This window comes from Misgurnus anguillicaudatus, chromosome 4, assembly GCF_027580225.2.
Source record: "Misgurnus anguillicaudatus chromosome 4, ASM2758022v2, whole genome shotgun sequence".
Taxonomy (NCBI): Eukaryota; Metazoa; Chordata; class Actinopteri; order Cypriniformes; family Cobitidae; genus Misgurnus; species Misgurnus anguillicaudatus.
The window spans coordinates 36,161,142-36,440,344 of NC_073340.2; the positions used below are offsets into that span (position 1 = coordinate 36,161,142).

General features: G+C 40.7%; 6 protein-coding genes, 3 long non-coding RNA genes and 1 pseudogene across 9 annotated transcripts; 3 read left to right on the plus strand and 7 right to left on the minus strand.

The window, feature by feature from the left end:
- Window positions 1-361: 361 nt before the first annotated feature.
- Window positions 362-9,328, minus strand: LOC141363735 (uncharacterized). Its single transcript, XR_012369355.1, has 2 exons — window positions 9,231-9,328; window positions 362-651 (listed from the first exon to the last, which is right to left on the minus strand). It is a non-coding gene; the product is annotated as an uncharacterized lncRNA (long non-coding RNA).
- A 1,759-nt stretch (window positions 9,329-11,087) lies between these two features.
- Window positions 11,088-88,422, minus strand: LOC141363731 (uncharacterized; annotated as a pseudogene).
- Window positions 39,354-48,628, minus strand: LOC129441067 (uncharacterized). Its single transcript, XM_055200803.2, has 2 exons — window positions 48,366-48,628; window positions 39,354-42,980 (listed from the first exon to the last, which is right to left on the minus strand). Exons 1-2 carry the CDS (start codon window positions 48,401-48,403, stop codon window positions 40,784-40,786), a joined length of 2,235 nt encoding a protein of 744 aa, XP_055056778.2. The 5' UTR covers window positions 48,404-48,628; the 3' UTR covers window positions 39,354-40,783.
- Window positions 56,187-57,845, plus strand: LOC129434133 (uncharacterized). Its single transcript, XR_012369352.1, has 3 exons — window positions 56,187-56,315; window positions 57,361-57,511; window positions 57,621-57,845. It is a non-coding gene; the product is annotated as an uncharacterized lncRNA (long non-coding RNA).
- A 2,443-nt stretch (window positions 88,423-90,865) lies between the features above and the next one.
- LOC129420327 (uncharacterized) lies at window positions 90,866-120,467 on the minus strand. The gene is made up of 16 exons (XM_073867210.1): window positions 120,388-120,467; window positions 120,210-120,274; window positions 120,052-120,078; window positions 119,788-119,838; window positions 104,653-105,066; window positions 103,971-104,363; window positions 103,821-103,889; window positions 96,332-96,721; window positions 95,761-96,183; window positions 95,496-95,615; window positions 95,237-95,421; window positions 92,254-92,411; window positions 91,902-92,147; window positions 91,661-91,820; window positions 91,394-91,496; window positions 90,866-91,311 (listed from the first exon to the last, which is right to left on the minus strand). The coding sequence occupies exons 2-16, from the start codon at window positions 120,256-120,258 to the stop codon at window positions 91,277-91,279; spliced, it is 2,823 nt and encodes a 940-aa protein (XP_073723311.1). The 5' UTR covers window positions 120,259-120,274; window positions 120,388-120,467; the 3' UTR covers window positions 90,866-91,276.
- A 67,820-nt stretch (window positions 120,468-188,287) lies between these two features.
- Window positions 188,288-193,447, minus strand: LOC129420665 (uromodulin-like). Its single transcript, XM_073866521.1, has 4 exons — window positions 193,209-193,447; window positions 192,961-193,123; window positions 188,492-188,594; window positions 188,288-188,391 (listed from the first exon to the last, which is right to left on the minus strand). The coding sequence occupies exons 1-4, from the start codon at window positions 193,418-193,420 to the stop codon at window positions 188,288-188,290; spliced, it is 582 nt and encodes a 193-aa protein (XP_073722622.1). The 5' UTR covers window positions 193,421-193,447.
- A 38,655-nt stretch (window positions 193,448-232,102) lies between these two features.
- LOC141363739 (uncharacterized) lies at window positions 232,103-235,872 on the plus strand. The gene is made up of 3 exons (XR_012369359.1): window positions 232,103-232,536; window positions 233,585-233,735; window positions 233,845-235,872. It is a non-coding gene; the product is annotated as an uncharacterized lncRNA (long non-coding RNA).
- Window positions 235,873-243,188: 7,316 nt separating this feature from the next.
- LOC129421504 (cadherin-5-like) lies at window positions 243,189-245,730 on the plus strand. The gene is made up of 8 exons (XM_073866522.1): window positions 243,189-243,406; window positions 243,598-243,877; window positions 244,306-244,419; window positions 244,495-244,668; window positions 244,766-244,878; window positions 244,974-245,230; window positions 245,327-245,463; window positions 245,669-245,730. Exons 1-8 carry the CDS (start codon window positions 243,200-243,202, stop codon window positions 245,728-245,730), a joined length of 1,344 nt encoding a protein of 447 aa, XP_073722623.1. The 5' UTR covers window positions 243,189-243,199.
- Window positions 245,716-251,193, minus strand: LOC129455951 (uncharacterized). Its single transcript, XM_073867212.1, has 2 exons — window positions 245,992-251,193; window positions 245,716-245,847 (listed from the first exon to the last, which is right to left on the minus strand). The coding sequence occupies exon 1, from the start codon at window positions 251,087-251,089 to the stop codon at window positions 246,521-246,523; it is 4,569 nt and encodes a 1,522-aa protein (XP_073723313.1). The 5' UTR covers window positions 251,090-251,193; the 3' UTR covers window positions 245,716-245,847; window positions 245,992-246,520.
- An 18,935-nt stretch (window positions 251,194-270,128) lies between these two features.
- LOC129421028 (legumain) lies at window positions 270,129-275,781 on the minus strand. The gene is made up of 13 exons (XM_055176303.2): window positions 275,700-275,781; window positions 275,448-275,545; window positions 274,695-274,776; window positions 274,536-274,621; window positions 272,869-272,944; window positions 272,563-272,625; window positions 272,379-272,445; window positions 272,171-272,289; window positions 272,010-272,099; window positions 271,683-271,886; window positions 270,912-271,079; window positions 270,741-270,808; window positions 270,129-270,196 (listed from the first exon to the last, which is right to left on the minus strand). Exons 1-13 carry the CDS (start codon window positions 275,772-275,774, stop codon window positions 270,151-270,153), a joined length of 1,242 nt encoding a protein of 413 aa, XP_055032278.2. The 5' UTR covers window positions 275,775-275,781; the 3' UTR covers window positions 270,129-270,150.
- Between the last annotated feature and the right edge of the window lie 3,422 nt (window positions 275,782-279,203).

The window sequence follows — 279,203 nt, forward strand, 5'->3', positions numbered from 1 at the left end:
GAAACACATAAAATACATACAGGGCTGACAGGACCATGACAACTTTCACTTCATGAGACAAAGATATTTCTTATTTAAAGTTTGCTTCCTTGTTCTTAGTCTTGGCATGAATAAAGGTGATTGAATAAATGAATAAGGTACTAATTCCCACACAAACACACAAAGTTTTTACCATTGAAGGCTATCAGGCTAACTTGGTTTGTCATTATTAACTTATATAGAGTTAAAGCACATCCATTTAATTTCCTCTCAATTTTATAAAAGCTTTTTTTTTGCTTTTTGAGAAAGATGGTGGCGCGAACACATCGCGAGGCTCAGTGTCTCTCCAGTTTTTGCAATTTTGCAGTATTATTCCTGCTCATCTCGGGTCTGTTCGTACTGAACAGCTTTGCTTTAACATCATACACCCGACAGGAGCTTTTGGGTATCGGTGAGGACTTTACCAGCAGTTTTATCACCAATCTTCGACTCATCCCTGAGATCGCTAGAACAACCGAGGCTTCGCACTCTACCCGGCCAGGCGGAAGTGCTCGCAGGCGGCGTCGAAATCGTAAACAAAGGCGGGGGAAGCGCGGAGGTCTAAGAGCCAAGCTAAAGCTAACACCGCACCGGCTCTCTTTACCCAGCATTTTCCTCGCTAATGTGCGGCCACTGGTGAACAAAATGGATGAGTTACCACTTCACATCACCCACTGACTTTTGGATTGCAATGTCATGGTATTCACAGAAACATGGCTACACAGCGACGTACCCAACAATGCTATTGAGCTAGCAGGACGCTACACGCTCCGGGCAGATAGAACGGCAGATGACTCCGGCAAGACAAGAGGTGGTGGATTGTGCATTTATGTCAACAAAGCTTGGTGTACGAACACTGTCATTGTTGGGAGACACTGCTCAGCTAACCTAGAGTTTCTCATGGTTAAATGTAGACCTTTTTATCTGCCACGGGAGTTCACTTCCACCATAATAACCGCAGTCTATATTGCACCAGATGCTAATGCCAAGCTTGCTTTGAACGAACTTCATGCAGCCATTAGTAAACAACAGACTGCTCACCCAGAGGCTGCTTTTATTGTCGCGGGTGATTTTAATCACTGCAAATTAAAAACAGTACTCCCCAAATTTCACCAGCATGTTTCCTGCCACACCAGAGGAGACAAAACTTTGGATCATGTTTATACAAACATCAATGGAGCTTACATCGCGAGCCCCCTCCCCCACCTCGGACAGTCTGATCACCTTTCTTTGTTCCTCACCCCTAAGTATTCACCCCTCATCAACCGTGTGAAGCCATCAGTGAAGACCATCAAAGTGTGGCCAACTGAAGCAGACTCTTTACTTCAAGACAGGTTTCAACACACTGACTGGAGTATGTTTGCTTCACAGGCTGCCTGTGGCTCCCACACGGACATTGATATCTATACCTCCTCTCTACTGTATTACATCAACACCACCATTGACATGTTACAACAGAAAAACAGATCACAACATACCCTAATCAGAACCCATGGATGAACAAGGAGGTGCGACTTCTGCTGAAAGACCGCAACGCTGCCTTCAGGTCAGATGACGCTCAGGCCTACTGCAAGTCCAGGGCTTACCTGAAAAGGGGCATCAAAAAGGCCAAGTACTGCTACAAGCTGAAGATATAAGAACACTTTTCCAACTCTGACCCCCGACACATGTGGAAGGGCATCCAGATCATCAGTGACTACAAGTCAAGCAACTCCACACCAACAGTCACGGACGTCTCCTTCCTTAACGAGCTAAATGACTTTTATGCTCGCTTCAACAGCGACAGCAAGGAGACGGCCACCAAAATCTCACCCTCGGCAGACCACCAACCCCTTAAACTCACCCCCTCAGATGTCCACACTGCACTGAGCCGGATCAATGCACGCAAGGCTGCTGGCCCGGATGGCATTCCTGGACGTGTGCTTAGGGCATGTGCTGAGCAGCTTGCAGGGGTCTTCACAGACATGTTCAAACTGTCCCTCACCCAAGCAACTGTGCCAACATGTTTTAAGTCCACATTCATTGTGCCAGTACCGAAACACTCCTCCCCAACGTGCCTGAATGACTATCGCCCCGTAGCACTCACACCCATCATTATGAAGTGCTTCGAGCGACTGGTCCTAGCACACCTCAAAGACTGCCTCCCACCCACACTGGACCCACACCAATTTGCTTACCGCAGAAATAGGAGCACAGAGGATGCAGTAGGCACAGTGCTGCACTCTGCACTCACACACCTGGACAATAACAACACGTATGTTAGGCTGTTGTACGTTGACTTCAGTTCAGCATTTAACACCGTCATTCCCTCCAAGCTGACCACAAAACTTGGAGACCTGGATATTAACACCTCCCTCTGCAACTGGATTATGGACTTTCTGACCAACAGGCCTCAGCATGTTCGGTCAGGTCACACCCACTCCACCACCATCACACTTAATACTGGCGTACCACAGGGCTGTGTGCTGAGCCCATTCCTCTACTCCCTTTACACCTACGACTGCAAGCCTGTGCATGGATCCAACTCCATAATTAAGTTTGCAGATGACACCACGGTGATTGGCCTCATCAGTGACAATGATGAGACTGCCTACAGGGAAGAGGTACAGCACCTGGCCACATGGTGCGCTGACAATAACCTGCTCCTTAACACCAATAAGACCAAGGAGCTCATTGTGGACTTCAGGAAGAAGAATGGAAGCACGCATGACCCCATCCACATTAACGGGCTGGCTGTTGAACGTGTCTCCAGCTTCAAGTTCCTGGGAACCACCATCTCGGAGGAACTGTCCTGGGCCATAAACACCTCCAGCCTGGTCAGGAAGGCTCACCAACGCCTTTTCTTCCTCAGGACACTGAAGAAGAACCAGCTGTCTTCATCCATCCTGGTGAACTTCTACCGGTGTGCGATCGAGAGCATCCTGACCAGTTGCATCTCAGTCTGGTATGGGAACTGCTCAGTGGCTGACCGCAAGGCACTGCAGAGGGTGGTGAAAACTGCCCAGCGAATCACAGGGACACCACTTCCTGCCCTTGAGGACATCCAGAGGAAACGCTGTCTACGTCGAGCTCGCAGCATTCTCAAGGACTCCTCTCACCCTGACCACGGACTGTTTAACCTCCTCCCCTCCGGGAGGCGTTTCAGGAGCCTCCGAACAAGGACCACAAGATTCAGGAACAGCTTTTTCCCTAAAGCTGTCTCCTTGCTGAACTCTGCCCTCTGACACCTCTCAACACCCCCCACACCCCACATAGACTCCTCCCCCTCTTCAACACTCTGATTTATTTATATTATTTATTCACAACAAGCAAAAAACAGTAACTTGTTATTACTTGCACTACTGTCTGTTCATCCAGGAACACTGTATAATCCATTTGCACATTGTAATATTTTCTATGCACTTTACTGTCCATTGCAATACTGTAAATTATGTTCATAGTTCTGCCTATAGGGTACATACACTTTTACATAGCCCATCTGTATAGTATGTTCATAGTACACCTATCTGTGTTACGTCTTTGGGTTCTTTCTCTATTTTACCTCTTCTCATTTACTCGCTTGTTAACCTATTAGCGCTTCCCCCAGGTGTTCCTCATTCCCCCACCTGCTCCTCATCTTGTTATTTACCTCCCTATATATAGTTCCCTCTTTTTCCCTTCCTCTGTTGGATTATTGTATGATGGTCACGCTGTGTTGTGTTTCACGCTGTGTTAGATACGGAGCCGTGCTCCTGTCCTGTCCAGTCGAGTCGAGTCTTTGTTAATATCAGTGATTAATAGTTTCTCCTGTGTGTTACCCAGTCTGCTCTCTGTCCAGTTACTCTGCTGAGGAGGTGTGTGGAAAGAGCCTAGGCAACTCAAGCGCTCCAGTATTTCTCCTCTCCCTCACAAGCCCGTCGCTGCTGCCGCAGCCGGTCACAGCCTGCCTTTGAACGCCGCGGTGCCGGCCAAGTCTGTCTGCCTACCCTTGGTTACACTGCCACGCGGACTAGTTTTGCTTTGCCTTTTAAAGACTGTGACCTCCTAAGTTACTTAACCAGAGTGGCTTTGCCTGTGTTTTGTTTTATACTCTTATTTACCAAGTGCCACTACCTGTACGGCTCGAACTGTGTATAATTAAAGCAAAAGACTCACCTGCTAATTTGCCTTTGGTCCTCTTTTGTTCTCCGTGACAGAATAATCCAACCAGACCACATGAATCCCGCGGAGGATAATCCTTTCCAGGCTGCTATTGAGCTGCAAGGTGCTATGCTGGGCAGACATGACGAGGAACTCGCTGCCACCCGTCACGCCGTTGATTCTCTCGCTGCCCAAGTAACCGATCTCTCCCAGCAGCTTCACCTTCTTCGCATAGAGCCCTCTCTTCCGAGACTCCCGGAGGCTCCGGAGCCTCGTGTGAATAATCCCCCGTGCTACTCTGGTGAGCAGACTGAATGTTTATCATTTTTGATGCAATGTGAGGTTGTTTTTTCGCTTCAGCCTGCCACCTATGCCAGAGATCGTTCCCGGATCGCCTACGTCATCTCTCTTCTCAAGGGACGGGCTCGAGAGTGGGGAACGGCTGTTTGGAACTCCGATGCCGGTTGTCTGGCTCAGTATGTCCTGTTTAAGGAGGAGATGTTGCGGGTTTTTGACCGGTCTGTCCATGGGCCTGAGGCTTCTCGCCTGTTGTCCAGCCTCCGCCAGGGCAGACGCTCGGTGGCGGATTTTTCCGTGGAGTTCCGCACTTTATCCACCTCCTGTGGATGGAATGAGCCGGCGCTGGTGGCTCGCTTCATTGAGGGTCTTAATGCTGATATCAAGGATGAGGTACTGGCTCGTGAGGTTCCATCCCGTCTCGATCCCCTCATCGACCTAGCGCTACATGTAGAGAAACGTTTCGAGCTGCGCCGGAGAACGCGTCACGTGGAGACGTCACTCCTCTCTTCCCCGGTTGCCGGTCACTCTTCCTCAGTCGTCCCCGACACGGAGCCGATGCAACTAGGCGGTATTCGCCTTTCTGCTGCCGGACGCCATCGCCGCATCTCCAACCGGCTTTGCCTCTACTGCGGCTCGGATGATCACTTTGCCTCCTCCTGCCCTTTAAAAGCCAGGGCTCACCGGTAGAGAGAGGGATACGGGTGAGCGCCTCCTCTTTTCCCCCTCCTCCTCTCTCTCGGACTACCTTACCGGTCTCCCTCCGCTGGCCGAGTGCCTCGGCTTCTTGTCTGGCCCTCATTGACTCTGGCTCCGAGGGTAGCTTCGTGGATGAGGCATGGGCTTTACAGCACGGCATTCCGCTGGTGAACCTTCAGGAACCCACAACCGTATTTGCCTTGGATGGGCGGATACTAGCTAAGGTTGGTCGTGTCACTGCACCTGTGAGTCTCATCGTTTCTGGCAACCACCGAGAGACTATTTCTTTTTTAGTTTTTCAATCCCCTATTACCCCCATTGTTTTGGGCCATCCTTGGCTGGTTGAACATAACCCTCAGATTAACTGGCTTAAAAGTTCCATTCTGTCTTGGGGTCTGTCATGTCATGTGAAGTGTTTAGTTTCTGCTGTGTCTCCTGTTTCTTCTGTTTCTGTGTTTCAGGAGGAACCGGGGGATTTATCAGGGGTTCCTGAGGAGTATGCCGATTTGCGAGCGGTTTTCAGTCGCTCCCGGGCTGCCTTTCTTCCTCCGCACCGTCCTTACGATTGTTGCATCGAGCTCCTCCCAGGCACCACGCCCCCCCGGGGAAGCCTTTACTCCCTTTCGGGTCCCGAGCGAAAGGCTCTTGAGAAATATCTCTCTGAATCTTTAGAGGCCGGTACTATTGTCCCTTCCTCCTCTCCTGCTGGTGCGGGGTTCTTTTTTTGTGAAGAAGAAAGACGGTTTGTTGCGCCCCTGCATTGATTACAGAGGTCTTAATAACATTACCATTAAGAATCGTTATCCGCTACCTCTTATGTCGTCGGCCTTTGAGATCTTGCAGGGGGCGCAGTTCTTCACAAAACTGGACCTTCGTAACGCGTATCACTTGGTGCGCATCAGGGAGGGGGACGAATGGAAGACGGCTTTTAATACCCCCCTTGGCCATTTTGAATACCGGGTCCTCCCCTTCGGTCTCGTCAACGCCCCCTCCGTCTTTCAAGCATTGGTCAATGACGTTCTCAGAGACATGCTGAATATTTTCGTGTTCGTTTACATTGATGACATTCTAATTTTTTCCCCCTCTCTCCAGGTGCATGTGCAGCACGTTCGCCAGGTCCTACAACGTCTCCTGGAGAATAAGTTATTTGTTAAGGCTGAGAAATGTACGTTTCATGCGCGCACTACCACTTTTCTAGGCTCCGTGATTTCCCCCCAGGGCATTAGTATGGATCCCTCTAAAGTTAGTGCCGTCACTGATTGGCCCGCTCCGGACTCTCGCATCTCGCTTCAGCGGTTCTTAGGGTTTGCCAATTTTTACCGTCGGTTTATTCGGAATTTCAGTCAGGTAGCAGCCCCCCTTACTGCGCTTACGTCCATTAAGACCCGCTTTAGTTGGAGTTACGCTGCTCAGAAGGCTTTTGATCACCTTAAGTCTCGTTTCTCATCAGCCCCCATTCTTATTTACCCCGACGTCTCTAGAGAATTTATCGTTGAGGTGGATGCCTCCGAGGTGGGTGTCGGGGCTATCCTCTCCCAGCGCTCGCCCACTGACGGGAGGATACACCCATGCGCTTTTTTCTCCCACCGGCTTTCGCCGGCCGAACGTAACTATGACGTGGGGGATCGCGAGCTCCTGGCCATACGTCTCGCTCTTGGGGAGTGGCGTCACTGGCTCGAGGGGTCGTTATTGCCGTTCGTGGTCTGGACAGACCACCGTAATCTCGAGTACATCCGTTCGGCTAAGAGGCTCAATGCTCGTCAAGCCCGTTGGTCTCTTTTCTTTACGCATTTTAATTTCACCATTTCCTTTCGACCCGGTTCTAAAAACATAAAACCTGACGCCCTCTCTCGTCAGTTCGCTCCCCCCGATTCTGTTCCCACCGTGGAGGGCATAGTTTCCCCGCAAATGGTGGTGGGAGCGGCGGTCTGGGGAATCGAACGTCTGGTTAAACGCGCTCTTTCCAACACTATCACACCGCGTCTCTGCCCTAAGGGCTTACTTTTTGTCCCGCCCTCCGCTCGACGTGCCTTTCTCCAGTGGGGGCATGCCTCCAAGATATTTGCACATCCTGGAGTCAGAGGTACTATTGCCTCGATCTCCCAGAGATTTTGGTGGCCCACTCGAGAACGTGACGTCCGCCGCTTTATCGCGTCTTGCTCTGTTTGCGCCCAGACTAAGACTAGTAACCGGCCCCCCGCTGGTCTCCTTAGACCTTTACCCATTCCGTCGCGACCATGGGCTCAGATAGCGCTTGACTTTATCACTGGCCTCCCGCTGTCCGGAGGCAAGACCGTTATTCTCACCGTTATCGACCGCTTCTCTAAGACCGCCCGTTTTATCCCGCTCCCTAAGCTTCCCTCCGCTAAAGAGACTGCGCAGATAGTCGTCGACCACATTTTTAAGATCCACGGTCTCCCCGAAAATGTCGTGTCAGATAGGGGTCCACAATTCTCCTCCCTGTTTTGGAAGGAATTTTGTCGCCTCATCGGGGCTTCTGTCAGCCTTTCCTCTGGTTTCCATCCGCAAACCAATGGACAGGCTGAACGCGCTAATCAGACTATAGGGCGTATCTTACGCAGTCTCGCTTTTCGCAACCCCGCCTCTTGGTCCGAACAGCTCCCGTGGGCAGAATATGCTTATAACTCCGCTCCATCTTCTGCCACCGGCTTATCGCCCTTTCAGAGCTGTCTAGGGTACCAACCACCGCTATTTTCCGCCTCCAATTCTGAATCTAAGGCGCCCTCTGTCAAGGCCTTTATCGAACGCTGCAAACGCACCTGGAGAGCGGTCAGGTCCTCTCTTTGTAAGTCTCGGTCCGCTACCCGTCGAGCTGCCAATAGGCATCGCATTAAGAGTCCGCGTTATACGTGCGGTCAAAGGGTCTGGCTTTCTACCCTCAATCTCCCTCTCCAATTCCCCTCGCGCAAGCTCGCCCCCAAGTTTATTGGACCATTTCGTATCGTTAAGATTCTTAGCCCTGTTTCTGTTAAGCTCCGGTTACCCTCTAACCTTCGTCGCGTTCATCCGGTGTTTCATGTCTCATGTCTCAAGCCCGTCATTCGCCCCCCTCCTCGCCCCGTTACCACCCCCATTCACATTGAGGGTTCCCCTGTCTATCGTGTCCGTAAACTCCTTGATGTCCGCCCCCGTGGTCGTGGTCGTCAGTTTCTGGTAGATTGGGAGGGTTACGGTCCGGAGGAGAGATGCTGGATTCCAGCCCGGGACGTCCTGGACCGCTCGCTCATTGATAATTTTTATTGTTCTCGCCAGTCCTCCTCTGGTGCGCCAGGTGGCGCACTTTGAGAGGGGAGGTACTGTTACGTCTTTGGGTTCTTTCTCTATTTTACCTCTTCTCATTTACTCGCTTGTTAACCTATTAGCGCTCCCCCAGGTGTTCCTAATTCCCTCACCTGCTCCTCATCTTGTTATTTACCTCCCTATATATAGTTCCCTCTTTTTCCCTTCCTCTGTTGGATTATTGTATGATGGTCACGCTGTGTTGTGTCTCACTCTGTGTTAGATACGGAGCCGTGCTCCTGTCCTGTCCAGTCGAGTCGAGTCTTTGTTAATATCAGTGATTAATAGTTTCTCCTGTGTGTTACCCAGTCTGCTCTCTGTCCAGTTACTCTGCTGAGGAGGTGTGTGGAAAGAGCCTAGGCAACTCAAGCGCTCCAGTATTTCTCCTCTCCCTCACGAGCCCGTCGCTGCTGCCGCAGCCGGTCACAGTCAGCCTTTGAACGCCGCGGTGCCGGCCAAGTCTGTCTGCCTACCCTTGGTTACACTGCCACGCGGACAAGTTTTGCTTTGCCTTTTAAAAGACTGTGACCTCCTAAGTTATTTAACCAGAGTGGCTTTGCCTATGTTTTGTTTTATACTCTGATTTACCAAGTGCCACAACTTGTACGGCTCGAACTGTGTATAATTAAAGCAAAAGACTCACCTGCTAATTTGCCTTTGGTCCTCTTTTGTTCTCCGTGACAATCTGTATATCGTGCTTATAGTATTTAATATAGTATTTAATATCTGTAAATTATGTCCATAATACTTACCTGTATAGTTATTGTACATATTATAGACCTTCACTCTGTACTTACTGCTTATTGCACTTCTGGTTAGATGCTAACTGCATTTCGTTGCCTTGTACCTACATGTGCAGTGACAATAAAGTTGAATCTAATCTAATCTAATCTATCTTGTAAACAAATACTGTTTTAAATAAACTTTACAGGAAATCTCACCATTACAGACATTTACACCACAAGATATCAGCACCGCAGGCCACCACACATGAACTCTCATGCTGTCTGTCAGATATGAAAATATAAGATATGAAGATTTAGGTCTGATTAAAATGTCAATAAAGGACTCTGAAACTGAACCCTTCAATCCTCAGTTGAACAAAGCATGCATGTATGCATTTACCAAATGTTAATTGTCGCTAAATAATGTTTTTTTTTATTAAAAATATCAAAAAATGTCCTGCCTATAGTATGTAATTAATCTGTAAGATCTTGTTAATGATCAGCAGAAACATCATCTTTCTTATGAAGTAATCATTCAGGCTTCTGCTATTGAAAGGGAATCAAACACTACATTCAGAGAAATTCACTATTTCACTTTACTTTCTTTGTGTCCTGCACTTTCTAAAAGTCAGTTTTTTAGGATCATTTGCTAATATGAAACACATGAAATGTAAATGTACAATCTAATACCTGATTTGATATATAGCCTTATATATTGGTAAAGATACTGGAAACTATGACAAATTGCTTTATGAAATGTGTTTCTTTATGTTTGCTCATTCAAGTTGTTTAGTGCATCTGTCTGGTGTTTTGCACATGGATTATTCAAAAATAAATAAATAACATTAAATAACAATAGTAGAATTATTTATTCATAGATATGTGGCAGATTTATAAATGTGTATTCGAATGTGTGTTTACATACAATCTTTTTATTGTTGTATTTAATCTGCTCTGGTTTAACCTCGACAACAAGTTTGGCAGCAATGTAAAAGACATAAAGAATAAAGTACCTGTTGTTTTGTTGTAACTATAGCATCAGAATTCAATTCAATTTGACGTACATTGTGTTTTCTTTGCTTGTGTGGTTAAAGTTTGTGGTTTATTGGTTTCAAATGAACAGAAGAAATATGTGCTTACTTCAGGAAACAAAAGCAGATAAAATGCTGCTAAGCAACTTCAATGTAAAGTTTCCCAAAATGAAGTTTGTGCTGCCAGTTAAACAATAAATGAAGTATACAGGTAATTGTTGAAACTAGTTGATCAAGATTCCTCCAGACTTACACGACTACATCACTGACAGACTATTTGCATTTTAAGTTTACACTGAAAAAAATTGTCTTGTAGATTTTACCCAACCATCGACAGACTGACAGACACGTCTTGGTTTTATCAAAATCCATTTTGATGTTAAATAAAAAATAATTTGTATCCAAAGATGGTTCAATCATCATGTCAGTATTTGAATGATGAAGAAAATATTTCAAAAATGGTAAATGGACTGCATTTATATAGCGCTCTGATAGACCAATGGCCATCAAAAGGGCTTCACATATTGCCTCACATTCACCAACCGAGAGCAGTTTCAGCCATGCAAGGCGCCATCCAGCTCATCGGGAGCAGCTGTGGTTTGTTGTCTTGCTCAAGGATACCTCGACACTTGGTCAGGCAGAGCTGGGGATTGAACCACCAACCTTCCACCAACCACTGCCGATCAAATAGAGCGGACCCAATATTTTATACAGCAACAGATGAATGTAAATATGAAACTAAATATTCATAAACATCATGACATTTAAATCCAGTGACTTCCGTGCTGTCGTAAGTTTTTGTTTAATCAACTCAGATTTACAAGTCATTTCAACCCACTATTATTTATCTTGAATAGAGATTCGTTATTTTAACTTAAAAAATATATAGTTATGATCAGTATTATTAATGTTCTTCTTTTTACTCAAAAGAAAAGATTAAAAGACAAAACTACAGAAACTACAGGCAGTTATGATGCAGAAAAACTGATAAGAGATCAAACAGACTCTTTTATGATCTTCTGCATGATTTAAACAAACACGAGTCTGATGCTCTTTATTCCTGTACTTCATCTGAAGGTTAATGCATTATAAAATAATTAAAATCTTATTTCATATATATGTCATTACTATTGATTATAATAGCAGTTACAAAATAAAGAAACCTTTAGAAAGTTATTATCAGAGTCACATTAATTAAAATGAGATTCAATGATATGTTAATGTTGTTCATTTTTTTCTAGAAATCTACTGAAGGAAGTTGAAAAAAATCATGAGAGAAACAAACAACACCATCAGAGAACGACACAGACACTAAGCCCCAGGCATCCTTATTCGATTTGAGATATCTGTGAAGAGGAAATATAATGTAAAGGTAAATGTTATTGATCCACAAATAAAATAAATCGGAAAATCATCTGAAATATTCACCTGTTTCTCCACCAGCCCCGATCAGAGGACCCATGGAGATGGAGGAACTGTCATGGAAATCTAGAGACCTGCGAGCCCTCCGCTGATATCCAGAGACACAGGACTGATGAGAGAGAGAGAGATTAAATATATATCACCTTATACATGTCAAATTAATGTTTACCAAAGAAACATTATAATAAATCTAATATTTATATCAAAAACTAAACTACTCAGCATCAGAAGCATAACAGTTCTGCTAAAGTTTATAAACTCACAGTTGTGCAGTTATTGTTTGCCAGGAGACAAAGATGAACAGCACAGTGCAGGTAAAGTTTATTGGAGTCTGCGCTGAAGACAAACATCCTGAAGGAGAAACGGCTGGATGTTGAGACACCATTCTGAAGAATCTTCACGGTGTTATCATGTGGATTTGGACACCTGATGATAAGGAGGATTATTTATTTAACTCAATGTCTTTAAACACGTTACAGCAAACACAAAGAAATGTTTGTCTCTTACTCTCCAGTGATGAGATCCCAGCGCAGACTGTAATCTGGATCATTCACAGGTGTAGCCCAACATGTGTCAATCACTGTCACCAACTGTCGACTGTCAACCCCATCAACACGAACCTCAACAAAAATCTCCTGGTTGAGGTCTGCATCCACACTTCCATTGAAGGGCTGAGAGAACCCAACATCCTTATATGGGATCATTCGGACCTGATACATCCCATGACCAGCAGGAAGGTGCTTGTACACCATGCTGGGAAAATAACAACATAGATCAGTTATAATGCGATATAGTTGTGTGTCATTCTTGTGTTTGGAATTGTGGGTAAGCACAGCTGAAAGATATCTGAAGATTTCTCTCTCTGCTGATGACGTCTCCAGATGACTGACGTCCACTCAGAATAAAGTTCTCATAAATGATATCAGTGCCATTGGCCTGTGGATTACAAACATATACATTTAGATATTAATACAAATCAATCAACTATAATAAACATTTATTCAAATAAAACACACAGTGGTAAACTATGAACTACTGAATATAGTCGGGCTGAGGGGGATGGCAAAAAATCTAGCTGTTTTACACAATGTGTAAATGATTCACAATAACGATTAGAAGTAAATGTCCTTTTATTATAAACTTGCAAGATATTATATTATTTATTAATTAATATTATATTATATTATATTTACTATATTTCTTTCGTCCACTTTTATCTACTTATAGTATATATAGTCAGCTGAACTTAAATTTAATTTAGTAAATAATTTACTTTACTTTAGTCAATAATTCAGATTACTGAGGATAAGTCTTAAAGGAATAGTCTATCCTTTTTCCATATTACACTATGTTATTACCTTAACTAAGAAGAGTTGATACATACCTCTATCATCTTAGTGCGTGCACTTCATTGCTGTGGCGCGCGGTGACACTTTGATAGCATTTAGCTTAGCCCCATTCATTCAATGGTACCATTTAGAGATAAAGTTAGAAGTGACCAAACACATCAACATTTTTCCTATTTAAGAGTAGTAAGAGTAGTTATACGAGCAAGTTTGGTGGCACAAAATAAAACGTAGCACATTTCTAAGCAGATTTAAAATGGTAACTATATTATATGGCGGAATAGCACTTTTGGGAGTACTTTGACTCGGCGCAGTAACACTCTCCCTCTCTCATTATGAGGATTTATAGCGGATTTTTCAGGCGAGTCGAAGTACTCCCAAAAGTGCTATTCTGCCAAATAATAAAGTTACCCTTTTAAATCCGCTTAGAAATGCGCTACGTTTTATTTTGTGCCACCATACTTGCTCGTATAACTACTCGTCTTAAATAGGAAAAACGTTGATGTGTTTGGTCACTTGGTCACTGTTTGGTACCATTGAATGAATGGGGCTAAGCTAAATGCTATCAAAGTGTCACTGCGCGCCACAACGATGAAGTGCACGCATTAAGATGATAGAGGTATGTATCAACTCTTCTTAGTTAAGGTAATAACATATTTTAATATGGAAAAAGGATAGACTATTCCTTTAACAGATTGGTGTCTTATTAAGTCTTTTATGTTGTGATGTTTTCTATATTAAAGTGATTCGCTGAGCTCAAAATAATTCGCTAATCGTTGAGTTATTCCCTGAGACCTGAGAGATTCACTGAGCTTTGAATAATTCGCTGAGCTTCAAAAGATTCGCTGAGGGATTTGCTAATATCTGAGTGTAGAAATGCATTAATTCCTTGCAGCTTATTTGTAAGTTTAACAATACTTGAGTAAATTATGATCACAGTTGTTGTGAAACATTATTTGTCATAGGTCAAAGAACATATGGGTTACATGACAATAATGAGTATGTCCAGAATGTATTCATACGGTACCCAACACATACTACATAAAATGTACTATTTAACTAATAAAGCAGTAGATACTTCAACTAGTCACAATACACGAATGCAGCCAATCTCATGGCAATATAAAGTGCCCATCGTATGAACTTGTACTGTCTCATTTGCAGGTTTTAATACTGTGTCTGGCACCTGTAATGTTGTGGTTACATTTGTGCATTTTTCTAAATATTGTATGTTTTTGCATCTTACAAATTTATAAAAAAAATTCACTGTGTAAAACAGTTACATTTTTACATGAGATCAGATTTTTAGTGACTGAATAGTTAATGTTATTTAAACAATCTGGTTCAAAAGAGTCATTCGTTTGTGAATCAAGCACTAACACATGTTGTGTGTTCAGAACAGAATGAACTTGCTGGAAACACCTCTCTATCTCATTGCATTTAATTCAGACAAGTACACGGAAATACATATTAACATACACTGTAAATATGTATTTTTTATGTTTGATGTTTTGTATTGTTATTGTTGTTCTGAATGTTTGTTGTATTTACTATTTATTATTATTACTATTGTATTTTATGTGGAATTTTTATTGTGGATTTCTTGCCCATGGCTCCTTCACAAAAGAGACTTGTTCTCAAATGATTTCCCTGGTTAAATAAAGGTTAAATACACTCTCAGAAATAAAGGTACAAAAGTTGTCACTGGGACAGTACCCTTTCAAAAAGGTACACCTTTGTACCCAAAGAGAGCATATTAGTACTTTTGTGATGGCTAAGGCCACACTATTCAGTTTATTTTTGTTTTTCTTTGATAATTGTTTTATTTTGTAGAGTGTTTTGTGTTGGCATTAATTTGTTTTATTTAAAATGATGCTGTGTATTTATTAGGTTTATTGTGACCCTTAATACTTATAAATTGTTTAATTCTCTTGCTAGAGTGCACGCTAGTAAATGAAGAAAATAATAAGTTGAGATTTGGGTCTTATTTTCATGTTTATTTCATATATTTATTTTTATTTATTTTTGGGTTGTGCCACGGGTCATGACTGCAGCGTGAGTCGGAGGTCGGTAATTTAAAAGGTTTTCTTTTAATGTTTGAGTGGTAGTTTTTCAATAATTTGTATTTCTTTTTATAAATAATTATATTCCTTTATTTTTATTTTCATTTGATGAATTTGCCGTTGATATTTTCTTAGTTTTTGGAATTTTGTGTTCAACCTAATTCCAGAATGGTTTGGTCCGCCAATTAGTGAATGCATAAGCTGCCGATCATTAGGAAATTGTTGGTGAGATCCTAGAAGAGCAATGCACCCAGGGTCTAAGTGTGGCTAGATTTCCCTGTTTCCCGAATTTATGGGAATCTTTTTGATAAAAGAAAGTTAAATAAATTGAAGTCCAAACGACATTGATGATAAGCAGTGGCTCCTGTGGTTTTTTGGGCGAGAATCCTCACAAATATGGTGTCAGAAGTGGGATTTGCCTGATCAGGAAAAGGCCACTGGTGAAGAAATCTAAGGAAATTGAGGGACATGGCGCCTAAAAAAGTGCGTGCTGTTGTACCTACTGATACGGAGCCCGTTTCGGATGATGGCGAGGTCCGCTCAGGGGCGACAGGTGCAGCTGGGCCGACGGCCGAAGGAGAAGCGGAAAGTGATGTGGTGGAGCTTAAGCGGATGTTTCAAAGGTTCCTGTCGGATCAGCGTGACCGAGATGCCTGGCAGGCACAAGAGGCGAATCGACAGGATTCTAGATGGAAGACGCTCCAGCATCAGTTCCGTTTGCTGCAGGAGGAGGTGAATCAACGTACCCCGGCGGCGGATTCGCGGGATGTCGCGGAGCCGGTGGGTCCACGGGGAGCTTCTTTGGGCTCCGCAAATATTAACTTTGGACATGTGTTGAAAGAGCCGAAGCTGCAACAGTTGTGTGAAGCGGATGATATTGAACATTACCTAACTACGTTTGAACGCATTGCTGAGGTGTGTAAATGGCCGAGAGAGGAGTGGGCCATCAGACTTATTCCATTATTGACTGGGAAGGCGCGTAGCGCATATGTGGCTATGGATGTAATAGCTGCCAGTGACTATAGCCAAGTAAAGGAGGCAATCTTGAGGAAGTATTCTATCAACCACGAAACGTATCGACAAAGGTTTCGTTCGTTGGAGGTAATGGAAGAAGAGACTCCTAAAGAGTTGTATGTTCGATTAAAGGACTTGTTTCATAAGTGGGTGTCACCGGACGAGAAAACTACGGAGGACATTGCTGAGGTAATTGTCCTAGAACAATTTCTGCGAATGCTTAGCCCAGAGCTGCAGACGTGGATAAAAGAACATGATCCGCCTTCTGCTGAGGAGGCTGCGCGATTGGCTGATGTCTTTGTAGCTGCGCGACGGAGAACTGAGCCATGGAGTCTCAATCGCTGGAAAACGGTGCGGGACAAGTCTTCTCGTCGACTGCCGTCGACACCTCAAGGTATCAGAGCTGCAAGTGAGTCAAGTTTTAAACGAACTGAGAACTCTGTCTCTGTGTCAGAGATAAAGTGTTATAAGTGTGGACAATTGGGGCATAAAAAACCGATGTGTCCGCAATTAATGAAAACATTTACAAATATGTGTTATGTTCCACAAGTCTCTGTACCTGAACCTACTAACATTACTGTACCCGATCAAATGTTAAGAACTGTAGAATTGAATGGGGAAAAAGTCACTGCTTTACTAGATACAGGTTGTACACAAACCCTTGTGGAAAATGAACTAGAACCTGAAGTAAATATCTGTAGTGTTCCTCAGGTGATAGTGAAATGTGTACATGGGGAGGAGCGGCATTACCCGATCGCCAATGTGAAAGTGGGAATAGAGGGACATTCCTATTTGATGAAAGTAGGACTTGCACAGGGTTTACCTTACCAAGTGATTTTAGGTCATGATTTCCCCGCTTTAGCGGACTTGTTAGCTGTAAAAAACACATGTAATGTAGTTTTGACTCGAGCGCAAAAATTACGAAATGAATGTGATGATACAGATAACCCTTTGATGTGTATGCCATTTTTTGATGCAGAGTTGACGGTGAATCCGTCAAAAGAAAAAAAATCAAGAAGGGAAAGGAAGAGGGAAAAGTTTAAAGGAACTACAGTACAGGGTACGGAATTAAACGAACCTGAGAAATTGTTGGATATTGAGCAAGCTTTAATCCCTGGAAATTTAAGACAGCTGCAGAAAGATGATGCTGAGGTTTCAAAAATTCTTTGCATGGTGATAGAAGCAGCACAAAAAGGGTTAAATGAGTGTGTGATACAAGGGATGTCTTTTTGTGTACAAGATGATTTACTGTATCGCAAAACGGGTGGAAATTTGCAACTGGTCGTACCATTTCAGGTACGTAATACAGTCATGACGCTGGGGCATTCCATTCCTTGGGCGGGACATTTGGGGAGGCGCCGAACTCACTCTAGAATTAGCAAACATTTTTACTGGCTGGGTATGAGTAAAGATATTGCTGAATTTTGTAAAACCTGTCCTGAGTGTCAACGTAGCGCCTTGCGCAAACCCCCTAAAGTACCGTTAATACCCTTACCTGTTATCGATGTTCCTTTCCAGCGGCTAGGGATGGATATTGTAGGGCCACTCGAGAGAAGTAAAACTGGCAATAAGTTTATGTTGGTCATTTGCGACTATGCGACGAGGTTTCCAGAAGTTTTCCCGTTAAGAAACATTAAGGCTAAAACTATTGCTTTCTGTCTAATCCAGTTCTTCTCTCGAGTGGGCATCCCGAAGGAAATACTCACCGACAGAGGGACGAATTTTACGTCTCTGCTTTTACAGCAGGTGTATCAGCTGTTGGGGATTAAAGGGTTAAAAACTACTCCTTATCACCCCGAGACAGACGGTCTAGTAGAAAGGTTTAATCAGACCTTAGTGCAAATGCTTCGCAAATTCGTGAACGAGGTGGGAAACGACTGGGATCAGTGGTTACCATACGTTTTGTTCGCTTATAGGGAAGTTCCCCAGTCATCAACCGGGTTTTCACCTTTCCAGTTGATGTACGGGCATGAGGTGAAGGGACCGTTGTCACTTATAAGAGAATTGTGGGAAGGGGACACGATGACTCGAGACAAACCGAATGTAATTGATTATGTGTTAGCCATGAGACAGAAATTGCAACGAATGACTGAACTGGCTACCACCCATTTGAGCGAAGCGCAGAAAAGGCAAAAGACGTGGTATGATAGAAAGACTGAGAGGCGATCCTTTGAACCAGGTCAAAGGGTTCTCGTAATGCTTCCTACGTGTGAAAACAAACTTTTGGGTAAATGGAGGGGACCCTATGATGTGATAAAAAGGATAGGCGCCACCTCATATGAGATCGCTATCCCGGGACAAGCACGCTCGCATAGGGTGTTACATGTGAATCTTTTGAAAAGGTGGTACCCGCAAAAGGAGAGCGCAGTGGCTAATTTAATCAGATTGGTGGAGAGTGAAGAAGAGATAGAAGAGCAATATTTGCCTGAGAGTCAAACATTGCCTTCTGTTGATTTAAGTCACCTTTCTGATGAGCAGCGAATTCAAGTTCAGCGGTTGTGCGATCCAAATCTTTTTAAAAATCAGCCAGGACATACCACGCTTAAAAAGCATAAAATTGTGCTAAAAGAAGGTGCATGCCCAAAACGAATGAGCTATCGTATACCTGAGCGACTGATGACTGCGTTTGAGGATGAGGTAGAATTGATGCAGAAAATGCGCATCATAGAGCCATCGAACAGCGAATGGTGTAATCCGGTGGTATTGGTGCCGAAGAAAGATAATAGTCTGAGATTTTGCATTGATTTTCGCTATTTGAATTCTGTATCGAAATTTGATTCATATCCCTTGCCTCGTATTGAGGACTTGACTGAAAAACTTGGTAAAGCTACCTTTATTAGTACTATCGATCTAAGTAAAGGCTATTGGCAAGTTCCATTAGATCCAGATTCGCGAGAGTTCACAGCCTTTCGTACCCCGAAAGGACTGATGCATTTCCGGGTGCTACCTTTCGGTTTGCATGGGGCTCTGGCAACGTTTCAACGATTAATGGATTCTGTGTTAAATGGTGTAGGAAAATTTGCCGCCGCTTACTTAGACGATGTTGTAATATTTAGTACATCATGGGAAGATCACCTTCAACATCTTAAGGTAGTTTTTCAGCGAATCAAAGATGCTGGATTAACTATTAACCCCGCAAAATGCGCGTTGGTTAAAAGGGAGACGGAGTACTTGGGTTATGTGTTAGGAAGAGGGGAGATTAAACCTCAAATACAGAAATTAAGGGCTATTCAATCTTGTCCGCTACCAGCCACAAAAAAACAAATAAGATCATTTCTAGGCTTAGTTGGCTGGTATCGGAAGTTTATTCCCCATTTTTCTACCATGGCAGCCCCGTTGACAGACCTTATCAAAAAGGTAAAGCCCAACCAAGTACAATGGACAGCACCTGCCGAAGAGGCTTTTACGCAGTTAAAAGCTGCGTTGAGTACTGAACCAGTTCTGCGCAGCCCGGATTTTGGGAAACCTTTTATTTTACAGACAGATGCGTCTGAATTAGGTTTAGGGGCTGTTTTATTGCAGGAACAAAATGGAATAAGGCATCCAGTACTGTATCTAAGTCGGAAATTGTTTCCTCGTGAGACAAGGTATTCGGTAGTGGAGAAAGAGTGTTTAGCGTTGAAATGGGCGCTGGATTCCTTAAAATATTATTTGCTTGGCCGAGATTTCCTGATTGAGTCAGACCATAAAGCATTGAAATGGTTACATGAGATGAAGGACACAAATTCTCGACTGACACGATGGTTTTTGTCTATTCAACCCTTTCGCTTTATAGTAAAGTACTGTCCAGGGTCTGAAAATAAAGCGGCTGATTTTCTTTCTCGCTCCCCGTGCGAGAATACTTAGGTGGGGGGAAATGTGATGGCTAAGGCCACACTATTCAGTTTATTTTTGTTTTTCTTTGATAATTGTTTTATTTTGTAGAGTGTTTTCTGTTGGCATTAATTTGTTTTATTTAAAATGATGCTGTGTATTTATTAGGTTTATTGTGACCCTTAATACTTGTAAATTGTTTAATTCTCTTGCTAGAGTGCACGCTAGTAAATGAAGAAAATAATAAGTTGAGATTTGGGTCTTATTTTCATGTTTATTTCATATATTTATTTTTATTTATTTTTGGGTTGTGCCACGGGTCATGACTGCAGCGTGAGTCGGAGGTCGGTAATTTAAAAGGTTTTCTTTTAATGTTTGAGTTGTAGTTTTTCAATAATTTGTATTTCTTTTTATAAATAATTATATTCCTTTATTTTTATTTTCATTTGATGAATTTGCCGTTGATATTTTCTTAGTTTTTGGAATTTTGTGTTCAACCTAATTCCAGAATGGTTTGGTCCGCCAATTAGTGAATGCATAAGCTGCCGATCATTAGGAAATTGTTGGTGAGATCCTAGAAGAGCAATGCACCCAGGGTCTAAGTGTGGCTAGATTTCCCTGTTTCCCGAATTTATGGGAATCTTTTTGATAAAAGAAAGTTAAATAAATTGAAGTCCAAACGACATTGATGATAAGCAGTGGCTCCTGTGGTTTTTTGGGCGAGAATCCTCACAACTTTGAACTGCCAAAATGTACCTTTAAAGGTACATATTTGTACCTAAATGGTACATATTAGGACCTTTTTTAAAGGGTACTGCCCCAGTGACAGCTTCGTACCTTTATTTTTGACAGTGTAAGTAAATAAAAAATTGTGAAATCTGAATATTCAGATGATATTTCACTTTGCAACTTTTCACTTTGACGTTTCTAACTAAAAATTCTTTAAAAAAAAATACTGCACCTTAATATAACTTCATCAAATGTGAATAAAAACTGCCCATCCCTACTGTACAGATATTGAGTCTCACCATAAGATTTGTACCACAGTTGTGTCCATTGTTATCAAAACTAAACTCCACTCGGCCATTCTGGACGGTTCCTCTGCATCTGGGATCATTGAGATGCAGGTTGCTTGCTGAAAAACCAGCTTCAAAGAGCTGACAGCGAGATATAGATATATTTCCTGTACTGCTCTCACATGTTTCAATGATATCTGAAAGATAAAAAGTGATTGTCAGCATTAGGAAATATAGTTTAATATTAGAAATGTTGTGAAATGATTCTAACCAAAAGAGTCAGGATCAGATCTGGTTTGGTTGTTTTTGCAGAAACAGCCGTAAACACCGCTCAACTCTCCACAATATTCATCTTCAGTACAGTTGAGTGAACGACACGGATCAGTCGAAACTGAGAGGAGAATAAAGATGAGATGAAAGAGATGCATTCATACAAAACACAGATACAGTCTTACATTCTGAGTCCTATTTATTTGTAAATAAAGTTTAAGGTAGGAAAGAAATCCCAGAAAGTGCATAAGCAGAGTAAATTGTGGTAACACTTTATTTTATGGTGTCTTTGTTACACACGTTACATGTAATTATTATATGAATAACAGTTAATTATGCATAATTACATGCAACTAATCCTAAACCAAACCCTACAGTAAGTACATGTTGTTGATGATTATTACTTAGTACTTAAATATATAATTACAATGTAACAGTGACGCCTTAAAATAAAGTGTAACCTAAATTGTTTACCTGCACAGTAAGCAGAACAGAATATTGGTCTGACAAACTCATAAACGTAGTAATTTCCTGGACAGGCTTTGACTTGTATGGGATGAGATTCTAAACCACAGCAGCCGTTATCGGTTGACATACAGACGTGTCGTCTGACCACTCCATCTTCCAGATGTGGATGAGATCCATTAAGTGACATTGGGTAATAAGTGCCACACATCCCATACGTAACACATGATTCTGGCATCTGAGCACTCTGACCATTGATGAAAAGTCTGTACCAGCCGTTCCAGTTGACATTATAATCACAAGGGCTATAGTAATTGTTGTAGTCATAAGAATTGTAGTAGTTATATACAGAATAATCAGTGGATCTCCAGGACTGATCCAGACTGGTGTAACTGTAACACGGGTCGACACTTGGAGTGCTATAAACAACTATTATGAGTAAACAAAGAGAGAGTTCATTAATAAATGTAGATTATATTGGATACAGATAAAAAATTGAAAAATAATACATGTATGCTACATTATCTTTAAAGGTCTGCAAAATTGAAAAGTCACATAAAAAAAGTCTATAAGCAGAATACATCGCTACATTAGGTCTTGTGAATTTGTAGACATAATAATCTCCAGGACAAGCTTTGACTTGGATTGGGTTTGATGTGTAATGACTGCACTGATCATAAAAAGAGCCGTGGACTTCACGAGTAACAACTCCATCTTCTACTCCAGGATGAGAACCAGCAAGCCACAGAGAACTGAAACCTCCACATTGCATATAAGGAACACACCAGTCAGGTATCTGAGCACTCGATCCATTAATGAAGAGTCGATACCAGCCATGCCATTCTTCAGTGGTGTCACCATGTCCATTTATATATTCATACTTAAACCTGGAATCTCGTGTGTTTCTCCAGTAGTCGTTCAGTATGTTGTAGCTTAAGCATGGATCACCTGAGATCAAAATAAAGTTATATTTCAACAAGAGACTCGATGTCACAACCGAGCAATTGGCATATCATACATTATATTTAAAAACATTTTCATGAATTGTCATAATTTCAAATATAACACATGCACTTTTTCTAACTGTCAATAAAAATCACACAACAAGGACACAAGAAGGATGTGATGTACGATGGTGGCCTGTCTCACAAAGATGTGTGTTTGCCTTTATGTGGCTGCACAGACCGATTTGGGTATGACATCAAAGTAACATGAGAGTGATTTGAGAACAATGGAGCGGAGCTGCCTGCTCTTGAATTACTATGGCGGTAATTTGATGTCATCCGATTGCTTTGTGCAGCACTGCATGAAGTCAAACACACCCGAATACACCATATCATACTGATGTACCTCGTGCATTTTGGATCAGCACCTATCAGAAAGCATTATAAAACGGTTCATAATCCCTTAATATAAAACTCTATGAATTCTGACTCTTCTTCTTTCAGATGTATTAAAGTCGCACAGAGGTGGGTAGTAACGAATTACATTTACTTCGTTACATTTACTTGAGTAATTTTTTTTGGTAACTAGTACTTTTAGAGTAAATATAAGGATGGGTACTTTTTACTCTTACTCAAGTACATTTCTAATGAAAAAAATGTACTTTTACTTCGCTACATTCGGTGGCGTTACTACGCTACTTTCAAGTGGTAATAATTAATGAATATATTTAAGTTTATATGGCTTGTTCGAAAGTCTCGCGAGACGTTAGAGAGGCAGCGTGCGTTGCGAGGGGTGGCTACGTTTCACCCTTTAGCGCGCGTAGATGAAAGGAGATGACTGAAGCGGAGGATGACCTATGCAAGCTATCGGAGGCAGATCACGCGTGGCCTCAAGTTTGGTCTATGTTTACACTACAAAAGGTCACAAAGAATAGTTTCATAATGCAATGTATGCTTTGTGCACCAAAACGAACTGACATCTCAGCATACAGGAATTCAAGCTCCAACATGAAACAACACGGCGGTAGGTGTCACTTTCTGCAGTGCCTTATTATAATATTATTTCACGCACTGTTTTTGTCATATGCGCTCTTGTGCAAGCAATGAAAATTACTCTAACCTTACAAACAACGTTCACATCTGCACATTTCCATATCATTTCCTCATAAAACTAAACAAATTGAACAGCATGTTAAGTCTTGCAGTAATAATACGGGAGAACCGGGGCAAAAGTGACGCTGGACGAAAGTAACAAAGCGATTTTCTAAGAGGACTGATACCATTTGCATCCCAAACTATGACAGCATCTTTGCAACCCTTGACAGAGCTGACAATATTGCTTTATTTACTCACCATTTTCCGGGTGTAGATCCAGAAAGGTGTTTTCAACCATAAGTAAATTCCAAAAGCGGTCATTGTTTTCTTATAACGCGTTGTGTTTCTCGTTTCATCAATCTTTAGGTTATTTAGTGCTCTTACACATCCTGAAGTTTGACTTCTCAAGAGTTTTTCAAAATAAAAGTAAATCGGGTTTAAATGTGAGGAGATCCTGTCGGGACGAAAGTAACACTTACTTTTGTACCATTTATATTATTCTAATTTTATTTAATTTAATTGTAATATTGTTCAAACTGTTGCATTTAAGTTTGTACTGTTGGTTGCTTTTGAAACATTTGATAAAACTGAAATTTAAAATGAAAATATAATTTCATTATTTTTTACAAAGATAAATTACAAAATATGTTTGCAGTTACATATTAAAGAGGTCATAGTCATGTATAGTTAATAAAAACAAGTGTAACATGAAAATCTACATTGTTTTGTTGTGTAAAAAAAAAAGTAACAATTAACCACTTATGTTAAAAGTGAAATTATACTAGTCATTTTACATTTGTTCAAAATTCCACCTGGTATTGATAGACCACACTTGTGAGTTACTGACCACAGCAAAAATATATCTCTGTCTGAAACATTATCTTTAAAAATTTAAAAAACTTAAAAAAAAAAAAATTCTGAAAAATGGTACTTTTCGCCTGTTCTCCCTTACACATAACCGGACACCTTACTTAAATGTAGAAAATACATACGAATAAAAACTGGATTGTATTTTATTTAATTCCTTCCTAAAGAATCTATATACTTATAAAAATAAAAGAATAAAGTATGTTTTTAAAGAAACATGTTTTTATATATTATAAAACAGATGAGTTCCATTTGAAATTCTAAAATAAGCATTTTATCAAGCTCCTTATGTTCACTAATTGCACATTAATGGCAATGAAAATAACCTATTCATATAAAAACATGATAACAAACAGACACACACATTCTTTTTTTCTTACTGTAAGCTTGTTTAAAGGCAGATGCAGTCAAATTTTGTTGTGAACTTGAAAATAAATACACAGTTAACTGTCAGTCAGTGTGTGTTTAAGATTTTTTTTAATGACACGTTATGTGATGTTGGAGGACTGAGATAGACTGCTTTACTTTAACCTAGGTTTATAAGTAGTATATAAGCAGAACAATGAGACTTTTAAGGAGAGGTTTGTGAAAGCCCTCCAAGTAGTCTGAAATTCAGGGATTTTACGCTTCTTTTCAATCAGATCGGAAGTAACGAGTAACTAACTACTTGAGTAGTTTTTTCATCTAATCCTTTTTTACTCTTACTCAAGTAAATAATTAGATTGTTACTTTTACTTTTACTTGAGTACATTTTTGTATAAGTACTTGTACTTTTACTTGAGTACAGATTTTGGGTACTCTACCCACCTTTGAAGTCGCATTGCACCTCATGCAGTCAAAACTAGCCTGCATGAGGTCTACATTACACATGATTTGTATTGAAACCTACCAAGAGTGGTGGTGGATCGAGTAAATATAGCTGGAGTTGTGGAAATCACCTCTGAAGTAGTGCTAACATCTACAGAGAAAAACAATTATTGCAAACAATATAATAACTTTGAAGCATTTGAAAAATGTAGGAAGTGGGAAAAGTTTTACCTGTGCAGTATCCCGCACACCAGCCTGGTGGTTTCACAAGTTCATAGACATAGTATTTTCCTGGACAGGCTTTAACTCTGATGGGTTTTGATTTGTAATCACAGCAGCTACCATCCCAATAACTTGACCCACAGACCTCACGGGTCACCACCCCATCTTCTATCTGAGGATGATGACCATTGAGCCACAGACTGGTGTCTGCATTACAGCTGGATGTATAAACACAGCTCTCTGGCATTTGGATGTTCATCCCATAATGATAAAGCCTGTACCAGCCATTCCAGGAGAAAGAATTATCACAAATCCACAATCCACTTTCACTTGTTGTTGATGCTCTCCAGGGACGATCCAGAGACTCATAGTTGTAACAGGGATCATTGTTGATGCTGCTGAAAGCAACTGACATGAAGAAAAGAGGTGTTAGTAAAAGTACCATTAGAATCCTTAGAATTCATATTATAAATACACATAAAAACACACAGGTGACATGCTGTATGTTGAACTCATCATTTGTTTAAAACAAAAAAGCTAACGGACAAATTTCCTATAGTCTGTACTCAAATTGACAAAATTCAGAAAACTTGTTTCACCGTGGTGCACTTTAAGTCTTTCAATGCACACTAAACTCCTCATATTGATATAAAAAGGATATCTAAACATCACAAGAGTTATAGATCTTTACCTGCACAGTATGAAGGCATTGACAGTGACACATTTGGTGTGACGAGTTCATAGACATAATAATCTCCTGGACAGGCTTTGACTTGGATGGGGTTGGAGCTGTAGATGCCACACTGGCTGGAGTACCACAAACGATTTCCCACAACCTCACGGGTCACCACACCATCTTGCACGGGTCAGAGCTGACTGTTGAAGATACTGAGAAAAGAATGAGAAAGTCACGAGGAGATAGATATTTACTCTCTTTAAAGTGACAACAAACAAAAGGACATTAAAACTGTATGAACCAGACGACTATTCACATCCATTGTCTTTATAATGATAGATTTGAGAATTAAATCGTTTTTACATATATTTACAGTGGGAAACTGAAATGTTATTGTAAAGCCTATCTAAAATACACAATAAGATGTTACAGCCCAAGTATTCTTTTTATTATTGTAAAAGTACAGTAATAACCAAGCAACATCAGTGTAACATTTTGAAATGTGTAACGCTTTAGTTCAACAAAATATTTCAACACTTCACGACAATTGTGTGCACACTACCTATAGCCTAAAATAAATTGAATGAACTAAATAAAATAAAATGTTCTTCTTGAAAATGTTCCGTGGAAATAGTTCTTAAGAATTTCAGAGTTCAATTCAGAGTTCAAGTCAGTAAGTCAAAAAGGAAAAGTCATGTCAAGGGTAAATAGTCGAAAGGGAAAATCTTGTTGGTGTCGGTTTGGTGAACTGACACAATCCTACCACAGGTGTCCGGGATGCTGTGGTAGATGTTCACGGCTCATTGGAAAGGCTCGCCATCTATGGATCAATGGTTCACCTGGTATGATTCAAAGACTGGAGCTTCTGGAACTTCTGCTCGCCTCATAAAAAGACCTGACCGAGAAAGGATTTTCATTATGAGAGGTCAGGACAAATAAACAATTTCTGGATGGCTCTCGAACCTCTTTTCTTCACAGTTTGTTTTGAAAATATTTTAGTGTGCTACTTCCGGTTTCACGCAAAATGTCTTTTAAAATAAAACCCCCATAACTCATAAAGTAATTACTGATAGTAATTAAATACAATTTACTGGTTAACCTGCTTTTAGGTGGGTTACATTATATTAACTCGGGCCATCGCTGATGGGGTGAAAGGTGGTGACAATTCTAGGGTCCCCCACAAAATCCAGAAGATATAATATACTGACCCCCATTCGGATATTAATATGTAGTATTTATTAGTTATAAGATTTTAATAAAAACCACAGAAAAATGCAATTTGGTAAAACATTTTTTTTTATATTTCATTCTCTCTAAAATGATTTAATCTGATATGACAGTGTTTCAAATTATTCAGTTCAATCAGTGACAAACATCAGAGGGAGCCAATGAAAATGTAAGTCCCACCTTCAGCTTGTGAACAGAACCAATCAGAGTGCGGAGGCTTTTTTGTAATGAAGTACAGAGTGGAAGAGCAGGAGACTGACTGACTAACGCCTGTTTCACACATACTCCGTTTGCATTGCGTATTGCAGTACGTATGCGGTGGGATCCGTCAAGCATCCGTTATGCTTTCACACATACTCCGTTTGCAGTGCGTTGCTAACCGCTGCTTCTGCGTATCAAATGGTCATGTGATTGACACTTTCTGTTAAAAAGCGCCTCCTCAATAAACAATATAGAAGCCTGCTGTATTTTTTACCACAAAACAAAATACATTAGATATTATTTAATAGACTAGTTAGGATGTTTAAAATCTCTAATGGTCAGGACACATGAAAGGATCAAAGGTCTATTTATGCTACCCGTGTACGCTTTTTGGTGAGAATGGGTTGCTTTATCTCCACATATATCATAAATATAAATTAGGACTATAACTTTTGAAGAGAAAATATAGGTGACAGGCATGGTTACATTATAGGCTACATTTCCTATATATTTGCATAGACGAGAGTATTTATATAACGGCAATGAACATCTCATATGGCAAGAAATATTCTCACATAATTAAAATAACAGCATAATGACATGAATAAATAGACAAGGAAGCAATAGTGACATGCAAATTGTATTATTATTACCGGAAAAACAGCAATATTACTGAAATAAACCAAACGCCAAACACGCGGTTATAACTGCAACAAGTCTAAATAAGCTCAATAACAATTGGAAAAAAACATTATTATCTCCCAAAACGTTATATGACAAACATTATATTTAAAGCAAATGTATTCTTACAATCATTCAAGATCCACACATTTTCCATATTACTGAGCACATTCGTCTCTCGCCTCGCTCTGTTATAATAGCGCTGATTGACAGGTGCGCTTCCCTGTCTATCAAACAGATAATTTTGTATAGTTCTCCTTACAAAAATTAACCATAATTTTAACGGTTGACAAAACGGTTTTTGTCAGATTGATTATGATTTGTATTACCTTAGTTTAACTAAAAATTCCATGGTTATGGATATTGTGATGAGACAATATAAATTTGGTTACTGTTGTTTTACAAATAAAAAACTAAAAGACTATGTTAGTATAATTAAACAATGGTAAACTTAATAGCATACTTTATGTATATGCATGTATATAAACACGGTAGAATATTTAACAAGATGTTATACATATAATTTTTCAACTCGTGGTAAGTGTTTTGCTTTAATTGCTTCATACTGGGATTCAACAAATAAGATTACAGAAAAAACTACTGAAAAACTTTGTTTACATCCATTTTGGGTGAAATTACTGCATTTTTTTGTAAATCCGTGTTAATTCTGACCACAAAACATGCGCTATCACTTTAAATCATGGCGTGCAGCTTGCGTGCCTTACAGCAAAAAAAGACTCGCTGCCGAAACGATCGCAGCACTGCTGCACCGCAACTGCAACGGACCGGACGGACCGCATACGTATGCTGTGTGAAAGCTCTAACCTGTTAACATGGCTATGTAAAAAATTACGCACCACAAACGCACTGCATACGGAGTATGTGCGAAACAGGCGTAAGATGTTAGGAGAGCTGTTGTGTCTCAGTCGGTCAAGATGTTCTTTAACAAGACGGGTAAGTTATTGTCATCTCGCTGCCCGATTTACTATTGTGGGAGTGGCAACCGCTGACGATGTTGTCACGTCTTTTTTTATTACTGTAGCGGTGCAGACTCCACCGCCGACCTTAAGGATGGGTCTCAGATGGGCCGCGGCAGTCGCAAGTTTGTAGTTCATTTTCAACAGAAAAAATGAAGAAAGCGATAAAATGTGTGCGGTTTAACAGGTGGAGCAGAGGCTTGTGATAAAAATAAAGATTTTTTAAGATAAAAATATTAGCACTAAATTTGGAACACAAAACGCTTCTACTACACTTGCCGAGAACAATGTGTAGCATACGCAGTCAAAATCCCAGTCAATAACGACTTTATTCTCGTTAATAACGACTTTATTCTCAATAATAACATCTTTATTCTCATTAATAACGACTTTATTCTCATTAACAATGACTTGATTCACGTTAATAACGTCTTTATTCTCATCAATAACGACTTTATTCTCTTTAAATACCTACTTTATTCTTTTAAATACTGACTTTATTCTCATTAATAACGACTTTATTCTCGTTAATAACGTCTTCATTCTCATTAATAACGACTTTAATCTCGTTAATAACGTCTTTATTCTCATTGATAACGACTTTATTCTCGTTAATAACGTTTTTATTCTTATTGATAACGACTTTATTCACGTTAATACCGTCTTTATTCTTGTTAATAACGACTTTATTCTCGTTAATAACGTCTTTATTCTCATTGATAATGACTTAATTCTCATTAATAACGTCTTCATTCTCATTAATAACGACTTTATTCTCATTAATAACGTCTTTATTCTCATAAATAACGACTTTATTCTTGTTAATAAAATTTGTATTCTCATTGATAACGACTTTATTCTCGTTAATAACGTCTTTATTCTCATTGATAACGACTTTATTCTCGTTAATAACGTCTTTATTCTCATTGATAACGTCTTTATTCTCATTAATAACGTCTTTATTCTCATTAATAACGACTTTATTCTCGTTAATAACGACTTTATTCTCATTAATAACGACTTCATTCTCGTTAATAACGTCTTTATTCTCATTAATACCGACTTTATTCTTGTTAAATCACGTCTTTATTCTCGTTAATAACGACTTTATTCTCGTTAATAACGTTTTTATTCTTATTGATAACGACTTTATTCATGTTAATAACGTCTTTATTCTTGTTAATAACGACTTTATTCTCGTTAATAACGTCTTTATTCTCATTGATAATGACTTAATTCTCATTAATAAAGTCTTCATTCTCATTAATAACGACTTTATTCTCATTAATAACGTCTTTATTCTCATAAATAACGACTTTATTCTCGTTAATAAAATTTGTATTCTCATTGATAACGACTTTATTCTCGTTAATAACGTCTTTATTCTCATTGATAACGACTTTATTCTCGTTAATAACGTCTTTATTCTCATTGATAACGACTTTATTCTCATTAATAACGTCTTTATTCTCATTAATAACGACTTTATTCTCGTTAATAACGACTTTATTCTCATTAATAACGACTTTATTCTCGTTAATAACGTCTTTATTCTCATTAATACCGACTTTATTCTTGTTAAATCACGTCTTTATTCTCGTTAATAACGACTTTATTCTCGTTAATAACGTTTTTATTCTTATTGATAACGACTTTATTCACGTTAATAACGTCTTTATTCTTGTTAATAACGACTTTATTCTCGTTAATAACGTCTTTATTCTCATTGATAATGACTTTATTCTCATTAATAACGTCTTCATTCTCATTAATAACGACTTTATTCTCATTAATAACGTCTTTATTCTCATAAATAACGACTTTATTCTCGTTAATAAAATTTTTATTCTCATTGATAACGACTTTATTCTCGTTAATAACGTCTTTATTCTCATTGATAACGACTTTATTCTCGTTAATAACGTCTTTATTCTCATTGATAACGACTTTATTCTCATTAATAACGTCTTTATTCTCATTAATAACGACTTTATTCTCGTTAATAACGACTTTATTCTCATTAATAACGACTGTATTCTCGTTAATAACGACTTTATTCTTGTTAAATAACAACTTTATTCTTGTTAAATGACGACTTTACTCACGTTAAATATCAACTTTATTCTCAAAATTATATTTATTCTGACTTTATTCTCGTTAAATAATTACTTTATTCTCCCATTTTAATGACTTTAATCTAGATGTGGTTTTATTTTTGTATTTTAGCTTGGAAATCCTCCTTGGTAATAGGATGCTTGATTAACTGTTTGAAAAAATATCTTGGGGTAAAATATCTGATGTTGAACATGATCCTTCCTGGCACAGTAGCTACAGATTGTAATGCCTTTTGTCTTCTGTCAAACAATACAATCAAACAGTAAAAGAAAAACAAATTAAATTGATGTGTGCCAAATTTGTTGGTATTACTAGGGATTTTAAGGTATGGTTTTGTTTTGGAGCCTTCAAAAAACTAATTTACTCAAATATGATTCAAACAGATGTATCTCTGTCATTTTTGTCAGATTCCAACAAATCACATTGTTTTTAATATTTTTAATAGAGAATGTGGAAATAATTACTCATTGCGTCTAAATTTGCCAGGAGGTTGTCACAAATATTTTTGCCTGAATATGGTAAATGTATGTTTAGGGTTGGTTAACGGTTAATGAGTAATTTAATCTATCATCGCATCATATATTCAATTAAATTTCTAAAACAGTGGTGTGCCGAATCATTTTGACAGGAGAGATGTGCGGGAACAGCTAATGTCATGTAGAGGTGGGTCTCTTTCGATTTCACCTTTGTTTAGTACATGCTACCTCCTAGACAACTCGGATTAAGGATATTTCTTACCTAAACATGGAAATTATGTCTGGAATGGCGCTTTGTTACTAAACACTTTAAATGTTTCGATGTTACTAAATTAATTTTTACATTCATGTTATAATGTTTCTGCAAACTTTTAATGTTATTTTATTCAAACGTTATTTGAGGTGGGAACGCAGGGATCCTTTTAAGGTTCCAATCTCCAAATTTGGATACAGAAAGCATTTTGGCCTGTTGCATTGATACATTAATGAGTGTGCCATATTAGACCAGCCGAGGCTGCCCAACAAACACATGTAAGTTATAATTAATAAATACTATATTTTGGATTTGATGGTTTTATTCAAACTCAAAATATTATTCTGATCACAATTCATCGTTTATGCTTGGGTGACGGCGCTGCTTATTTCTTTCTTTCTTATTACGTTTTAGCTCAAAAAACTGATAGAACGGAAGTTAGACCTACTAAAAATAATAACTATATACAAATTATTTATAAACTTGTTTGTATGTATAAGCTTGGCAAACATAACTATTTCAAACAATTGATGAAACCAAAGTAATAATAACACTCTCAAATATATTATATTTGGAATATTAATATTGTTATTAGTTATATATATATATATATATATATATATATATATATATATATATATATATATATATATATAATTTATAATTTATTATTGACACATAACTAAAATTTTATTTTGTCCAGTTAAAGTAAGTAACAATGATTATTAGACTTCTGAAACAAAACTCTGTTGTTGACCGGTAAAATATAACAAGGTTTAATTTTAAATGGAGAAAAACAAAAGATGAAGCAAATGTCATTACAGTAAAGATTATATAAGTGTAGCAAATTGATCACAGTACCTGTTGTTGGTACACTTGTTGTTGTTGTTGTTTCTTCATTGGTTACTTCAACTGTTAATTATTGATCATTGATTATTTCACCAGTAAAATATAACAAGGTTTAATTTTAAATAGAAAATCAACAATACTTTTTGAACAATATTTTTTAAGAATGATTAATATCTTTGTTAAAAACCCTCTTTAACAATATTTCTTTGACTAGCAAAGGAGAGCAAGAAAATAAATGTCATTACAGTAAAGATTATATGAAGTGTAGAAGTGATCACAGTACCTGTTGTTGGTACACTTGTTGTTATTGTTGTTGTCATTGTTTCGTCATTGGTTACTCCAACTGTTGATTATTGATTATTTCACAGTTAAAATATAACAAGGTTTAATTTTAAATGGAAATTCGTCACAATATTTTTTTAAATTATATTTGAACAATATTTTTTAAAGAATGATTAATATCTTTGTTAATAAACAACATTTAAACAACTTTTTTTTTTGACTAGCAAAAAGAGCAAGAAAACAAATGTCATTATTGTAAAGATTATATGAAGTGTACAAGAATGATCACAGTACCTGTTGTGCGTCCATAGATTATTTCAACTGTTGAATACAAAATATGTATAATGATCATACGTTATAATATTAGGAAATAATACTTCACATGTTTTAATCATTCTCAAACACAAGACAGATCTACAGATCTATAGAACTATAGAACTATAGGGCTTATTCGCAAACACCGGAAGTCGCTAGCCGCGGCCATCTTGTTGACATGACATCTGTCCTGCCCCTAGCCGCACGTAGATTTGAGTCGAGGGGAGCAGTAGCCTAATGCCTTAATCTCGTCTGTATTAAGAGAAGATGAGCTTGATTATTGTGGAACAATATCAAATAGACCCAATAGCCTTAAGTAAAGATCCGTCCTTATTGCCAGCCGTAACTTATACAGATATTTATAACTATATTGTTCATACAGTATCCGCATTCATCATACAAGCACTGAAGTGCCGTTCACATTATAACGATAACTATAACGATAACTATATCATCGTCCACATCACCAAACAATACGTTTATGCTAATTCGCTCACGGCACTCGCGCAAATCACTTGCCTTAATATTGCTTGTAATAAAAACTTTTGCAGATGTCCTCAACACGCTGCGTTTCGAGTAAATCTAAACAGTGAATCTAATAGTTTGTGTAATCTCTTACCTTTTGGCATAACAGTTAGTTAATGTAATAGATTAAAAACCATTACGTAGTCAATTTTCACAGCAACTGGAGGTAATCTAATGTTATAGACCTCAGCAATGAGCTTCACTGTCATTTTAAGTGGCCGTGCACTTGAAGTTTAAATAGATTTTAATGCTATCAAGGGTTTATCCTTCATCAGGTGGGAAAATCGCTCAGAAAGTGATCCCAATGATGTCGTTCATTGTATCTGTATCGTTATAGTTGGTGTGAGCTCTGCTATTCTGTTTAATATAAAACGATTTTCAAAACTATGTGAACGGCCCTTAATTCCCTATCAATGCCAGACCTATTATTATGTTCATATAGTTATTAATACTAATTTAATAACTGTCTCAATTTATGGCAGCTTATTTAAAAGAGCAGTTTCAGCCACTGCTTACAGCTAACCATATGTGATCAAATGATGGGGACAGACTTTGCTGTGAGCATATATCCCTAACGTTACCTGGGGTAAAATGATGGGGACAGACTTTGCTGCTGGGAGTCTCTCCTTCGCTGGTTCAACTCCTCTGTCTCCTTTCATGTTTTCTGACAGTCGGTATCGCATAAAAAGTAATTCCGGGGTTCTTTTTGCTGTTGTTAGAACATCCGTGTATTACACCACACACCATTTCGCGGTTTTCAAAAAATTACACCGATAATAACATGCATAATACCCACGCTGCCTCGCTTGTCAATTGACAGACTGACAGTTTTATGTCAACAATATGGCCGCCGCGAACATTGATGACGTAGATCGAATAAGCCCTATAGACAGTCACTCAACAATACTTTAAATACTTTCTCTTCATGAGACAAAGACTTTTGTTATTTAAAGTGTGCTTCCTTGTTCTTTGTCTTAGCATGAATAAAGGTGATTGAATGAATGAATAAGGTACTAATTCCTACACAAACACACACACAGTTTTTACAATTGAAGGCTATCAGGCTCACTTTGTTTGTCATTAACAACCTGTAATGACCTATATAGAGTTAAAGCACATCTATTTAATCGTCTCTCAATTTTATAAAAGCTTTCTATCTTGTAAACAAATGAAGAGCTCTTTTCCAAAAAAAAAAAAAAATGAGTTTCTCATGTCATTTGTACTGAACTTATTCACTGAACGTTTCATGCCAAATCACTATATTTCCCTGTTAAAATGTAGGTACAAGATGTCGTTCTTTTCCAAAACGCGATAAGCGCCAGAGCCTATTTTTAGCCTAAACGCTATTTATCCTCTCGACCAATCAGAATTCGGTGAGCGTTCTACACAATTCAATTGCGGCGCTCTAAACAGATGTTTGTTTATGTTCATTATTTCCTCAAAATGAGTGCTTTAAATGGTGTAAACACTTTTGATGGCCTTGATAAGCCAGCGAGACATACACCTGTGGTAGAAAACACCGACTGGACAAAGAAAATAACAAAAAACAACAAAAAAGAACATCCGGAGAAGGTACCCGTTTGCAAGGCAATCTTCATCAAAGTGTTTGGTAAGTACAACTATCGTTTCAGAATAGGCTCTGTGCACAATATGGCGACCGTTGACGTTCGACATTGACTGTGCGGTCCAGTACTTCCGGTGAAAACTTTCGGTGCGGTGATCTGACAGCGAGAGCGGTAGACAGAGAGACAAAAGCGACCGAGATCAACAAACAGCCACAAAGAGATATGTTTAACCTCTTATGAAACGCTGAAATTCCACAAGGGGGTGTATTTGTTCCTCAGACGTACATCCGAATATATTCATTATAAATCGTGAATGAAAAGTGAGATTCGAACGAATGTCCGTTAGTGAACTAGTTGTATACAGTATTTATATCGTAATTCGGTCAGAAACGTCAAGATTGTGAGATGAACAAATCATTTTGAATTAAAAGGCTTGGATATTCCATTTCCTTGGACTTTTGGGGATTTATGAACGATTTGTTTTGGACAATTTCACTGAAGCGGATAAAGGGAAGATTTTGAAGGTAAGTAAATATCCTAAATTGGCGCCGCCCGGTTTAGGTAACTAACAACTAGATTACAGTTTTATGACTGCTAAAAATCTTATTATGCTTTGTGTGTGCACTTAATGGAATCCCGAAAGTCTAAGCTTTCAAACGATGTGCCGCATGACCGTATATTTTAAAGATTTAATGCTTCAAAAGGTACAATGACGTTTATGCAGCCTCACGTGGAAGGGACATTTATGCAGTATGCCGTGCACGGCACAGTGTTCCTTATCAGGTTAAAGAAATGCGACTGGGCTTCCAACAGGAGAAAAGTCATCATTAGATTGTTGTGTTCTCATTCGTCACGTTATAATAACGCAGAGATACGTTTTCAGTCCTGTAGATACTGTGGTAAGTCAAGATACATAGGGACAGCTTCAACCTGTATGTGTGTGTAGCAGGCATCTTTCGTAGTGACTACTAAGGGGTTGAGGGGATTAATAAAAGCAGCTTAACCGGTTCTCTTACATCGGACTTGACTCTTTTAATACTTAAAAAACACTTCTTATAAATGTATTTCTTAAATGTGTCAGGGTTGGCAAGACAAAAACCCAAGCGCAGACAGATGTAACAAAAAACACTGATAATAAAGAGACAAAAACAGAAAAACAAAACCCACAAGAGGGCAAAACTTCACAAATACAAGATAACAAAAACACTACTAAACTAGAATGACTTACAAACAAACTCTACTAAATAACAATAAACTAGACAGGATACTCACAACAAGAAATACAAACGCACAAGCAAAAAACATCAAGCACAAGGACTTTAAATAGGGACAAAATAAATTACATACACCTGGAAATCATTACAAGTAAGGGATCGGGGAAAAAGTGACGAGACCCGGGAAATGCGTGGTCAGAGTAATACACCACTAAAACCACACATTTCCCACATAGAACATGGTACTGCCAGGACCCCGCACACAAAGACTAGATATAATAAAAGACATGATTCTGACGGATCCTGACAAAATGTTATCATGTAAATACTTTATAATGAATGTTTCTATTTGCAATAGTTTCTTGAAAATACTTTATAATTAATGTTCTATGATTTTGTTAGACATTTAGTTACCAGAATTGATTAATGAAACAATATTTTATTTACATTTTTTACATTATTAAGAAGATAATTATTTTCAAACAACCGTATACATGTATATGAACCTTTTAAACCTCATCCTCCAAAAGTTATGAGATGGGCAGTTACACGTTACAACTTAGGAAAGTTTAAAAGTTTAGCATTGCTTTATACACCTGACCTGATAGCATTAAGAGGAAAAAAACATGGTTACTGTAGTAAAACCATAGTAACTACAAAATAACCATGGTTTTGACAATCATGGTTTTCAAAAACCATAGTTAAACCATAGGTAGCGTAGTAAAGCCATGGTTTTGCTGATAGTAATCAATAGACCAAAAAAACATGGTTACTACTCTTTTACCACAATAACACCATGGTTTATTTTTGTAAGGGAAGTGATTCAAACGTCCATGTAAAAATAAAAATAATCTCCTTTATGGTTATAGCCACCTCACAGTCCCTCAGTAGATGTGTTGTATGAAAAAAATCCTCCTCTGCAAAAACACCAAAATCACATCACTGCATCACTATAAGCGACTGATGGCCTTGCACCTGCCAGTAGTAGCTGTGAGTCTGCTTAACTTCTTTGTTACACGTTCGCATTTTCAAAGAGCTACAGTCTACATGGCTCATTGCGTTGGGACATTTATTTTCCATCAGTGGCGAACCGTGGGTACTTCAGCTGGGCCTTCAAAATATGCAATGAAGTGCAAATGCCTCTCCATCCATAATACTAGGCTATTCGTATTTCGTTAAATCATACAGTGAACGTGTAAAATATCTGAGCACGCAAAGTTATATAACAGAATGGGCATGTCTGCCTTTAAATGCAGTTTTAAAGTTTAAAATTACTTTAATCTAACTGATAAACACAAATACAGATTCTGCTGCTCTGTAATGACAGGGGCTCTGTAAATTTGCATTTAACAAGCTTAAATTAAGTTCTTTAATTTGTTTTTTATTTTTTGGAAATATATATTTAGCTGTAGGATACCTTGTTAATCTTTTTCATAAGGGGAAATATAGCACCCTGCGTTCTCAGTGCACCTCCTTGTGGCTTATAACTGTTGTCGGGTATAGCGAGGTAAAAAATATTTGAATGTTTTCGCATTCTCTCATATTTAGTTAGGAAATGATATTGTATGTAATTCGGCGTCGTCTGTCAGTCATTACTATATCCTCGCGTAACAAGTGAAACTGTCAGGAAGTAAAAGTATAATTGAACCCATTATTTTTCTCGTGTTCGCGTCATATGCAGGCAGCAGGCTCCTCTGCACGCGCTTCTCCCAGCTGTGCTCTTCACGAGTACGCGCTTAAGTTATTTCGTTTTTACCTCAGCCCTATCAAGCTAGCCACAACGTCAATCACGTTTTCCGCCATTTACCTCAACCACTCTCACCGCAGAAATTCGGGCCATTAGACTGTATTAATATTAACGGTCTATGATCTTCGTCTTTTCGTGTTTTATGACAGCTCGCATCCAGTTTGTTGCATGATTAGGACTTCATGAAGGCTTACAATGTTTTGTTTTTTGCCCGCCCACTTGAAATCAAAACGTGATTGGTCGTTTTGCCCGTCACTCTCCACACCAAAACACATAGCTTGGCCTTCCCTGGGATTCATGAAGTCCTAACCAATGGATGAGCCAGATAACCGGGCCTTAATAGAGACAGACGATTCTGATTGGATTAGATGTTTTCATGACATGAACCTGACAGTAAGCTTAACGTTAGAACGTAGATGAGAGAAAATATATTACATGTATTGTATTAAATTGAATTAAATAGAAATAAAAAAATGTAAAAACATATTTTTATTGAATATTATTTATTTGTATTATTATAATAAAAAATATTTTTATAAATTTTTTAGGCCTTCTCTGAAGGCGTAGAAGGCCCTGAAGGTTCCCCACTGTTTTCCATCAGTCGGAAGGGTGGGCTCTCATTCGGGGTGCTCTTCCAGCAACACAGGAACAGTCTGCCACTGAAATGTCAACTGATGAGCAGTCGTCAAAGACAATCTACACATTAACATGTAAGGAACCACCCACTGGTCCAACGAAGGTATCCAATGATCTGGCGAAGGGATTTTGTGTTCTCGCTTTCCGCAGTGTTTCTGAAAGAAATTATCTTCATTTATTAGAATTTAGTTTAATTTACTAAAATTTGGGTTTAAGTATTCGACTCTGTGAATAATTATAATCTGACTCCAATTGTAATTAATTAATATTTACTGATCATAATTTAACAATAATTATTTTGTTATTATAATATAAATATAGAATGTGGATACATTACTATAAACTTAAATTGAGGATATCCAGTCTAATTTAAGTTTATACTTATTCAGCCTTAAGAAGTGGTTTCTCCAATTTAGTTATAAGTTGAGGTTTCTCCATTCAAGTCTAAGTTGAGGAAGATCCAGTCTAACTTAAACCAAGGCATTCTCCAGTCTAACTTTAACTAAGGTTTCTCCATTTCAGTTATAAAAAGTTGAGGTTTCTCCATTAAAGTCTAAGTTGAGGAAGATCCAATCTAACTTAAACCAAGGCATTCTCCAGTCTAACTTTAACTGAGACAACTTAAGTGTAAGCATACACATTTACTTTCAGTGATACAAATAGTGTGTGTATTAAGAATTACTGACAACTCAGAATTATTTCAAACGTAACAATTTATTTTGCCAGGCAGGTTATACTTAAATCAACCAATCAAAATCATCAGATAGAATTAAAACAAACACATCATTAAATCAAATAATCAAAATGATCAACATAATATAAAACACACATCACAGAATCAAAGTCATACCTGGCAATATAGACACACAGTAGTGTGGGAAGTTCTGATTGCAGATTCTTCCTTGAGTCCTTTACCAATGTTCCTTATATACACCAATGAAATGAGAGTTATGGTCAATCTGGTATTCTAGTTTAGTTTCTCGTGCCCCTAAAGATCACCAAATGGGATCGCCCTCCATCTGTACTTACGATTACCTAAAAAAGACACGCCTCTTAGAGGAGCAGAGAATATGTCTTAAAGTTAAATCTCCAATATACTCTTATCTTAGACTTAAAGAAATTAGACCTCTTTTTACCCATCGCACCATGACCTTTAAAAAGATATCAAACATGCTATAACAATATTTCCATCATCACAACATATGATATATCCAATCTTACATGTGTTTAGTATATTTTCAGCCTCAAGACCTTTAAGAGAGAGGGGAGAGGGGGAGATTTACAGTTCAGTTCCTGGGTATCAGTGACCCCTGTGGAGAGAGACAACACCATCTCTCGGGAACAGGCATAGAATGTGGTTTTATTGTTTTATGGTTCAGCTCCAAAAACACACTCTTGTCCATCTGTCCTACAATTTCTCCCCTTGGCCCCATAGGGAAAATTTTAAAATGATTCCTAAGGGGTCATCCTTGGATGTTGTTAAGTCCTTTTTTTTTTTTTTTTTTTTTTCTCTACTGTAAAAGTCTCTGAAACGCAGGCACCTGTAAAGGTCCAAGTGTTAGCACATTGTTGATGGATTCCCTTAATGATCGAATCATATATCTGAAATAACAACACTGAAGTATGGTAAACATAAGAATAAAACCACTGCCAATCACACATCCACGGAACACCCAATCCCACCAGGTGTATACATACTGTGCAGACCGTGTAGATGAACTTGACAGTAGCTTCGCTGTTCCTTTGGCCAGGTTTGTTTCCACCTGTGCCTGATTGAGATGATACTCAGTCTGTAGAATAGTCTGTTGGACTAATTCCATTGTTTCAGTCAGAGTCTGTGTGCTGTGTTCGTAGAAGGTGTCCTCCCACCAGGGAGAAACATCTATGTCAAGTGGAATCCTCCCCAGGATATTTATCTGACCCATTGAAAAGTCCTCAGTTACCTCAAGACAAAAGGTATGGTTTGACGGACAGGTCAGACCTCCGTAGGTGAAAGAATTCATCTCACTGATGACACACCACTGTGATTGCGAAACCTGTACAGCATCTGCATGGCCATGTAATGACTGAACATTAATAAGCTTAGTATCATTAGGAGAGAATGGTTGTAAAGTGTTACAAGTACAAATGACATAACTTGAAGTTTCATGACAACAGGTGCGAGTGGTAAATAAGGTCTTATTTCCCTTTAGAGTCATATATCCTGTAAGATGGTCCCATTTAACAATCTGATTCTTCACGACTGTACCTATAGAACGTATAGTCGTGGAATTTAAAAACACTTGTTCTGGGTGTATTAAAGGAAAATTGGCAAAGAATCCAATGCAACCAGTACATTCATTTCCAGTATATAACATCAAAGTGGATAACAACTCTGAATATTTAATGTCCTTCATTTTTTCAGATGCAAACCACCTATGTAAATCTAAAATCTCAATAAGATCATTTAAAGCATGTCTAGGTGTTTTAAGAAGACGCAAGTCTAGAATTTCTTGTCTAGCAACAGTAAATAAATCTTGTGCATATGATCTGCAGGCTAAGTCACGTTCGATGGTACGGGTCTGATTGAATAATGTGTGGCTGATCAATAGAAGCGCCTGCGCTTCAGATCTAACCGCTTTGATAATGTTTTCATTACTATTGGTGAGGTGCTGAAAACCAGTGGCCACCTGGTTTGCCAACCATGTTGAAAATTGTGATTGTCCAGTTATTTTATAAGTGTTGGCAATTGAATTAACAGAGCCGAAGAGACCTGCTAAATTTCCAAGCAGATCTCGTTTAGAGCGTACAGGTGGAATTCGGACAGCTAGTCTGCCTTTGTAATCAGAAATTAAATCATCGATTCGTGACTGTAGCCATGCATATGTTTTATCACCATTACTACAATGTTTCACATAAGCAGACAAAATATTTGAAATATTATATGTTACATGAGTCATGACTAGATTAACATCATGCAACAGAGTCTTATTAATATTTCCCTTAATAAAACCACCAGGAGGGATTGGATATAATTTTGGACATTGCTTGGGTTTACTATACCCACAAGTGGTTAGATTAAAACAATGCTTTACAGTCCATGTACAATTTTGTGGGCTAGTATAACTATTTACATCAGGCTCACATTTACCCAAACAATAGGTTCCTTCTTTTCGGCTAGTCCAAATAAAAGTTTTTGGGTCATTATCATCCGACATATATGAAGTGAGGTTGAACTTGTAATCTGCAAATCTCATATGTGTGCTGTTGAGTGTTTCAGTATGTGTGCATCTGTATACTGTGGGTTCTAAATCTTTTATAGCATAACAAATTTTGGGATCTGTACCATTGTTAGATTTTTCATATAGGGTGCGCATACTCCCAATTTTTGCTCCTGGCTCAATTTTAAGTTGATACCAGGCTGTTACATTGTGTGAATATAGAGGTGCGGGGGTGTCACCTGAAATGTTCACTATGGGAGAATAGTTGGAACCTAATTTACAACAAATTTTTGTTGCGCAATTTGGTTCCGGCATTATACCGGGAGGCCATGTAACTATTTCTCTAGGCGAAATTGTTATATATGATGTGGATGGCCCCTTTGCATATTTCCATACCCATCTCCCACATTTCAGGGTGTGTGTGAGCATTACCCTTTGGCCCAAGCTGATGCATGTGGGCCCTGACACCTTCCTTGCATCCGGTTTCCATGGAATTGCTGTAACCATCCTGAAACAGAGACAATGAGATATAGTCAATCATTTAGACAATGACAACGTTACTTATTTGTCAATCCTTTGAACAATTTGCATTGAGACATGTGATACCATCTTAATTTTCCTTTGATGGACACGGCCACAGCGCTATTACAAATCGCTTTAATTTCGTAGGGCCCGTGCCACCTAGGAGAAAATGCACTTTGTTTTACAAAGACTCTTATCATCACCATGTCTCCTTCTGCAAATTTTGTTTCAAATGTTGGATTGAACTGTGCATCATTGCTCAGGTCTGACTGTTGTTGTCTCAGCACTGCCTGAGTTTGCAATACTTTCAGTCTTTCCTGCAGTTGTTTTAGCACAGTCTGCTGTGTTGCAACCATAAGATGGCCCAAATCTGCTGGAGAAATTTCTGGATCAATAGGCAATTTCATCACCCTTCCAGTCATAAGTTCATATGGACTAATACCTGTAGCTTTAGATGGTGTTGCTCGCAACACAGTTAGAACTGTGGGCAGAGCATCAATCCATTTGTTTTGGTGTTGAACTATCTGTTTAGTGATAGCCTCTTTGATTGAGCGGTTTGCGCGCTCGACCATACCAGAACTTTGTGGTCTGTATGGAATGTGAAACTTCTGCTTAATATTCAGCATTTTACTCATGTCTTTCATTATTTGACCAGTGAAATGAGTACCTTGATCAGATTCAATTTGAATTGGTGCTCCCCAGAGAGGGATGATTTGGTTCGCTAACAACCGTGCCACGGTAGTTGCAGTGTTATTTCTTGTAGGTATAGCATCTACCCATTTTGAAAATTTATCAATGATAACTAGACAATATCGATATCCACCCCTGGCACTTGGCAGCGGACCAATGAAATCCAACTGCAAAGATTCCCAGGGACCTTTTGGTGGTTCTGGCCTGCACAAATTGGTACGACCCGGCTTACCCTGGTTTACTGTGGCACACACAATGCATGTACTACACCATCTGTCAATGTCAGCTGTCATCCCTTGCCACCAAAATTGCCTTCTTATCAACTGCAATGTTTTTTCAGAAGATACATGGGAATAATCATGATACAATTTGATTATTGGTTTTTGTAAAGCTTCAGGAACCACATATTTGCCATCTCTCAACACCATGCCTTCATTGACCGTGATCAGCTGATCTTGCTTTAGATGTGACATTAGTTCTCCCTCAGAAACCCACAAGCTTTGCTGATATTGTTTAAGGTCAATTGGTGTAGTTTGAATTGCACTTATTTCTACATATGGTTTTTCATCCCAAATGTCACCCTTGATAGCTGCTAATTTAGCCAGCTGATCTACAATGTTGTTATTTTGTTCATGCACGTTCGGGTTTTTGTTTATGTGTGCACGTACTTTAACGACCGAAATGGGAGATTCACGTGTCGTTACAGCGTTCCATATTGCACTTATCGTATTGAAATGTTTAACAGGGGTTCCTGCAGATGTGAGAAATTTTCGCATTTGCCACTGTGTCATAAAGTCATGCACGACGCCGAATGCATATCGGCTATCGGTTTGAATACACACAGGCTCAGAATGCGCTTTAATGGCTTCAAGTAATGCGACGAGCTCGGCTTCTTGAGCAGACATGTTTGATGGCAGTTTTATTAACACCTGTCGTTGTGCATTTGACTCGGGGAAACTAGGTGTCCATACCGCACATCCAGTATTGAAATGATCATTTTGTTTGAACCTGGATCCATCAATGTATACATGTGTTTGACCTGGAATCTCATGATCATAAACAGGACTGGGTACCTCTTTCTCAGGCAAACATGTGTGCGGATGGCCATCTATGTCCCCGAGTATGTGTGGCAGAATGCGTGTGTTGTCTGTTGTGATGTCACGTGATTGTATATCAGCTAACCATCTGGCTAGTCTTTGAGATGACACTCCTTTTATTCTGCCTTGCAACAACATTTGTACTGGCGTATGCACTGTATGTATTATTATGGATTGAAAACCAACGATGGGCTCAGTTGTGTTTATCATCCAATGAACAGCCAGTACATGTTGTGTGCATGGATCAAACCCCTGTTCGACGGGTGATTTTTTCCTACTGTAATATGCAATTGGACGCAATTTTCCCCCATGTTCTTGTGCTACCACTCCACTTAAAGTGTCTTCGTACGCATCGACTTGAAGATGGAACGGTTTTACAGGGTTGGGTAAGCCCAGGGCAGGTGCGGAACACAGACGCTGTTTTAAATTGGTGAATGCTTGTTCATGCTCATCTGTCCATTCAAGGACATCCGACGGTTTGGTTTTACCTTTCAAGAGAGCATACAATGGTGCGGCAGTTTTTGCGAAATCTGGTATGAAATCTCTGAGATAGTTTGCAGTTCCTAACACTTTTTGAAGCGCATTTAAAGTGTGTGGACGAGGCAGTTCAGCGATGCATTTCCTTCTATCCTCTGTCAATGCCCTGTGATTTTGCGTAAGTGTGTACCCTAAGTAGTGCACTTCCTTTTGAGCAATTTGGGCCTTCTCCTTGTTTAGTTTAAAGCCTGCCTTGCCTAGCATTTGCAGAACTTTATCTACCACATTTAAGTGATTTTCAAGTGACCCTTCTGTAGCGATGAGAATGTCATCAACATAGTGCACTACTTGGCCATTCCCTAGTAAGGGTTCAAGCACGTCTGCGACTGCTCTATGAAATATGGCAGGGCTGTTATGCATTCCTTGCGGCATCCTAAGCCAGGAATATTGTATTTGGTTTACTGTAAAGGCCAATTTCCATTGGTCTTCTCGCTTGACTTTGATAGACCAAAACCCATTTTTGATATCAAGTACAGTAAACCATGTGGCATTAGTGGAAATTTGTGTCAATATAGTGGATGGGTTTGCCACTATTGCTGTAGCTTTGGGTATTACTCGATTAAGGCGTTGATAATCAATGCATAACCGCCATTTACCATTAGGTTTAGGCACTGGTAAACACGGAGAGTTAGTAGTTGAACTGCATCGTCGAACTATTTTCCTCATTTCAAGTTGTTTTACTATCTCATGAACAGCTGCTTCTGCTTCTGGCTTTATGCGATATTGTTTTTGCGGTGGAGGTGGTTCACCTTCAATGCCAATTTCAAAATCAATTAAGCCACAATCATGTTCATGAGTAGCCCACACGTTTTTGTGCTTGTCAATCAACAACTGAACAGGATCTGTATTAGAGATGGACATTATTTTTGCCTTGTTTACTGGCAAACATTGTTTTGTTGCTTTGTTCGTTTGCAATTCAATCTGTTTTTCAAAGCAATGAATTACAAATCCATGCTTTCCCATAATATCCATCCCCATCACAGTCCCTTCACTGTTGTTTGGCAAATACCAGAATGGCTCTTTCAAAACAGTCACACCTAGGTCGATTAAAACAGGTTTTGTTTTGGATGCTATCATTAAGGTATCGCCTATGCCTTTGATTTGAATCGTTTCTGCAGTAAGGGGAAAGGGAAGGTTTGTGCAGGAGCATGCAGCACCGGTGTCGATAAGAACATTGGCTAACCGGCCTCCCAGGTTAGCTCTTATTTTAATCCGGTTTCCGCTAGTTATTATGCTTCCTACAGCAACGGAGGCCACGCACCCCTATTGTTCATTTAGAAATTTATCTAGCACCGCTTGAATGCCAACCGCCAATTCTTCACGACGACTAATTGGAGCTGATGCTTGTGTGTCAGTTGGCTTAGCTGTCATTTGCTCGAATTTTTGCTTTAAACGTTCGTATGTTTGCTCATCATTTTTGGAGACTAGTGGTCGATTAACAGACCTATGTCTTGAACATTGTCTGCTTGCATGATTGCTTCTCCTGCACCACTGACATCGAAAATATGGTTTTGTGTCAGGTTGGTAACTCCCTTTACCCTCTGCTGCCCATTGCGTTGTGGCTACAGGACGTGTCCTATTTTGCTTCAGCCTGCTTTCTATTTTAGAGGCCCAATCTACCAGTGCACGATAGGTATTCTCAGGTGGCTCTGCCCCATGGTTTAATGCCTGCTGTATGTGGTTGCCTGCATTATTTTTATAAGCTGCAATAAAACTTCCTGGTCTCTTTCTGCATTTTCTAACCCAGAGTGTTCTTTATAACACACCCATAAGCGTTCTGCATATGCCTCAAAAGACTCTTTCACTCCCTGTTTGATGTCCAATATTCTATTCCATTCTGCATGTGTTGGTCCTCTTAACTCCAACAATGCTTCCTTCAATCGTCCATATACACCTGTGTCTTCTTCATCTTCCCTCTTAACTATTATCTCTCCAGATCTTAAATTTTCAGGCATTTTTGCTTTAAGCTCATTGGGTAAGGTAAGAAGGGCTATTTGCCACACATCTCTAAGTTCTAGATTATATACTGAAGCTTGTAGCATTAAATTATCCCAATACGGCTGAAATGGGCCTTTCCTTGGCATCATACCGACAACTTCCTTATGCTTAGTGCATTCTTCACAAGTAAGCGGACGGCTAATTGTTGTTATCTCATCGTCCGCATTTGTCATTGTTTTGAGCACTGCTACTCTCACTGATTTTTTAGTGATTGTACCTGTTCTAGTTCTTGTTCTTATTGGACTACGACCTTTTCGTTCGTGAGCTCTAACTTCGAACGCAGCTTCCGGGGAAGGCTCTCGTCTAATTTGCACTGTCTCTGGCTCTATTACTTGACCATCCGAACTTTTCATTAAAGCAATATCCTCGTCGTCGCTATCATCTTGTGTGTTTACATTAACAGATTTTATTATTGCCTCCCTGACCGCAGCGACATGAAAACCTGCACCATCACAACACTCTTCGAGTGCTTTGGTATACTTTTTATCCAGTTGCAGTTTATGTTCGAGTTTTTTGATCTGTGCTTCAAACGCATCGCCCTGTCTTGCCCAAGTTTGCTTATCATAGACGGACGCTTCGACTTGAGCGCGGAGTTTTTTTAATTCATCCGATCGGGTTTTCTCCAGCTCTCGGATACCCGCTAAAGATTGTTTTGCATCCGCTATAACTGCGAGATCATTCCGGCGAAGTAAATAAACAATCGCCGCGGGTATTTTCTTAAATTTGCGCTTCGTTTGTAACTTCCGTCCTTCCGTGGCGTACCAAGCTAAAAGTTCATCATTACTAGAAGTTATTTTTACCTCTTTTGAGTCCAGTCGAACTAACAACGATTTAAGTTGCAACGCAAGGGAATCCATTATTTCCTTATCTACACTCTCGCTATCATTTCCCTGAAAAGCCATGTTGTTGTCTAATATTCTAAGCCCCACCGGATTTCTACGGTCTCCGGTCTATCACTGGGTATTCACGACCCGTTCTACAAATGTGTCTGAATGGTGCACTTATGCTTTCCCTCAACACTTCTAAAAGGCAAAGAAAAATCAACTTACCAACAGAGCTGAAGACAGAGAAGTATCTCAAACCTCATACTCAGCGAGTTTGTTTTGGATGCGATGTCGCGCTGGTATGACGTCACTCACTCGCGCCGGGGACACTCGTTCTGGTGTACACGTCACTCGTTCTGGTGTACACGTCACTCTTTCCAGCGTATGACGTATCACGTCGGGATCACCAAGCTGTAAGGAACCACCCACTGGTCCAACGAAGGTATCCAATGATCTGGCGAAGGGATTTTGTGTTCTCGCTTTCCGCAGTGTTTCTGAAAGAAATTATCTTCATTTATTAGAATTTAGTTTAATTTACTAAAATTTGGGTTTAAGTATTCGACTCTGTGAATAATTATAATCTGACTCCAATTGTAATTAATTAATATTTACTGATCATAATTTAACAATAATTATTTTGTTATTATAATATAAATATAGAATGTGAAAACATTACTATAAACTTAAATTGAGGATATCCAGTCTAATTTAAGTTTTAATTTATTCAGCCTTAAAAAGTGGTTTCTCCAATTTAGTTAAAAGTTGAGATTTCTCCATTCAAGTCTAAGTTGAGGAAGATCCAGTCTAACTTAAACCAAGGCATTCTCCAGTCTAACTTTAACTAAGGTTTCTCCATTTCAGTTATAAAAAGTTGAGGTTTCTCCATTAAAGTCTAAGTTGAGGAAGATCCAATCTAACTTAAACCAAGGCATTCTCCAGTCTAACTTTAACTGAGACAACTTAAGTGTAAGCATACACATTTACTTTCAGTGATACAAATAGTGTGTGTATTAAGAATTACTGACAACTCAGAATTATTTCAAACGTAACAATTTATTTTGCCAGGCAGGTTATACTTAAATCAACCAATCAAAATCATCAGATAGAATTAAAACAAACACATCATTAAATCAAATAATCAAAATGATCAACATAATATAAAACACAAGTCACAGAATCAAAGTCATACCTGGCAATATAGACACACAGTAGTGTGGGAAGTTCTGATTGCAGATTCTTCCTTGAGTCCTTTACCAATGTTCCTTATATACACCAATGAAATGAGAGTTATGGTCAATCTGGTATTCTAGTTTAGTTTCTCGTGCCCCTAAAGATCACCAAATGGGATCGCCCTCCATCTGTACTTACGATTACCTAAAAAAGACACGCCTCTTAGAGGAGCAGAGAATATGTCTTAAAGTTAAATCTCCAATATACTCTTATCTTAGACTTAAAGAAATTAGACCTCTTTTTACCCATCGCACCATGACCTTTAAAAAGATATCAAACATGCTATAACAATATTTCCATCATCACAACATATGATATATCCAATCTTACATGTGTTTAGTATATTTTCAGCCTCAAGTGTTACGGGTAAATCCAGGTAAGACAGGATGCGGATCCAAATGCAGTAAGATTTATTAAAAATAACAACAAACAAACAAAAACCTAGCAGGTAATCCAACGAGACAGGAACACGAAAAAACACCATAACATTGAACAACGATCGACATCAGACACTGGAAACACTAGGCTTAAATACACAGAGTAATCAGGGAAAACAAGACACACCTGGGGAACAATCATCACACAGACCAATGAACAAAAGAACTACAAAGAACTACAGACATGGATGACACAGACATGACTTCAAAATAAGAGTACAAGACAGGGTACACAGACAGAGTTCATAACATAGCCCCCCCTCAAAGGGCGGCTTCCAGACGCCCCCCAGAAAACCCCAAAGAACAACAGTCTAGGAGGGCGGTGGCATGGAGGTGGACCCGGGGGAGGGATGGTGGGCCAAGGCCACAAAAGTCCAAGGGCCAGGGCGGAGCCGCAGGCGGAGACAGGAACCAAGGCGGCGCCGCAGGCGGGGACAGGGACCAAGGCGGAGCAGCGGGCGGTGACAGGGACCAAGGCGGAGCCGCGGGCGGAGGCTGGAGCCAGGGCGGAGCCGCGGGCGGAGGCTGGAGCCAGGGCGGAGCCGCGGGCGGAGGCTGGAGCCAGGGCGGAGCCGCGGGCGGAGGCTGGAGCCAGGGCGGAGCCGCGGGCGGAGGCTGGAGCCAGGGCGGAGCCGCGGCCGGGGGCGGGAGCCCGTGCGGAGCCGGGGGCGGAGGCTGGAGCCAGGGCGGAGCCGCGGGCGGAGGCGGGAAGCCAGGGCGGAGCCGCGGGCGGAGGCGGGAAGCCAGGGCGGAGCCGGCAGGGCGGGAAGCCAGGGCGGAGCCGGCAGGGCGGGAAGCCAGGGCGGAGCCGGCAGGGCGGGAAGCCAGGGCGGAGCCGGCAGGGCGGGAAGCCAGGGCGGAGCCGGCAGGGCGGGAAGCCAGGGCGGAGCCGGCAGGGCGGGAAGCCAGGGCGGAGCCGGCAGGGCGGGAAGCCAGGGCGGAGCCGGCAGGGCGGGAAGCCAGGGCGGAGCCGGCAGGGCGGGAAGCCAGGGCGGAGCCGGCAGGGCGGGAAGCCAGGGCGGAGCCGGAGACCAGAGAGGGACTGGATACCAGGGTGGTGCTGGTGGTATTATGAACCTGGGTAGAAGAGAACAGAGAGAGGCCCTCTGGGCCTGATTAGACAGGGCAGTAAGTTCAAATATAGACATCTCAGACCAGACAGTGAGGGCAAAGAGCTTGGGGACAGTCATCTTGGGACATGCAAAGAGTTCAGCACTGGTCATAGTCTTGGTGACGACAAAGAGTCTCTGGGGCATCGCGGTGACCACACTAGCTGACCAATGGGGCTCAGATGACTCACTCGGCTCAGATGACTCACTCGGCTCAGATGACTCACCCGGCTCAGATGACTCACCCGGCTCAGATGACTCACTCGGCTCAGATGACTCACTCGGCTCAGATGACTCACTCGGCTCAGATGATTCACTCGGCTCAGAGGGCACAGGGGACTCGGAAGATTCAAAGGGCTCTGATGACTCGGAAGATTCAAAGGGCTCTGATGACTCGGAAGATTCAAAGGGCTCTGATGACTCGGAAGATTCAAAGGGCTCTGATGACTCGGAAGATTCAAAGGGCTCTGATGACTCGGAAGATTCAAAGGGCTCTGATGACTCGGAAGATTCAAAGGGCTCTGATGACTCGGAAGATTCAAAGGGCTCTGAGGACTCGGAAGATTCAAAGGGCTCAGAGGACTCGGAAGATTCAAAGGGCTCAGAGGACTCGGGAGATTCACTCGGCTCAGAGGACTCGGGAGATTCACTCGGCTCAGAGGACTCGGGAGATTCACTCGGCTCAGAGGACTCGGGAGATTCACTCGGCTCAGAGGACTCGGGAGATTCACTCGGCTCAGAGGACTCGGGAGATTCACTCGGCTCAGAGGACTCGGGAGATTCACTCGGCTCAGGGGAATCAGATGACTCAATGGGTTCCTGGAAAGCATCATAGGAGACAGAAGAGCAGTACGCGGACCACACACTCCACAAAGCCATGCCAAATATGGAAATTATTGAGTGCAGAGAACATACCTCAGACTTAGTATGCACCATGGAGCTGGAAACCACAGGACGGGGCACCCCGGCCACCCGTACGGATACCAATGGTACATCCATCAGACTGGTGATTAACTGTCGGATTTTTGGCAGTGCTGGAGAGTTCATCAAAGCAGTTTGGTGAAGTGGAGTGGGTGTTGCAGTCATTTTATGAGTTGGTTCGGGTATGGGAGCCATCTTGAAAATGGGTGCAGGTGTCACTACTGCACCTTTAACAACTGGGACAGTGATGATGGTGGCTTTCTGACATATCGGAGCTGGTATAGTTGTGGCAAACTCGAAAACTGGGGCAGGTTTAACACCAGCGAACTGAGGCATGGAGTGGGATGACGTGGCGGCCATCTTAAGCACGGGCGCTGACACAGGGGAAACAGGACTCGGGAGAATAGCGTCCGTGCTCACAGTAGCTCGCTCGGGCATGGGTTTCCTCCTCCGTCGCCGGTGTCGTGAGCAACGTGAGGGGTTAACGTCCACTGGCACGAGAGTCTGTAGCGCGGAGGCTGCAGATTTTGCCTCGGGCAACTCCGGCATGAATCGCACATGCCCTCTGCTACGCAAGTCCGCATGACGGGCAAAAGTGAAAAAGTCCAACACCTTAAGCTCATAAACCTCCTGCATCGAGACAGGCTCACCCAAGCAGTGATTGAACCAGATCTTCATCTCTGTTTCGTTGAGACGCAGACCCTGTGACTCTGCCCAAAACCTCTGGGCGAAATCCTCCACTGGTTCGCCCCGCGGACGAAGGGAAGCAAGTTTGTTACGCCTCTGCCAAAACTCCTTGTCAGAGGTGGGGGAAGGAACACAAAAGTCTGTACGGCTGTAAATGGACATACTAACACTAGGGACACACCAGGGAACTCGGAAAAAACACGGGAACGAGGAATTGCTGCTGGATCCTGAGTGGTCGATCGTTCTGTTACGGGTAAATCCAGGTAAGACAGGATGCGGATCCAAATGCAGTAAGATTTATTAAAAATAACAACAAACAAACAAAAACCTAGCAGGTAATCCAACGAGACAGGAACACGAAAAAACACCATAACATTGAACAACGATCGACATCAGACACTGGAAACACTAGGCTTAAATACACAGAGTAATCAGGGAAAACAAGACACACCTGGGGAACAATCATCACACAGACCAATGAACAAAAGAACTACAAAGAACTACAGACATGGATGACACAGACATGACTTCAAAATAAGAGTACAAGACAGGGTACACAGACAGAGTTCATAACATCAAGACCTTTAAGAGAGAGGGGAGAGGGGGAGATTTACAGTTCAGTTCCTGGGTATCAGTGACCCCTGTGGAGAGAGACAACACCATCTCTCGGGAACAGGCATAGAATGTGGTTTTATTGTTTTATGGTTCAGCTCCAAAAACACACTCTTGTCCATCTGTCCTACAAACACAATTTATGTCATTTTCACATACAGAATCAGGACACAATTTCAATACTTCACAGAAAATGAGTATACTGATCAATACTGTAATCTAAGGACACCCAAATAATTCTCAATTTACACTTTCATATTGTTTTATAAAAACAGTGAAAACAAAATCAGTACTGGAAAACCACTAGCCAATGAACCAAAATAACTGACTGTACATGGTTTATAATAACCATAGAGCAGCCGTCAGAACCAAGTTCTGTGGTTTCCATGAAAGCTATGTGTATGTTTAGATAATTTATTCGTCATTTCACATCGCAGGGTTGCAAAACGGAAAAAAAAAGAAATAACCTAGTCATGTCATACTACACACAAGTAGCTGCTAACGTTAACATTTGATTTGCAAATGTTACAATACATGCAACCTGTTGCAAAACACCAGCCAGATAGGCTTAATTGAATCCTACGTTACAGGTCAATGTTATCTCCCTTCAAAACTACAGAACATAAACCTGATTAAGGCTTTGAACACTTCTTGTTTTTACTCCCCCCTTTCTGTAGCAGCCCTGACGCTCACCCTCCCTTGTGAATCTTTGTTTGAAACTGTGAGGGTTTGGACATCATTCATGTTATGCATATTATGCTGGACCAAATAGCCTGTCAAGTTGTCAAAGTCAGTCAGTAACGTTTACAAACTGTAAGAGCTAACAAGTTAGGCAGTTAGCTAATGCTATTACTTACCTTCATAGTTGGCGATGTAACTTAATATATACATCTTATTATCCTTTTCCCTTTTGCTCCTCGGGGCTGAGCATGCCGCTTGTACTAGCCGGTGACTTTGTGTGTAAAAAGCGCCGATTCATATCTTCCTTATTTCATATCTTGAAACCAGAAGTGGTCGACCGTACACTCAACGCGGCAGAAGTAGAACTCTTTAGTAATGTGCACGGAGCCTATTGGCTTGTTTAATACCGTTTTGTAGGTTTCTCATTCGCTATAAAGTTTTTTCCCTGTGAAGAAGCCTGGAAACGTAACATGAAAATTACTAAATAGTTCAATAGCCTACTGATAGATAGATAGACCGCCGTTTGATACATTGACCATGATAAGGTGCTATGGTAGATTGTGTGTAGTGTATAGTTGCATGTTTGTTAACAAACAATCGTTTTATTGTTGTATTTATTTTATCTGGTTTAACCTCAACAACAAGTTTAGCAACAATATAAAGGACATAAATAAAAAACTCCCTGTTGTTTAGATGTAACTATTACATTGTACATTGTGTTTTCTTTGCTTGTGTGGTTAAAGTTCATGGTTTATTATGGTTTCAAATGAACAGAAGAAATATGTGCTTACTTCAGGAAACAAAAGCAGATAAAAATGCTGCTAAGCAACTTCAATGTAAAATTCCCAAACTGAAGTTTGTGCTGCCAGTTAAATAATAAATGAAGTTTACAGGTAATTGTTTAAACTATATGTAGTAGTCAACATTTGAAGTGGATCAAAAACATTTTATTCTATACTGGGTGTTTTGTCTGATTCATATGGGCAGAAAAAGACACAGAGAGAAGGCACGTGTTAAAGATACGAACATGGCGACTGACGAGAGCAAAGTTGTCAAGGAAGTTTTGATGGATGAGGAATTACTCGCTTCACCTCTTCCATACACACCAAGTAAAAGCCCACCCGGGAAAAAAGGAAAATTAAAGGTAAACCTTGATGACAAAATCGATTCACTCATCAACGCCGTTGCCGAACTCACATCGAAATGTGATGGCACGTTTCAGAGAGTTGAGTCTATGGAGAGGATCTTAGAAACTTCAGCATCTTCTATCACAGCTCTTTCTACCACTTTAAGTGAGTTGTTACTTGAGAGCAAATACCATGACGAGAAGATTCTTAATCTGGAGAAAAATGTTACTGTGTTGCAGAAAGAAAACAACACAGATAGCAGTCAGTTCTGGGCCGATTCTGGCTTTTTTCCGCCAGTGTCGGCTGAAAGCCGGACAGATTTTTAGTGTATGCGCCAGAACTGGCCCAGATGAGGAAATAGTATACCAGTAGTAAACACTATTTATAGCTGTTGGCCCGAGTGTAAGCATACTCAGCTGAAGTCCGGGTCTACTAGGGCGCACTCACATTATCCAAACCAAACCATGCCCCAGCGCGATTGTCACCCCTCCCTACTCCCCCAGGTTCACGCACTCACACTGTACTTTTTATCGATCCGAGTCCGGGCGCGCTTTCGTCATTAAAATGCGATTGTTTTGAAAAAAGCACCGTAATGATAAGTCTGTGTTTTTTATTCGGAGTCGTTTGGTGCGTGATTACAGACAGCCTTCTCACATGTCATCATATTGCTAGTTGATCTGTCACGTGCGCAGCTCGGACATTCACGTAACCCCGCTGCGCGCATCAAAAGGTATTTACGGCGGCAGATGAAGGTGAGCGGTCGCGCAGCTGACGTCTTCGCCTTTTGAATCGCGCTCAGGCGCGAATGCGCTCACGCCACAGCCTTCCGCGCCTGAGCCCAAGTGAACCGCGCTCCGGCCCACCTCTGCAACCCGGCCGTGGCGCGATTAACCAATCCGCGCCCGGGCGCGGAACAGAGCGATCACACTTGTCAAACAAACCAGGCTTTGGGGGTCAAACGCGCCCGAGCGCGGTTTGGTTTGGATAGTGTGAGTGCGCCCCTAAAGTAGCGTCTCAGTGTAATCGGGCCAAATCTGGCATTGTGTAGTCGGACCGACTACGTTGCATTGTGCCTGGACCGATTATGGTTTGATATGATAAGGCCAAGATGTGTATGATGTCAGAAATTCAGTATGTGGCCCGATACCAGTGGAATTGACACATGCCGGTTGTAACGCTGTTCGGCGGCAATTTAAAAATGTTTATGCTTCAGAAGGACAGTATACAGTACATGGCCCGAATCCGATTCCGTGATGCGGCAATCAGCCCTCTAGCTGTTGAACGGCAACATCACCACTGCTGTTATGATTTGAATCAAGCAGAGCACAAAGCTGAGCTCCCGTTCGACACAGACACCATCATCAATAACTGGTAAGTCACTGATTTAGTTTTTATATGTTAAAAATGCATGATAACAATGAAAAGGAATTGTTTGCTACATATTCTAAACCGTGAATTTTCCTGCATGTTTAGCTAGCTATCACGTTAGCTTAAATATTGTTGTTAGTAAGCTGAATCCATTTAGAAAGATGTAAATAACCAGTCGTCGTTCACGTGCAGGTTAACAGGTTTTTAATAATCAAGCAGAGAATTCAGACACACGTTCGTATCTTCATAAAAAGGAGCAGTACACACAACCTTATTTGAGCTAAAGTAGTTAAGAAGTTAAAGAGCACCCTGCTGAAAAATCCAGCATCAAACCAGCATGGGAATTATGATGGTCTTTGCTGGTGGTCACCAGCATAACAGCACCAGAACACAACATATGCTGTGGCTTGCTGGTATGACCAGCATGGGATGCTGGTGCTAATGCTGGTTTGGTGATGGTCCTGGTTTGAGGCTGTTTAGCTGGTGTTCACTAGCAAACCAGCACCAAAACACAACATATGCTGGTCTTGCTGGTATTTTTCAGATTCACGAATTTACACACCCTTTGATGTGTAAGTGTTAAAGACATGTGAACGATGTGCAAATGTACAAAACCCTACACTGTAAAAAACTTGCTGTAATTATGCAGCTGGTTGCCAGTAACTTACTGTAGAAGTTAAAGACTGAAAATGTTTCATGTTCATTTAACTTTGAACAAACTGTTGCCAGTAAATAACATAACTGTAATCTCTACAGTAAGTTACTGGCAGCTAGTTGGCAGTAACACCCAGTAATACTGTAATTTCTACAGAAATTTTTTACAGTGTAAGTAAACAATGACGCTAGTTATCTTCTTCAACTTAAATCTCTTTTCTTGGACTACAACAAACACACAACAGTTTACTTCTATGGATTGCACACAACTTTTCTTAAATTAGCACACAAAAAATAGCATGCATCACCTCTTTGATATAAGCAATCAACTACTGTATGACCTGTGTCCTGTATGAAACTATGATCAACTATTAAGACTATAAATCTGTTTCAGGTTAACTGGTTGGGGCTTATTGGCGGGACAGATGTACGAGACTGCACATGGCATATATTGAAGAGGGCGACCGACAACTCCCTGGCTTAAAACCTCAACTGGATGGAAAAGACTTTATTTGCCACCCTCCAACTCAGAGAGATAGTGATTGGTAAATATATCTGTTAATTATTTGTTAATAAAAATTAGACATTTCTTTTTAATATGCTCATTAAATGTTAAAGATTTCACAATGACAATATAGATTACTTATTTTAAAGATGCAGTTCGGAGAAGGTCCCTTACAGTTGTGGAGGGGACAATGAAGAGGTGGCTCGATCAAGAGGGTGGGTGCAAGAGACAACTTTAGCAAAAGAAAAGCAGTTAGTGTTAGGCCCTGTGTTTGTGTCTGCAAAGGACAATGTTTTGTGCTGTAAAAAGAGTGGTGGTGTTTTGGTTAAATGTGTTTAACTTGTTTTAATTACTTGGCTTGTGTGTGAGAGGTGTGTGTGTGGGTTGGTATATGTGGTTTATGGGGAATAGTGTATAATGACATGCAGAGCCGGCCCTAGACCTTTGGGGGCCCTAAGCAAAATTTGGTCCGTTTTAAGTAAGGCCTAAAGAAAAGCAACGACTACCTTATGACTATACTGCACATATTATATCTACTATGTTATTTTTTTTTAAATGTGTCTATTAAATTATGTTTTAATTATTCTATGTATACTGTATGTTAATGATCTTTTTTACATTGCTGGTCCTGAGTACATATTTTGTTCTTATGTGGCAACTTGTAGCCTACAGAATGACAATAAAAGACCTTAGGGTGGTCCCGGACAGGGAATATCTTAAGACAGGACTCGGCCTTAGTTTAATTAGAAAACATAACTAATTTTAACAAAAATGCCTTACTAAAAACATTATTTCTGTGGATATTGAGGCAAAACAAAGGGCACTGGTGTATTTTAAGTTATGTCAGTGCAAGCTTTTTTCAGTTTGGACAGCTCTTAGCCTACTTTTATTTTAGTCTAGGTCTAGTTTAATTCCTGTCAGGGAAACTGCCCCCTTGAGTTCTTGATTTCAGTTCCATGTTTGATGTCTAACAGGAAAAATATGATGCCACTGACTGAACTGAATGGCAGTGCAGTGCAACAAATACACACGGATGAACTTGCTTAATAAAAAGACTGATAAAGTCATTTTCACTGACCATTAAAGAAACATTTTTAATTGACAGCAGAGTTTAAGAGGCACATAGGTTTGTGAATAATAACAATTAACTTGCAAATAATATTAATAATTGAAGATTAACATTTAACATTGCATTCATAACATTAATCTAACAAAGCTGGCTACTGTATGTCGTATGCATTGCTATAGTTTAAATATTAAACACTGAACAGTGACATTATACACTTTTGCAAAGGCTAGCAGGTGGTTTAACAACGGTGCGCTGTCTGGACATGTTACCACGCATATGCGCATGAGTTTGTTTACTCTTACACATAAAACACTTTAAATTCAGACGTTTAACAATATAATTACACAAATGACATAAATATGTAGAAATGACAATGGCATACGTGAAATATAAGCGTAACAGAATTAATTTACCATGTTAAACCGTTTAAATATTAATTATTAAGCTTAATAAACCAATTTACGTTATGATGGCAAATATAAGAAAGAGAAGTCAAACAGAACACAGGTTTGGTCATTACCGAAGTCAAATAAGATCCACTTACTTCGCATTTATGCACAAACACACATAACATTAAAGAAATTGTCCTTAAAGCAACAGCAAAAGTTCGCGTCTGTATCAGCGATCCGGCTCAACTCAACTTTGCGTTCTGTGGGCGGGATGCTCGCCTGCACATAGATCGCGGGCACTGATTGGCTGCTGTGCTGGATGCTGTGTGTCAATCAATCTCGGCAAGAAAGAGATCTTATTAGCGAACTTTTATAATAACTATAATAACAAGTAACAGCCTTTTTAACATTGCCATAATAATAAATAATTAATATTTATATTTATTTTATGTAACTTTTGATTAATTATTTTTTTCAACCACTAGCTAAGTGACTTTAGGGGGCCCTCTGCTGGCCACGAGGCCCTTTGCAATCGCAATGGTCGTTTAGTGGCTGGGCCGGCTCTGATGACATGTTTAATATGCTATAAACATGCTTTACAGGGACACAATACTAAGTGGTACTTTTTCAGATTAAAGACTTCCAACAGATTTTTGATATGGTTGGGCTTAGGGACTGGGGTAAGTTAAGGCAATAGAATATACAGTTTGTACAGAATAAAATGCTTTGTGTCTATGGAATTGTCCCGGTAAACCACATATGCCAATGTGTGTGTGTGGTGTGTGTGTGAGAGAGAATTTTTTTCTTTAAATGTTAATTAATTTGTTTTACATGTTGGATAATTCACCCCAAAATTGCAATTTTATCATAAATCACTTCCCCTCTGTCGTTCTAAACCAACAAGTGCTTAGATTGTCTTTAGAACACGTTTTTAGATATTTTTGATGAAAACTGGGAGGCTTCTATCCGTCCCATTGATTTTAGTAAGTTTTACAATCCGTTTAACACAAAAGAATGAAAGACATTGCCAAAAAGTTCAGTGTTCCATCAGTATTTCAATGAACATTTTTTTTCAACAGTTTGTTCTTCTCCTTGGTCGTTCAAAGCCTGTTAACGACCAGACTACGGCGCATCCTGCTGACGTCACCTGCTGCTGACGTCACCTGCTGACGTAGTTCCCAGCGTACAGACAGAATAGGCTGCCAAGTAATTTGTACATTTATTTGGGCTGTTTAAGTATTGTTACAATGTTTGCATTATGCTTTAAAAAAAAGCGTAGAAAAACAAAAAAAAACATTGGTAACCACATCAGCAAGTGACGAGAGCTGCAGGTGATGTCAGCAGCATCGCCGTAGTCTGGTCTTGATTACACTTTCAACAACTAAGGAGGAGAACAAATTGTTGAAATCATTCGTTTTATTTTCTTTGTGCACAAAGTGTTCTTGTCACTTCATAATATTATTATTAAACTACTAATGGAAAATTGACCTTTTTGGCGATGTCTTTCATTCTTTTCTGGGAAACGGATTGTGAGACTAACTTAAGTCAATGGGACAGACAAAAGCCTCCCGGTTTTCATAAAAAAATTCTAAAAATGTATTCTGAAGACAATCAGAGCACTTGATGGTTTAGAACGACACAGGGGTAAGTGATTTATGAGAAAATTATAATTTTAAGGGTGAACTATCCCTTTAAAAATGTTTATAAAGTGGGTTATGTGCTTGTAAAATGTGTTGTGTAAGAGATATACAGTATGTCTGTTTGTATTTGTTGGGTTTTTGTAAAGTGTACTAAATTTGTTAAGAATTAATATGTTCAAAATTACGGTTAATTGTTGGTACATGTTAAAACATGTTCATATTTATGTATTTGTTAACTGTTAATTCACACTAATGTGATGTGTGTATTTTTTTAATAAAAGGCTCTTAATCTTCTTAAATGGGTGTATTTTTCTTGAAAAATAAAAATTATACAATATTTACCAGTTTCTGGGCCACATCTGGCCCAGGGACCATGCAGATGTTGTCAGCCACATAAAACAAAGGGTCTGGGCCAGACCTGGGCCAAATAAGCAATTTAAGTCACTTTACAGTGTGCTAGCCAGACCTGGGCCAAATAAGCAATTTAAGTCACTTTACAGTGTGCTAGCCAGACCTGGGCCAAATAAACAATTTAGGTCACTTTACAGTGTGCTGACCAAATCTGGGCCAAGTCAGTATGTAAGATCTATTTTACTGGGTGTGGGCCACAACTGGCCCAGATTTAATAGTTTGATCCAATTTTTAGTGTGTGGGCCAGTTTTGGGCCGGGGACCCAGCCAGAACTGGGCCAGAACTCAAGCAAATATGTGGCCCAGTGGTGGGCCAGCCAGATTTTGCTATCTGGGAAGCATCTTAAGGAGGTGTGTATGGGGATGCAGAACTATAAAAGAAGATGGGATCTCAGGATTTACAATGTAAAAGAAAGTGGTATGGACAAGGAAAGTAACACTCGAGATGTGGTTATCAGGATCCTCTCCAAAGTATCTCCGATGATTGCACACAAACTTCCAGATGTCGTGGATTCGGTTCATCGGCTGGGGAAAAAAAGAGGTGATGGTCGCCCCAGAGTGATAATCGTACAGTTTGCCATGCGTCTCTTCCGGGATACGGTATGGAGAGATGCTAAAGAAAATCAATACTTGAAAGAAAATGGTCTTCACATCAAAGAGGACCTGTCTTCGGAAGAACGAGCTGCAAGATTAAAGGCTTGGCCTCTGGTGAAACGCACGAGAGAAGAGGGCAAGACGGCCGGCTTTCGGGGAGGTTTTGCCTTTATTGAAGGGGTACGCGTCAGTGTTCCAGACCTGAGCGGAGACGGCTGATAGCTGTAGGGGAGACCGGGGCTGGTTGTCTCATGGGTTGGTTGTCACACTGCTTATTCCAGACATACTACATGGTGCTGTGGTACAATTTTGATATCAATTTGTTAGCCTTTAATAGCTTACTCATTTGCACTTGAAATTTTGCTGAGCAGACAGAAAACATTGAGGTGAGAAGACATTTTTTTATTTTTATGGGTCAGAGTAAATTTTCATGTTGGTGTTGTTTTTGTGTTGAGATCTTGTAGGATATTAGTCATTCAAAAACAAAACACTCATTAAAAAGCCAAAAGTAGTAGCTTTATTTTGAGTCATCTTTTAGCGATCAAGTTAAAGCCGTGTGGCAGCTAGCTTAGCATGTTTGTCAAGAAGTCAGTTGGGGATGGTTGTCACACAGCTTGCAGGGTTGGTTGTCACATAAGAATATTGGACACGTAGACCTTTTAAGACTGTTTGTCTGTTTTTGTTTGCTGTTAAAATAAAATAAAGCATTAAATAAAGAGGTTTTAACACTAACAATTATTTCATTTTATTTCTCAACACAGTAGACAATAGCCCAGCTGCACTACTTCCTGAACTTCGGCCAGCTTCTTGTTTCCTGTCTGCCATTGTTGGACAGACTGATTAATCCAGGTGTGCCTGACCTCAGTAGTCACAACAACAATAATCAGACACACCTGGATTAATCAGTTTGTCCAATAATGGCAGACAGGAAACAAGGAGCTGGCTGAAGTTCATAGTGCAGCTGGGCATAAAGCCTATTCAAGTAACTGATCACCCACTTTAATCCCATTGGTTAAACTAAGGGGCATTAATAACAACTATCATAGGGGTGAATTCATATTAAAACTTATTTGCTGTTTCTATCTTTAAAAAACTAAAAAGTTACACATTATCTTTTCAGATCCCAATTTATCATTGAAATCCTATTGAACCTCTATAGGGACAACCAACCCCATACCCTGTGAAAACCAACCCCGTAATGGGGTTGGTTGTCACATTGTGTCAGAGTGTCTTTGATGGTTAATTACTTCCTGTTACAATACATTCTAAAAGTAAAAAGTATACACATTTATAGTCAAGACCCCAAGCTTTCATTTCATGTAGGAATTACTGCTGAAAGATTTTTTGAAGATGAGCAATTCATGCATGAGTAAAAATTGTGACAACCAACCCCGGTCTCCCCTAATGTACATACACCGGGGTCGATGCAAATATTTTGAGTGATTTAATGTTTCATGATCTCTCAATCTTCGTTTTCTCCAAAGCTCTTTTTTGTTTTCTAGTTAAAATTTTTTTTTTTGACAACGGATCTCAAGTTCGCTAAGTTTAAGTTAATTTCTTTAAATGTTCGAGGCATTCGCGACGCTGTTAAAAGAAAAGCTTTATTTCTTTTTGGAAGACATACAGAAGCTCAAGTACTTTTTTTCAAGAGACTCATTCTTGTGACTCTGACTCAAATTTTTTGAAAACCCAATGGGGGGATTATGCTGTCTTTAGCCACGGATCCAATCATTCAGCGGGTGTAGCTATTTTCTTTAATAAATTTAAAGGAAATGTTTTGAGTATTTGCATTCAGAAAATGGAAGATGGATTATAATGACTATTTGTTTGGACAACTCCACTTTAATAATTTGCAATGTCTATGAGTTTAATGTTAGAACTCATAATCTAGAAATGTTCAAGATAATTTGTGAAAAAATAACTGACTTAAAAAAGAAGTAAAAAGATGGACACATAATTATTGGTGGTGATTTTAACGATGCACCGGATGATTCTGTTGACCGTTTTCCGCCTAAAGTTATCAGTTCACGAATTTCAGACTTATTTTATTTTATTACTGACAAGTTACAGGTTTCTGATGTATGGAGATATTTAAATCCCAATTGTTTTGAATATAATTGGAGCAATACTTCTCTTTCCTTAAAATCGAGAATAGACTACTGGCGGATTCCCCATGATTTAATTCACTTTGTTACGGAAACAAAAATTACTTGTGCCCCTCTTTCAGATCACAAATTGATATCGATCTCTTCTGATGGGTGTAAAGATAAAAGTAATATGACTCGTGGATACTGGAAATTAAACAATAATCTACTCTCTGACAGTTACTTTGTGGAACAAGTGAAATTACTAGCTTATATTTTTGAAAACAAAAATTTAAACTTTATACAAAAGTGGGAATTTTTTAAATTTAAAGTAAGAGAAATTGCTATGAGAAGAGGGAAAGATTACAGAGATAACAGATCAACTTAATACTTTAATTAAGCAACATGCACTGTCAGATGACGAAAAATCTAAATTGTATAACCTCAATTTAGAAATAGATAAATTTTATACAGATTTAGCCAAGGGAGCTTATGTAAGATCAAGAGCCAAATGGTTTGAGGAAGGGGAAAGGAATACTAGTTATTTTTTTTTCTTCAGAAAAAAGAAATTATGCAAGAAATAGTATTTCATCTTTAAAAATAAATGATAGAATATCCAGTAATCCTTCAGATATAGCATCCTTTGTGTATTCTTTTTATGAAAAACTTTATTCCTCCCAAACTGATAATGAAAAAATAAGTAATTTCATACAATCTGTAAAGAATTTTGTTCCGACAGTTTCTAATGATTACAGAGAATTGTGTGAGAATGATATTACCAAAGCAGAAATTTATAAAGCTGTCTCTTCTCTGAAAAAAAGGAAAATCCCCTGGGCCTGATGGCTTAACCGCTGAATTTTACTGTGCCTTTTGGGAACTGGTAGAAAACCCTTTATATAGCATGTATAAGGAATGTTTAGAAAATAAAGAAATGAGTACAACTATGAAACAAGGTGTTATTAGTTTAATTTTAAAACCAGACAAAGACCCTTTAATTATTGACAATTGGCGACCAATCACTTTATTAAATGTGGATTATAAAGTTTTAGCATTAGTTTATGCAAATAGATTAAAAAGTGACCTAAATAATATAATTAGTGAATTTCAAACTGGTTTCATAGCAAAACGGCACATTAGCTTATGTAAGATCAAGAGCCAAATGGTTTGAGGAAGGGGAAAAGAATACTAGTTATTTTTTTTCTTTAGAAAAAAGAAATTATGCAAGAAATAGTATTTCATCTTTAAAAATAAATGATAGAATATCCAGTAATCCTTCAGATATAGCATCCTTTGTGTATTCTTTTTATGAAAAACTTTATTCCTCCCAAACTGATAATGAAAAAATAAGTAATTTCATACAATCTGTAAAGAATTTTGTTCCGACAGTTTCTAATGATTACAGAGAATTGTGTGAGAATGATATTACCAAAGCAGAAATTTATAAAGCTGTCTCTTCTCTGAAAAAAAGGAAAATCCCCTGGGCCTGATGGCTTAACCGCTGAATTTTACTGTGCCTTTTGGGAACTGGTAGAAAACCCTTTATATAGCATGTATAAGGAATGTTTAGAAAATAAAGAAATGAGTACAACTATGAAACAAGGTGTTATTAGTTTAATTTTAAAACCAGACAAAGACCCTTTAATTATTGACAATTGGCGACCAATCACTTTATTAAATGTGGATTATAAAGTTTTAGCATTAGTTTATGCAAATAGATTAAAAAGTGACCTAAATAATATAATTAGTGAATTTCAAACTGGTTTCATAGCAAAACGGCACATTAGCTTATGTAAGATCAAGAGCCAAATGGTTTGAGGAAGGGGAAAGGAATACTAGTTATTTTTTTTCTTTAGAAAAAAGAAATTATGCAAGAAATAGTATTTCATCTTTAAAAATAAATGATAGAATATCCAGTAATCCTTCAGATATAGCATCCTTTGTGTATTCTTTTTATGAAAAACTTTATTCCTCCCAAACTGATAATGAAAAAATAAGTAATTTCATACAATCTGTAAAGAATTTTGTTCCGACAGTTTCTAATGATTACAGAGAATTGTGTGAGAATGATATTACCAAAGCAGAAATTTATAAAGCTGTCTCTTCTCTGAAAAAAAGGAAAATCCCCTGGGCCTGATGGCTTAACCGCTGAATTTTACTGTGCCTTTTGGGAACTGGTAGAAAACCCCTTATATAGCATGTATAAGGAATGTTTAGAAAATAAAAAAATGAGTACAACTATGAAACAAGGTGTTATTAGTTTAATTTTAAAACCAGACAAAGACCCTTTAATTATTGACAATTGGCGACCAATCACTTTATTAAATGTGGATTATAAAGTTTTAGCATTAGTTTATGCAAATAGATTAAAAAGTGACCTAAATAATATAATTAGTGAATTTCAAACTGGTTTCATAGCAAAACGGCACATTAGTTCTAATATCAGGCTTGTATTAGATTTGTTAGATTATAACCACTTTATTGACTCAGACGCACTTTATTTTGTTTTTAGACTTTTATAAGGCATTTGACACAATCGATCATACATTTTTGTTACAGAGTTTACATACATTTGGTTTTGGTAATAATTTCATTGAAACTGTTAAAATGTTTTATGGAGGAATTAATAGTTCAGTTATATTACAAAATAATACTTCTAGAAGATTTCCTATTAATAGAGGTGTGAGGCAGGGTTGTCCAATTTCCCCATTTTTGTTTTTGTTTGTCGTGGAGCTTTTTTCTATTAATATAGTTAAATGTCCAAATATTCATGGTATTACATTATTTAATAGAGAAATAAAAATTTCGCAATTGGCTGATGATACAACTTTATTTTTGAAGGATAAGAATCAAATAAAAAATGCAATTGATTTAATTCAAACCTTCACTTAAATATCACAAAGTGTGAAATTCTTCCAGTACATGATTCATCTGAACAATCTTTACTCAACATTCCAGTAAAAGAATGTATTAAATATTTAGGAATTTATATATCCAAAAACTTGACAGTTAGGCAACAATCTAATTTCAACAACAGAATTAAGAAAACAAAAATGATTTTTGATAATTGGTTAAGGAGGGATTTATCTATGCTAGGTAGAGTTTTGTTAACAAAGGCAGAAGGTCTGTCCAGATTTATCTTTCCTGGTCTTTCTTTGTTTGTTCATGATTCAACATGTAACGATATTAATAAATTACTGTTCAATTTTTGTTGGAAAAATAAACACCACTACCTTAAACAAAATCTGTTAGCGGGTAGGAAATCTGAAGGAGGACTTGAAATGCTAGATTATGTAGATATAAATAATACCTTTAAGATCAATTGGGTTAAAAAATGTGTTGTTTCCCCTGACTCAATATGGTTTTTTATTCCCCATAATGTTTTTAAGATTGTGGGTGGTCTTGACTTTCTTTTGACTTGTAATTTTTTGCCTTCAAAATTACCCCTAAAATTATCAATCATTTAATAAAGTCTCTTAAACTTGTTAAAAATGTAAAAGGTACATGTATTGTTAATGTCTATGAGTCTGTATTTGGCGTCCTGTGAATGTCTTCTATTTTATTTTTATAACTATTTTGTTATTCAACTTTGGAAGTTTCTATTTTGATGCCTGTTTTCTGTATTGATGTTCATATGTTCTCTAATAAAAAAAAAAGAAAAAAAATTCATTTCGGGTAAATTTAACGGGCAATCTTTGGTCTTATAAGTCTATAAGCAGTGTTTCTTTGTATAATTTGTTTGTAATTTGTAATATTAATTACAATAAGGATTAATATGAACTGGGTTTGGACGTAACTTCAGCTTTAGGACCCAGGAGGTCGCATATCTAGGATGCATTCGTCGATTCGCATGCTGCGATTGGTGGTCCAGATGCAACTCATTTTGAGTGACAGAAAAACGGACCAATCATACTGTTCCTCTGAACGGGTGGGTTCTCTTATCACTAACTCTCATAGATATGTAATATGTATGTATCTATTATGACAAATTCTGCTCGCTCGCTCGCTTGGTTCGTGTTTTAAAGATAAATGTGACTTTACTGCGGTCTTTTTCGCTTTATTTAGTTTTGTGTTAATTATATCCACAAAGTATTCGAATAAATTGGTAATGCAAAACTATTCTCCGCTGTAAATTAATTGTGTGCTCAATTGCGACGCCCTGTGTTAAATTTTCCCAAGAGTACAGTATCATTACTGAGGGGAAATATAACATTATTCATTTAATTCCACAAAAGGTGAGTAAGATATTAGATGTATAAGTTGTCTTTTTAAAATGTTTAAGCTTTCTACATAATGTAAATTGAACATTTATTATTATTATTATTAATTTCGCGACCTATTATCTAAATTGTGTGTTCATGAAGGCCTGTAACGTACTGCAGCTTCCTGCAGGCAATGTGAAACATTGCTGAGGGAGAACTTTATTCACAACAAAAGGTGAGGAATATTATTAAATAAATATATTGTACATATTATATTGTGTATATAGTCTATGTGTGTGTATATAGTTACACATGTGAGTAACTTGGTTAACAAATAAAATGTGACTGTATCCTATCGTGTGACAGAAAAAAATGTAGGGAAAAGATTTGCCCTAATTATAAATATAGATTATATATCTTTTCAAACATTTTTTGATATTATTTGTAATTCCAATGAGAATTTATTATCAGTTTTCAATATTACTGCATATTTCAAACACACCTAATAAGCCACAAACTCAGATGAACTTCATTGCACATATCTTCCAGTTTTCTTTAAAACATTTTAATATACAAGTTTAATGTGTGGATTATTTCAATACTCAAGCTGTATACATTTATAAAGGTTTTAAGACATATTTGCTGTTTAATGTTGCAGGATAAAGATGAAGAGGCGGGACTTGAGCAGCTTGTGATGGCTGTAATTGTAAAGAATGGATCTTCTAGGAGTGGAAGCCCAAGGGATGCTGGAATTGTTATCGAGGCCTTAAAGGGAAACTTCACCCATTTGCATTAAGCTTTGTACCGTTAGAATCCCAGTCATGTTTTTGAATGGTCGTGCACCATTCCCTCAGTTTCCCCTGAGAGGGGAGAAATACTGATTTCAGTGAGGCACTTCCTTCTTTCAATGATGTAAAAATCGTCATTTTGCGTCATTGAAAGAAGGAAATCCTGTATCTCTATTGAGTGTGAAAGACTACAGACACTCATTCCTCATTTTTCCAAGGTGGGGGCTATGGGTGGGACCCACTCACACTTCAGACCAATTACAGATAAGTGGGTGGGACTTACGAAAATATACGAACACAGACCGAAAAAAAACGACCAGCCGCCATCTTTATGCTAAGCTAAGCTAAACAGAAGTTGTGGAGCGAGCCAGAATTCATGTTACAATAACAGTGGAAGTTAATCAATATTACATGGAAGAGGGTGATTTTACAAGCGTGATGCTCTAATCCGCTGTACATTGCACCTTTATGAGCCACAATACTGCAAAGAGCTGAGGCAGATGTAGGAACAGAAGCCCGAGGAGTAGGCTGGAGCCTGGGCGTCGGCTGGGTAGAGGAGCCCGGTGAAGAAGCAGCAACCATCGGCCTCTGCTGCGTAGAGAAGCTTGCCTGTTCTCTCGCTGTGTGGCTTCTTTATAACATTTCTGCATCAGATAAGGATATGGACGTTTGTTTGGTGAAGGTTTCTATGCAAGAGAGGAACTTTGCGCGCGTTTGGAATGTTTATTTCACGGACATGTTTCGGTTTACGAGCAGACGCGCTGCGGAGTATATAAGCTTGGACGGACTCGCGCCGTTTGCTTTCGGTTTAACATTTCTGGATCAGATAAGGATATGGACGTTTGTTTTGTGAATGTTTCTGGTCGCGTGCTTATTTCAAAGACATGTTTCGGTTTACGAGCACAAGCTCCAAGAGCTGAGGCAGCGCGTCTGTGGAGATATTATGCAGGGGACGCGTTTGTGTGGAGGATGCAGGGATAAATGGACGTCTGACTAAAGTGAGTGTTTATATTTTCTTTGTTATACTAACGTGGCATTTATGTACACAATAGCATATCTGAGCGGTGTTTTATATGTCTATATTGTGAGAGCAGTGAGGCCAATAATAACACAAATGTAATTACAGTAAACAAGACACAAAAAGAAAATTGGTAAAACTAAATAAACATTTAAAATGCATACACTTTTTTTAAGTACTTGGAAAGACATTTGTACTGTGGATCTGAAACCGCACGTTACTGTTTGAATAAGACTTTGCTACACACCAGGCCAGAGTGTTATTGTGTGTACCACAATGTAACATCACGTTTAAAAGTAAATCATGATTGGTGTCTGTCAGACACAGTGGTGGTGGCTATTTTCTTTGTTTTACTAACGTGGCATTTATGTACATAATAGCATGTCTGAGCCGTGTTCCGATTAATGGGAGTGGCTTGCAGAGCTGTGCATTGTGGTGCATAGTGGGAGTTGTAGTTTTTCATACAAATGTGCTCTAAAGTCACATTTTGTCTTTTCTCTGTCAAATAGGCACAAAATTGTACATTTATGTTACATTTTGACTACAAATATGACTCACTTTCCATAAAGATTAATGTTCCTATCGGTGAAATGGCCCTTTAAAGGTGTTCCCAGGGCATGCTTTATCCTCATTGGATTGGATCTATGCATTGAATCTCCAGTATCCCAAGCATCTTTTCAGGTGTTTCAGAAACTTTTCTTGGAGCTGGATTCTTCAAAGTTTATGAACTGATTACAGTACAGTAAGTCTAAACTGCTTTCTGATTTTCTGGGTGTGAATCAATGTAACAGAACACAAACATGGGACCTTTCGTCGGGAAATGTGGACAGTTTTCTTTAAAGACTGTAAAATACTTTTTGAAGTTTACACTGTTACAAATACATCATTAAAATGAGATGCTTTACTGTTCTTTTGACTGCAATAAAATAAGAATTGATTCATCTTTGTCTGTCATTCTGAAATCAGATATAATACTCATTACTAATAAAAATATTAATGGATGATGTTAAATTAAAATAGTATAATTGAATAGTATTTATTGTATAGTGCTAGGTCTTTGTCCTGTATACCCAATATTTTGTTTAAATTTAAATTAATTTCTAATTGCAAATTGCAGATTACCTTTTTGAATGGGTTACTATTAAAGAGTTTATGGAGTGATTCTAAAACAATTTTTATTTGTTGAATTTAATTAATGATATTGCTTGTAATCTGTTGCCACACTTTTATTGAGTAGATATGGCATAATATTTTTTATTGTATAGTGCTAGATCTTTGTCTAGTATACCCAATATTTTTGTTTAAATTTTAATAAAATTTTTAATTGCAAATTGCAGTTTGGCTTTTTGAATATGTTAATATTAAGGAGTTTATAGAGTAAATCTTGTCAGGACTCTGCCTTGAAGTTTTGTTATATTTGTATTTTGTCATGGTGGCAGAGTTCTGGCAGTCCCTGGCCTTGTGTGGAGGTTCATGCCTTGTTTTTGTGTTTGGCATGTGCCTCCGGTGTCTTGTCCTGTGACCCCGCCCCCTCGTTCTCCTGCTTATTAGTAATCATTGGTTTTTCTCCCATCACCTGTTCCCGCTCGTTATCTTGTTTGCTTTCTTCTATTTAATGTCAGTTTATCTTTAGTTCTGTGCAGGATTTTTGTGTTGTGTCGTGTTCGCGTGTTGTTTGTACATTTAGAGTCTAGTTACCCAGTCAAGTTGTAGTGTTATCTGTCAAGTGTTTCATGTTTCATACCCCCTCGTGGGTTTTTGTTTTGTTGTCAAATAAAGTGTTTTCTGTTTTTCCCCGACATCGTCTGCTCTTGGGTTCATTTGTCCGCCAAACCCTCACAAAATCTAAATCAATTTTGATTTGTTAAATGTAATTAATGATATTGCTTGTAATCTGTTGCCACAATTTTATTGAGTAGATGGGGCATATTATTTTTTACAGTCTAGTTGATCAAGATTCCTCCAGACTTACACAACTACATCACTCTGACAGACTATTTGCTTTTTAAGTTTGCACTGAAAAACAGTTTTGTAGATTTTACCCAACCATTGACAGACTGACAGACACTTCTTGGTTTATCAGAATCCATTTTGATGTTATATCAAAAATAATTTGTATCAAAAGATGGTTTTGTGGCAATCATCCTGTCAGTAATTGAATAATGAAGAAAATATTTCAAAAATATCTCATATACTGTAGATCGGACCCAATATTTTTATACAGTAATAGATAGAAAAATATTAATCTAATGAAAACTTTTATTTAAAGAGCGAAAGAGGGATTTTCTGAGATAAACAGACAGAAGTGATATCCTAAAAAACGAAATATTTATAAACATCATGACATTTAAATCTAGTGACTTAGTGCTGCCATAATTTTTTGTTGAATCAACTAAGATTTCAACTTACTGTTATTTATCTTGACTAGACATTATAGTTGAAATATGGCATCTTCATTTCATAAGCTGTAGCAACTCATCTCTTGTCAAGAGAAATAATAGTGAGTTGAATTACTTGTAAATCTGAGTTAATTAAACAAATTTAATGCATCATTGTGTATTGACACTTATGAGTCGTAACAATAATGTTAAATTGCTAAATGTTTGAATATGTTTGGTTTAAATCTGAAACTGACTGATACTGTATACTGAAGTTTCCCTACATCAGACCGAGTCCTATAACATCACAAGATCATTATTTTACCTTTTACAGACAAGAATAAAGTATTTTAATCAGTTGAACAACATTCTTTAAAAATTAAAGTAGAAGGAGATTTATCTCATACTAATTATTGTTGGTAGCATCACCATGGAAAATAACAAACCACAGATTGTACAGAAGTAATAATGACTACATGATGATCAGTATTATTAATGTTCTCTATACCTTAAAGAAAATATTAAAAGACAAAACTACAGAAACCTTCATGCAGTTATGATGCAGAAAAACTGATAAGAGATCAAAGATCTTCATCTTCAGCATACAGACTATTTTAAGATCTGCATGATTTAAACAAACACGAGTCTGATGCTCTTTATTCCTGTACTTCATCTGAAGGTTAATGCATTATAAAATAATTAAAATCTTATTTCACATATATGTCATTATTATTGATTATAATAGCTTAGTTACAAAATAAAGAAACCTTTAGAAAGTTATTATCAGAGTCACATCAATTAAAATGAGATTAAATGATATGTTAATGTTATTCATGTTTTCTAGAAATCTACTGAAGGAAGGTGAAAAAAATCATGAGAGAAACAAACAACACCATCAGAGAACGACACAGACACTAAGCCCCAGGCATCCTTATTCGATTTGAGATATCTGTGAAGAGGAAATATAATGTAAAGGTAAATGTTATTGATCCACAAATAAAATAAATCAGAAAAATCATCTGAAATATTCACCTGTTTCTCCACCAGCCCCGATCAGAGGACCCATGGAGATGGAGGAACTGTCGTGGAAATCCAGAGACCTGCGAGCCCTCCGCTGATATCCAGAGACACAGGACTGATGAGAGAGAGAGAGATTAAATATATATCACCTTATACATGTCAAATTAATGTTTACCAGAGAAACATTATAATCAATCTAATATTTATATCAAAACTAAACTACTCAGTATCAGAAGCATTACAGTTCTGCTAAAGTTTATAAACTCACAGTTGTGCAGTTATTGTTTGCCAGACAAAGATGAACAGCACAGTGCAGGTAAAGTTTAGTGGAGTCTGCGCTGAAGACAAACATCCTGAAGGAGAAACGGCTGGATGTTGAGACACCATTCTGAAGAATCTTCACTGTGTTATCATGTGGATTTGGACACCTGAGGATAAGGAGGATTATTTATTGAACCCTTTAAATGTCTTTAAACACGTTACAGCAAACACAAAGAAATGTTTGTCTCTTACTCTCCAGTGATGAGATCCCAGCGCAGACTGTAATCTGGATCATTCACAGGTGTAGCCCAACATGTGTCAATCACTGTCACCAACTGTCGACTGTCAACCCCATCAACACGAACCTCAACAAAAATCTCCTGGTTGAGGTTTGCATCCACACTTCCATTGAAGGGCTGAGAGAACCCAACATCATGATATGGGATCATTCGGACCTGATACATCCCATGACCAGCAGGAAGGGTCTGGTGCATAACGCTGGAAAAATAACAACATAGATCAGTTATAATGCAATATAGTTGTGTATCATTCTTGTATATTGATTGTCTTTTATATGTGTGTCAAAGTAGACATGGAGTCTCACGTCTCCACTGGGTTGATTTCTATCATAGAAAGTGTTTGGAATTGTGGGTAAGCACAGCTGAAAGATATCTGCAGATTTCTCTCTCTGCTGATGATGTCTCCAGATGACTGACGTCCACTCATAATAAAGTTCTCATAAATGATATCAGTGCCATTGGCCTGTGGATTACAAACATGTACATTTAGATATTAATACAAATAAATCAACTCTAATAAACATGTAATCAAATAAAACACACAGTGGTAAACTGTGTATAGTTATTATTGTAGTACTAAATATAGTTGGGCTGAGGGGGATGGCAACAAAATCTAGCTGTTTTACACAACGTGTAAAATGATTTACAATAACCATTTTTAAACTTTTTAAATCTTTTATTTTATAATGTTTTCTATATTAAAGTGATTCGCTGAGCTCCGAATGATTCACTGAGCTTTGAGAGATTCACTGAGCTTCCAGAGATTCTCTAAGCTTTAAATACTTTGCTAAGCTTCGAGTTATTCACTGAGCTTCGAGTTATTCACTGAGCTTCGAGTTATTCACTGAGCTTCGAGTTATTCACTGAGCTACGAGTTATTCACTGAGCTACGAGTTATTCACTGAGGGATTTGCTAACTTTTTGTAAAAATGCATTAATTCCTTGCAGTTAATTTGTAAGTTTAACCACACTTGAGTAAATTATGACAGTTGTTTTATGTCATAGGTCAAAGAACATATGGGTCACATGACAATAATGAGTCCAGAATGTATTCATACGGTACCCAACACATATTATATAAAATGTACTATTGAACTAATAAAGCAGTAGATGCTTCATCTAGTCACAATACACAATTTCGAATGCAGCCAATCTCATGGCAATATAAGGTGCCCATCGTATCAACTTGTACCATCTCATTTGGATGTTTTAATACTGTGTTTGGCACCTGTAATGTTGTGGTTACATTTGTGCTTTTTTCTAAATATTGTATGTTTTTGCATCTTACAAATGTATAAAAAATGTCCACTGCGTAAAACAGTTAAATTTTTACATGACACACTTAGTGACTGAATAGTAGGGTTGTGACAATTAAATGGGCAAATGCGCGTTTTCTCAATGAATGAATTTGAATGAATTACGGTGAAATGCAGCCACATCCAAAAGCCAGGGGGCGCTCTCGCTTAGAAACACCATTTGTGCCACAGAAGAAGTAGCATTACTAACACTATTCTAGGAAATATCTAGAGGCATATTTATATCGCTGTTCTTCAGATTGTTTCAGGTATTTTCATGATAATAAAGAATATTTTAAATGATTGTGTTTGACAAGTGTTGCTTTTTTAAAGGGATACTTCACCGATTTAGCATTCAGCTTTGTATCTGTAGAAACCCAGAAGTATTACTTAATGACCATGTTTCCCTCCATCATTTCCCCCTGAGAGGAGAGATATCTGCATTTTGGTTCTGCAAAAAAGTCCTCCGATGATGCAAAAATCGTCATTTTACATCATCGGAGGACATTTTTGCAGAACCAAAATGCAGATATCTCTCCTCTCAGGGGGAAATGAGGGAGGGAAACATGGTCATTCAGTAATACTGCCGGGTTTCTACAGATACAAAGCTGAATGCTAAATCGGTGAAGTATCCCTTTAAGTGCACGTTATAAACGACTCAAACTCATAGGGATTTTAGAGTGATAAGGACTTCCTACTGATCACGGAGCCGTAGTACATGCACAAGCTGTGCATGAAACACTGAATCAGAGCCTTACGATTCAGAATTGATTTTAGACAGGCCTTTTTATTGGAAACGCGATGCATCGATGCACATCCCTACTGAATAGTTAACCATTATTAAAACAATCTGGTATAAAAGTGTCATTAGTTTGTGATTCAAGCACTAACACATGTTGTGTGTTCAGAACAGAATAAAGTTGCTGGAAACACCTGTCTATCTCATTGCATTCAATTCAGACTAGTACACTGAAATACATGTTGTAAAACTGCTGAAATAATCAAATTATATCAACAACTTTTCACTTCGACATTTCTAACTAAAAATGATTTAAAACCTACATACTGCACCTTGATATAACTTCATCAAATGTGAATAAAATCACCCATCCCTACTGTACAGATATTGAGTCTTACCATAAGATTTGTACCACAGTTGTGTCCATTGTTATCAAAACTAAACTCCACTCGGCCATTCTGGATGGTTCCTCTGCATCTGGGATCATTGAGATGAAGATCGCTTGCTGAAAAACCAGCTTCGAAGAGCTGACAGCGAGATATAGATATATTTCCTGTACTGCTTTCACAGGTTTCAGTGATATCTGAAAGATAAAAAGTGATGGTCAGCATTAGGAAATAAAGTTTTACATTAGAACTGTTGAGAAATGATTCTAACCAAAAGAGTCAGGATCAGATCTGGTTTGGTTGTTTTTGCAGAAACAGCCGTAAACACCGCTCCTCTCTCCACAATATTCATCTTCAGTACAGTTGAGCGAAGGACACGGATCAGTCGGAACTGAGAGGAGAACAAATATGAGATGAAAGAGATGCATTCATACAACACACAGATACAGTCTTACATTCTGAGTCCTATTCATTGTAAAATAAAGTTTAAGGTAGGAAAGAAATCCTAGAAAAGTCAAATTTTAAAGTGCATATGAGTAAATTGTTTACCTGCACAGTAAGCAGAACAGAATATTGGTTTGACAAACTCATAAACGTAGTAATTTCCTGGACAGGCTTTGACTTGTATGGGATGAGATTCATAACCACAGCATCCTTGCCATGAGGACAAACAGACATGTCGTCTGACCACTCCATCTTCCAGCTGTGGATGACCTCCACTGAGTGACAGTGGGTTATAAGTGCCACACATCCCTTCACTAACACATGATTCTGGCATATGAGCACTCTGACCATTGAGGAAAAGTCTGTACCAGCCGTTCCAGTTGACATTATAATCACAAGGGCTATAGTAGTAGTTGATGTAGGGCTCATAAGAATTGTAGTAGTTATATACAGAATTATCAGTGGATCTCCAGGGTTCATCCAGACTGGTGTAGCTGTAACAGGGGTCGACACTTGGAGTGCTATAAACAACTATTATGAGTAAACATAGAGAGAGTGCGTTAATAAATGTAGATTATACTGCATACAGATATAAAATTGCTTACAGAAAAACAATACATGTAGGGTACATTATCTTTAAAGGTCACAAAGTCTATAAACACGATAAATGTACCTGCACAATATGTAGGGACTGGGATCTCTAAGTTTGGTCTGGTGAATTTGTAGACATAATAATCTCCAGGACAAGCTTTGACTTGGATTGGGTTTGATGTGAATTGACTGCACTGATCATAATAAGAGCCGTGGACTTCACGAGTAACAACTCCATCTTCTACTCCAGGATGAGAACCAGCAAGCCACAGAGAACTGAAACCTCCACATTGCATATAAGGAACACACCAGTCAGGTATCTGAGCGCTTGATCCATTGAGGAAGAGTCGATACCAGCCATGCCATTTTTCAATGGTGTCATCATGTCCATTTACATATCCATACCAATACCAGTAATCCTGTGTGTTTCTCCAGTAGTCATTCAGTATGTTGTAGCTTAAGCATGGATCACCTGAGATCACAATAAAGTTATATTTCAACAAGAGACTTGATTTCACAACCGAGCAATTGGCATATCATAAATCTAATTGAAAATAACTATATAAAAATACTAATTAGATATTTTCAAAATTATTACTCAATTAAATTGATTGTCTGATATGTGTTTAGAAGCTCAGCAGAGCTGCAGAGAAAACCCTTTCACGTCAATTCATTCAGCAATTTCAAATACAACACATGAACTTATTTTAGCTGTAAATAAACTCAAACAAGCTCAGAACAGAAGGGTGTGATGTACGGCGGCTTGTCTCACAAAGACGTGTGTTTGCCTGAATGTGGCTGCACAGACAGATTGGGGTATGACATTAAAGTAACATGAGAGTGATTTGAGAACAAGGTCAATTCAAAACTAGCCTGCATGAGGTCTACATTACACATGCTTTTTATTGAAACCTACCAGGAGTGGTGGTGGATCCAGTAAATATAGCTGGAGTTGTGGAAATCACCTCTGAAGTAGTGTTAAGATCTAAAGAGAAAATGCAATTAAAGACAAGACTAAAATAACTTTAAAACATTTGAATAAATGGGAATAGTTATACCTGTGCAGTATCCTGAACACCAGTTTATTGGTTTTACAAGTTCATAGACATAGTAATCTCCTGGACAGGCTTTAACTCGGATGGGTTCTGACTTCACATCACAGCAGCTACCACTCCAATAATATGACCCACAGACCTCACGGGTCACCACCCCATCTTCTATCTGAGGATGAGGACCATTGAGTGACAGACCCAGGCCTGCATTACAGCTGGATCCATTAATACAGCTCTCTGCCATTTGGATGTTCATTCCATAATTATAAAGTCTGTACCAGCCATTCCAGGAGAAATAATCATCACAAATGTACAATCCACTTTCAGTTGTTGCTCTCCAGGGACGATCCAGAGACTCATAGTTGTAACAGGGATCATTGTTGATGCTGCTGAAAGCAACTGCACAGTATGAAGAAAAGAGATGTTAGTAAAAGCACCATTAGAATCTTTAGAACTCATTCATATTATCTATGCACATAAAACACAAAGTGCACATGCTGTATGTTGAAGGGATACTCATTATTTGTTTGAAACAAAAAAGCTAACTGACAACTGACATTTTTTAGTCTGTACTCTGCTTGCTTGACAAATTCTGAAAATCTTTCACTGTGGTTTACTTTAAATCTTTCAATGCACACTTAACTCCTCATATTGATAAAGAAATTCTATCTAAACATCACAAGAGTTATATCTTTACCTGCACAGTATGAAGGCATTGGCAGTGACACATTTGGTGTGACGAGTTCATAGACATAATAATCTCCTGAACAGGCTTTGACTTGGATGGGGTTGGAGCTGTACTGACCACACTGGTTGTAGTACCACCACCACAAACTGTTTCCAACAACCTCACGGGTCACCACTCCATCTTCAGGTCTTGGATGAGAACCGCTGAGATACAGTCCAGTATAACCACCACATCCCATATTAGTCACACACCATTCAGACATCTGAGCACTTTCTCCATTCAAATACAGCCGATACCAGCCGTTCCACTCAACAGTAGTGTCATTATGATCATACTGGTAGTAGTTTTGGTGTATGTCTCTCCAATAGTCATCAATAATGTTGTAATTATTGCATGGGTCAGAGCTGACTGTTGAAGATACTGAGAGAAAAGAATGTAAGAAAGTCATGAGAAGATAGACATTCACTGACTCTGTAAAGTGACCACAAACAAAAGGACATTGAAACTGTACGATATAGTGTTAATAATGGATTGCATTCGTGTGCAAGCGAATTTTCACTGGAAAGAGTAGACCATACAGGTACTTAAAGGATATCCATTTCAACACTATGATATTAAGGAAATACTAATTCATATTTCAAATAATTTTTAGGATGGAATTTAGCAGGTGAATTGGGAAGAATGAATATAAATTGATAAACAGTGTCCCAGTTACATGCTCCAGAGACTGCATTCAAACATCGAATGAGTAACATCAGCCTCGAAATGTGACCTGTGCAGTCTAAATGAGTCTGAATCATAGACTGTTTTAAAAACATGTCTTTGACGTCAATAGTAGGTTTCTGAAGAGCGTTTTTGAATCTAAAAGTGGGCGGAGTCGGTCGTCCATCTTGGCAAATGCTTCACTGCATGTTACTCCCCAATAAACGAAAATGGCCAAATAGGTGGAGCTAAGCGAACAGCAGTGGCAATCAAGCAGCCACCCCCTTAATTATGCAGAACTTTAAGGCTTAATATAATTTAAACGAATGACTTAACTTTGACAAAAAATTCACCCCCCTCACAGTTGCCATGAAGGCCAAAGTTAGCTTTATTATAGACCAAAATCACTTTTTGCACCAGGTTGTAAACATATTAATTTCTGCTCTAAAGTTTTAGGTCTATGTGATTGACTCCCTTTTGGAGCCAGTCTCTATAGCGGCCTGTCGATGAAGTGCAGTTTAAGTTACTTCCGAATGGCTTCATCAGAAAGATCAGAAGGTTGCCCCCTGGTCGGAATGCATACGGACTGATTTTGAGGTAAATGCAAAATGTGAAAAAAGTAGATTTTTGGTTGAATTTGGGGGGGGGGGGGTCAACGTTATTTCATGCATTCTGACTTATTAACACAGTTTAAGAGTTGGTTTCCTAGTGCTAAATAAATGCAAAGTGTCAAAAAAGCAGTTGGATGTGTTACAGAGTATTTCGGCAGGTTTTTTTTCGAATACGGGTTCAGCTGACATTTTAGGGGTAAGCTATACGTATCATTTCTTTTTATGGCCACTTCCCCCGGAAAACCACACCCACACGTCAATCAGGGGGAGAGTGAGAACCGAGGACGCTAATGCCGTGTTCGAGGCAACCTGTAACCCGTGTTTTTCCAACCTTCTACCCCTGAAAGTGTACTGGAACGGCAGTTAAACCCGTGACTTCCCACCCGTGAACTCGTACTAGATCAATGTAATCTCTGACGTCACATAGCCCGCGAAACCATACAAAACAACAATGGCGGCCCCCACGGATGCAGTGTTTCTGCAAGTGGTACATGGTAGGAATACACTTTAGGACAATATAACGTTGCAGTCAAATTAATAATAATATAAAAATAATACACATGATTATGTATTACAATGTTATGTGTCTAAAACAATAAGTATGTCATGAAAGTATATCGCCGCATGGACATGTTAAGGTGATGTAAATTCCTTGCGCTCAGGAAGTTTGGCGTGACTTGCCTGGAACATTACAAAGTCGTGAGTCGTGAGTTGAAGTTGTAATTTATGGGCTCAAAAACCTGCCTGAAACACAGCATAAGTTACAGGCTTCATGCGTAGCTTTGTTTTACATCAAGACTCAACAATGACATGAAAGAAGAAGTGTGTTTTTGGATGTAAGGAGAGAAAAGCCATCATCATGGAAACAGTGGATATAGTTTGTTTATCCACGGTAGCAGCTTTGTTTTGCTTGTGTATTTGTTTAAAGCTGGATTTCATTAAAAAGTCCCAACTGAGTCATGAGTTGCAAGCAGTAAGTAAACTTCTGTGTTATGTTGGAAATAGGCCAGTGAGTGCATATTATATAAATGACACATGTAGTGAATCCTAAGTTGCATCACATGTGATTTGCTCCTTCTACAGCTCGTAAATCCTCCTTCCGAATTTTTTCGTACGTTATCAGAAAGAATCCGCAAAGCCAATCTGTCCCCTACAAATCTGATAAAAAATAAAGACTCCCCGGAGATATAAAGGATGTAATACCACTCCAAAGCAGAGGACCCAACCACCGGGTAGCGACCCAGTACCAGGTCGTGGACAAGTTGCCACCGGGTCGCAAGAACGTCCCGAAAAAAATTAGTATAATAGCTACGTAATAGCTTAATCAGGTATTTTGCACTTTAAGAGCCAACTTGAAATAACATAAATCATTTCCACTTTTGTACAGAGCTGCACTTTCTCTTTTTTGATGTCTCTCTTTATCTCTATCAGTGCATCGGCGATCACATTGCTGTCATTAGAGTTTGAGCATACAGTACTTCTAAAACACAACCAATCAAAGAATTGCAAAGGTATGACTTTATGAACCTTTTGCAAACGTACCTCGCAAATCATGTAAATACGGGAAGACGTTCAATTGTGTGACATCGCAAATGACTGAAAAGTAATTATTTTATTCTTCTGTAAAACATCTTCAGAATTATCCAGCGATCGTGGCACCATGATCAAAATGAACTCTTTTACTGCAGTAATAATATTTTAACGGCTACACTTTTAATGTAGGTTTGAAAGGAACCTAAACCGTCCTGTGTCAATCATCATTAAAAGCATATGGTAAATGGGAGTGTCCATGCCTCCACGCCCAGCCGCAATTCTTCTGCCATCTTTCCTCTTTCATTGCATTTTTCTTCTGTTCTGTTTGTGGCTCAAGCCCAACCAAGTGTCAGGATCCTGCCATAGAGTCTTGTTTTATATTATGTCTTGTCATCATGGCAGGGTTCTGGCAGTCTCATGTTCTATGTAAAGGCTCATGACCTTGTGTATCGAGTCATGTCTCGTCTCGTCCTTCGGCGTCTCGTCTCTTGTCTCCGCCCCCTTGTTCTCAACGTTCATTGTAATCATTAGTTCATTCCCCTCACCTGTTTTTCCTTGTTATCTTGTTTAGTTTTTCCTATTTAATCCCCTCTTGTCTTTTGTCCTGTGCTAGATCATTTTGTCCTGTTTGTGTTTATTCCAGTCGCGTGTTAGTATCTAGTCTAGTTTTATGTCAAATTGTTAGTCAAGTGTAGTTTATAGTCTCTGTCATATGTTGTGTAATGCTGTTTGCCCCCACGTGGGCTTTGTTTTGTCTTGTTTATCATTTAAAGTCTTTTTGTTTAACCCCTCATCGTCCGCTATTGGGTTCATCTGTCCAATACCTGACACCAAGATTTGAGCTGCCTTCAAGAACAGCAAGCCAAGTTCGTTTAACATTAATTATTAAGAATAAACGGGAAGGCAAACTGAAACAATGACAGTAAAGAAACTATCCGCCAAAATATGGTTTTACACGTCTATATAAAATATAGTATAAATAAATCAATTGTTAATTTTCCCAATGCATGTTTGTTTTATCCTCCTTCCATTTAAAACTTGACTGTACACATGTTTGTAAACTTTTCTCTCTTGCAGGGCCGGCCCTTGGCATAGGCAGAATAGGCAAATGCTAAGGGCGCCGCAGACCCCTTGGGGCGTCCGTGCGCCCAAATTATTATTTTTATTAATATATGTATATACACATTTAACTTTAAATATTTATTTGGCAAAAGAAAACAGCACTTATTAATGAATTATTAGTAGCATATATCTCGGGAGATCGTGCTCATTAAATAGCTCCGCGGCTATACTGCACTGAAGCAGCAATTCAAAACACAAACCCAGAATTCAGCGAACGTCAAGAACAAGAAAACGGAAACAACAGACCGAGATGCAGAATTTACATAATGTTACACAGACCATGTTTAAATTTCAATGTTTCTGGACAGAAATAACAACCTGCCCACTTTGTTTGGTATTAATAAGCTGCGCATTGGAGTGCTGGCTGCTCGCCGCGCGGGCGCGGAGCTATGGGCGGGCCTGGGCGGGCCTGGGCCCGCCCAGATTGACAGCTGGCCCGCCCAATCAGAAATGTAAAAAATACTACTCTGTATAGTTAGACATGTATACTTCTTTATGTGGTGTATTTTATCTTTTGCATGTTATGTTAAAAACAGTAAAATTATAAGTAAGCCTGATAACTAAAAACTATTATAAAGCAGTTGAATGTTGCGTTACATTATGGTTAATGAGAAAAATATTCCCGAGCAGCTTTCAGCCATGATCACTTTGAGACCTTTTTTGCAAGCAAGTGGAAAACGTATTTTGAATAACAACACGTTATAAATATGTGCTGCGCGCTTTCCTCTCAATAACATAAACACACAACAAATATGACAGCGGGGTAAAAAATACAAAGAAAACATCTGATCACAGTGATGTTGTTTGATAGCCTATACCGAGAGCCATACCAGCTCTCTAACTCAGCACTATAAGTCACGCCACGTTTTTTGCTACACTTTATACAATATAGCCTATTGCTTTTAAGCAACAAATAGCCTATCATAACAACCTATAAGCCTACTGTGTAATTGAGACATTAATTTAAGAAATGCATTAAAAGCAGAAAGACGTGTAGGCTGCGGAATTATAGTGGGTTCACTTCAATCCACACCACAGACGTTCTTGATTTGCTTCTTATTTATTAAATCGAGGCAATTGTTTGATTAAACATTGATTAATATTAAGATACAATTTATACAAAACGAAATTCACTTTAAAGAAAGTCTTTCAACAAAACAAACCTATGCAGGACTCGCAAAATTGCTACCCCGAAGTCCCGGGGCTATGGCGAATCTACCCGTTCTGTCGGGCTAAAAAAAATTATGCGCCCTGCCCGTCGGGCGGAGGAAAAAATATTGTAATGTGTTTGCATTCTCTCAGATTTAGTTAGGTAATTATATTGTATGTAATTCGGCGTCATCTTGTTAGTCATTAATATCCTCACTAACAAGTGAAACTGTCAGGAAATTAAGTGAAAGCATTCAATCCATTATTCCTTTCGTTCACGTCTGATATACGCGCTCCTCGGCTCCGCTCTTCACGAGTAGGCTTGCTCTTGTGCTCATCAAAAAGTATATTAAATGTTTATTTATTTGTCATTTCGTTTAACCCCAGAGTCTAACATTATTCTAGCAATTCCCTTTTTCTTTCTTTATTTAGTAAGTTAACTTAAATTTGTGAGAACGAAAATATATTTTTAGTGATTTGCATGAAGAGAATATGATGTTAGAAGCTTCATTTTAAGCATTTAGTAGCCGTATTTATTTAAACACTTTAATAGGTTATTTAAAAAAGTATAAGGTTTTTTTGGGTTCATTTATATTTCCTGTCACTGTGTGCAGGTTCTTTTTTGTAGGCTTTTTACCAAAAAGGCTTAATTAATGTCACGTTGCATTACAATTTAAAATATCAATAATGTCAAAAATGTGACGTGCAGTTCGGGTCTGTGTGTATGGTGTTTAAATTAGTGTTCTGAAGTCTTGACGAATTTTATAGACTTGTTATAGTTTCTTATTTAAAAGTGACACCCATAGATTCAGGCCCACCCGGACTTAATCCATGCCCACCCATATGTCACGTTCTGCATCCGCCACTGTCGCCGCGGTGCTGAAGATGCGCTCTGACGGAGTACTGGGCGCACATATGCACAGATATTTACGTGCAACCTATTGGAAACTATTATTCGTTATTATATAATTATTATTTGTTACTTTACTTTATTACTTCCACCTAAAAAGGGTTCTGCACTTTTTATTTCAACATTTCTTTTTAGGCCTATATAAATACTATGTTGTACTTAAATCTATAATTTCGTTATTTTACTAACCCAACTAACTCATCGTTTTTCGATAGGTTGCATGTAAGGGGAAAAGTATAGCTTTCTAACCCTTGAGAAGAGTTGTGCACTTTTGAACTCTTTACAAAAAATATGTTACTCTTCTATTTAAAAGCTATAATTTCGTTATTTAACTAATGACTCCTCCGCTTTCCAATAGTTTGCACATAAATATCTGTGCATATGTGCCACCAGTACTCCATCAAAGCGGGTCTTTAGCACTAAGACAAAGTGAACAAGTTGGTATCTCTGGCCAGAAACATTGAAATTCAAACATGGTCCGCGCAACGCCATGCAAATCCCGCCTCTCTGTTTGATTGTTGCCTCCGTTTTCTTGCTCTTGACGTTCGCTGAATTCCGGGTCCACACTTCAAACTGCCGCCTCAGTACAGCATAGCCGCAGAGCTGTTCAACAATGTGCACAATCTCCCGAGACACTACAATATGCTACTAATAATTCATTAATAACAGCTGTTTTCTTATACAAAATTAAATATTTGAAGTTAAATGTACAGTGTTAAAACTTGTAAAAAGATAAGATTTTAAAGCTCACGTAACACACGCTGTTTCTGCATGTCTGATTTTAATCTGGAGTACCTATAGAGTAGTATGACATCCTTTATATCTCTGAAGAGTCTTTAGTTTAATCAGATTTATAAAAGAAAGATTAGCTTTACCGAATCTTTCCGATAACGTACGAAAAAATGAAGGAGGAGGAGTTACTACCGCAGGAGGAGCGAGTACGAGTCATGCAACACTATACAACACTGTTTTAACTTATGATTCACTACATGTTCATGTCATTTATATAATATACACGCGCCTATTTCCAACATAAGACAGAAGTCTTACTTACCACGTGTAACTCGTCATGACCCGGTTCTGAAAATCCACCGCATCAAACACACACGCAAAACTCCGCTGCTAATCCGGATAATAAACTATATCCATTGTTTCCATAAGGCTGGATGTCTTCTCCTTACATCCAAAAACACACTTCTTGTTGTGCCATTGTTGACTTTTGAAATTAAACAAAGCTGAGTGGCGTGATAAGCTGTTAGCAAGCTCTAGCGTCTCCCGCTGATTGACGGCTGGGCGGGGTTTTCCGGGGGAAGTTTTCCGGCGGAAGCCCATATAAAGAAGTGATACGAAAAAAACTAGCCGAAACTTGTACAAACCCTGGCGAAGTGCATTCGGCACAGAAATACTCTGAAACAAGCCCAACTGCTGTTTTGACACTTTGCCTACGTTTAGCATGAGGAAACAACTCTATAACTGTGTTAATAAGTCAGAAAGCTTGAAATACCATTAAACCACCCCTTTAACAATGTCAAGATCAAATGCCTGACAGGGTATTGTGTGGGTATTTTCAAAATAAAGAAAAACAAGACAAAGCTGTGCAGTTTGTTTCTGTGTAAGTTTATAAACAAAATGATCGGAACATAATTGTCTGTGATTCTAGAGGCACCAGGTGAAATCTTGCCTAAGGCAGCAAATTGGCCAGGGCCGGCCCTGCTCTCTTGTTTGTTGTACAAACAGCATTTTTTGCATATTTGTAAATTATGTTTTGAGATAACACAGAACATGTAAGCTATCCATTCATTTACATTTATTAATATAAATTTTTTAATATCAATATTAAGCTGGTGGTCTTCTTTCTCAGCTTAGTTTTTCAGTTTACAAATTCTGCTTCCTAAATAGGGATTTGGCATGGCACCAGGCACAACATGCTTTTAAATGGGATGAGAGCTAAGACTCTCATTGGTTTATAGCACGTTACGCCCAAAACACACCCATCATTCATTATGAGAATAGGAACAACCCAATTGGGTTGTGTGCTTGGCGCATAAAGTATTTTTCCCTTCGTTAAAATATTCAAAAGTGGAATCGGACACGCCCGTTTAGACAATGCGCTTAGATCATTAAAATAGGGCCCTAAATGTTTCAATGTTACAAAATCAATTGTTACATTAATGTTTTAATGCTTATTAATTCAAACATTATTTCCGGTTTTGAGGTGGGAAATATATGAACAGCATTCAAGGGTCACATTCATTGAATGTTAATTCACTGCAATCTTGCTTTAGGGTGGATGAAAAATAATAAATATATAAAAATAATGTATAAACTTGTTTGTATGTATAAAATTAAGCTTGGCAAACAGAACTGCATTTTATGTTTAATAAACCATCAATGAAACCAAAGTAATAATAACACTCAAATATATTCAAATATTTGGATTATTATTTTTATTATTTATATATCATTTAGTCTCACTATATTTTCAAATGTTTTAATCAACTAATAATTTATAAAATTAATGACTCAATGACTTTTGTTCCAGCTTAAATTTTAAGAAATAGTTTGAAATAAATGATTTGTTGCTGTAAAATTTAAATGCAAAAAAAAACTAAATCAACAAAAATTGTATTTTGTCCAGTTACTGTAAATAACAATGTTTATTAACCTTCTGAAACAAAACTCTGTTGTGGACTTGTAAAAAATAACAAAGTTTAATTTCAAATGTAAAATCAACAACACTTTCAAAAATAATATATTTTAACATAATATAGCCTATATATATTTAATAATGTTTAATATTTGTAACCCTGACAATAGATAGCAAGGAAACAAAAGATAAAGTAAATGTCATTATAGTAAAGATTATATGAAGTGTACAAGAATGATCACAGTACCTGTTGTTGGTACACTTGTTGTTGTTGTTGTTAATCCAACTGTTGATTATTGATTATTTCACCGGTAAAATATAACAATAGAAAAATCAACAATAGAAAATCAACAATACTTTTTTAAATTATATTTGAACAATATTTTTTAAGAATGATTCATATCTTTATTAATAACCCTTTTTAAACAACATTTCTTTGACTAGCAAAGGAGAGCAAGAAAACAAATGTCATTATCGTAAAGATTATATGAAGTGTAGAAGATTGATCACAGTACCTGTTGTTCGTCCATTGATTATTTCACCTGTTGAATACAAAATATGTGTAATGATCATAAGTTATAATATTTGGAACTAATACTTTACATGTTTTAATCATTCTCAAACACAAGACAGATTTATCAGTTGTGTATTTAAAGATGTGTTAAACACTCACCATTAAACAGCACCAGCAGACACACAGACAATGAGATTAAAAACCTCATTGTGACAAACCTGCATCTGCACATAAATCATGTTTTATATTTAATACACTGTTTAAAGACATATATTTTACACAACAAAACAGATTCATTAAAAATAATAAAGTAAACATGATGAGAATGAAATGAACCTGTGATGAAAATCTACTGCAGAGCAAAATCACTGAGATTTTCTCTTCAACAGATGAAGCAGAACAGTGACGTGACAGGTGTTCAAATCTGTGTGTTTATACATAAATGTGGGTGGAGATTTACTGGAACTATAGACAGTCACTTAACAATACTTTAAATACTTTCTCTTCATGAGACAAATATATTTCTTATTTAAAGTTTGCTTCCTTGTTCTTAGTCTTGTCATGAATAAAGGTGATTGAATAAATGAATAAGGTACTAATTCCCACACAAACACACAAAGTTTTTACAATTGAAGGCTATCAGGCTAACTTGGTTTGTCATTATTAACTTATATAGAGTTAAAGCACATCTATTTAATTTCCTCTCAAGTTTATAAAAGCTTTCTATCTTGTAAACAAATACTGTTTTAAATAAACTTTACAGGAAATCTCACCATTACAGACATTTACACCACACAAGATATCAGCACCGCAGGCCACACATAAACTCTCATGCTGTCTGTCAGATATGAAAATATAAGATATGAAGATTTAGGTCTGATTAAAATGTCAATAAAGGACTCTGAAACTGAACCCTTCAATCCTCAGTTGAACAAAGCATGCATGTATGCATTTACCAAATGTTAATTGTCGCTAAATAATGTTTTTTTTTATTATTAAAAATATCAAAAAATGTCCTGCCTATAGTATGTAATTAATCTGTAAGATCTTGTTAATGATCTGCAGAAACATCATCTTTCTTATGAAGTAATCATTCAGGCTTCTGCTATTGAAAGGGAATCAAACACTACATTCAGAGAAATTCACTATTTCACTTTACTTTCTTTGTGTCCTGCACTTTCTAAAAGTCAGTTTTTTATGATCATTTGCTAATATGAAACACATGAAATGTAAATGTACAATCCAATACCTGATTTGATATATAGCCTTATATATTGGTAAAGATACTGGAAACTATGATAAATTGCTTTATGAAATGTGTTTCTTTATGTTTGCTCATTCAAGTTGTTTAGTGCAGCTGTCTGGTGTTTTGCACATGGATTATTCAAAAATAAATAAATAACATTAAATAACAATAGTAGAATTATTTATTCATAGATATGTAGCAGATTTATAAATGTGTATTCGAATGTGTGTTTACATACAATCTTTTTATTGTTGTATTTAATCTGCTCTGGTGTAACCTCAACAACAAGTTTGGCAGCAATGTAAAGGACATAAAGAATAAAGTCCCTGTTGTTTTGTTGTAACTATAGCATCAGAATTCAATTCAATTGTGATGTTCATTGTGTTTTCTTTGCTTGTGTGATTAAAGTTCATGGTTTCAAATGAACAGAAGAAATATGTGCTTACTTCAGGAAACAAAAGCAGATAAAAATGCTGCTAAGCAACTTCAATGTAAAGTTCCCAAAATGAAGTTTGTGCTGCCAGTTAAACAATAAATGAAGGTTACAGGTAATTGTTGAAACTAGTTGATCAAGATTCCTCCAGACTTACACGACTACATTACTGACAGACTATTTGCTTTTTAAGTTTAAAATTGTCTTGTAGATTTTACCCAACCATCGACAGACTGACAGACACTTCTTGGTTTTATCAAAATCTATTTGTAACCAAAGATGGTTTGTAGCACTCATCCTGTCTGTATTTGAATGATGAAGAAAATATTTCAAAAATGGTAAATGGACTGCATTTACATAGCGCTTTTATAGACCAATGGCCATCCAAAGCGCTTCACATACACCCACCGACAGCAGTTTCAGCCATGCAAGGCGCGATCCAGCTCATCAGGAGCAGCTGTGGTTTGTTGTCTTGCTCAAGGACACCTCGACACTTGGTCAGGCAGAGCTGGGGATTGAACCACCAACCTTCCAATTTGTAGACAACCTACATGAAGCACTCAACCACTGCCGATCATATAGAGCGGACCCAATATTTTATACAGCAACAGATGAATGTAAATATGAAACTAAATATTCATAAACGTCATGACATTTAAATCCAGTGACTTCCGTGCTGTCGTAAGTTTTTGTTTAATCAACTCAGATTTACAAGTCATTTCAACTTACTATTATTTATCTTGAATAGAGATTCGTTATTTTAACTTAAAAAATATATAGTTGAAATATGTCTGTAGCAACTCATCTCTTGTCAAGATAAAAAATAGTAAGTTAAAATTACTTGTAAATCTGAGTTAAACAAATTCAGGGCAGCAAAGATTATTTCACAGTGAATTAACACTATGAGGTGTACAACAAAATTGTTACACTGATAAATGTTTGGTTTAAATCTGAAACTGACTGATACTGTATACTGAAGTTTCTCTTCATCAGACCGAGTGCTATAACAATACAAGATCATTATTTTACCCTTTACAGATAAGAATAAAGTATTTTAACCAGTTAAACAACATTTTTTTAAAAGAAAAAATTTATCTCATACAAATTATTGTCAGTAGCATCACTATGGAAAATAACAAAACCACAGATTGTACAGAAGTAATAATGACAACACTATGATCAGTATTATTAATGTTCTTCTTTTTACTCAAAAGAAAAGATTAAAAGACAAAACTACAGAAACTACAGGCAGTTATGATGCAGAAAAACTGATAAGAGATCAAACAGACTCTTTTATGATCTTCTGCATGATTTAAACAAACACGAGTCTGATGCTCTTTATTCCTGTACTTCATCTGAAGGTTAATGCATTATAAAATAATTAAAATCTTATTTCATATATATGTCATTACTATTGATTATAATAGCAGTTACAAAATAAAGAAACCTTTAGAAAGTTACGATCAGAGTCACATCAATTAAAATGAGATTAAATGATATGTTAATGTTATTCATGTTTTCTAGAAATCTACTGAAGGAAGGTGAAAAAAATCATGAGAGAAACAAACAACACCATCAGAGAACGACACAGACACTAAGCCCCAGGCATCCTTATTCGATTTGAGATATCTGTGAAGAGGAAATATAATGTAAAGGTAAATGTTATTGATCCACAAATAAAATAAATCAGAAAATCCTCTGAAATATTCACCTGTTTCTCCACCAGCCCCGATCAGAGGACCCATGGAGATGGAGGAACTGTCATGGAAATCCAGAGACCTGCGAGCCCTCCGCTGATATCCAGAGACACAGGACTGAAAAAGAGAGAGAGATTAAATATATATATCACCTTATACATGTCAAATGAATGTTTACCAGAGAAACATTATAATAAATCTAATATTTATACGCAAAAACGAAACTACTCAGTATCAGAAGCATTACAGTACATAAGTTCTGCTAAAGTTTATAAACTCACAGTTGTGCAGTTATTGTTGGCCAGACAAAGATGAACAGCACAGTGCAGGTAAAGTTTAGTGGAGTCTGCGCTGAAGACAAACATCCTGAAGGAGAAACGGCTGGATGTTGAGTTACCATTCTGAAGAATCTTCACGGTGTTATCATGTGGATTTGGACACCTGAGGATAAGGAGGATTATTTATTTAACTCAATGTCTTTAAACACGTTACAGCAAACACAAAGAAATGTTTGTCTCTTACTCTCCAGTGATGAGATCCCAGCGCAGACTGTAATCTGGATCATTCACAGGTGTAGCCCAACATGTGTCAATCACTGTCACCAACTGTCGACTGTCAACCCCATCAACACGAACCTCAACAAAAATCTCCTGGTTGAGGTCTGCATTCACACTACCATTGAAGGGCTGTGAGAACCCAACATCATGATATGGGATCATTCGGACCTGATACATCCCATGACCAGCAGGAAGGGTCTGGTGCATAACGCTGGAAAAATAACAACATAGATCAGTTATAATGCAATATAGTTGTGTATCATTCTTGTATATTGATTGTCTTTTATATGTGTGTCAAAGTAGACATGGAGTCTCACGTCTCCAGTGGGTTGATTTCTATCATAGAAAGTGTTTGGAATTGTGGGTAAGCACAGCTGAAAGATATCTGAAGATTTCTCTCTCTGCTGATGACGTCTCCAGATGACTGACGTCCACTCATAATAAAGTTCTCATAAATGATATCAGTGCCATTGGCCTGTGGATTACAAACATGTACATTTAGATATTAATACAAATCAATCAACTATAATAAACATTTATTCAAATAAAACACACAGTGGTAAACTATGAACTACTGAATATAGTCAAGCTGAGGGGATGGCAAAAAAGTCTAGCTGTTTTACATAATGGGCCCTATTTTAACGATCTGAAACGCAAGTCTGAAGCGCAAAGCGCAAGTGACTTTGTGGGCGGATCTTGGGTGCTGTTGCTATTTTCCCGGCGGGAGAAATAAGTCTTGCGCCGGGCGCAAATCAATAAGGGGTTGGTCTGAAGTAGGTTCATTATTCATAGGTGTGGTTTGGGCGTAACGTCAAATAAACCAATCAGAACGCTATCCAACATTCCCTTTAAACGCAAGGGCGCAAGTTCCATGGCGGGTTGCTATTATTATGACGGATTTGACAGGCGCACGCCAGGAGCGGTTCACAGCCGAGGAGACCCACGTTCTTGTAAGAGCAGTCAAAGACAGAGAAGTTGTTTTGTATGGGGATAGGAGAAACCCGCCCAAATCAGCGTAGGTTAAACAGGCGTGAGAGGAAATAGCCCCAATTGTCTCATCAGCTGCGCCAAGCACTACAATGATGTCAGGAGACGGGCGGATCCCAAGCTTGCCAGCATAAGTCGAGCACGCCGGGCACACAGGAGGACATCGCTGCGTCCACCCTCACCGCTGAAAGGGTTTGGGGGCTTTGAAATCGGACACAAGAAACGCAAGCAAGGTCCAACCCCAAAGTACACTTACAAATCAAGTTCATATACATGAAGGTTTCTTATGAAAACATTTTAATTATTATTTAGATAAAATAAACGTAATACAGCCACACAACAAACTTATGAAAATATTTTAATCGTTATTTGCATGAGAATTTTTTAACGCAGCCACACAATACATAACAACTATCACCACAATGCTCACCACAATAATGGTTTCCCTTATCTCATGTATTAATATTTTTTATTGTAACAATTTATGATTTGCAAAAATAACTGTTGCATCTGTGTAGATTAGATAAGCAATGCGTGTTCGGCACGCTATACATTATGGTCAAGCATGCCCCCTAAAATAGCATAATGAACCACGCGCAACGCGCCACTGACTTTAGACTAGTTTTTTTTTTGTTAGTAGCGCAATTGTTTTTTGAAACTGCAAAATAGCATCAGGGATGGTTTGCGCCGGAGCACGCCTCCTTTTTTTGCGCTGAACCGCCCAGGGAGCGCATTCCCTAGTTTGCCGACGTGCGTCTGTGGAGGGAAAACCCTGCTGTGCGCCAGTGCAAAATACGAAATGATACTGTACATGCGTCACTGACAAAGTCAATTGCGCTGCGTGCAAGATAGGGCCCAATGTGTAAATGATTCACAATAACGATTAGAAGTAAATGTCATTTTATTATAAACTTGCAAGATATTATATTATTTTTTAATTAATAATATATTATTTTATATTTATTATATTTCTTTGATCCACTTTTATCTACTTACAGTAGTCAACTGAATTAAAGTAACATTTACTATAGCTTCCATAAAGGCTTTGTTTTAAATTTAATTTAGTAAATAATTAACTTTAGTTTAGTCAACAAGAAGTCAATAATTCAGATTACAGAGGATAAGTCTTAACAGATTGATGTCTTACTGAATGTAAGCCTGTTTGTAAAAACATGGAGAAAACCCAGCTAAAGTCTTTTCTTTTGTGATGTTTTCTATATTAAAGGGATTCGCTGAGCTCTAAATGATTCGCTAAGCTTTGAGTGATTCACTGAGCTTTGAATGATTCTCTGAGCTATGAATAATTCGCTAAGGGATTTGCTAACATCTGAGTGTAGAAATGCATTAATTCCTTGCAGTTTATTTGTAATTTTAACAACACTTGAGTAAATTATGATCACAGTTGTTGTGAAACATTATTTGTCATAGGTAAAAGAACATATGGGTTACATGACGATAATGAGTATGTCCAGAATGTATTCATACGGTACCCAACTGATACTATATAAAATGTACTATTTAACTAATAAAGCAGTAAGTACTTCATCTAGTCACAATACACGATTTCGAATGCAGCCAATCTCATGGCAATATAAAGTGCCCATCGTATGAACTTGTACTGTCTCATTTGCAGGTTTTAATACTGTGTCTGGCACCTGTGATGTTGTGGTTACATTTGTGGTTTTTTCTATATATTGTACGTTTTTTGCATCTTACAAGTTTATTCAAAATTTTGACTGTGTAAAACAGTTAAATTTTTACATTTTTACAATCAGATTGGATTCACTGAGTGATTCACTTAGTGACTAAATAGTTAATGTTATTCACACAATCTGGTTCAAAAGAATCATTAGTTTGTAAATCAAGCACTAGAACGTTGTGTGTTCAGAACAGAATGAACTTGCTGGAAACACTTGTCTATCTCATTGCATTTAATTCAGACAAGTACACGGAAATACATATTTACATACACTGTAAATATGTATTTTTTTATGCTTGATGTTTTGTATTGTTATTGTTGTTCTGAATGTTTGTTGTATTTACTATTTATTATTATTACTATTGTATTTTATGTGGAATTTTTATTGTGGATTTCTTGCCTATGGCTCCTTCACAAAAGACACTTGTTCTCAAATGATTTCACTGGTTAAATAATTGTGAAATCTGAATATTCAGATGATATTTCACTTTGCAACTTTTCACTTTGACGTTTCTAACTAAGAATTATTTAAAACATACATACTGCACCTTGATATAACTTCATCAAATGTAAATAAAATCACCCATCCCTACTGTACAGATATTGAATCTTACCATAAGATTTGTACCACAGTTGTGTCCATTGTTATCAAAACTAAACTCCACTCGGCCGTTCTGGATGGTTCCTCTGCATCTGGGATCATTGAGATGCAGGTTGCTTGCTGAAAAACCAGCTTCAAAGAGCTGACAGCGAGATATAGAGATATTTCCTGTACTGCTCTCACAGGTTTCAATGATATCTGAAAGATAAAAAATGATTGTCAGCATTAGGAAATAAAGTTTAATATTAGAAATGTTGTGAAATGATTCTAACCAAAAGAGTCAGGATCAGATCTGGCTTGGTTGTTTTTGCAGAAACAGCCGTAAACACCGCTCAACTCTCCACAATATTCATCTTCAGTACAGTTGAGTGAACGACACGGATCAGTCGGAGCTGAGAGGAGAACAGAGAGGAGATGAAAGAGATGAATTTATACAACAGAGATACAGTCTTACATTCTGAGTCCTATACATTTGTCAAAAATAAAGTTTAAGGAAAGAAAGAAATCCCAGAAAGTGCATATGAGTAAATTGTTTACCTGCACAGTAAGAAGCACAGAACATTGGGCGGACAAACTCATAAACGTAGTAATTTCCTGGACAGGCTTTGACTTGTATGGGATGAGATTCAAAACCACAGCAGCCGTTCCATCCAGACATACAGACATGTCGTCTGACGATTCCATCTTCAAGCTGTGGATGAGGATCTTTGAGGAACAGTGGGTAATAAGTGCCACACATCCCCCAACCGGCACATGATTCTGACATCTGAGCACTCTGACCATTGATGAAAAGTCTGTACCAGCCGTTCCAGTTGACATTATAATCACAAGGGCTAAAGTAGTTGTTGTAGGGCTCATAATAATTGTAGTAGTTATATACAGAATTATCAGTGGATCTCCAGGGTTCATCCAGACTGGTGTAGCTGTAACAGGGGTCGACACTTGGAGTGCTATAAACAACTATTATGAGTAAACAGAGAGAGAGAGAGTGCATTAATAAATGTTGATTATACTGCATACAGATATAAAATTGCTTTCAGAAAAACAATACATGTAGGCTACAGTATCTTTAAAGGTCACATAAAGTCTATAAACACGATGAATGTACCTGCACAATATGAAGGGACTGGGATTTCTAAGTTTGGTCTGGTGAATTTGTATACATAATAATCTCCAGGACAAGCTTTGACTTGGATTGGGTTTGATGTGAAACGACTGCACTGATCATAATAAGAGCCATAGACTTCACGAGTAACAACTCCATCTTCTACTCCAGGATGAGAACCAGCAAGCCACAGAGAACTGAAACCTCCACATTGCATATAACTAAAACACCAGTCAGGCATCTGAGCACTCACTCCATTGAGGAAGAGTCGATACCAGCCGTCCCGTTTATCAAAAGTGTCATCATGTTCATTTATATATCCATACATATACCAGTAATTCTCTGTGTTCCTCCAGTAGTCGTCCAGTATGTCATAACTTACGCATGGATCACCTGAGATCAAAATAAAGTTATATTTCAACAAGAGACTCGATGTCACAACAGAGCAATTGGCATATCATACATTTGATTGAAAAACATTTTCATGAAGTATATTATAAAGAAAAACAAAATTAGATGTTTTCATTATTATTCAAATCAATTGAATCGATTGTCTGATATGTGTCTAGGACAGGCAGAGTTTAGCTTCAACATAATTAAACACACCTGAAGCAGCCAATTAAGGTCTTACTAGGCATACTAGAAACTTTAAGGCAGGTGTGCTGAGGCAAGTTGGACCTAAACTCTGCAGGACACCGGCCCTCCAGGACCGAAGTTGCCCATCCCTGGTCTAGGAGCTCAGCAGAGCTACAAAGAAAACCTCTTACGTCAAGTCATTAATTCACCTCAGTGCTTAGCAATTTTAAATATAACACATTAACTTTTTTTAAGCTGTCAATAAAATCACACAAGAAGGATGTGATGTACGATGGTGGCCTGTCTCACAAAGATGTGTGTTTGCCTTTATGTGGCTGCGCAGACCGATTGGGGTATGACATCAAAGTAACATGAGAGAGATTTGAGAATAATGGAGCGGAACTCAAACACACCAAATCATACTGATGTAACTCGTGCATTTTGGTTCCCTTTCAGTCGGTCACTACGACGTCACGTCGTGACCGACGAATTGGGAACCGCTTCGCGGGTGACCTATCTACTTCGAGAACTATCAGAAACGCCAATGAACTTGGCATGCAGGTATTTGCATAATGCCGGCGCCGCCCCGCCAGGTGTGTATATAAGGCGCAGGTGCATAATACCAAATCAGCTTTATTGCTTCGAAGCCGGCAGACATCTGCTCACGAGAAGCTTTTCTAAAACTGATCTTCGTAGATCCTGTTCTGGGAAGAAAAGTCTCAGCTTGCTGAAGTTGGTTGGGCAAAGACACCTCAGCGGAGGCTCGCAGTATTTCTCCACCCTTCTCTCTCTCTCTGTCTCTTTTTTTAGGACTTGAGTTCGAGTGAGTGCGTTTGCCTCTTCCTGTGTGTTTCACCAGCTCGCACAAAAGAGTGATTTCCCTAAAAGAGCAGCACGTTTGAGCTTTGTGTCTTTTTAAAGACAGCCACTCATTCGTGTCACGGTCGGGGTCGTCTTTTTAAAGATGGATTTCCGTCCGTGCTCCGTTTCTGGATGCGGTGTGTTCATCGCCCCCCAGGATGGCCACAAGCGTTGTCTCTCGTGTCTGGGGCTCCAGCACGCAGAGGCAGCGTTGCGTGATAGCTCATGCCCCGTCTGCGAGGGCATGACTATAGCGGATTTGTGGAGACGGGTGTCGTTCCTCCGGCAACGGCCCCCGCCTTCCCAGTCTGGTGCTGCTAAGGGCGCAGCTACCAGATTGGCGAAGGATGACCTCCGTATAACGGTGCTGGGTCGGTCTGCTGGTTCGTCCAGTAGCTCCCAGCGCCCTGATCCGTTGCCAGCGGAGGTCCCGATGGAGACGAGCGGCCCGTGTTCTACGGTGGCCTCGCGCTCTGTCGAGCCTCCACCTGACGCGATGTCCACCGTAACGTCGGAGGGGGGGTTGTCAGCCTCGGACGTCGATCCGGATCCGCTCCCGCCTTCGGGCCAGGTTGCGGCTTCTGCGTTCGACCCTGAGATGGCAGCCATGCTCGCTCGGGCGGCGGAGGCGGTCGGCTTGGAGTGGACTAAACCTCCCCCACCTGAACCGTCCCGCCTCGATGATTGGTTCTTCGGGGGTGCCAGGGCTTCTCAGTCCTCGCCCCCAGTGCCTTTCTTCCCCGAGGTGCATGAAGAGCTGACGCGGTCGTGGAAAACCCCGTTTTCCGCCCGGAACCGGCCGTATCAGCCTTTACCTCTCACCTCTCTCGAGGGTGGAGATGCCAAGGGGTACACTGGTATCCCGTCAGTGGAGCGCCCGGTCGCGATGCAGTTGTGTCCGGCCGGTGTCGCTTCCTCCTGGCGGGACCAGCCTACTCTCCCCTCACGGGCCTGTAAGCAGTCTTCGGCGCTGTCCGGTGCTGCTTACAAGGCTTGTGGGGAGGCAGCCTCTGCCCTGCATGCCATGGCATTGCTGCAGGTCCACCAGGCTAAGGCTCTGAGGGATCTGCACGCGGGAGGTCACGACTCGGCGGAGTTCTCTGAACTACGTGCGGCTACAGATCTGGCGCTTCGTGCGACCAAGGTCACCGCACGCGCCGTCGGGCGTGCGATGTCTACCCTGGTAGTCCAGGAACGCCATCTCCCAGACCGGCCTGTTCGGCGAGACGGTCGAGGAGTTTGCACAGCAATTCTCCGCGGCCAAGAAGCAGACTGAGGCCATCGCTCAGATCATGCCACGTCGGAAGCGTCCTGCGCCTGCCCCATCCACGTCGGCGCCTCAGCCTGCTCCTCGCCGAGGGCGTCCTGCGGCGGCCGCCTCCGTTCCTCCCCGGGGCTCTTCTAAGAAGCGAGGAACGGGTAGTCAGCAGCCCGCCCCGCCCGCTCAGCCCGCTTAAACGGGTGGTAAAACAAGAACAACGCGGCCCTGAGACGGGCGACCTAGAGATGGAGGGGATCGCTCTTCGGGAGATGGTGAAGGCACCACTCCCCCCACCGGAGGAGGGCCGGTTGGGGAATCTTTTGTTTCATTTTTCTGTTCCGCCGACTTTTCAGTCGGCACCCACAAATCCACAAAAAGAGCGAATTCCACTTCCATCTCTAGGTCTTCAGATGAGCTCCGGAGATACGAGCGGACTCATAACCCCCCCTCGTTCTCCGACTCATCAGAGGAGAACGAGAGCGACGCACAGGCTCATAACCCCACCGCGCTCTCAGCCGGTAGGAGACAGCTACGGGCTCATAACCCATCGTCTCCCTCCTCCTTCGCCAGAGGGTGCATCGAGTGGTGTGAGGTGTCTTCAGCAGAGCCTCCCTTACTCAACCACCCAGCAACGGACTCAGGTGAGTGTTATCACACACAACACTGCTGTCGGTGCGGCCGTTACGCACACACCGGCGATCACCTCCGTTGCGCCCGCCGCGGGTACACCGATCGTGCCTTTAGTCCCTCTCGCACGGTATCTGGGGGCGTGGGAACAGCTTCCCAGCCCGTCGCGTTGGCTTTTACGCACGATTCGTCTCGGCTATGCGATCCAATTTGCCCGGCGTCCCCCCAAATTCTCCGGCGTTCGTTTCACTACGGTGAGAGCTGCCGATGCGCACGTCCTCCGTGCGGAGATCGCTGTCTTATTGGCGAAAGACGCGATCCAGCCGGTCCCTCCAGCCGAGATGAGGTCGGGGTTTTACAGCCCTTACTTTATTGTACCCAAGAAAAGCGGCGGCTTGCGACCGATCCTGGACCTGCGTTTGCTGAACCGTGCACTTCACAGAATGCCGTTCAAAATGCTGACGCCCAAACGCATATTTACATGCATTCGTCCAAACGATTGGTTCGCATCTATCGACCTGAAGGACGCGTACTTTCACGTATCAATTCTCCCCCGACACAGGCCGTTTCTCCGCTTTGCGTTCGGGGGGCGAGCATACCAGTACAAAGTCCTCCCATTCGGGCTCTCTCTGTCACCCCGTGTATTCACCAAAGTAGTGGAGGGGGCTTTAAAACCCCTGAGAGAGAGAGGTGTGCGCATTCTCGCGTATCTGGACGATTGGCTAATAATAGCTCAAACACGTCAGACGCTGTGCGATCACAGAGATTTAACTTTAAAACACCTCGCTCGTTTTGGTCTTCGGGTCAACTGGGAAAAGAGCAAGCTTTGCCCCGTGCAGAGAATCTCTTTTCTCGGTATGGAACTGGACTCGATCGATTTGACAGCTCGTCTAACAGAAGCGCGTGTACAGTCGATTCTGACTTGCCTGAATACATTCAAGAGCAAGAGCGCGGTCCCGCTGAAACAATTTCAGAAGCTTTTGGGGCATATGGCAGCAGCCGCAGCTGTAACTCCGCTCGGACTGCTTCATATGCGACCGCTTCAGCATTGGCTTCACGATCGAGTCCCGAGGAGAGCGTGGCTGCGCGGCATTCACCGTGTTACCATTACACCTGCGTGTCGTCGCACTTTCACTCCGTGGTCAGACCGTGCGTTTCTCCGAGCCGGTGTGCCTCTGAGACAGGTCTCCAGGCATGCGATAGTATGCACAGATGCGTCAGACACGGGGTGGGGGGCCACGTACGATGGGCTTGCGGCTTCGGGGGTCTGGACGACACCCCAGCTGCATTGGCACATAAACTGCCGGGAAATGTGGGCTGTATATCTTGCGCTCGTCCGTTTCAGCAACGAGTTACGGGGCAAAGATGTATTAGTTCGTACAGACAACACTGCGACCGTGGCGTACATCAATCGTCAAGGCGGTTTACGCTCGCGTCACCTGTCGCATCTCGCCCGTCACCTCCTCACTTGGAGTCAGAAGAATTTGAGGTCTCTTCGTGCCATTTACATCCCGGGCACGCTCAATGTAGAGGCGGATGCGCTCTCCCGGGCTGCGCGTCCCGGCGAATGGCGACTCCACCCCATTGCGGTTCAGCAAATTTGGAGACGTTTCGGCAATGCGCAGATAGATCTGTTTGCTTCCCCAGAGACGACCCATTGTCGCCTGTTCTATTCACTAGCCGACGACTCGCTCGGCGTGGATGCATTGGCACACAGCTGGCCGCGAAACATGCGCAAATACGCGTTCCCTCCGGTGAGCCTCATTGCGCAAACCTTATGCAAAATCCGGGAGGACGAGGAGAGCGTGCTGTTGGTGGCACTGTATTGGACAACCAGGAGTTGGTTTCCAGAACTCTCTCTCCTCGCGACAGCCCCTCCGTGGAAGATTCCCCTGAGGAAGGACCTTCTTTCTCAACAAGAGGGCACATTATGGCACCCGCGCCCCGACCTGTGGAACCTCCATGTGTGGTCTCTGGACGGGGCACGGAGGATATGAGTGATTTACCGCAAGAGGTATCTAACACTATTGCTGCGGCGCGAGCGCCGTCTACGAGACAGGCTTACGCGCTTAAATGGAACCTGTTTGTCGACTGGTGTTCTTCCCGAAGTGAAAACCCCCGAGAATGCCCGTTTAGTGTTGTGCTTTTATATCTCCAGCGTCGTTTGGAGAATAGGCTGTCACCATCCACGATTAAAGTCGATATCGCTGCGATATCAGCTCACCATTCACCCGTAAACGGTAGAACAGTGGGTCAGCACGACCTAGTCATTAGATTTCTCAGAGGCGCTCGAAGACTGAATCCTTCGCGTCCCCCCTCTATTCCTCCTTGGGACCTGTCCTTGGTGCTGAAATCACTCCAGGAAGCCCCATTCGAGCCTCTGCATAGTGTGAGTGTTAAATTTCTTACAATGAAAACATTAACACTCCTTGCTTTGGCTTCTGTTAAGAGGATAGGGGATATTCATGCATTTTCGGTCGATGAATCGTGCCTTCAGTTCGGGCCGGCTGCATCCAGCGTAACACTGAGACCCCGGCCCGGCTTTGTGCCCAAAGTTCCCACCACTCCTTTTAGAGATCAAGTGGTGAATCTCCAAGCACTGCCTTTGGAGGAGGCAGAACCAGCCATGGCTTTGTTATGCCCTGTTCGTGCACTACGTGTGTATATAGACAGGACGCAAAGTTTTAGGACCTCAGATCAGCTCTTTGTTTGTTACGGTGGTCAGCAGAAAGGAAAAGCTGTCACCAAGCAGAGGATGTCCCATTGGATTGTGGATACTATAGCCCTTGCATATCAAAAGCAGAATGTGCCTTGTCCATTTAATTTACGTGCCCACTCTACACGCAGTGTGGCATCATCTTGGGCACTGGCTCGCGGTTCCTCGCTAACAGATATTTGTAGAGCTGCAGGCTGGGCGACACCTAATACGTTCACAAGATTCTATAGTGTTCGTGTCGAACCGGTTTCCACTCGGGTTCTTTCTACTAACTAGTTAAGAATGCCGAGGGTCGGCTCGTGTGTCGGCTTGGAGCCTCTATTTTGGTGCTGCACATTTGCACCATTATGGAAGGCCATCGGGGCAAAAACGTCTAAAAACTGTTTTTGCCTCTCCTCCACCGCCCTGATAGCTGGTGTTGCGGAGCATCCGCTGTCAACCTATCACTGATGTATACTCTGTAAACCTGTGTAGGCTAGGCGTCCACATTTGTCCCCTACGTGGGGTTCATTTGTGTGTATAGTCCGTGGGGTTCTAATCCTCCACGTTTTTCCTTAGCAGAGCCTGCTCTGCATCTCTCAACATACCATGTATTGTTCAGAGACTTTATTTTGAGCAACCTGTCGGTTGTTTCATATATTTTTATGTCATCCATTTAACCTTCTTAGGGGATGGCTTCCGCAGTGTTCTAGCTCCGCTCAGTTTAGACGCTTCTCCCAGTTCGCTGCTTCACTATCGTGGGTTAAGGAACAGGTAGTGACCGGCCTTCTGCATTTCGCCTTAGGTTCCGCCCCTTATGTGGAGGGCGGAGGGCTTTTGCAAGCACTGGAAGGGTTCAGCTGCAGTGGCGTTTTGGTAGGGATTCCCAATTCGTCGGTCACGACGTGATGTCGTAGTGACCGACTGAAAGGGAACGTCTCGGTTACGTATGTAACCCTCGTTCCCTGAAGGAAGGGAACGGAGACGTCACGTCCCGTCGCCACAGTTTGCTGTTCCATTGCTGTTCAGGCCGGGCACTGTTGCTCGGCTTCTCAGCAATAATATAGCTGATTAGGTATTATGCACCTGCGCCTTATATACACACCTGGCGGGGCGGCGCCGGCATTATGCAAATACCTGCATGCCAAGTTCATTGGCGTTTCTGATAGTTCTCGAAGTAGATAGGTCACCCGCGAAGCGGTTCCCAATTCGTCGGTCACGACGTGATGTCTCCGTTCCCTTCCTTCAGGGAACGAGGGTTACATACGTAACCGAGACGATCTGCACCTATCAGTATGCATTATAAAACGGAAAAAATAATATTGCAGTTCATAATCCCTTAATATAAAACTTGACGAATCGATACTGACATTTAATACATCTTTTGGATGTATTAAAATCGCATTGCAACTCATGCAGTCAAAACTAGCGTGCATGAAGCTACATTACACATGATTTTTATTGAAACCTACCCGGAGTGGTGGTGGATCCAGTAAATATAGCTGGAGTTGTGGAAATCACCTCTGAAGTAGTGCTAACATCTACAGAAAAAAAGCAATTTTAGACAACACTATAATAACTTTGAAGCAATTGAAAAATGTAGGAAATGGGAAAAGTCTTACCTGTGCAGTATCCCGTACACCAGTTTAATGGTTTCACAAGTTCATAGACATAGTAATTTCCTGGACAGGCTTTAACTCTGATGGGTTTTGATTTGTAATCACAGCAGGCACCCCAATAATATGAGGCACAGACCTCACGGATCACCACTCCATCTTCTATCTGAGGATGAGGACCATTGAGAGACAGACTCAGGCCTGCATTACAGCTGGATGTATTAGGACAGCTCTCTGGCATTTGGATGTTCATCCCATAATGATAAAGTCTGTACCAGCCATTCCAGGAGAAATTATCATCACAAACGTATAATCCACTTTCTGTTGTTGTTGCTCTCCAGGGACGATCCAAAGACTCATAGTTGTAACAGGGATCATTGTTGATGCTGCTGAATGCAACTGACATGAAGAAAAGAGTTGTTAGTAAAAGCACCATTAGAATCCTTAGAATTCATTTATATTATAAATACACATAACAACACACAGGTCACATGATGTATGTTTAACTGATACTCATTATTTGTTTGAAACAAAAAGCTAACTGGCCAATTTCTTTGTCTGTACTGTACTTGCTTGACAAATTCAGAAAATCTTTCATTGTGGTTTACTTTATATCTTTTGATGCACACTTAACTCCTCATACTGGTAAAAAATATATTTAAACATCACAAGAGTTATCGATATTTACCTGCACAGTATGAAGGCATTGACAGTGACACATTTGGTGTGACGAGTTTATAGACATAATAATCTCCTGGACAGGCTTTAACTTGGATGGAGTTGGAGCTGTACTGACCACACTGGTTGTAGTAATACCACCACAAACTGCTTCCAGCAACCTCACGGGTCACCACTCCATCCTCAATTCTTGGATGAGAACCGTTAAGAAACAGTCCAGTTTCACCACCACATCCCACATAAGTCACACACCATTCAGACATCTGAGCACTTTCTCCATTTAAATACATTCGATACCAGCCGTTCCACTCAACAGTTGTGTCATCATGTCCATAGTACTGGTATGAGTTTTGGTGCATGTCTCTCCAATAGTCATCAATAACGTTGTAATTATTACATGGGTCAGAGCTGACTGTTGTAGATACTGAGAACAGAATGAAAGTCATGAGAGGATAAACACTCACTGACTCTTTAAAGTGACCACAAACAATAGGACATTGAAACTGTACAAAATAGTGTTTGAGCTGTATAAACTACAATCTTTTATAATCCACTTTTTCATAGTCATTGTGTTTATGATGATAGATGTGAGAATTAAATATTTTTACATATATTTAGAGTGGAAAATGGAAATGGTATAAACCCTATCTAAAGTACACAGTAAGATTTTACAGCCCAATTATTCTTTGTCTTACGTTAACATATTAGCAAGAATAACATAAAAAACACATTGATAGGCTTTCTTGTTAGCAAGTTCATATGTGCATTGTGTTTAACACCTCTAGGCACATTAAAGGTAAACATGAAAAACTTTGTATTGATGTTTGAAAACAGTGACATAGACCAAGTCCTGAACGCATAATTTTAATAATAATATAATTTTTTTTTTAGTGTAGCTTCACATATCTGTCTTCCCACTGGCAGTGGATTGCATTCGTGTGCAAGCAAATTTTCACTGGAAAGAGTAGACCATCCAGGTACTTAAAGGATATTCATTTCAACAGTATGAAGGACATACAAATTCATATTTCGAGTAATATTTAGGATGGAAAATAATGTGTGAATTTGGAGGAATGAATATAAATAAATAAACTTAAGAGGTTACATCCCACTTCAAAGGTTTCATCCAGAGACTGCATTCAAACACTGAATGAGTAACATCAGCCTCGAAATGTGACATGTGCATTCTAAATGAGTCTGAATCATACTGTATAAAACATGTCTTTGACCTCAGTAGTAAATTTCTGAAGAGCGTTTTTGAATCTAAAAGTGGGCGGAGCCGGTCGTCCATCTTGGCAAACGGTTCACTGCATGTTACACCCCGATAAATGAAAATGGCCAAGCTGCCACCCCTTAATTATGCAGAACTTTAAGGCTGAACATAATTTAAACGAATGACTTAACTGTGACAAAAAATGTACCCCCCTCACAGTTGCCATGAATGGCAAAGTTAGCTATATTATAGACCAAAATCACTTTTTGCCCCAGGTTGTAAACATATTAATTTCTGCTGTAAAGTTGGGGGTCTATGTGATTGACTCCATTTGGAGCCAGTTTCTAGCAGCCTGTTGATGAAGTGCAGTTTAAGTTTCTTCCAAATGGCTTCATCAGAAAGTTCAGAAGGTTGCCCCTCATTCTGAATATTTCATGCATTCTGACTTTTAGAGTTGGTCTCCTTATGCTAAATAAATGCAAAGTGTCAAAAAAGCAGTTGGATGTGTTACAGAGTATTTCTGTGATGAATGCACTTCACCAGGGTTAGTTTTTTTTTAAAATACGGGTTCAGCTGACATTTCAGGGGTAGGCTATACGTATCATTTCTTTTTATGGCCACTTCCCCCGGAAAACCACACCCACAAGTCAATCAGGGGGAGGGGGAGAACCGAGGATGCTAAGTTACAGGCTTCACGCGTAGCTTTGTTTTATATCAAGACTCAAAAATGGCATGAAAGAAGAAGTGTGTTTTTGGATGTAAGGAGAGAAAAGCCAGCATTATGGAAACAGTGGATATAGTTTGTTTATCCCGGATAGCAGCTTTGTTTTGCTCATGTGTTTGTTGAAAGCTGGATTTCATTGAAAAGTCCCAACCGGTTCATGAATTGCATGCGGTAAGTAAACTTCTGTGTTATGTTGGAAATAGGCCCGTAAGTGCATATTATATAAACAACAAGAACATGTAGTGAATCATAAGTTATCCAGTGTGTTGCATGACACTCCTCCAATAGCTCGTAACTCCTCCTTCTGAATTTTTCCGTACATTATCAGAAAGAATCGGTAAAGCTAATCTGTCTTTTATAAATCTGACTCTTTGGAGATATAAAGGATGTAATACTACTCTAAAACAGAGTTCCCCAACCACCGGGCCGCAACCCAGTACCGGGTCATGGACAGGTTTCCACCGGGTCGCAAGAACGTCCCCAAAAAAATTGTATAATAGCTACGTAATAGCTTAATCAGATATTTTGTACTTTTAGAGCTGACTTGAAACTCTGTTCTGTTACTTGAACTTGGGGCTCAAGCCCAACCAAGTGTCAGGATCCTGCCATAGAGTCTTGTTTTATATTATGTCTTGTCATGATGGCAGGGTTCTGACAGTCACATGTTCTATGGTGTGTTCAACTTCATGCGGCGCTGCGCAGACTTATCGGCGGCTGACTTGAAGCAGTGCATTCCGGTTAGTATTTTTTTCTGACTTGAGCTGGCGCTGCAGGCACGTGACTGTGTCACATGGTTTTAAAGAACCACGAGAGCGACTCGATATCAGCCGCCCGAGTCAGCCAGCGCATTTCCCGAAGAGGAGCTGCACGGACTATATTCACGATTGGTCGGATTCACCACATGACAACAATCACGTGTGTTTCGTGTTTATTTTCACGCCCTCAGTTGCAATGAAAATAAAGACGCCTGCACACTTAAATCCTTAGCAGCAGGTTTTAATAACCTGAAGATGGTCTTTTGACCGAAAGCTTGGAAAGGTTATTAAAACCTGCTGCTAAGGATTTAAGTGTGCAGACGTCTTTATTTTCATTGACTACTTTATTGTCTGGCACCTTATTGATCGTGAGTGTGGTGTAACTATTCTTATAATTCACGCCCTCAGTTGCACAAATGCCTCTTCAGTTCCACTCATGCTCATACACGGACATTCAAAACAGTACAATTCACTTTTTATTTTGTTTACATTTTAGAAATCATGTTTATTGCGATAAACAAGCAAACGCCACGTGATCAGCTGTGCCTGACGTAAATGCAGCAAACTACGAGAACCACGGCGGGTCCGACTTCACGTCTCTGTTTTCAGCTCCTCCCTTCCTGTACGCGGCTAATCTCGCCGATCGGTTAAGGCCGGGGTATACCTTTTTTCCGCGTCCGCGTCCGGCTCGCGCGTGCACACGTCCGCGCAGCTTTTCGAGTATACTCCCAGCGGCTACACGCGGATGGCCGCGTTCGACACTATACGCAATACAAATGATTTCTTAATCAAATTATTAGTCTAACAGGCTGTCAGGCAGGCGGGGAGCTATGGGCGGGCCTGGGTGGGCCTGGGCCCGCCCAGATTGACAGCTGGCCCGCCCAATCAGAAATGTAAAAAATACTACTCTGTATAGTTAGACATGTTAACACGGTCTCACACCCATGGCGTCAATACTTGACGACACTTGACCATGCGTCAATATGTTGACGCGGAGGGTATACCTTTATATATGTATATGTAATTTATCTATTGCATGTTATGTTAAAAACAGTAAAATTATAAGTAAGCCTGATAACTATTTAAAAACTATTAAAGCAGTTGAATGTTGCGTTATAATGAAATATTCCCGAGCAGCTTTCAGCCATGATCACTTTGAGAACTCTTTTTGCAAGCAAGTAAACGTATTTTGAATAACAACACGTTATAAATATGTGCTGCGCGCTTTCCTCTCAATAACATAAACACACAACAAATATGACAGCGGGGTAAAAAATAGAAAGAAAACATCTGATCATAGTGATGTTGTTTGATATAGCGATATAGCAGCACTATAAGTCACGCCACGTTTATTGCTACACTTTATACAATATAGCCTATTGCTTTTAAGCAACAAATAGCCTATCATAACAACCTATAAGCCTACTGTGTAATTGAGACATTAATTTAAGAAATGCATTAAAGCAGAAAGACGTGTTGGCTGCGGAAATATAGTGGGTTCACTTCAATCCACACCACAGACGTTCTTTTTTTGCTTCTTATTTATTAAATCGAGGCAATTGTTTAATCAAACATTGATTAATATTAAGATACAATTTATACAAAACGAAATTCACTTTAAAGAAAGTCTTTCTACAAAACAAACCTCGCAAAATCGCTTGCCCGACGTCCATTACGGGCTATGGCGAATTCCTGTCGGGCTAAAAAAAATGATGCGCCTTGGCCGTCGGGCGGAGGAAAAAATATTGTAATGTGTTTGCATTCTCTCAGATTTAGTAAGGTAATTATGTTGTATGTAATTCGGCATCATAGCCATTACTATCCTCACTAACAAGTGAAACTGTCACGAAATGAAGTGAAAGCATTAAATCCATTATTCCTTTCGTTCACGTCTGATATGCGCGCTCCTCTGCTCCGCTCTGGCTTGCTCTTGTGCTCATCAAAAAGTATATTAAATGTTTATTTATTTGTCAGTTCGTTTAACCCCAGAGTCTAACATTATTCTAGCAATTCCCTTTTTCTTTCTTGATTTAGTAAGTTAACTTAAATATGTGAGAACGAAAATATATTTTTAGTGATTTGCATGAAGAGAATATGATGTTAGAAGCTTCATTTTAAGCATTTAGTAGCCGTATTTATTTAAACACTTTAATAGGTTATTTAAAAAAGTATACGTTTTTTTGGGGTTCATTTATATTTCCTGTCTCTGTGTGCAGGTTCTTTTTTGTAGGCTATGAGAGCCAAATATTTTTTTTTACCAAAAAGGCTTAATAAATGTTACGTTGCATTACAATTTAAAGTATCAATAATGTCAAAAATGTGACGTGCAGTTTGGGTGTGTGTGTATGCTGTTTAAATTAGTGTTCTGAAGTTTTGACGAATTTTATAGACTTGTTATAGTTTCTTATTCAAAAGTGACACCCATAGATTCAGGCCCACCCGGACTTAATCCATGCCCACCCATATGTCACGTTCTGCATCCGCCACTGCTGTCAGGGCAGCACTGATTTGACGACATTTACAGTACATTAAAACATTAGGATAGGTGAAGAAAAGTAACTGATCCACCATTGCAAACACAGTTTAGAACAAACAACAAGAAAACAGAGAACAGGAATCAAACAAACATGCTCCACAGCTTTCTGTTCTTGGAAGAAGTAAAATTTAAAGAAGAAAAACGATAGTGTGTGTGCAAATGCTGTCTATTTCCTTTGTATAATTGTTTATAGTGGAGTGCCCTGTCTAAATATTTTCACGCGGATGCGCTGTTGTACGTGGACTGTACGCGCACTGTCCGTGCGGTCTCAAATTTTGGGCTGCACGCGGACGGTCCGCGCGGCCGGCCGTGGACCCTCTTGATGACGAAAATGACGTCATGTGGACGGCGCGCATACGCGGACGTCCCTAGTATACTTTCGGCTTTACATCCAGCCACAGCCGATGTCAAACACACCTCTTGTGTATCGAGTCATGTGCTCTCTGTGTCTCGTCTCTTCTCTCCGCCCCCTTGTTCTCCCCGTTTATTGTAATAATTAGTTAATTCCCCTCACCTGTTTTTCCTTTTTATCTTGTTTAGTTTTTCCTATTTAATCCCCTCTTGTCTTTTGTCCTGTGCTAGATCATTTTGTACTGTTTGTGTTTATTCCAGTCGTGTGTTATTCAAGTCAAGTATCTAGTCTAGTTGTTAGTCAAGTGTATAGTCTCTGTCATATGTTGTATAATGCTGTTTGCCCTCACGTGGGATTTGTTTTGTTTTGTTTATCATTAAAGTCTTTTTGTATAACCCCTCATCGTCCGCTGTTGGGTTCATCTGTCCAAGCAAGCAAAGTTCGTTTGACATTAATTATTAAGAATAAACAGGCAGGCAAACTGAAACAATGAAAGTAAAGAAATTATCTGCCAAAATATGGTTTTACACGTCAATATAAAATATACTATAAATAAAGCAATTATTAATTTTCCCAATGCATGTTTGTTTTATCTTCCTTCCGTTTAAATCGTTATACAATTCGCAAAGGAGGATTTTCGGCAAAACCCGAGTTGTCTGGAATGCAGGATATTGATACCTCCCAGACAACTCGTATTTTTGTATTTTCTACCTCAATCCGGAAATTATGTCTAAAACCCAGAACGTTTGTTATTGAACACTTTAAGGGCACTATCATACTCTCCGCCATGCAAGTGTCTTTTGCTAGTTTCAACCCGGCGCAATTATCATTTTCGTTTAGCGCCACATTGTTTAAAGAGCAAATGCATTTGCACCCATGGGCTTTCTGGTTTGAAAATGAGGTGTGTTCGGGCGCATTGTTGGCGCATTGCTAATTTGAGGCAATTAAAATTTTGTTTTTGCTATATAAGGGGCGCGTAAGTAATATGCACATATAAACATGTGTTTGCTTATCACATGGATCTGCAGCAGCACATAAACATTTTAAAATATGAAAAATCAAAGGATTAAAATTTAAAAGATTATTATTGAGTCTCTTGGACATAAATGACGATTGATTATGAGACATTAGAAGGGGTAACAAGCAGCTTCACCTGTAGCCTAAGTAAATACATGTTTTGCTTTAAACAAATGAAAATCTATTAAATCTATTTTTAAAAGTTTTTTTTTCTTGCTACCCACCGATTTATTGTATATGATGATTTGTACCTGTGGATATGATGAGATGAGAATTTTTGAAAAGTAAAGCTTTTCAAAGCACTCAAGGGACCGCCGAGTGCTGAAGGCTCTCCACACGTTTGTAAACTCTTTATCTCTTGTTTGTATTTTTAGAGTACAAACCTTTTTTTGCATATTTGTAAAAAAAATTTGAGATAACACAGATCATGTAGGCTATCCATTCATTTACAGTTATTAAAAGACTGCTAAATTTTACTTCCATGACTGAAAGAAAACGACTTTTAAAGGTTTTAATTCCAAAAAAAGAACAGTTTCAATACAAATAAAAACAACACACTTTTTTAATATCAATCTTAAACTGGTGGTCTTTACAAATTCTGCTTCCTAAATAGGGATTAGACATGGTGCCAGGCACAACTTGCTTTTAAATGGGATGAGAGCTAAGACTCTCATTGGTTTATTGCATGTTACGCCCACAAAACACACATATATATATACTATTTTTCCCTTTGTTAAAATATTCAAAAGTGGAATCGGACACGCCCGTTTAGACCGTGCACCATGTGCTTTAGACAATGCGTTTAGATCAATAAAATAGTGCTCTAAATGTTTCAATGTTACGAAATCAATTGTTACATTAATGTTTTAATGCTAATTAATTTAAACATTATTTTCGGCTTCGCAATACACTTTTCAATCGGCATGTGTCGTCTTAGCACCGCGAGACCGATTCAACAGTAAATGACTCAGTATGCTTTTACAGTTTTTTCCAATTGCTAACACACTAAAATGACATGAACAGCACAACTATTTAAAATGACACACAGAGAGCAACACCTCTTCTCAAGTCTCCAAAAGTCTAAACACATTTTCTGCTTTACACACATTTTGCAATTCACAATGGCACTTTTTAAATGCACTGAACACGGTTCTCTGCACAAGACACAACAATCTGACATAAAGTCACATGTTTGCCTTTTCAAAACACTACCATTCAAAATGACACTACACGAGCTAAATGGCCAATATATGTGCCATCTGCCCAAACACCTGAATGGTTAATTGTTAACACTTCAATCAGGATGTAAGCACTAGAAAAGACCACAGGAACGTCATTGGCCACAGAACCATTATAGATGTTCCTGGCTAACGTGGTGGGAACATCACAATGTGTGCTGCCATCTCCAATATGGATGGTGTCCTCCACCGTCATGCCAACCTTGGACCATACAACACAGCCATATTCTCACATTTCTAGAAAGACTCCACAACATTCTCATACCATCAGAGTGTATGAATGATGCAGACCAAAGAAACCGGTATGTTGTAGTATGGCACAATGTGAGCTTTTATCGTGCAGCCCCAGTCCAAAACTGGTTTGCTGACTACCAAACATTTATCGTGCAATACCTCCCACCATACTTGCCATTTTTGAACCCCATAGAAGAGTTATATGGAAGGTATATGACCACCAGCCGTTTGTGCCCATGCCTCTTTTGCAGGCTATGGAAAAGGCATGTGATGGGATTGATGTTGGTGCAATTTAGGGATGGATAAGGCGCTGAAGGCGCTTCTTCCCTCGATGTCTGGCAAGGGAATATATTGCCTGTGATGTCGACGAGGCGTTGTGACTTGTTTGGTGAAAAATTTAAAAAATCCAACAGCATGTGTGTGTATCTGCAAATATTTCTGTGCATGCGAACAATCTAATACATATTTTAGTATTATGGCAAAGCATACTAAAGAAAAGTGCACTTTTCATTATGCCCAACTGTGTGTAGTTGGTTAGACAAAAATCTGGTAATATGAATGAAGTGTGTTCCAATTTGTGTCAAAGTTTGATTTTGATAATGTTATATGTAGTTTAGATTGGAGTGCTTCATTTTGCAGGATATATGTGGTATTTTGCTATTTGGGTGTGTGGTTTTGTAAATTGTGTTAAGTTTTTTGATAAAACCAGACTAGTTTGCAAAATTGTGTGTTAGCAATTGGAAAAAACTGTAAATAGATCTTGCGGTAGTGTGATGTCACAGGCCAACAGGTCTGCGCTGCTCCCCATTAAGTAAGGTAAAGTAAAAATGATACAGAGATGACCAATCAAATCAAACCAGGCAGACAGAGGTGCAACACAGAGGTCAGATGCGCAGTTAGTGGAAGTGCAAGAAGGATGTAAGTAATCAAACACTGACTATAATACATCAGTTTAATGACGAGAAATATGAAACGCAGTGATTGTCAAGGTGACAAGACAAGAAGCATTACTGCAGCTGAGCCAGATGGTTGTCCAAATCTAATGAGCTGATTTAACTCCATCCAGTAAATCACTTCCCGTTATTCAGCGTGTTTTTTAACAAAATTCGACGCCACCCTTTAATTCTTGAAGAGATCTTTGTACTGTATATTGATTAGTGTTGTACTGGACTGCTGCTTGAACTTGAAAACGTGATGCATCAGATGCGCGCTACAACGCTTCATCCACCGGTAGCGTGTGCATAAAGTGAGCCCATTTTCAGCTTTTGGCTTAAACATTTTATTTCATTCGGTCTTAAAGCTTAATAAACAGCACCTGTTGAAGTCATTAAAGTTAATTAAGTAACTTCTTCCTATAGTGTTGAGTTCTGCTATTTAAAGTATGTTAAAGGTTTATGATGGAATTTTGATTTCCTGAACAACTTTTACTAAAGTTACTGCAGTTGGCTACAATATGAAGCGTTTTGCTTTATTAACAGACAATAAATCAGATGTGAACATTTCTAAATTGAGCAAGGGCAAGAAGAATATTTATCTAATGTGGGGTAATGTGAAGTAATCGTAGATTAATGTATACTTTTTTAATAATTCCAGTTCCCTTTAATGGGATATGGACCCCCTATATCCTTGGCCAACCCATTTATAAAATTCTAGTTCCACCACTGCATTACAGATGTTGTATTTCAGCATATTAAGTGTATAATAAGTATGTGCATATTGTGAATTAATTTAATAAACTAATTATTGATAGCAGGGCCGGCCCTGGCCAATTTGCTGCCCTAGGCAAGATTTCACCTGGTGCCCTTTAGAATCACAGAATCACAATTCCAATCATTTTGTTCATAAACTTATGCAGAAACAAACTGCACAGCTTTGTCTTGTTTTTCTTTGTTTTGAAAATATTTTGGAAACACATGCACGCACGCATACTGTGGCTATACTGCATTGAAGCGGCAGTTTAAAATATAAACCCAGAATTTAGCGGACGTCAAGAACAAGAAAACGGAAACAACAATCAGACCGAGACGCGGGATTTAAATTATGTTACACGGACCATGTTTAAATTTCAATGTTTCTGGACAGAAATACTAACTTGTTCACTTTGGTCTGGTATTAATAAGCTCCACATTGGAGTGCTGGCTGCTCCCCGCAGTGCTGAAGACGCGCTCGGACGGAGTACTGGGGGCACTTATGCACAGATGCTGCTGTAAAGCGGAGGAGTCATTAGTTGGGTTAGTAAAATAACGAAACTATAGCTTTTAAATAGAAGAAAAAAAAATTTGTAAAGAGATATTTTTTTAAAAAAAAGTTTAAAAGTGCACAACTCTTCTCAAGGGGAAGAAAGCTACTTTCCCCTTACGTGTAACCTATCGGAAAGCGCAGATGAGTTCGTTGGCTTAGTAAAATAACGAAATTATATATTTAAGTACAAAATAATATTTATATAAAGAGAAATATTGAAATAAAAAGTGCAGAACTCTTCTTAAGTGGAAGTAATAAAGTAAAATAACGAATAATAATTATATAATAACGAATAATAGTTTCCAATAGGTTGCACGTAAATATCTGTGCTGCCACCAGTACTCCGTCCGAGCGCGTCTTCAGCCAACCTAATATCACGCAAATACGTGACTATTTCACGTATGGACCAACGTGAAAATGTCACGTTTTGCCGGTTTTGAACGTGAGCATGTCACGTTTTCTGTTTGTGTCACTTTCACGTTTTGGTTACTCAACTTTTTTGTCCTAATTTCTTACCATTGTCGCTTCGGTTTAGGGTTAGATTTACATAAAATGACATCCTTAACTAAACAAACTCTAACCCCAACGTCAGGTGACAATTGGTTAACGTTTAGAAAATATAAAATAATAAGTCTTGTATCTTTTTTTTATAAACCAATACTTAAAGTGACAAATACTTAAAGGGGCGGTTTCCCGGACAGGGATTAGACTACTCATAGACTTAAACACTTTTAAGAGCTCTCCAAACAGAAAACAACTTGCACTTACATTTCTTAAAATACATCAGTGCCCTTTGTTTAACCTCAAAATGCACACATGTAATGTTTTTAGTAAGGGATATTTGTTAAAACTAGTTATATTTCATAATTAAACTAAGGCCTAGTCCTGGATTAAGCTAATCCTGGTCCGGGAAACCGCCCCAAAGTGACATATAACACAAGCACCAAATCTAACCCTAAACCGAAGCGACAAAAAGGATTAGAAAATAGGACAAAAAAGTTGAGTAACCAAAACGTGAAAGTGACACAAACAGAAAACGTGACATGCTCACGCTCAAAACCGGAAAACGTGATATTTTCACGTTGGTCCATACGTGAAATAGTCACGTATTTGCGTGATATAGGGTTGCAACAGCACCGCGGCCAGTACTCCAATGCGCAGCTTATTAATACCAAACAAAGTGATACCAAAGTTGGTATTTCTGTCCAGAAACATTGCAATTTAAACATGGTCTGTGTAACATTATGTAAATTCTGCGTCACGGTCTGATTGTTTTTTCGTTTTCTTGTTATTGACGTTCGCTGAATTCTGGGTTTATATTTTAAACTCCCGCTTCAGTGGAGTATAGCCACAGAGCTATTTAACAAGCACGATCTTCCGAGACACTATGCTACTAATAATTCATTAATAACTGGTGTTTTCTTGTGCAAAATTAAATATTTATAGTTAAATGTTTATACATATATTAAAAAAAAATTGGGGCGCACAGACGCCCCAAGGGGTCGGCGGCGCCCTTAGCATTTGCCTATTCCGCCTATGCCCAGGGCCGGCCCTGATTGATAGTCTTTACTTAATTCACTTAAATGAACCTATATTCAGTTAGCCTACTGTATGTTTACTTTACTGACATAGCCCAGTGTGCCCAGGAGGGTAATATATTTTTTACAATGTATTCCTAATGACCAACACAAATCTTCTGCCTTGAAATCTATAGTTATTTGATTATTTGGTTTAAAAATACTTATACTGTTTGGACCTCCATATTTGTAAAATCCTGCATACGGCCCTGCTCATAATTAAATACAAAAGGAGGAGAAAAACAGCAAAAAAGTCCACTTTTTGAAAACAATGGCCAGCAATACCACATTAAACAGAAGTAACTGCTGCTGCTTCTGCTTGCCAATCAATTCTTGTAAAGTACCTTACCATTAGTATAAAAGTGTATTACATCATTTTTAAAAGTTGTTAAACTCATGTCAAAAAGCGGCACAAGTGGCACAACGGGATAAGGAGGGTGGATAATTAGCGAGGGATACCCGGTTCATCTACCCGTTTTACTGACAATTTGATAATTTAATTAATAGTCTTTATTTTACGGATAACTTAAACTATGTTTAAAAAAATGTTACTGGAATAATTTGAGTAATGTTCCATTTGTATAGAACGTGTTGTCTTTCTTAACGCCGTAATCGCGTGAAGTGGAAAATCGATCCCTGAGCGATCAATCGCAAATAATTTAGCACCTTCACTTGGGACAGCGCCATTGTTACATTGAACTTAGAGGCAGCGTGTTAAGAAACTTCCTAAGAGACACTTCGGGGAACACACTTAGGAACATAAACAACTTTGCTAAGATATATCTTTCTAAATCTTCTTAGCACGCTTAGAGTGAACGTTATCAGGGAACTGGGCCCAGGGCTGGGTTTCCCGATAACGATTGATCTTAGCACTTAAGAGCGCTTTCTACGAGCTACTTAACGAACACTCGTTGTTCATTTACGTGCGTTTCCCAAAGATGCACGTGAAACGATCGCTCGCAGCTGGGTTTTAAGTGCTACTTACGAGTCGCTATCCATTTGTCAAGTGCTGAAATGTCACATTTAGAATGACTCGAATTTGTTGCAGAAGCTTGTTTAGGCTAATGATCTTCAGCTGATGTGCACTAACGTTTTTTTTATAATATTTTTCATTATTGTTTAAACAATTATTTGTTTAAAACTATTACAATGTTTTAATAATTTGTGCATAATGAAATATACTTTTCCGTATTTAGTTAGGACTCGTCCCACTGCGAAATGCCTTCTGCATTTTATGTATAGTTTAGATTATTATTATCAGTTTTTTATTATCTATGTTTATTTATTATTAGGGATTATTGCATTGTACCTTACTTATTTGCTTTCCTTAATCGGATGCCATTTCTTTTCAAAACAGTTATTTTTACTGGAGATTAATTAGAAGCAATTGGTAGGAACCATTTATCAATTCGCTAGTACCAACTTTTACCAAAATGTACCAAATATGTTTTCCTTCTTTATTAATTTATGTTTAGCATTTAAATTTTATTTATCATTTTAATTTTAAATATATTATATTAAAGTAATTTAAACAAATAAACAAAGAAGAACCCAATAAATCAATATAGATTTAAAACATTACATTATCGTCATTGCTGGAGTGCAATTTGCTGGTTCTACTGCAGGTGACCTTGTAACTCTGTTGTCTTACGATGCACTTATGAATGAACGATTACTCCAGAGCACTCGTAGATCTACGATGATTTTCAAGTGCTACTTAAGTTACAAAGCTTTTGGGAAACGGCCCATAATTTTAAGATGATTCGTACGATCGTTTTTACGATCAACTTAGCCTTACGATGCTTTTGGGAAACCCGGCCCAGGTTTGTATGTATAAAATTAAGCTTGGAAAAAAAGAACTACATTTTATGTTTAATAAACCATTGATAAAACCAAAGTAATAATAACACTCAAATATATTAATATATTTGGATCATTATTTTTATTATTTATATATCATTTAGTCACACTAAAATGTTTTAATCAACTAATAATTTATAAAATTAATGACTCAATGACCTTTGTTCCAGCTTAAATTTTAAGAAATAACTTGAAATAAATGATTTGTTGATGTAAACTTTAAATGCAATAAAAAGTAAAATCAACAAAAAATTTTTTTGTCCAGTTACAGTAAATAACAATGTTTATTAGCCGTCTGAAACAAAACTCTGTTGTGGACTTGTAAAAAAATAACAAAGTTTAATTTCAAATGTAAAATCAACAACACTTTTTCAAAAATATTTTTTAACATAATATAATTTAACATAGTGGGCCCTATCTTGCACCCAGCGCAATTGACTTTGTCAGTGACGCATGTTTCATTCGTATTTTGCACCGGCGCACAGCGGGTTTTTCCCTCCACAGACGCACGTCGGCAAACTAGGGAATGAACTTGCGCTCCCTGGGCGGTTCAGCACAAAAAGGAGGCATGTTGCGCCATCCCCGATGCTATTTTGCAGTTTCAAAAAACAATTGCAAAGTGTGTGCACGTTGTGCACGCTATACATTATGGTCAAGCATCTGCCCTTAAAATAGCATAATGAACAACGCGCAATGCGCCACTGACTTTAGACTAGTTTTTTCTGGTCAGTTGCGCATTGCGTGTTGTTCATTATGCTATTTTAAGGGCGCATGCTTGACCGTAATGTATAGCATGCACAACGCGCACACACCTTGCTTATCTAATCTACACAGATGCAACAGTTATTTTTGCAAATCATAAATTGTTACAATAAAAAATATTAACACATGAGATAAGGGAAATCATTGTGGTGAGCATTGTGGTAATAGTTTTTATTTATTGTGTGGCTGCGTTAAAAAATTATCATACAAATAACGATTAAAATATTTTCATAAGTTTGTTGTTTGTCTGTATTATGTTTATTTTATGTAGATAATAATTAAAATGTTTTCATAAGAAACCTTAATGTATGTGAACTTGATTTGTAAGTGTACTTTGGGGTTGGACTGCTTGCGTTTCCTTGCTTTCAGCGGTGAGGGTGGACGCAGCCGGGAAAATAGCAACCCAAGATCCGCCCACAAAGTCACTTGCGCTTTGCGCTTCGCAATTATGTTTCAGATCGTTAAAATAGGGCCCAGTATATTTTAACATAATTTATATTTTTAAGAATGTTTAATATTTGTAACCATGTTTAAACAATTTGTATTATATTGACAATGGATAGTTAGGAAACAATAGATAAAGTAAATGTTATTACAGTAAAGATTATATGAAGTGTAGAAAATTTATCACAGTACCTGTTGTTGGTACAATTGTTGTTGTTGTTGTTTCTTCAGTGGTTACTTCAACTGTTGATTAATGATTATTGATTATTTCACCAGTAAAATATAACAAGGTTTAATTTTAAATAAAAAATCAATGTTTTAAAATTATATTTGAACAATATTTTTTTAAGAATGATTAATATCTTTGTTAATAACCCTCTTTAAACAACATTTCTTTGACTAGCAAAGGAGAGCAAGAAAACAAATGTCATTACAGTAAAAGATTGATCACAGTACCTGTTGTTTGTCCATTGATTATTTCACCTGTTGAATACAAAATATGTATTATGATCATAAGTTATAATATTAGCAAATAATACTTCACATGTTTTAATCATTCTCAAACACAAGACAGATTCATCAGTTATGTATTTAAAGATGTGTTAAACACTCACCATTAAACAGCACCAGCAGACACACAGACAATGAGATTAAAAACCTCATTGTGAAAAACCTGCACCTGCACACACATAATGTTTGTATATTTAATACACTGTTTAAAGAAAATTCTTTTACACGACCAAACTGATTCATTAAAAATAAAAAAGTAAACATGATGAGAATTAAATTAACCTGTGATGAAAAGCTACTGCAGAGCAAAATCACTGAGTCTCTCTTCAACAGATGAAGCAGAACAGTGATGCTGCAGGTGTTCAAATCTGTGTTTTTATACATAAATGTGGGTGGAGATTTACTGGAACCACACATTATTCAACAATACTTTAAATACTTTCACTTCATAAGACAAAGACTTTTGTTATTTAAAGTTTGTTTCCTTGTTCTTTGTCTTGGCATGAATAAAGGTGATTGAATAAATGAATAAGGTACTAATTCCCACACAAACACACAAAGTTTTTACCACTGAAGGCTATCAGGCTAACTTTGTAAATCACAACTATTTAATTGTCTCTCAATTTTATAAAAGCTTTCAATCTTGTAAATACGTATTGTTTTAAAGAAACTTTATTGGAAATCTCACCAGACATTTACACCACACAAGATATCAGCACCGCAGACGTCCACACACGCGCCTCACATAAACTCTTCATCATCATCCTGCTGTGTTTCAGAAGATATTAAAATGACAGTAAAGCCACTCTGTAACTAATCTCTGATAATGTTTTTTTATAAAAAAAAAAAATATTTAAAAATTGTGTGCCTATAGTATGTAATTAATCAGTAAGGTCTTGTAAATGATCTGCAGAAACATCATCTTTCTAATGAAGTAATCATTCAGGATTCTGATCTTGAAAAGTAACTAACCCCACATTTAAAGATATTCACCATTATTAGGGCCCGAGCACACCGGGGTGTGAGGACCCTATTGTTCTTCAAGGAGTTATTAGGGCCCGAGCACCGAGGAGCAGGCCAGAATGGCCTGCACCGTGGGTGCAAAGCCCTATTGTTTTTGCTCTGTTTATTATTATTTTTCTTCTTCTTCTTCTTCTTCTTCTTCTTCTTCTTCTTCTCCGAAATGGATCGCATTTTTGAGGGCCTAAACATACCCGAAAACTCATGAAAATTTGCACACGCGTCAGAAGTGGCGAAAATTTACATGTAGTATAGGCGTCAGAAGTGGGCGTGTAAAAATGGCTCGATAGCGCCACCTGCAAAATTTCAAGAGAACAGCCCCCCCACTACGAAAAACTTACAGATACGAAATTTGGTATGGTCATCTATCACCCCAAGACCTTCAAAAAAGTCTCTTGGAGCTAAGCTCTAAACCCCACAGGAAGTCGGCCATTTTGAATATTCTCTGTCATTTTTTGACATTTCGAAGCGTAGTACTTTAATGAACTCCTCCTAGAGATTTAATCCGATCATCATCATATTTGGTCAGTCTCATCTAAAGGCCTTTGCGATGCTAAATTGCGGAGCTTTTGACTTTTCGTTGGAGGGCGTGTCCGTGGCGGCCTGGCAAAATGTGATGTTTCGCCATGAAACAGGAAGCTGATGTAATTCAGGCATACATTGTCCGATCTGCCCCTGACTTCACAACTTTGATAAGGGTCCAGGCCTGAACACATCAACATGGCATAACTCAGTAACACTTATAGCGCCACCTAGAGGCAGCCGGAAATACCATGTTTTACGCTGTGACTTACTGCTCTTAGATATTTAACCATATCAACATCATATTTCACCAGTGTAATCTCAAGACCTTGTGTGATGATAAAAAGCAACGACCTTGACTTTTCATTAAAGGGCATGTCCGTGGCGGCCTCGCAAAGTATCGCTAAATGAATCCCATTTTTGACAGGCTAAACAAGCTCAAAAAGTCATAAAATGTTGCACACACGTCAGAAGTGGCGAAAAATTACATGTGGCAAAGGCGCCAGAAGTGGGCGTGTAGAAATGGCTCGATAGCGCCACCTGCAAAATTTCAAAAGAACAGCCCCCCCACTACGAAAACCATACAGATATGAAATTTGGTAGAATCATCTATCACCCCAAGACCTACAAAAAAGTCTCTTGGAGCTAAGCTCTAAACCCCACAGGAAGTCGGACATTTTTAATTTTTGCTGTGATTTCTGTGCAAATTTGGTCATTTCCAGGCTTCGTACTTTAACGAACTCCTCCTAGGGATTTTATTAGATCGTCATCATATTTCGCCAATCTCATCTAAAGGCCTTTGCGGTGTTAAATTGCGGAGCTTTTGACTTTTCGTTGTAGGGTGTGTCCGTGGCGGCCTGACAAAGTTCAGCGTTTTCGCCATGAAACAGGAAGTTGTTATAACTAAGGCATACAATGTCCAATCTGCCCCACGCTTCACATGTTTGATAAGGGTCTTGACCTGCACACATTTTAATGCCAATATTCAGCTTCAGTCATAGCACCACCTAGAGGTAGCAGGAAATGCCATGTTTTACGCTGTGATTTACTGCACTTAGAGATTTAATCAAATCATCATCATATTTGGTCAGACTGATGTTAAGCCCTTTGCGGTGATAAATTGTGAACATCTTGACTTTTCGTTGAAGGGTGTGTCCATGGCAGCCTGGCAAAGTGTGATATTTCGCCATGAAACAGGAAGCGGTTGTAATTCAGGCACACATTATCTGATCTGCTCCCGACTTCACAAGTTTGATAAGGGTCCCGGCCTGAACACGTCAATATAACAATAATCAGGTACAGTCATAGCGCCACCTGCTGCGCACAGGCAGTGTGGCACATCAATTTTCCTTTAAATATCCACCTATATTTACCCACTTTAATTCATATCCCCCTGGTTCACGGCTTAACTAATGCCATAGGGTGGCGGTGCACATGCGTGCGAGGGCCCTTCCATCGCTGCTTGCAGCTTTAATTAGGGCCCGAGCACCGAGGAGCAGGCCAGAATGGCCTGCACCGAAAGGTGCGAAGCCCTATTGTTTTTGCTCGAATTTATTATTTTTTTTTTTTTTATTTTTATTTTTTTTTTTATTTTTATTTTTTTTAACACTTTGGGGCATTTTGGGTGCCTTAACATACTCGAAAACTCTTGAAATTTGGCACAGACGTTAAAGTCGTCCGTCATTGCGAACAGACAAAGGCTGGAACACGGGCGTGGCACGGGGGCTCTGTAGCGCCCCCTGTAATGCAAAAACAAACAGTAGTGCGCAGATCGGGCAAACATGTACGCACATTTACGAAAGTTGGTACGCATATAGATCTCATCGACCCGAACAACTTTCGCCCTCTAACATTTTAGCTCCGCCCAACAGGAAGTCCGCCATTTTGGATTGTTTAAAAAATGCATGCGGTGAACTTTTAAATACTCCTCCTAGAGGATGAATGCGATTGACACCAAAAGTGGTGAACATGATGTCGAGACATTGGACTTGCTAAATTGCGAAGGGATTTTTGATATCTCGAACGGTTCTGCCATGGCGAGGCGACAAAGTTGTGGCGAAATCAGAGAAACAGGAAGTGTCTAATATCTGAGGCAAAAAATATCTTATTGTGATGCCATGCGGGAAGTTTGTTCGTCTAAAGATTCCGATCGCATTGATGTGCCTATTGTGACTCCCGTGTATAGCGCCACCACCAGACGCCAGGAAGTGTGTCAGTCACAAAGGTGATTTTTTTTCACAGTTCCATGCGATGTTCTTTTCAATACTCCTTCTAGGATTTTCATGCGATTGTTACCAAAAGTGGTCAACATGATGCCGAGACATTGTAGATGATAAATTGCGAAGGGATTTTTGATATCTCAAAAGCTGTTCCCATGGCAACCTGTCAAACTTTACTTTCGTTTTTAAGGCATATTTAAACCTTACATCTGCATGCGGTAAACTTTTAAATACTCCTCCTGAGGAAATAATGTGATTGACTTCAGAAGTGGGCAACATAATAATGAGACATTGTAGATGATAAATTGCGAAGGGATTTTTGATATCTCAAACGCTGTTCCCATGGCAACGCGTCAAACTTTGCTTTCACTTTCCAGCATATATAAGGCTGACTGTTACATGCTGTGAACCTTTAAATACTCCTCGTATGGGATTCATGCGATTGACACAAAAAGTGGTCAACATGATGCTGAGACATTGTAGACGCTAAATTGCGAAGGGATTTTTGATATCTCAAATGCTGTTCCCATGGCAACGCGTCAAACGTTACTTTAATTTCAGGCATGTTTAAGGCTCTTGGCGTGCTTAGTTGAACTTTATATTTGGCACACACATCAGAGTTGTCAGCTGTTAAGTGTTGACAAAAAGGTCAGATAAAGGCGTGTCTATTAAGTGGCTCACTAGCGCCCCGGTTTATCTAAATGTGGGGTTTCTTTTACCTACAGTCCCCAAATGGCTCAGAAACAACATTAAATAGCCCACTGATATTTTACCCACTTGATGCCCTTGCCCACCGTGCATCGTTTTCTCGGACGCACCGTGTAGCGGTAAAAAAACGTGCGAGGGCCTGCCATTGCTGCTTGCAGCTATATTTATTATTTTTTTTCTTTTTCTCCGACTTCAGCGGGACTTTAGAGGGCCTAAACATACTCGAAAACTCATGAAATTTTGCACAGATGTCAAGAGTGATGAAAATTTACATGTGGTGTATGCTTTAGAATTAGGCGTGAGAAAATGGCTCTATAGCGCCACCTACAAATTTTCAAAGAAGCAGCCCTCGGACTGTGTTTGACGTACAATTACGAAATTCGGTACGCGTCAGTAGCATGACAAGACCTACAAAAAAGTCTCTTGGAGCGAAGCCGTAAACCAAACAGGAAGTCAGCTATTCGGAGTTATTTTTGTGATTTGGGCGCAGTTTTTGTCATTTCCAGGCGTCATACTTTATCTAACTCCTCCTACAGTTTTCGTCGTATAATCTTCTTATTTGGTGAGTGTCATCTTAAGGCCTTTGTGATGCTAAATTGCGAAGGATTTGACTCTACGTAAAAATTTGTGTCGGTTCTGGCCCGACAAAGTTTGATGTTTTCCAATGAAACAGGAAGTTGCTGGAACTCATGTATACAGTGTCCGATCTGTCCCAAATTTCACATGATTGCTAAGAGTCCTGACCTGAACACATCTACATAACAATTTTCATTTATAGCCATAGCGCCACCAGCTGGCAACCTGAAGGAACATGTTTTAGCGCCACTTTCAAATATTGAATGAAGCAGCCCTTGGACTGTGTTTAACTTACATGTACGAATTTCGGTATGCTCATGTATTATTACAAGCCCTACAAAAAAGTCTCTTGGAGCAACGCCCTAAACCAAACAGGAAGTCAGCTATTTTGAATTATTTCTCAGATTTTGGCTCAGTTTTTCTCATTTCCAGCAGTCATACTTTAACTAACTCCTCCTACAGTTTTCGTCGGATCATCATCATATTTGGAGAGTGTCATCTTAAGGCCTTTGTGATGCTAAATTGCGAAGGATTTGATTCTATATTAAAATTTGTGTCTATTTCGGCCAGCCAAAGTTTGATGTTTCGCTATGAAACAGGTTGCTGGAACTCAGGCATACAGTGTCCGATCTGTCCCAAACTTCACATGATTGCTAAGAGTCATGACCTGAACACATCTACATGTCAATAGTCACTTATGGTTATAGCGCCACCAGCTGGCAACAGGAAGTGACATGTTTACAATGATTATCCAATGTCTGATCTGTCCCAAACTTCACATGATTAATAAGAGTCCTGGACTGAACACATCTACATGTCAATAGTCACTTATGGTTATAGCGCCACCAGCTGGCAACAGGAAGTGACATGTTTACAATGATTATCCAATGTCTGATCTGTCCCAAACTTCACATGATTAATAAGAGTCCTGGAGTGAACACATCTACATGTCATTAGTCACTTATGGTTATAGCGCCACCAGCTGGCAACAGGAAGTGACATGTTTACAATGATTATCCAATGTCTGATCTGTCCCAAACTTCACATGATTGCTAAGAGTCATGACCTGAACACATCTACATGTCAATAGTCACTTATGGTTATAGCGCCACCAGCTGGCAACAGGAAGTGACATGTTTACAATGATTATCCAATGTCTGATCTGTCCCAAACTTCACATGATTAATAAGAGTCCTGGAGTGAACACATCTACATGTCAATAGTCACTTATGGTTATAGCGCCACCAGCTGGCAACAGGAAGTGACATGTTTACACTGATTATGCAATGTCCGATCTTTCCCTAACTTCACATGATTAATAAGAGTCCTGGACTGAACACATCTACATGTCAATAGTCACTTATGGTTATAGCGCCACCAGCTGACAACAGGAAGTGACATGTTTACACTGATTATGCAATGTCTGATCTGTCCCAAACTTCACATGATTAATAAGAGTCCTGGACTGAACACATCTACATGTCAATAGTCACTTATGGTTATAGCGCCACCAGCTGACAACAGGAAGTGACATGTTTAGACTGATTATGCAATGTCCGATCTTTCCCTAACTTCACATGATTAATAAGAGTCCTGGACTGAACACATCTACATGTCAATAGTCACCAGTGTTGGGCAAGTTACTAAAAAATTAGTAATTAGTTACAGTTACTAATTACTTCTTTTAAAAGTAACTGAATTACTCTACCGGTTACTGTATATCAAAAGTAATTAGTTACTTAGAAAAGTAACTTTTAAGTTACTTTTATGTCTGCTTTTTAAATGTAAATATGAACAGTACTGAACAGTCAAACAGTAAAATGATATGGATGGGCTATTTTACACGTAAGACTCTAATATATCACATACTGTAGGAGCCTATTTTGCTTTAGATTCAACCTTTGAATATTTTTGTTAGAAATTATCTTAATATTTAAACTTAGTTTATTTATGTATATCATTTAGACCATTTAGACAAATATTCTGCATGTTTACAAAAATATAAAATGTGTTAAAATTGTGTAGTGTCTCTTTAAACATTTGGAGACAATTGTGTAAACATGTCAAATTTTCTAAAATAAATTATAATTTTTCTGATTTCATATTTATTTTAATAAGTTAGAAACGTCTCCGCTGTGTCCTGCTGACAGGCACGATGCGTGTGCAGCAGATGAGGCAAATTATGGGTCCTCCGAAGGTTAGACCGTCTCATTTCAGTTCTCTTCGCGAACTTCTGAGCGCCTTGAATGGGCAAGTGCTCACCTTTTATTGCATGCTTAGTAGGGTGCAGCACTTGAATTGGAACACAGCTTGTGAAGCTTGCCACAGGGACTGCGCTCTTTGGTCATATATTGTTTGTTTTCTGTTGGATTTAAATGATACACAGGATTAAAGGAAGATATTTATTCAGAAAACGGAGTAGGCTACATGGATTGTTTTGTCGGACGGACACAGAGCGAGTGGATTGTTTTGTCAGATGGACACAGAGCGAGTGGATTTTTTGTTCGGATACGGAGAGACTGAAACTAAAACTAAAAGCGAGCTCACACATACTATGGAGTTTTAACACGGGTGTACACCGCAGTGTGAATATTTTAGTGGAAACAACAATCGCGGATCGTTCTCTTCCATGAAGCCGATGTAAACATCTAAGAATATATGATCATTTCTTAGATTTATTACCTTTGTGGACTACAAATGCAAGTTGATGTCATACTGCGATTGCTTGGTGAAGATAATTTACAAACATGAGACCGGATGGATTATGACTTGCGCACAATTTTTAAACAAAGGTATGTTGTCCCGTTTAGATTTTTCATGTTCATTCTATATGCACTGTCAGCTATGATGAAGTGTAATGAATCATTGCGCCGCCAACTACAGTCCTGCGACATCAGATATGTCTTGTCTATTTTTTACAAAATAGAGTAACGCGCGTAACGAACTCATTTAAATTTCAGTAATTGTAATTGCGTTACTTGATTTAAAAAAATAGTGGAGTTACAGTAACGCGTTACTCCCATCACTGATAGTCACTTATGATGCCAATAGTCAGTTACGGTCATAGTGCCACCAGCTGGTAACAGGAAGTAACATGTTTACAATGATAATGCAATGTCGGATTTGTCCCAAACTTCACATGATTGATAAGAGTCCTGGACAGAACACATCTACGTGCCAATATTTACATGTAGTCACTCATACACACACACACTCGCTCACTCACTCTCTCTCTCTCATGCTATCTTACACGATGCTACCTCGCTGTCATTTGTAATTAGCAACAGGAAATGTGGCACATTATACTACACTTTTAAATGGTTCACCTATGTTTACATGCTTAAATGCCTATTTACTACTGTTCCCTTTAATTCTTCTCATGCCACGGCGTGGCGGTGTCAGGTGTGCGAGGGCCCTTCCATCACTGCTTGCAGTTTTAATTCCACTTTACTCTTTTTGTGTCTTTCACTTTCTAAAAGTCAGTTTTTTTATGATAATTTGCTTATATGATACACATGAAATGTAAATGTACAATCTAATACCTAACAAATAAAATGAGTGATTATAAAGAGTCAGAAACTGATTTAGGCTCTTATCAATATTGATAAATAAGATACTTGAAACTACAACAAACTGCTTTATGATATACGTTTCTTTATGTACGCTTATTCGAGTTGTTTAGTGCAGCTGTCTGGTGTTTTGTGTATGCATTATTCAAAAATATAACATTATTTATTTACAGATATTTAGCAGTTTTATAAATATACTATATAGTTGCATGTATGTTAACAAACTTTATTGTCGTATTTAATCTGCTCTGGTTTAACTTCAACAACAAGTTTGGCAACAAAGTAAAGGACATAAATAAAAAAGTCCCTGTTGTTTAGTTGTAACTATAGCATCAGAATTCAATTCAATTCAGTTGTGATGTACATTGTGTTTTCTTTGCTTGTGGGGTTAAAGTTTGTGGTTTATTGTGGTTTCAAATGAACAGAAGAAATATGTGCTTACTTCCGGAAACAAAAGCAGATAAAATGCTGCAAAGCAACTTCAATGTAAAGTTCCCAAACTGAAGTTTGTGCTGCCAGTTAAACAATAAATGAAGTTTACAGGTAATTGTTGAAACTATGTAGTTGATCAAGATTCCTCCAGACTTACACGACTACATTACTCTGACAGACTATTTGCTTTTTAAGTTTGCACTGAAAAAATAGTTTTATCGGTTTTACCCAACCATCGACATACTGACAGACACTTCTTGGTTTTATCAAAATCCATTTTGATGTAAAAAAAAATAATTTGTATCCAAAGATGGTTTTGTAGCAATCATCCTGTCAGTATTTGAATAATGAAGAAAATATTTCAAAAATGGTAAATGGACTGCATTTATATAGCGCTTTGATAGACCAATGGCCATCCAAAGCGCTTTACATATTGCCTCACATTCACCCACCAACAGCAGTTTCAGCCATGCAAGGCACCATCCGGCTCATCGGGAGCAGCTGGAGTTAGGTGTCTTGCTCATAGACCATAAAAATATGGACGTAGTGTCGATGACGTCACCCATTGGTTTGTGAACATCATTTTTGAAGCTTAAAGTAGACGTTGCCTGCCGTCGCCAACTTGGCCGCGCGTCACCGCGAATCACTTGCGGAAAAACTGAAAATGGGTAAAGAGGAGGGACATGGGTGAAGCTGAGGTGGCTGGTTGCTGAAAGTCTAGTGACAGCAGTGACTACGCCCTTAATTATGCAGAACTTTAAGGCTTAATATAATTTAAATGGATGAGTTACAAAAAAAATCATACTCTTCACAGTTGTCATGCAGGGCAAAATTAGCTATATAGACCAAAAACACTTTTTGTACCAGGCTGTAAACATATTATTTTCTACTGTAAAGTTGGCCATTTTTAACATGGTGGTCTATGGGAATTGACTCCCTTTTGGGGCCAGCCTCAAGCAGCCAGTTGATGAATTGCAGTTTAAGTCACTTCTGTAATGGCTTCATAAGAGAGATCGGAAGGTTGCCCCTCGGTCTTGCTCAAGGACACCTCGAAACCTGGTCAGTTGTAGCCGTGGATTGAACCACGAACCTTCCAATTTGTAGACAACCTACATGAACCACTCCACCACTGTCGATCATATAGATTGGACCCAATATTTTATACAGCAATAGATCAATGTGAATATGAATAATAAAATATGAATATAATGAAAGCTTTAATTTAATGAACGAAAGAGGATTTTTCTTAGATAAACATACAGAAGTGTTATGCTGCCTGTTGTGAGATTGCCTTTTGTGCCTACTAAGCAACCACAGAGGCTGTTTACACTTGGCATTAACATGCGTTTTCGTCGATCGGGTCACAAGTGGACGACGTTAATGCCAAGTGTAAACGGTGTTCAAAACGTTTTGAGCTCGTCCACTTTCGACCACATCCAGAGGTAGTCGAAACCACTTTCGATCGGATCGCTTTGGAGTTGCGGAACACACGTGTGGTTGAATGTGTTCGAACAGCCACACGCGACCGCCTTCTCTCCGCCCATTTATCTAATCTGAGGTATTAAACACAAGTTTTACATCTTTTTTTTTACTTCTGGCATGAATAGCGCTATTTTTAGCCTTTCATTGATAAAACTAAAGCGGCTGATCTCCGTAGTTTTGTTTTGAAAGTGTGTGAAAGTTGCGTGATCCTATTTCATCAATTGCGCTGAAAATTCAGAGAAAGCTCTAACATACACATGTACAAAACACTGTGCAGCATGTTTACTTGCTAAACAAGCAGTGCACTCCGACATAATATTAGTTTGCGTGCATATAAGCTCATAATTACTCCCGTTCGGGTTTGAATGACAGTAGAGAGACTCGCCCACCGTCTCCCAGTCCACCCCCTCACAGTATTAAGGACAGAAGCGGTCAAGGTGGACAAAAGAGATGGATTTGAATACCAGGTGTAAACGTAATGTGTCTCTCTCGTCCACTTGTGATCCGATCGATGAAAACACATCTTTAATACCAAGTGTAAACAGCCCCATAGTTGTGGGTATGTGAACAACTAGAGGGAGGGGCTTGGTTATTATTGTGAGAGTATAAGCGCATGGCTTACGTTACTCTGTGCTGTAGTTAAATAAACTATCTTTAATGAGGATTACGTTTTGTGTATTGCCTCTTAACATGACATGGTGTCAGAATTAAGGACTTCACGCTGACATTAAGAGCAAGATGGCAAAGTTTGGACCTCCCGAGCCGTTCGATTTCTCGCAGCCAGCGGAGTGGGTCACATGGCGGCAAAGATTCTCCCGGTTTAGAGTCGCATCAAAACTGGATAAAGAGAGCAACGAAGTGCAGGTGAACTCACTTTTGTACTCGATGGGGAGAGATGCCGAACCTATTTACAGCTCGTTTGTGTTTCCTGCAGCAACCGAGGCCATGCCACATCCAGAGTATGAGTTTGATCTAGTGATGCAGAAGTTTGACGAACACTTTGTCCCGAAAAGAAACGTAATCCACGATCGCGCCTGTTTTCATAAACGCAGCCAAAGTGTCATGATTTCGGTCTTATTGGCTGCTTTGTCTTTGTTTCACTATGTGTTGTGTTCTTGTTTTGACAGCTCCACACGTGCACGTCTTCCACCTGGTGATCTCATTATCTCTGACTTTTCTCACCAGCGTCCCACACCTGATTCTTATTATTGTCCAATCCGGTTTGATTTAAATTCCCCTCGTTTCCTTTGTTCTTTGCAAGTTCGTCTTTGTATGTACCTGCCCGCTAGCTTGTCTAGTTCTAGTCCTGTCGTGTCAAGTATCTGTTTCTAATTATTAAATTTGGATTATTCACCGTGCTCTCTGCTGCCTTTGCCTCTTCAGATTCCCCGTCCCGCTGTCCGTCTCTCCCGATTGGTGTGTCAACCGTCAAGCCTCTTTGTACACTCTGTCTGTGGATTCTCCGAGCGCCTGTCTACACCTTGCGCTGTCCAGCCGCAGTGCGCTCTCGGGTGCGTAATTCTGCGTTATACTCGGACTGCTACAGTGCGCTGTCCAGCACGGACTCTGCTGAAGTCTCTGACCGCCTCTCTCTCTCTGTGCCCCGCCAGGAAACTCTCTCTGTGCCCCGTGAAGATAACATCGAGTGTCTACGGATAGTGGATGTCCTACAGCCCTGCTGTGTTTCCCACTTGAGTGTTTTTGCCTTTACATACATACACACATACATTACATGAAGACATTGAGTGTTTTTCTATTATACATACCCACTGACAAAACTGTGTTATTCATTAAAACCCTCTGCATTGGGATTCTTGAGTTGTGTCGTTCCTAACACAAAGGGCCGGTGAGACAGTGGAAGCTTTTGTGTGTGGCCTGTACGAGCTCGCGCAGCACTGGGAGTTCGGTGCGGGAAAGGATGAGCAGATCCGGGACCGGATCGTCATCGGAATAATGGACAAAGAGGTGTCACAAAAACAGCTAGAGGCGGACCTGACTCTGGAGAGAGCCATCCAGCTTGCACGGCAAAGTGAACAAGTGAAACAACAAAGTGCAGAGCGTGTGGAAACTACAGTGAATGAGGTGAGACGGAAACAGTACAATAGCACACGGAGGAGCTATGATAAATCACTGCAAGGACAGAAATACGGTGAGAATAAACCGAACTGTCAGAGATGAATAGGATGCATGATAAAAAGGAAAGCTGTCTAGCCCGTAACAAAGGATGCAGAAATTTCGAGGCTGTGTGTAAATCCAAGATGCTAAAACAAGTTAGAGCAGAGGCTGTTATGGATTCAGATGAGGATTCATTTTTTATTGGAGAACTATTTCTGAGAGCAACCACAAAGTCAAAGCCAAATATTATTGAGGAAGTTACAGAGCCGACAGACTGGTGTGCCCCAATGGTGCCCGCTCCAAAATGCAACAAGGACGAGGTCAGAGTGTGTGTGGTTTTGAAATGCTTGAATAAGGGAGTGAAACGCGAACGTTACATTTTGCCCACACTGGATGATATTACAACGAAGCTGACAGGAGCCAAGGTTTTCTCCACTCTGGACCCCAGGCTGCCAAAAATTGACAACCTTCATCACCCCTATAGGCCGGTTTTGTTTCAAACGTCTGCCATTTGGCATTACTTCAGCACCTGAGATTTTCCAGTGGCTGATGACTGATCTGCTCAAAGGCCTAGAAGGAACTGTCGTTGTGATGGACGATATACTGGTTTATGGATCTACAACAGAGGAGCATGACCGTCATCTCGACATGGTGTTGCGGACTATTAAAGCGTCCGGTCTCAAGCTAAACAGGGCCAAGTGTCACTTTGGAAAGACGGAACTGCAGTTCTTTGGACACATCATTAGCGCGGAGGGTGTGAAGCCCGATGAGAGCAAAGGGGAGGTTATCGATCAGATGCCAAGTCCCTCTAATGTGGAGCAGCTGCGGCAGGTGCTCGGATTAGTCAACTATGTTGGAAAATTCCTGCCGGGCCTGTCTACAGTTTTGCATCCACTCACTAACCTGCTCAGGAAAGAGACTGCGTGGGTTTGTGGTGAGCCTCAGGAGCGAGCATTTAATAAGACAAAAGCAATGCTCATGGCTGCACCAGCCCTTTGTTATTACGACGCTAACAAACCAACAGTGGTCAGTGCCGATGCCAGCAGTTATGGCCTTGGTGCTGCCCTGTTGCAAGACCAGGATGATGAGTTGCGGCCGGTTGCCTTTTGCTCGCGCACGCTCACTGATGCAGAGAAGAGATATGCACAGATCGAGAAAGAGTGCCTGGCATCTGTCTGGGCTTGTGAACGTTTTGCCCGCTACATCCAAGGTATGGGCCGGGTCCGTTTACAAACTGACCACAAACCACTGGTGCCATTGATCAACTCATAGGATCTGGACAAAACGCCACTACAATGTCAGAGACTGCTTATGCGCCTCATGTGATTCAACGTCACTGCTGAACATGTTCCCGGTAAGCAGCTAGTAATCGCAGGTACACTCTCTAGACACCCACTAAAGAACAGCTACGTACCAGAAACTGAAACGCAGGTAAAGGCATATGTGAACACTATGATGGCTAGCAAACCAGTCAAGTCATCCAAGCTCGAGGAAATTTGCAGAGTCACACAAAACGATACTGAACTTCAAAAAGTGATCACATTCGTCAGAAAAGGGTGGCCTCGCAAAATGGCGGTAGGCTCACCACTGCGTGGATACTATGCAGCCAGAAGCTAGAGTCGGACGGTCTGGTCACATACCATGACCGCATAGTAGTTCCAGCAGTACTTAGACCTGGAGTCATAGACCAACTGCACGAAGGTCACCGGAGCCAAGTGTCGGGAGCAAGCCAAGTTGACAGTTTGGTGGCCAAACATAGGAGCACAGATCACAAACAAAGAGAAATCATGTGACTTTTGCAGAGAGCACAAACCTACACAAAGACGTGAACCACTGGTAACCATTCTCCCCTGCCCAGTGGCCCATGGCAAAGGATTGCCTTTGACCTGTTTGGGTTAGAGGGTAAGAATTTTCTTGTTGCTTCAGATTACTTCTCTAGAGACATTGAGATTGCTTCTCTTACCACCATTACCAGCAAGCAGGTTATTGACAAGCTCAAGCACATTTTTGTGAGATGTGGTATCCTGCTGGAACTGGTCAGTGACCATAGGTGGGTAGTAACGAATTACATTTACTTCGCTACATTTACTCGAGTAAATTTTTTGGGTAACTAGTACTTTTAGAGTAAATTTAAGGATGGGTACTTTTTACTCTTACTCAAGTACATTTCTAGTGAAAAAACTGTACTTTTACTTCGTTACATTTGGCGGCGTTACTGCCCTACTTTCAAATGGTAATAATTAATTAATATATATATATTTTAAACTTTATAGGGCGTGTTTGAAAGTTTCGCGAGACAGGCTGCATCACCCTTTAGCGTGCGCGACCGCGTGTAGATAGGAGAAGCAGATGAGGGCGCGTGTGCGTTGTGCGAGAAATCGGAGGCAGTTCATGCGTGGCTTCAAGTTCGATCTATGTTTTCACTCCAAGTGGTCAAAAAGAAGAGTTTCATAATGCGATGCATGCTTTGTTAACTAAACGAGTGACATCTCAGCGTACAGAAATTCAAGATCCAACCCAAAGTAAGTGTCACAGTATGTCTGTTTGAACACTATTAATGGTCATTTCACACACTGTCCGAGTTTTTTTGCCATATGCACTCTTGTGCAAGCGATGACAAACCTAGTGCAAGTTAAACCATACAAACAGCACGTTCACATCTGCACATTTCCATATCATTTCCCCACAAAACTAAACAAACTGAACAGCATAATGTAATGACGTCTTGCATTTATACACAAATCCGGACACCTCACTAATGTGTAGAAAATACATTCAATTAAAACCGGATTGTATTTGACTTAAATCCTTCCTAAAGAATGAATTAATAAAAATAAAAGAATAAAGTTTGATTTTAAAGAAACGTAATATATATTATAAATATAGCTGCAAGCAGCAATGCCGGGGTCAAGCCGAAAAGGGCACAAAAGGATGTAAAATTGAGATTGGATATGCAGATTGAAGAACCCAGGTAAACCTAATAATTTTAGATGAAAAAACAAAAAAGTTATCAACAAAAATAATCTAAGTTCTTGTCTACTGCCATCGTCAGAGGCGTCATGCCCATTGAAACTGAGGGGGCAGCTGCCCCCTTGGATTTTTGAGCCAAATGGATTTTGCAAGCAACCTCAAAAATAAAAAAGCGTCCATTAATCTTTTAATCTGTTTAAAATGCCCAAATTGTCAATTTTGTGCTGCATCCGTGTCACTTTTCAGAGTTTTGATAGTGTTTTGATCGTGTACATTACTTTATTCTGGCGGCAGGTGCTGCAGTCGGCGCAGCCGCAGACGTCAGCGTCTGCGCGCGCCCACGAGCTTAGCTGTTGCTGCTGGCTGCATTTGGGAATTAAAACGTGTAAGACACGCTCACAACATTTCCAAATCCCCAGTACGGTAATGTGTTGTTAACCTCCTCTGTGTAGAAATTGTATGGTTTAAAATGTGACCGTCTCGACCTTATATTAGTAGCAGGGGCGGCGTTTGCGTATGGCAGGGTATGGCAGTTGCCATACCCTAGCATTTAGACAAAACTCCAGAAATCAACAGGCTATAATGATGCTCATTCAAGATAATTTAAAATATTTTGAGTAGAACATATCTAAACATTGGTACATCACTAATAAGGATCTAGAGCAGTGAAGGACATGTCAGTGGTGTTTGCAGTGGCAAAACATGGGTCACAAAAAACACACGTGTTCGACTTCATGCTATAACACTGGAACCGACAAGCGGATGACATCAACGTGCCGCAAAAGCGGTTTGAAATCAAACTCTTCAGATGATTCCTCGACTCACCCTCGCGGTACTTTGACGTCATCAGCCTGTCGAACACAATCTATAGTGGGTTTCGCGCTGCAGGAGGTCTCATGATGACCGCTGCTTTTATAATCTGTATTTTCGCAAGTAATTCCTTTTTTTGTTTTAACATTTAAACAAACTCATGGTTCTCCCCCACACTCGCGCTTTGCATATTGCATATTCCAGAAGTAATATGATTTGCTCTGTGGATAAATAAACATGTTCTCTTCCACTGAGAATTGTTGCGCGCATTTTTGAATGTCCACTTGTGGAATAAAAACTGCACGACGACAAAAGGTAAGACTTGTTTTTGCATTTAGCTCTGTTATACTAAGAGTTTGATTTAGTGTTTTAGTTGGATATGTGTGCTCTATCACATCATTAAAAGTCTTTATTGTGTGTTTAGTGGTTTTGGCGGTTGTCGTGACAAGATTTGTTAAGGGATGTCATAGTATGTTTTGTTTTGATATTATCTTGTTTTAGTTTATGTGTTGCTGGAGTTGTACTTAGTTAAGAATTATTTGAAAAGCATTTTAAATAACCATGATTTCTATTGTTCTATTGTTGTTGTTTTTCATTTGCATTGCTTCCGTATTGTTGTCAGTAAGTGTAAGTTACATCCGTGCAATCGTAGTATGATTTTGTACAGGTTGGTGGAGTTTGTACACATATGTGGTTATAGATTCGTTATTTGAGAATGGCCTTCTTGTACGAAGAATTTTTGCCAGTTGTTGTGAAAAATGCATTAATGACAGAATTAAAGTCATTAAACAAAACGTAAATAGGACACATGCCGTTTCAGATGTAAATATGATGCCAATATGTCATTAATCCGATTGAATAGTATTTGATATGAAAGTTAGTCAACACTTTTGTTTTGGAGGTTTTTGCACTATGGCAGGGGCGTTTAGAATGTTAGAAATGTAAGTGCCATGGAAAAGACTGAAAGCTCTATAATATAATTCGTTTGATGTATGTGTATGCACAAATTTCTGTGAGCTTTGCACACTGTGCCCCCTTAAAAAAAATGGTGCATGACGCCCCTGGCCATCGTCCTTCTGTTATTGACAATCATGGAACATTAGAGCACTGAAGGACATGTCAGTGGTGTTTGCAGTGGCAAAACATGGGTCACATCATGTAATAACAAGTTTAATTAGTCAAAAGAGACCATCCCCATGTCTCTACGATGTTCTGATGCAGAGATATAGCTTTTGCAAAAACGGTTGATAAGGTATTCTCAATGGTTGCTAGGGAGTGAATTGGCAACCACCAGTGATTATAGTCAAAGCCATGAAAGGAATAATCCATGATGACTCATGGTTTTAGATGTGTTTTTGCAGTAGTTTTAGGCAAAAATACCATATTCTATCTCAAAACCAGTAGGTGGCGCAATGACAAAATTGTGCATGCAACATCAGGTCATGATTATGTTACATCTAGCTACTTTTATGACAATACACTTTAGTTTAGTTAAGAAACAGTTGTATGACCATAAGGCTGGCTTGTTATCAAAGGTTTTGTTCAATTATAAGGCCATCTAGTGGTGCAACCATAGAATTTTTTTTGTGTAGCCTCAGAATGTGATCATGCATCAGTGTATCAAATCTGGTGAAAAAATATTTTTTTCGCTACGAAGTTACAAACATTTATGTGTAAAAAACACAAAATTTGAAGGTAATTTTTCGTTTTTTGCAATTTTCGGCCATTTCTGATGAAAATTTTAATATAACGCCAATAGAACTTTTTGTTCAGAAGGTAAGGTTAGTTTCTTCCTATGGTGTTTTTGAGTCGATCGAAATAACGCTCGCAGAGATATTTGCGCGTGTTTTTTATGTGCTGTTTTGCTGCACAGGGCTAACCGTAAGGCGAATTCTGGCATGTTTGGTATCGTTGGACTCGGCAACTATTCAGGACTTCAAGGAAACAAGTCCCGTAAAAATATGTCGATCAGAGCCAGAGTTATAGGTGTATAAAACATATCTCTGGCCACTAGGTGGCGCTGCAACGAAACTGTGCATGCACCCTCAATTCCTGACTGGCATCACAAGTACCAAGTGTCGTGACAATAGGCAAGGCAAGGCAAGGCAAAGTTTATTTGTATAGCACATTTCATACACAAAGGTCATTCAAAGTGCTTTACATAGAAATGAGAAAACAAAAATCAAAGATACATGAATTTAAAATATCAATTAAAAGAAAATAAATGTGATTTTAATAAAAACTGTTTAAATGTGTGAAAAAGAATAAAACAGGAATAAAAGTATAAAACAGTTAAAAATGAGAATAAAAACAAGAGAAATAGAAAATAATTAAAATAGTGCATATATAATATAGTGCAATCAGTTCGGACGCAGCATAGTGCTCATTCACTAAATGCATAGCTAAACAGATGTGTTTTGAGTCTGGATTTGAATGTGGCTACTGTTGGAGCACATCTGATCTCTTCTGGAAGCTGGTTCCAGCTGCGACTGGCATAATAGCTAAAAGCTGACTCTCCTTGCTTTGAGTGAACCCTTGGTATTTCTAGCTGATGTGATCCTAATGATCTGAGTGATCTGATGGGTTTATATTCAATGAGCATATCAGCAATGTATTGAGGTCCTAGTCGGCTGAGTGATTTATATACCATTAATAATACTTTAAAATCAATCCTAAATGTAACTGGTAGCCAGTGTAGAGACCTGAGGACTGGTGTGATATGCTCATATTTTCTGGTTCTGCTCAGAATCCTGGCAGCAGCATTCTGAATGAGCTGGAGCTGTCTAATGGTCTTTTTGGGAAGGCCAGTGAGGAGGCCATTACAATAATCCACCCTGCTGGTGATGAAAGCATGCACAAGTTTCTCTAAATCTTGTCTGGAAACAAAGCATCTAATTCTTGCGATATTTTTGAGATGATAGTATGCTGATTTAGTTATTGCTTTGACATGACTGCTGAAACTAAGGTCAGACTCCAGAATCACAACAAGATTCCTGACTTGATTTTTAGTTGTTTGACCCCTAGCGTCAAGGTATGCATTCACCTTGAGAACTCCATCTTTGTTTCCAAACGCAATGACTTCAGTTTTCTCTTTGTTTAACTGAAGAAAGTTTTGGCACATCCAACTGTTAACTTCATCAATGCATTTGCACAGGGAGTCAATGGGGCTGTAGTCATTAGGGGATAGAGCTAAGTAGATCTGAGTGTCGTCTGCATAACTGTGATAGGCAATTTTGTTCTCTCTCATTATTTGGCTTAGTGGGAGCATATACAGGTTGAACAGGAGTGGCGCAAGAATTGAGCCTTGCGGGACTCCGCATGTCATGGATGTCCACTCAGATTTATGGCCACCTATACGAAGGTTTGACGAAGATACAGCCTAAAATCTGTTTTTTTGCGCTCTACGTAAAATTCGTTAAGGCGGTATACGACAACGGATTGCTGTATCGACATTCTTTTGATAACTTTTTGCCATGATTGTCTCAAGATGATACATACCCATTTTCGTGGCAATCGGACAAAAGCTCTAGGACGAGTTCGAAAAAGTAGGTTTTACGAATAATTCAAAATGGCGGAAATATTTTCATGACGGAAAATGGTCCAATCGAATTGTCTTGAGCCAGGGAATCAGAGGAAACAAGAATTTCACTTCTAGGACGTAAGGGTCAGAAGTTATAAGCAAAAATGTAAGTGCAACTTTGGACTGTTGGTGGCGCTAGTGGGTTAGACATAGAGACTCCAAATTTGCTGTGGGGACACATTGGACTGTCCTCTATCAGTGTGCCAAATTTCATAACTTTCCTATGTACGGTTCTATGGGCTGCCATAGACCGCAATGGCGGAAGAAGAAGAAGAATAACTAATAATAATTATTATAAGAAAACTAACGGCTTGACCCCTAATAAATGTATAGTTGATTTGCAGAAACAGATAAGTTCCATATGCAATTCCAAAATGATCATTTTTTATTAAAGGAATAGTCTACTCATTTTCAATATTAAAATATGTTATTACCTTAACTAAGAATTGTTGATACATTCCTCTATCATCTGTGTGCGTGCACGTAAGCGCTGGAGCGCGCTGCGACGCTTCGATACCATTTAGCTTAGCCCCATTCATTCAATGGTACCATTTAGAGATAAAGTTAGAAGTGACCAAACACATCAACGTTTTTCCTATTTAAGATGAGTAGTTATACGAGCAAGTTTGGTGGTACAAAATGAAACGTAGCGCTTTTCTAAGCAGATTTAAAAGAGGAGCTACATTTTATGGCGTAATAGCACTTTTGGGAGTACTTCGACTCGCCTGAAAAGTCTGCTCCCGTTCTCCCTCTCATAATGGGAGAGGGAGGGTGTTACTGCGCCGAGTCGAAGTACTCCCAAAAGTGCTATCACGCCGCAAACCACAGCCCCTCTCCCAAATACGCTTAGAAAAGCGCTACGTTTCATTTTGTACCACCAAACCTGGTCGCATAACCACTCGTCTTAAATAGGAAAAACGTTGATGTTTTTTTTGGTCACTTCTAACTTTATCTCTAAATGGTACTATTGAATGAATGGGGCTAAGCTAAATGCTATCGAAGCGTCGCAGCGCGCTCCAGCACTTACGTGCACACACACAGATGATAGAGGGATGTATCAACAATTCTTAGTTAAGGTAATAACATATTTTAATATTGAAACCGAGTAGACTATTCCTTTAAGCTCCAGTTTATGTTCAGTAATTGCACTTTACTGGCAATGAAAATAACCTATTCATATAAAAACATGATAACAAACAGACATACACGTTCTTTTTTGTTTACTGTTTGCATGTTTAAAGGCAGATGCTGACAAGTTTGTGTTGTGAACATGAAAATAAATACAGAGTTAACTGTCAGAAAAATGTCTCGGTTATGGATGTAACCCTCGTTCCCTGAAGGAGGGAACGGAGACGTCACGTCGTGACCGACGAATTGGGAACTCGCTTAGAGAGACCAATCTGCTTCGAATACTACTAAAACGCCAATGAACTTGGCATTGAGATATTTGCATAATGCTGGCGCCGCCCCGCCAGGTGCGTATATAAGGAGCATGTGCAAATAGGGAAATCAGCTTCTGTTCGCTGAGAAAGCCGGAAAGGTGACCGGCCGTAACAGCAGGTGGCAGCACCTGTGGCGATGGGACGTGACGTCTCCGTTCCCTCCTTCAGGGAACGAGGGTTACATCCGTAACCGAGACGTTCCCTTTCAGTCGGTCACTACGACGTCACGTCGTGACAGACGAATTGGGAATCCCTACCAAAACGCCACTAGGGGCTGACCTCTTCCAGTGTCTGCAAAAATCCTCCAAAACCCCTCGGGGAATGGAGAAAAAGATAAGGCAGAAGGCCGGGCACTAGATGTTCCTTTAACCCCACAGTAGTGCCAGCGACTGGGAAGCGCCCTACCAGAGCTGGATAGGAACGCTGCGGAAGCCACCGCCCCTCTTAAGGGCTAATGGTGGGCGAAAGTCAACCGTAGTTGAGGTAAAATGACAGCCGTGGCTGTGTAAGCAAAGCAGTGCTCTGCTAAGGGAAACGTGGGCTGGTAGGATTAACCTCACGGAATAATACTCACAATGGAACCCGATGGGACACAATGTGGGGCCCTGGCCAAACACATAGGTTCGTAAGAATACAGCTAGTGAAAGGCTGACAGCCAATGCTCCGCAACAAAGGCTGTCAAGGCAGTGGAGAAAGCAAATCAAACCATTACGCATTTTTGCTCTGATGGCCTTCCATACTGAAACTCAATTTGGAGCCTCAGTCGGAGGCTGCAAGCCGACTTGGGAGTCTGCTCTCCGTGCCCTCCCTGGTGAGAAAAGAACACGAGAGGATACAGGCTTGATACGAACATTGTAAAATCTAATGAACGTATTAGGTGTCGCCCAACCAGCAGCTCTACAGATGTCTGTTAATGAGGAACCACGAGCTAAAGCCCAAGATGAGGCAACACTCCGTGTGGAGTGCGCTCTCAAATTAAAGGGGCAAGGAATGCCCTGCAGATTATAAGCCAGGGCGATAGTATCAACTATCCAATGAGACATCCTCTGCTTAGTGACAGCTTTCCCTTTCTGCTGACCACCATAACAAACAAAGAGCTGGTCCGAGGTCCTGAAGCTTTGCGTGCGGTCCACGTAGAATCGCAGTGCACGTATGGGGCACAACAAAGCCTCGGTTGGGTTTGCCTGCTCCAAAGGCAATGCTTGCAAGCTCACCACCTGATCTCTGAAGGGAGTGGTGGGAACTTTGGGCACGTAGCCTGGTCTGGGTCTCAATGTAATGCTTGAGACAGCAGGACCAAACTGAAGGCACGAATCGTCAACAGAGAATGCATGTAAATCCCCTATTCTTTTTACTGAGGCCAATGCTAGCAGGGTCAGAGCTTTCATTGATAAAAGCTTCAGACTCGCAGACTGCAAAGGCTTGAATGGAGGACTCTGAAGTGCTTTCAGCACCATGGACAAGTCCCAGGGAGGAATAGAAGGGGGGCGCGAGGGGTTTAGCCTGCGAGAGCCTCTTAAAAATCTAATAACCAAATCATGCTGGCCCACTGATCTGCCGTTAATAAGTGAGTGATGAGCAGATATAGCGGCGATATCAACTTTAATAGTGGAGGGTGACAGCCTACCGTCTAACCTATGTTGAAGATATAAAAGCACGATGTTAATAGGGCATTCTCTGGGGTCCTTGCGTTGTGAAGAGCACCAAGTGACGAAAAGGTTCCATTTAAACGCGTAAGCCGTCTCGTAGACGGAGCTCGTGCCGCGTCGATTGTGTTAGATACCGCCTGGGGTAAATCACTTAAACCTTGTGCGCGCTCAACGACCAAACATGTAGATTCCACAGGTCGGGGCGCGGGTGCCATAATGTGCCCCCTCCTTGAGAAAGAAGGTCGTTCCTCAGGGGAATCCGCCAGGGAGGGGCTGTCGCGAGGAGCATTAGTTCCGGAAACCAATTCCTGGTCGTCCAATATGGGGCGATCATCAAAAGGCTCTCCTCGTCCTGCCTGACTTTGCACAGAATCTGTGCTATTAGGCTCACTGGGGGGAACGCGTATTTGCGCATGCCCCGCGGCCAGCTGTGTGCCAGCGCATCCACGCCGAGGCTGCCCTCGGTTAGTGAATAAAACAGGCGACAATGGGTATCGTCTGCTGACGCAAATAGGTCTATCTGCGCACGACCGAACTTCCTCCAAATCAGCTGGACTGTCTGGAGGTGGAGTCGCCATTCGCCGGGGCGCGCAGCTCGGGAAAGCGCGTCTGCCGCTGTATTGAGCGAGCCCGGGATGTAAATGGCACGAAGGGACCTCAGATGCTTCTGACTCCAAAGGAGGAGATGATGAGCGAGATGCGACAGGTGACGGGAGCGCAAACCGCCTTGACGGTTGATATACGCTACAGTCGCAGTGTTGTCTGAGCGTACTAGTACATCCTTCCCTCGCAGCTCCGTAGCGAAGCGTACGAGTCCCAGATATACAGCCCATAACTCGCGGCAATTGATATGCCAATGCAACTGGGGTGCTGTCCACACCCCCGAAGCCGTGAGCTCATCGTACGTGGCCCCCCAGCCCGTGTCGGAGGCATCTGTGTGGACAACAGCATGCCGGGAGACCTGTCTCATGGACACACCGGCCCTGAGAAACGCGGGGTCTGACCACGGGGGGAATGTTAGGCGACACGCAGGTGTAATGGTTACACGATGGATGCCGGCGCGCCACGCTCTCCTCGGGACCTCGATCGTGAAGCCAACGCTGAAGAGGTCTCATATGGAGCAGTCCGAGCGGTGTCACGGCCGCTGCTGCTGCCATACGCCTCAGGAGTCTCTGAAATTGTTTCAGAGGGACCGCATTCTTCCCTCGGAATGAACCGAGGCAAGTCAGAATTGATTGGACGCGCTCTTCTGTCAAACGCGCCGATAAATCGATCGAGTCCAGTTCCATACCGAGAAAAGAGATCCTCTGCGTGGGACAGAGTTTGCTTTTTTTCAGTTGACCCGAAGACCCAAACGGGCGAGATGTTGAAGCGTTAGATCTCTGTGTTCGCACAGCGTCCGCCGAGAATGCGCTATTATAAGCCAATCGTCGAGGTAAGCCAAAATGCGAACACCGCTCTCTCTGAGGGGTTTTAACGCCGCCTCCACTACTTTCGTGAATACACAGGGAGAGAGAGACAGCCCGAACGGTAAAACTTTGTATTGATATGCCCGACCCTCGAACGCAAACCGGAGAAACAGTCTGTGACGAGGGAGAATGGACACATGAAAATACGCGTCTTTCAGGTCTATTGCTGCAAACCAATCTTGGGGGCGTATCGCACTGAAAATTTGCTTCGGTGTAATCATCCTGAAAGACCTCTTCTGAAGAGATCTGTTCAGGACACGCAAATCCAAAATCGGTCGTAACCCGCCGCCTTTCTTGGGTACTATGAAATACGGGCTGTAAAAACCCGATCTCATCTCGGTAAGAGGGATCGGCTCGATCGCGTCCTTCGCCAATAGGACTTCGACCTCTGCACGCAGTACATGTGCATCGGACGCTTTCACTGTGGTGAAACGTACGCCCGAGAATTTGGGAGTGTGCCGGTTAAATTGAATTTCGTAACCGAGGCGTATCGTGCGTAAAACCCAACGAGACGGGCTGGGAAGCTGAAGCCAAGCCCCCAGGGACCGTACGAGAGGAATTAACGGCACTACCGGTGTACCCGCGGCGGGGCAGCGAAGCGAGACAGGCGGGACTGCCGGTGCGTCTGCCGTGACAGCATAAGCATCTACAGTATGTGTGTGACACTGACCTGAGCCCGCTGAGGGAGACGGTCGTCCGGCCTCCTCAGCGGAGGACGCAGACTCCGAAGGGGGTGCTGGTGGTCCGGTCTCCGTAGCGGAGAGCTCGAACTCCTCAGAACACCCGCTGGCAATAGAGGAGAGGGAGGAAGAGCATCTGACTGCCCGCTCACATCTCTCTCGATCCTCTGGAGACCTGGAGAAGGAATAGGAATGCACTTTTTTGTGGTTTTGTGGGTGCCGGCTGAGAAGCCGGCGGAACAGAAACAAAACGAAACCAAAGATTTTCCACCCGGCCCTCTACCGGTGGATGGAGCGGTGCCATCACCGTCTCCCACTGAGTGATCCCATCCAACTCCAGGTCGCCCGTCTCAGGGCCGCTTCGATTTCCGTTTACCACGGGAGGCGGGTGGGCGGGGCGGGGCGGGCTGCCGACGGCTGTTCCCCTCCGTGGCCTGGAAGATGTTCTAGCGGGGGGGGGGGGGCGGAGGCAGCTGCCGGAGGGCGCCCTCTGCGAGAAGCAGGCGGGGCCGCCGGCGCTGGAGGGCGAGATGCAGGTCGCTTGCACCGGGGCATGATCTGAGCGATCGCCTCCGTCTGCTTCTGGGCGGCGGAGAACTGCTGGACAAACGACTCCACCGATTCACCGAAGAGGCCAGCCTGGGACATGGGAGCGTCCAAGAACTTATTCTTCTCCGCATCCGACATGTCCGCCAGACATAGCCATAGATGGCGTTCCTGGACCACCATCGTGGACATCGCACGACCAATCGCCTGCGCTGTGGTGGGCAGCCCCTGTTAAACCGGAAGACTGTCTGCAAGCACGGGAGGGGAGGGTTGGGTGGTCCTTCCAGGAGGGAGCGGTGGCCGGACACAATTGCATCGCGACCGCACGCTCCACGGGGGGATCCCCGTATAACCCTTAGCGGCTCCATTGGTGAGGGAGGTGAGGGGGGAGGGCTGAAACGGCCGTAATCTGGTAGAAAACGACGACTTCCAGGTTCTAGTCAGCTCCTCGTGCACCTCTGGAAAGAATGGTACCGGTGGAGAGGGTTGTGAAACACGGGCAGCTCCAAAAAAACAATCATCCAGGCGGGATGGTTCGGGCTGAGGGGGGTTAACCCACTCTAACCCTACAGTCTCCGCCGCTCGAGCGAGCACGGCCACCATCTCTGGATCAAACTCCGGCGTCACGACCCGTCCGGAGGGGGGAAGGACGTCAGGGTCTTCAGAGGGAGAGGGCCCACCCTCGGATGCTGCGGTCTCCGTGGACCCGGAGGGAGGCACGACAGATCCTACAGACATCGTAGAACACGACGCTGAAGTCTCCATCGGCACATCAACCGGCTGTGGATGAGGAGGCTGAGAGCCGGAGGACGAATCCCCCGACCGGCTCAGCACAGTGATGCGGAGATCGTCCTTTGAGAGCTTCACGGCCGCTCCGTGGCAGCGTTCAGAACTCGCCGGACGCGGGTTGCGTTTTTCCTGGAGGAAAGACAACCGTCTCCGCAAATCCACAAGGGACATGTTCTCGCAGTGAGAACACTAACCCTCAGCAAACGCTGCCTCCGCGCGCTCGATGCCCAAGCACGAGAGACAACGCTCGTGACCGTCCCTCGGACCCATATACTTTCCGCACCTAAGATCGCACGGACGAAAAGCCATCCTGAAAAGGACGCTAATCTCCGGATATACGAGAGAGTGGCTGCCTTTAACAAGGCACAAAGCTCTCCGTATCACTCTTTTAGGGAAATTCACTCAGATGCTCAGTTGATGATGCGCACAGGGAAAGGCAACGCACACACTAAACTCAAAACAAAAAAGATGTAGAGCCTGTGGAATACTGCGAAGCGTCCGCTGTGGTACTGCCAGTCCAACCAACTTCCGCAATCGATCCCAACAGAGTAAAGTAGCTTCTCAGTAGCAGATACTGCTGGCTTTCGAAGCGATAAAAAGCTGATTTCCCTATTTGCACGTGCTCCTTATATACGCACTTGGCGGGGCGGCGCCAGCATTATGCAAATATCTCAATGCCAAGTTCATTGGCGTTTTAGTAGTATTCGAAGCAGATTGGTCTCTCTAAGCGAGTTCCCAATTCGTCGGTCACGACGTGACGTCGTAGTGACCGACTGAAAGGGAACATCTGTGTGTGTGTGTTTGAGATTTTTTCTCAAATGACATGTTATGTGATGTTAATGTACCCATTGCAGGACTGAGATAGGCTGCTTTACTTGTATATGATTTTAATATACATGAACACACTGTGCATTGTAATGAACTGATGTCTGTTTTGGATTGTTTCAGTCTAACTCAACATGTAACTTTTCCTACTCATGCCAAGGGTCATATACTAGATCTTATATGTACATCTGGCTTAAGTAATATTCTTGTTAGTGGTACTGATTTTGCATTTTCAGACCACAAACTTCTAAATTTCAGTTTTACTTTTCCTACAACCACATTGCCTATGAAAAAAATGCTCACTTATCGTAAAATCTCTTCTGTGGTTCCATCTGTTATTTCTGATTCAATAAGGTCTTCTACTTTGTCAGACTGTTTATTATCCAACTGTCCATCAGAAATTTGCAGTATTTATAATAATTCAATTTCCCAAATATTTGACAAACATGCTCCAGTTAAAACCAGACTGGTTCCATCTACACATGTTTCACCCTGGTTCACCCCGGAACTTCGAGCAATGAAAGCTATGGGACGTCGTTTGGAAAGACTGTACAGGAAAACTGGACTCATTGTGCACTCATTGGCTCTGAAGGAACATTTGCTTAAGTACCGTACAGCCCTTAATGCTGCTAGATCCTCATACTTCTCTTCCACTATCAAAAATTCTATGTGCAGACCCAAATCTCTGTTTGCTATGGTCAATAGGCTCACTAACTCTCCACAACATGTTATTTCTGGCTCTGAGACGATTGCGAATAATTTTTCTCATTTCTTTTCAGACAAGGTGAAGTCAATCACTGACTCTATTTCTAAAGACACCTCCTATACAACTGACTCAAATGCACGCTTGATGTCGATTGACGCAGTTCCCTCTACAAACTCTATCACTGCTTTTACTCTCACCACTTCTGCTGCCATATGTGATCTAATTGTGAAGTCTAATTCTACATCCTGCCAGCTAGACCCAATACCTACTGTTTTGCTTAAGAAGTGTGTTCCTGAGGTTGAACCTTTTATAACACATATAATAAACTGTAGTTTAATATCGGCCATCGTTCCAGCAGAATTTAAAATGGCTGCAGTGACCCCGATTCTCAAAAAACCAGGCCTCGCCCATCTAAACATGAACAACTACAGGCCAATCTCAAATTTACCCTTCTTAAACAAAATTCTGGAAAAAGTTGTGGCTTCACAGTTAAGATCTTATTTAAGCGAAAATGGCCTTTTTGAACCTTTTCAGTCAGGTTTAAGCACTTCACATAGCACAGAAACAGCCCTTCTTCGTGTGACTAATGATATTCTTAGGTCCATGGATTCAGGGTTAGTAAATATTCTTATTCTTCTCGATCTAAGCTCTGCTTTTGATACGGTCTGTCATGAAATACTTATCACCCACCTTTCTAATATCGGTATCACTGGTTCAGCTCTTTCCTGGCTCATTTCCTATATCAGCGACAGAAAATACTATATCACTATACAAGGGCATAAATCTGCCATTGCTCCAGTCTCACAGAGAGGCTGTTTACACTTGGCATTAACATGTGTTTTCGTCGATCGGATCACAAGTGGACGACGTTAATGCCAGGTGTAAACGGTGTTCAAAACGTTTTGAGCTCGTCCACTTTCGACCACTTTCAACCACATCCAGAGGTGGTCGAAACCACTTTCGATCGGATCGCTTTGGAGCTGCGGAACGCATATGTGGTTGAATGCGTTCGAACAGCCACATGCGACCGCCTTCTCTCCGTCCATTTATCTAATCTGAGGTATTAAACACAAGTTTTACGTCTTTTTTGACGTCTGGCGTGAACATTCGGTGAACAGTGCTATTTTTAGCCTTTCATTGATAAAACTAAGCGGCTGATCTCCGTAGTTTCGTTTTGAAAGCGTGTGAAAGTTGCGCGATCCTATTTCATCAATTGCACTGAAAATTCAAAGAAAGCTCTAACATACTCATGTACAAAACACTGTGCAGCATGTATACTTGCTAAACAAGCAGCGGGCTCCGACATAATATAAGTTTGCGTCCATATAAACTCATAATTACTCCCGCTCGCGTTTGAATGACAGCAGAGAGACTCGCCCACCGTCTCACAGACCACCCCCTCATAGTATTCAGCACAGAAGCGGTCGAAAGTGGACAAAAGAGACGGATTTAAATACCAGGTGTAAACGTAATGTGTCTCTCTCGTCCACTTGTGATCCGATCGATGAAAACACATCTTAAAACCAAGTGTAAACAGCCCCAGAGTGTTCCTCAAGGATCAGTTTTAGGTCCACTTTTGTTTATCATTTATATCTCTCCACTTGGTGACATCATACGCATGCATGGACTCCAGTTTCATTGCTATGCTGATGACATCCAAATCTATCTTACCACCAGCTCTGATAGGCTATCCCTGCCTGACTCACTCACAGCATGTATCAGGGATGTAATTCCCTCTCAAGCACAGGCAGACACAAGTGGTTTCCTTTTACTGGTTTTAATGAAATCTTCTCCAAGTCAAACCATGAAAACTAATAAAACACATAATCCCATGTTAGCTTAACATACACAACAGTGAAATAACACAGATAAACAATAAAACACAAACAGAAAAATTACCTCGTTGGCTGCATACTACGAAAGGAAATTGTCTTGATGCCTTCTTATCTTCAACATTTCTTAAACTGTTCACTTTAAATCACTTAAAGCGTGACCTTAAACTCATCAGCAATGCATGCCATGCTTGCATCCTTCTGGCTTGTTGTTTGTTTCACTCGCATTTAGCAGCTTATCGGAGGTTTCAAAATAAAAGTCTCTTCCGGCTAACCCAATATATATCAACATAAATTACAAACTAAAACACAAAAAAATAATAAATATAACAGTCACAGTTACACTCCCACCAAATCACACCAATCTTAATGTGGGAATTCTCTAAACACAACAATTATCGCAATTGAACACTTTAAACATTCAATGAAACATTTCCTGTTATCAGCCATCCAGTATAAAATTCAAGCTAAATTTAAACATTATTCTGCTTCAAGCAAAGTAACAAGTTTATGTACAGGTCTATCAAGAAACACTGTGTTTGTTGTGGATTTACCTTTATTATCAAATGAGGTATCACTAACCAACAATTTGACCTTTCTCTACCTATCATCTGACCCTGGATAAACTTCTGTTATTCTGGCCAGCTTCCATTCATTGCGTGGTGCATGATCATCTTGTAAAAGTACAAGGTCATTGACTTTCAAGTTTCTTCTATTTTTCTGCCACTTTTGTCTTTGTTGTAAACGTAACAAATATTCTTTTTTCCATCGAATCCAAAACTCATCGGCCAAATATTGTACTCGACGCCACCTCTTTCGAAGATACAAATCTTCTCTTACAAACTGTCCAGGTGGAGGAAGTATGATAGTGGACTTCATTGTAAGAATATGGTTAGTTAAAGGTTAAAGGTTCAGGTGCAGATGGATCATTCAAAAGTTCAGCCGTAAGTGGTCTGCTGTTGACAATTGCCATTACCTCATATAAGAATGTTCTTAAAGAGGAGCTGTCAAGTCTTTGTGCTGACTGGTCGAGAATTGCAGTAAGAACACTCCTTATAGTTCTAATTTGTCTCTCCCAGACGCCGCCCATATGACTTGCCGCTGGAGGATTCATTAGAAATTCACATCCTAGAGCCTTCACTCTTTCTTCATCCATTTCTTTCATGAGTTCTGCAAACTCTCTCCTTGCACCAATAAAATTGGTTCCTTGATCGCTTCGTAGCTGTCGAACATTTCCTCTTATAGCAATAAACGCTCTTAAGGAATTGATAAATGCGTCAGTTGTCATATCATCTAGCATTTCTATGTGTATGGCTCTTGAACATAGACAGGTAAGTAAGAGACCATATCTTTTAACATCTTTTCTTCCTTCTTTAACATGGATAGGACCAAAACAGTCTATGCCGGTTTAAGTGAATGGTGGAGTCGTTTCCATTCTGTCTTGAGGTAAGTTACCCATTTTTTGTTCTTCAGGTCGTCTTCTGTATTTTCGGCACTTGACACATTTGAAAATGTGTGACGATACTGCACTGCTGCATCCTAGAATCCACCATCCATTAGCTCGCAGTTCATTTACTGTCATTCCACGTCCCTGGTGTTGAACCTTTTCATGAAAATGCTTGATAAGTAAGGCTGATATGTGACTGTTCCTGGGAAGTATCGCTGGATGCTTGACATGTGGGTGTAACGAGGCTTGGCTTAGACGTCCTCCCACTCTTAAGATACCTTCTTCATCCAAAATTGGACTTAACTTAAATAGTGAGCTATGTTTGGACTTGACAACCACATTCCTTGCTTTCAAGCTCTTTATCTCATCTGGGAACGCTTCTTCTTGAACTAACTTAATGATCACAATCTCTGCCCTTTTCCTTTCTTCTAAACTTGTGCTTTCGTTGGTTCTTTGCTTCACACCTCCATGTTCCTTGACTCGTCGTTTCAACCTAGCAACTGCTTGTACTACCCTTGACCAATCAGAAAACTTTTCAAAGCGGTTCACTAATGATCTTTCCTCCTTTGCCTTAGTGGTTAACACCATAGCCTTGCGGAGTTCAGGATCATCTTCCGTAACTTCTCCCACCTTGCACTTTCTTTCAGGTAGTTCCTTTTGCCACAGAAACTTTGGTCCAGAGAACCAATTGGAAGTCTTCAGTTGCTTTGCAGTTAACCCTCGAGAGGCATGGTCTGCCGGGTTGTCCTCGGATGCAATATAAGCCCATTGTTCAGACTTTGTGCTTGATTTGATTCTTTGTATCCGGTTAGCTACAAACACTTGAAATCTCTTGGCGTCGTTATTTATGTAGCCAAGAACGACTGTAGAATCAGTCCAAAATATTCTTGGAGATCTTGTATTTCCAGTTCATTACGGAGCATATCACTGGTTTTGACTGCAACTACTGCTGCAGAGAGTTCCAGTCTTGGTATTGTTGTAACCTTTGTCGGCGAAACTCTTGCTTTTCCCATTACTAGACAGCAATGAACACTATTAGATTCACTAACAGCTCGCAGGTAAGTGCACTCACCATATCCAGACACACTCGCATCGGAGAAATGATGAAGCTCATATCCTTTGACGTTTCCAAAACTTGAAGGCAGGTAGGATCTTTTAATTTCCATCTCAGCTAGATTGGGTAGGTCTCTGATCCAGGACTCCCACTGAGGTCTTAAACCTTCTGGAAGTTCCTCATCCCAGCCGATCTTCTCTCTGCACATCTGCTGGAGTATTTGTTTCCCTATAAGGACGAAAGGTGCCATGAATCCTAATGGATCGTATATCGAGGCAACAGTAGAGAGCACACCTCTTCTTGTTAATGGATTAGACTTTACTTGAACTCTGAACTTGAATGAGTCACATGTGATGTACCACTCTACTCCAAGCGCTCTCTCCATGTGGGGTTGGCTTAAGGCCATATCTTGATCTTTGTTTGTGGCACGTCCCTCCTCTGGAATGGATGCCATTACATTGTTGTTATTGGAAATGAACTTATGGAGTTTTAATTTGCCAGTATAACAAAGTTCTCTTGATTCTTTAACAAGCTGGATGGCTTCCTCCTCAGTTTGGACACTTGCCAGACCATCATCTACATAAAAATTTCTTTGTATGAAGCGTATTGTATCTTTGCTGTATTGATCTTGCCCTTGTGTTGCCAGATGTTTCAGGCCAAAGTTGGCACAGCCTGGAGATGAAGACGCTCCAAACAGGTGGACTTTCATTCTGTAAACTGATGGCGTGGTTTCCAAATTGCCATTCTCCCACCAAAGAAATCGTAAGTAATCTTGGTCTTCGCTTTTCACATGAAACTGATGAAACATCCTTTCGATGTCACACATCACTGCTATAGGTCCTTTTCTGAATCTGCACAGGACACCCACCAATGTATTTGTCAGGTCAGGTCCAGTGAGCAAATGGTCATTGAGAGATGTTTCTTGAAATTTGGCAGAACAGTCAAATACTACACATATTTTTCCAGGTTTTTGTGGATGATAAACTCCATGGTGTGGAATATACCAAACCGGACTGTTGTCAATTTCTTCCTCAGGGACCTTCTCTGCATCACCACGTGAAATGATGTCATCCATAAAGTTGACATAGTCTTTGTAGTATGTTTCATTTCGTTTTTAGCCTCCTTTCAAGACAATTTAGGCTATGTATTGCACATACCTTATTGTTTGGTAGTTTTGGTGTTTCCTTTTTAAACGGTAATGGCATTTCATAATGTCCATTATCTTTTTGTGTTATGCCTTCTCTCATCTTTGACAGGAACTTGATGTCATCCTGAGACACAGGATCCTCTTCTCCAGCTCTTTCTGAGAAATCTGATTCGAGGACCTTTATGATGTCTAAAGGGGAAATTTCTTTAACTTTGGATCTGTTCACATAGCATACTTCTGTTTTAAGATTGACAGAGGGCTCAACACCTGGAGTCAATTCTTTCACTACTATCCGATGGCTGATTCCGAAGGCATCTCCATAATCTACACAGGGATTCCCATGGCCAACAATACTCCATCCAAGATCTGTGCGCTGTGCATAAGGTTGATTTTCCTTGCCAGACACAACTTCTCGTGGCAATAGGGCTTGTGAGCAGTTGTAACCAATAAGTAAACCTACTTCACAATCTTGCAAAGGTGCTAATTTTTCTTGGAGATGCTCTAAATGGGACCAACCCTACTGAAAAATCCAGCTAAGACCAGCATAAGCTGGTAGCTGGTTTTAGCTGGTTTAAGATGGTTTACGCTGGTCCTCCCAGCCTGACAAAGCTGGTCATGCTGGTGGGCCAGCTGGTCTTCCAGCCTAACCACCTAAGTCCAGCTAGACCAGCTTAAAAAGTGACCAAAACACAACTAGACCAGCTTGCTACACCAGCAAAACCAACTTCCTACACCAGCAAAACCAGCTAAGACCAAGCTGGAGACCAGCTAAAACCAGCTCACCAGCTTATGCTGGTCTTAGCTGGATTTTTCAGTAGGGAAGCCTTTGCAGTTTCATCAGTTGGTATGTGAGTTCTGTTAACGGGAATAAATTCACGTGTATATGTTGGTGGTAAAGAGATCTTCTTACCAGAATAAAAGCCACGGACTTGCAAGTTGCTCAATTTTTGAGAACTTACTATTGTAGTTCTTGAGGTCATAGTAGAGAGTTTTAAATTAACTTGCTCTTTATTAGCCTCCAAAGCTTCAGCTACTTCACTTAAAACAAACGTTGTATCGCTTTGAGAATCCAAGAGAGCATATACAAGGAGCTCTTGGGCTGGTTGCGTTGCAGATGAAAGCCAAACAGGAATTATTGCAGAGGTCTGTGTATTAGCTTCATCAAGGATTACTCGATTTGAAGTGGCAACTGTGATTATTTCTTTATGTTGTGTTGCTTGAGGCCTTTCTTTGTTCTTTTCTTGAGTTGAACTTGATTTCTCTTGACTTGGATTTTGTTTGGTTCGTGGTAGTCTTTGTTCTTCCTTGTTTCTCTCCTCATGCAAACAAGTAGGATGCCGCTTGTGGCACATGTCACAAACATTTCTACTGTTGCAACTCTTCGAGAAGTGACCAGACTTGAGACAACCAAAGCATAGCTTTTCAGCTTGAACAAATTTCACTCTGTCAGTGACTGGGTTCTCCACAAACTTCCTGCATTTGTGCAATGCATGCCCAAACTTCTTACAGAAAATGCATGTTTTGACAGTCTCTTCATTTGAACTTGTAATCAGTGTCTTTGCTTTAACATTTTGACGTCTTTGGTATTTTGGCATATCAGTTTCACCTTGCTTTGGTGATTGCAATGATGTAACTGAATTACAGGCAATTTTCACTTCTTTAGTCAGAAACTTCACAAACTGGCTGAAGGAGGGGAACAGGCTGCTCTGTTCTTCTATTTCAATGACTTTTCTGTTCCATCTTGCAGTTAGCCAATCAGGTAACTTTAAGAGAATCTTTCTGTTTTCATTACAGTCATTCAAGATCTGCAATGCCTGGATGTGGACCATGGCAGCCTCACAACTACGGAGAAAATCCACAAAATCTCTCAGCTCAAAGCTGTCTTTAGATCCCATCTTGGGCCAAGCTTGGAGTTTGTCTCTGTATGCCTTTGCTATTGTAAATGGGTTACCGTATCTTTCTTCCAAAATCTTCCATGCAGCAACATAGGCAGATTCGGTTCCAAGTAGGAAATAACCATCAAGTGCAGTCTTAGCTTGTCCACTTACATATCTACGAAGATAGTATATCTTGTCCTTGTCTGGAATATTCTTCTGGTCAATGAGCGTTTCAAATGTGAGTTTCCAGTCACTGTACTTCAATGGATCCCCACTGAATATTGAAGGTTCAGGAACTGGAATTCTGTTGGCATTTAAAGCATCTGCCAGCAGCTTAACAAGCTCAGCTGTACTTTCATTTGAGGAGATTGTCACAGCTTGTGAGACAGGAGATACACACGGGGGCAGACGGCTTGTGGGAACTGCAACCGTCTGATGGCTTAGTACGTCTTTCGGCTCTTCCTTTATGGCCAACCCCTGATCATACACCTGCATTCTTGCCTGAGCTGCACTGAGCTCTTTCATCGCCTCCAAATGCTTTATCTTTCTCCGTTTTTCCTCCAGAGCCCTTTGAAGAGCTGCATGTTCTTCCTCTAGTTGAGCTCTCATTTCAGCTTCCTCTTCCTCTTTCTTTATTCTTCTCTTCACCTCTTCTGCTTCTAACTCTAGACGGCGCTTTACAACTGCTGCCTCTTGGGCCGCTATCTTCCTTTTAGCTTCTGCCTCTAGGCACTGCATTTCCAATTGCTCTCTTTCTTGTTCTTGCAACACTTTCAGAACAGCTTGGCTTGCGGCAGCATCAGCAGCAGCATCTTGGTGTTTCACAGAGGATTTGCTTGATTGCTCTGATGCAGTTTTCAAGATTGAGGAGACAGAACTAACCTCACTTTCTGTTGAGCTCCAAAGAGAACCTGCTTCTGGCCAATCATGCTGTTCTTCTTCTGGAACATTTCCACTCAGACAACTTGAGGCTCTGGAAACAATGAAGTTTGAAATCTCTGCACACCGGTCCATTCTCCGGCGTGTGTCTTGATCTGGAGTTGAGACACGACGCAGTTCTCCATACACTCGCTGGATATCTGCAAAGAGGCGTCTGACATCACGAATAACATCATTAAGGAGAGTATCAGATAAAGGCTCTGATGATTGTGATAATGGCTGTTTAGAGCATTTAACTTGTGTTTTCCATTTGCTGTAAATATAATTGAACTTTCGTTGAAGTGCTTTGATTTTGTTGTCTTGCAATTCTTTACCCTTCTCTGTTAGAGCACGTGTTCGTTCACCACGTCTTGGCAGCTCTACATCCTCTTGCTGGACTTCAGCATTACCCACTTGAGATTCTGAAGGGTCTTGACCTGTATCATCCCTAACACTGTCCCTTACCTGAGTTGTAGACTCACTAGACTCAGCCATACTTAAATATATTTCTTAAACTGGCTGCATAAATGTCAATATAAATGTACTATAAATATAACTTAAACAGAAAATGTATCTAAGCTAATGTCAGCACTAACTGTTACCACCTACTAAATATAAATGATATAAATATAAATGTAAGTATATATGTTTTGGAAATAAAATTGTTATGGTAAGATGTGACTATCAATGCAATTTTACTGAAGTGTTTTAAAAGAGAAGGAAATTGTCTTGATGCCTTCTTATCTTCAACATTTCTTAAACTGTTCACTTTAAATCACAAGTCTGAAATTCAGTGTTTTTGCGCTGCTTCTTTATCAAAACGAAAGTAACGAGTAACTAACTACTTGAGTAGTTTTTTCATCTAATACTTTTTTACTCTTACTCAAGTAATTAATTAGATTTGATACTTTTACTTTTACTGGAGTACATTTTTGTATAAGTACTTGTACTTTTACTTGAGTACAGATTTTGGATACTCTACCCACCTCTGTCAGTGACAACGGGACACAGTTCACATCAGCAGAGTTTAGGGATTTTAAACAGAGGTATGGTTTCGCTCACATTACCTCCAGCCCACATTATCCACAGTCGAACGGAGCTGCAGAAAGGGCTGTTCAGACTGCTAAGTACATCCTCAAACAGCCGGACCCTTGCTTAGCCCTTATGGGTTATTGTGCAACACCAATTGCAGCGACAGGAGAAAGTCCAGCACGGCTCATGACTGGTAGACAAATCCGCACTACTGTTCCGGTCCTGGAAAAGTCCTTGCTGCCACATCTGTTCAGCCTGGATCAAGTCTACAGGAAAGACGCAACAGCAAAAGGTTCATACAGATTCTATTACAACCGCAGGCATTCGGCACCAGTGTTGGGGAAAGTTACTTTTAAAAGTAATGCATTACAATATTAAGTTACTCCCAAAAAAAGTAACTAATTGCATTACTTAGTTACTTTTCATGGAAAGTAATGCTTACGTTACTTTTAGTTACTTTTGAGTTACTTTTTCTTGGCTAAAGCTTGATCACTTTCAGGCCTTGCAGGTGTTTTTATGACTGAAAAGTTCTGCATTCAGAAATTGCATATTTCATCACAAAAATGTTTAGCTCTGGCCTGCCATCTCAGTTTCTGACTCAAAATGTTTCCACACAGGAACAGAGAGTGCATACGTTTAGTTTAATTCAGTACATATTTTTTAATCAAATTAATTAAACTAAAAAAGTAACTTGAGTTACTTTTTTTGAAAAAGTAACTCAAATATTAAGGTGTACATTTAAAAAGTAATGCGTTACTTTACTCGTTACTTCAGAAAAGTAATATTATTACGTAACTCAAGTTACTTGTAATGCGTTACCCCCAACACTGTTCGGCACACACGCTCCCTGAACTTCACCATGTTCAACCTGTTTGAGTGAAGCTCGATGGAGAGAAGGGATGGACAACACCTGCTAAGGTCATCAGTAAGTCCAAGGAGCCGAGATCTTACCTCGTGGAGATGGACAATGGGAACGTGGCCTGTCAGAACAGGTGTCACCTCCAGACTGTTCCTGAGACCGAACCTCCTGCGGAACAGCAATGTGCCCAGCCTATAGCGTCTCAGCAGGACAGCGGTTCCCCAATCAACAGACGTGACTGCTCCACTGGAATCTCCAGCGAGCCAGCTACCAGCAGGCCCTTCCTCAGGGTCTCCCCTTCCACCATCTACTCCTGTGAAAAGAACTTTCAGGGGTCGTAAGATAAAGGTGCCACTTCAGTTTTAAGACTAATAATGTTCAAAAGGGCAGAATAATCCCTTTCAGGACTAAGGGTAGTCTACCCCTGTGACGTCCTGCACCGTTCTAAAATTATTTGTTGTAAAAAAAAACAAAAAAAACATAAGAATGTTATTTGATAACACAGTTGTTGCATTTCTTTAGTTTTATGGTTTAGAGAAACGTAAGATTTAATTAATATAGCAAAATGTAGATGTTTGGGGTTCTCGTTGTTGCTAACTTCCAAAAGGGGGAGATGTTGTGAGATTGCCTTTTGTGCCTACTAAGCTACCATAGTTGTGAGTATGTGAACAACTAGAGGGAGGGGCTTGGTTATTATTGTGAGAGTATAAGCGCATGGCTTACGTTACTCTGTGCTGTAGTTAAATAAACAATCTTTAATGAGGATTACTTCTCGTGTATTGCCTCTTAACATGACACTACGTTTACACCAACCGCGTTTCAGGCGTCAAAATCGCGTCTACCGCGCCTAGTCTGTCGCTTGAACAGTTTGAATGCATTTGCACATCTAGAGCGAAGTAGACGCGCGGAAAAGGAAGCATTTGACACGGATCAGTGGCAAAATCAGCTTCTTGTGGGAGGGGCAAGTGCTATGTGGTTGTCTGATTGCAGGATGGCTGATATTGATTGTGCATTTACCGAGAGAGTTACCGGTTTGTATTTAGTCACCTTACTATAGGGGGAAAATAAAGGTGCGGGCCGATAAACATCACGTGACTCAAAAGTGAAATGTGTATTTACAACTTACCAGGTTGCCCAATGTCCTCACCGACACTCTTCCAAGCGAGGTCCTTTTTACTCAATATTCTATAAAAATTAAGAACCTGTGTCGTATAGCTCCGGGTGACTGCTTATGGACAATATCAAGTGTTCCTTCATGCTGAATGAGTGACTCCGGGCAGGGCTGCCGCCACAGCAGCAACCAGACTCCTGTTTGGTTAACGCGGCACGAAAATCCGCCAAAGTTCAAACTTGGGCATCAGCGGCAAATTCGCATAAAAAGCAAAATGCACAAAAAGTACCATTCACGCGTACCGCGCCATACGCTCAATTCGCGCCATTCACGCAAATGAGGCAGAATTGCATCTGCCCCGCCAAACGTCTCATCCGCGCCGCGAGACCTCCAGACGCGCATCAATGCGTCTTCACATTGACTTAACATTGAAATCACTTGTGCTTGATGCCTCTCCCGCGGCTGGTGTAAATGTAGCATTAGAGTCCCAACTGATATCCTAAAAACTAAATATTCATAAACAACACAACATTTAAATCCAGTGACTTTCGTGTTGTCGTAATTTTTTGTTTAATCAACTCAGATTTACAAGTAATTTCAACTTACTATTATCTATCTTGACTAGAGATTAGTTATTTTAACTTAAAAAATATATATTTGAAATATGTCAGCTTCATTTCTTAAGCTGTACACTGTAAAAAAAAGTCTGTAGAAATCACAGTATTACTGGGTATTACTGGCAACTAGCTGCCAGTAACTTACTGTAGATTTTACATTTATGTTATTTACTGGCAACAGTTTGTTCAAAGTTAAATGAACATGAAACAGCCTTTATCTTCTACAGTAAGTTACTGGCAACCAACTGCATAATTACAGCAAATGTTTTACAGAGTAGCAACTCATCTCTTGTCAAGATAAATATTAGTGAGTTGAAATTACTTGTAAATCTGAGTTAATTAAACAAATTTAAGGCAGCAAAGATTATTTTACAGTGTATTGACACTATGAGGAGTACAACAATAATGTAAACTGATAAATGTTTGAGAATGTTTGGTTTATCTGAAACTGAATGATACTGTAGTTTCCCTTCAACAGACCGAGTGCTATAACAAAACAAGATTTATTTGACCATTTACAGATAAGAATAAAGTATTTTAACCAGTTGAACAACATTCTTTAAAAATGAAAGTAAAAGGAGATTTATCTTATACAAATGATTGTCAGTATCATCACCATGGAAAATAACAAAACCACAGATTGTACAGAAGTAATAATGACTACACTATGATCAATATTATTAATGTTCTTCTTTTTGTTATTAATCTTATTTTACATACATGTCATTATTATTATTGATTATATGGAAATCGTGTTACAAAATTAAGAAACCTTTAGAAAGCTTTGATCAGTGTCACATTTGTATTTGCATGTAAAATGCTGCCCACTTTTGAAGAAATTACTGAAGAAAGTTGAGAAAACTCCCTGACAGTTTAGTTGGCATACACATGGCAGTCTTGACCTAATGCTTAGGGAGTCCAGTTTTGGGTGTGTTTTTTTTAAACAAAAGTCATGGTACAGTTGATTCATTGTGATTTTAGCACATGATTTTAGAGATACGTGTCCTTCCTCATTCCAGTAGATAGAACTTTAGTCTTGCATCACTGAAATAACTGCCTGGAGGCATTGCAAACAAGACCGTCAAATGGCACGGGACTTTGATTTAAACAGACTTCACTACTAAGTTATACTGACTTGCTAAACATAGACACAAAACAAGAACTGACCATGACACTAAAGATGAACACAAGAATAATAATTAAACAGAACAAACAAATAAATAAAATAGGCAGTCTTACCTGGAGATGTGATGCTTGCTTTGTGAATCTACAACACAAAAAAGCACAATTAGCTTCTTTAACTCTGGGACCCTGTACCGGGTCCAGAATTATTTATTATTTCTTAATATAAAATATTCCTTTAATTTATAACAAGATCATGTTGTTTATAATGGTCTGTCATGGATCCAGTACCACATATGAGATACTGTTTGAAAGCTTATAATCTCTACTTCCTGCAGATATGCATAACTTTAACATATCTTTTCCTGTAATACAGTTATTTACACTTAATTTACACTATGACCCCCCCCCAAAAAAAGAAATTAATATCATATATGACAAACATGGGCAAGTCTTATATCAAATGAAAGCTCTCACTCTCAGGAATAAGGCTACATCATTTTTGTTCTATTATCATCACATATCCAAAAATCGTCGAATTAATAATTATGTATGTGAAACTTAAGGTGAAGTGCCTCAGATAGCACAGCTAGCCACAAATGCTACACCATCTTTTATCTTAGGTCCTACTCTAAAAATGAGTCCATTCACAGAATTTTCTTTGGTTGTGTGCATGAATAATCCCTTGCTATTGTGCAAAACAATAAAGTATTTTTATATGAAAAATGTATTTTCACTCCCTTCAGTTAAAAAAGAATAAATTTTGAATTCGACACACTAAAGAGATCATTCCTTTTTTTGGGTGTTTACTGTCTGCTGCTGGTAACAACCAGAACTGTCTGCAGTCTGCTAGAGCACCCAGAACCAGAGTTATACACTATCAAAGACAGTGTTTACAACATAGAAAAAACTAATTTGGTGGTTCATCATATGAAAAACAACATAAATAACAATATTTGTCAAAAACAGCAGCTTTGTATGTAACTTTAAAGGGTTCTCTGTAAAATTATATAAATAAATAGCATTTATTCCAATATATGTGGTTATGCGGACACTTCAAAAAATTTTAGGCGGAAATTAAATACAAAAAGGGAATTATTCCTCCCTTCAGTTGGAGTAAAATAACTTTTGCATAGATTATGATAGAGAAAAGCTGACAATTGCTGGAATGAAACAAAACTGTCTGCAGGTTTCATTACCACTCAGGGCCAGAGTTTTACACTTTTATAGGCGCTCTAAGCGAATCTGTGCGACGTCACCTGTTGTTGATATTTGAACTGTTTTAGAAGAAACGGAGCATAGCTAACTTCTCTTCCTACCTGTCCCTTCCATGCTTTCTTGAACACGCCCCAACCCCCATCCCCAAATCCTTCTTGTCGTTTATTGGCTGGAACACTTTGTTATGTTTCGTGGTGCTAGGTTTGGCCACTGTGTTGTTATTGCAGTTTGTGAAGCCTGGACTGTCTACAGAGATCACATTTTTTACAGTTTGATCAGCAGTCAAGTAGCAAGCAAATAGTAAGGAGATGTTTGCTGTATGTAATAAAAAAAAAATTTATGGTCTAAAATGCGTGAATTCGCTTAGAGCACTTTTAAATACAGAGTATAGAAAAAAACATCAAAAAGCGCCTATTTATTTTTGTGTTTATTAGAGGACTGACAACACATGCAACCATGTTTAGCGCTTTCAACTGTGTTTTATGTCATTTCAAAGGGTTTCCTGTAAAATAATACCAAAGTTTTGTATGTACACCTCTGCATGTGGGTATGGGAAGCTTTTGAAATTGGGTTGGCCAAATCCAGGCGAAAATCCCCAAAATAGCCTCAGAGATTAGCCATGGTTTTACTACAGTTAAAAAACACACGTGTACTGTAGTAAAACCATGATAACCACAACATTACCATGGAACTTTTGTATTTACACCTCTGCATGTGGGTATGGGAAGCTTTTGAAATTGCATAGGCCAAATCCAGGCGACAATCCCCAAAATAGCCTCAGAGATTAGCCATGGTTTTACTACAGTTAAAAAAACATGGTTACTGTAGTAAAACCATGGTAACCACAACATTACCATAGAACTTTTGTATGTACACCTCTGCATGTGGGTATGGGAAGCTTTTGAAATTGGGTAGGCCAGATCCAGGCAAAAATCCCCAAAATAGCCTCAGAAATTAGCCATGGTTTTACTACAGTTAAAAAACACATGGTTACTGTAGTAAAACCATGGTAACCACAACATTACCATGGACTTTTTGTATTTACACCTCTGCATGTGGGTATGGGAAGCTTTTGAAATTGGGTAGGCCAAATCCAGGCAAAAATCCCCAAAATAGCCTCAGAAATTAGCCATGGTTTTACTACAGTTAAAAAACACACGGTTACTGTAGTAAAACCATGGTAACCACAACATTACCATGGAACTTTTGTATGTACACCTCTGCATGTGGGTATGGGAAGCTTTTGAAATTGGGTAGGCCAAATCCAGGCGAAAATCCCCAAAATAGCCTCAGAAATTAGCCATGGTTTTACTACAGTTAAAAAAACATGGTTACTGAAGTAAAACCATGATAACCACAATATTACCATAAAACTTTTGTATGTACACCTCTGCATGTGGGTATGGGAAGTGTTAGGACTCTGCCATAATCTTGTTTGGTTATTATATCTAGTTTTGTGTGGCAGGGTCCTGACAGTACAATGTTTTGTGTGGGAGAACGTGGTTTTAGTGTTGTCATATTAGACCACGTTTTTCCTGTGTCTTGTGACTTTCCTTGCTCCCTTGTATTCTCTTGTCATTGTGTGTTGTCATTTTTCCCTGCTCCCTCTAGTCTTTGTTTTTTATGTATTGTTTAGTCTAGTGTACTGTTTTCATGTGTGTATATATTTATATGTCACAGGTAGGGGTGGACCCAGATGTTAATAAGGTCACGCCCCTTTTTCCACCTCAGGGAGGTTCCCAAAGCCACCCCAATGACCAGACACACACGGTAAGCATAATATTAAAATGCACTTTATTTAATTTACTTAAAATAATAAATAGGGAAGGGAGAAGGGGGGAGCTTAAAATAACGGCCTCTTCAGGCTCTCGTTTTTCTTCACAGGCTGGGTTTTCACAGTTCCTTTTCATGTCATTCTCACTCTCATTCTCCTACTCCACAGGCGGCAGCTGGGACACAAAGCACAGTTACTCTGACTTGGATGGCTCTCACCTCTACGCTGTTTACAGCTCGTGGTAAGTATAGGTCTCCCACCGTTCGTTCTCTTGGTGCTCACTCTCGTTCTCTTTTTCTGTCAAACAATGGCTCATAAAGGTTAGTCTATAATTTTGTGGGGTGGCGGACTTACGAAAGTTGACGACCACGCGGTATCCGGTGGGCGACAGTTCCGATATGGCGCCGGGGACGAACCCTCTCAGCAAGCTCAATGGTCCAGCAGAGGGGCGAACGTCACACCGCCTCACCGGGTCGAGCGCTGCCCTCTCCTCGCTGCCCGTTGGGTGAATCGAACACTGGACAGGGGCCACGGGGCGGCGGAACTCCTTCGCCTCGAACTCTGCAACAATAGAAAATCACACAAGTAAGATATTGACACTCGTGTCCCGTGGTTGTATTCACACACTGTCAATCCTTCACCGCCACTCTCTGAACTCCGCCCAATGTTCAGACAGGAAATCGTTCCAGGGCACCACACCGTCGCTTTACAACTGAAGCATACTCACAGCGTATAATAAATAGGTCTCTCTAGGACCGTTAGCCTCTTCGTCTTCCCTTGACGAACTGGGTGAAGGCGGGGGGCGTCTGACAAGACACACAGCAATCCACAGCAATATACAGCACCACTTCAACGTGAAAAGTTTCTAAGCACAAAGACTCACCCACCACACTCAGGTGTACACAAAAGACGCCCGTCTTCCTCCACTTCGGTCGAAATCGGCGGTGGATAATACGGCCCGTTCGTCCGTTTCGCTGCTGTGGTTGCTTCGATGACGGTTCCTTCGGCTCACCCACCACGCTATTTCAGGGGTAGGGCCGCTAGTGATGTTACCAGTGACACCGAAGCTCCGAAGCGTGTGTCAAAAAAACGAACCGATTTTCATTGAAGCTTTGTATCGAAGCTTGATTAGTTCTGGCAAAATCACGTGACCAATGACGTCCGAAGCTTCGTTTCACACACACCCACGTGACTGCTTCGTTATCTGATTCAAAGGTTTAGAATTGTGCGATGCGCGGCGCGCCCTCATGGGTTGTATTGGAGTATTGCATTACACGGAATCGATTACTGTATAGTGAGTTTATGATATATATAGAATATATTAGTGGTAAAAAGCCTTTTCTGCACCACTTAATACCATGATATATTTTTTAATTGGTTCACACGTTATACTTTTGAGACAAGGTCTATCCTTAATTTGTTATTTTTGTTTGAAGTACCATTCGCATGAAATGGAACATGCTTTGGTCATGTATTTAATATAGTGTTACATTTATTTATGAATCTATCCTTAATTTGTCAATCCATTAAGTTTTGCTTTCATAATTAAATTAATACGTTGTTTGGTTGTGGAACATGTTGTGAAACAGCATTTTCACCAGCAGAGGTCCTTATTGAGCTCTGATTTGAAAAGCTTCGAGTAATGAACCTTTTTCCGATACAATTGGGTTGAAAGCTTCACTGCTTCAAGAAAGCTTCACTTCGCCATCACTAAGGGCCGCCCTCCCTCTCCTGTAGGTATTCGGTAAAAGCACAAGTCAATATTAGATTCGTTCAATAAAGGGATTTGGTACTCACAACTGTCACCGTTTTCTTCGTCCCACAGGTTTCCACTTTAGTGCACGCTGCAGATAAATAGTACGTTTCCTTCTCCGATATTCTTCTCCATAAATGTCGTACTCTGATCGTCTTTCAACCAATAAGGTTCACTAGATCTTCATTGCAATCCACTTCAGTCTATGAGAGAGAGAGAGCATAAACAGCCACCAACGGTGTACCGGACGAGCACAAACTCAGCGCTTCAAAACGCTAAGCACCAACTCCTTGGGGGCGATTCCTTTAAAAGATCCACAGCTTGCCTTCCTTTCGCCTCCTGTGGCTCTGTCCTCTTTCCGCCTGCTTTCCTAGCGCAGCCCGGATCAACAGAGCCTTCGGGCTCTTCAAAAGGTGCATGTCTTTGTTCTGCCTTTGGCAAAGGAGCTTTCCCCGTGTCAATCCTTCTTGTGTCTAGCGCTCCTCCTTTGTGTTCCTGCAGAGCTATTTATTTGTCTCCCTCTCACACAGCCTCCAATCACACTTCGCTTGCTCAATTCTTCACACCTGTGGCTCGTAAAGCCCCGATTATGTTGCCCTGGAAACCAGGAAGTACTGGGTGTCATTAATGCAGCCTGGGCATATATATATATATATATATATATATATATATATATATATATATATATATATATATATATATATATATATATATATATATATATGCTTTTATATATAAATATATTTATTGTTTTGTCTTGTTAGTGCCTTGGTTGTCCTGTGTTGTTCTGTGTTTGTTTCACAGGTTCACATGTGCTTCCCTCACAGGTGTTCCTGCTCTGTGTGATTTCCTCATTGTGTCATCCTCACCTGTAGCTTGTTTTCCCCTCATCTGTTCAGTATATATTCCCTGTGTTTTCAGTGTCTTGTTGTCATGAGGTGCATCGGAGCTCCGTCGAGTTCTTCATCTAAAAGCCTTTTTTTTTTACTATCTTATTCCTATTTATATATTAAGTTTTACCTAGGAATACTTTACCGTGAGGATTATTGAGCAGTACTACCACGTGAAACTATTTATCACTAATAAACACCCACAGTGTTAGCATATAGCCCGCTATCTTCAACAAACGCTGCCGACTGAAGCTAGCATTTTCCGATCTAATGGCGGATTCATCTGATATATGCTTTTCTGACCTGTCCTCGCCTGAGCGGGAAGCTACGAAGGAGTTGATCGGTTTGAGCAGATCCAACGCGAGCTACAGCGCCCACTTCACCATGTCTCCGGACGTCCACAAGCGACCGAGGAATGCGACAAACGAGTACTCCACGCGATGCAGCTTTACGGACCGTAAGCGAGTGAACGGAGACGCCATTGCCCAACATGAAAGCGATCGGGAAGCTGTGGAGGAGCCGCTGCCCACTCTGTCACTCGGGCTTAATATTAATGACATCAAAATATCACCTCAGAGTGATGCAGTCTCTGACCATTACCTTGTGTCATACACTGTACTTCTAGATAGGATCACTCAATCCACAACATGCTACAGATTAGCCAGAACAATAATTTCCACCACTAAAGATAGCTTTATTAGCACTCTTCCAGACCTGTCCCAAATTAAACATGCAGATAACTGTGATGATCTAGATATTGTAATAGAAAACCTTAACAATGTCTGTTCTAACACATTGGATGCCGTTGCTCCCATTCGAAAAAAGAGAATCAAAGAAAAGCCGCCAGCTCCATGGTATGATCATCACACCGCAGCTCTTAAAAAGGCAACTAGGAAAATGGAAAGAAATTATAGAAGCACAAAATTAGAAGTATGGCGTGCAGCATGGAAAGATAGTGTTAAACACTACAGACAGGCTATTAAAACCGCCAGATCTACCTATCTTAGCAAGCTTATAAATGAGAATCATAATAACCCTCGTTTCCTCTTTGGCACCGTTGCAAAACTGACTAGAAACAAAGAACAAACAGAAACCAATAGTAAACTCCAACACAATAGTAACGACTTCATGAACTTCTTTTCTAACAAAATTACGGCTATAAGGGAAAACATCGTAGCTACACAGGCAGCCACCACTCTACCCGTTAGTTCACTTAACACTAGACTACCACACGAACATCTTGATTCATTTAAACCTACTACAATAGAAGAGCTCTCTAAACTAGTAACGTCATCCAAATCATCGTCCTGTATATTAGACCCCGTTCCCACAAAACTACTTAAAGAGGTATTTCCTGTAGTGTCAACCCAGGTTCTAAATATCTTTAACTCATCGCTAGAAATAGGATACGTTCCAACATCTTTCAAACTAGCAGTTATTAAACCGCTGATTAAAAAACCGCAGCTTGATCAGGGAGAGCTTAATAACTTTAGACCAATCTCAAATCTCCCTTTTCTTTCGAAAATATTAGAAAAGGTAGTGGCAAGCCAGTTACGCACATTTTTGACAAATAATAGTACATATGAAAAGTTCCAATCAGGATTCAGGCCCCACCATAGCACAGAGACAGCGTTGCTTAGAGTTACAAATGACCTCCTATTAACATCCGATCGTGGTGAAATCTCAATTCTTATATTATTAGACCTTAGTGCAGCCTTTGACACAATAGATCATACAATCTTACTCAATAGACTAGAAAACTATGTTGGTATCAGTGGTCAGGCGCTAGCATGGTTTAGGTCGTATCTAACCAATCGCTATCACTTTGTTTATGTAAACGAGGAAGAGTCATATCACTCCCTGGTTAAATACGGTGTACCGCAGGGATCGGTTTTAGGTCCTATCCTGTTCTCGTTATACATGTTACCTCTAGGAGACATTATCAGGAAACATAACATAAGTTTTCACTGCTATGCGGATGATACCCAGCTTTACATCTCCTCACATCCCAGCGAAACACACACGTTTTCTAAGCTAACAGACTGCCTTAGCGATGTTAGTGACTGGATGGCACATAACTTTCTTAAGCTGAACTCCAATAAGACAGAGATACTTATTATTGAACCGAATCGCTACAAACATAATATGTCAGATTACACGTTGCACATAGATGGCTGCACTGTGGTGCCATCTTCCACGGTAAGGAACTTAGGTGTGATGTTCGACAGCAACTTATCCTTCGATAGTCATATCGCCAACGTCTGCCGTACAGCTTTCTTCCACCTTAGAAATATCTCGAAAATACGCCATATACTGTCTACATCTGACGCAGAGAAGCTTATCCATGCTTTTATGACCTCTAGAATAGACTATTGTAACTCGCTACTCGGGGGATGCCATGCAAATCAAGTAAACAAGCTTCAGCTAGTTCAAAACGCTTCCGCAAGGGTACTTACTCGATCTAAAAAGTACGACCACATAAGCCCAATTCTGGCATCTTTACACTGGCTACCAGTTAAATATCGCATACAATTTAAAATATCACTACTCACCTACAAAGCTTTAAATGGCCTAGCACCCTCATACCTTAGAGAATTACTATCAGAATACAATCCATCACGCACACTACGGTCGCAAAATTCTGGTCTCTTGATTATCCCTAGACTATCAAAAGTGTCTAAAAGTGGAAGGTCATTTTCCTACTTAGCCCCTAAGCTCTGGAATGATTTACCAACCAATGTCCGAGAATCAGACACAGTCGATAATTTTAAATCTAGACTTAAAACTTTTCTCTTCAACAAAGCATTCGCATAATTTGTCTAGTAAAAGTACTTAACTCGAAATAGTTATTTGTACCGAACAAAGCACTCGCGGTCATAAAACAGACCAACCAAATAAATAAATAAAAACCTTATCTTAACGTATAGTCGGATTGCGATTTTGGAACTTTCGTGTTCTTGTGAATAGTATGCCATACAAACCCGTTTGCCACTGATCGTGCATTAACGGCGTCAGTGGGGCATCCAGCCTTAGTCAAACGGGTTGGCACGTATGGTTGGGTTGGGCTTTTGGCGCTTTCTTTATATTGCGAATACTATGCCATACAGACCCGTTTGCCACTGAACCTGCATTAACGACGACAGTGGGGCTTCCAGCCTTAGTCAAACGGGTTGGCACGTATGGTCGGGTTGCGATTTTGGCGCTTTTTTGTGTCTTGTGAATAGTATGCCATACAGACCCGTTTGCCACTGAACCTGCATTAACGACGACAGTGGGGCCTCCAGCCTTAGTCAAACGGGTTGGCACGTATGGTCAGGTTGCGATGTTGGCGTTTTCTCATGATCTTGTAAATAGCATGCAATATAGACCCGTTTGCCACTGAACCTGCATTAACGACGACAGTGGGGTTACAGGCCTTAGTCAAACGGGTCGACAGGTTTCATTTTCTCTTTCTCTTAAAAATCAGAAGGGGACCCTTAGTTACCATATATACCGTCGCAGTGGGCCCCCAATTTGCAAAATCCTCAACTGTGCATAATATAATTATGCCGCAATAGTTAGTCTGTCTGAAACTAAGCTGATTAAACCACATCACTGTGTGACACTTGCATTACATGTGAACGGCCCCTACGCTAATATGATTTTGTTTTTCTCTCCCTGTCCTGTCCTCGACCCTGAGGACAATGGGACAAACAGACCCAGTTCCGGTAGATGTGAAAGTCGACTCACCTCTGATCTACTGGTCGTCCATCACTGTGATGCCCAGCTGATGCCTGACCAACGACCACCGGCAGAACCCGCTTAAACCCCGCTTAATCCCCGCTTAATCTCCCTATCCGTTTATATGTGTTTATATACATATATATCTCCCAAGGGTTTTTCCCTCCTAGGACTTTTTATTTTTTTTTTTCCTCGGCTCAACAACCCGGGGTTTTTGTTTTTTTCTCCTAGGGGGTTTTTTTCCCCGGGGAGGTAGCCTGCTTGGGCTTAATTTAGCATCTTCTCCTAGACGTTACATTAGTAATACGCTCGTTCATAATGTCGAGTCATAGCCTCAGCAAATTTGACAGCTTATGCTATTGTGTATTATGTTGTGCTATCTGTCATTTTTCTGTGCTTTTACTGCTTCTATTAATGTAAAGCTGCTTTGAAACAATTGAGTATTGTGAAAAGCGCTATATAAATAAAATTGAATTGAATTAAAATTGAATTGAATTGAATCTCTCTATTTCTTGTCTTATCCGAGTTTGAGAGAGATTAGGTTGTGACTAGTGATGTTACGTCTGACACCGAAGCTTCGATGCTTGCTTCAGACTCGAAAAGTCCTTGCAATGAACCACTGTTTCGGAGCTTGTATCGTTACGTCACTAGTCACGTGAAATACGACGTCTGAAGCAAACACACTGGTTCATTTCTGTAGTGAACCACACGACTGCTTTGATAGCCCAGTCCGGCGTTGACAGGTTTGAAACTTGGCGGCTTTATTTTTCACGCAACTGAAGCCAAACCATAGAAAAGCTTTCTAAACATTTTTTTTGTACTCCAGCATCATCTGTTTCGTGCGAGAGAATATTCTCCAAAGCTGGTGAATTTGTAAAAAACAAAAAAAGAAATCGCCCACATCACCAAATGTATAGCCTATTAGTAGGGATGGGCAATATAAACGATATGCAATATAAACGATACAAAATTGGCATACGATAGAGATTTTAAATCTATTGCACGATAATTGCGTGTTGATGGCGCAATCTACCCGCGAACTTTAGAGCCACTAGCTGCAGCCGAATAAACATGGATGAAAGCGTCAGCGAAACAAAGGAGCTCGTGAAAAAGACGGATGCAACATCTATTATTTGGATTTAAGCCGTCCAACAAGCAGCAGGAAAATATACTCTGTAGAGCAAGGGGTGTCCAATACGGCAATGCTGGTAGATCGCACATAAGTTAACTGCTGCTCCACGTGCAAAATTAGCATTATGGTCTAGTAATTGTGAAACATGCAGTATATATATGCAGTATAGTCCTCACAAGCATTTAGATGTGTGTTATAAAAATAATTAACTGTGTTTTTTAGCAGATAGATCTTGTCGGCTTTATCATTTTAAAAGTAGATCACCACACAAAAAAGTCTGGACACCCCTGCTGTAGAGTGTGTCAGGCAAAAGTTCCAGCTAAGAGTGGTAACAAGACTAATCTGGCCATAACGGTTTACTTTTACTTACTTTTTAGCAGTTTGGCTTTTCTAAGGGTCTATATACCCTGTTCTGAAATGAGTCTATTAAAACTATTATATCGCAATACATATCGCTATCGCAAGAAGCTGCAATGTATAACGCAATATGAATTTTAGGCCATATCGCCCATCCCTACCTATTAGGCTATATTATAAAATTATTTAAAAATATATTATAATTAATATAAAATTATATTTCTGAATAAAATCCACAACATTTAATGAATACCCTCCTCCACATTGTCCAAGCCCTGTCCAGTTGCCCTTTGCCACATTATAAATACATTTTTAAATAAATAAATGTCCAGTTAGTAAGTTGTAGAGTGCTATATCCTACAGCTAAATATTCACACAGACAAACACATGTCAGGTTCAATGTTTTATTGAGGGTTTGAAACATGAACACAGTGTCAGCTCAGACAGCCCAAATGGGGCGGTAACATTAGCCTACTTGCATTGTCAGTTTTGTTGCATTACATTTACTTCACCAGCAGATGGTGGTGTGCATTTTCTGTTTGACTGAAGCTTCGAGTAATGAACCATTTTTGGCACAATTGTATCGGAAAGCAATAATGCTTTGAAACGCTTCATTTGACCATCACTAGTTGTGACAGTACATGTCTGCCTTGAGAGAGTTGTGTGACAGGCCTTTCCGCGGTCCACGTTTCTCTCAGGGTTCGTGAATTGTTTCCCGCTCCCTTATGTTTGATTAAGCTACAGGTGTATGTTGTTAGTACTCCCTATTTAATACCCTTCTGTCCTGTCCTCCGTGCGTTGGTATTCTTCTGTGTTCCCTGCAAGTTTCCCTGAGTGTATTCCTGTTCCTGATATCCTGTGTGAGTTTATGTAGTTTAGTATTCTCAGTGTTTATGTAGTTAGTTTAGTTCTCGTGTCTGTTTATTGTAATGTTTTACCCCCTCGTGGGTGTTTTGGTTCTGTGTGTTTATACATATTAAAGTATTCTTCATTTTAGTCTGCGTTTGGGTTTTCCTTGTCTTCTTTGTTTCCCGATCATGACACTTGTTGCAAGTTTGTCTGTTTATGTATTCGCCCGTTACTAGCCTAGCTAGTTTCTAGTTTTGTCTTGTTGTGTACTTTGATAATTCCTGTCAGTTTATTGACTGTTTCCCACCCTGTATCTGTGTCCTCTGCCACCCAGGATTGACTTCTGAAACTCTGAGATTGCTGGCGGCTTCAAGATCTGTTTATCGTCTGTCTGTATAAAGGACTGCTAACTCCATTACCCTGCTTTTATGACTGCCTTTTCCAGCTGTAGCGGCGGACGCTCATCGCAGTTTTGCCGTTTTCCAGCAGGGCGGTCATTCACCTCAGGAGCAGTCCAGTTCCTCCAGTCAGCACCACTAACTCTCTCACTCTCTCTGCCCGCCGCAGGATTCCCCTCTGCAGCTACTTCGGGTGCTTGTTGCAGGGCTGATTGTGGACCCCCTTTCTGTGTCGTGTTTGGATTCTTTGTTGTAACATACTCTCTCCCACCGTTCGTTTGTCTGGCCGGAGCCCGAACGTGTGTGGCTGTTCTCCCCAGTGACTGTGTGTGCTCCCCGCCTCAGCCGTCTGCCTCGGAGTGGCCTTAGTGCCCAGACGTGCTACTGTCTGTTTACACCCATTATTTAAATAAAGATTTTTCTGTTATCCGCACTGGGATCCATTTGCCTGTTTTCCTCCAGCCTATCAGGAAGCTTTTAAAATTGGGTAAGCCAAATCCAGGCGAAAATCCCCAAAATAGCCTCAGAGATTAGCCGTGGTTTTACTACAGTTAAAAAACACACGTTTACTGTAGTAAAACCATGGTAACCACAACATTACCATGGAACTTTTGTATGTACACCTCTGCATGTGGGTATGGGAAGCTTTTGAAATTGAGTAAGCCAAATCCAGGCGAAAATCCCCAAAATAGCCTCAGAGATTAGCCATGGTTTTACTACAGTTAAAAAAAACATGGTTACTGTAGTAAAACCATGGTAACCACAACATTACCATGGGTTTGCTATTTGTAATCAAACCACACACACAAAAAACATGGTAACTACACTTTTAGGACCAAAAATATGTTCATTAAGGGTTACTCTGATGGGTTCAGACTTAAAATCACCACCCCATCTTCTATCATTGAGCCACAGACCAAATTCTGCATTACAGCTGGATGTATTAACACATATCTCTGGAATTTGGATGTTTTTCTAATAATGATAAATTCTTTACTAGCGTCTTACAAATCCACAATCCACTTTCAGTTGTTGCTCTCCAGATACGCATGTCAATCATCTTTCAGACAAACACAATTTGAGTTATTTTAGTAAATGTCCTGGCTCTTTTCAGCTTTTTTATGGTAGTAAAATGGGTAAACGAATTTCAAGCCCCCAAAAGTGCATTTATCCTGTGCATTTGTACTGTAATCCATACGGCTCCATACACTGTAAAAGATTCTGTAGAAATTACAGTATTACTGGGAACTAGCTGACAGTAACTTACTGTATATTTTACATTTATGTATTTACTGGCAACAGTTTGTTCAAAGTTAAATGAAACATTTTCAGTCTTTGGGCCCTATTTTAACGATCTGAAACGCAAGTGCAAAGCGCAAAGCACAAGTGACTTTGTGGGCGGATCTTGGGCGATGTTGCTATTTTCCTGGCAGGAGAAATAATTATAAGGGGTTGGTCTGAAGTAGGTTCCTTATTCATAGGTGTGGTTTGGGCGTAACGTCAAATAAACCAATCAGAATGCTATCCAACATTCCCTTTAAACGCAAGGGCACAAGTTCCATGGCGGGTTGCTATTATTATGACGGATTTACCAGGCGCACGGCAGGAGTGGTTCACAGCCGAGGAGACCCACGTTCTTGTAAGAGCAGTCAAAGACAGAGAATTTGTTTTGTATGGGGATGGGAGAAACCCACCCAAATCAGCGTCGGTTAAACAAGCGTGAGGGGCCACAATTGTCTCATCAGCTGGCATCCCCATCGTTGCGCCAAGCGCTACAATAATGTCAGGAGACAGGGAATCCCAAGCTTGCCAGCATAAATCGGGCACGCCGTGTAACGGGAGGTGAATCTGCCTCTACACATGACCTGACGCCAGCAGAGGACATCGCTGCGTCCACCCTCACCGCTGAAAGGGTTTGGGGGCTTTGAAATCGGACCCAAGAAATGCAAGCAAGGTCCAACCCCAAAGTACACTTACAAATCAAGTTCATATACATTAAGGTTTCTTATGAAAACATTTTAATTATTATTTACATAAAATAAACGTAATACAGCCACACAACAAACTTAAAAAATATATTTTAATCGTTATATGCATAAGAATTTTTTAACGCAGCCACACAATAAATAAAAACTATCACCACAATGCTCACCACTATTATTTCCCTTATCTCATGTGTTAATATTTTTTGTTGTAACAATTTATGATTTGCAAAAATAACTGTTGCATCTGTGTAGATTAGATAAGCAAAGTGTGTGCGCGTTGTGTTCGCTATACATTATGGTCAAGCATGCGCCCTTAAAATAGCATAATGAACCACGCGCAACGCACCACTGACTTTAGACAATTTTTTCTGGTCAGTGGTGCAATTGTTTTTTAAAACTGCAAAATAGCATCAGGGATGGTTTGTGCCGTAACACGCCTCCTTTTTTGTGCTGAATGCCCAGCGAGGGCAAGTTCATTCCCTAGTTTGCCGACATGCGTCTGTGGAGGGAAAAACCCGCTGTGCGCCGGTGCAAAATACGAATCATACATGCGTCACTGACAAAGTCATGTGGCTGGGTGCAAGATAGAGCCCTTTATCTTCTACAGTAAGTTACTGGCAACCAGATGCATAATTACCGCAATTTTTTACCGTGTAGGGTTAATAAAGGCCTTCTGAGGGTAATCGATATGGATTTTGTAGGAAAATATTCATATTTAAAACATTATAAACTTATAATTACCTCTTTTAATTAAGCAACTAAATTAATTATTAAAGGTGGGGTAACAGATTTGATCCTGAAACATTTTTAGTTATGCTGGTTAAAAGTCTCCTCACATCCTGATAGCAATCACTGTGCTAAAAATGTATTTGTAGAAATTTATGTCATCTGTGAAAGGCGTAGGACCAAAAAAATGTTCAACCAATTATAGATTTCGGTCCGAACGAACGTTTCCTTTTTTGTCCCTCATACGTAAGCGTAATTTGAATGCCCACCACGCAGCAAGTCCACGCAGACGTCATCGGCGCGTTCACGTGTGCTCACCTCCTGTCTGTAAACAGCAAGAATGGCAAACTTCTCTGCTGACAACCTGTACAGGAGGCACAACACGAAAGGCATCTTTTATAACAACAACAGCAAAAACTGCCTGGATCAGCAAAGAGCAAAAACCCAAATGAACATCGCTAACTTTACTGCTTTACCACGAGATGCAAACAGCTGCAGGAGGCAAAGGGTCTGAAAGGGTCGTTACACTGTTTATTTTGGTAAGGTAGGTACGCGATATGTTTGTATTGAGATGGATTCAGATATTCTACTTTGGTGAAACATTGTGTTGCTTATGACATTTGTGTTCGTTTACGGATTAGTGTAACGATATAGATATACGTCTACATTTAAACTAATTCTGATGTAAACCAGTTGGTTATGTTGGTTATTTTGGAAGTGTTATTCATTTTGTACTGCAAAGTTTTCTCATTGGTGAATGAGACGAGAGATGTGACCATCTGATCTGTGCATGTTCATGTGTTCAAGAGCCGTGACTTTGGTTGGCGATTTGACTTGAGGGTGGGATCTTGATTTCATTGCTAGGCGGCTTCCGTTAGCATTTTTCAAAATGTGAAACCTTAAAAAATGTATGGATGAATCCGAATAGAAGATTGGCATTACTGAGGACAGGTGTTCAGACAGGTTTCTGACAAACAGCGGATCTTACAAAAAGCCTCCGTGGGCTTACAAAACGTAAAGGACTTTCAGTTTAACGAGAGTCGCGTCACACAGGATCATGACTACTGTAATGGGCAGATCACACATAGGTAATAGACCATAGCAAAGTGCGGTCTGATGCGCACTTGCGAAAAGGGTGCATTAACCCTCATGTGGTGTTCATATTTCTGTTACTTAGACAATGTTTGTGGGTCTAGTGGACCCACTGTATTATTCGTATCTTTAAACCAATGCAGTCATACAAATGTATGTAATATTGTTTACAGATGATTACTTTAGCCTTATTGCAAGTAATATAGACAGAATTTTTGGTTAATGTTTGTCATTTACCACTGGTAGAGGACTATTTATAGATTAAAGTGCTATTCGTTTTTGTGATAATATGAAATAAGAGAAGAAAATTCTATTTTCCTCCAGATGTTAATCTAAAATAAGTATTTTCGTCACTTTTTCATCTCAAATAAGTTTTTCATCACTTTTATGTTTAATTCTTTGAACTTAGTTTGAAATTGTACACATTTGTGTCCGTCTGCACAGCACAAGCCCCATCTGAAAAGATGCGGTATCATAACACATCATCCACACTGAACACATAATCTGTTCATGCCAGCTTACACAACACATAAGACAAAGATTTTTACTGTGTAGCTGTGTTGCATATGCATTTCTTGCATTTTATTGACGTATACTGTGTCTTCCTGTCCATGTTATGTCCACACACACTGCAGTACAATGTGTTGCTTTTAGCTACAACCTAAAATGATGAAAATGCTTAGATATGAAATTTTACTTTCTCTATTTCTCACTCTCTCTCACACACTCATACACACACAAACACACACACACACACACACACACACACACACACACACACACACACACACACACCATAGGTTTTGTGGTAAACTCATGGTTTTACAAATGGTAATCAATACACCAATTTATCATGATTACTACACTTTTACTATAATACAACCATGGTTATTTTTTGTAAGTGATATAATGGTAAAATGTAGAATGGTTCCTTTTAGACAAAATGTAAAGTGTTTGGGACAGTGGGGGCAGACAAGTGTTTATGCATGATATATAACATGTTGTATCCTTGCGCTGTTACAGCAAGTGCAGAAGGACAAAACTCTGCCATGCATCCATCCACATGTACAGACATATATACAAACACACTCATGCACTCACAGGAGTCCCAGATAGGAGAAAAACAGAGTAAAGTTACATAGCACATTCAATTTTCACTCTCTTATTACCCCCGGGTCCAGTGGACCCGAACACCACATATGTAATATAAATGTGTAGGGGGTTGTACGGTGTACAGTCATTACAAAGTTGATTATTTTTATGTTCTTTATAGAAAATGAGCCAAGGCCAATGAATTTGAGGTTGAAACTAATTGCATAATTTTTCTTTTGGTAAACATTAAAAACGGGTCCCACAGACCCGAACACCACACAAGGGTTAAGTGCACTTATGATCACCCCTGGAGAGCACCATTAGAGAATCGGGACACCCTATGGTCTTGCACCCGTTAGCGAGAGCGCGCATACGAGGGGCACAAGGGCAGAAGTGCGTATATTGGGACAGGGCCATAATGGTGGCAGTTGGAGGCACCTTTTCTATTTATTTTCTATGGGCAGTGAGCGTTATGCAAATATTTGATTGACAGAACAGCTGCCTTGGTGGTTGCCTAGCTATTGTAAGATTGAAAATATAGGAATTCATTACTCTGTCACAACCCTCACTTTGGTCCTGTACCATCTGCATTCCTGTGCTTCCCACATTTTTTTGCAATCATAACTGCGCTCATTTCTGTCGTTGGTATAAGTTGCAGAAGGGTGGTATTTGACAAGAAATTTAACCTTTTACACCATCATCCTGTTAACATTTCTCAGTCATTTCGGTGTTCCTACAAACTGACCCACTGTAGTGAATCCTCCCTTACACTTTTTTCTCTTTTCTAAGGTCAAATAAATAAAGGCAGTGCGGTCCACCTCGCGTTTTTGACTGTGCGATCGGCCCCTTACATTATAACCAGTTGTTTTAAATAGCCTACTCAGATCAGTACTCTTCTGGCACCAACAAATATGTCACATTTAAAGTCAATCAAATTAACTTCTTACACATTCAGATGCTTGTTGTGAACTTTATTTTTCACAATATGTTTTTTTAAGCAATAAAGTATTTATAAAGGAAATACAATAATCAACAATTAAACTTTAAAGGTTGTGAAAATAACAAAATATAACCTAGCAAATTTTAGGTATATAAGGAACTGTTTGCCAACACCTGTAGCTAAGCTATACATGAATGTTATGATAATTCCACACTTAACATATTGTATGACTAGCTGGACCCAGGTATGTAGCACAACACTAAGGCCAATTTTAACACTTTACAAACAAGCTCTTAAAGTCTTAGATTAAAAAAAAACAAATTTTATCATCACTGTAACATTCTTAACAAATAGAGTCTACTTAGTTGGGAAAATATTTTAAAATATAATGATGCATGCCTCATTTTTAAAATCATTAATGGTAATGTCCCACTTCCAATTTGTACTTTTATAAAGCAAAAGTTAATTGGCAGCAGAACTACTGTGTAGTCCCTCTTAGGTTTAGTTCCTTTGGTCAATTATGTTTTTCTGTGAGAGCATCTACATTATGGAACCAATTGCCAGAGGACATTAGAAATTCCACCTCATACCATACATTCAAAAACTATCTTAAGGATTGGCTCCTGTGTACACAAAGATGTGAGCATTTTTCATAATAATTTATATATGCTTGTATTTACATTTTAGCTTTATATAAACTATGGTATATTATGTATGACTGATAGATGGTAATTTTATTAATTTCCCAACAGTTGTATGGCTGTCTGGTAATATGTTTTAGGTTTTATGATTTTATGTCTAATGTAGCCAGTATTATGGCAGTATGTATATTAATTTTTCTGTGATTTAAAATATTTCGTTTTTAGCTACTATGTGCATATAACATCTTGCCAAATGGACTACAGTTGAAAATTAGCCTGCTGGCTAATACTGGTACATTTACAGAAATGTTTATTAATGTGCACTGTCCTTAAATAAAATGAACTAAACTAAACTAAACTAAACTAAACTAAGCTAAACTAAGCTAAACTAAACTAAACTAAGCTAAGCTAAACTAAACTAAATCTTATTTCATCACATTAGGCAAGGCAAGGCAAGTTTATTTGTATAGCACATTTCATACACAGAGGTCATTCAAAGTGCTTTACATAGAAATGAGAAAACAATATATAAAAGAGAAAAAAGAAAATGTAAAAATAATAGATACACAATAAAATCACAATAAAAACGAAGATACATGAGAATTTAGAATAACAGTTAAAGAAAATAAATGTGATTTTAATAAAAACACTTTAAAATGTTAAAAAGAATAAAACAGAAGTAAAAGTGACTTGAGTTAAAAGTGCAGTCAGTGTGAAGCAGCACAGTGCTCATTCAGTAAATGCAGAGTTAAACAGATGTGTTTTTAATCTAGATTTAAAAGTGTTTACTGTTGAAGCACATCTGATCTCGTCTGAAAGCTGATTCCAGCTAGAGGTGGCATAATAACTAAATGCTGATGCACCTTGTTTTGAATGAACCCTTGGGATTTCTAACTGACCGGATCCTAATGATCTGAGTAATCTTTTAGGTTTATATACAGTTAGCATATCTGTTATGTATTTGGGTCCTAAGCCATGAAGTGATTTATAAATGAGTAACAATACTTTAAAATCTATTCTAAATGTAACAGGAAGCCAGTGTAAGGACCTGAGGACTGGAGTAATGTGCTCAGATTTTTTGGTTCTGGTCAGAATTCTGGCAGCAGTGTTTTGTATGAGCTGCAGCTGTCTAATGGTCTTTTTGGGGATCCCCGTAAGAAGTCCATTGCAGTAATCCACCCTGCTGGTGATGAAAGCATGAACAAGTTTCTCTAAGTCCCGTCTTGATACAAAACAGCTAATTCTGGCAATATTTCTGAGATGGTAGTAAGCTGATTTGCTTATTGCTTTCACATGACTACTGAAATTAAGGTCAGACTCTAAAATTACACCAAGATTTCTGACTTTATTTTGTGTCTTTATACCCCTAGAGTCAAGGTATGTGTTAACTTTGAGAGTTTCATCTTTATTTCCAAATACAATGACTTCAGTTTTGTCTTTGTTTAACTGGAGGAAGTTTTGACGCATCCAACAGTTAATTTCATCAATGCATTTACATAGAGAGTCAATGGGGCTGTAGTCATTAGGTGACAGGGCTAAGTATATCTGGGTGTCATCTGTATAGCTGTGGTAAGCAATTTGGTTCTTTTTCATTATTTGACCAAGTGGGAGCATATACAAATTGAACAGAAGCGATGCAAGAATTGAACCCTGTGGGACTCCACATGTCATGGATGTCCACTCAGATTTATGGTTACCTATGTTCACATAGTAACCTCTTCCTTGTAGGTATGATTTAAACCATTTGAGGACCATCCCAGAGAGCCCTACCCAGTTTTCCAGTCTATGTAAGAGTATGGTGTGATCTACTGTGTCAAAGGCAGCACTAAGATCTAGTAGCACCAGCACTGATATTTTACCTGAATCAGAGTTTAAGCGAATATCATTTATTATCTTTATGAGCACTGTCTCTGTGCTGTGATGCTGACGGAAACCAGATTGAAAATTGTCCAGATAGCCATTTGAGTTTAAGAATTTGTTCAGCTGATTAAAAACCACCTTTTCAATGATCTTGCCTATAAACGGAAGATTTGAGATTGGTCTGTAGTTGCTAAGTATGGTTTTGTCTAGGTTACTCTTTTTTAGGAGAGGCTTAACAACTGCTGTTTTTAATGACTCTGGAAAGGTGCCTGTGATCAGAGAGGTATTTACTATTTTTAAGAGGTCAGTTTCTAAGCAGTTAAGTACCTTTTTGATAAAAGATGTGGGGAGTGTGTCAAGGCTGCTAGTTGATGCTTTAAGATGTTGTACTGTTTCTTCCAAGGTTTTTATATCAATTATGTCAAATTCTGAGAGAATGGCTAATTTCTGAGGTTGTTGCAATGATATCTGACTGATCACAGTACAATATGAGGCCGTATTGATTGCCATTCTGATATTACTGATCTTCTCAGAGAAAAAGGTTGCAAACTCATTGCATTTGTTGTCAGAGAGCATTTCACTAGGAACTTGATTTGGAGGGTTTGTTAGTCTCTCTACAGTAGCAAAAAGAGTGCGAGTGTTGTTTATGTTTTTGTTTATAATGTTTGAAAAGAAGGTATGTCTAGCTGTGCCTAGTTCTACATTGAAAGCACGAAGACTGTCTTTATAGATGCTATAATGTACTTCAAGTTTTGTTTTCCGCCACATACGTTCAGCTTTTCTGCATGTTCTTTTCATGTGCTGTACTGCTGTTGTGTTTCTCCAGGGTGCTTTACGTCTGCCAGTGATCACCTTGACCTTTACTGGAGCTATACCATCAATGGCATCTTTAACTTTTATGTTAAAGTTTTCAAGGAGAACATCAACAGAGTCTGCCGATATGTTTGGCAACATTGATATAGCATTCATAAATACCTCACTGGTGTTCTCATTTATGAACCTTTTTTTAACATAGACAGATCTAGCATCAGTGGCAGGACAGATCAATAAATCAAAGTAAAAACAGAAATGTTCAGATAGGGCTTCATCCTTGATTACAGTGGATGAAATGTTTAGACCCTTGCTAATGAGCAGATCAAGAGTGTGTCCCCGATTGTGTGTAGGACCTTGCACGTGCTGGGTCAGATCAAATGTGTTTAAAACATTTAACAGTTCAATTGCAGCATTGTTTTCTGCATTGTCTATATGAATATTAAAATCTCCAGCAATAACAAAATAATCAAATTCAGAGGAAATTGTTGATAATAGTTCTGTGAATTCATCAACAAATGCTGAGGTGTATTTGGGAGGTCTATAAATAATTGTAAACAGAATGCGTGGTGTACCTTTTAAAGCAATACACAAATATTCAAAAGACTGGTAATCACCAAGTAACACTTGCTTGCATTGAAAGGCATCTTTGAATAAAGCAGCTATTCCTCCACCTCTTCTAATAGCTCTACAGACATTTATAAAGGTAAAGTTGGGTGGGGCTGATTCATTGAGGACTGTAGCACTGCAACTGTCATCTAACCAAGTTTCATTTAGAAACATAAAGTCCAGGTTGTTAGTGGTGATAAGATCATTAACTAAAAAGGATTTGTTCTTTAGTGAACGGATGTTCAGAAGTGCTAACTTAACAGTTACTGGTTTTGGCACTGTATCAATCTCAGAATGACGTATAATAGGCAGTAGATTAGATAGAATTGCTGTGCGGCTGGAGACGGCCTTCATCTTTCTATCACATGTCAGGACAGAGATAGGGAAAGCTAAAGGGACATCGGGCACCCGCTTGTTCTTAAAATATTTATGATTGTTACTGCTGACGTAGCGGGAACCCAACACACATCAGTTACCAGTGCTGTTTGCAGATGAGGGCTGGTGTGGTCCCTGACGTTGAGGCAGAGGTCGGAGTGCTCTCTCAGATGGAGGGGGAGGGCAGGCTGGGCCCGAAGGCTTTGGTGGTTGAGGAGCCCGCCGCTTCTTGGTTGATATTTGGGGACTCGCAGCAATAGAGTGGGAGAGCTTTGTTCCAGCAGATACCAGTTTCTCCATTTTCTCTGAAAAGCCCAGAAGTGGTGATGTTGGAGAGAGGGAGAGAGAGTGTGACGACATCAGCTGTGATTCTGGTGTTCCTGAAGGCTGGGAGGGAGTGTTATCATTCCTCTGGTCATTATCAACAGAAACGTCCTTGGGTGTTGATTCACAATCCAGCTGTAGCGAGGTCTGTAAGCAGGGCTCAGCCTGAGCTGTGTCTGTGAACAGTAGTTGTGACTGCAGAGTTTTATCCTTGTCATCTGAATGTCCATCCAGGTGCTGGTGTAAAATCATGAGGTCATTTCCGCTGTTCAGTAGTGGACTGGCAAACTCAGCTGATGGATGAAGCAAGGAGAAAAAGAAATAGACTTTAATCAACCAATAACCTAGTTTGTTTGGGTGGATACCATCTGTGTTAAAAAGTTGCCTTTGGCTCCAGAAAATATTGAAATTGTCAATGTAATTCAGTCCTCTCATGGTGCAGGTTTTTTGCAGCCATGAATTTAAACTTAGTAGCCGAGAAAACATATTTGTTCCCCGGGCTGGGAGAGGTCCACTGATGAAAGATTTAACTTTCAGTCTTGCAAGTGTTTCAAAAAGTTCATTGAAATCCACCTTAAGGAGCTCAGACTGCTCTTTCCGAATATCATTCTTTCCCACATGTATGACAATCCGACTGACAGACTTATGTTTCATCAGAATGTTGCCAAGTTCCTTGTTAACATCAGAAACCGTTGCACGAGGAAAACAGTATGTACGGGTAGCCTTGCTTTCAAAGTTTCTGATAATATTGTCACCCACTATCAGCGTGCTTGGCTCGGCTGCTGTCTGAGCGGAGCGCCGCTGCCTGTATGATATTGAGCGTCTGTTAGCTCTGTAAGCTACTGACTGATGTGATCTGTGTCCATTAACATTTGGGGATTCTTCACCCAAACTCATTAGTGCTTCAAATCTATTTTCAAGCCGTACAGGGGGTGGTAGAATACCAATATTGGCTACTCGAGTTGTACCCATATCTGGGGTAGATGTGTCACGGTCTTGTCAGACATCTGTGCTAGATGTAGGTCTGAGTGCATCTGACAGGACCGTGGCAGTATCATGTTCTGTGTGGGCGCATGTGGAATCACATGGTGTGTGTGGCTTCCACATGTTCCCGGTGTCTTGTTGCTGTCGTGATCTTGCCAGACCTTAGTATAAGTTCAGGTCTATGTTAGAGGGCAAGATCCCGACAGCATTGTGTCTACATGGGAACACGTGTGTTTCACATTATGTCTGTGTAACACGTGTTCCCAGTGTTTTGTGGCTGTCATGGTCTTGCCTGACTTTGGTTATTATCCAGGGGGCAAGACCAGGGCAGCATTGTGTTTACGTGGGAACACGTGTGGGTTTCACATCATGTATGTGTGACACGTGTTCCCAGTGTCTTGTCACTTTTACCCTACTCCCTTATGTACTCGTGTCTTAAGTGATTAATTATGTTCACCTGTTCCCCATTGATGTGCTGTCTATATAATGCCCTTGTGTTCTCTGTGTGGTGTGCGTGCGTTGTTGAAGTTTAGTGTTTCATGTATCTCAAGTGCTTTGTACCAGTTCCTGTTTTGTGTTCCATCACAGTCTTTGGTTTGTGTTTTATCATAGTCTTTAGTTATCCTTTGTTTTACCCCCACGTGGGTGTTTCTGTTATTCCTTTTCGTAAATAAATCATAGTTATATTTTTATACATCTTTGCGTTTGGGTTCGTCTTTTACTTTCCACAATCCGGTGTTAAACCGTACGTGACATAACGCACGCACCTAAACAGAACCCAGCGAAGATGTTTGCCGGTAGCCGCCTGGCGATACGGGGAAGAGGTTCACGTCCCGCATACGAGTCGGGTTACGAATTCTATGACCCACTCGTATGCGGACCCGAAGTTTACGCCAGGCGGCGACCAACCGGACCTGCTGGATCCCGCCAGACTCAGGCCAGCTTGAGGGGCATTAGGACCGGGGCTATCCGGCTGGAGAGGTCGACTCCCGTCTCCCCGGTGCTGGAGACTACTCCCGGGGCCAGTCTCGGTCCTGCACTCCCTGCGTCGAGACGGAGGAGGAAGAGGACGAAGAGGGCCTCGGAATCGGCGCAGCCGGAGACTCGTCATCCACCGGTGCAGCCGGAGACACGTCATCCACCGGTGCAGCCGGAGACACGTCACCCGCCGGTGCAGCCGGAGACACGTCACCCGCCGGTGCAGCCGGAGACACGTCACCCGCCGGTGCAGCCGGAGACACGTCACCAATCGGCGCAGCCGGAGACACGACACCCGCCGGTGCAGCCGGAGACACGACACCCGCCGGTGCAGCCGGAGACACGACACCCGCCGGTGCAGCCGGAGACTCGTCACCCGCCGGTGCAGCCGGAGACTCGTCACCCGCCGGTGCAGCCGGAGACACGTCACCCGCCGGTGCAGCCGGAGACTCGTCACCCGCCGGTGCAGCCGGAGACTCGTCACCCGCCGGTGCAGCCGGAGACTCGTCACCCGCCGGTGCAGCCGGAGACTCTTCACCCGCCGGTGCAGCCGGAGACTCGTCACCCGCCGGTGCAGCCGGAGACTCGTCACCCGCCGGTGCAGCCGGGGACACGTCACACGCCGGTGCAGCCGGGGACACGTCACACGCCGGTGCAGCCGGGGACACGTCACACGCCGGTGCAGCCGGAGACTCGTCACACGCCGGCGCAGCCGGAGTCACGTCACCCGCCGGCGCAGCCAGGGACACGTCACCAGCCGGCATTTCAGCTGGGGGACTTTAAGACTCATGCGCACTCTGGACATTTTGTTCCCCCTGCTTTTTCCCCACCTCCCCTTCATCATGTATTGTTTTTGTTACACCACCCCAACCCATTTGTTACATATGTTTGTCTTCCAATGTTGTTTATTGTAATGTTGTCGTGGGTGTCATCTATAGTACAGTCTTTCGTTCCTCGTGTTTAATGTTTTTGTTTGTTTGTGACGTCTTGTATCCGTCTTTGAAGAAGGGGGTACTGTCACGGTCTTGTCAGACATCTGTGCTAGATGTTGATCTGAGTGCATCTGACAGGACCGTGGCAGTATCATGTTCTGTGTGGGCGCATGTGGAATCACATGGTGTGTGTGGCTTCCACATGTTCCCGGTGTCTTGTTGCTGTCGTGATCTTGCCAGACCTTAGTATAAGTTCAGGTCTATGTTAGAGGGCAAGATCCCGACAGCATTGTGTCTACATGGGAACACGTGTGTTTCACATTATGTCTGTGTAACACGTGTTCCCAGTGTTTTGTGGCTGTCATGGTCTTGCCTGACTTTGGTTATTATCCAGAGGGCAAGACCAGGGCAGCATTGTGTTTACGTGGGAACACGTGTGGGTTTCACATCATGTATGTGTGACACGTGTTCCCAGTGTCTTGTCACTTTTACCCTACTCCCTTATGTACTCGTGTCTTAAGTGATTAATTATGTTCACCTGTTCCCCATTGATGTGCTGTCTATATAATGCCCTTGTGTTCTCTGTGTGGTGTGCGTGCGTTGTTGAAGTTTAGTGTTTCATGTATCTCAAGTGCTTTGTACCAGTTCCTGTTTTGTGTTCCATCACAGTCTTTGGTTTGTGTTTTATCATAGTCTTTAGTTATCCTTTGTTTTACCCCCACGTGGGTGTTTCTGTTATTCCTTTTCGTAAATAAATCATAGTTATATTTTTATACATCTTTGCGTTTGGGTTCGTCTTTTACTTTCCACAATCCGGTGTTAAACCGTACGTGACAAGATGATGCTAATGCAGCAATTTGTGACACTCGTGACAGTCTAATGTCTTGAGCACTTTTGGGTCTCGCACCCTGTTTATGCCATCGGTTTGTGTCCTCAATTACTTTAGGTTTCTCTGAGCTCACTATGACCTGTTTATAAGCATTAGGTTCACAGGACTCACCAGCTTTATGTTGAGAAGGACCACGATGAAGCTCCGCTGTATGTTCTGGCAGGGTCGGCAGCGCCACAAGTAACTTTGTTTCGAGAACCGCAATCTTTTGTAAAAGTCTGTGGCAGTTTGAGCAGCAGGTGGATTGAGATCCAAAAGAAGGCATTTTTTCTTCTTTTCTTCTGTTTGAGTGTGGGCAGCTGTGTTGTCCTGTTTTAGGATTGTCAGCTGCCGGCAATAGCAGACTGGTAGACTGCTATGATAGAAACCCCAAGTTGTTGAATATTCCAAATATCAATATAGTTCCAGGAATTTGTAGTTTTAGTTTGAGAGCCCAATTGTTTAGTTTGAGCACTGTGCTGAACTGCTGGTAGTTGAATCAAAAGATAAAAGCGAAAAAGCAAAAGCGCAAAGCACAGAGCACAAGTAAAAGCGTCTGAACAGTAGCAAAGCAGGAAGTCACTCCTATTAGAAAGAATAATTTCAAAATAAGCAATTAAAACAAGTGCAGTGCTAGTCCTTCATTAGTTTTATAAAAAAACAACATTAGATAACAGATATGACAAAGCAAATGTTAAAGCTATAGTATAGAAACTTTTAAGATTAGTAATTGTGCATTGTGGAGACATCCTAGAAGATGGTGCAGGCACACAGGAGTGAAACCAGAAGTATTATCAAACAACCAGTCAGACCTGGAGCTCCGGACACTCGCACTAATTCTGGAGCCTTTTTGTCTGTGAATAGGATTAAGTGCATGATTAAGTTACAAATAAAATAAAACAGTCATTATATTTCTGTAAACGTAGCGTTAAGGATATTAAAGCAAATGTTTACCTGCATTTCTATCAGACAAGACGAAAGGACCCATGGATATAGAAGAACTGTCATGGAAGTCCAGAGACCTGCCGACTCTCTGGTGATATCCAGAGCCACAGTGCTAAAAGATTGAAAATATTACATCAGATAATCATATACAGTCTTGTTCAAAATAATAGCAGTACAATGTGACTAACCAGAATAATCAAGGTTTTTAGTATATTTTTTATTGCTACGTGGCAAACAAGTTACCAGTAGGTTCAGTAGATTCTCAGAAAACAAACAAGACCCAGCACCCACGACATGCACGCCCCCAAGGCTGCGCAATTGGGCAATTAGTTGAAAGGGGTGTGTTCAAAAAAACAGCAGTGTCTACCTTTGACTGTACAAACTCAAAACTATTTTGTACAAACATTTTTTTTTCTGGGATTTAGCAATCCTGTGAATCACTAAACTAATATTTAGTTGTATGAGCACAGTTTTTTAAAACTGCTTGACATGTGTGTGGCATGGAGTCAACCAACTTGTGGCACCTCTCAGCTGTTATTCCACTCCATGATTCTTTAACAACATTCCACAATTCATTCACATTTCTTGGTTTTGCTTCAGAAACAGCATTTTTGATATCACCCCACAAGTTCTCAATTGGATTAAGGTCTGGAGATTGGGCTGGCCACTCCATAACATTAATTTTGTTGTTTGGAACCAAGACTTTGCCCGTTTACTAGTGTGTTTTGGGTCATTGTCTTGTTGAAACAACCATTTCAAGGGCATGTCCTCTTCAGCATAGGGCAACATGACCTCTTCAAGTATTTTAACATATGCAAACTGATCCATGATCCCTGGTATGCGATAAATAGGCCCAACACCATAGTAGGAGAAACATGCCCATATCATGATGCTTCACTGTCTTCACTGTGTACTGTGGCTTGAATTCAGAGTTTGGGGGTCGTCTCACAAACTGCCTGTGGCCCTTGGACCCAAAAAGAACAATTTTACTTTCATCAGTCCACAAAATGTTCCTCCATTTCTATTTAGGCCAGTTGATGTGTTCTTTGGCAAATTGTAACCTCTTCTGCACATGCCTTTTTTTAACAGAGGGACTTTGTGGGGGATTCTTGAAAATAGATTAGCTTCACACAGACGTCTTCTAACTGTCACAGTACTTACAGGTAACTCCAGACTGTCTTTGATCATCCTGGAGGTGATCATTGGCTGAGCCTTTGCCATTCTGGTTATTCTTCTATCCATTTTGATGGTTGTCTTCCGTTTTCTTCCACGTCTCTCTGGTTTTGCTCTCCATTTTAAGGCATTGGAGATCATTTTAGCTCAACAGCCTATCATTTTTTGCACCCCTTTATAGGTTTTCCCCTCTCCAATCAACTTTTTAATCAAAGTACGCTGTTCTTCTGAACAATGTCTTGAACGACCCATTTTCTCAGCTTTCAAATGCATGTTCAACAAGTGTTGGCTTCATCCTTAAATAGGGGCCACCTGATTCACACCTGTTTCTTCACAAAATTGATGACCTCAGTGATTGAATGCCACACTGCTATTTTTTTGAACACACCCCCCTCAACCAACCGCCCAACTGCACAGCCCCAAGAGCGTGCACATCATGAACGCTGGGTCTTGTTTGTTTTCTGAGAATCTACTGAACCTACTGGTAACTTGTTTGCCACGTAGCAATAAAAAATATACTAAAAACCTTGATTATTCTGGTTAGTCACATTGTACTGCTATTATTTTGAACAAGACTGTAATTAAAATATTGATCCATACAATCAAAACACACATTGTATAGTATTACAGTTTTTTCGAATTGCTAACACACAATTTTGCAAACTAGTCTGGTTTTATCAAAAAACTTAACACAATTTACAAAACCACACACCCAAATAGCAAAATACCACATATATCCTGCAAAATGAAGCACTCCAACCTAAACTACATATAACATTATCAAAATCAAACTTTGACACAAATTGGAACACACTTCATTCATATTACCAGATTTTTGTCTAACCAACTACACATAGTCGGGCATAATGAAAAGTGCACTTTTCTTTAGTATGCTTTGCCATAATACTAAAATATGTATTAGATTGTTCACATGCACAGAAATATTTGCAGATACACACACATGCTGTTGAATTTTTTTATTTTTCACCAAACAAGTCACAACGTCTCGTCCACATCACAGGCAATATATTCCCTTGCCAGACATCGAGGTAAGAAGCACCTTGAGCGCCTTATTCATCCCTAAATTGCACCAACATCAATCTCATCACATGCCTCTTCCATAGACTGCAAAAGAGGTATGCGCACAAAGGGCTGCTGGTCATATACTTTCCATATAACTCTTCTATGGGGTTCAAAAATGCAGAGTATGGGGGGAGGTATTGCACGATAAATGTTTGGTAGTCAGCAAACCAGTTTTGGACTGGGGCTGCACGATGAAAGCTCACATTGTGCCATACTACAACATACCGGTTTCTTTGGTCTGCATCATTCATACACTCTGATGGTATGAGAATGTTGTGGAGTCTTTCTAGAAATGTGAGAATATGGGCTGTGTTGTATGTTCCAAGGTTGGCATGACGGTGGAGGACACCATCCATATTGGAGATGGCAGCACACATTGTGATGTTCCCACCACGTTAGCCAGGATCATCTATAATGGCTCTGTGGCCAATGACGTTCCCGTGGTCTTTTCTAGTGCTTACATCCTGATTGAAGTGTTAACAATTAACTATTCAGGTGTTTGGGCAGGTGGCACATATATTGGCCATATAGCTTGTGTAGTGTTATTTTGAATGGTACTGTTTTGAAAAGGCAAACATGTGACTTTATGTCAGATTGTTGTTTCTTGTGCAGAGAACCGTGCTCAGTGCTTTTAAAAAGTGCCATTGTGAATTGCAAAATGTGTGTAAAGCAGAAAATGTGTTTAGACTTTTGGAGACTTGAGAAGAGGTGTTGCTCTCTGTGTGTCAGTTTAAATAGTTGTGCTGGTCATGTCATTTTAGTGTGTTAGCAATTGGAAAAAACTGTAAAATTATTAAAACTCATTAGTATTAATATTAATTGATGCAAAATATAATAGTTTTTACATAACCTATTTTTTCTTCAAAAGACATTTGTATTTTGGGGGGTGCAATATAATTTAATCTTCTAATGTTAAATAACGTGATAGATAATGTGAACCGAACAGCTGTAAACTTTGTAAGTTTCATGTGACCAATTTTTTTATTCTTTGGTTCTAGCGCCCTCAAGTGACGTAAGACACGCAGCCCCAAACTTACATTTACATTCAAAATAGTAACAGTTTCTCTTCTCTGGTGAGTGATCGTGATTAAACCTGAGGAGACTTTTACACGTTTTTACACACAGTTTAGTGTATATTACCTGCACGTGTGCTTTTATATTCCGGTAAGTAACACTTTTCATTAGTTTAATCATTATGAGTGCTTTATTAGAAGATTAACTTTACAAAATGTTGACCCACAATGATGTTGCAGTTTTCTTAGGTATGTTCAAGGGTGTAAGGGACCAAGCAGCCAGAGGCAAAAAGAACACAGGTTTTCCAAACAAAGAAGGTTTATTTTAAGGTCAAACCCATAAAAAATAGCAAATTAAATTTGAATAAAGAAATTCAAATCTGTGCTAACATAAACTAACAAACAAACTTAACACAAGAGTTCTAACCTGAACAAAAAAACCCACTCAAATGACACATGAGGGAACCTATATACACACCGGACTAGTCCATTACACACACACAGGGGATAACACAAAACACAATTTAAATAGATTTAAATAAATCCATTTTACAAAAAATGTAAACCAAAGCAAATAGGTTAAATAACACAATTCAAAATATATTATCAAAATAGACCATTAGCCAATATGCAAATTATATCAGACAAAATCAACAAACCATCCTACATTCCCCCCAGCTAATTTCCAACATGGAATACTCCAGGAACTTAAAAGATGGTCGTTGTTGCCAGCCGGTCCTCTATAGACACGGACTTCCACAGGCATTCCACACAGCACTAAGCAGCAACACGTCTCCACTCCTCATACAGGTAACTTAAACTCAAAGAAATAAACATTAGCAAAATGGAAATAAACCACTAACTAGGAAGTGTGCACCCAAACTAGTTGGTGGTAAGAAAGAATGCAAATGAAAAATAAACTTAAACAAAACAACTGTGTCTGTCATTTTCATTTATGGTCCTATAATATGAAGTGATCTGTAACAAATATTGCATTAAATACTAAAGAAACAAATTATGTAAACAGAAATGTGAATGTATGTCATGTAGTTACCGCTCTAATGTGTGGCTGCATCAATGGCCATCACAAAGGGCATTAGGTAATTTGTCAAATTTATAGTAGATAATGTAAAGTCTTAATCCAAGAATGCTTGTGACACATAGACAGCAGTAAAGTATTTTGTGTTCTGTATATATATGTAAACTTACAGCTGAGCAGTGATTGTTGGCCAGAATACAAAGATGAACAGCACAGTGCAGGTAAACTTTAGTGGAGTTTGAGTTAAAGATGAACATCTTGAAGGAGAAACGACTGGATGTTGAGACACCATTCTGAAGAAGCTTCACTGTGTTATCATGTGGATTTGGACACCTGAGAATAAGAAGGATTATGTATTTAACCCTTTAAATGTCTTTAAACACGTTACAGTAAACACAAAGAAATGTTTGTCTCTTACTCTCCAGTAATGAGATCCCAGCGCAGACTGTAATCTGGATCATTCACAGGTGTAGCCCAACATGTGTCAATCACTGTCACCAACTGTCGACTGTCAACCCCATCAACACGAACCTCAACAAAAATCTCCTGGTTGAGTTCTGCATTCACACTACCATTGAAGGGCTGAGAGAACCCAACATCATGATATGGGATCATTCGGACCTGATACATCCCTTGACCAACAAGATTCTTGTTCACAACACTGCACAAATAACAACATAGATAAGTTAAAATACGATATAGTTGTGTATTGTTATTCTGTATTGATTGCCTTTATACTAGGGCTGTCAAAATTAACGCGTTAATAACGCGTTAACGCAAATTCATTTTAACGCCACTAATTTTATTAACGGAGATTAACGCAACGCGCAATTTCTGTTTGACCCTTGGTCCAGCCCATAGTTGAATGAACAGAGACGCAGACAAATATGACTCTCTCTAAATGAGAGTTTTCATAGAAATAAGAACATTAAGCAAATCGTCTACCAAATCCAATGCTCTAAATGCTCGTTGGATATCTGATATGATCTTTATATATACGTCTGAGAGGTGTAACGTTACCGTCCTCCTTATGCTTAATCTATACAAAAATGCGTCTCAATTCATTTTGGTTTCGCTTTTATGCATGACTTATAAAATAGACTGCAGGACTTGCTTGATGTTAGAATAGTCATTAAGAGAGATAAAGTTCGGTACCTGATTAATGTTAAAGAGTTATTAAGAGCGACAAGACTCAAAAGCGATCCCCTCACGCTGACTGACTGATATCTGAAGCGCGTGCACACAGACGCGCGAGTGCGCGACCCGGATTTATAGACATCTACACAAAATTACAGTTTTACAAATATCTGTTTTGATAAGAATTCACGCAGGTAGGCTCTATAATCTGTTATGTTTTAAGTAAATGTTTGGTTAACTGTTGGGTAAAAATATCTGATGTGTAACATTATATTAGATCACTTAGATTTTAAGCAGTCTGTCTCAATGTCAATCAAACAAAATGAAAAAAAGTTGAACATACATTGATGATGTTTTTGCTTTGTGTGTGCTTAATCTATTAGTTTTACCAGTGATTTTAAGGTATTGATGTGGTAATATAATGTATGGATGTGGAAATTTTTGTGGTAATTTGACTCTTTCAACTTCAAACACGTGTAGTTCTGTCATATTTTGTTATATTTCAACAAATCATGCATTGTTCTATGTTTTAATAGAGAATGTCAAAATATGAACAACTATTTTTTTTAAATTTGCTAATTCCGACTCAACTTGCCAGCACAGGTCACAAATGATGCAGCAGCAAACAAAAATGGAGAAAGAAAAATTCATATACAAAACAATGGCTGGTGATTCTGTTAAAATGTAAACAGGCTGTTGTTAACATACATTTGTATATATGTCACAAGTCGGGGTGGACCCAGATGTAAGTAAGGTCACGCCCCTTTCTCCACCTCGAGGAGATTCCCAAAGCCACCCCAATGACCAGGCACACAAGGTAGACATAAATTAAAATATACTTTATTTAATTTATTTAAAAATAATAAATAGGGCAGGGAAAAAGGGGAACTTAAAATAACGGCCCCTCTAGGCTCTCTTCATAGCTCGGCATCTCAGCGTTCACGCTAGCTCTCCTTCTCTCCACAGACGTCTGCTGGGACACAAAGGCACAGTGAATCGTTTTCCAATGGTTTCTCTCACCTCGTCGCTGACTACAGCTTCTGGTACGTTGGGCTTTCCTGAACGGCTTGATATCTCAGCGGTCACGCTGGCTTTCTCTCTCTCTCCACAGATGACTGCTGGGACACAAAGGCACAGTGAGTCGGTTTCCAATGGCTCTCTCACCTCTGCGCTGACTACAGCTTTGGGTAGGTATGGCTCTCTGCCCAGCTTTCACGACACACTCCTCTTCCCTGTTGATTTGACAGTTTTAACAGGTTATGTTTCATTTAACAGGGTGGCGGACTTACGATGGCTGGCTACGCGATACGTCAACTGGACAGTGGTTTCCTAGGTGGCGCCGGGGCCAAAACCCTCTCGGCGAGCTCGTTGGTCTACAGAGGGGCGAGAACGTCACGCCGGCACACCGGGTCGAGCGCTGCCCTTTCCTCGAGACTCGTTGGTCGATCGAAAACTGGACCGGGGCGCCCTTTCGTCGAGACCTCGGGGCGGCGGATCTCCTTCGCCTCAAGCTCTGTGATGATAAAAAGACACAGGTAAGGTAGCAATATTATAGGTAATACTCACACACCGTCAATAGCACAGTTCTTCACCGCCACTCCTAAACTCAAGTCCGCCGAGCGTTTGGCTGGGAAAATACTTCGAGATGCCACTCCGTGATTTTAAGACTGAAACACACTCACAGCATAATCATGTACAGGTCTTACTCTAGGACCGTTTTTTCCTCTTCGTCGTCTCAAGAGCGAGTGACTGGAGGAGGGGGTACGTCAGACAAGACAACAACAATCCCACTGCAATACACAGCATTACACAGCACCACTTCAAGTGAAAATTTCTACATCCAAGACTCACCCACCACTCAGTGCACACAATAGACGCCCGTCTTCCTTTACTTCGCTCTGGACGAGAATATGGAGATGGTAACACGGCCTAGTGTTTATTTTCGTCACTGGAGTTGTTTCCACACAAAGACCCTTCGGCTCACCCACCGCGCTGGCTCAGGGGCAGGGCCGTCCACTCTCTTTCGGGAACACTCAGAGAAACATACAGGTCAAATACATGCACAACACTTCCATAAGAAGGTTCCGTTACTCACAACTGCTGTACTTTCTTCGTCCTAGGTTGCCTTCACGCTGTAATACTTCCAGATGCACAGACAGGGCGTTTTCCAGCCACCAACAACACTTTTCCACAGACATATACTCACAATGGTGCGTCTTTTCTTCGTTTCTTTCATCCAAGGTCAGTATTCGTTTAATTCTTCTACCTATAAGGTCTTCGGTATTTTCCTCAATGTAAGTCTATAATCCAAACGAGAGAGAGAGCAATACAGCAATCCAGAATAGCGTACCCGGTGAGCCCAACTCAGCGCTACGATACACATCGACAGACAGCGGATAGCATCAACGACTTCGGGGTGCTCCTTCTTAACAGAGGTGGGTAGTAACGAGTTACATTTACTTCGTTACATTTACTTGAGTACATTTTTTGGGTAACTAGTACTTTTAGAGTAAATTTAAGGATGGGTACTTTTTACTCTTACTCGAGTACATTTCCAATGAAAAACCTGTACTCTTACTTCGCTACATTCGGTGGCGTTACTACGCTACTTTCAAATGGTAATAATTAATGAATATATTTTATTTTTTAAGTTTATATGGCTTGCTCGAAAGTCTCGCGAGACGTTAGAGAGGCTGCGTGCGTTGCGAGGGGTGGCTACCTATCACCCTTTAGCGCGCGTAGATGAAACATATGAAAGGAGATGACTGAAGCGGAGGATGACCTATGCAAGCTATCGGAGGCAGATCACGCGTGGGCTCAAGTTTGGTCTATGTTTACACTACAAAAGGTCAAAAAGAATAGTTTCATAATGCGATGTATGTTTTGTGCACCAAAACGAACTGACATCTCAGCATACAGGACTTCAAGCTCCAACCTGAAACAACACGACGGTAGGTGTCACTTTCTGCAGTGCCTTATTATAATATTATTTCACGCACTGTTTTTGTCATATGCGCTCTTGTGCAAGCAATGAAAATCACTCTAACCTTACAAACAACAAACGTTCACATCTGCACATTTCCATATCATTTCCTCATAAAACTAAACAAATTGAACAGCATAGTGTTAAGTCTTGCATTAATATAATACGTGAGAACCGGAGCAAAAGTAACACTGGACGAAAGTAACAAAGCGATTTTCTCAGAGGACTGATAACATTTGAATCCCAAACTATGACAGCATCTTTGCAACCCTTGACAGAGCTGACAAATATCGCGTTATTTACTCACCATTTTCCGGGTGTAGATCCAGAAAGGTGTTTCCAAAAACAGAAAGTAAATTCCAAAAGCGGTCATTGTTTTCTAATAAAGCGTTATGTTTCTCGTTTCATCAATCTACAGGTTATTTAGTGCTCTAACTAACACATCCTGAAGTTTGACTTCTCAAGAGTTTTTCAAAATAAAAGTAAATCTGGTTTAAATGTGAGGAGATCCTGTCAGGACGAAAGTAACACTTACTTTTGTACCATTTTTATTATTCTAATTTTATTTAATTTTCATAGTGTTCAAACTGTTGAATTTAAGTTTGTACTGTTGGTTGCTTTTGAAACATTTGATAAAACTGAAATTTAAAATGAAAATATAATTTCATTATTTTTTACAAAGATACATTACAAAATATGTTTGCAGTTACATATTAAAGAGGTCATAGTCATGTATAGTTAATAAAAACAAGTGTAACACGAAAATCTACATTGTTTTGTTGTGTTAAAAAAAGTAACAATTCACCACTTATGTTCAAAGTGAAATTATACTAGTCATTTTACATTTGTTTAAAATTCCACCTGGTATTGATAGACCACACTTGTGAGTTACTGACCACAGCAAAAATATATCTGTGTCTGAAACATTATCTTTAAAAATTTTAAAAACTTAAAAAAAAATCTGAAAAAGTTCTCCCCTACACATAACCGGACACCTTACTTAAATGTAGAAAATACATACGAATAAAAACTGGATTAATAAAATAAAAATAAAAGAATAAAGTATGTTTTTAAAGAAACATGTTTTATATATTATAATAAATGTAGAGTTGATTTGCAAAAACAGAAAAGTTCCATTTGAAATTCTAAAATAAGCATTTTATCAAGCTCCTTATGTTCATTAATTGCACATTAATGACAATGAAAATAACCTATTCATATAAAAACATAACAAACAGCACACACATTTTTTTTGCTTACTGTAAGCTTGTCTAAAGGCAGATCCAGCCAAATTTTGTTGTGAACGTGAAAATAAAGACACAGTTATCTGTCAGAAAACAGTCAGTGTTTGTTTAAGATTTTTTTTAATGACACGTTATGTGGTGTTGGAGGACTGAGATAGACTGCTTTACTTTAACCTAGGTAGTAGTATATAAGCAGAACAATGAGACTTTTAAGGAGAGGTTTGTGAAAGCCCTCCAAGTAGTCTGAAATTCAGGGATTTTACGCTTCTTTTCAATCAGATTGGAAGTAACGAGTAACTAAATACTTGAGTAGTTTTTTAATCTAATACTTTTTTACTCTTACTCAAGTAAATAATTAGATTGTTACTTTTACTTTTACTTGAGTAAATTTTTGTATAAGTACTTGTACTTTTACTTGAGTACAGATTTTGGGTACTCTACCCACCTCTGCTTCTTAAAGATCCACGACCTGCCTTTCTTTCACCCTGTTTGGCTCTGTCCTCTTTCCGCCCGCTTCAACGATCGCCGGATCAACAGAGCCTTCGGGCTCTTCAAAAGGTGCGTGTCTTCGTTTGCCTTTGGCAAAGGAGCTTCCCCCGTGTCAACCGCTTCCCATGTACATCGCTCCGTGTCAATCGCTCTTCCCTGTCTCTGTGTTCCAACAGAGCTATTTAAATCCTTCATCTTTCCGCAACCTCCAATCACACTTCGTTTCGTTAATGCTGTTGTCTTGTCTGACGTACCCCCGCCTCCAGTCACTCGCTCCTGAGACGACGAAGAGGAAAAACGGTCCTAGAGTAAGACCTGTACATGATTATGCTGTGAGTGTGTTTCAGTCTTAAAATCACGGAGTGGCGTCTCGAAGTATTTTCCCAGCCAAAACGCTCGGCGGACTTGAGTTCAGGAGTGGCGGTGAAGAACTGTGCTATTGACGGTGTGTGAGTATTACCTATAATATTGCTACCTTACCTGTGTCTTTTTATCATCACAGAACTTGAGGCGAAGGAGATCCGCCGCCCCGAGGTCTCGACGAAAGGGCGCCCCGGTCCAGTTTTCGATCGACCAACGGGTCTCGAGGAAAGGGCAGCGCTCGACCCGGTGTGCCGGCGTGACGTTCTCGCCCCTCTGTAGACCAACGAGCTCGCCGAGAGGGTTTTGGCCCCCGGCGCCACTTAGGAAACCACTGTCCAGTTGACGCATCGCGTAGCCAGCCATCGTAAGTCCGCCACCCTGTTAAATAAAACGTAACCTGATAAATCTGCCGATCAACAGAGAAAAGGAGTGTGTCGTATGAATCAAGCTGTCGTCTGTGGAAGAGGAGAGAGAGAGCCAGCGTGAGCGCTCAGATACCGAACTGTGAAGAGAGCCATACCTACCCAAAGCTGTAGTCAGCGACGAGGTGAGAGAACCATTGGAAAACGATTCACTGTGCCTTTGTGTCCCAGCAGACGTCTGTGGAGAGAAGGAGAGCTAGCGTGAACGCTGAGATGCCGAGCTATGAAGAGAGCCTAAAGGGGCCGTTATTTTAAGTTCCCCTTTTTCCCTGCCCTATTTATTATTTTTAAATAAATTAAATAAAGTACATTTTAATTTATGTCTACCTTGTGTGCCTGGTCATTGGGGTGGCTTTGGGAATCTCCTCGAGGTGGAGAAAGGGGCGTGACCTTACTACTAGCAGCCAGCCCCGGGCTTGTGACAGATTTCTGTCACAAGCCCGGGGCTGGCTGCTAGTGGTTAGGCCACGCCCCTTCTCAATTTCCACCTCGAAGAGGTCCCCAAAACCAACCCAATGACCAAACAACAACGAGGAACAGGTAAGTATAAAAAAATATTCTTTATTTATTTAAATATTTAAAAAGTACTGGGGATTGGGGAAAGGGAAATTAAAACTAATGTCCAACTCTGCCCTCCAGGGGGGGGTCACGAGCAAGTGAGTTACAGAGGGTGGGGGTTGCGTCGGGGAACGGGCTCCCGCCTCTGGTTCCTTCTGCCCGTGGCGCGCTCCTCTTCCTTCCTGGAGGCAGAATAAATCAAAATCAGTGTTGGTATAGACTTGTTCTTATCCGTGTACCTGTAGCTGGCTCGAGGCGGTTCACCGCCTATCTCACACAGCTCCTCGCTGGTCGACTCACTCTCCTTCCCTGTTCTCTCTTTCTCCACAGACTACAGCCGGGGCACGAGGACACGATGGATCGACCTCAAAGGGTTCTCTCACATCTTCACCGACTACGGCTTTTGGTAAGTATGGGTTTCCTTCCTTGCTCGTTCCTTTGACACTCACACCGGTTCTCTCTACTCCTCCACAGACGACTGCTGGGACACAAAGGCACAGTGAATCGGTTTCTAATGGTTTCTCTCACCTCGTCGCTGACTACAGCTTCTGGTACGTTGGACTTTCCTGAACGGCTTGATATCTCAGCGGTCACGCTGGCTGTCTCTCTCTCTCCACAGATGACTGCTGGGACACAAAGGCACAGCGAGTCGGTTTCCAATGGTTTCTCTCACCTCGTCGCTGACTACAGCTTCTGGTACGTTGGGCTTTCCTGAACGGCTTGATATCTCAGCGGTCACGCTGGCTTTCTCTCTCTCTCCACAGATGACTGCTGGAACACAAAGGCACAGTGAATCGATTTCCAATGGTTTCTCTCACCTCGTCGCTGACTACAGCTTCTGGTACGTTGGGCTTTCCTGAACGGCTTGATATCTCAGCGGTCACGCTGGCTTTCTCTCTCTCTCCACAGATGTCTGCTGACTACAGCTTTGGGTAGGTATGGCTCTCTTCGCAGTTCGGTATCTCGGCGTTCACGCTGTCTCTCTCTCTCTCCACAGATGTCTGCTGACCACCGCTTCGGGGTAGGTATGGCTCTCTGCACAGCTTTCACGACACACTCCTCTTCCCTGTTGATTTGGCAGTTTTAACAGGTTATGTTTCATTTAACAGGGTGGCGGACTTACGATGGCTGGCTACGCGATGCGTCAACTGTTCAGTGGTTTCCTAGGTGGCGCCGGGGGCCAAAACCCTCTCGGCGAGCTCGTTGGTCTACAGAGGGGCGAGAACGTCACGCCGGCACACCGGGTCGAGCGCTGCCCTTTCCTCGAGACCCGTTGGTCGATCGAAAACTGGACCGGGGCGCCCTTTCGTCGAGACCTCGGGGCGGCGGATCTCCTTCGCCTCAAGCTCTGTGATGATCAAAAGACACAGGTAAGGTAGCAATATTATAGGTAATACTCACACACCGTCAATAGCACAGTTCTTCACCGCCACTCCTAAACTCAAGTCCGCCGAGCATTTGGCTGGGAAAATACTTCGAGATGCCACTCCGTGATTTTAAGACTGAAACACACTCACAGCATAATCATGTACAGGTCTTACTCTAGGACCGTTTTTTCCCTCTTCGTCGTCTCAGGAGCGAGTGACTGGAGGCGGGGGTACATCAGACAAGACAACAGCAATCCCACTGCAATACACAGCATTACACAGCACCACTTCAAGTGAAAATTTCTACATCCAAGACTCACCCACCACTCAGTGCACACAATAGACGCCCGTCTTCCTTTACTTCGCTCTGGACGAGAATATGGAGATGGTGACACGGCCTAGTGTTTATTTTCGTCACTGGAGTTGTTTCCACACAAAGACCCTTCGGCTCACCCACCGCGCTGGCTCAGGGGTAGGGCCGTCCACTCTCTTTCGGAACGCTCAGAGAAACATACAGGTCAAATACATGCACAACACTTCCATAAGAAGGTTCCGTTACTCACAACTGCTGTACTTTCTTCGTCCTAGGTTGCCTTCACGCTGTAATAACTCCAGATGCACAGACAGGGCGTTTTCCAGCCACCAACAACACTTTTCCACAGACGTATACTCACAATGGTGCGTCTTTCCTTCGTTTCTTGCATCCAAGGTCAGTATTCGTTTAATTCTTCTACCTATAAGGTCTTCGGTATCTTCCTCAATGTAAGTCTATAATCCAAACGAGAGAGAGAGAGAGCAATACAGCAATCCAGAATAGCGTACCCGGTGAGCCCAACTCAGCGCTACGATACACACCAACAACAGGGATAATAAGCACCCAGACTGTGGTTCAAACTGCTCTAAAATACTCTCCTGAGTGTTGTCCTCGTCCAATCACCCGGCGCTCCTCTTAATAACTCCCAGCTGTATGTAATTCGGCTGATTACAGCGTTCGCGACGCTACCGGATGTCCGGTGTTTTACCGGCCCGGACGGAAACATCTGGGCGAAACCAAGCTTGCCCAATTTTTGGTTCCGCCTAAAAGATCGTCACTCCTGTGACATCCTCCCCCGCCAATGCATTCTAGTCCCTGGAATGCCTCGGCGTTGTCCACTCACCTTACCGGGCAGGGGGGCGTCCTCGGCTCTCCCGTTGGGAGCGTCTCACGGGTGACTCGGGTTCGACTGGCTCGGGTACTACCTCTGGTTGCATCTGGGCCGCCGGGGGTTCAACCGGCTCAGGTACCAACTCAGGCGGTATCTGGGCCACTGGGGGTTCAGCTGGCTCGGGTGCTATTTCTGGCTGCCTCTGGGTGGCCGGGGGTAGCGTCGCCACAGGTCGACCTGGTACCACAGCCCATCCTTCCATCCAGGGGGCCGCCGGTACTGGCTCTGTGGGCCCCTCTATCACAGCCTCGGGGTAATTCGGACAGGGGCGGAGCATGTTCCGATGTACTACGCGTTTGGGGCCAGGTTTTCCCTCGGGCCGGATGGTGTACACCGGCTGTCCCGGTCTCTGCTGCTTGCAAACCACATACGGGATAGCCTCCCAGCGGTCGCTTAGCTTTCCCTTTCCTTGCCGCCGGTTATCCCTCGCCAGGACCCTCTCACCTGGTAACAGGGGGGCATCTCGAGCAGTCCGATCATACAAACGTTTGTTCCTTTCTCCTGCCATCTGTATCTTCCTAGAAACTTGTTTGTACGCAAAGTGTAAGCGCTGGTGATGGCGCCCCACCCACTCCGTCACACTCACTTCTTACCGGTCTGCTGCTACTCCCAGGACCAGGTCAGTGGGCATCCGTACGTGCCTGCCGAACATCAGGTAAGTAGGGGCATACCCCGTCGTGCTATGAACACTGTTGTTATATGCTTGCAAAAGGTTTGGTAAAGCACTCACCCAATCGCTCTGCTGTCGTTGATCTAAAGTCCCCAGTAGCCCCAATAGGGTCTGATTGAACCTCTCACAGCTTCCGTTCCCCTGGGGATGATACGACGTGGTGTGGGTTTTGGTACATCCATACAACTGGCATAACTCACGGATTACCTTGGATTCGAAATTTGCCCCCTGGTCGGAGTGCAGAAACTCGGGACATCCAAATGTCTGGAACACATTTCGCCATAGAGCTGTGGCGGTGGTGTTGGCTGTCTGATCGAGCGTCGGGACTGCCCAGGCGTATTTGGTAAATAGGTCAGTGATTACCAAAATATTTTGATATCGGTCCTGAGGGCGGCCCAGCGTCAGGAAGTCCATTGCCATTATGTGGAGGGGGGCTTTCGCGTGAATGGGTACCATCGGTGCTCGGGCCTCTCGTCTGGATTTAAACAGCATGCACCGGGGGCAAGCTTGAATTAAGTTGTGCACAGACGCCTCCAATCCCGGCCAATAGAAGAATCTACGCAGTAGGGATACGGTCCTCTCCTGTCCCTGGTGTCCCAACTGGTCATGATAGACTGAGACCAATGCGTTTACCTGGTTGGCAGGCACCACGATCTGGCACACTTCCTCGCCCACTTTTGGATCGCGGGTCTTCCTACAGAGCACCCCCTCCTGTAGCTCCAGCTTCTCCCACTGTCCCAGTAACTTCTTCCCAGTCTCTGTCTGGGCTAGCCTTTCCGCCGGCGTGGGCCGTCGGCCCTGCTCTACCCACGTCTTCACCTGACACACGTCCCGGTCCTGGGCCTGCCTCTCTATCCAACGGCGGGGGTCCCACCCCCAGTTCCCTGGTGCAGCTTCCTGCTGGCCTCCTGGCGCCTCCACGGCCCCTATCATGTAGCCCTCCTCACGGCTATTCTCCCTTCGATACCCCTGGTGTCTGGGGCTCCTTCCCTCTGGTAGTCTGGAGAGGACGTCCGCGTTCGTATGCTCTCGTCCAGGCCGATACTGCAGCTTATAATCGAAGTTGGCCAGCTGAGCCACCCATCGCTGCTCCACGGCCCCCAGCTTCGCCGTCTGTAAATGTACTAGAGGGTTGTTATCGGTGATGACTGTTACCTTAGCTCCCCAAAGGTAGTCCTTGAACTTTTCGCTCAAGGCCCACTTCAGGGCCAGCAGTTCCAGCTTGAAGGAGCTGTAGTTTGCGTCGTTCCTCTCTGCCGGGTGGAGACTCCGGCTCGCATAAGCGATCACCCCGCTCCGTTCCTTCTTGCCGTTGGGCCAATACTGCCCCCAATCCCAGGTTGCTCGCGTCTGTATATAAGACAAAAGGTTCAGAAAAGTCAGCATACGCCAAGATGGGGGCCTGTAACAACTCCTGCTTCAGCCTCTGAAAAGCCATCTCACAATCATTGTCCCAGTTAATAGAGGGCGATCCACGGCCCCGGCTTCGTCCCGTGCCAACCAGCAACTGGTTAAGGGGCTTGGCAATCTTCGAGAAATCCTTAATAAATCGCCTATAATATCCCACGAACCCCAAAAAGGATCGTACTTGCCTCACAGTCTTAGGCGCGTCCCAATCCTTCACTGCAGAGACTTTCTCGGGGTCCACGGCCACCCCCGCTGCGCTGACCACATGGCCCAGGAACTTCACTTCCCGCCGCAGCAGGTGGCATTTGTCCGGCTGCAGCTTCAGCCCATACCTTTCCATGGCTCGGAAGACTTCCTCTAGGTGCCGGAGGTGGGAATCGAAATCTGGGGAATACACAATCACATCATCCAAATATACCAACACTGACTCCATCAACTGACCTCCAAGACAGCGTTGCATCAAGCGTTGGAAGGTGGCCGGAGCGTTGCAGAGCCCGAAAGGCATCCGGTCCCATTCAAACAGTCCGAACGGGGTCGTGAAGGCGGTCTTCTCCCGGTCTGCCTCGGCTACTTGCACCTGCCAATATCCACTGGCCAGATCTAAGGTGGAATACCAGGCCGACTGCGTGAGGCTAGCAAGGGAGTCTTCGATTCGTGGTAAGGGGAAGGCGTCTTTCTTAGTTACCAGGTTCAGCTTGCGATAGTCCACACAGAACCTCCAAGCTCCTGTCTTCTTTTGTACGAGCACGATGGGGGCCGCCCAGGGACTACTACTCTCTCGGACAATGCCCCGGCCCAACATGCCCTGCAGGAGTGTACGTACTTCCGCATACAAGGTAGGTGGGATCGGTCGATATCTCTCCCTACTTGGCCCTGCATCCCCAGTGGGGATGTGGTGTTCCACCACCCTGGTGCACCCGTAGTCTTCGTCGTGCCTCGCAAACACATGTTGCCACTTCCGAAGGAGTGCCTGCAGTTTCTGTGCCTGTACCTGTCCCAGGTCGTCCCCTTGCAGTGACTCACCCGCTAGGTGTTTTGGCACACCTCTCCCCTGGTTACTCGCTGGGGCATCCATTTGGGTCAGGGCCACCTCGATCACAGTGGGGCACACCTGACGAAAACTGACGTCCCTCTCTTCCCTCACCTGGTGGGGTGTGACCATCGTCAGCCGAGCCAGTCGTTGATGCCGGTATAACTGTACTGCATAGGGGTGCTCGTTTCGTACCCTTACCGGGATTCTCCCCCGGTGGACCGCCACTAGTCCCCGTGCTACCTCCACTTGTGGGCAATCTGTATGTGGCTCTACCAACACCCACTCCTCTGGGCTCGCTTCCCGAAGGGGCACTCTTGCCCATACGATAGCCTCACTCCTAGGGGGAATAGACAAAGCAAAACGACACATTACTCTTCCCACTTCCTCCCGATCTCTACGAACCTGGTTCATTTGGACCCGACGGCAGTCGGCCACTACACGCTCCCACTTGGGTCTCTCAGTAGGTGAGATCCTCGGACCAGGCCTAGCCTGGAATATCTCCTCCCAGCATTCGGAGAGGACATTCATGCCCAATAGGGCTCGGTGGGCGCCCAAACACCTATCTTCAACAATGATCACACCTTTTTGGGGGACGACTACCCCATGCACCTCAAGATCCGTCAGGCGATAGCCAATGTAGGGGATTTCTAGGCCATTAGCGCCCTTCAACGTCAGCCAGGGGGCCTCCGCTCCTTGTGTTCCTCCCTGTCCGAATATCTCCTTGGAGAGGCTTTCTGCGAACATCGTTACCTGTGAGCCCGTGTCTACCAGGCACTGAATCCATTTGCCACACACTTTTACTTCTGCCACCGGGCTATGCCCGACCATCTGTTGCCTAGAGCTGTCCCTTCTTCCCGGGTCTTCTCGAGGGGTCCCGGCCACAAGACCCACTGTGGCCGGTCGTCCTAAAAACCCCCTTCAGATGCCCTGCGGGGCCCACACTGACGGCTATAATGTCCTGGCTCACCACACCAGTTGCAGATCGGCCGTCCCTGCTCATCCCATTCGAAACGGGGCCGAATATAGCGGTTTGGGCGTCCAGGTGGCTCTCGGCTCCTCTCCGAGTATACTCGCTCTCGGGGTGCCGGCCTTGGTTCCTCCCGCGCCCTACCTTGGCTCAACTCTCCCAACAGAGTTTCCGATAATTCTGACATCTGCTCCCGGACATCCTTCAAAAGTTCTGCTTTCAGAGCCTGCTTCCAATCTCTCATTTACAGCCGCGCATACTGGGGTCTCACTCACTTCCCCCTCATCGCCCTCCAGAGCTAGCGCCTCCTTCCTTAGATCTTCAAATGTGAGGTCGGGGTCTCTCCGAAACTGGACCCTCAGACTCTGTCTCACGGGGCCCTCTTTCATCCCCAGAAGGAATTGGTCGCGCAACAAAGTCTCTCCGTCGCCCAGCCCATGATCGCGGCGGGTCTGTAGCCGGGTGAACTGCTCACGCAGTCTCAGGGCAAACGCTCTAATGGGTTGTCGGGGGCCTTGTTTAATATTAAAAAATTGGGAACGGAGGACGGCTACGGGGGTGTGGTCACCATATTGCTCGGTGAGAAACTGGAATATAGTTTGGGCATTGGTTCGGACAGCTTCAGGGGCGGCCTGTACTTCTCGCCGCGCTTCTCCCTCTAGGGAGTTCAGCACGAACTGGAGCCGCTGGGCTACACTAAGGCCTTGTAGGTCGGCTAGATACTCTAACTGGGCCTTCCATTCCGTTAGCCGTACTCCCGACTCTGTCCCTCCATACTTTTGGACCCAAGGACTGCCCATAAAGACAGGCACCGCACGGGGTTGGGCTGCGGGCCCCGCGTTGTCGGTCATTGGGCTAGTCTGGTTACTCAACTCGAGGTGGAACCCTGCCGACTACGCCAAAATCTGTCACAAGCCCGGGGCTGGCTGCTAGTGGTTAGGCCACGCCCCTTCTCAATTTCCACCTCGAGGAGGTCCCCAAAACCAACCCAATGACCAAACAACAACGAGGAACAGGTAAGTATAAAAAAATATTCTTTATTTATTTAAATATTTAAAAAGTACTGGGGATTGGGGAAAGGGAAATTAAAACTAATGTCCAACTCTGCCCTCCAGGGGGGGGTCACGAGCAAGTGAGTGACAGGGGGTGGGGGTTGCGTCGGGGAACGGGCTCCCGCCTCTGGTTCCCTCTGCCCGTGGCGCGCTCCTCTTCCTTCCTGGAGGCAGAATAAATCAAAATCAGTGTTGGTATAGACTTATTCTTATCCGTGTACCTGTAGCTAGCTCGAGGCGGTTCACCGCCTATCTCACACAGCTCCTCGCTGGTCGACTCACTCTCCTTCCCTGTTCTCTCTTTCTCCACAGACTACAGCCGGGACACGAGGACACGATGGATCGACCTCAAAGGGTTCTCTCACCTCTTCACCGACTACGGCTTTTGGTAAGTATGGGTTTCCTTCCTCACTCGTTCCTTTGACACTCACACCGGTTCTCTCTACTCCTCCACAGACGACTGCTGGGACACAAAGGCACAGTGAATCGGTTTCTAATGGTTTCTCTCACCTCGTCGCTGACTACAGCTTCTGGTACGTTGGGCTTTCCTGAACGGCTTGATATCTCAGCGGTCACGCTGGCTTTCTCTCTCTCTCCACAGATGACTGCTGGAACACAAAGGCACAGTGAATCGATTTCCAATGGTTTCTCTCACCTCGTCGCTGACTACAGCTTCTGGTACGTTGGACTTTCCTGAACGGCTTGATATCTCAGCGGTCACGCTGGCTGTCTCTCTCTCTCCACAGATGACTGCTGGGACACAAAGGCACAGCGAGTCGGTTTCCAATGGTTTCTCTCACCTCGTCGCTGACTACAGCTTCTGGTACGTTGGGCTTTCCTGAACGGCTTGATATCTCAGCGGTCACGCTGGCTTTCTCTCTCTCTCCACAGATGACTGCTCTGCGCTGACTACAGCTTTGGGTAGGTATGGCTCTCTTCACAGTTCGGTATCTCGGCGTTCACGCTGTCTCTCTCTCTCTCCACAGATGTCTGCTGACCACCGCTTCGAGGTAGGTGTGGCTCTCTGCACAGCTTTCACGACACACTCCTCTTCCCTGTTGATTTGGCAGTTTTAACAGGTTATGTTTCATTTAACAGGGTGGCGGACTTACGATGGCTGGCTACGCGATGCGTCAACTGTTCAGTGGTTTCCTAGGTGGCGCCGGGGGCCAAAACCCTCTCGGCGAGCTCGTTGGTCTACAGAGGGGCGAGAACGTCACGCCGGCACACCGGGTCGAGCGCTGCCCTTTCCTCGAGACCCGTTGGTCGATCGAAAACTGGACCGGGGCGCCCTTTCGTCGAGACCTCGGGGCGGCGGATCTCCTTCGCCTCAAGCTCTGTGATGATCAAAAGACACAGGTAAGGTAGCAATATTATAGGTAATACTCACACACCGTCAATAGCACAGTTCTTCACCGCCACTCCTAAACTCAAGTCCGCCGAGCGTCTGGCTGGGAAAATACTTCGAGATGCCACTCCGTGATTTTAAGACTGAAACACACTCACAGCATAATCATGTACAGGTCTTACTCTAGGACCGTTCTTTCCTCTTCGTCGTCTCAGGAGCGAGTGACTGGAGGCGGGGGTACGTCAGACAAGACCACAGCAATCCCACTGCAATACACAGCATTACACAGCACCACTTCAAGTGAAAATTTCCACATCCAAGACTCACCCACCACTCAGTGCACACAATAGACGCCCGTCTTCCTTTACTTCGCTCTGGACGAGAATATGGAGATGGTAACACGGCCTAGTGTTTGTTTTCGTCACTGGAGTTGTTTCCACACAAAGACCCTTCGGCTCACCCACCGCGCTGGCTCAGGGGCAGGGCCGTCCACTCTCTTTCGGAAACACTCAGAGAAACATACAGGTCAAATACATGCACAACACTTCCACAAGAAGGTTCCGTTACTCACAACTGCTGTGCTTTCTTCGTCCTAGGTTGCCTTCACGCTGTAATAATTCCAGATGCACAGACAGGGCGTTTTCCAGCCACCAACACTACTTTCTCTCAGACGTATACTCACAATGGTGCGTCTTTCCTTCCTTCGTTTCTTTCATCCAAGGTCAGTATTCGTTTAATTCTTCTACCTATAAGGTCTTCGGTATCTTCCTCTATGTAAGTCTATAATCCAAATGAGAGAGAGAGCAATACAGCAATCCAGAATAGCGTACCCGGTGAGCCCAACTCAGCGCTACGACACACATCGACAGACAGCGGATAGCATCAACGATTTCGGGGTGCTCCTTCTTAAAGATCCACGACCTGCCTTTCTTTCACCCTGTTTGGCTCTGTCCTCTTTTCGCCCGCTTCAGCGATCGCCGGATCAACAGAGCCTTCGGGCTCTTCAAAAGGTGCGTGTCTTCGTTTGCCTTTGGCAAAGGAGCTTCCCCCGTGTCAACCGCTTCCCATGTACATCGCTCCGTGTCAATCGCTCCTCCCTGTCTCTGTGTTCCAACAGAGCTATTTAAATCCTTCATCTTTCCGCAACCTCCAATCACACTTCGTTTCGTTAATGCTTTGCACCTGTGGCTCGTAAAGCCCTAATAGCGTTGCCCTGGAAACCAGGAAGTCAAAAGGTCCGTCTTCATATGTGGCCCGGTGGGGAAACCTTCCGGGCGGAACCAAAACTTCCCTAACTTTGGTTCCGCCCTTAAAAAGATCGTCACCTTGTGACATCCTCCCCCGCCAATCCGTTCTCGTCCCGAGAACGCGTTGTTTGGGGGACTGATAGTGGGTTGATGGGAACTTTACTTTTAAAAAACGTGGTAGGTCATTGGGGGACTTTGGTCTCAACCCGAGGTGGACTGCCGACTACGCCAAATCTGTCACAAGTCGGGGTGGACCCAGATGTAAGTAAGGTCACGCCCCTTTCTCCACCTCGAGGAGATTCCCAAAGCCACCCCAATGACCAGGCACACAAGGTAGACATAAATTAAAATGTACTTTATTTAATTTATTTAAAAATAATAAATAGGGCAGGGAAAAAGGGGAACTTAAAATAACGGCCCCTCTAGGCTCTCTTCACAGCTCGGCATCTCAGCGCTCACGCTAGCTCTCCTTCTCTCCACAGACGTCTCTGCCCTGACTACAGCTTTGGGTAGGTATGGCTCTCTTCACAGTTCGGTATCTCGGCGTTCACGCTGTCTCTCTCTCTCTCCACAGATGTCTGCTGACCACCGCTTCGAGGTAGGTGTGGCTCTCTGCACAGCTTTCACGACACACTCCTCTTCCCTGTTGATTTGGCAGTTTTAACAGGTTATGTTTCATTTAACAGGGGGCGGACTTACGATGGCTGGCTACGCGATGCGTCAACTGGACGGTGGTTTCCTAGGTGGCGCCGGGGGCCAAAACCCTCTCGGCGAGCTCGTTGGTCTACAGAGGGGCGAGAACGTCACGCCGGCACACCGGGTCGAGCGCTGCCCTTTCCTCGAGACCCGTTGGTCGATCGAAAACTGGACCGGGGCGCCCTTTCGTCGAGACCTCGGGGCGGCGGATCTCCTTCGCCTCAAGCTCTGTGATGATCAAAAGACACAGGTAAGGTAACAATATTATAGGTAATACTCACACACCGTCGATAGCACAGTTCTTCACCGCCACTCCTAAACTCAAGTCCGCCGAGCGTTTGGCTGGGAAAATACTTCGAGATGCCACTCCGTGATTTTAAGACTGAAACACACTCACAGCATAATCATGTACAGGTCTTACTCTAGGACCGTTCTTTCCTCTTCGTCGTCTCAGGAGCGAGTGACTGGAGCCGGCGGGGGTACGTCAGACAAGACAACAGCAATCCCACTGCAATACACAGCATTACACAGCACCACTTCAAGTGAAAATTTCTACATCCAAAACTCACCCACCACTCAGTGCACACAATAGACGCCCGTCTTCCCTCACTTCGCTCTGGACGAGAACATGGAGATGGTAACACGGCCTAGTGTTTATTTTCGTCACTGGAGTTGTTTCCACACAAAGACCCTTCGGCTCACCCACCGCGCTGGCTCAGGGGTAGGGCCGTCCACTCTCTTTCGGAAACACTCAGAGAAACATACAGGTCAACTACATGCACAACACTTCCACAAGAAGGTTCCGTTACTCACAACTGCTGTGCTTTCTTCGTCCTAGGTTGCCTTCACGCTGTAATAATTCCAGATGCACAGACAGGGCGTTTTCCAGCCACCAACACTACTTTCTCTCAGACGTATACTCACACTGGTGCGTCTTCTCCTTCCTTCGTTTCTTTCATCCAAGGTCAGTACTCGTTTTAATTCTTCTACCTATAAGGTCTTCGGTATCTTCCTCGATGTAAGTCTATAATCCAAACGAGAGAGAGAGCAATACAGCAATCCAGAATAGCGTACCCGGTGAGCCCAACTCAGCGCTACGACACACATCGACAGACAGCGGATAGCATCAACGATTTCGGGGTGCTCCTTCTTAAAGATCCACGACCTGCCTTTCTTTCACCCTGTTTGGCTCTTCAAAAGGTGTGTGTCTTCGTTTGCCTTTGGCAAAGGAGCTTCCCCCGTGTCAACCGCTTCCCATGTACATCGCTCCGTGTCAATCGCTCCTTTTTCCTCTCTGTGTTCCAACAGAGCTATTTAAATCCTTCATCTTTCCGCAACCTCCAATCACACTTCGTTTCCTTAATGCTTTACACCTGTGGCTCGTAAAGCCCTGATAGCGTTGCCCTGGAAACCAGGAAGTCAAAAGGTCCGTCTTCATATGTGGCCCGGTGGGGAAACCTTCCGGGCGGAACCAAAACTTCCCTAACTTTGGTTCCGCCCTTAAAAAGATCGTCACCTTGTGACATCCTCCCCCGCCAATCTGTTCTCGTCCCGAGAACGCGTTGTTTGGGGACTGATAGTGGGTTGATGGGAACTTTACTTTTTAAAAAAACGTGGTAGGTCATTGGGGGACCTTGGTCTCAACTCGAGGTGGACTGCCGACTACGCCAAATCTGTCACAAGTCGGGGTGGACCCAGATGTAAGTAAGGTCACGCCCCTTTCTCCACCTCCGATCTTTTTAAGGGCGGAACCAAAGTTAGGGAAGTTTTGGTTCCGCCCGGAAGGTTTCCCCACCGGGCCACATATGAAGACGGACCTTTTGACTTCCTGGTTTCCAGGGCAACGCTATCAGGGCTTTACGAGCCACAGGTGTAAAGCATTAACGAAACGAAGTGTGATTGGAGGTTGCGGAAAGATGAAGGATTTAAATAGCCCTGTTGGAACACAGAGAAAAAGAGCGATTGACACGGAGCGATGTACATGGGAAGCGGTTGACACCGGGGAAACTCCTTTGCCAAAGGCAGACGAAGACACGCACCTTTTGAAGAGCCCGAAGGCTCTGTTGATCCGGCGGTCGCTGAAGCGGGTGGAAAGAGGACAGAGCCAAACAGGGTGAAAGAAAGGCAGGTCGTGGATCTTTAAGAAGGAGCACCCCGAAATCGTTGATGCTATCCGCTGTCTGTCGATGTGTGTCGTAGCGCTGAGTTGGGCTCACCGGGTACGCTATTCTGGATTGCTGTATTGCTCTCTCTCTCGTTGGGATTATAGACTTACATCGAGGAAGATACCGAAGACCTTATAGGTAGAAGGATTAAACGAATACTGACCGTGGATGAAAGAAACGAAGGAAAGACGCACCATTGTGAGTATACGTCTGTGGAAAAGTGTTGTTGGTGGCTGGAAAACGCCCTGTCTGTGCATCTGGAACTATTACAGCGTGAAGGCAACCTAGGACGAAGAAAGTACAGCAGTTGTGAGTAACGGAACCTTCTTATGGAAGTGTTGTGCATGTATTTGACCTGTATATCTCTTTGAGTGTTTCCGAAAGAGAGTGGACTGCCCTACCCCTGAGCCAGCGCGGTGGGTGAGCCGAAGGGTCTTTGTGTGGAAACAACTCCAGTGACGAAAACAAACACTAGGCCGTGTTACCATCTCCATATTCTCGTCCAGAGCGAAGTAAAGGAAGACGGGCGTCTATTGTGTGCACTGAGTGGTGGGTGAGTCTTGGATGTAGAAATTTTCACTTGAAGTGGTGCTGTGTAATGCTGTGTATTGCAGTGGGATTGCTGTGGTCTTGTCTGACGTACCCCCGCCTCCAGTCACTCGCTCCTGAGACGACGAAGAGGAAAGAACGGTCCTAGAGTAAGACCTGTACATGATTATGCTGTGAGTGTGTTTCAGTCTTAAAATCACGGAGTGGCATCTCGAAGTATTTTCCCAGCCAAACGCTCGGCGGACTTGAGTTTAGGAGTGGCGGTGAAGAACTGTGCTATTGACGGTGTGTGAGTATTACCTATAATATTGCTACCTTACCTGTGTCTTTTGATCATCACAGAGCTTGAGGCGAAGGAGATCCGCCGCCCCGAGGTCTCGACGAAAGGGCGCCCCGGTCCAGTTTTCGATCGACCAACGGGTCTCGAGGAAAGGGCAGCGCTCGACCCGGTGTGCCGGCGTGACGTTCTCGCCCCTCTGTAGACCAACGAGCTCGCCGAGAGGGTTTTGGCCCCCGGCGCCACCTAGGAAACCACTGAACAGTTGACGCATCGCGTAGCCAGCCATCGTAAGTCCGCCACCCTGTCTAATGAAACATAACCTGATAAATCTGCCGATCAACAGAGAAAAGGAGTGTGTCGTATGAATCAAGCTGTCGTCTGTGGAAGAGAGAGAGAGAGCCAGCGTGAGCGCTGAGATACCGAACTGTGAAGAGAGCCATACCTACCCAAAGCTGTAGTCAGCGACGAGGTGAGAGAACCATTGGAGAACGATTCACTGTGCCTTTGTGTCCCAGCAGACGTCTGTGGAGAGAAGGAGAGCTAGCGTGAACGCTGAGATGCCGAGCTGTGAAGAGAGCCTAGAGGGGCCGTTATTTTAAGTTCCCCTTTTTCCCTGCCCTATTTATTATTTTTAAATAAATTAAATAAAGTACATTTTAATTTATGTCTACCTTGTGTGTCTGGTCATTGGGGTGGCTTTGGGAATCTCCTCGAGGTGGAGAAAGGGGCGTGACCTTACTTGCATCTGGGTCCACCCCGACTTGTGACAGATTTGGCGTAGTCGGCAGTCCACCTCGGGTTGAGACCAAGGTCCCCCAATGACCTACCACGTTTTTTTAAAAGTAAAGTTCCCATCAACCCACTATCAGTCCCCAAACAACGCGTTCTCGGGACGAGAACGGATTGGCGGGGGAGGATGTCACAAGGTGACGATCTTTTTAAGGGCGGAACCAAAGTTAGGGAAGTTTTGGTTCCGCCCGGAAGGTTTCCCCACCGGGCCACATATGAAGACGGACCTTTTGACTTCCTGGTTTCCAGGGCAACGCTATCAGGGCTTTACGAGCCACAGGTGTAAAGCATTAACGAAACCAAGTGTGATTGGAGGTTGCGGAAAGATGAAGGATTTAAATAGCCCTGTTGGAACACAGAGAAAAAGAGCGATTGACACGGAGCGATGTACATGGGAAGCGGTTGACACGGGGGAAGCTCCTTTGCCAAAGGCAGACGAAGACACGCACCTTTTGAAGAGCCCGAAGGCTCTGTTGATCCGGGGATCGCTGAAGCGGGCGGAAAGAGGACAGAGCCAAACAGGGTGAAAGAAAGGCAGGTCGTGGATCTTTAAGAAGGAGCACCCCGAAATCGTTGATGCTATCCGCTGTCTGTCGATGTGTGTCGTAGCGCTGAGTTGGGCTCACCGGGTACGCTATTCTGGATTGCTGTATTGCTCTCTCTCTCGTTTGGATTATAGACTTACATCGAGGAAGATACCGAAGACCTTATAGGTAGAAGGATTAAACGAATACTGACCGTGGATGAAAGAAACGAAGGAAAGACGCACCATTGTGAGTATACGTCTGTGGAAAAGTGGTGTTGGTGGCTGGAAAACGCCCTGTCTGTGCATCTGGAACTATTACAGCGTGAAGGCAACCTAGGACGAAGAAAGTACAGCAGTTGTGAGTAACGGAACCTTCTTATGGAAGTGTTGTGCATGTATTTGACCTGTATGTCTCTCTGAGTGTTTCCGAAAGAGAGTGGACTGCCCTACCCCTGAGCCAGCGCGGTGGGTGAGCCGAAGGGTCTTTGTGTGGAAACAACTCCAGTGACGAAAACAAACACTAGGCCGTGTTACCATCTCCATATTCTCGTCCAGAGCGAAGTAAAGGAAGACGGGCGTCTATTGTGTGCACTGAGTGGTGGGTGAGTTTTGGATGTAGAAATTTTCACTTGAAGTGGTGCTGTGTAATGCTGTGTATTGCAGTGGGATTGCTGTTGTCTTGTCTGACGTACCCCCGCCGGCTCCAGTCACTCGCTCCTGAGACGACGAAGAGGAAAGAACGGTCCTAGAGTAAGACCTGTACATGATTATGCTGTGAGTGTGTTTCAGTCTTAAAATCACGGAGTGGCATCTCGAAGTATTTTCCCAGCCAAACGCTCGGCGGACTTGAGTTTAGGAGTGGCGGTGAAGAACTGTGCTATTGACGGTGTGTGAGTATTACCTATAATATTGCTACCTTACCTGTGTCTTTTGATCATCACAGAGCTAGAGGCGAAGGAGATCCGCCGCCCCGAGGTCTCGACGAAAGGGCGCCCCGGTCCAGTTTTCGATCGACCAACGGGTCTCGAGGAAAGGGCAGCGCTCGACCCGGTGTGCCGGCGTGACGTCCTCGCCCCTCTGTAGACCAACGAGCTCGCCGAGAGGGTTTTGGCCCCCGGCGCCACCTAGGAAACCACTGTCCAGTTGACGCATCACGTAGCCAGCCATCGTAAGTCCGCCACCCTGTCTAATGAAACATAACCTGATAAATCTGCCGATCAACAGAGAAAAGGAGTGTGTCGTATGAATCAAGCTGTCGTCTGTGGAAGAGAGAGAGAGAGCCAGCGTGAGCGCTGAGATACCGAACTGTGAAGAGAGCCATACCTACCCAAAGCTGTAGTCAGCGACGAGGTGAGAGAACCATTGGAGAACGATTCACTGTGCCTTTGTGTCCCAGCAGACGTCTGTGGAGAGAAGGAGAGCTAGCGTGAACGCTGAGATGCCGAGCTGTGAAGAGAGCCTAGAGGGGCCGTTATTTTAAGTTCCCCTTTTTCCCTGCCCTATTTATTATTTTTAAATAAGTTAAATAAAGTACATTTTAATTTATGTCTACCTTGTGTGTCTGGTCATTGGGGTGGCTTTGGGAATCTCCTCGAGGTGGAGAAAGGGGCGTGACCTTACTTACATCTGGGTCCACCCCGACTTGTGACAGATTTGGCGTAGTCGGCAGTCCACCTCGGGTTGAGACCAAGGCCCCCCAATGACCTACCACGTTTTTTTAAAAAAGTAAAGTTCCCATCAACCCACTATCAGTCCCCAAACAACGCGTTCTCGGGACGAGAACGGATTGGCGGGGGAGGATGTCACAAGGTGACGATCTTTTTAAGGGCGGAACCAAAGTTAGGGAAGTTTTGGTTCCGCCCGGAAGGTTTCCCCATCGGGCCACATATGAAGACGGACCTTTTGACTTCCTGGTTTCCAGGGCAACGCTATCAGGGCTTTACGAGCCACAGGTGTAAAGCATTAACGAAACGAAGTGTGATTGGAGGTTGCGGAAAGATGAAGGATTTAAATAGCCCTGTTGGAACACAGAGAAAAAGAGCGATTGACACGGAGCGATGTACATGGGAAGCGGTTGACACCGGGGAAACTCCTTTGCCAAAGGCAGACGAAGACACGCACCTTTTGAAGAGCCCGAAGGCTCTGTTGATCCGGCGGTCGCTGAAGCGGGCGGAAAGAGGACAGAGCCAAACAGGGTGAAAGAAAGGCAGGTCGTGGATCTTTAAGAAGGAGCACCCCGAAATCGTTGATGCTATCCGCTGTCTGTCGATGTGTGTCGTAGCGCTGAGTTGGGCTCACCGGGTACGCTATTCTGGATTGCTGTATTGCTCTCTCTCTCGTTTGGATTATAGACTTACATTGAGGAAGATACCGAAGACCTTATAGGTAGAAGGATTAAACGAATACTGACCGTGGATGAAAGAAACGAAGGAAAGACGCACCATTGTGAGTATACGTCTGTGGAAAAGTGTTGTTGGTGGCTGGAAAACGCCCTGTCTGTGCATCTGGAATTATTACAGCGTGAAGGCAACCTAGGACGAAGAAAGTACAGCAAGTGTGAGTAACGGAACCTTCTTATGGAAGTGTTGTGCATGTATTTGACCTGTATGTTTCTCTGAGTGTTTCCGAAAGAGAGTGGACGGCCCTACCCCTGAGCCAGCGCGGTGGGTGAGCCGAAGGGTCTTTGTGTGGAAGCAACTCCAGTGACGAAAACAAACACTAGGCCGAGTTACCATCTCCATATTTCCGTCCAGAGCGAAGTAAAGGAAGACGGGCGTCTATTGTGTGCACTGAGTGGTGGGTGAGTCTTGGATGTAGAAATTTTCACTTGAAGTGGTGCTGTGTAATGCTGTGTATTGCAGTGGGATTGCTGTTGTTTTGTCTGACGTACCCCCGCCTCCAGTCACTCGCTCCTGAGAAGACGAAGAGGAAAGAACGGTCCTAGAGTAAGACCTGTACATGATTATGCTGTGAGTGTGTTTCAGTCTTAAAATCACGGAGTGGCATCTCGAAGTATTTTCCCAGCCAAACGCTCGGCGGACTTGAGTTTAGGAGTGGCGGTGAAGAACTGTGCTATTGACGGTGTGTGAGTATTACCTATAATATTGCTACCGTACCTGTGTCTTTTTATCATCACAGAGCTTGAGGCGAAGGAGATCCGCCGCCCCGAGGTCTCGACAAAAGGGCGCCCCGGTCCAGTTTTCGATCGACCAACGGGTCTCGAGGAAAGGGCAGCGCTCGACCCGGTGTGCCGGCGTGACGTTCTCGCCCCTCTGTATACCAACGAGCTCGCCGAGAGGGTTTTGGCCCCCGGCGCCACCTAGGAAACCACTGTCCAGTTGACGCATCGCGTAGCCAGCCATCGTAAGTCCGCCACCCTGTCTAATGAAACATAACCTGATAAATCTGCCGATCAACAGAGAAAAGGAGTGTGTCGTATGAATCAAGCTGTCGTCTGTGGAAGAGAGAGAGAGAGCCAGCGTGAGCGCTGAGATACCGAACTGTGAAGAGAGCCATACCTACCCAAAGCTGTAGTCAGCGACGAGGTGAGAGAACCATTGGAAAACGATTCACTGTGTCTTGTGTCCCAGCAGACGTCTGTGGAGAGAAGGAGAGCTAGCGTGAACGCTGAGATGCCGAGCTGTGAAGAGAGCCTAGAGGGGCCGTTATTTTAAGTTCCCCTTTTTCCCTGCCCTATTTATTATTTTTAAATAAGTTAAATAAAGTACATTTTAATTTATGTCTACCTTGTGTGTCTGGTCATTGGGGTGGCTTTGGGAATCTCCTCGAGGGGGAGAAAGGGGCGTGACCTTACTTGCATCTGGGTCCACCCCGACTTGTGACAGATTTGGCCCGGAAGGTTTCCCCACCGGGCCACATATGAAGACGGACCTTTTTGACTTCCTGGTTTCCAGGGCAACGCTATCAGGGCTTTACGAGCCACAGGTGTAAAGCATTAACGAAACCAAGTGTGATTGGAGGTTGCGGAAAGATGAAGGATTTAAATAGCTCTGTGGGAACACAGAGAGACGGAGAGCGATTGACACGGAGCGATGTACATGGGAAGCGGTTGACACGGGGGAAGCTCCTTTGCCAAAGGCAAACGAAGACACGCACCTTTTGAAGAGCTCGAAGGCTCTGTTGATCCGGCGATCGCTGAAGCGGGCGGAAAGAGGACAGAGCCAAACAGGGTGAAAGAAAGGCAAGTCGTGGATCTTTAAGAAGGAGCACCCCGAAATCGTTGATGCTATCCGCTGTCGGTCGATGTGTGTCGTAGCGCTGAGTTGGGCTCACCGGGTACGCTATTCTGGATTGCTGTATTGCTCTCTCTCTCGTTTGGATTATAGACTTACATTGAGGAAGATACCGAAGACCTTATAGGTAGAAGAATTAAACGAATACTGACCTTGGATGCAAGAAACGAAGGAAAGACGCACCATTGTGAGTATACGTCTGTGGAAAAGTGTTGTTGGTGGCTGGAAAACGCCCTGTCTGTGCATCTGGAATTATTACGAAGAAAGTACAGCAGTTGTGAGTAACGGAACCTTCTTATGGAAGTGTTGTGCATGTATCTGACCTGTATGTCTCTCTGAGTGTTTCCGAAAGAGAGTGGACGGCCCTACCCCTGTGGCTGCTAGTGGTTAGGCCACGCCCCTTCTCAATTTCCACCTCGAGGAGGTCCCCAAAACCAACCCAATGACCAAACAACAACGAGGAACAGGTAAGTATAAAAAAATATTCTTTATTTATTTAAATATTTAAAAAGTACTGGGGATTGGGGAAAGGGAAATTAAAACTAATGTCCAACTCTGCCCTCCAGGGGGGTCACGAGCAAGTGAGTGACAGGGGGTGGGGGTTGCGTCAGGGAACGGGCTCCCGCCCCTGGTTCCCTCTGCCCGTGGCGCGCTCCTCTTCCTGGAGGCAGAATAAATCAAAATCAGTGTTGGTATAGACTTATTCTTATCCGTGTACCTGTAGCTAGCTCGCGGCGGTTCACCGCCTATCTCACACAGCTCCTCGCTGGTCGACTCACTCTCCTTCCCTGTTCTCTCTTTCTCCACAGACTACAGCCGGGGCACGAGGACACGATGGATCAACCTCAAAGGGTTCTCTCACCTCTTCACCGACTACGGCTTTTGGTAAGTATGGGTTTCCTTCCTTGCTCGTTCCTTTGTCACTCACACCGGTTCTCTCGACTCCTCCACAGACGACTGCTGGGACACAAAGGCACAGTGATTCGGTTTCTAATGGTTTCTCTCACCTCGTCGCTGACTACAGCTTCTGGTACGTTGGACTTTCCTGAACGGCTTGATATCTCAGCGGTCACGCTGGCTTTCTCTCTCTCTCCACAGATGACTGCTGGGACACAAAGGCACAGTGAATCGATTTCCAATGGTTTCTCTCACCTCGTCGCTGACTACAGCTTCTGGTACGTTGGGCTTTCCTGAACGGCTTGATATCTCAGCGGTCACGCTGGCTTTCTCTCTCTCTCCACAGATGACTGCTCTGCGCTGACTACAGCTTTGGGTAGGTATGGCTCTCTTCACAGTTCGGTATCTCAGCGCTCACGCTGGCTCTCTCTCTCCTCTTCCACAGACGACAGCTTGATTCATACGACACACTCCTTTTCTCTGTTGATCGGCAGATTTATCAGGTTACGTTTTATTTAACAGGGTGGCGGACTTACGATGGCTGGCTACGCGATGCGTCAACTGGACAGTGGTTTCCTAGGTGGCGCCGGGGGCCAAAACCCTCTCGGCGAGCTCGTTGGTCTACAGAGGGGCGAGAACGTCACGCCGGCACACCGGGTCGAGCGCTGCCCTTTCCTCGAGACCCGTTGGTCGATCGAAAACTGGACCGGGGCGCCCTTTCGTCGAGACCTCGGGGCGGCGGATCTCCTTCGCCTCAAGCTCTGTGATGATAAAAAGACACAGGTAAGGTAGCAATATTATAGGTAAAACTCACACACCGTCAATAGCACAGTTCTTCACCGCCACTCCTGAACTCAAGTCCGCCGAGCGTTTTGGCTGGGAAAATACTTCGAGATGCCACTCCGTGATTTTAAGACTGAAACACACTCACAGCATAATCATGTACAGGTCTTACTCTAGGACCGTTTTTCCTCTTCGTCGTCTCAGGAGCGAGTGACTGGAGGCGGGGGTACGTCAGACAAGACAACAGCAATCCCACTGCAATACACAGCATTACACAGCACCACTTCAAGTGAAAATTTCTACATCCAAGACTCACCCACCACTCAGTGCACACAATAGACGCCCGTCTTCCTTTACTTCGCTCTGGACGAGAATATGGAGATGGTAACACGGCCTAGTGTTTGTTTTCGTCACTGGAGTTGTTTCCACACAAAGACCCTTCGGCTCACCCACCGCGCTGGCTCAGGGGTAGGGCAGTCCACTCTCTTTCGGAAACACTCAGAGAGACATACAGGTCAGATACATGCACAACACTTCCATAAGAAGGTTTCGTTACTCACAACTGCTGCACTTTCTTCGTCCTAGGTTGCCTTCACGCTGTAATAACTCCAGATGCACAGACAGGGCGTTTTCCAGCCACCAACAACACTTTTCCACAGACGTATACTCACAATGGTGCGTCTTTCCTTCGTTTCTTGCATCCAAGGTCAGTATTCGTTTAATTCTTCTACCTATAAGGTCTTCGGTATCTTCCTCAATGTAAGTCTATAATCCAAACGAGAGAGAGAGCAATACAGCAATCCAGAATAGCGTACCCGGTGAGCCCAACTCAGCGCTACGACACACATCGACCGACAGCGGATAGCATCAACGACTTCGGGGTGCTCCTTCTTAAAGATCCACGACTTGCCTTTCTTTCACCCTGTTTGGCTCTGTCCTCTTTCCGCCCGCTTCAGCGATCGCCGGATCAACAGAGCCCTCGGGCTCTTCAAAAGGTGCGTGTCTTCATTTGCCTTTGGCAAAGGAGCTTCCCCCGTGTCAACTGCTTCGCATGTACATCGCTCCGTGTCAATCGCTTCTTCTTCTCTGTGTTCCAACAGAGCTATTTAAATCCTTCATCTTTCCGCAACCTCCAATCACACTTGTTTCATTAATGCTTTACACCTGTGGCTCGTAAAGCCCTGATAGCGTTTCCCTGGAAACCAGGAAGTACAAAGGTCCGTCTTCATATGTGGCCCGGTGGGGAAACCTTCCGGGCGGAACCAAAACTTCCCTAACTTTGGTTCCGCCCTTAAAAAGATCGTCACCTTGTGACATATACATCTATATGTGTAAATATGATTAGAATATTAAAAACCTGAAAAGTGTTACATTAGGGTAAATTTAGAATGGATAAAAATGTGCGATTAATTTGCGATTAATCGCAGTTAACTCATGAAATCATGCGATTAATCTAGATTAATTTTTTTAATCTATTGACAGCCCTACTTTATACACAACCCGAATACCAGAAAAGTTGTGACGTTTTTAAACTTTAATAAAATGATAACTAAAAGACTTTCAAATCACATGAGCCAATATTTTATTCACCATTCATTCATTCATTCATTTAGGCCCTTTGCGTCGAGAACGACGATTGGTGTGGTGCTTCAGTCTTCTACTATTGAGGAAGTCTAAATACTGCAGGTGAGATCTTGATGCACCAGATCTTATAGAGGAGTGCCACATTGCTCGGTCAGCGGCAAGGTTTTCCCAGTTATCACTTGATAGACCGAACGACCGAAGGTCACGCTTCAGGACATCCTTATAACAATGGAGCTTCGGCCGCCCGACTGGGCGGGGGGCATCAGCAATTTCGCCATACAGGATTGCTTTTGGTACCCGATTTTCATCCATCCGGTAGATGTGACCAGCCCATAAGCAGTGTGTGCGCAGCATAGTGTAGAGGTCTGTGCACTTGGTTGTAGAAAGGATAGCCGAATTTGGAACGTGATCCTTCCAGGTTATGCCGATAATTGAGCACAGGCAACAAAGGGTGAAAGGTGTTCAGACGATGTCGTCACTGCCGTACAGGAGAGTGCTGAGTATACAGGCCTCGTAAACTTGAATTTTTAGGCGGAGAGACAGCGAGTTGTTCTTCCATACTCTCTCGCTGAGCCTGCCGAAGGTTGTTGATGCTTTCCCAATACGGATGTCAAATTCACAGTCTAGTTTGTTGAAGGTGTCGACTGTGGAACCCAGATAGGTGAACTTTGAGACGTTTGTCAGTTCACAGTTGCAGTGTTGGGAGTAACAGTAACTATATTACTTTTTTGGGTAACGAAGTAAAGTAACGCATTACACTAATAATATTGGTAACTACACTACTTTACTAGACTATAGGAACGCACTTTTCTGCGTTACCCAAGCAGTTTTTGCCTGAGTGTAAAGTTCTGTCTGTTTAAGTGGTGCGTGCATGCGTGTGCCTGTACGTGTGTCGTTGCCATAGAGATTGATTTGACGTAGCTGCTGGCGCAAATGGAAGCGGGAAATGGAGACGGAGGGTTTCGGCCACTGGGGCGATATTCACATTACTTTCAGTTTATTGCTCGAAAGGACAAAAATATTTGTGTGAAATGCACACTATGCCCACACGACAAGTGTCTTTCAACTGCTGCCAACGCGATGAGCAACCTGTCGGAGCATTTGTAAGCCCAGCATGGCAATACAACACTTGTGGCGAAAGATCCTGCTTACCGGTCATTTAAAGGAAGGTGGGTTTTGTGGATGATTACATGGTCAAGTTTAGAGCGTGGATGTTGCCATGTCATCTTGGACCATGTTGAGCCTTCAAAAAAAGATGCTGGAATGCACAGCTTGTGTAAAGCGCAAAACTCAAGGAGGCGCTGTCCATTATCGTTCATTGAGCCCACTCCATGTGGACCCAGCACGTCTGGCCATGCATTGGAGTCGCTGCCCACACGAGCATTGAAATCACCAAGGATAACTATGTGGTGGCCGCGCCTAATGTTGGAAAGAGTTTCACTCAGTAAGAGATAGAAAGCATCTTTCTGATCATCTGGCGAAGTTTGGGTCGGGGCGTAGGTAGAAAGTAATGTCACTGGGCCGGAGGTGGTATAAAGTCGCAGTGATGACAACCTGGGAGAGATGGAGATGGAAGTTTTAGTGAAACAAAGCAGCTTATTTCGGATGGCAAAACCCACTCCATGCTTTGGACTTTGGTTTTCGGGATAGCCATTCCAGTAAAACGTGTAGTTTGCCTCACGAACAGAGCCACTTCCGGTGAGCCACGTCTCGCTTAATGCTGCGATGTCCACCTCGAGTCGTAGAAGTTCTTTATCTATAATAGCAGACTTTCGAGGATGGGCTCCGTCAAGACGAGAAGACACCCCTAGAGAGCGGACATTCCAACATGCCAAATACAGTAGGGAGGCAGTAACAGGATGACGACCGGGACGCGCCTGCCTAGAACGCGAGCCCTGCCGAGCAACGACAGCACCCCTGTTTGCAGGGGGCTCCCGAGTTGCCAGTCGCTGAGGGTTTTTTCCAGACAATTCCATCATAGTTAGTTGCTTGAAACGTCAAACGCCGGGGCAGAGGGTTAGTGGATGAATGCGTGCCCAGAACAAAACATCCACCTCTGGACCCAGCACTACAAACACCAGCGGAGCACAGATGTGCGACAGCTGGAGCAGTGATGGGTTGCCCCGCAGTACCCGCTAACTGGGTATTGATCCCTGACCGTTGACCATAGAATGGTTCTTCCGCTCGGTTATCTGCCATGGGAGACCGATTGCTGAAAACCTACGGCTACGCTCACACCATGACTGCCAACTCCTGCTGGCAAGCTAGCATTTTCACACACAAATTCAAAATAGAACATAGAAAACATTGCAAATGTTTAAACTAAGAAATTTTACAATTGTATGCACAAAATAAGCTAATTTCAAATTTGATTTCTGCTACAGGTCTCAAAATAGTTGGGACAGGACATGTTTACCATGGTATAGCATCTCCTTTTCTTTTCAAAACAGTTTGAAGACATCTGGGCATTGAGGCTATGAGTTGCTGGAGTTTTGGTGTTGGAATTTGGTCCCATTCTTTCCTTATATAGATTTCCAGCTGCTGAAGAGTGTGTGGTCGTCTTTGACGTATTTTTTGTGTAATGATGCGCCAAATGTTCTCTATAGGTGAAAGCAGGCAGCCCAGTTCAGCACCCGGACTCTTCTACGACGAAGCCATCCTGTTGTAATAGCTGCAGTATGTGGTTTTGCATTGTCCTGCTGAAATATACACTGCCTTCCCTGAAATAGATGTCGTTTGAATATGTTGCTCTAAACCTTTATATACCTTTCAGCATTCACACAGCCTTCCAAAACATGCAGGCTGCCCATACTGTATGCACTTATGCACCCCCATACCATCAGAGATGCTGGCTTTTGAACTTAACGCTGATAACATGCTGAAAGGTCTCCCTCCTCTTTATCCCGGAGGACATGGCGTCCGTGATTTCCAACAAGAATGTCAAATTTGGACTCGTCTAACCATAGAACACTATTCCACTTTGAAATAGTCATTTTTAAATGAGCCTTGGCCCACAGGACACAACGGCGCTTCTGGACCATGTTCACATATGGCTTCCTTTTTGCATGATAGAGCTTTAGTTGGCATCTGCTGATGGCACGGCGGATTGTGTTTATCGACAGTGGTTTCTGGAAGTATTCCTGGGCCCATTTAGTAATGTCGATGAGTAATGCAGTGTCGTCTGAGGGCCCGAAGACCACGGGCATCCAATAAAGGTCTCCGGCCTTGTCCCTTACGCACAGAGATTGCTCCATTTTCTCGGAATCTTTTGATGATGTTATGCACTGTAGATGATGAGATTTGCAAAGCCATTGTAATTTGACATTAAGGAACAGAGAGCCAATGAAGTGAGGCATGAATTGGTAAAATATGTTCACTCTTTTAAGTCCCAGTTAGAAAGCAAGCTGTAGCGTTTTGGACATCAGTTGTCGTGAAAGTGATGACTGATTGATTCCAGCGTATAAGGCATTGCAACAATCAAGCCTCGAGGAAATGAGAGCATGAGAATAGAAGGTGCTTTAACTTTCTAAGTAGCTTTAGTTGAAAGAAACTAGACCTGAACAATGAATTTATTTGTTTGTTAAACTTCGGGTTGCAGTCGAAAATGATTTAGAACATAAAATTATTATTTGACTACAAAAGCTCCAAAATACCATTGTATTTGTCAGCGGCTTAGAGCCAAATATAATAACCTCACTCTTGTTTTCATTTAACTGAAGACATTTTTAATCCATCCATTCTTTGATATCTTTTAAACATGCTAGCAAGAAAAAACTGAATCACTACCAGAATCGAATTGTAAAAAGAGCTGGGAGCAGAATAGGAGTGTGTTAACGTTTATAATATATGTGCCCTCATAGTGTTCATGTCACGTGTATGTAACCTGTCTTCCATATAAGGAAATATGCAAATAAATGTAGTTCCGGTTCTAGCAAAGAGCAGAGTGGTACACGAGTATTTTTCCTCCGTATTGTTTAATAAATTGCCGGTTATCAATTACGCAAAATGGCTGCATCAACAGGTTATGGGCCCAGGAAAGATGCAGGTAACCGATGGAGTAGATTAGTTTTTGACGGAGATGAAAAGAGCTATGAACTTTGGGAGACGAAATTTCTAGGTCACCTGCGTTTGCAAGGCCTAAAGGACACGATTTTATCCGAGCCTCCCGCACGTGGTGAAGAAGATGAAGATGTGATTGATAAGAACGAGGAAGCATATGCTGAGCTAATTCAGTACCTGGATGATAAAAGTTTGTCTCTTGTAATGAGAGATGCAGCAGACGACGGTAGGAAAGCTCTACAAATTTTGAGAAGTTATTATGCTGGTAAAAGTAAACCACGAATAATCAGCCTATATACGGAGTTAACGTCGCTGCAGAAAGAGGCAAATGAGAGCGTCACGGATTATATTATACGAGCAGAAAATGCAATCACGGCACTGAGAAATGCCGAAGAGAGTCTCAGTGATGGACTGTTAATTGCGATGGTTTTAAAAGGTTTGCCGGACTCATTTAAACCGTTCGCCGTTCATGTCACACAAAGTGATGAAAAATTGACGTTTTCAGATTTCAAGACTAAGTTGAGAAGTTTTGAAAGTACAGAAAAGTTTCACACCAGCGCGAGTGATGATAACGTGATGAAAGCGAGTACTTCAGCACCGGAATGGAGGGGGAGAGAACAACTCGCAGACTCGGACATTACGTGCTATAACTGCGGACGAAAGGGACATAAGGCTCGTGCTTGCCTGACCCCAAATCGCAAAAGACTGTGGTGTAGTTATTGTAAAAGCTCAACGCACAGAAATAAAAATTGCAGACGTAAAAGAGACAATGTAAAACAAGCCATTGATAATGAAGACATCGACGCACACACATTTGTTTTCAAAGCGAGTGAGTGTCATTTCTACAATGTGCAACAGAAAGGACTTATGGTTGACACTGGTGCGACATCGCACATTATTACAGACATCGGGAAATTCAAAAAGTTTGACGACAAATTCCAGCCGGAGAAACACTACATTGAGTTGGCTGACGGGACCAGAGCGAGCGGAGTGGCGTTAAAGAGAGGTGACGCGGAGGTGTGTCTGATCAACAGCGAGGGACGACAGGTGAATACGACACTGAAAAGCGCGTTGTACATTCCATCGTACCCCCAGGACATCTTTTCTGTTAAAGCAGCAACGACAAACGGAGCTTCGATCAACTTTCAACAAGGACACGACGAACTCATTCACAGCAACGGTACGAAGTTTCACATACAAGAGTACAATAGACTGTACTATTTGAACACTGTTAACACGGACAATGACAGTTGTAACGGTTGTTATGACATTCAAACTTGGCATGAAATCCTTGGACACTGCAACTATGATGATGTCTCTAAATTGCAAGATGTTGTTGAGGGAATGAAAATTAAGGGAAAGACTGATAAATCTAAGCTAAACTGTGAAATCTGCACACAGGGTAAATTTGTACAGTTTAGAAATAGGAAGCCTGATACACGGGCCAAAGCTGCTCTTGAACTCGTGCACACAGATCTTGCTGGTCCTATTGACCCAGAAGCTAAAGATGGTTTCAAATATGCTCTGGCATTTACTGATGATTACTCGGGTGCAGTATTTGTGTATTTTTTAAAAGCTAAGAGTGATACTGTGAAAGCTACTGAGAAGTTCTTAGCCGATGTTGCCCCTTATGGGACTATAAAGTGTGTGAGATCAGATAATGGCACAGAGTTCATGGCAAAAGAGTTTCAGTCACTATTGAGCAAGAACTGCATCCGACATGAGACCTCAGCACCCTATTCACCCCATCAAAATGGGACCGCTGAGAGGAATTGGAGAACGCTGTTTGAGATGGCAAGATGTTTGCTTCTCGAGAGCAAACTACCCAAGGTGTTGTGGACCTATGCTGTAATGACTGCTGCAGTAATTCGCAACAGGTGCTATAATGACCGGATACAGCAAACCCCATACCATGCTCTAACAGGACGAAAACCTGATCTTTCAAAAATGAAGGTGTTTGGTTCAGCATGTTATGCGTACAAGCAAGACAAAAAGAAACTAGATGCATGATGTGAAAAAGGAGTCTTTGTAGGGTATGATAAAAACAGCCCTGCATATCTCGTCTTTTATCCAGAAACCGGAAAAGTCCTCAAACACAGGCTTGTGAAATTTTTGACAAAGAGTGTTACTGAACACCAAACGCAGACTGATATCTCAATATCAGATGAGGATTTCCATAGGGAAAGATATGTATCCTCCCAGCCAAAGGAGAAGGTGACTGAGTACACCCCAAAAGAGACTGAACCTCAAGTTGAGACCAAAGATCAAGGTAATGAGACGGAGAGAAGTGAAAACACACGTTACCCTAAGAGAAACAGGAGAGCTCCCCAGTATCTAATGGATTATGTTTCTGATGTTGAATGTGATGATCAGATTCTGACCAATGTTGACTATTGTTACAGAATGTGTGATGTGCCACAAACGTTCAAAGAAGCAGTGAGTTCAAGTAAGTCACAAATGTGGGCTAAGGCCATGAGAGAGGAAATGGACTCCCTTAAAGAAAACGACACATTTACACTTACTCCACTTCCAGAAGGTAAACATGCAGTGGGGGGTAGATGGGTATATTCCATCAAAAGCAATGCAGATGAGACTGAGACATACAAAGCCAGATATGTAGCTAAAGGCTACAGTCAAGTGATGGGTGTAGATTACAAGGAGACTTTTTCCCCAACTGCAAATATCACTTCGGTACGAGCTTTGATGCAAATGGCAGCGCAATACGATCTAGACCTCCACCAGATGGATGTAAAGACTGCATATTTGCATGCGCCAATTGATTTTGAGATCTATTTGGAACAGCCAGAAGGGTTTGAAATTGAGTCAGACATAGGTGAAAAACTAGTCTGTAAATTGAACAAGTCATTGTATGGTTTAAAACAGTCCGGAAGGAACTGGAACAAAATGCTACATGACTGTCTGATTGAGAATGACTTTGTGCAGAATTCAGCTGATCACTGCGTGTACAGTAAACAAAATGATAAAGAGAGAGTGATTGTAATAATCTGGGTTGATGATCTGATTATTGCTGCAAGTAACAATGATTTACTGAATTGGGTGAAAAAGATGCTGACAGCAAAATTTAAAATGAAAGATCTGGGAAAACTCAAACATTTCCTAGGAATTGATTTTCATCAAAATGAAGGAGTCATAAAAGTGAATCAGAAGAAGTACATTTTAAAGATACTAGAGAGATTCAATATGTCAGATTGCAAACCCAGATTAACACCATGTGAGCAAAAGCTTGACTACAATAATGATGGTGATCCTGTTGATTCTAAAAGGTACCGTGAGGCAGTTGGTAGTTTGATCTATCTAATGACATGTACAAGACCTGATTAAAGCTGGATTGTTAGCAAACTGTCTCAGTATCTCTCTGATCCAAAGGAACAACACTGGTCTTCTGTTAAACATGTGATGAGGTACTTAAAAAGTACAATTGATCATGAACTATGTTACAGGAAAACTGAAGAAAAACTTAAACTTGTAGCATATAGTGATGCTGATTGGGCATCAGATCTAAATGACAGGAGGAGTACCACAGGATACTGTTTTAGTCTTACTCCAAATGGTCCTTTGATTTCCTGGAAGTCAAAGAAACAGTCAACAGTCGCTTTATCGACATGTGAAGCAGAGTATATGGCTCTGGCTGCTACCACACAGGAAAGCATGTATCTTGTACAGTTGTTGAATGACTTGGAAAATGACTGTATGTAAGAGCCAGTACACATTTTTGAGGATAACCAAGGTGCAATTGCTTTGTCAAAGAACCCTGTATGTCGTCAAAGATGTAAACATGTTGATATAAGATATCATTTCATCCGATCAGCACTCAGTGACGGCAAAGTGACAATTGAGTATTGCCCCACAGGAGAAATGGTGGCTGATGTTCTGACTAAACCAGTGACAAAATTTAAATTAGAAAAGTTCAAGAGTTTCATGTTTGGCATGTAAATGCAATGAAAGAGAAACACAAGATTGTTCATGTGTTACTGGTATATTGTTGTTGTAATATGTAGTATTGTACATTATGAGAGCAAGTGGGGGTGTTAACGTTTATAATATATGTGCCCTCATAGTGTTCATGTCACGTGTATGTAACCTGTCTTCCATATAAGGAAATATGCAAATAAATGTAGTTCCGGTTCTAGCAAAGAGCAGAGTGGTACACGAGTATTTTTCCTCCGTATTGTTTAATAAATTGCCGGTTATCAATTACGCAAAATGGCTGCATCAACAGAGTGTATAAAGAGAAAATGTGACCTGATCCAGCAAAATGAGTCACAGTGACCCAAATTTCAAAATTGAGATTTTGGTATCAATGAAAAGAGCAGACCATAAGCTTTCAAATGATATCCTAGTCAAAGTCATACCTTGAATGGTTTTAAAGATATAGACATTTGAATTAAGGTTGTCTGTCCTCTTTTTCCAACTGAAAACCTGAGAAAAACGCCTTTAAAGTTTTTTGCCCGTTTTTTGTAGATATCTTTCAAAACCCATTGCATTTTTAAAGGGATAAACGATTTATTTTACAGCTTAATTTGACCAAAGACATTAATATAAATGCCATTACAGTAAACCAGGAAACTAGCTTATAAATCAAACAGAATGATGTTTATTGAAAATGTAAAGTAACAGAAAGGTTTCTGTGATGGTTGGGGTTTGAGTTAGGGGGAGGGAATAGAACATTACGTCTATGGAATGTCCCCACAAAACAATGTGTGTGTGTGTGTGTGTGTGTGTGTGTGTGTGTGTGTGTGTGTGTGTGTGTGTGTGTGTGTGTGTGTGCGTGCGTGCGTGCGTGCGTGCGGGCGTGCGGGCGCGCGCATGCGTGTTTGCGCACGTGTGTGTGTGTTCGCGTGTGTCGCGCGCGCGTTCGCGTGTGAGAGAAATTGAGAGGCAGAGAGACAAGCAAAAAGAAAACAATAATGCTTGCCTATGTAATCATATCTTTGTGTAGGTTAGTTGACAATAACACTGTAACCAATTCAAAAAGGAGTTAAATAGGAGAGTGCTGTGAGTATGACAGGATGATGGCTGGACCAATCGCGTGCCCCAGGGTTTCCCATTGATAAATGATCAGCCTTTATGAAGATTTCTGATTGGCTCTAAAACAACGTGTAACAGCACCCAGATAGCAGTCAGTTCTGGGCCAATTCTGACTTTCTTCTGCCAGTGTCGGCTGAAAGACTGACAGATTTTTAGTGTATGCGCCAGAACTGGCCCAGATGAGAAAATAGTATACCAGTAGTAAACACTTTATAGCTGTTGGCCCGAGTGTAAGCATACTCAGCTGAAGTCCGGGTCTACTAAAGTAGCGTCTCAGTGTAATCGGGCCAAATCTGGCATTGTGTAGTCGGACCGACTACGTTGCATTGTGCCTGGACCGATTATGGTTTGATATGATACTGCCAAGATGTGTATGATGTCAGAAATTCAGTATGTGGCCCGATACCAGTGGAACTGACACATGCCGGTTGTAACGCTGTTTGGCGGCAATTTAAAAATGTTTATGCTTCAGACGGACAGTATACAGTACACGGCCCGATTCCGTGATGCGGCAATCAGCCCTTTAGCTGTTGAACGGCAACATCACCACTACTGTTATGATTTGAATCAAGCAGAGCACAAAGCTGAGCTCCCGTTCGACACAGACACCATCATCAATAACTGGTAAGTCACTGATTTAGTTTTATATGTTAAAAATGCATGATAACAATGAAAAGGAATTGTTTGCTACATATTCAAAACCGTGAATTTTCCTGCATGTTTAGCCAGCTATCACGTTAGCTTAAATATTGTTGTTAGTAAGCTGAATCCATTTAGAAAGATGTAAATAACCAGTCGTCGTTCACGTGCAGGTTAACAGGTTTTTAATAATCAAGCAGAGAATTCAGACACACGTTCGTATCTTCATAAAAAGGAGCAGTACACACAACCTTATTTGAGCTAAAGTAGTTAAGAAGTTAAAGAGCACCCTGCTGAAAAATCCAGCATCAAACCAGCATGGGAATTATGATGGTCTTTGCTGGTGGTCACCAGCATAACAGCACCAGAACACAACATATGCTGTGGCTTGCTGGTATGACCAGCATAGGATGCTGGTGCTAATGCTGGTTTGGTGATGGTCCTGGTTTGAGGCTGTTTAGCTGGTGTTCACTAGCAAACCAGCACCAAAACACAACATATGGTCTTGCTGGTATGCTGTTTTTTTCAGAAGGGCACATTTTTCAGATTCACGAATTTACACACCCTTTGATGTGTAAGTGTTAAAGACATGTGAACGATGTACAAATGTACAAAACCCTACACTGTAAAAAATGTGCTGTAATTATGCAGCTGTTTGCCAGTAACTTACTGTAGAAGATAAAGACGGAAAATGTTAATTTAACTTTGAACAAACTGTTGCCAGTAAATAACATAAATGTAAAATCTACAGTAAGCTACTGGCAGCTAGTTGGCAGTAATACTGTAATTTCTACAGAAATTTTTTACAGTGTAAGTAAACAATGACGCTAGTTATCTTCTTCAACCTAAATCTCTTTTCTTGGACTACAACAAAACCACAACAGTTTACTTCTATGGATTGCACACAACTTTTCTTAAATTAGCACACAAAAAATAGCATGCATCACCTCTTTGATATAAGCAATCAACTACTGTATGACCTGTGTCCTGTATGAAACTATGAGCAACTATTAAGACTATAAATCTGTTTCAGGTTAACTGGTTGGGGCTTATTGGCGGGACAGATGTACGAGACTGCACATGGCATATATTGAAGAGGGCGACCAACAACTCCCTGGCTTAAAACCTCAACTGGATGGAAAAGACTTTATTTGCCACCCTCTAACTCAGAGAGGTAGTGATTGGTAAATATATCTGTTAATTATTTGTTAATAAAAATTAGACATTTCTTTTTAATATGCTCATTAAATGTTAAAGATTTCACAATGACAATATGGATAATTTATTTTAAAGATGCAGTTCGGAGAAGGTCCCTTACAGTTGTGGAGGGGACAATGAAGAGGTGGCTCGATCGAGAGGGTGGGTGCAAGAGACAAATTTAGCAAAAGAAAAGCAGTAAGTGTTAGCGCCTGTGTTTGAGTCTGCAAAGGAGAATGTTTTGTGCTGTAAAAAGAGTGGTGGTGTTTTGGTTAAATGTGTTTAACTTGTTTTAATTACTTGGCTTGTGTGTGAGAGGTGTGTGTGCGTTGGTACATGTGGTTTATGGGGAATAGTGTATAATGACATGTTTAATATGCTATAAACATGCTTTACAGGGACACAATACTAAGTGGTACTTTTTCAGATTAAAGACTTCCAACAGATTTTTGTTATGGTTGGGCTTAGGGACTGGGGTAAGTTAAGGCAATAGAATATACAGTTTGTACAGAATAAAATGCATTGTGTCTATGGAATTGTCCCGGTAAACCACATATGCCAATGTGTGTGTGTGGTGTGTGTGTGAGAGAGAATTTTTTTCTTTAAATGTTAATTAATTTGTTTTACATGTTGTCTCGCTGTAATTGCTTAAGGGGATAATTCACCCCAAAATTGCAATTTTATCATAAGTCACTTCCCCTCTGTCGTTCTAAACCAACAAGTGCTTAGATTGTCTTTAGAACACGTTTTTGGATATTTTTGATGAAGACTGGGAGGCTTCTGTCCGTCCCATTGATTTCGGTGAGTTTTACAATCCATTTAACACAAAAGAATGAAAGGCGTTGCCAAAGGGTTCAGTGTTCCATCAGTATTTCAATAAAAAAAATTTTCAACAGTTTGTTCTTCTCCTTGGTCGTTCAAAGCCTGTTAACGACCAGACTATGACTGCTGCTGACGTCACCTGCTGACGTAGTTCCCAGCGTACAGACAGAATAGGCTGCCAAGTAATTTGTACATTTATTTGGGCTGTTTAAGTATTGTTACAATGTTTGCATTATACTTTAAAAAAAGCGTAGAAAAACAAAAAAAAACATTGGTAACCACATCAGCAAGTGACGTGAGCTGCAGGTGATGTCAGCAGCATCGCTGTAGTCTGGTCTTGAATACACTTTCAACAACTAAGGAGGAGAACAAATTGTTGAAATCGTTCGTTTTATTTTCTTTGTGCACAAAGTGTTCTTGTCACTTCATAATATTATTATTAAACTACTAATGGACAATGGACCTTTTTGGCGATGTCCTTCATTCTTTTCTGGGAAACGTATTGTGAGACTAACTTAAGTCAATGGGACAGACAAAAGCCTCCCGGTTTTCATAAAAAAATTCTAAAAATGTATTCTGAAGACAATCAGAGCACTTGGTGGTTTAGAGCGACACAGGGGTAAGTGATTTATGAGAAAATTATAATTTTGAGGGTGAACTATCCCTTTAAAAATGTTTATAAAGTGGGTTATGTGCTTGTAAAATGTGTTGTGTAAGAGATATATGTCTGTTTGTATTTGTTGGGTTTTTGTAAAGTGTACTGAATTTGTTAAGAATTAATATGTTCAAAATTATGGTTAATTGTTGGTACATGTTAAAACATGTTCATATTTATGTATTTGTTAACTGTTAATTCACATTAATGTGATGTGTGTATTTTTTTAATAAAAGGCTCTTAATCTTCTTAAATGGGTGTATTTTTCTTGAAAAATAAAAAATATACAATATTTACCAGTTTCTGGGCCACATCTGGCCCAGGGACCATGCAGATGTTGTCAGCCACATAAAACAAAGGGTCTGGGCCAGACTTGGGCCAAATAAGCAATTTAAGTCACTTTACAGTGTGCTAGCCAGACCTGGGCCAAATAAACAATTTAGGTCACTTTACAGTGTGCTGACCAAATCTGGGCCAAGTCAGTATGTAAGATCTATTTTACTGGGTGTGGGCCACAACTGGCCCAGATTTAATAGTTTGATCCAATTTTTAGTGTGTGGGCCAGTTTTGGGCCGGGGACCCAGCCAGAACTGGGCCAGAACTCAAGCAAATATGTGGCCCAGTGGTGGGCCAGCCAGATTTTGCTATCTGGGCATATTTGGAGAGATAGTGACGTTTCAGGGGATCCCCCGAAATGCTCGGAGGTGACGAGAGGATTTGAGAGAAGCAATGTTCATTTCCAGCGAATTTAGTAATACTGTTTCAACTTTAATAGTCATTTAAACACCAGGGCTCTCAAGTCTCACGCATTCACCGTGAGACTCACGCATTTCAGTAAGTTCACACGCTCACACGCCACACCTTGTATTTCTCACGCTGAAAAAATAAGAAAACTTTTCCCACTCTATACAATTAATGAACGAGGCACAGGAGAGAAGTTCTCTGCCGAGTTCATATCTGTCGAGCCGCGGACACGGTCACACTAGACATCCTGATATAATTGTCACCTACCAGCCAATCAGAATTTGTTGTTTCTGGGTAAATTTCGTGATCCTGCTGCAAGCACATTCGTTACTAGGCAACATAGATTCTCACGTCACACAGACGAAGTGGCAGTTGGAAGAGAAGAATCCGATGAAAGCGGTAGGTAACGCATTCTTTTTTATAGCAATTTGATTTTACGATTCTTGGATGACATCACAAAAATGTGATCAAAGATAATAAAAACTGTTGTTGGGAAATATAGCCGAGGTAAATTATTATTGATTAAAAAAATCGAACTGCTTTGCAATCAGAATTAGCTTTAACTTTAGGAAAGTACTAAACACTAGAGGCTACCTGAAACAATCCCAGGTGAAAAATATTATAGGAAATACTATAGTGTTTTTGAACCATACTAATAGTATAGTAAATTTTAGTATATTATAGTATTTACAACACTTTGTTAATGATTGCTACAGCATACTCTGTATCAACTATAGTAGTGAACTGATAAACTGTAATAAATACTCTAACGTTAGTATTCTTTAGTTTATACTACAGTAATCTGTAGTGTATATTCTAGTATATTATACCCTATAGTTGTAGACAATGTAGTACAGTATTGGATAAAGTAATACGTTTATATTACTATAGTTGTTATGTTATCACAGCAACTATAGAATTACCACAACAAATTAATTCAAGTACATTACTATAGTATGGGTCAAAAACACTATAGTATTTACTATAAATTACTATAGTATTTTTTTCACCTGGGAATGGAAAGGACAAGATATTTCATTTTCATTTATTTCATTATTTTCAAATTATACTTTATTCATACTCTTTTTAGCTATTCAGCTATACTCTGGCTTTTATTTTAGTAATGTTTATATCCTGCCAATGTATACATTAATCATTGCATTTATCTGTTTAAAAGATGTCACACAAACACACCTTGTATTGTAAGTATGCTCAGGGCAAGTTCTGCAATGTTGCTGTTCAGTTGGCTCATTTGGGGCAATTTTTTATATATTTGTATTTTTTAAATAAAACAATGTATTTAATTTCTATGACTTTGTCTTTAATTAGATTTCCCAACTGTTATAATTTCTATTTGTGCTAATCAATTATAAACAATATATTAAATTTAACTGCTACCAAAAACCTGAGAGAATTGGTTGGGGCCGAGGGGTCGCTGCTGCAAATATTTAAGTGGCTCCTCCCCTAACAGATGAAATCTCACTCCAAACTTTTGATAAAACTTGAGAGCCCTGTAAACACCTTTACTCAATTATTTGGACTACGAAACTTTGGGAGATTATTTTTTAATGTCTGTTCTTTGATATTAGCTAAAAATATTTTTTTTTGATAATTTCATTGTTTTTCCACATTATCGGCTCATATCTTAAAACGGAACGTTGCGACTTCCGACTCATTTCGCCAGAGCGGGTCACAAATAGATTTGGACCCAGAATCAAACCCTGTGGCACCCTGCAGGTGATTTGCATTGAGGATGATAAAAATTCTTACATTTCTACCGATTCTCCTATTTGAAAAGTAAGATTTAAAACAGTCTAAGGCAGCATCATAGATACCGCCATTGTGTTTTAGTCTTTTAACAGAATACAATGGTCTACGGTAGGGGTAGGCAATGTCGGTCCTGGAGTGCCTATGTCCTGCAGAGTTTAGCTTAAGCTCTAATCAAGCACACCTGATGCACGCCATGCTGTTGTAATAGCTGCAGTATGTGGTTTTGCATTGTCCTGCTGAAATATACACTGCCTTCTCTGAAATAGATGTCGTTTGAATATGTTGCTCTAAACCAGGGGTGTCAAACTCAAGGCCCGCGGGCCAAATCCGGCCCGCCCCCTCATTTCATCTGGCCCGTGAGAGCTTACAAATTATGTTAATTATGTGGCCCGAGTCTGCAAATAATTTTATTGTTATTATAAGTTTTATTCTTTGCATGTTATTTCCTACATAGATTTTTTTAGCAGCCACAAAAAAAAATGTTGTCTCGCCAAAGTCTTTTTGTAATGTAATTATAGTGAAAATGTTGATGATTGCATGAGAGAGAACGAGCAGAGCCCCGCACGCGCGCACTACTAGATTGGCCGTGTCTTAATGCGAAGGCTGCAGCCTCCGGAGCTCGCATTTCCAGGCGGCATACGTCATCAAGACTGTCTTGTTTCAGAATATTAACAATTATAAAGTTGAATATTATTCTTCGTTTATAGTAAATAGTTGTAATGTGCGTATGACTTGCGAATGTAATGGTCAGTTAACTTAAATAAACCATGACGCTGCATATGCGACCTCCGCAGATGGAAACGGACAGTATCTGCTCGTGCTTTCTCTCCCTCTCTCGCGCACGCTCACGCGCATCCAGCGAGAAAATGTTTTCCGTCTCGTTTACAGAAATGTTTCGCGATGTCCAGCTGGGATTAGTTTACAACGCGTCTATTCCCGCTAAGTACGTGAACTAATGACTCATCTAAACCGAATACTTTTAATAAACGATTGAAACTATTGATCTGTAGCCTACAACACTGAACTCATGAGACGTCAGTCAATCAGACACTTAAAGCCAGGTAAAAAAATCACAGCTTTTTTACAAAGAAGGCAAGAAATGACAAGAGTATCTGTGTCTAATAAATGCATATTATGGTGGAGATTGTAAAACTCTTTATTAGTATCTTAAAATGCCTCTCAGTTTCCTAACTGCACAATGAAGGATAACAGAAAATTTTGAGTGTGCTCATATACAACATGTGTTTTTGTCATCACAATTATTTAACTTTGTCATTATTTGCCAGGGCTTCTATGTTCAAAGCTAGGTATTAATTGAGTTATTACAAAACTAATAGTAAGCAAATGCAGAGAAAATTATGCAATGTACAGTAATAAAAGAGTAGATACATTCATACAGTCCTTCAAATACAACCGGCCCTTTGAGAGCAACCGTAATGCTGATGTGGCCCGGGATGAAATTGAGTTTGACACCCCTGCTCTAAACCTTTATATACCTTTCAGCATTCACACAGCCTTCCAAAACATGCAGGCTGCCCATACTGTATGCACTTATGCACCCCCATACCATCAGAGATGCTGGCTTTTGAACTTAACGCTGATAACATGCTGAAAGGTCTCCCTCCTCTTTAGCCCGGAGGACACGGCGTCCGTGATTTCCAACAAGAATGTCAAATTTGGACTCGTCTGACCATAGAACACTATTCCACTTTGAAATAGTCATTTTTAAATGAGCCTTGGCCCACAGGACACAACGGCGCTTCTGGACCATGTTCACATATGGCTTCCTTTTTGCATGATAGAGCTTTAGTTGGCATCTGCTGATGGCACGGCGGATTGTGTTTATCGACAGTGGTTTCTGGAAGTATTCCTGGGCCCATTTAGTAATGTCGATGAGTAATGCAGTGTCGTCTGAGGGCCCGAAGACCACGGGCATCCAATAAAAGTCTCCGGCCTTGTCCCTTACGCACAGAGATTGCTCCATTTTCTCGGAATCTTTTGATGATGTTATGCACTGTAGATGATGAGATTTGCAAAGCCATTGTAATTTGACATTAAGGAACATTGTTTTAAAAGTATTCCACAATCTTTTTACACAGTCCTTCACAGATTGGAGAGCCTCTGCCCATCTTTACTTCTGAGAGATTCTGCTTCTCTAAGACATACCTTTTATAGCTAATTATTTTACAGACTTAATATCAATTAACTTGATGTTCTCCCAGCTGAATCTTTTCAAAACTGCTTGCTTTTTTAGCCATTTGTTGCCTTCGTGCCAACTTTAAGAGACCTGTAGCATGCATTAAATTTTAAATGAGTTAATTAAGTGGATAAAATGTTAAAATTTCGCAGTTTGAACATTTGCTATGTTATCTATGTTCTATTGTGAATAAAATATTGGCTCATGTGATTTGAAATTCCTTTAGTTTTCATTTTATTGAAATTTAAAAAACGTCCCAACTTTTCCGGAATTCGGGTTGTATGTAGCCAGTAGAATTGAAGTCTGACCTCTCCAGTGGGTTGATTTCTATCATAGAAAGTGTTTGGGTTTGGGGGTAAACACAGCTGAAAGATATCTGCAGAATTTTCTCTCTGCTGATGAGACCTTCAGATGACTCTGGTGCTCCCAAAATAAAGTTCTCATAGATGATATGAGTGCCATTGGCCTGTGCATCACAAACACAATGAAGTTCAAATATTAGTACAAATCAATCAGTAAAAAAACGATTTATATTAAATTATGTTAAAAAAAGCAGGTAAAATTGTTTTATAGTAACTGATTTATGAAACAATCACTTTATTAAGAACATCTGGTTTCTCAAAGTGCATAACCACTCATGAAGTCAACATGATATAAATGTGCAGAAATTATGCATGAAATATTAAGAGGTCCGAGAGATTCGCTGAGCCACTAGGGATTCCCTGAGCCCCGAGCGATTCAATGAGCAATTCAATGAGCAATTCAATGAGCGATTCAATGAGCCCCGAGGGATTCAATGAGCCTCAATGAGGTCAACATTGGAATAACTGCTATAATAATCAGGATGTCTGCAACGTTTCACTTTGGTGTGTCAAATCAACTTAATTTAAAAACGTTTATTTAAATTAATCTGTAAAATCATTAAAAACCTCCAGCCCTACTGTACAGATATTGAGTCTTACCATAAGATTTGTACCACAGGTGTGTTCATCGTTATCAAAACTAAACTCCACTCGGCCATTCTGGATGATTCCTCTGCATCTGGGATCATTGAGGTGCAGGACATCAGCTGAAAAACCAGCTTCAAAGAGCTGACAGCGAGATATAGATATAGATCCTGTACTGCTTTCACAGGTTTCAATGAAATTTAAAATATAAAAACAGATTGTCAGCATTAGGAAATCAAGTTTTAGATTAGAAATGTTGAGAAATGATTCAGGATCAGGATCAGATCTGGTTTGGTTGTTTTTGAAGAAACAGCCATAAACACCGCTGTTCTCTCCACAATATTCATCTTCAGTACAGCTGAGTGCAGCACACGGATCAGTCGGGGCTGAGAGGAGAACAGAGATGAGATGAAAGAGATGCATTCATACAACACACAGATACAGTCTTACATTCTGAGTCATCTGAATATGTATTGCTTTTGATCCTAAGTCTTAAAGGAACACGCCCACATTTTGGGAATTTAGCTTATTCACCGTGTCCCCCAGAGTTGGATGGGTCCATGCATGCCTCTCTCATCTCCGTGCGTGCTGTGGCTCTGTCTGGCGCGGCCCCCGCTGGCTTGGCTTGGCACAAAGACTGGAAGTGGGTGGCTTTAGCTAGCATACTGCTCCCAATAAGTGACAAAATAACGCGATCATTTTCCTATTTATGTGTTGTGATTTGTATAGTCAAACCGTGTACAAATAACAAGGTGATATGAGACACAGCGATCTTTTGGCGGTGTACATGCTGAGAGCTGTGTTCTCTGGGGACGAAGCACTGGCGCATGGGCGGAGTGATTTGCACAATTCTGACCGAACTCTCTGCTCCTCACCAGGGGCTTCTCGTGTGCTGCGAGCAGATCACTCCGCCCATGCGGCAGTGCTTCGTCTTCAGAGAATATAGTTCTCAGTATGTATACTGTTAAAAGATCGCTGTGTCTCATATCACCTTGTTATTTGTACACGGTTTGACTATACAAATCACAACACATAAATAGGAAAATGATCGCGTTATTTTGTCACTTATTGGGAGCAGTATACTAGCTGGAGCCATGCATTTCCAGTCTTTGTGCTAAGCTAAGCTAGCGGGGGCTGCGTCAGACAGAGTTACAGCACGCACGGAGATGAGAGAGGTATGTATGGACTTATCTAACTCTGGGGGATACGGTGAATAAGCTAAATTCCCAAAATGTGGGCGTGTTCCTTTAAAAAAAGAAGCTATATTGATATAACGGGACCGTGAAATGTTTTACCATAAAGCTAGCGTGTCATGCCTTATAGAGTTTCACCTGCCTTTGCACTTTAGTTCACGACTGACTATATTAAAATAACATTATTAAATCTTCAGTAGCCCATATAAGTCTGTAATAATGCACTGTCTCAACTCGCACATCGTACAGAGTCAAGCTGGGCTTGAGGCGATTAAATGTCTCCATCTCTTACTATCAACTTGACCATATGCTACAGCCAACCTCTATGAGCCATTTCAATCTGGTTTCAGGATACAGCATAGCACTGAAACTGCCCTAATCAAAATCACAAATGACCTTCTCATGGCAGCTGACTCTGAGCCTTTGATACAGCCTCTCATTCCATTCTTCTCACTCACCTCTCTGAACTCATTGGCCTCATTGGTACTACGTATCACTGGTTTAAAATTCAAATTCTCTCTCTCTCTCTCCATTGGTGAACGTGACACAGTATAGTATAGCCTATGCTTTCAAGATAATGCTAAAAATCTGAAGCCATTGGTATAAAGTGATAGCAAGGGTCATTTTATACCTCATGTGAAAGTAATAATTTTGACTAGATAGAGAGTTTATGCTGCAAGCAAAGATTTAGCCATTTGGGAACTCTTAAGAACATAATCCAACTCATCTTAACATCATCATCATCTGAGTGAGTTTAACATAAGAATGGTCCATCAGGCTAAAGTGTGTTATTAGGTATTGAAATATCTTGATGAGTTTGTTACATTGTAGACAAGTAATTGTAGTCGTTTTTACAGTATTACACAGTCAGAGCTGTGCTATATCCCATGATATAAAAGAGTACAATGAAAAGATTGTGCCTCAGGAAATGCACTAATGAACCGAACAGTTTAATGAAGTGATTTTATAGTCAAAGGCAACTATTTGATCATTTCTTTTATGTTTTCTGTCATTTTTCATTTTCTTATTTTTTTCTACTTTTAATCTTTTATGTCTGTCTATCTTTGAAATAAAAAAGATAAAATTAAAAGACATGAACTGGTTCTGTTGTTCATTTCAGATTATGAAACATTCTGCCTGGAGGCAGATGACCGGCTTTTGGGCAGGTTTCTTGCTCATTTTATGTACCAGTATGGATGTCAACCAAGCTCTGAAACATCCTTCCATGCATGGCAGGGTTCTTCAAAGACAGAAGAGAGAGTTTAAATGGGATAAATTGTATGTGTTTGAGGAAATGGATCCAAAAATCCTACCTGAAAAAATTGGAAAGGTAAATGATCCAAACCATGATGAAAGAAATAGAAAACATATTGCTAGTTTAAAAAAATCTACTAGTTAAACTAAATGTTCAAATAGAAAGTCAAATAAATGAACTGCATTTAACAATAATAAAAATAGCGAATGATAAATAATGATGAAAATCATTTCACATTTTTGCTTTATTGTTGCTTTTCATTTTAGCTAGAAAATACATTGTATGGTAAGCACACACGATTTATCCTGTCAGGGGAAGGTGCCAATGACACTTTTTTTGTGAATGATGTGGGAGATATATTTGTCAATACACAGCTGGACCGAGAAAAGCAGAAATCCTACAAACTCTCAGCTTCACTCATTAACATTTATACCGGAACACTGATTGAAAAAGATTTTTTAGAAATTGTGCTGCTTGATGTCAACGACAATACACCTGTTTTTCCACCTGATCTCTCTGGATCCATCAATGAATCGTCTAAAGCAGGTACTGTTATTTAACATATGTGTTTTAATCTTCTGGTTTGTGTTTATATGGACATTTTTACAACTGGATTTAATTACAGATGAACCAATACTCTTTAATGTGATGCTACCATATTAAAGAGCCATACAGGAACGATTTTATTTCTTTATGTATTTTTACTCAATTATTTCTCTCTTTCTTTACATTTAACTCTTTTGTCATGGAAAGATTACATTGGATATACAATTCCATGTTTGTTTAGACATAGTAGCATGTTTTACTGTACATGTAAAATGGTAGTATAATCCGTGTAAATACTATTGAACATAAATATGATTTTCAGTTTATGATTTAATAATTTAGTTCCAAAGTATACTGTACGCTATGAAAATACAAAGGTTTTATCAATTTATCATGGCTCTATAAATATGCATGTTATTATTTATTAGGAACCAAAGTGATGACTGTAAAAGCAACTGATGCAGATGATCCAACCACTCCAAATGGACAGATTGAATACAAACTTTTGAATGGAACAGACCTCTTCCAAATCAACAGTGAAGGTAAGCATTTACTAACAGACGTTTAGAAGAATAACTTAAGATTTTTAATATGAGCCTCTATTTGCTCAATTTCAGGTGTCATCAGCACCTTAAAAAGCACATTTGACCAAGAAAAACAGAATCAATATCTGATAGAAGTACAAGCCAAGGATATGCCAGGATCAAGGGCAGGAAATACTGCTACAACTATAGTGACCATCAACATTGGGCCTACTGATGTGAAGGACAACATTGCGACCTTCAAGACAGGCAAATACATTTTACAATACTTAAAAGCAGTCTTGAATACATTGTAACTTTACAGAGTAAACTAAAAACATTAACACACCGATACTGTCTTCTCTAGAAAAATACCACTTTGATGTGAGAGAAGACATAAAACTGGGATCTGATATTGGCATATTTGGAGTAGAGGACAGAGATGATCCAACATTTACATTTATTCTTCGCCTCAATCAGGTACGTATTTAAAGCTTCACTACTAAACTTGTTATAATCTTATGTAGGAATTGTGGTAAATCTAGTTTTGCTAATTTGTTTCTGCTATCAATCAGCATCTTGACTACGAAGAAGTGAAGTCGTACAATTTCTTTGTAAATGGGGATGAACACAGTGTGTCTACATCACCAGATAACCAAAAACCGAACCTACTGAGGAGAGCCCAAGTCATCATCAATGTAATTGATGTTGACGAACCACCAGTTTTCAACCAAACAGAATACAAGTTCTGCATTTATGAGGGCCCTTTCAATAATCCAGTCATTGGAGCTGTCTCAGCAAGGGATCCAGATAAAATTGGTCACAAAATACGGTAAAACCTAAACCTAAGCTGTTATGAAAGTTACACAATTGTACACAGATAAAAAAGACTGTGGTTATATCTAACGTTGACATTTGATCCCACTAGGTACTCTATTGAAGACCCAGACTGTCCTGTAAGTGTGGATCTCATTCAAGGGCATCTTTCTTTAAAAAGACAACTGGATAGAGAGCAGGACTCCTCCTACACATTTCAAGTTATAGCACAAGAAGATATGCCAAATGGTATGATATAAACAACAACACTATCACCTAATTGTACGTGCTCAAAGCTTTGTGTTAGCAATGAAGAGTTAATGGGTTTTATCCTGGGGAACACACATGCTGATAAAAGAAATGTATTGATTGAATGCACGTATGTAAGTTGCTTTGGGTAAACACATCTGCCAAATTCATAAATGTGTAAAACTTTTCTGTTCTTCTGTTTTAGGTCAAAAATCCTACGCAATGGTTAATCTGAAAGTTCTTGACATTAATTATAACGGCTCCTGAAGTTTTTCTCCGTGATTAGAAAATAAGCACGCTTCAACTGATGCCTTCAGATTCAGATTTTCAGTTTTAATGTCTGTCCCCTTGTCATCACAAACATCAACTGAGCACCGTGAAAAACTAAAGAATAAAATAAAATAGCAATTACATTTGTGATGAAATTATTTTACATTACATTGTAGATTAATCATATGGCTTAAACATACTAATACAGAAAATACCTTAGATTATACACAAAATTAACCAAAACACAAACAAACATACCGTGTGCTTTCCAATCAGGATTCAGGAGACATTAGAAATCTTCTTAACAAACAATCTTATTAATCTATACACTTCTTTCGATCTTACACTTCTCTGTTCGTGTGATCACCTAGTGCTTTCCCAATGTTCAATGCAGCTTATCAAACACGTGACCTACATACGTACAATGCTACATATTTTCACCATTAGGTGTCACTATTGGCAATTGTTAAGAAGATAAAATACAAATACTCAAATAAACATTCAATTATTAAACAACATTTGTAACAAACAAACGAATACTTTTAAAAGGTAACAAAAATATTAAACAAGAAATACACTTTTTCTGTGTCAGCTACACTGCCACCAAAATTACAAGGATTTATTAAATTTTTTACCTTTTTACTGAAACCAATAAAGCATGTAATTTTCTTATAAGCTGTCAGTTAACTTTCATTCTTCTTTCAACACTTTCAACATCAGAGTTATTTTCATTTTCTTTGAACAACACTACTCTGTATGTTAAGAAAACTGTGTGTATACTCGTAGTTTAGGAATTGTTCTCAACTATTACCACTATTTTTTGAATTGGACGTTCCAAAAACGTTATTTGTGTCAATCTCTCACCCTTTTTACCTAACTTACTTTGTCCCATTTGGAGTTTAACCTTTCTTACAAGTCCATCATCATCTGCACTTGTCTCAACAACTCTAGCTAACCTCCATTCATTTCTGTGAACATTGTCCTCTTTGACAATCACTACATCTCCAATTTGAACATTTCTTCTAGGTTTGTGCCATTGTTGTCTGAGGCTTAAGTTGGCCAGGTATTCTTTACGCCATCTGCTCCAAAATTGCTCAGACAAGTATTGCACTCTTCTCCACCTTTTCCTAGCGTACAGATCTTCACGAATAAATTTGCCAGGAGGAGGCAGAGGCACTGATGTCTTCATCGTAAGCAGATGATTAGGAGTCAAAGGCTCAAGACTCTTTGGGTCATTTATTGTGTTAGTGGTAAGCGGACGATTATTCACAATTAACATTGCCTCGTAGAAGAATGTCCTTAATGAGGTGTCATCCAGTCTTCCTTTAGCTTGAGCCAGAACAGCGTTCATCACACTCCTTACTGTTCTTATCTGGCGTTCCCACACACCTCCCATGTGGCTTGCTTCAGGAACATTCATAAGGAAATCACACTGTTTGCTTGCAAGATAGGTAGAGATCCTCTCTTGGTCTAGATCCTTCAAACCTTTCTCCAGCTCATTCTTTGCCCCCACGAAATTTGTGCCTTGGTCGGATCTGATCTGTCGCACGGCTCCTCTGATTGCTATGAAACATCTTAAAGCATTCAGAAATGCATCAGTAGTGAGATCTTCTAACATTTCTAAATGTACAGCCCTGGAGCTCAAGCACGTAAACAACAGACCATACCTTTTAAATTCCTTCCGACCTTGTTTCGTGTAGAAAGGGCCAAAACAGTCGATACCAGAATACAAGAATGGGGGTGATGGTTCTACTCTGTCAGCTGGAAGGTCAGCCATGCGCTGTTCTTCAACTGGTCTGCGCAGCTTTCTGCATGTAACACAATTTTTGATGTGTTTGGCCACTACATTGCTTGCACCCATTATCCAATATCCACTGGATCTGAGCTCATTTAAGGTTTGACCTCGACCTTGATGTTGAATTTTCTTGTGGCAATGGTCAAGTATCAGCTGTGTGACAATGCCTTCCTTAGGAAGAATTATTGGATGTTTCAACTCCAATGCTGCGTTAGACTTTCTTAACCGTCCTCCAACCCTGAGCAGTTCATTCTGGAGAATAGGATCAAGTTGGAATAACCTGTTATTCTTTGGTAGCTTAGCAGGGTTTTGACTGAGACATTTCAGTTCTTCTTCAAAGGCTTCTTTTTGTGCTGCCTTGATGAGCACAAGAGCTGCTTTCTCTCTCTCCTCTACACTAATGAACCCTGATCTGTCTCTTTTCACAAGTCTTTTGATTCTAGCTTTAGCATTGAGTGCTGTATTCCAATCTGAGAATCTTGTCAGTCTTTCAAGAAAGTTGTCTCTTACACAAGCATCTGTTTTCAGGACCTTTACCTCAGGGTCACCTTCAAGAAGCTTTGGGGAAGTTTTATGAGTAACAATTTCTTTTTCCCATAGAAACTTTGGGCCTTTCAACCAACTTGAGTCAATTAGGTCTGCCACCTTGGAACCCCTAGATGTACAGTCTGCTGGATTTTGATTTGTTTCCACATAGAACCACTGCTTTGGATCTGTTGAGTCTCTTATTTTCTGGACACGATTAGCCACAAAAACATGAAAGCGTCTGGCTTCGTTCTTGATATACCCTAATACTATCTGGGAATCCGTCCAGAAAAACTCCTCATTTATCTCCAGATCTAGCTCTTCTCTAAGAAGATGACTTACTGATGCTGAAACTGTGGCTGCAGTCAGCTCAAGGCGTGGTATGCTGAAAACCTTTGTAGGGGCTACTCTGGCCTTTCCCATGACCAACGCACAATGCACTTGCTCATCAGCAACAGTCCTGATATATGAACACTGTCCATAACCTTCACTGCTGGCATCTGAAAAATGATGCAGTTCAATTTTCTGGATTTTGCCCATATTTTCAGGAATGAAGCATCTTGGTATTTGAATCCTTTGGAGATTTTCCAAGTCATGGAGCCATGTATCCCACTTTGGCTTCAGATCAGAGGGAAGAGGTTCATCCCAACCTACTCCTCGTTTACACATCTCTTGGAGCACTCTTTTTCCAACAAAGACGTAAGGAGCAAGAAAACCTAAAGGGTCGTACACACTTGCAACCACTGATAGAATTCCCCTTCGAGTGGCAGCCTTTTCAGTAAGGTCGACTTTAAATGAGAATGTATCAGTCTCTATGTTCCACTTTACTCCCAGTACACTCTGCATTGGAAGCTCATTGTAGTTCAGATCAACATCCTTTACTACACTGGCACGTTCACTCTCTGGTATTGCATTCAAAACTTCTCTGCTATTGGACACAAACTTGTGTAAGCGCAGTTTTCCTTTGGCCAAAACATCTTTTGCTTCGCTAATCAACTTGTGGGCCTTCTCTTTGGAATCAACGCTGACAAGACCATCATCCACATAGAAGTTTTTGCGAATGAAGCTTGCTGCCAGTGGGTAGTCCTTTTCATATTTGCTGGCTAGATATTTCATGCCATAGTTCGCACACCCTGGAGAGGATGCTGCTCCAAAAATGTGAACTCGCATGCGATATTCCTTGGGTTCCTTTTCAGTGTTCCCTTCTTCCCACCATAGGAATCTCAGGAAATCACGATCATCTGGACTGACATGAAAGCGATGGAACATCTTCTCCACATCGCAAACAATAGCAATCTGATGCTCACGAAATCTACACAGCACTCCAGTCAGAGCATTTGTTAAGTCTGGCCCTGTGAGTAAGTGGTCATTTAGAGATGTGCCTTCAAATTTGGCTGAGCAGTCAAACACCACTCTTATTTTCTCTGGCTTTCTTGGGTGGTATACCCCGTGGTGTGGGATGTACCATGTACTGTCTACTTTTCCAGTGGTAGTTGCTTCTTCAGCATCTCCATCTCTAAAGACACCATCCATAAATCTCACATAGTCTTCTCTGTACTTAGGACTTCTCTCCATTTTCCTTTTCAAATATCTCAAACGAACCACAGCAAGCTGCTTATTGTTCGGCAACTGAGGACGCTTTCTGAAAGGTAAGGGCATTTCCACATGTCCTTCTCTGTTGTGTTGAACCCTTTCATCCAACTGTTGAAGAAATTGAATGTCCTCCTGAGATATTGTCCTCTCTTTTGAATCTGTATCCTGGAAGTCTGCTTCTAACGTCCTGATTATAGAGGCAGGTGTTATAGCTGGGAGTTCCTTCACCGATATGCGATGACAGAACCCTGTTACATCTCTAGAGCAAACATTGGGAGCTATGGATCCCACTATACTCCAGCCTAAGTCTGTTTTGACTGCGTAAGGCTCGTTATCATTCCCTGATATCACTTGGGTTGGCTTTAGAGCTCTTGGACAATCATAGCCAATTAGAAGCCCTACAGGACAATCCAATAAATCTGGCATTTTGTCTGCAACACTGAGCAGGTGGGTTAATTTCTGAGCTTTTTTGCAAGTAGGAATGCTATCTCGTTCCAAGGGAATGTAGTCTCGAGTGTAAACTGGTGGCAACTCAATGTACTCTTGCAAACTATAGCCTCTCACTCTTAGTCCATCTACTCTCTGACAATCCTCTATCGTAGCTCGATCAGTCATTGTGGACAGCTTTAATTTCACAGGTTCTGTGTGTACTTGAAGTTTGTCGCAGATGTCCTGATTGATGAATGTATTACTGCTCTGCGTGTCCAGCAATGCGTAGGCTAGAATTTCTGGGCTGTCCTTTGTTGCACAAGAGAGCCATACTGGAACTATCATTGAAGTGCGATTATAGTTGTCCATTCCCACACTACATAAGCTAATGGAAGCCCTTTCGTCAGATGAAGCTTCTGGTTTTCCTCCTTGAAAACGTTCTTCATGAAGTGGAGAGGGATGGCTTTGCCTGCAGATGTTGCAAGTTGCTCGCTTTCTACCTTTTTTTGGGATATGGCCGACTCTTAGACAACCAAAGCACATCTTGTTGTTGATGACAAACTTTTTCTTCTCTTCAAGAGGCATTGCCGCAAACTTTTCACATTTGTATATGAAGTGATTTTGCTGACAGCATACACATTCTAGTTGTCTCTTATCTCGAGTAGCTGAAGGGTTGAGTTTGGTACTGGTTTCTCTTTCCAATGCATTAAAGTTCTTTGCAATGGGTTTAACATTTTGCATCAGAGCACTGGCTTTGAAACGTTTTTGCTCCTTTCCTAACCTTTCATCTGCATGTTTTAAAGCATGTAGAGAGGAAACAGGATTACATGCAATACGTGCCTCTTCTGCCACAAAGTCTGAAAACTCAGCAAAACTTGGGTATGGCTTTTCATCATCGAGTGCTTTACTGACATGCCTATTCCAACGAGTTGTTATAAAGTCAGGAAGTTTCTGAAGCAATTTCTGGTTCTCTTCACAATCGTCCAAAACTCCCAAACCATGTACATGAGGCATTGCATTTTTACAGGAGATAAGGAAATCACTAAACTCCCTCAATTTCAGTGATTCTTTAGGTCCTACTTTTGGCCAGTTACTCAGCTTTGTCCTAAATGCTCTTTGAACTAGCGTTTATTCAGGGCATCCCAAGCTTGCGTGTATGCATCTTCATCACTCCTATAAAATGTTCCCTCTAGTACACTTAGAGCATCTCCACTTATGTACTTTTTTAGATAGAACAGCCTATGTGCTGAAGTTGTGCAGTTTGTTTCAATCAAAGCTTTAAAACAAGTGCGACATTCAATGAACTTGAGTGGGTCACCTGTAAAGGTGAATGGCTCTGGAGCTGGAAGTTTGGTCATTGCCAGGGATTCTGTTAGTGCTTTCATTAATACAACCTCATCTACTTTAGTCTCTAGCTTATTTTCAGAGCACGGTTTAGCTAAAGGTTGAAAGGTTGAAACCTTGGTGCATGAATGGTTATTGTGTTGCAGCCGATGCTGACATGGAGGCAAAGCACATTTTTCTTTTGTATCTCCTATTTCAGCGTTCAATCTTGATTCCTCTCCTGCGTACACACTATATTCAGCTTCTATGACTTCAAGATCCCTTTGTTCCTCCAGCATTTTTAACCTCTCTTGTTGGGCTAGCACCTCTTTTCTTTGAGCTGAGATTTCCTTTTCTCAATTTAGTTCAGCACGTTTTGCAGCTAAGCGTGCCACTGCTTCCACTCTTTTTACTGACATATGACTTCCTTGCTGACATTCTTTTTCAGCTCTCGACACAGTTGAGCCATAAATTGACTTGGCGTCATCTCTTTGCAGTAACTGGAGGAGTGTTTCTTTAACAGCCTCCGCATCAAACTCTTTAGTGTCAACTTCTGTGCAACGTCTTTTCAACAGTGCAGTTACTTCACTAGTCACTGAAGTGCAGCTATCCATTTTCCTTCTTATATCTTGAGATGGGACGTTCATTGCACGAATACTCTCATAGGTTTGTTTTAACTCTGCTTCACGTTTTTCTGCAGTCACTATCATATCACCTAACTCCGTTTTAGAGCATTGTTCTTTCAGTTTAGATCTGATAAACTGAGCTTCCGCTTTAAAGTTTAAGTATGTAAACATAAACTTCCTTTCTCTTTTTGCTAACTCATCATGTCTTAACTCAAGCATTTTTTCTGTTGGACGTCTTTCTCTTTCTGAACGCCTAACTTCTTGCTCAACTTGTGATGATGACCCTTGAAGTTTTGTCTTATTAGCTTGCAAATCTGCATTAATTTCTGCAAGGCGTTCTTCATATTTTTGTCTTTCTGAGACATCAATTTCAGTTTCTAATTTCCCCTCTAATTGTGCTTTTTCATCTTCAAGAGCTTGAATGACCTGGTCTAAGACACTGTCTGATCTATTTACATCCATGTTGGTAACTTGGTTTAAACCACAAAATTATTCAGCTTTAAATCCAAATAGCCAGCTGAACTAACACATTGAAATTGTACAATGTCAATTATTAAACAAGTTACACATTAATCTCAACTCAGAAAAGTATTAAATGCAAAAACTTTTTTCAACCATTTGCATACAATTTCAATTAGAATAAATGTTAATGCAACATCAATCAAGAAATTAAATTTTCAAGCTGAAAAAATACAGTCTGACCTCCAAATCCAAGGGTTTCAACTCTTATTGATGACTGAATTGTCAAAAACTTTGCAACGTCGCCGCCTTGTGGCTATCAGTTGTCACTGCAAAATGTCTTCTTGCGCTGCTCTTCTACACAGAAAGGAATTCAGTCACGCGAAAAGCAAGATGGAGTTTCAATAAGACGAAATCGCGTTGCTCCCTTGAATGACGACATTTTCACCTCCACTGACGGCTGCTATTTTCCACCGGGTCAACTGCATCACCACGAGGGCTGGCAACTCTTCATTTTTCCCGATGAAATTCTTGCACTTTTTTAGAGGGAGTGAATGCACGTTTTTCACTATAACGGCTCCTGAAGTTTTTCTCCGTGATTAGAAAATAAGCACGCTTCAACTGATGCCTTCAGATTCAGATTTTCAGTTTTAATGTCTGTCCCCTTGTCATCACAAACATCAACTGAGCACCGTGAAAAACTAAAGAATAAAATAAAATAGCAATTACATTTGTGATGAAATTATTTTACATTACATTGTAGATTAATCATATGGCTTAAACATACTTATACACAAAATACCTTAAATTATACACAAAATTAACCAAAACACAAACAAACATACCGTGTGCTTTCCAATCAGGATTCAGGAGACATTAGAAATCTTCTTAACAAACAATCTTATTAATCTATACACTTCTTTCGATCTTACACTTCTCTGTTCGTGTGATCACCTCGTGCTTTCCCAATGTTCAATGCAGCTTATCAAACACGTGACCTACATACGTACAATGTTACATATTTTCACCAGTAGGTGTCACTATTGGCAATTGTTAAGAAGATAAAATACAAATACTCAAATAAACATTCAATTATTAAACAACATTTGTAACAAACAAACGAATACTTTTAAAAGGTAACAAAAATATTAAACAAGAAATACATTTTTTCTGTGTCAGCTACATTAATGACAATGCAGCTGAACTAACTTACGGGAGCTACGCGTATCTTTGTGAGAGTGACACACCAGGCAGAGTAAGAAATTACTGAGAAACATTTCAAACATTTTTTCTCCCATCATGATATATTTTCCACACTTTAAATTATCTTCAATCTCTTGCAGCTCATTGGAATTATTGGTGCACTTGACCAGGATGAGAATTCAGGCAGATTTCGCTTTTCTCTGGCAAAAAAGAGTTCAAGCTTTGCCCTTCATGACAACCAAGGTGAGTAAACTATTCCTTAAAATTAAAAGTAGTAGATTGGTAATTACCATCTTAAATCATTTAATTGTGATTTATTCATAAAAATCATCCTACAAGGTGAAGATCATTTTCCAGAAATATAACTTTGATATCTTTAAAGCAACACCAAAGAGTTTTTTTTTACCTTAAAATAATGTTTCCAAAAAAGTTTCAGTGGATCATCCACTCAAAACAGGGTGAATGGCACTTTCACATTCGCTTTACAGCCCTTTATCGGCCAAAACCACACTAAAGAAGTTTCCAACCGTCGGGTAGTGGTCCTGTAGTTCAAGTGAAAACTACAAAAACTTTCTTTACGGCAGACCTACAATCCAATCAGAGCCAGCTATGCTGCAGCATTTACGACAGTGGTAATAAACAATTACGCTTCTCACCTGTAGGGGGAGCAAAGAGCAAAAACTCTTTAGTGTTGCTTTAATATTGACTAAGGCCATGTCCAAAATTGAATATAAAGTAATTAGATGATTAATAATTATAATATTTGACAGTAGGTCATGTTCTAAAGACATTTATACAACAGTTCTTTCTGGTTCTTGAATCTGATTGGCTAAGAGCTATTCGATATTGTACTGATAACGGCACTGTAACCGCTTCACCTTTCGTATCATTCCGCCACCTAGTGAATGGAGGTCCTAAACAGGCTCATCTCTGAATGGAAAACTGCAGGCACACAGAACCGCGCTGTTTTTAATCACTCTCCGTGTGTCTCATTAGTTTACTAGCTCATAAATCAGTCTGTGAATCCCCAATCGGAAGTTATTATTCCGTCAAAGATCAGCGCTCTTGGATGTTACGTTAAACTTAATGGGATTAATGTCTTGTCACATCGTGTGGACACTTGGAAAGAGGAATGTAAACACTCGGTTTTTCTTCTGGAGCTATATCTCTTACCAGAACGCAAAAACACTGTGGAACTGCAGGTAAGCACCGCAGCTTTTAAATGTGGACATTGATCATTTATTTAATCGCGACGTGACTATTTAAACATGTTATGAGAATATCGCCACTGGTGTATTTATAAGCAGCATGCAAAAACATCTCTCTGACACTTATAAAGAACAATTTTATATAGTACTGACAAGAACAAAGCTTAATAATAATCGAGTGCTCGTATCGCGTTAAGAGTAAATGGGAAACCAATAGTAACATTATATAAGTATAGTTTTATTCACTTTACCTCGCGCCAAAAAACAAACAAGGCCGACATGAGAGCCAGGGAATCTCTGTCAGAGATGTAGCCCAGAGAGGGCGGTGGTCAGCGGGGCGAGTGAACACTGACGTCCGCTCATGCTTTGGTTCTCATACGTACCGAATCTCACTAAGCAAACGTTCAAACCGGCGCTATCTTTACTAATCGACTGTAGATTTAAATATAATACATATACATTCTCGACTGAACTAATCTTAAAACTACACTTTGTGACCAAGAAATTGTAATATTTAAAAACGGCAAATCTGTCCATTGAGTTGTTATGAGCTTCAAAGCAGCCGAAAGTTTTACCTGTCATTCTGGCAGCCCTCAAATCCGTGGCGGAAGAAGTAGTTCTCAAACAAAGAGGCTTTTAAAATTACTCCGTTGTTGTTTTCTAGTTTTCGTTTTTCAAACGTGTGCCATCGAACTGTTGTATAAAAGCAATATCGCTCTCGGAGTCGTGTGATATGTAAGGAATAATTGACGACGGGCCATTGAATTATAAGAAAATAATGCACACCAAGGTGGTAATGCGGCACGTCGTGCCGTTACACCACAGGTGTGCATTATTTTCAAATAATTCAAAGGACTGGAGTCAATTATTCCTCTTATACCACGGTTACCACAAACATTGCTCTGGTGCCTATTTTTAAGACATTTGAAAAGATAGGTGTGTGGTTTACAGAAAAATAATCAACACCCATAGAACATTTCTCAGCCAATCAGAATGCAGCATTCAACAGACCCGTGGTATAAAGCTCTATATCATCACGGCTGTGATTGCCTCCAGCACTCGGCCTGCGGCCTCGTGCCTCTGGCCTAATCACAGCCGTGATGATATAGAGCTATATCACACTTCTACTAGAGCGATATTGCTTAAGTAATGAGAAGTTTGTGGTCAAGTAAGATTACAATGGCCTTTACCCTCATTTCCTGCTGTTCCAAATGCTATTGCAAACCAAACTAACTGCTGAGCATTGCTTCTGTAATTTCACACATATAAATGGTAAAAGCACACAAAAGTGCTTTAAAATACATTAGATATAAGATTTTACCTCATACCTATGATCTGACACGTGTTCTGAATGTGCCAAACAGATAAACATTTTCAATACATTTTTGTTTATTTGCTGTATAATTAACAGTCTTTAACCAAACAGAAATAAAATACCTAAAAAATCAAGGTGCACTGATTTTTACATGGAAAAACTTATTTGACTTTTCATTATAGAATAGTTTAAAAGAGTACAGAATAAAGTATAAAAAGTCATTTACAGCGTATGTGTCACGGCCCCATTCTGGTTACCCTCATGTTTTCCCCCTTTATCACTATCTTGACTTCATTTCCCATGATCCCTGTCTCTCCCTCACCTGGTCTTTGTAATCATCACACCTGCCAGAAATCCTCATCACTCACCTTATATATACTCTGTTGTTGGTCATTGTTTATGTTTCTGTGATGTTTCTGTTATAGTTCCAGTCTATATGTGAAATTATTAAAAGTATCATTACATTTATCTCCTCCGTCTTCATCTTGCCTTTCTCCAACACCACACCCTGACAGTATGGCTGTGTGTGTTTATATATACATATGGGTGATTCTCACGAAAACTTGGTTTTAAAAATGTCAAGCATTAAAATGTAAAAATTGCTTACATTTACTTTTTTTCCCACCAGACATTGAAAAACAAAGTCTGGAGTAAATGGGAACATTAATTTAAAAACTTTTACTTATTATGTAACACTTTTTGTAACATAATTTAAAAAATGTATCCTAAAAAATCTCATTACCGCAACAGTCAGAAAACATCAACACTGACATATTTTCAAAATGACATGACAAACCTGAAAGAATATAATTTGGAGATTCTGCACATGCATTTAAAATCAAAGTATTATGCTTCTATTAATTAAATTAACATTTAATAAGCATCTGTTGCGGTAATGATAATCAAAATGTCGTGTAAGCATTCTGACAAGACAATATTTCAAATTAACTGTAAAAAAAATGATCTTACCTGGTAGCCATCTTGAAGTAACTGGTCCATGTGCTTGATCACTCAAAATCAAACTTTATTAAAATTCTGTATGTGTGCTTTAACTGTTCTCAAAAAGTGTTGCGGAGGATGAGAACATCAGGCATGGACACATCATTTTCCAAATTTTTCTTCATTATTATTATACATGAATATTCAGTAAATATTTTTTCTGTCATCTAAAGTAGTCTAGCAAAACATCCATTTATTTTTTTCTTAATATTTTTGTGTTAATTTGATTAAATTACAACATAACGCATGTTCAAACACAGCCGGACACATTGCGGTAATGAGAATTTCAGCAGAAAATGAGATAAAATTGACAATGATAAATTCTTATGTTGAAATCACACATTGTGCAAGGTAGAACACAGTATTGTGTTAATTCTGATGCTTTTTAATGTTACTATATTACACATTTTAAAGCTAAAATCATTAGTGCCGTGGTGTTTCAATGGTTTCGTGAGAATCACCCATAAACTGTATACATAAAGCCACCTAGTGGATAAAAAAACACATTAAAGATTTAAAATCAGGGTTATTCCATAAAAAAACTTCAGATTTTAAAATATTTAAAAGAGTTAACCCCATATTGCAAAAAATATATATTTTTAAATATATATATATTTTAAATATTTCTAAATATACAAAAATGCACAAAAAATATATCTGCTGAAATATATTTTGGAATACGTTAAAAAAATGTCACTGATATATTTTTTGGCCATTTTGAAATATTTTAAAAGTAAATAAATTTCAAAGCATTAAAAAATATTTTAGCCCTCCATATATTTCAATCCAAGGAATTGGAAGAACCTTCAAAACTAAATACATTTCCAAATTCAAAAATATATTCAATTGAGCATTACTTTATACAAAATGTATTTGGCATATATTTTAAAACTTTTGACAGTAGTGTGGTAGGGTATACAATGTACTAAACTAAGACAAGAACGGGTATTGTTCAAAATTTTAAGACAACTTTTATAAAAGATTTTGGTCCACTTCAAATGTTGATTGTAGGCATATGCCTTTTTACGACTTTTCTCAAAATGTGCTTGATGAGCATTTCAAGTAACATGAATGCCAAAGTGAGAATTTGCACTTTCTACTATTTTGTGAAATGTGATATTCTTAGGCCTTGCTTTAACAGTCATGTCTTGTGTTCCCCTGTCCATGTCTCTTATTTTGAAGTCTTGTCATTGTCTGTAGTCTTTTGTCTGATTAGGTGTGTTCGAGATCATCCGGCGCTGCGCAGACCGATCGGCGAGGTTTGCCGCTTGCAGTCGAGGGAGGAACTGAAGACGGAGCCGTCAAGCCGGACACCTGCTGCTTGCCGTAGTGACGTGTGCGCCGTGTTTCCTTGTTTTTAATCGCGAATGAAGTGAATTAGATGCTGAATTTGATAAAAACAAATCTTTTAATAAAAAGTTGCAACCAGAAACATTTTATATCGAATATTTTAATTGCTGCTTATACTGTATACCCGAAAATAACGGGAAACAAGCATATATTATTAAAATACCAATAGAGTTTGTTATTTTCATTTTTATTTTATTACACGACACAATATAACATATTTAAGCATATTAAAGTGTTTTTTCCTGTTTTAAAACATGAATTTATAATGTTTATTAGTGAAACTAAAGGTTGGATTAAACTTGAAACGCACGTGATCGTTGTCATCAATGAGGCGACCAATCAAGTAAAGCTGTTACGTCATCACAACTCCGGGCAGCCGCTCTGGAGAAGCTGCACCGGCTGAGCCAGCCGGCTACTCTCGAAACGCTCTCGCGGTACTTAAAAACCATATGACACAGTCACGTGCCTGCAGCGCCAGCTGAAGTCGGACAAAAGTACTAACCAAAATGCACTGCTTCAAGTCAGCCGCCGATCGGTCTGCGCAGCGCCGCATGAAGTCGAACACACCTATTGTCTTCCCAAGTGTGTCTTGTTTCCTCGTTTACCCAGGTGTATATATTGCCCTTGTGTTTCAGTTGTCTTGGTTAAGTATTGTTTCACATTGATGACAAACTTTCACTGTGATGTTGATTCTGTTTCTGTGTACCACGCTTGTATGGATTATCTTGTTTTATTTTATTATATTAAAAACCTTACCTGCACTTGGATCCTCTGCCTACACTCATCATTACACTTGCATTGAATTGTCAAAATGATCTCTGCAATGTTTCCCAGCAAGCATCAACAGAATAAAAAAGCAGAGTCAACAATAGCACTGCTGATTAAAACCATACTCTTGCACCTGTGGTAGATGTAATCAGTCATTTCCCATGACTAGAAGCAAAATTAATGAATGCATTACTTGGTAACACTTTATTTTACGACCCGCAAAGTACCGCGTAATTAAACCGAATTTACAGCGTACCTATTTGTAACAACAGGGTACCTCTACAGTACGTACAAGGGAATAATATTTTAATAATATTTTAAGTTTGGGGTAATAAGGGGGTAAGAATATGAAAAATTATAAATTATTTATACTCTAAGTATTTTATAACTACAGAGTACCTATTATAATATTACATGGTATGTATGACTTAGTCAAGTCTATGGGGAAATTATGGTTTTTTTTTAATGATTTTATTGTGAATTTTTCATATTGACTACTGAATGTTGTATACAGTCGATGTCTACGAGCCACATCGGCAAATTAATATAACAGCACATCACTTTTATTTTAGAAGCCTATTACTTGCTTTTAAAAACAAAAGTCCAGCTGATTTAATGTGGTTATCTTTTCTTTTAAGGTAAGTACAATAAAAATAGCAACTTATTCCCTATTTACCAGGAAACTCTTACATTTGCGGGCGCTTTGCAATTTATTTACTTTTATTTCAAATGACACAATAATGACCACAAAGCAGCACGCTATTTGTTTATTTTTAATAGGTGTTATCATTGGTAGAATAAAACTTTGCAACATGTGTAAAGACAATTATTTTATAATTATGCAATGGCAAACCAGAATGAAACAACAGCAGATATCAGCTCCCGCTAAAGCAAAAGATGACTATATGCGTAGGCTACTGCCAGAATTTCCGTGGCATAGTCACGGAATTTTGTGCTCATTTTTCCATGGCATTCTCACGGATCTCCGCATTTTTCCGTGGCCCTGCTACGGACTGTCTTTTTCGTGGCATTCTCACGGATTGGTTACTCAACTGTTTTGTCCTATTTTCTTACCATTTTCGATTCGGTTTAGGGTTAGATTTACATGAAATGACATCCCTACTCAAACCCAACTCTAACCCCAACGCCAGGCAACAATTGTTTAAAGTTTAGAAAATATAAAAGAATAAAGCAGAAAAAATAGTATAAACCAATAGTTAAAGTGACATATTAACGCAAACACCAAATCCAACCCTAAACCGAAGCGAAAATGGTTTGAAAACAGGAAAAAGCAGCTGAGTAACCAATCCGTGAGAACGCCACGAAAAAGACAGTCCGCAGCAGGGCCACGGAAAAATGCGGAGATCCGCGAGAACGCCACGGAAAAACGAGCACAAAATTCCGTGACTATCCCACGGAACTTTGTGAGATCATGTTGGCTACTGCGCAGGTGTAGAGCGCGCGGCCGTCTGCAGGAGGTTTGCTGGAACGCGATCCTGAGGTGAAATTTCTTTAAGAGGTTTTAAAAACTTTCTTCACTTTAATTTACAGCCCGCAAATATAAGAGTTACTTGGTAACTCCTGTATACATATCAAAGAGGTACAAGTTGCTATTATTTTTATTGTGCTGTTATATTTTATTTGCCGACGTGGCTTGTAGACATCAACTGTAGGCTATACAATACACTTCATCAGCAAATATGAAAAAAAACATATTAAACATAGACCATATTACCCATAGACGTAAGTCATACATACCATGTAATATTACAATAGGTACCCTGTAGTTATGAAATACTTAGAGAATAATTTTCCATATATTCTTACCCCCTTATTACCCCAAACTTATGATATTGTTCCCTTATACCTACAAGTATGTACTGTAGAGGTACTCTGTTGTTACAAATAGGTACGCTGTAAATTCGGTTTAATTACGCGGTACTTTGCGGGTCGTAAAATAAAGTGTTACCCATTACTTTTAATTATTCATATTTGTTTCAGATAACACTGCAAGTATTGTGGCGAAGCAGGGAGGTTTCAGTTCTGAACACTCAATGGAGTACACTCTTGAAATCGAGATTTCTGATGGAGGCACACCAGAGCAAAACAGTATTCAATTCAATTCAATTCAATTTTATTTATATAGCGCTTTTCACAATACTCAATTGTTTCAAAGCAGCTTTACATTAATAAAAGCAGTAAAAGCACAGAAAAACGACAGATAGCATAACATAATACACAATAGCATAAGCAGTCAAATTTGCTGCGGCTATGACGCGACATTATGAGCGAGCATATTACTAATGTAACGTCGAGAAGAAGAAGCTAAGTTAAGCCCAAGCAGGCTACCTCCCCGGGGTAAAAAAACCCCTAGGAGAAAAAAAACAAAAACCCCGGGTTGTTTAGCCAAGGAAATAAAAATAAAAGTCCTAGGAGGGAAAAACCCTTGGGAGATATACATGTATATACACACATATTAACAGATAAGGAGCTTAAGCAGAGATTAAGCAGAGATTAAGCGGATATTAAGCGGATATTAAGCGGGTCCTGCCGGTGGTCGTTGGTCAGGCATCAGCTGGGCATCACATTGAAGGACGACCAGTAGATCAGAGGTGTGCCGACTTTCACATCTACCGGAACTGGGTCTGTTTGTCCCATTGTCCTCAGGGTCAATGGGACCCAGGGACGAGACAGGGAGAGAAAAACAAAATCATATTAGCGTAGGGGCCGTTCACATGTAATGCAAGTGTCACACAGTGATGTGGTTGAATCAGCTTAGTTTCAGACAGACTAACTATTGCAGCATAATTATATTATCCACAGTTGAGGATTTTGCAAATTGGGGGCCCACTGCGACGGTATATGGTAACTAAGGGTCACCTTCCGATTTTTAAGAGAAAATGAAACCTGTCGACCCGTTTGACTAAGGCCTGTAACCCCACTGTCGTCGTTAATGCAGGTTCAGTGGCAAACGGGTCTATATTGCATACTATTTACAAGATCACGAAAAAACGCCAACATCGCAACCTGACCATACGTGTCAACCCGTTTGACTAAGGCTGGAAGCCCCACTGTCGTCGTTAATGCAGGTTCAGTGGCAAACGGGTCTGTATGGCATACTATTCACAAGAACACGAAAGTTCCAAAATCGCAATCCGACTATAGGTTAAGATAAGATTTTTATTTATTTATTTGGTTGATCTGTGTTATGACCGCGAGTGCTTTGTTCCGTACAGATAACTATTTCGAGTTAAGTACTTTTACTAGACAAATTATGCGAATGCTTTGTTGAAGAGAAAAGTTTTAAGTATAGATTTAAAATTATCGACTGTGTCTGATTCTCGGACATCGGTTGGTAAATCATTCCAGAGCTTAGGGGCTAAGTAGGAAAATGACCTTCCACTTTTAGATACTTTTGATAGTCTGGGGATAATCAAGAGACCAGAATTTTGCGACCGTAGTGTGCGTGATGGATTGTATTCTGATAGTAATTCTCTAAGATATGAGGGTGCTAGGCCATTTAAAGCTTTGTAGGTGAGTAGTGATATTTTAAATTGTATGCGATATTTAACTGGTAGCCAGTGTAAAGATGCCAGAATTGGGCTTATGTGGTCATACTTTTTAGATCGAGTAAGTACCCTTGCGGAAGCGTTTTGAACTAGCTGAAGCTTGTTTACTTGATTTGCATGGCATCCCCCGAGTAGCGAGTTACAATAGTCTATTCTAGAGGTCATAAAAGCATGGATAAGCTTCTCTGCGTCAGATGTGGACAGTATATGGCGTATTTTCGAGATATTTCTAAGATGGAAGAATGCTGTGCGGCAGACGTTGGCGATATGACTATCGAAGGATAAGTTGCTGTCGAACATCACACCTAAGTTCCTAACCGTGGAAGATGGCACCACAGTGCAGCCATCTATGTGCAACTTGTAATCTGACATATTATGTTTGTAGCGATTCGGTTCAATAATAAGTATCTCTGTCTTATTGGAGTTCAGCTTAAGAAAGTTATGTGCCATCCAGTCACTAACATCGCTAAGGCAGTCTGTTAGCTTAGAAAACGTGTGTGTTTCGCTGGGATGTGAGGAGATGTAAAGCTGGGTATCATCCGCATAGCAGTGAAAACTTATGTTATGTTTCCTGATAATGTCTCCTAGAGGTAACATGTATAACGAGAACAGGATAGGACCTAAAACCGATCCCTGCGGTACACCGTATTTAACCAGGGAGTGGTATGGCTCTTCCTCGTTTACATAAACAAAGTGATAGCGATTGGTTAGATACGACCTAAACCAGGCTAGCGCCTGACCACTGATACCAACATAGTTTTCTAGTCTATTGAGTAAGATTGTATGATCTATTGTGTCAAAGGCTGCACTAAGGTCTAATAATATAAGAATTGAGATTTCACCACGATCGGATGTTAATAGGAGGTCATTTGTAACTCTAAGCAACGCTGTCTCTGTGCTGTGGTGGGGCCTGGGTCCTGATTGGAAGTTTTCATATGTGCTGTTGTTTGTCGGGGGTGTGCGTGGCTGGCTTGCCACTACCTTTTCTAGTATTTTCGAAAGAAAAGGTAGATTTGAGATTGGTCTAAAGTTATTAAGCTCTCCCTGATCAAGCTGCGGTTTTTTAATCAGCGGTTTAATAACTGCTAGTTTGAAAGCTGTTGGAACGTATCCTATTTCTAGCGATGAGTTAAAGATATTTAGAACCGGGGTTGACACTACAGGGAATACCTCTTTAAGCAGTTTTGTGGGAACGGGGTCTAATATACAGGATGATGATTTGGATGATGTAACTAGTCTAGAGAGCTCATCTATTGTAGTAGGTTTAAATGAATCAAGATGTTCGTATGGTAGTCTAGTGTTAAGTGAACTAACGGGTTGAGTGGTGGCTGCCTGGGTAGCTACGATGTTTTCCCTTATAGACGTAATTTTGTTAGAAAAGAAGTTCATGAAGTCGTTACTATTGTGTTGAAGTTTACTATTGGTTTCTGTTTGTTCTTTATTTCTAGTCAGTTTTGCAACCGTGCTGAAGAGGAAACGAGGGTTATTATGATTCTCATTTATAAGCCTGCTAAGATAGGTAGATCTGGCGGTTACAATAGCCTGTCTGTATTGTTTAACACTCTCTTTCCATGCTGCACGCCATACCTCTAACTTTGTGCTTCTATAATTTCTTTCCATTTTCCTAGTTGCCTTTTTGAGTGCTGCGGTGTGATGATCATACCATGGAGCTGGCGGTTTTTCTTTGATTCTCTTTTTTCGAATGGGAGCAACGGCATCCAATGTGTTAGAACAGACATTGTTTAGGTTTTCTATTACAATATCTAGATCATCAGAGTTATCTGCTACATGTTTAATTTGGGACAGGTCTGGAAGAGTGCTAATAAATCTATCTTTAGTGGTGGAAATTATTGTTCTGGCTAATCTGTAGCATGTTGTGGATTGAGTGATCCTATCTAGAAGGTACAGTGTATGACACAAGGTAATGGTCAGAAACTGCATCACTCTGAGGTGATATTTTGATGTCATTAATATTGAGCCCGAGTGACAGAATTAAGTCTAATGTGTGCTTACGAGTATGCGTTGGCCCTGTCACGTTTTGTCTAATATTGAGAGAATTTAGAACATCCATAAATGCACGTCCTAGTGCATCTTTTGGGTTATCCACATGAATATAAAAATCACCAACGATAAGAGCTTTATCTACAGTGACTACAAGCTCAGACAGGAAATCTGCTATTTCTTTAAGGAAATCTGCATGGTGGCCCGGAGGTCTATATATTGTAGCTAAGGCAAAAGAGAGCTGTTTGTGGTTACGATCGGTTATTTCCATATTTAACAACATTAGTTCGAATGATTTAAATTTTACTTCAGATTTTTGGTTTACTTTAAAAATTTTGTTGTATATTGTAGCTACACCACCCCCTCTCCCCTTTAATCGAGGTTCGTGTTTATAATAATAGTCTTGTGGGGTGGATTCGTTTAAACTAATGTAGTCGTCTGCTTTAAGCCAGGTTTCTGTTAAACAGAGTGCATCTAAGTTTTGGTCTGTAACTATTTCATTGACAATAGGTTCTTTATTGGTAAGCGATCTAATGTTAAGAAGGCCGAATTTTAATATTCGAGGTTCATCTGTTAAAGTATTGTTGTCTAATTTTATATTAATCAGATTTGTACCAGATGTGGCAAGGGGTGCTCTGTATTTATTTGTTCAGGGAACAGATACAGTTGAAATGTGTTGATATTCTGGTAAGATTGACTCGAAGTGCTGGGATATAAGTGATCTTGACATATCACGGCAGCTAACAGATGGACGGTTAAGCCGATCCGTCTGTTGTCTGACTTGTACCCTGGATAGTCAGACTGTATTCGAAGTAAGACTATTGGTCAGATTTATAGAGAGAATCGCACTTCCTTCCTGAGATGGATGGAGGCCATCTATCTTTAGCAGGTCAGGTCTCCCCCGAAAATGCTTCCAATTGTCTATAAACCCTACGTTATGCTGAGGGCACCATTTTGACATTCAGTCGTGAAGAGACAATAATCTACTGTAAGTTTCATCCCCCCGGTAGGCGGGGAGGGGACCAGAGCATATTACATTGTCTGACATTGTTTTAGCAATTTCACATATCTCTTTAATATTATCTTTGGTGATCTCCGACTGGCGGAGTCTGGTGTCATTCGTGCCGGCGTGAATAACAATTTTAGAAAACTTACGCTTAGCATTAGCCAGCACTTTAAGTTTTGATCTAATGTCTGAAGACCTGGCTCCCGGTATACAATCGACTATGGTGGCTGGTGCCTCAATGTTTGCGTTCCTAAGTATCGAATCTCCAATGACCAAGGCACTTTTAACAGACGTCTCAGTCGGTGTGTTGCTTAGAATATCGAACCTGTTTGAAATTACCAGGGGGGTCTTGGGTGGGCACCGGAAACGACTTTGCCGCCTGACAGTCACCCAGTTAGTCGGCCCCCTTGACTCAGATGATGGAACCGAGCTATGTGTATTACGTTTAACACTAGGCGCACCCGAAACAGTGTTTGTAGCATTAGCGGTATTAGCGTTTGTAGCATTAGCGGTATTAACGTTTGTAGCATTAGCGGTATTAGCGTTTGTAGCATTAGCGGTATTAGCGTTTGTAGCATTAGCGGTATTAGCGTTTGTAGCATTAGCGGTATTAGCGTTTGTAGCATTAGCGGTATTGCTGTCATCAACTAGCGTTTGGATGCGCGCTTCTAGTTCTGCAATCTTCTCCGTCAGCCTTACTACTTCAATACACTTAGCACAAGTAAACCCCTCTGTGCTGATGGAAGAAGCTAAACTGTACATGTGGCAAGTAATGCAGGTTACAATAACAAGCGGAGTCTTACCGCTTTCATGTTGGGTGATGGCGTCTTCGGTCACCTGGACGCGGTCCGTGAAGCTACATCGCGAGGGAAGCTCACTCGCAGTATTAACCCTCTCCAAATTAAAGTGTGCGCGTGCCAGTCGGGTCGAAGGATGGAGCACTGCAGGGCGCATGCACAGACTGGCATACACTGATTGTAAAGTGTGTTATTGAGCCACATGCATGTGTGCATCAGTGTTTAGCACCACCTCATTTTAAGTCAGGAAACCTCTGCAAATACTAATATACTGTATGCATAAGATCCAATTATAGTTGGTGTTTGTATTCAAACAAATTATGCATTTTACTTATCACAATCATTTATTGTATGTTAAACATGTACACAGCTTACTGTATGTAGGGGCCAAAATGTGTTATTCACTTTGACCATTGTGTGGCGCTGTGACCATTTACATTTTGCATAAAGGTTGCCTTCCTATAGTGATGGGCAGGTGGTTTGACCCAGAAGGGCAAAAGGTTTTTGACCGCAACACCACGAATAGTTTGGCTGCGTCCGAAACCGCACACTGTATAGTAGTAGGTACTGAATAAGATGAAGTATCTACTTACTTGCCGTTAAAACAGTAGGTACTGTATAGTATGAATCCTGGTAGTATGAATGAGATTCGGACGTACTACATCCGCTATGTTGATACATCACGTGACATACATCGTCATCACGTCATGTCATTTCAGCGCGAAAACAGCCGCATGCCTCTTCTTCTTCATTGGATAACTCCTGTCCCGGGGTATCATGGGATAGTGAAGTGTCCATCGTATGCACACTGCAAAATCTAACCAGAAGTAGTAGGTCATCCGGGTACTTTTCGCATACTGTTTTTCGAATACTATGTATTCGGACATACTACTCGCCTCGTCTACTGCTTTTTGCGTGCTGTATGGTGTGAGGTAGGCGGTTTCGGAAGCAGCAATGGACTGTATCGCTGCGTCTGAAACCGCCTACTTCCATGCTATATGGTGAGTAAAGTAGTGCTTTTTGCATACTATATAGTATGGTAGTAGGCGATTTCAGACGCAGCATATATGTTTGCCTCGCTGTATTTATATTTAATACTAAATTAGATATTATATGTGTTGGTGTTATGTGGAGCAATTAAACAATGTATAATGATGCAACAGAATAATGGACTTCTTGTTTTTCATGGAGACGTATGCAAGAAAGGTAAACCATCAACGCAAGAATGAGCGTCAACCTAATTATCCTGGGATAGAATAACCCAGTAGCTTAAAATAATAGATTTATAGTTATTTATTTATATATAAAATATTAAATAAATATATATAAATAAATATATATATATTTAAGCAATATCGCTCGAGTAGGAGTGTGATATAGCTCTATATCATCACGGCTGTGATTAGGCCAGAGGTACGAGGCCGCAGGCCGAGTGCCGGAGGCAATCACAGCCGTGATGATATAGAGCTATATCACACGACTCCGAGAGCGATATTGCTTTTATACAACAGTTCGACGGCACACGTTTGAAAAACGAAAACTAGAAAACAACAACGGAGTTATTTTAAAAGCCTCTTTGTTTGAGAACTACTTCTTCCGCCACGGATTTGAGGGCGGCCAGAATGACAGGTAAAGCTTTCGGCTGCTTTGAAGCTCATAACAACTCAATGGACGGAAAAGCCGTTTCTTTATATTACCGTTTCTTGGTCACAAAGTGTAGTTTTAAGATTAGTTCAGTCGAGAATGTATCTGTATTATATTTAAATCTGCAGTCGATTAGTAAAGATAGCACCTGTTTGAACGTTTGCTTAGTGAGATTCGGTACGAATGGGAACCAAAGCATGAGCGGACATCAGTGGTCACTCGCCCCGCTGACCACCGCCCTCTCTGGGCTACATTTCTGACAGAGATACCCTGGCTCTCATGTTGGCCTTGTTTGTTTATGATCGTCAAAATGAGATCAAATCAGCAGTATTTGGTGTCATGATTAAACTATTACTTGTTTTTTAATTCATATTTAGTGTCTTTTGTGTTGTTATTGTTTTGGCGCGAGGTAAAAGTTAATAAAACTATACTTGTATAACGTTACTATTGCTTTCTCATTTATTTTTAACGTGATACAAGCACTCGATTATTATTATTAAACTTTGTTCTTGTCAGTACTATATAAAACGTTTTTTTATAAGTGTCAGAGAGATGTTTTTGCATGCTGCTTATAAATATACCAGTGGCGATATCTCATAACATGTTTTAATAGTCATGTCACAATAAAGTAAATGATCAATGTCCGCATTTAAAAGCTGCGGGCCTTACCTGCAGACAGTTCCACAGTGTTTTCGCGTTCTGATAAAAAATATAGCTCCAGAAAAAAACCGAGTGTTTATATTTCTCTTTCCAAGTGTTAATCGTCCACACGATGTGACAAGACATTTCTCCCATTAACTGTAACGTAACATCCAAGAGCGCCGATCTTTGACGGAATAATACTTCTGATTGGGGATTCACAGACTGATTTATGAGCTAGTAAACTAATGAGACACACACACGGAGAGTGATTCAAACAGCGCGTCTGTGTTTTTCCATTCAGAGATGAGCCTGCTTAGGACCTCCATTCACTAGGTGGCGGAATGATACGAAAGGTGAAGCGGTTACAGTGCCGATATCAGCACAATATCGCACAGGTCTTAGCCAATCAGATTCGAGAACCAGAAAGAACTGTTGTATAAATATATATATATATATTATGTTTACAGAATAACATGCAATGCTATATGTGTGCACCTGAAATGAGCCCTTTGTTTTCTTTCTAACAATCTCAATTTTTGTTGTCACACAAAAAATCATCTTATCAAAATATTAAACAGAGAAGAAAATACTTATGATCCCGTCTATAGTCACATTATGAACAATAATACAGTTTATTTTCTATTAAGAATATTATTGGGAGTTTCCCAGACAGGGTTTAGATTAATCTAGAACTCATCCTAAGTTATATTAGGACATTTACAAACATACCTTACAAAAACAGTACAAAACAGACAAAACAATGGCACTGATATATGCTGAGATGATTTTAAATTACAGCAGCTCAAACATGAACTTTAGTCTGGGACTAAGCACTGTCCAAGAAACTGACTGAATGTGTTGTAAAAGCACTTTACAAATTCAATGGCATCTACTGTGTTTTAATAGATATTTACATATTTATATTAGCCAAAAGACTTAAAAAATATATTAAAATAATTGAAATAAATGAGTCTGCACATTCTCTACTTTTAACTACAGTTTGATTCAGTTTGGCTTGTGAAAAGTTGACAGAACTTAAAAAAACAAGTTGAAATTGTTAATTTCTTAAGTTAAAGTAACAAAAAATATATGTTGATATAATTTTTTACATTGAGGATTTGATTGTTGTGATTTTCATAAATTCTTCATAAGGATGCTTTCATTGTCACACATTAGAGCTTTCACCGACCGTTGTTATGGCCTCTTTGATTCTGTAAAAGAGAAAAACGTTTAACAACTTCAGGAAAATCTGTAGATTTTTTTTTTCCCTACTTAATTAGCATTTTGATTAAAATAAAACAACATCTTGTCTGATATCATAATTCACATGTGAACACAAGTTCAGTGAACCCTGTGGTTTTGGTAATTTTACAGCATTTTAATTCGGTCAAAATCTAAAATAAGTATAAGCAAAGATATTGGATATAACAAGATATACAAATATTTTTAGCACAATTTTAGCTTTAGACACAGAAGTTATTCTACAGTTGATGTCAAGATTAATTGTTTGTCGGGAAGAAATTTTGATTTTAGGATGTAACTTAAGATATATTTGTCTTTCATTCAAGCAGATAGGACTTTAGTCTTGCATGACTGATATAACTGCCCGGAGGCATTGTAAAGATGGCCACCTAGTGACTTCCCTAAAGTGACTTTGGTATAATTTGCATATGGACATATCATAAAAATAAGATCTTGATGAGGCAGTCAAACAAAAACAAACTTTGGAGAGTGATGTTGTTGCATTAAACACACCTTTCTGCTTCAACTCCACGTGCACAGAGCCGAGCAAACACGTGCATGTGGAACAAGGCGATCTCAAACTGTGTAAAAGAGAGACAGAAAACATCCATATAGCAAATAAATCAGAGAGTCAGTTTGTCTTCTTCATATTATCATAAATCAAATTAAATATAAATTATTCACCTCTTCCACGTGCCAGTCAAAACAGGTTGTCCTGAAATGCTCAGCTACAGTTTTGAACTCCTGTAAATCAATGCTAGTACTATAATCTCCATCCACTTCATCCTCATCTGCACCAGCAGGAAAGCGGTGCTTGATAGCTTGAACTGTTCGCTCAATTTTAGCCCTAGCCTGTAAGATAAAGGTCAGTAAGCATATATTTTGTTTTTGAAGATTGTTTTTGTCATCTATTGTGCACATTAATCTGAGCTCGATATATCAGTTACATATACACTCACCTAAAGGATTATTAGGAACACCATACTAATAATGTGTTTGACCCCCTTTCGCCTTCAGAACTGCTTTAATTCTACTTGGCATTGATTCAACAAGGTGCTGAAAGCATTCTATAGAAATGTTGGCCCATAATGATATTTGCATTTTGCAGTTGATGGATGTTTTTCCCTTTTCACACCATTCTTTGTAAACCCTAGAAATGGTTGTGCATGAAAATCCCAGTAACTGAGCAGATTGTGAAATACTCAGACCGGCCCGTCTGGCACCAACAATCATGCCACGCTCAAAATAGCTTAAATCACCTTTCTTTCCCATTCTGACATCCAGTTTGGAGTTCAGGAGATTGTCTTGACCAGGACAACACACCTAAATCCACTGAAGCAACTGCCGTGTGATTGGTTGATTAGATAATTGCATTAATGAGAAATTTAACAGGTGTTCCTAATAATCCTTTAGGGGAGTGTATAATGTACTATATTGAATGAATAGACATCAAACCTGATAAAGAGATTCTTGTTTTCTGATCAGACTTTGCCTCTTTCCTGCATCAGTTTCTGTGGCAATTCGGTGCTTCAAGATTGTAAATGGGACTTCATGGGTAGGAGTCAAATCAGTTAACCTGAGCTTTCGAGCTTTAATGATCTGCGGGGGTTTTTGAGGGGTGTTTTTCAAAACCTCACTGATTGGACATTGACCAACACTCTAAAGAAAAGTAAAATACAATTTCACAGTATCTGAATTCCAAATGTAAATGACTTCTTTTACAAGAAAAGCTACAGTTTCATTTATTAATGCACTCTGTGTGAATTCTGCAATGTTTTTTACCATGTCACCAAACCAGCAAAAGTGAGAGTGGCACTTCTTTTTCTGAAGATAACCAAACTGATCCTGAAATGTTGCTTTATTGAGGTCACACTGAAAAATAAATGCATTGTCTTATTTGTTAGCGTGATTTAAGCCAATAATAAAATTATGCAAAGACAAACCTTTTCATTGTGGTGCATCCAAACAGCTGAGAATTCATTGGATAGATATGTCTTCCTCACAGGGTCAAAAAAACAGGCATAGCTACTCTCAATCGGGTTAGCTGCCGTCACTGCGTACACTAGAAACACAGTTAAAGATCAATGGCTGCTGGCTATTGGTCTGACATTTATATATTTTCGTTGTTATTTTAATATAAGTCCTCTTTACCATGAATGTAGCTGGGGAGTTGTGTGAACATTGATCCAGAATAACAAGCTTCCAAATAAATCACCATCTACATCCACATCAAAGGGTTGGAGAGGTACTGAGAGGTTAAATAAAAACTTAAAAATCTATTACTTTTTATGTTATTATGTTCAGGGTAAAAAAAACCATCTTTAAATGTGTGTACCTTTGAGAACATCCTATCTGCCGCCATTTGCTTGATTGTTGCAATAAGATCACTGGCATAAAGCTGCAGGAAAAAAACTGCATTACATAACCAAAAAAATAGCCATTGAATGCTGTACAATAATTTATTCATGTAGTCATCTAATTACACTTTAGAAAGCTGATCATAAAAATATGGGCCAATGATAAAATGGTATTGGTAACCAGTATGTTAATGATGCTAAAACTTGCTTTGAAATTCCAGGGTTCCATGTGTTGTGAATACAGATGTATATTATACCAAAAACATTATACTTTTAAAACTTACAGGACTGTTAGGAAAACAAAATACGCCTGGACCTCCATGATCTGACAGGTAGATGAATATTGTGTCATTTCCTCCACTGTGAGACAAAAGATTATTTTGTTTACAAACATTTATTCTTTTCATTTTTATTAACTAAACAATTATTGTGTTTTGTTGGTGTATATATTTGCATCTAAACTGTAATAATGTGGGTGGGAAAAGCATCAAGTTTCTGAATCCAACTGAAAGTCTATGTTTGTGACTTTATTCATATTACCATTATGAAAACTACCCATGGTTTCATTTCGAGTACATTAACATTTTTATCAGCTGATTGGTGTGTGTTTTGTGGTGAAATTATTTACATAAGGAAAGACATTATTTCAAATTGACACTACTGTGGGTACATGGACACGCAGCTACCTTTTGGTAGAGAGTAGGTAGGAGCAGGGCCGGCGTCAAGGGGGGGCATTCGCGGGCAGTGCCCCCCCCCCCCCCCCCGAACAGGTTGTTGTGCCTCCCCTACAAAGTTTTTTATTACTTTAATATATATCAAGAATAATTAAAATAAATTAAACATTGAATGTTTCATGACTTGTAATGTAATCAAATGAGGAAAATATTTGATATATGTTTTCTTTAATTAAAATAGACCAGTTTCTCTGATTGGATGTATTGCCGCATCTCACCCGTCTTACGTCTTTAGCATATTTGTGACTTGATACTAGCAACGTGTTTTTTCGCGGCATTTTATGGATCGTGTAAAATATGGATATTAGATAATTTAGAACGAACCAGCACCGCCTGCTTCATCTTCATGCAAACACAGACTGGCTCAAACTCAGAGATTAGAGGTCGAGGTGGAATTTACAAATCTACAGGACACTGTTTTAAGGAAGTTTAATGTTCTTACACGCCGTCTTCGGCTATTTTAAAGGTAAGTTAGCGTTGTTTTAAATTACGTAAGCTTACATGTGAAGTGTGGCTATAGACTGTTAACAGCATTACGACGTGATTATGGTAAAGCGGCTTTTTTAAAGCTAGGACGCGGTGTGCGCTGCGCTATGAAACCCATTCATGATTTCAATGGCTTGCGCCGCGCGAGGGCGGTTTGTTGTTGCATCGAGCTAAGCGCGAGCGCAGCGGAGCTCAGCTTGCGCTCACGCCGCGGTCGAAGTTCAATCGTTTTGCGCATAGTTTGTGGTCTTTTGCACTTTATACGGGAAATGAGCTGACAGTCTGTACTAGTTGTATGAGTGTGTGCTTGCTGTATTTGTTGTTTTAATGTCTTGTTTTTGCTAATTATTGTTGCTATTGCGTGCCCCCCGTTGGAAGCCAAGTGCCCCCGTTAGTTATGGTCTGGCACCGGCTCTGGGTAGGAGTATCGTTTACAATAAACACACTTTAATATTCTGGGAAAAATACCTCAAACACACAGTTTCTGTATGTTTACCATCATGTGCAGATATCTCCAGATATACTTTGAATGATAACTGCACTGCGGGTTCACTCCATCTATTGGATTTGGTTTGTACTGCATCAAATTTTTCATTTTGAGCCTAACTTTTATCCAAATTCAAACACAATAATATTTAAGAAATTTACAGCCTCGCGGGTTTGGTTTAAAGTACAAATGGGTTCAGTTTGCCGCCAGTTTGTGTTAAAGTGAGATTTTATCAGAAACAAACCTTGCAATGACTTTTTTTGGACCATTCTTTCTCACAGCACGTTCATCACCTCTGAGCACAGCCAGAAAGTTTTCAGGTGTTACATCCTGTAAGACAATAATAATTATACTGAGATACAGGACGGAAAATCTATTATGCGTTCAACAAAAATAACGTTACCTGTCCAGTGTAGTCTTTTGGAACCTTCTGATACACATTCCATCCGTTTGGTTTATTTATAATCTTTCCAGGATATGGGTTTCTATGGAGGCAGAAAATGTGGTATTGTCATTGCACTATTATGTGTGTCCTAAATTAATATGTGACCCTGTCTGTGAAAACCAAGTTAAAGTCTGATAAACTAAAGATGAGACGGGGCACCTTAAATTTCACAGCAAAAATGTCTTTCTTACGTAGTTATTTTGTCTTGTTTTTAGTACAAATTCTTAAATCGAGATCATGTATTTTCTTGATGTGTAAAATGACCTGAGAAAATATTTCTAGTTTTTAGACAAATTCACTTAAATTGTATATTTATTGTCTAAAACTAGACTTATTTTATAAGGTCATTTTGCTCATCAAGAAAATGCATCTTGATTTAAGAATTTTTAGATATTTGTACTGAAAACAAGACAAAAATACTAAGTAAGAAAGTCATTTTTTGTGTTTGATTTCAATCATTGATTTCACATTGATTTCAATCTTTGGCATCAGTCAATACTAAAGTTATATATTCTCAAAGATGGTTTTTTTACATTATACATATTTTATATAGAAAATAGTAAATAAAAAAAAACTTAGCTAGGTTTTCCCTGGCAGGGTCATCTTACATGGTTGATTTAAATGGCATTTTAAGTAAAGATCCAAGTGAACACTGCTAAAAACGTTCATCACCAATGAATGAGCCACGTGGCCATGCAGTAAATCTCTTACTTGTCATTATAAGCGATGTCATCATACATCATCACCACAATCTGAGAGTCAGGGATTCCATTCTGATGCATTATCTGATAGGCGTGACACACATCGGCCTGAAATGGACAAAATATGTTTTACAAACTGCATGCCAACACTCCTCAAGCATACGGCTCAACTGGTGGACAGGTGAGTATGGGGCTTGCAACACCAATTGAATCCAAGAGAATTCACATAATCACAAAATACATGTACATGTAAGCCACAGACCTGGTGCCTGTAATTGTCCCATTTCTTTGAACCAGCTGCAAGCATTACCCAATGTTTTCCACCTGCTGCAGCCATTTCATGAGCTTATAAGAGAAAAGTTAGAACATAGTGTAATGCATCAAATATAATATTCATCGTATTTCATTACGTAATACATCTATATTAACATAGTAATATTCAATTTAACAAGTTCAATTTTAAAAACAACAGAGTGTGTGGGCTTGGTTTTCTTTACAAGATTCGTTTTATTTTCATACCTGTCCCGACTCTCGGACGATCTTCTCGTTGTCAGCTGTAGGCAGTATCGTTTTGAAAACCATTGTTCATATACGGAAGACGTCACACAACGTGACTTATATCAGCCATTCAAACCCTGACACTCCCTCACTCCTAAAATGAAAGAACTGAGAGGACCAAAACCAAAGTTGTTAAAAAAAAAACGAAGACGCGCGTCTGCATTAACGCGTATTTTTTAACACAACATGATTTCGAGCTTGTTGGATGTCTTGTCTTTTAACTTTTAATCTTTTAATTTAATCTTTTTCCATCACACATTTACAAATATCAACAATATATCATTATAATACACTAAAGCTAAAATTATGAACTAAAATTGAGTTAAAGATTAAAACGAAATCAAAACTATGCGTCATTAGAAAGAAAACGAAACTCCAAATGAAGATCTCTAAACATCTGTCTGTCAAACGCATCTGTTTTCTGCATGTTTATGCATATATTTACACTTATTCTTTACACATACTGTAAAAAAGTTGGCTCAACTTAAAAAATAATTCAATTGGTAATATCTAAAAAATGTATGTTTATTTAACTAAAAATGTTCACCTACAGTAAAGTGTAATTAAAATGAAATTCTAATTTTTAGGTGTTACCAATTGAAGTTATTTTTAAGGTTAACCAAACTTTTCACTTTTTATAGTGTATGTCTATGTTTATTATACCTTACATATTATAAATATAGTAGGCTACTGTACTCTTAAGACATTTCCCCCACAAAGTCATTGGCATGTGAGTACCCCTAAGTTCAGGCCCTGTTTATAGAGCACTACAGATACGAAAACTTTACGAAAAATTTTAGTTTGTAAAAAGGTGAAAGAGTTGCATGTTTGTATTAATAATGCATTAAAATTGGTGGAGAAAATCAATCATGAAAAAACAAATGGCAGGACAATAGGCCCGTCTCTCAGTGTGTCATGTTCAGAATTTAATCATTGTCCTTTCTTTCTTTTGCCCTGCCAGCTTCTGGCTATATTTATGTTGAGAAAAAAGTCTAATAAAATAAAGTAAGACTATATGTTTTATTTACCTTTCTCTCTTTACCATTAAAAAAACTGTGAGAAAGCAATGCTCATGTGTCTGAGCTCAGTCTGAAGACTTAAAACTTCAGGAGTGTGTGAGTTGTGTTACAGGTCTTTGCACCCGACTAAAAATATTTGTTGATCGTATAACACATTCAGTTAAAATTATCATCTCGTTTTTGAAGGTGATGGCATTTAGCGGCTTATGCATCTGAGCTGCACAATTGTTGTATTAAATGTCAGTGTAGGTCGGCCCAGGATCTTCTTGTCTTCTGGTTTTCATTTATCATAACCAATCTAATGGTCTTAACTGTATTTCCCCTACACACAGACACAACTCTATGTTCAAACAGTAGGAATGTTGTTTCTAGTAGACAACACAACAGAAGAGAGATTCATGGAAACCCATTATGCTTATCTTGTTGAACAGACCATACAGGTTTAGTTTGTTTTAGGTCATGCTTGAATTTCAATGTAACATGTGCTTAAAAATGTGTCATGTACAAAAAAGTTATGGGTTCATTTGATGGTTGGGTCAAAAAAAGAGAAACTCGGTCAGTATGGTGGTAAATGAATATGCAGGGTGGTTTAAGCGCGGAATGCTGGGTTGATTTAATCCATGTTGGATCAAATATAAACATTTTATAAGTTAATTAAAACCAAAGTTACCCCAACGGTTATGTTTGTCCTTTTTTGCCCCAAAACATCACTGTACACATTATTAGGTATATCACTGCAGTGTGAGATCTGCCAATCTTTATGGGCCTGCAACAGAATATAAAGTAACTTCCTCATACCATAATGCCTATTGTTTGCTCTAGACAAAATGTCAAACACTCTCTCATTTGTAAGTGTCTTTGGATAAAAGATGCACCATTTACATAAATGTACACACATTACACAGCAAGATCTCTGTCAAATAAAATAACGACATCTAAATCTGACATTATTTAATGAATATACCTGCGTTTATTTATTTATTAAAAGTAAAGCTATTTCAGGCAGCATCTAGTTACTGTGTATTCATGTCAAGAACCAGTATACATTCAAGTAAATCTACACAAATTGAGAGAATGGCAATTTATCATACAGATCATCAAACCCACAAATCATTGGACTGCATGTGGGAAGAAACCACCTGGAGAAACCCACACTGCCAGCCACAGAGCAACAGTGATGACCCTCTGCCATCATTTTAAAGTCATTTTACACCTAATTTGACTAAAAAGTGTAGGTGAACATTTTTTACCCTTTTAAAATAGTAAAATTGCACTACAAAAATAATTCATCCATGGCATTTCATATTTCAGCTATCTTCATAATTTCAATACTTTTCTCCAGGAAAATAATTTTTAGCCAGAGGCCCAAGTTGACATGGAATATGAAAGTAAAAATGATGTAATTATCAATGTATGGTAACCCATTGGCCTATATTTGGAAAATGACTTCTGCATTTAACCCGTCCCAGTAAGAAGTAAACACAGACACACACCCCTAGAGCATTCACTGCAGCACCCGGGGAGCCAAAAAGGTGCCTTGCTGATGGGCACCACAGTCCCTTCCTGCCGGTCGTTATAATCAATATTTTGTGTTACAAGCCCGACTCTCTAACCACTATGCCATGACTAGAAACTCGATAATTTACCATCAATTAATATATTTAAAAATAAACTAATTATTAAACATAAAAAGCTGTTACTACACAATGATATACTTAAAACTGCATTAGAAGTTATTGTGTAGCTTACATTTCACCGGCAGAGCTACTGAATATTTCCTGGTAAATAAAACATTCAAGAAAACCAAAACCAGAGGCTAGGATACAGTACAACAGACAGCAAAACATAAACTGGGAATAAAAAGAGAATTACATATTTGGCCACTAGAGAGCAATGTAACATGGGCTATTTTCATTGAACATTTCTAACATAGGGCAACACAAGATACTGGTTTTCACTTAAAGGGACAGTTCAATTAAAAATTCTGTCTTCATTTTCTCATCCTCATGTTGTTGTAAACCTGCATGAATTTCTATTTTCTGATGAACACAAAATAAGATATTTTGATAAATGATGGTAAGCACACAGTTGATTGACTTCCATAGTAGGAAAAACAAATAAGATGGAATTAATTGGGTACCGTCAACTGTGTGCATACCATAATTTATCAAAATATCTTCTTCATCATT

Coding starts and splice junctions, on each gene's coding strand:
- LOC129420327 (XM_073867210.1), bottom strand. CDS start 120,258: ATGAGGTTTTTAATCTCATTGTCTGTGTGTCTGCTGGTGCTGTTTAAT. Junction 104,364..104,652: donor AATGCCTTCATACTGTGCAG/GTAAATATCGAT, acceptor TCTTCATGTCAG/TTGCATTCAGCAGCATCAAC. Junction 92,412..95,236: donor ACTGTGGTACAAATCTTATG/GTAAGATTCAAT, acceptor TGTAATCCACAG/GCCAATGGCACTGATATCAT.
- LOC129420665 (XM_073866521.1), bottom strand. CDS start 193,420: ATGTATCAGGTCCGAATGATCCCATATCATGATGTTGGGTTCTCTCAG. Junction 193,124..193,208: donor TGGGATCTCATTACTGGAGA/GTAAGAGACAAA, acceptor TCTTATTCTCAG/GTGTCCAAATCCACATGATA. Junction 188,595..192,960: donor CCAACAATCACTGCTCAGCT/GTAAGTTTACAT, acceptor TCAATCTTTTAG/CACTGTGGCTCTGGATATCA.
- LOC129421504 (XM_073866522.1), top strand. CDS start 243,200: ATGAAACATTCTGCCTGGAGGCAGATGACCGGCTTTTGGGCAGGTTTC. Junction 244,669..244,765: donor CATTGCGACCTTCAAGACAG/GCAAATACATTT, acceptor TGTCTTCTCTAG/AAAAATACCACTTTGATGTG. Junction 245,231..245,326: donor AAAATTGGTCACAAAATACG/GTAAAACCTAAA, acceptor TGATCCCACTAG/GTACTCTATTGAAGACCCAG.
- LOC129421028 (XM_055176303.2), bottom strand. CDS start 275,774: ATGGCTGCAGCAGGTGGAAAACATTGGGTAATGCTTGCAGCTGGTTCA. Junction 270,809..270,911: donor TTGACTGGCACGTGGAAGAG/GTGAATAATTTA, acceptor TCTTTTACACAG/TTTGAGATCGCCTTGTTCCA. Junction 270,197..270,740: donor CGTGGAGTTGAAGCAGAAAG/GTGTGTTTAATG, acceptor TCTCTTTTACAG/AATCAAAGAGGCCATAACAA.
- LOC129441067 (XM_055200803.2), bottom strand. CDS start 48,403: ATGAGGTTTGAGATACTTCTCTGTCTTCAGCTCTGTTG. Junction 42,981..48,365: donor CTCTGTCTTCAGCTCTGTTG/GTAAGTTGATTT, acceptor TCTCTGTTTCAG/GATGGTTACAGCAATTCCAT.
- LOC129455951 (XM_073867212.1), bottom strand. CDS start 251,089: ATGCCTCATGTACATGGTTTGGGAGTTTTGGACGATTGTGAAGAGAAC.